Raw genomic sequence first — 288,358 nt, 5'->3', positions numbered from 1 at the left:
CCATGTTGCGCCACGTGACTAGCTTCGTTTCCGCGAATGCCACCAGTCCGGCGCTCCCCGGAGAAAGCCGCACGCTCGCGCGTTATAGACAAGTCTGATTAGCACTGTACATCTGCTGTCGGTGCAACCTACCACTGTGTCCGGGGTGTTTGGCGCCTTTGCACAGAGAAGCTTGAATGTTGGAAAGGTTCGTGAAAGAGGGATTCGAAAAGCGATGTTTTTTCGAATACCTCAATGCTTCGTTTTGTGTAATGCTTATAAGCTAACTAAGGTCAATTTAGGCCATTAAAGTTTTATTATCTCACCGGCAGCTTTCTTTTCCCTCGTTTGAAAACTCAATAAACATTGTTTTTGTTCTGTAGTATTTACCACATGTAAACATGTTATGTATGTTTTATCATTTACTGCATGTTGTCCTCATATGAGGACACGTAGTATCACCCAAACAAAGTCTTTCAATCTTCTTAAATATTTTTTTTTCTTTGACGTTTGATGTTCCTGAACAAATTCTGAAAGAAATTAAAATTTTATACCCTTCAGTTTTTTTTTTGTTTTTGTTTTTTTCATGCATGAGAGGGCTAATTTGCGTACTGAGGACTGTAATGAATGAAGATGAATGAAATGTAAAAACAACCCAGACGTGCATTGGCGTGAGATGTTTATATATATCCTAAATCACTCGAAATTACGAGTGTGTAGTGGCCAAATCGTCCGGATCGTCACTTTTTTATGGCCAACGTACGTGTAGTTTCGGGTTCGAAATCTCCTAGGGGTCTGTCTTTTTATTTATTTATTTATTTTATTTTCAAAATACTGCCAATCCCCATTGAGGGATTATAGCATTTATGGTACAAATAAAAACAACAGACACAATTTTTGAGGCGCGCGAAAATAAGTAATTCTTAGAAATCGTCACTTCCTTTCATATTGAAACAAACGAAACAGAACATAACAGAAAGAACTAACTGATGAACTTGCTGAGAAGGTCTTGTTCAAGAGCTTGAATGAACGCATCCACATTTGTGTAGCTAAAAAACAGCGGATCAAGGCTGTTCCAATCTCTTACAGCTGAAGGAAAGAAAGAGTACCTAAAAGTATTATTATTGAAAGAGTACTCAGTTAATGTATTGCAGTGTTTATGTCTTGTTGTTCTTGCCTGGGAAAAATTCACATACTTGTTCTTGTCCATTTTAAAGGCGTCGTTTAAAAGGAGATATAAAAATTTGAGTCTTCCTAGTTTGGCGCGATCAGCAATGGTCAGTAGGCTGGATCTTTTCAGCAATTCTGTAGGGGAATCAAGGCGACCATACTTGTGGTGAACAAATCTTATCGCTTTCCTCTGAACACTTTCGAGGATGTTGACATTGGTTTGCGTATGTGGGAACCAAGCAATGAGTGCATATTCTAATACCGGGCGAACGAGTGTGGTGTATGCGAACAACTTGGTTTCACGACTAGAGTGTTTTAACGTTCTTTTTAAAAAAAATAATTTGACGAGCGCTTTACTAGATACGTATTTGACATGTGCATTCCAGTTTAAATTAGACGTTAACACGACACCTAGATATTTGTATTCAGTGACTCTGCGCAAAATTTTACCGTCTAAGCTGTAAGGAAATTCCAGAACATTTTTTTTCTTATTGGTCAAGCACATACAAACCGTCTTTTCAGTGTTTAAAACCATCTGCCATTCACTGCACCAGTCTGCTACCTTCTTTAAAGATCTGTTTAATATTGCTTGGTCATCTTGGCATGAGATATCGCGATAAATAATGCAGTCATCTGCAAATAACCTTATGTTTGCGTCAGTGCCATCAACCATGTCATTAATGTACAGAAGAAATAAGAGTGGAGCTAGGACAGAGCCCTGTGGAACTCCCGACTCCACTGCAACTGGTTGTGAAACCTGTCCTTCGTAATAAACAAACTGAAAACGATTTCTTAAATACTCCTCTATCCATTTTATTATCGGTCCCTCCCCCATAATATGTTTAAGTTTTTTTACAAGTTTTACGTGCGAAACACGGTCGAAGGCCTTTGATAAGTCTAAGTAAATTACGTCAATTTGTCTTCTATTGTTTATACCCATCGAAAAGTCATGAAGTGTCTCGATTAGCTGTGAAGTCGTTGACAAACCTCTCCTAAAGCCGTGCTGGTGTGCATTCAGTATATTATGTTTCTCAGTGAATTTTGTCATAAATTTCAAAATTATGTGTTCCATTATCTTGCAGCAAGTACACGTTAGGGATATAGGTCTGTAGTTAGAAGTTAAAGAGCTATCGCCAGACTTATGAATAGGAATAACTTTTGCGACTTTCCACTCTGCGGGAACCAAAGAAAGACTCAAAGACTTGTTAAAAAGTAGCACTAAATACTTGCTTATCCATTCAGCGTATTTTTTTTTTAAAACATGTTAGGAATTTCGTCAGGACCCGTACCCTTTTTTGCGTCTAAGTCGAGTAAAAGTTTTAGAACGCCTGCTTCTGTGATGTGTAGGCCACCAAGATCTTTATCTGCGTAGGTTTTAGAAGGTAGAGTTAAGTTTTCTTTGCCATTATCAGCTGTGAAGACGGACTTAAAAAAACTGCTGAACTCTTCTGCCATTTTTTGTGCCTCCGAGGCACTTATGTTGGAAGTTTTAGATTTTGTGGGAATTATATGGTTCCAGAATTTTTGCGGTGATGCTTTCATAAAATTGTGAGGGGTATTATTGTAGTATTTGTGTTTTGCTTCTTTGATCTTCAGTTTGAGCAGTCTGGATAGTTCCGATATAGTTGGATTGTGGTTGGTGAGTGGACGCTTTTTGGATGACTTTCTTAGTCTTTTTAGCTTACGCTTCAGGTGAATGATTTCACGTGAAATCCATGGGTTTAGCTTCCTTATCATTTTACGTTTACTAGGAATAAACTTAGTGATGCAGTGATTAATAATTGACTTGAGTTTTTGCCATAGTTCGTCAATACTAATATCAGTTCCATCATAGAGTTCTTGAAAATCGTTAAATTCATAAGCAAGATAAGTTTGAATGCTAGCATCGTCGGCTTTGTAGAAATCGAGCACGTATTTGGCGCAGCCATGGGAGATGGCGGAACTACGAACAGGTACCGTGCATACAACAATTTTATGGTCAGATATCCCCTCCACCACTTCTACGCAAGTTTGAGCCCGAGGAAAGTGGTCACTGAGGAACACTACGTCAAGCAAGCTCCGTGACGATCCCTGCACCCTGGTCGGTTCCCTGACGATTTGGGTTAGATTGAACGCAAATAGCATGTCTATAATAACATCAGCAGTGTCCAGGCCAGGGTGCAGCGAGTCCCAGTTTATTTCGGGCATATTAATATCACCCGTCATGATGATTTTATCGCTTTTAATATTTGCTAGCATGTAGTCATAGAGGCTATGAAGATACTGTATGTCAGAGTCTGGGGGACGATAAACAACGCCGACATCAATACAATAATTTTCAAAGGAGACCTTACACCATAAAGATTCCACGTTCTTTACCTCAGGCATAGGCACATAAGAAAGACCGCGTTTTAAGATGATTGCTACACCACCACCCCTTGTTAATCTATCCTTTCTTAGAATAATGTAGTCTGGTGGCAATATTTCGCTGTCAGATATTAACGGGTGTAGCCACGTTTCAGTTACTGTAACGATTTCTGGATTGTATTCCAAGAGCATAGACTCTAGTGCATCTACCTTATTTAGAAGACTTCTTGCGTTTAAATTAAGGACTGTAACATTAGACGGTAAAACACGGTTATCAACTAGGCGTGGTCGGTGACATCGTTTTTTGCTATTAGAACTTTGTCATTTTTATCCTCGTCCCATGCGTACAACTGCCCGTTTACCCTGACCTTATCGAAAGTCAAGAACACTTTGTCGTTTTTATCTCGATTGATTTTAGTGCTTTCCCACAGTTTCTTTCGTATCTGTTGTTTTCTTTTGTTTGTGTTTGTGTGTGTGCACGTTTTTTCGAACAACTTTTTGTTCTAACGCTAAGCGCATAATTGATACACTAATTTACCTTCAAAAGCTTTTATTTTTTTTTTTGTATTTTCTTACGCTTCCAGTAGCGCTTCGGTGAGGGCAGTTTCCAGCGCATTTTTCGTTGCTACCCTATATCTAGCGCCCTAAACCTAAAGCGCTGATAATGTGACAGGAAAGTACTAACATGTGAACTCAATAAGTTGAAGATAAGTACTTCAAAGCTTCATGTCCCGACTACACCGCCCATAGTGTAGAGAAGGTAGGTTCCAGACGCAGCGACCGATCGCAAGTGGCGATATACGGTTAAACAGAAATTGCATGTCTCATGATACGTAGTTTGTATCTTGAAAATTTTCTGTTAAGTTACTTTTCGACTGAAAATTCGAAAACGCTTCATAAACTATTGCGCGTCCTCAGAGTGTCTCTTCAAGTTGAAGCACAAAGATGTGTCACTAAATATGAAGAAAGGATGGGGTTGTTTTACTTCTCAGATGTCTTTAATACTCTTCGTGAAAATTTTTTCTGCACTACTGGCAAAGGACAGTTGAAAAAGTGGCTTCTTCATTATGTTTGTTAAAGCTAGTTATTGTGCTGGTATCGTTTTAGTTTGACATGCGAGGCTGGTTCACCGAAGCTTATGTTCGCGTGTTTGCTTCAAATCGTGTTTATGTTGTGCGTATTTGCTTTTGATTTGACTCAGGAGACTTGCAAGCAGCAGCTTACATTCGCGTCTTGCTTCAATGGTTGTTCTCTCTCCCCCTGTCTCTCTCTCTCTCTCTCTCTCTTTTTGCTTTTGCTGTTTTATTTCGATTCGGCTGACCACAGCTGGTCAGCCGAAGAATTCTTCACGTGTTTGTTTATCTATGTGTTCTTTTTTTCTCCTATGCGTACTTGCTGGGTCCAGCCCTATAAGCCACTGCCGGCTTAGACAAAATTGTTATATGATGTACCGGCCGAAAGCCTTGTGTGAGAAAAAAAAGATTATTATTTTTAATATTATTTTAGCAGTAGTATTAGTAGTTGTAGTAGTAGCGTTTATTATTTATATTTTTGTTTTTATTGATATTGTTTTTTTGTGTTTTATGTATACCGGCCTGTAACGACAACATAATTATGGATGCGCTCCGAAGAAAATTTAACACCATATGTAATTTTTACTCATTATTTTATACGGAATACTGTCTTCTGGCTGCATACTAGGAAAACATAAAGACTGCCATGGTTAAGATGTTATTCAAAGGCGGGCCTAGAGGAAATTTGGAAAGTTATCGCCCAATATTAATCTTGCCTTCGTTATCTAAAATTTTGGAAAAGCAACTGTTCAACGTTATGTCCCCATTCATTGAGAAGCATAACCTTATGTCATCCTGCCAATACGGTTTTGTCAAGGGTCTTGGAACACAACCTCTACTGGAAGAGCTATCGGACATGTTGAACACCAGTTTCGACAATATTCAAATTTCTTGTCCTTTATTTCTAGATGTCTCTAAGGCGTTCGACATGGTTAGTCATAAAATACTGTTTCAAAAACTGAATCTTTCTCGTCGATTCCCTATTGAAAATTCGTCTATAGGGCACACAAGGATTTCTTAAATGTTTTGGACGTACCACAGGAGTACCGCGGGAGTACCGAAGGTTTCTATTTTATCGCTCCTATTATTTAACATTCGTGTTAACGACGTGTATGTAATCTTATATACAGAATTGTACCCTTTATCAGTACGCGGATGACACGTTGCTTTTATCTCGTCATAAGCAATATAGCACCGCGATCTTTATGTTGCAGGATGACGGTATACACTAGCTGGATCTGTTTGCGTCGAACGTTATTAATATCAATTGCTCAAAAACAAAACTTCCCTGCTTTTGAAACCCGTTACTGAGCGTTTGCCTAAATGGGCACTTGATTCTGCATATGGCATGTTGTACAAATTATATGTACATGTGCTCCTGTTGAATACGTTTGTGATCTTAAGTACATAAACATTTTATTCGATTTTGATTTATCCTCAAATATGCAGATCGCAAATATTTTCAGAAAAATTAAAAAATTTACTGTCTATTGTATTCTATTAGGTAGTTTGACCCGATGTCAGTTAGAATATTTATTATGCAAACATTGGTACACAGCAGTTTGTGGTATGAGATTACTTTAATTGCCAACTGTCCCAGGTGATTGCATACCCGTATTTATGGTGCATTGACAGGTATGCCGAGAAGTATAGCATATTACTCAGAGTTTTTCGCACAGGGCAACTTGTTTATATCGCATCAGTTGCCTAAAAGTGATACTCCTTCAAGCCCGCAATTATCATCCATCACTGCTGGGACTGCTCCTTTAAGGACCCCAACTGTGCGTCGTCTTTCAGGAGCAATCAAGGGTTTGAAGGGCACAGTAGAACAACGCGTCAGGGAAAAAGCGTAATATATTTTATGTACCACAGATACGCATGACCTCCACGAAGACTTCCATAACGTGGAGTCAGTGAAACAATTAAAGAAAGATCTCAAGCGTGTTTGCTAACGTCCATCTCAAAAGAAAGAAAAAGAATTTTATCTTGTTCATTTTTTAGGTGATGTTTTGTGTATACCCCTGCGTTATATTTGATATTAGTGTGGTGTCACATACTGAGAGTAATTATATTTAATTAACTTTTCTTACATATGCGTATCCTGAAACAAATTTTGTTAGCACTTGTGATTTTCTATTTGACTCTTCAATAGCAGAATCTTATCTATGTGGTGTTCATCATGCAAGCCCTAGGTGGCTTTGATGAACCCGTGTCTGTACCTTAATTTAAGTTCGTGCAATAAACATTATTATCAGTATCATCATCACCATCATCGTCAACATCATTGGATTAGCTTGGAAATGTACGTGGTAGTTTCCGCTGCGGCCTATCGTAAGGGGAAGCGGAGTATAGAGCTTCAGTCTCTGGCAATGTGAGAAGGGCAAAGAGGAACTTCAGTTATCCCGCCTCCACTGCGAGCTTCCTAGCTTTGGCTAGGGTTCGACGTCTTGTGCCCCTTGAGCACTCACCCGCTTGTGACCAAAGTAAGGCGAAGAGCAGAGAGCAAGTGCTGGAGGTCGGGCGTTTGAAGGACTAGCCGGGCCGTTCTCATTCTTTCTTTGACTAAGAAGTGAGAGCGAGAAAGAAAGTCGCTGTCTCGCCATGAGGCGGCGCCGCAGAGACGAAAACGACAAAAAGAAAAAGACAGTGTCCTGTTTTGAGTACCCGATCACGTCCGAAGAGGGACGGTTGAACGGTCTGTGCTCACCAAGCTTTCCCCGGTCATCATTGTCTTTCTGGAAGCAGTCCGTGTGTGTTTTCCTCGGAGCGTTTCTCTTGAAAGACAGTTCCTATTTTTTTTTCTCTCTCTTTTGTTTATTTTGGTTCTGCTTGCGACACGACCGCGTTGACAAATTTATCTTTGTTTTGTCTTTGTGTTTGTTTGGTATCTTGGCTGTTCGTTTTTTACTCTACCACCGCCGGAACGGAACCGAAAAACTTTCTCCTAGGTTTCACCCTCGAACATATACTGCGTCTTAACCTCCGAACTCTTTTTTTTTTTTTTTTCTTCTCCTTTTCTTTTTTACTTGGGCTATTTATTTTGACTTTATTTTTGTTTAATTCTCACTCATTTCCCCATTTAGCGTTTTCATGGTGACCGATGACGCCGTTACATAAATGAATATGCTTCGTTGCAAATCTAGGCGTTTTCTTTGCGACGTTTTCATCAATACAGTTCTGTGCTCCTTAAGTTCTAAGTGCGTTTGCGTGTCGGAATAATAGCCCTGCCTGGAATGCGCTTTTGGCTGGTACGCTTTTGGCTGGGTTCTACATTTACTCGTTTTTGTTTGTCGCCTAGGACGATCCATGGCCATTGCATCCACTGGCTATGTTGGCCACTGACGCACCCTTACATCGGAATGGATCCAAAAATGATGTCAGATTGAATCCGCGAAAGCATCATTGCTGGCTCTCACCACCGCAATGCTGTTCTCATTAAAGCACTGCATTAGAATTCTAGCACTTAGAAAATTGTATTATTGCATTTTGTGATATATCTCAGGCATCTCGATTCAATACGTTGGCTATTAAACAAAATCATAGAATATAACGCTGGGAGAAGGATGATTAAAGCATTTGGTGAACCGAGACAGACAACACTTGTGTAGCCATGGCATTTTTTGTTTTACTATTTCTACACATCCAAGCGATACCTCCTTTACTGTTGTGAGCCTCGCCGTTGCTAGCCATTTCTCCCAATTTTCTCGCTGCTAAACCAACAAATGCAAAAAGTGAAAGCCGTTTGCAACTCCCTGTAACGCCGAATTAGAGCGCAGCTCTTGAGGAGGAGGAGGATGGAAGGCTACTGAGGGGAGGGTATACCCCTCCTCCGTCCTCCTCAGCTCCTTATCCTCCTCCTCCCCTCATTCTTGAATCTCCTTCGGGGGGGGGGGGGGGGTTACGTGACCTCGGGGGAGAGGGGGACCTTGGGGGGGGGGGGGTCACGTGACCCCGGCGGGGGGGCTCACGCGGTGCATTATGGGACATTTCCCATAATGCACCGCGCGGTTACGCCGATGGCGACGGCGACGCCGCTCAAGCCGGAAACGGGCGCCTGAGAGCTGCGCTCTAAAATTTAATTGTGTGAACGTGAATGCAGCCTATAGAACTTGTTCTGCCTCAACGGGCAACGAATCTCCCAGCTGTAGATGATAAATTTAGCCATTGCAGTACAACCGCTAGCCTGGGGTCTTTAACGTGCATCACGCAGTAGTGATACACGACCGCACGCCGGTACGGTGCTCATCCAGATCGAAACGGGCAGAGGTGGGGATTGAGCCCAGGATCCTGGGTTCTGCAGCGCGAGCTTTCGCTCCACGTGCTCCGAGCTGGTGTGCGCTAGCCCACTCGGCCAGCGATCCCCCAACCGCTAAACCAATTTGGGATCTTTATTTTATACACCTTAAACCACCTGAGAAAAGAGTTGCAATATTGGTACCATCTTCGAGACCAATAAAAGCTTCAAAAATTTGAACAATTCAAATTAAAACGCTTCAAATTCAAATTCTTTCTTTATTTCTCTTCGTTGGGAGAAGGGAGGCAGAGAAAAAAGCAACTCCCCTGTTGCTTGACGAGCCTTTCTTAGTCACCTCAATTCAGTAAAAATAACGTATGTTTTTTTTCTTGTCGTTTTATTTCTCAATACCAGAAGTTTCTTTCTGCGAACGCTGTCTCCGATGATGGAGGAATTTTGACTAGCGGTATCGTCAACACACACGATGTTTTGTTTTTGCTGTTGTTTTTTGCTTTTGTTTCGGTGGGGACACACTGGGGCAATAAAGACCTCCTCATTCATCACCTTTGTATCTGGGTTTTCATGTACTTAAGGTCCTATCAGTCGATCTATATGGGTTCCCTACATGTGTGCACGTCCTCCTGCATCAAAAGCCCCGTGGTTCGGAAGCAAAATTACTTAATTGACAAAACCAAAATATATTGCTAGATTGGTTAGTATTTAATCTAGACCAAATCCGAAGCAACCCGCGCCAGCATCCTCGAGTTCCTTGCTGTTAAGCAAATTGGGGACGCGAGTGTTGCGAATTCTAGGTTTCGTACGCGATGCAATGCGCCGCGTGTATATGGGGCCTTGTGTATTTAACCACGTCCTGATTTGTAGTCTTTCGATTTCCACCTCATGACGTCATAAGAGTGTCATGCTATTGACTGTCGCGATCCTGGCGCTGTCACAACATCGATGGCGGATGCGGCAGTCACCCGCTTCGCCGCAGGCCGTTCACCTGCTTGTCAGTCCACGGAAGCCAACGCAACCTGCAGTTGAAACAAGGCAACGACAACGGTACTTGCACTGTCTTGTACTTTTTGTGGGAGCTTTTTAGGCCTACCGCCAGGATCGTGACGTTCCGACAACGTAACGCGCTGGCTCTTGTGACGTCATTTCGTGTCACTTCGGCATCACTCTCGATGTATGGGTGTTATAGGACGGTAAGCACATCGGCGACCGACGCGTTCCAGGATCCGTAGTCATGCCGATGGATCGGGTGTCCAAGAGAGTGCAAGTTCTGGAAGTAAACAGGGAGGCTCGCTACGAAAACACCAACCTCTTTACTGCGGGGGGGACTGAACAAACAATCCGAAATGTGAGCAGCTCCGATTTCCGCTTTGCGTAACTTTTTCCCGCTTAGTGCGAACACTTGTACGCATTGCGGACGGTCTGCATGCATCGCGTCTCATAGTAAGCCGTGTCTTTATTCTAGCTTGAAAGAAACTTGGGGAATCCTTGTTTCGTAAGAAAATGCATCCATGAATTTACGGCTGCTGTCGTGATCGACTCATAAATTAGATAAGTTTCTTCTTTTTTTGCAGTGGTTGTTAAGAGCTAGTTCGGCTTTATTTGTTCAGTGAAGCACCTCAGCAGTATATTAGCCCGTGCTTGATACCCCTGATCGCGCATTGATTTTTTTATTTATTTATTTATTTATTTATTTATTTATTTATTTACAATACAAATATTCGTTGTGAGATTTCACTGGAATTCCTTGAATATAGAAGTGCGTCCTGCACAATACAAGAAAGGAATCTGTATTTTATGATCAGTTCAATGTAAAAAACGATGTCAATTACAGTTATCTCTACATCACCTTATACCAACCGTTGTTTCGTCACATTTCTTATATGTCAATATTTACTGTAATGTGATGAGTAATATGATACTATAGCTTTATTCACTCATGCAAAAATAGTTTTCGTCACATTTAAAAACATTCCGTATTGTTCTACATTAATTTTTTTAGATCTATGTCATTAGGGAAATCGACAAACTTCGATCAAGGTTACTCATCGTCCTGGTTCAATCTAAAATAAACTCTAAATCATTGATTGGTCCTTTTTCTATCATTTCACAAGTAAGTTACGCAAATTTCTCATTCCCAGCAACATGACAATAATTACTTAGAGGCACGTGCATCTGTCATGAAAGCTTTTGTGGTGAAAACATAGCTGGGGCCATGGACCTGAGTGTTGGTTTAAGATCAAAATACGTTGTACCAAATACAGAGCAGTTAGGATCACAAAACTAATAGGAGGTCACCAATGTGTTTCACTTTGTTGTAACTCCTAAACTTGCGAAACCTGTATGGGTCGAAAGCTTTAATCGTCTAAAATGGGCGTTTCTTGAAAGAAAGGCCTGCAAAGACCGGGCTTTCTTAAATCAATCACATGTCTTCAAAGTTCAGTGTTGTTAGTGTCGTAGATTTTAGGCTTTTAATATATAAAATATTTTAGCAATTTTTGGGGGCTTTTAATTTCAATAGTTGTTAAGTTATGCTCTCCACCTTTTGCTTATTTTTAAGCCTAAAGCCATCGCGTGGATTCTTTTTTTTTTTTTACTATGGGGAGCTTGAGATAGGATGGTTTGAAAACAAAACCCGTGAACAAAAGAAGATTGAAACGGTGCGAGTGACAGAATTACAATGGCGTAATCGTCGGAAATATCCTTTGTTAACCCAGCCCGAATAGCCGTATCACCAGTCTTCAATCATCCAGTGTTTCAAGAGTAATGGGCCTCAAGATTTTTTTATTTTATTTTTTAGTTCTAGTGACAGGCGAAGACATTACCTTAAACAAGGGTGATTTTTTTCTTCTCCTCACACTTTCTACGTGAAAGGCCCGCATCTCAAAAGACCGAACTATCGCGAGCTCCGCTTTGAATTTTGGCCCTTTTATAAATTTATATTTAAAAAAAAACGCTATTTTATACTTAAATAAAAAATATATATTCTTCAAAGCCTCCCGAAAGCAAACATATTTTTTCTCTAGCTCTCCAACAAGTTCTATGAATTCTGTCTGTGGGCTTAATTCGCATGTGCCGGGTGCGCACATGTGCAGTGAATAAGGACCACGTGTACACGCACAAAGGATTTTTCTGTACATCGGTGCGGCTACGTTCTTTCTCGTGCCCGTTTTCTTACGGACGGGCAATGCGGGCGCCGGTGCAATTTAGTTTCTTTCTCCCTCAGAGACACGCACGTGATCATAAAACTGGGGCGTGTGGACGTCTGCATGTGTCAGGACATTCAAACTTCACAGTCTCATCCATGATATCCTTGCTAAATACACCGACCTTACCTGCCAGCTTAGCTATGCCATCGCGGCCGCGGTGCATCGAGGGAGCTTCAATCTTTTTGCACGTGCGACAACTCCACTGGGGCTCTGCGCGTGAAGATTACGGGACGGCACGAGCTCTTTCCTGTACTGCCGTCTGCCAACTAGGGACTAAAGTGATGGCGGCGTCACGCATGCGCCGAACGCTTGGTGAGATCGGTCCACTGTTTAATCGCAGCTGTTTCCGCTCTGTATTCTGTTTCACATTTAGTGTGCAACGCCAGCAAAGCTGCTGGCGCGAGTATGGGGTTTCATCTCGCAGATCACTTGCACGCGTTCTCGCGTAAATGAAACCATAGATGAAGTCACGCGTTCGCGCCACTAGCTTTGACAGCGTGGTATACCATGTAGGAGACGGAGTATTCGCGGCGAGAAGTGTGGGTATCGCCGCCTGGTGGAATGTTTTCACAACTCAGAGTAAGGATATACGTCAACTTCGTGGGTAGCACGTGCACCACCCATATTGAGGAAATCAGCAGCGCGCCTCGCGAGCTTCTCGCCGCAAACAGGGGCATCGAACTAATCCCATATTTGGTTATGCTATCGCGAATTTTAACATCATGCTCAGTCCAACGTCAGCGCATTCTATCATGCTGAATATTTTTAGCTTTCCAATCATTCTACTTTCTTGTAAATCTTACACCCTACGACATTCGAACCCTCCTCAACCTAGAGGTAAACTGGGGGGGGGGGGGGGGGGGGGGTGAGAACGCTATTATTTTTCAGCTTTGTCAAACTTATTGCACAATAGGAAGCATATATTGGCGCTCATCGACTGACAGACAATCAGCAGTGCTGTCAGTCAATGACAGTGGTTCATTTTCTTCCAGCAAAGGTCAATCCCGCACTGCATTCCCGATCACTACAAGAATTTTTTTTTCACATGTTTGTTTTATTCTTGATCTATTTGTGTGGCTTATGACCCTTAATCCAAGAACATAAACAAAAATTAAAACATTCTTTTCGAGGTTTGTTTGAAAAGATCATGATTATCACCTAAGTATGAGGGAGTGTTAATATAGTCTAAATTAGCAATTATAAATTATCGTAGAAAACTTCTACCTCTTAAAATCTTTCATGGCATATATCACAAAATAAAAGCCTGTACAGATAAGGGTAAATATGCAAAAAAATGCCCCTTTTAAATAACCGGTAGGATCGACCGTGTTTTTTAAATTCTGAAAATTTCTTTGAGAAGGGACCTATACTGCGACACTTTGTGAAAACTGCTCATGATTAGAATTTCCTTCCGTCATGCCGTCACCAGCACATTCAATGAAATGTTTTCTCACGCTCTAAATAGATATAAAATTGTTGTGCTCGCGTTTTTTTTTTTGTGTGTGTGCACTTGGATGCCAGGCGATGAAGTAGTTACTTGAATAAATAAAATGGCAAAGAAAACATATATTGTGACCAACCAGCCTACCCAGTGTTGTAGGCGTTACAAAGAAACAATACAAAATGTTTCTCGTTACTTTAAAATAAAAGGAACGCGTTACGGTATGGTTCCCGAAAAAAATTAACGCACGTTACTTTTGCGTTACTTTTTATTTATGAATTAGAACATTTTACTATTTTGCAGGGTGTCGAACCGGAACCGAACCGAACCGAAAACCGGAACCGAACCGGTATTGTTTCCGGAACTGAACCCGAACCCGAACCGTTATATTGTTATTGCGATGAACCCGAACCGGAACTGAACCGGAAAAAAATAACGGTAACCGGCTCATGTCAAAACGGTTCGGCCAGGCGCTGTTGACAATGAATGTGCTATCAATGCCATTTGTTTTTAAGTGCCGTCAACTGACACACACACATCGCTTACATATTTTTCTTCTCCACTCAGTCTTAGGAATATAAACGCTGCATCCATGAATCTTGACAGACGCTGCATCCATGAATCTTGACATAGGAACCAGTATTGCGGTGGTCGCGGCTTGCACGGAAAAAAAAGAATTGGAAGGCTGTGCAAAAAAAAAAAAAAAAAAATCCCGTCACGGGATTTTATTTTCCTATAATCTCGTAAATCCTAAATGCTGCTGTGTGCTCATTTCATAACACGTTTCTAGAACGCGTGAGTTCTTGAAGCTTGCTTCCATCGCTATGAGAAAAGAAAAGGCTGTGGAGTTTGATAATGTTTGAGGGAGAGAAAGAAATTTTATTTACAGTTGAAATGAGCATTCATGAATTATATCTGCCTCTTCGCTGCCCCAACCACCGGTTAGAGTATATCGAGCTATGAAGTGTCAAGATTTACATGCCGTATTTTTTCGTACCGGAAACTCGATAAATGCGGGGGAAAAAAAAAGAGGGATGCAAACCCTAGTCGCTCGCGGAGAAGCGAAGCTGCGCGCACTTTCGAATTTGACAAAGGATCTGCCGAGCTTCTGTTGCTTCCGTCGCCTGCCCAGCGTAGTCATGGGACTCAAGCGGGCGCGTGCGCTCAAACCAACGCTCAGCAGACGCTGGAGTTAGCGCCCGTGACAGACAGCCCTGTCATCAGACAGTCGTTGTTTGCCGCTTGCATTGGCTACAGGCTTTTATAAACGTTGTGCACTACTAGTTTTGACTACCTTTCATTTGTTTTCATCGGTGTCCTGCTGATTTCAGATGTTTTATTTGTAATTTATTTTGATGTTGCAATTTGTCATTTATAATTTCCGAACCGGTTCGCGAACCGGTTCGCGGATCGAATTAATTGAACCGGAACTGAACCGGAACAAAATAAATTTACCTGAACCTGAACCGTAACCGAACCCGTATTTTTTTCGGTTCGACACACTGCTATTTTGTAAAAGCGCCATGCCTTCAGAAACGTTATGTAAAACGCAAAAGCATAACATGAACCTTATCTTCTTTTTTTTTTGTTTCTGCGGTTCTTCCCAAATATTCACGACGAACATCTTGAATGGATATATCACGCTGATTTACAACATGTTCACTCGAAACTTGACAGAAGAACTGGCGTCCCGAATTCGCACAAAACTAAGACCAGCTGAATTCAAATTTATTATATTAATGCGAAAGCAGTAACTATCCGATGGTGCGCATACAACGGCACCTGTAACCGCAAAAAAAAAAAAACGGAAGAAATATATATTTTTTTATTATTGGCTAAACAAAACGGCTCCTCGATAGCCATTGGCGACCGCTTCACGAGAGCGCGCGCTCGACCGCCGCTCTCGTGTCAGGCGTTGCCGGAAGGGGCCGGGAAAAGGGGGGCTGCGGCCTAAGCCCCTCTATCCTGTTAAAAGTGGCGCCATTCATTGTTGTAGAAATGCTCGAGGCACTTTCCGCGCGCCACTTCTGGGAAGAGCATGGCGTCTGAAATCTAGCTCAGTGCTGCGCTGTGCCGCCATGATCTTCCCAAGGGCTGCACGTTGCACGTGCCTCGTGCATCGACGTACCTTGCGTTACTTTTGAAACATGAAGGGGCTTTAGCTGCGGCAGCTTCGCGAAAGCCGCGCTCGGCCGCCGGCCGCAACCTCGGCAGTAGCGAGACGAGGCCGTCTACGCCAGTAAACCGCAGATGAACTAAGGGAGGGGAAGAACGATATTCATGTTTTCGAATTCATATCTCATACACTTTAAAAAAAGCCGCAACTCACCGCAACTTATGGAGGCAGCTGAGCGAATGACAATGCCGAAACATCTGTTGAGACCAAAACACGCACTCTGAGTTGTCACATTAAGCAATGCAAGCGTGACGTTTTGCGTTGCTTAATGTGACAACTCAGAGTGCGTGCTTTGGTCTGAGCATATGTTTCGGTATCGTCCTTCGCTGAGCTGCATCCGTAAGTTGCGGTGATTGGCTCTCCGAGTGTTTCGCGGGAAAGTAGACGCACTGAATTTTGTCAGAGTTTAAGAAGTGCTTAGGTGGCCTCGAATTTTTTTCTAAAGGTAAGTCTCAAAAGGATCGGGGTTAACATTCTTTTCTTTTTCTTTTTTCTAGTGCGACGAACTTGAGTTCTTTGTTACCCCGAACAGATGTTCAGATCGTTGCTGCTAACAAGTTGCTTCTTTATTTTAATCATACTCGTCTGTTATACCTATTGGAGGTATGTAAATAATTCATTCATCCCACATACCTTCAAATTTAGAAGATGTGCCGATTCAGTGCAAGATCGTATAGCTTGGCGCCAAATACACACAAAAAACTTGAGTTTATTTTTTTTATGTCTTGGTATGAGGTAACAATTAACGTAACTGCGTTTCACGTTATTTGAAAGAAGTAACGTAAGTACGCTATCCGCTTACGGTTTTCAAAGTGTACCAAGTAGGTTACTACTCTACCTAAAAAATGTAACGCGTAACATACAAAGTCGTTACTAGTAAAGCCATAATGCCAACACCGTACCCACGTCATCAATTTTTGTCTTCGCTGAGGCCAGAGTAGAACGTGAGCTCCCGCTAGCGCGACGGCCCAGTTAGCATCAACTCCGGGTAGTGTTGTGTCCATGTTAGGCTGGAGGTTACGGCTCCGGAGCTCCGGGGTCGAAGTCGGCTGCATAGGCGACATACGGGAATGTTGGTAAGCGCAACTCCACATAATGCCCTTGACGAAGAAGGATGGCTGTGGTCTTACGACCATCAGTCCTATCGCGGCAATGATCACGCTGTAGGGGGTATCCACCGAACACTATATTTTAGGGCGATGTTCAGAGCGAATGTTCCGAACGAGTTCCCAATCATAGGCTGCTAAGACTTTCAGTCTTGATAATGCGGAATGCACGTGCAACAGAACAGCTGAAGCTTGCCGTCAGCACGCGCTCAGCAGTCGCGCACACAGCTATGACCGCCAGAAAGTACTCCAAAATGAGAACGGAAGAGCATATGTCTTTCCAACGCCCCATCTCAAGTACGCGCACCGCGACTTCCGCCGTGCTTCGGCTGCGAGCGAGCGCGCTCTAGGTCTCCTTGTCGCTCTCATCTTATCAGGGGCTCATGAAAGGAGATGAAGTTAATACAGCCTCAAGTCGGTCCGTCACAATGCATTCGAGACTGACTAAACAGTGTTAGATATATGTGTGGCTGAGAACAGAAGGTATGAGACGCTGCTGTTCATATAAGCTTCTCTATTTCGAGTGGGCCTTGGATGATCAACCGCGTTTCTTTGTCAGAATATAACATACTCGTGTAATGGCTAAAGAACGTCGGTTCGTCGGCCACCAAAAACGTTCAGCGGTGTAATTTGGTATTTTTAGTATTTTAATCGAAACCCCCTAAAGATTCGGACATCTCTGAGCGCTTTTAAATTTCTATAGCTTATTTCCTAAATTTGGTGACTCGTAGTCAGACAAAGGCAGGACAAATACATTCAGACAAACTTGTCTTTTTGTTTCTTGTTTTTTTTTAGCGTTTAGCGCTTCGAGGCAATATTGATTGAGATTTAAGTTTCGATGCAGGGGGGTAATGGACTGATATAATGACTCCGTTTGGGGCTCGAGTGGAACCGAGTATTTTAATGTAGAATCAGAGCGCGCGTTCAGGAGAAAGCATGAAGTGACTTTGGAAAAAAAACACTGCTTGTGCTTGTCCTGATTAATGACATTGAATTTGAGGATTTGTTCTCGCTTCCTCTGGCTCCGGGGAATATTTTAGTGCGGATCGACCAGCAGCCATTCATCTTGTCTCAAGTTTTCGTTGTTTTGCATCTTACTTCTCCAAAAATTAGTTTATGTACGACGACGATAGTAAACGTAATTGTTCTACGAGTTTTCACCGGGGCTAGCTAGGTGGTTACTTTCATGCGAATGTCATTACTTATGAATGTCACGAGCACTATGTGTTTGTTTAATGTCGGCAAACTGTATGGCTTATGCTTAGAGCCCGTCAAAAACGTATTAATCTTAGGGAACTGATTTTTTTACATACAGCAGATGGTAGGAATTGCCATTGCTCGCCATTACTGTACGCTACAGAAACAAAATACCTGGGCTTACATCTCGACGAATATTTGAATTGGAATGTACACATAAATCACTTAATGAGCCAATTGAGGGTAATCGCATCATACCTATATAGGCTGCGAAGTTACGCGGATCCGAGTCTGAAAGGGACTGTCTACCAGATGCTAGGTGAGCAAAAATTGAGATACGGAATAACCATATATGCTTCGTAGCTGTTCCGATTTTAAGAAGCGAAAAATAAATAATATGATAAAAAGGATGGTAAAGAATATTGTCTACGGAACGCAGCTTGAGCATATTGCATTTGGAGAACAGCTCTCCGACCTGAACTTATTGCCTATAGACAATCTTTTGAGGTTTGTTATTTTGACGAAATATTACTTCACACCGGATTTTAAGCCAGAGGCAATAAGACAAAGGCAACTCAGGAAAACTGAAAAATTAATTGTTCCGAGAATATACAGAAATTATGCAAAGAGGCTTATATACCATGTCTTTTCAATGAACTACCGGGAAATCGGCAGAACCTGCCGTCGTTTAAAATTGCAAAAAGAGAGATAATGAAATGGCGTCAATGTGCGCGCACATAAATACCAAGTGTGTGTTGCTGATTCATTTATGATGTTCCGTAACATGAACTCGTTCTGCTTTTATCATGTTCTACTCGAAATGTCTTCATGGTTTTGCTCCGAAATAGTTTGCCCCGTTCAGTGCCAATAATTTTATAACTTCAACGGCGCAGCTGCCCCGTTTTGTGTATTGTATCTTACTCTTGTTGTGGTCTTTTTTTTTTTTCTTTTTTTTTTTTTTTGGGGGGGGGGGGGATTAGTTGTACTCCGGTGCACTGCCCGTACTCACACACAAGCAAGTGCTTTCGTGAGACGGATTTATATGTTTGTAAAATGAAGCGAAAATAAACTATTACTTTTACTATTACTATCCGAACCGCATCCGAACCGCCTCCGGATCGCATCCGAACCGCATCCGAACCGCATCCGAACCGCATCCGAACCGCATCCGCAATATTCTTAAATAATTGTATCCGCATCCGATCCTCATCCGCAAGCTTTGTATGCGCATCGGAACCTCATCCGCAAATTTCGAAAACCTCAATCCGTGCATTCCCTTTACATCGTAAAATCAAGCATGAATTTTAAAAACCAAATAAAAAAATGAAAGTCGTTTACAATTCCCTGTGACGTAGGATTAGAGCGCTGCTCTTGAGGAGGAGCATGGATGCGTACTGAGGGATAGGTGACTCCTTGAGGTCACGTGTCCTCGGGGGGTCACGTGACCTGCACGTGACTTGGGGGGTCACGTGACCTCAGGGGGGAGGGTCACGTGACCCCCCAGGTCACGTGACCGCGCGGTTACGTCGACGGCAACGCCGACGCCGCTCAAGCCGAAAACGGGCCCCTAAGAGCTGCGCTCTAAAAAGCATCTTGATGGCACCCTCTAACCATCTGATTACCTTCGTACAAAAAACTATTCGCGTGAATATGGTGAAAGTCATTTTATTGTATTTATAAAATAAATGATCATTCTTCCAGAGACACTTCGCATCGCTAGAAAGGTGATCGCAGTTATGATATCGTCTTGGGAGCTCCGTGACACTGACACTCTGTCTACGTGATGCGCTGAAAAGGGAGGAAATTTTAATATCTTTTTTTTTTTTAGTTTTGCTTTGTAAAATTACAATAAACGTTTCTCATACATGCATTTGTAAAACCCACTTCAAGGAGACGCATATTTTCTATACTTTAAAAATAACAAAGGGCAAACTGACAAAAATTGTGACATTTTATTTTGGCCAGAAAATAAAAAAAAAAAAAAAAATAGGGAAAAAAAGGCGATCACTCACGTCAGCAAAGTACTATGCGGTATTTTTGAGTAAATCACTGGGAAAATTTCCCAATATTCAATGACGGCAACACCTCCTATCACTTTCAGTTTTAAACGCGACTACCATTGCACGCTCGGAACCATGTACTTAAAAAAAAAGAAAAAAACACTCAGTGCCAAATGTCGAGAAACAGAAAACGCATACACCTATGGATGGATTCAGACTGGTTCGCCTCTCTTAAATTAATACCCGCTGATGAAAAGTCTCTCTTTGTTGATGCGCTTGATGCTGGAATGGCATGCACACACTGCGCTACAAGACTGAGGTGTGGAATCTTGTGCTGGCGCAAGTTCCACCACTCCAGAGGATCGAATTTAGTCTCCTCGATGTACTTGTAGGTGAAGAAGCCACTTGCAAGCTTCTGCTTTCTTGTGGCCTGTACAGTTTTTTTTTTTTTTTTTTTTTCTTAGCGAACGTTTTTCGCTCTTTCCCTGCCAAGTAAGAACACGCTTTCCCGGGACAGCATGTTTGGCGAGATAGCCTGTTCTAAAGCGATCTTTGGTGAGTATCAACTATTTCTTGACGTAAAGAAAAATTTTTCTCCCAGATCGGCACCTTTTATCTAAGCGAGTAGTTTGCTCCCGCAAGGCATTTGATGATGCACTTCATAGTATCACTCACCTATTCACTCTACACTGTGCGGTAGCGCGCGTTTATGCGCCTCGAGAAAAATGTAGATCCGGTCCCGCGGAAATCCGCATCTGATCCCCATCCGCAGCCCCCGGCATCCGCATCCGGTCCGCAATCCGCCAAATCTGATTCAATTTTATCCGCATCTGCCAGTTTCCTGCGGATATCCACGGGTTATTCGAGGGGAATACGCGGATATGCCGAGCTTTGCCTATGCTCTAAACCAGTCCAAAGAACTCGGTCATCCAACATATAGAAATAGAGCGTCGGGTATGGCTCTGGACAGGGTGGATTGACTGACTTTCGGAAAGCGTGTATTGTAGCGAAACCGGCTGTTCACTGTTGACGTCAACTCCGTTTTAAGAGATATTGTATGGCGAGAAAGCCGAACTTCAGTTTCAATTACGTTGATTTATTTTGTACGAAATTATAGCCTTCATAAACGGTTTAAAAAGATTGAGCGCATTAGCAGGCCCCTGCAGAGAGTCGAAAACACATTTTCCTAAAACAGTTCACAACCCTCTTTATGGTACCCTTAAGGTTTACCAAAGGATACATAACTAATCCAATGCATGTTTTACATAAACTGTGTAAAAGGTGCAGGATCTAATTACATTCGGTGTTTATGCAGTTTTATTTCTAAGAGAAATTTGTTTACCAGTGGTGATATATTGGCCCGGCTCTCGGATTTCCTCGCCGATCCCTAATTATAGCAGCAATGATAATAAACAACGGGTATGGCAGTGTGAGTGGTAAATACCTCTCGTGTTTATGAGTTACTGAAAATATTCCTAAATTAATAAAAGTAAAAAGGTAAATACATCATCTTTTGTCGTTATTAAACACAGTCAACAAAAATGTAGGTCGCGAACCAATATGCTTCTGTGACTCAAAAAGTAAAAAAACAAAAAAAAATATTAAATATTTTTTAACAATATCATTTTTTTTTTGAACGAAGCCCTTTTTTTTTACTGCTTATTAATGATTTTTTCCTCCGAAAGAAACGGTACCTAGGCCAACAAAGTTATTTTATCGTTATGCGTTCCACAACCACGCTTGTGAAACATTCCCCTGAATAAGAGCATTAATTGATGAAACATTACAAAATCCCAAGAGTCAGCCAGCCTTACCGTACTACACATCTTATCGTACGTGTATGCTGACGGTTAATTACTTTGCGTGAACGACGTGAACACGTTACACACACATTAATTAAAGGGGCGACGCAACAATTTTTGTTCTTTGCGCAAATACCGTTAAGAACGGATCCCTGAAGTTAATGACCTATAAAACACGCGTTCGTTTTTCACCCCACGTAATAGAAGTGCCTGAAAAAAAAAATGAAAAAAACCAGCAGCGTTCACCCCCTCAACTCGCAGCCAGAGCAAGCGGCCACGTGATCTGGAGCCGATTATATGCCGCCAATGTTGATCATAGCCATGCGCTGGGTTTGGCAAGGCACAGGACACGCTCTGAGTTCCACATATTGTTATGGCTCGGCTATTGTCGTCGTTGCAGCGATTGGACGCGGGCCACTGCCCGAATGTCGGAACATAACCAAAATGTGGTAAAGGCCATACCTCGGCAAACGTCACTCATGAGGGCCCTTACTCACCCTCACTCACCCTCATCTTCGCAGGTGAAGTGATAATGAGTGAGTTTCTGAACCAGGAAAATTCCTGAGTGTGAGGGTGAGTGAGGGCCATGAGGGCTGTGAGGATCGTGAGTGCCTGAGCGGTATGAGTGCGTAAGGGCCGTGAGGGCGGTGAGTGCGTGAGGGGAGTGAGGGCCATGAGTGCGCGAGGGGGGTGAGTGGCGTAAGGGGCGTGAGGGCCATTAGCGCGTCAGGGGCGTGTGAGGTATGAGTGCGTGAGAGCGGTGAGTGCGTGAGGGGCGTGAGGGCGGTGAGCGCGTGAGGGGCGTGAGGGCCATGAGTACGTGAGGGGCGTGTGGGGCGTGAGGGCCATGAGTGCGTGAGGGGCGTGAGGGCCATGAGTGCGTGAGGGCGGTGAGTGCGTGAAGGGCGTGAGGGCCATGAGTACGGTGATGGGCGTGAGAGCAGTAAGGTTTTCAGTGAGGCTGAGTGAAGGGCTGAAGGTGAGTGTGACTGTAAGGATGAGGGTGAGTGAGAAACTGAGGGGTGAGTGCAGCTGTGAGGGTGAAGGTGAGCGAGGGGCTTAGGTGAGTGTGGCTGCGAGGCTGAGGGTGAGTAAGGACGACCTAAAATGCCGACCTCTGGTAAAGACTCATGAAACCTATATATCACAACATACTGCTTATTAACTTCTGGTTTTGGAGATAGCTTTTCTAAATACGATTTAAGATGTAAAGATTTTATAGCACTGCTATGGGATTCTGTAAGAGCTAGCTTCTTTATTTAGTTCTAAGTTATAATTAATAACAGTGCACGTTGCGGGTGTGAGAAATAAAAGTTTCAACTGAGACGGTAGGCGCCCCATGAGGCGCCCCTACTCTCTTTAAAATAACCAAAATATCCGTTCCGCTTTCGAATTTTTTTGTTGTTGTTGTCCTGAATTTTTTATATAGTCTTCTCTTTTGTTAGAAACCTCTTAGTTTTGTTCCCCACCGAGACTGCAAAGAGCATGCGAAACCATGTTTCTCGCTAAGCTTCATTTCTTATTTTCTCTATCCTTTTACAATAGGAGACCGCTAAAAACTAAAACTAAAATTGAGTTGCCATGACCACGGAGATAGTGGGAAAAACAAAATAATCTGCTTCTATGAAGCAGAGAAACAAAGGATTACTTAAATAGAGATATTATTCGCCAGAAACCGCACACTACAACGAAACCCGCAGTTCATAGTTTAGAAAGGTTTGAAGGTTATAAAGTACAGCTTTATTTTATTATTACTTTTTTTTATTAATAACCATACTTTTAATAATTATTAGCTTTTAATATTATCCAGGGCGTACTAACACCGTTTTGTGTTTCCTTATATATATTTTTTAAATTTCTTTCTTTTGCTTTCCAAGTTGTGTTGATATATAAGCCGGTAATACGAACCTTTACGAAACGATAAGGAGCATCTGCAGTTTTCCAATTTTTTGTGGCCATGGCTTTGCCTAGCTTCCTCTTCCGTTTTCTTCTCGTCCTAATAAAAACATATCGACAGAAATATTTAAACTTCCATATAGCTTCTGCTATAGCTTCAAAGCTGACCAAACACAAAAATTCCTAATCGACAAAACGAAAACAAAAGAAACTGGACAATTACTTGCAACGCTGCTTCGAAACAAAACACCCCGAGGGTCGGAGCTAACGAGTCTTAATAAGATCTCCGACACGCTCTTTGTTTACTTTTTTTTTTTTCCTTTCTTATCGCAACTATATAAACAGGGAAGCTTCCTTTCCAGACGGGCTTCATAATAACCCTGTCAAAGTTGTTTTTTTTTTCTTTTTTTGTTTACGCACGCCTGTTTTAGCCACACGCTCCGTTTTAATTATTTTTGTAAGCAGTAATTTCAAGCGTGTACAAACACTCATAAATTACGGTGAAAAGGTCTTTGGGTATACAGGTGCCGCATACGAGTTTGATTAAAGCTTTCTTTTTCTCTATGTTTGTAAACAAATTCTTAAATTTTAACGAGAGTTAAATAGATTTTCCATTTGTTAGTACGGCTGTTGGAAGCTTCAGATTTTATTCTGTAGCTTCCGTGCTGTGGAGACACAAAGAACTTGAAGAAACCTCCTAAAGATTATTTGTATTATTTTTTTTATTCCCTTTGTTTCTAGATTAAGCGAAATTACTCGTTATTCTTCAAAAAATGACGCTAATGATCTTTTGCGCTATAGTTTGTTCGCGCTATTTAAGTTTAATGGTCCGCGATATGATATTGCATCGCGTTGCAACTCCAGTACTCCCATTCCACCCGCGTACAGTACGTTGCAAAACAAAAGTTCTGTTTAAAATATTTCCTTTGGGAATTAAAGCATTATCCCAGAGAGCATATTTAGCAACCGTGTCGAGTTCCAAAAGAGGCAAAAAGTAAGTAACATGACTTGTTAGTTTATCCCTTGAACTTCCGGAATTCGCACGAAACGAGATCACAAAACAGCTATTTGCTCGGTATACGGTAGATATATAAAATTCCTCATCAGACACACACAAGCGGGGCAGCATCAAGAGTATCCCATTTAGGCCCAGCTTTCGTTGCCTGTATAGACCAGTGTCTGCACTTTTCCACGGGCGTGGTCATGTTTGTTTATGTTGACCCCATGACACAGTAGATGGGACTGCGCCTTTCGCAACTCCGTTTTCGACTGCAAAGCTGTTTATGGCTAGGGTTTCGTGGATTTTTCGTGCGCGTGACCGAAAACTCTACGCTCACTCCGCCGCACGCGCCACACGCACAAGCCTTCCCAGTATAAAAGATTCGACGTAAATAACTAAAAGAAAGCCTTTACGAACGCGTGTACAAGATGTCATTTGATTTAGGCTTTTGCTTCAGAACAGTTACTGCTGATGACGCCGGCACGTGCGGCGCGTGGAACACCATTCTGTGCATTCTCCTTGATGCCTGGGTAATTTAGCAGTAGGTCTATTCAGTGTCTCAGTTATCAATAGGCACAATTTTCAAGATGAGTAGACTTTCAGGTTGATAATAAAAGTTTCTCAAAGATTTGCCGCTGCGCGACCCGCGTCGGCCATGTCTATACGCTCGTACCGCCATCTCTTTGTCTTCGTTCCAAGCGCTTACGTGCCTAGTTTCGTTTCCTTCCGCTTTCCCGGAGTGGCGGTCCCTTCGCGCGTGTCTACTTTTCGCCGGCTCCTCGGGGCGGGTCTGTGTCGTCCGCAAAACAGCCTCGCTGGTCACCCACCTTCAGAGAGTGCAATGGCTCATGATTTTTTTAGAAACCTTCGCACATATCGCGGTGCAAAAACGTCAGAAATGCGTAGTCACGAATCTCCCAGAACAACACCGATGCCAAGAGTGCCGTGAAAGGCAAAAATCTCGTTTTATGCGCGGTCCCTCTCTTCATTAGAGCTCGCGTTTGAGATTATTAATATCCATATTTCTTTGCTGGGAGCTAAGATTTAAGACACTGGTCTTTATCTAATGCTATATAATAAAGGGTGTTCTCGAGTGCTATATTCGGCCGTAAAATGAATCGTGTAAATACACCGTATATTAATACAGCGTATATTAAAATTTTTTACAAATGTCTCTTTAGGTGGAGCATTTATTATGCTTAAATTTCAATAGTGTAAGCTCAAGAAAAACAATTTATGCCAAAAACAAATTCTGTGCACGGGGAGAGAAAAAAAAGCCTTTTGATCTTCCCTGTTGCACACAGATGGCGCAACATAAGGCAAAAACGTGACATTTTCTTTGATATGAATACCCGAAAGTAGATATCTAGCCTATGCGAGCGAGTATGGTAGTGACATCTGTGAGTACACACCGTCAACAAGGTGCTTGCCGTTTTTCTACTTGTATATAAAAAAAAGCACAATTTTTTTAGGCTTAATTTTTTTCTCTGAAACGTACATTCAAAAGTTTAAGTATAAAATGAAAGACACCTTTGAGAAGAGTTTCAGTGCTCTGCATTTAATGCTTAATTCATACCAGTACTTTTTAGAGCGCAGCTCTTAGGGGCCCGTTTCCAGCCTGAGCGGCGTCGGCGTCGGCGTCGGCAGAACCGGGGGGGGGGGAGGGGGGGGGTCACGTGACCCCCCCCCCGAGGTAACGTGACACCCCCCCCCTCCCGAGATCACGTTGACCCCCTATGGTTACGTGACCCCTTCCCGAGGTCAGGTGACCCCCCCCCCCTGAGATCACGTGACCCCCCCCGCCCCGAGATCACGTGACCCCCTCGCCGAGATCACGTGACCCCCTCCCCGAGATCACGTGACCCCCCCTCCCCCCCCGAGGTCAGGTGACCACCCCCCCCCCCCCCGAGGTGACGTGACTCCCCCCCCCAAAGGTCACGTGACTACCCGCAGGTGACGTGACCACCCTCAGTACCCTTCCCTACTCCTCCTCAAGAGCTGCACTCCAATTCAGCGTTACAGGGATTTGTAAACGGCTTTCATTTTTTTTATGCCCGAACAGCGCTTGAGTTTTAAACAAGGATTGCGGACGAATCTCGCATCAAATTTCAATGGTACAACGTGTAAACGTGTAAGCATTTTGCTTAGAGTATTTCCGCCTGACCCGTATGTTTTTGCACGCATTACGCCTCTCTGTACTTTCTCTTTATTTGAAATAACCTTACTCGAAAAACGCGGTTTAGAAAAAAAAAGTGTCTGTTTTAGATGGGAGCTCGAACTGTCATGAGACATATCGTTCCTCAATGAGAAACGTTAGACCAACTTAATTTTGCGCAATACGCTGTCGTTTGATTTTGGAGGGGCAGCTACATTTCTCAAGGGGCTTCTTCTCGCGTTCGGTGTCTTATGATCGACCGTAGTTTGATTGCTAGAATAAACACCACATCACATCGGTCGTACGTGCGTATTTTTGCTTGGTAGTACAAATAATTTTTTTTTTGTTTATGAAAAAAAGATTTACTTTGGTGGGACACTGCTTTCTGAAACAGCTTTCCAAATTGCTTGTTTTTTTTTTCTTTAATCGTAGAAATCAGTGTACATATTATAACAGTTTTAATACACTCTAAGCCGAGAACATTCATAATAAAACTTTCCGTCCTGCCAAATATCCACAAGGTGTAAGCGCGTTTTTTTAAGATTAATTTTTTTAATTTGTTTTGCCTACGCACTTGGAATCTTTCAACCGACGTCTCTCAAAACCTGGGTCGCACTGCTTATACACATCATACAAAAAAAGAAAACAGTGTGCATGCAGATTTGAACGCGAGTCGCCGCGAGATCCGTTCTTCAAATGCCGCATGGCAATCCGTTCATGGAGGAGACTTGCCGTGCGGCATTCGAACAAGGAACATTTCGAGGACTCGTCTTTGCCGACTGTCTTTTGTATGATGCATGACCAGTGTGACTTCGACTTTAGGGTCACGCATAACGCTCTTAAAAAGTGCTTGGCAAAATGAACGGCACTTAAATACTTTAATAAGTGTCGTTTCATTTAATACACTATACTTTCCTAAAAAACTGATTCAAGCCGAAAGGGATCGTTGTGCCGATCAACCTTTTCTCATATCCACTCCCTTTCCCTTTTCCACAATCGCCATCAAAACGCCGTACGAGAGGTATTGAACCGTAAGCATCTTAATTGTTTTCGACAAAATTAATCGACGAACCCGCCACGTTCCAAACCACCCCGATTAAACTCCGGAATCCGGGTCAGAGAGGTCCCAGTTTTAAAGCCGCTTCTCGCAACAACGCGCCACTCTTGGGTGATCGATCTAGCAACAGCGGATGCGAAGAGGACAGGCCCTTAGTAAGCTTTGATGACCGTAATTAGGACATAATTTAGTTTTTCCTTGAATATAATACAATTTGAAGTTCAAAAAATACAACAATGTTAGTGTGTGAGATGTGGCAAGCACTACTGATTCATTTACACATAAAAAATTATAACTATAATAATTATAAAATAAAAAACGTAACGCTCAATGCAGTATTTACCTAATAAATACAATGTATACATAATCAGTAGTCGCCCATGCTAAAATGTCTAAGAGTATGCTAAATGTCGCACTTTTATGAAACACTTAGCATACAGTACTTAAAGTATATGTTTGCCTAGAAATATTGTACTGAAGATATACTACAAGTATCTGCACCATAGATGTCACACTGGGTCGAGGAGCGGACCCCATCGCTTTGAAAACGAAATATATTACATGCACATCCAACGTGCATCTCAGATACTGAGCGTATTATAAAATATATTCTTCAAGTGTAGTTTTTGTTTCAGAAAAGTAGAAAATCGTGTCGGCCATACGGCTGGTTCATGATTTATGACGGCCTGCGACCGGAAATACTAAGCACCTGTTTAAATCTCTTGGGATGGCTTACGACAGCTGTACAGACGGCCGCAAGCAACCAAAAGTACGCATGCACGAACCACCTTTAGGATGTATCGCAATGGCTGCTACCGACCGTCTAAGCTAATTGGGTGCTCCAGGCGTAACACGTGACTTCACGCTCTGCGTAGCTGCTCCCAACCGGAAGGTCTTGTGACACGCTCCAAGCTGTAAATTAATTAATGTCAGTATCTTGTAGCGTCTGGTACGGTACCTCGTACAGTTAAAAGCAGTATAGAAGAATATATATATATATATATATATATATGTGTGTCTGTGTGTGTTGGAGAATAGACACGGGGCGACGAAGAAGTGGGAGACGGGGTCACGCGCAGAAAAAACCCGCCATGTTCGCATTCTGAAAAACCGCTACCATCACGTCGATCGGGTCGTACTTTCTTCAGATCCCAAACATTTGGGTGCCGAATCCCGGGATCTAGGAGACGCCCGACAAAAACAGTGACAGCTCCCCAACTGACAGACACGGAACCCGAATAACACCTCGCCCTCAAACAATGGACCAACCGCGGAGGAAACGAGCCGTCATCCGGTCAGCGGTGACCAGATCCACCAATGAGTTGCAAGCTCTACTTGATTCCTGCGATGCACCCGCTGGCGAGCTCACAGAAAACTTGAATGTTCTCGAACTGAAGGAGACAGCCTTGAAGGAAGTTGACCGTGACACTGAAGACGGGGTTGATATTCATCACCTTGAACAAGATGGAAAGCGTCGAGGCTTATCAAGTGTCGATCTGCCGTTTACGGACAAGAGTCACGCTCAAGCTGGATGCCCTGCGCCCGCCTAACATCGCATCGAATGCTCTGGAACGATTACAGTATCAAGACCGAGGCCATCTAAGGTCAAGAATGACAGCAATCAAACTTCCCAGATTAGAGGTCCGAAAGTTCGAAGGAGACCTTCACAACTGGAAGCCTTTCTGGGATCAATTTGAAGGGGCTATACACAACAACCCTGACTTTTCTCCAATTGTTAAATTTAGATATTTGACAAGATATCTATTCGGAAAGGCGGAGGACAGCATACGGGGATTGTCTATTACGGAGAACAACTATAACATCGCTGTGGATCTCTTGAAGAACAGGTTCGGCCAGACCCAGATGATAATTGACGACCACATGACGCGACTCCTGAATTAAAAAAAAAAAAAATGTCACCACGTCGAGCGACGTCATGGCTGTGAGACGGCTATATGATGATATCACGATAAATGTCCGCAGCCTGGAAGCACTTGGCGTAAACGTGGAAGAGTACAGTGTGCTGCTACATGCTGCCGTAATAAAGCGACTTTCTGACGATCTTGTCCTCCGCTACTGCCAGCAAAGAGCCACCGACATCACGAATAGCACCGGTAGTCTGCAAACGTTTTTTTTTGAATTTTCTGAAGTCAGAGATAGAGAGCCGAAAGCGCGTCCTGAAAATAAAGCTAAATCAAGCCAATCTATCCAAGGCCCAAAAGGAGGACTCATCAAACAAGGTGTGCAAAGCATACATCCCTCCATGGGTAGCACCTTTGGTTGCAAGGACGGACGCTCAAGATGCCGAATGCTTTTCTTTTTTTGCGATGCACATGAGCACGCGTTCGACCAATGCAACGTGCGTTCCATCAGTGAGAAAAAAGAAATACTGAAAAGAAACGGCCGATGTTTCAGGTGCTGAAGAAGATATCACCGGGCACGAGACTGTCGTAACTCCAGATTTCTCCGCTGCGCCAACTGCCAAGGGAGACACGTGACTTGCCTCTGCGATCCTGACCTCAAACCCACCAAAGACAGTCCTCGTTCTTCGTCACAGTTAGGCACTTTGGACGAGTCAGTGACGAGTGCGGTGTCTAACAGCGTCGAAACAGTTCTGCAAACCGCCACAATCTGGGCAGAAGGGGAGACTAAGTGCCGCCTATTCCGGTGCTTACTGGATGGAGGGAGCCAGCGGACGTTTGTGACGACCAGGCTTGTCAACGAGCTGTCTTGTAAGGTTCTAGGAAAAGAGGATTTGAGCATTACAGATTTCGGCGATACTGCACTTGGTAATGCGAGGAAACTCAGGAAGGTAGAGGCATGGCTCCAAAGCCAACATGATCGGAGACGGGTACGAATTGGGGCTCTGGAAGTTCTTGCCTTTTGCCATTCTTCTCTGTTCCCTGTAAGTCTTTGCAGGACAGCTCAAACCTGCACGCTACAACTCGCCGATTTTTCGTGCTCAGGATTCAAGAGAGACATTGGCATTGATATACTGATCGGAGCGGATAATTCCTGGAAGGCTGTCACTAGGTATATCAAGCGACTTGACGGCGATTTGACAGCGGTAGAAACGATATTTGTTTGGACACTGCAAGGTCAAGTACGACCATTACCGGAAGTGGGCTGGCACCAGTCAACTGTTAGGCAGGTAATGACTAGACATCAAAGTGACCACCCTTCTCAGCAGCTACGAGAAAAGAATACCCTACCGGTACCTGAGGAGGATTTGCCCGAGCCCAAGTAGTCAACCATCACGAGTGTACCGGTGTCCGAGGAAGCAGCCCGGAAAGACAGTGACGTGGAATCCGGCGACACGGAGGCCTTGGAGTAGGCGCTCTGTACGGTACTGACACCTTGCAATAGCCCCGGCAATAGCAGGGAATCTGGATTCAAATATGATAGGGAAGCAGCTGACGCTCAGCTACTATTGGAGCCTGTCGGTTGCCAGAGCGAACTAAGTGCCACTGACTCTAAGGAGGACAGTGGAATCCCCGACGAGAACGTCAAGAGCAATGATGGGGAGGCGGATGAAAAGACTCCCACTGGTGCTGTTGAAACACAAGGGAACGTTCTGAAATCGGTCAACCTCATAAGCGTTTTCACTGAGGTTCAGGAGGGCAACGGTCTCAGCGTCGTCTGCAAGAAATTTCGTAAACGGGACCGACACGGAGGGACCATGAGTTCACCTTCGAAGACGTTTGCATTACAGAAGGAACAATTGAATGGCTCAGCGAATTGAAAGGCGGGGGAAGATGTTGACGCAGTTGTTGGCGAAGTTCATCGTGGCCTCATAAAAAAGAGTGTGGAAGGATCAAGTAGGCTACTGGGTGGAAAAATTCTATGACAGCCCTCAGACATTTCTTTCGAACGTTCTGCGATAGCAAAGCTTACCGCTACCAGCACTTTATGAGTGACGAGGCGGGGCTCAATGTGAGTGCCCTTTTTGAACAGCCTTTGGTGGGAATGCAAGATATTGCAATGAAAACGTGTTGCAGTGGTAGCTCGAACCACGGGTCGTCATTCGATCACGGGCCCGAAGTTCCACCCAGGATAACCAGGAAGCGGCGGAAATGTTATACTCCCGTTCCCGAGAAGCAAATGCTCACACGGAGCTAGCGGCGAAGGACATCTAAGGTGAAATCTTTCAAATTTGGTCGCTTGGAGCTGCAATCTACGAACACGGTAGGCTCATCTGACTCAAGCGACGTTCAAGTGGGAGATGTGGTACTTCTCAGGAATGTCCATCGCCCGACAACATTCTGGTATCTGGCCGTCGTCAACGATACCTTCCCTGGTCGAGATGGGAAAGTGCGTGCCTCCACCATTCGACTCGGAAGTGGCGTGAAGATAAGAGGACCCATCCAGCTTCTCCGTTTAGAAATTCTGACTACTTGACTTTGTTGGGTGGGAGGATGTTGGAGAATGAACACGCGACGATATATATATATAAGTCTATTTTCAACTTATTTCAAACACAAAAATAGCAGGAGATATGGTTGAACCTGTTGAGGGGTACCGACGTTCACCGAGGGTATAAAAAATACAAATAAAGTCAGCGAGGCTTCATATGTGTGAATATGAAAAGCTTTATAATGAACGAGAACATAACAAAAAATAAACGATCAAAAACACGTAGAAAACTTTAAAAGAAAACCTCAGCGACTTACGCACAGTCACGAGGAAAATGCGCAAATAAATAAATTTTTAGTGATGGCTGAAAGCGACATTTCGGCTGTCATACTTATTACTAATCTATGTTCGGCGGATACCTGACGGCTCGAAAGCTTAAGGAGGGATAAAAATTCGTTTCAGGGATCCGCGTTCACTGGCACCTTCGATGGATGTTTCTTTATTTTTCTCTGATCTTTTTTTTTTTTAGGTCAACGCTTTTTCTGTTTCCGCTCTGTTTATGCAAAAAAGTTCGGTCTCGCTTTTCACCCTCAAGAACGCGAGGCGAAATGATGTGCATCGAAGCCTGTAAGCTGTAAGCAGATTGATTTTTCATCTGGTGCTTGTTGCACGGCTTTATGTAGTAGCGTTCTCGAAAGTAGACGACGCTGAAGGCGAAGCCTTCAGCGTCGTCAACAAGAGTAACGGGAAAAAAAAAATACCACAAAACCACGGGCCTGTAGACACTTTGCACACTCCAGGTTACATCTGCCGTTGCTGACCTTCTCTTGTCTTACTCAGATACCGAGCCACCGAAAAGCGGGCGTTGACGAGCCTCCATAAAGGCCAACGCTGGGGAGAAGGACACTGTAGAATTTAAAATGGCAATAACCTGCCCTCCTGAGGTAACACCGACGTTATGTAAACGTAATAAAAGAAAACAAAAGCTGAAGCTCGGTTTTGACGGCGCCCATGGACAGCTGCTGCAAAGTGTCTATATTGGGAACGGGATGCTGGGAAAAATACGAAAAGAGCGTCGTAAATGTGTTATGTATGTAAGGACGCGGGCACAGGCAGAACGTTTTTGTATATTTGAGGTTTCTCGAGCGTTGTACTTGAATCGGTTCTCAATAATTGTCAGAATGTTTTTTCATCATTATTATGTATCTTTCTTGCTGCTACGCACTATTGGCATGGCGGTAATAAGAGATATAAAAAGGTTTTACCCTTTCGCTCGGGTCGATGTCCCTGCCCCTGCACCCATGGAAAATCAGCTCGGGTCCTAAGCATTTCAAGTTCAATATCGTAAGTTTGAATCTAGATTTGGTTCCCAATGTTTATCGCATTATGATTTTGTAAACCAGTTCCTTTAGCCATCCGCGTCGAACTTGCATGGTTAGAGATGCTATTCGAGGAGCGGCTGTCACTCTGTGAAGCTTCTGCTTTAGGCTTCGTTTATTTGTTGGTTGGGTAAATACACGTAAAGGCAAGCTCTTTTGCATGCGGCTGTCGTGCACGGTCTCTTGGATCAAGCACGTTCCTGGGAACCCAGAAAACACGGTAGTGTGGTAACGGACTGAAGGTTAAAAGACTGCGTCCACATGACAGCGTCGATGAAGATCCAGAAACAAACTTGCTCCACAAAACCCTCGACTTAGGGACGGTGCACGAGGAAGCGAGTGAGAACTCCGTTTTTTGCTCGCGCAGAACCGAGATTATTAAATGGTCACTGGGTGTACGTGCAAGAAGAGGTTGGAAGACTGGTGGCACCAGGGAAAAAAGTACCGAACCTGTGAGGAACAGTTGTTTTGTATTCAGGCAAGATGCCGTATTGACATCATTCCGCATTTGTACTGCGTTTACAACACGAATTCTTGTGTTTTTTTGTTTTTTTTTTCTTGATTCATTTGTTGTGTTACGTAAACAATTCTGTTGTTGGAGTTCAAGCTATCTTCTCCAGATGGGTTGAGTGGTCAACCTCGCGGGAAACCACTAAAAGCTGCGAAGTAGGGAAGATTAACGACATACTGGTATGTTATCACAGGCCGGGGGGGGGGGGGCGGGGGGGGGGGCGAGTAGAGAGCATCGAATGGCTGATCGAACAGTTGCTCACTCCGCGTATAAACCAAAGTGTCGAACGGAAACCGAACTTGAACTGAAGACATGAGCAAAACCGTTATCTTTGACTAAACCGGAGCAAACCCGTAACCGAAATCAAGCATTTAAGTTTAACCCTAACCAAAAGGGAACCGTAATATCATGTGGCGGTTACCGGTTCATTGGAAAAGAGTTCGCCGCAAATAAAATATAAGCGGCACCTTCTTGCGGGCTGCGCGAATTCTTTGAAATATTTGTGACGGTGGCCTCAGCCGCGCAGTTTTTACAAACGGCGGTGACGTCGAAACAGTTCAATAGTAAAGAAACAAACAAATAACGTTTCACGTCTATGTGCAGCACGACTTGGTGCCGGCGAGTCGGCACGGTGGCGTACACTTCTATACTTTTTTTCACCTTACCGTGAACCGAAAGGGACGCTACGAGCAACCGAAGATAATCCATAGCGCAAAGGGTTAAACGTGCTTTTCCGTTTGGGTGATGCGACGGGGGAACGCGAATTCACGTGACAAGCTACGTTGCCTCTATAAATTGGCGTCGGTAGCTAGCGTCCATCGAGGAACATCGTAAGCTGACACGGAGTATACCTGACTATGTTAAGAAGCTAAAGAGTTGTTTTTTGTGTGTGTCTCTATGTCATGTATGTGTGCGTGCTCTTTTCCCTTTGTTTTTGCTAAGTCACATTCCTCAAGGGAGGAAAAAGCAAACATAAACGTCAAAATATATACGAAAGGTGGACGGCGGTAGGCGTGTTTGTTCCACGGTGGCGAAATCTAGAGGCGCCAAGAGGCGAAGCTACGAACGATGCCGACACCGCCGACACTGCGGCGCCGGTCGCCGGTACGCCGATCGCCCGGAGCGGCCCAGAGTCCTCAACGCTCTTTAGAGGAATTTTTTGTATGTTTTCTTAAAAGCAACATGCCGCCCTTTTTTTAATTTTCTTTTTGGTTTTAATTTCCATTAAACCGCCCCTTAACTATTACTCTATTAAACTCAGTCGTTCAAGCAAGGTGTTCAGGCGTACATTGCGGGTAGCTTGCTTGTACGGTGCGTGCTACCGTCACGTTGTCACTCTGCGTGCCGGCTGATTTACTTCACATGTGAGTAAAAAAAATTGGGTTGTGTGTGTGTTTATACAGCCTAGAACTTGGTCTGCCTCACAGGGGCGACGAGTCTCCCAGCTGTAGATGAGAAATTTAGCCAGTGCGGTACAGCCGCTAGCCTGGGGTCTTTAACGTGCATCACGCAGTAGTGATACACGACCGCACGCCGGTACGATGCTCATCCAGATCGAAACGGGCAGGGGTGGGGCTCGAACCCAGGATCCCTGGGTTCTGCAGCGCGAGCTTTCGCTCCACGTGCTCCGAGCTGGTGTGCGCTAGACCACTCGGCCACCGATCCCCCTTTCACATGTGAGTACTGCCCTTTGATACTGTTTCTGAGAGCCTGTATGACCATTTAATTGGTATAGAACCATGTTTGCGATAAAAAGTCTAGATCACGAAACGAAATTAAGCATACATTTGCTTTGCCTTCCTCGTTTCCGCAGCTCGGCTTCTGATGACCTTTTGTTTATGCAAATGGCGTCATGTTAACAAACGAGCTGTGGAATTTTTACGTGAAACGTTTATGGGCTAGGTCTTGAGGTGAAGTGAAGCCTCAAAAAGCGTAACCGCGAATTTTCCCGCTAAATTTACAGGAGGAAAATGACGTCCTACGGCTTCATGCTATGTGATCTATGCACAAAATCATTTTTCCCACTAAATCTAACTTAAAAATTGACGGCACGTTACATGATCACATGACCTACGCAAGTTCAGTTTCCCTGCTAGACTTAGCGGGAAAATCGACGGCACGCTAATTCAAGATCATTTCAGTTTCCCCGCTAAATTTAACTGGGATAATAGGGAGTTTTCGTAGATCGTTTTTGCCGTCCCGCAACGCTCTCCGCAACCCGCTACGATACACGGAACTCTACAGTCAAGGCCATCGACGCGCAGTCGCAGCACCAGCTTCTTCGTTGCGGAGGGCTTAGCGGAGGGGCAAACGCGGTCTACGAAAACTCCCTAATGACGTCACATGACTTTGTCTTATGTGACCTACACACAAATTCAATTTCTCGCTAGATTTAGTGGGAAAATTGACTTCACGTGACCTCAACACAAATTCAGTTTCCCAACTAAATTTCCCAGATAAATTTAGTGGGGAAACCGACGGGGAAATTCAACGTTCTCTGCTACCCGCTACAATACCTGAAGCTCTGCAGTCAAGGACATCGGCGCGCAGGCGCAGTAGCGGCTTCTTCGTTACGGAGGGCTTAGCGGAGGGGTAAACACGGTATACGAAAACTCCTTAATGGGTCAATGAGACAATCGATCAGTGGAGTGATGTGGAGAGACCTGAAAGCACAGTTTTAGAAAACATGCCTGGAGGTTATAACCTCCAGGCATGATCTGATCGAAAAAGTTTCACGTGCCAACACAAGTCAGTGCACAGTGGGCAAGGCGACACAATTCAATTCAGAATGGGCAACTCGTCAGCAAAGAAGACATGTTTTACAAACCACTCTCCTCTTACATGCAGTTTTGGTTTCTCCTGTTGCACCCAAGCTTCTCAGCAGCTGAGAAGCTTGGACGACGCGCACGTCTTCACGCTGGAACGAAAAGCCTTCCAAACCACACACTCAAAAAAGTGCTCGTCATCCAAATAACAGCAACATTGTATCCTAAAGTAGACGAGAACCACGTGTTTAACCAGCAAATGAACAGCGCTGGCGGCACATGCACGTCAACGTTCAGGGTTATAAAAGAGCGACTGCACGGACACTCCGTCAATGGGCAAGGCGACAGCGAAGGAGACATGTTTAACAAATCACTCTTGTCTTACATGCATGTATGTGAGACTTTTAATGATTATTCTTACCGCTCAGACAATCGCTGCCTATTGCTGTTACCTTGTCCAAGGCGTGTGAAACTGAATATTGTTACCATTGTTGATTTTTGTTGGGATCCACTTCTTTTGGTAAGGGGCAGAGACATCAAAGAGAATCCAGGTCTGATCGCATTGGAGGAGATATTTGAATTCTAGAAAGAGATGTCTGCTGGCATATCCAATATAGCTGAAACCCAGAAAAGCTTTGATCAAAGGTTGGGTGTTATTGAAGCATCCACTTCTAAAATAAATTATCTCATTGCAACTGTTAGTGATGCACAACGGAAACTAGCGCGTTTATAAGCGAACTTCTTAAGGCTTGAAGAGAAGATTGATGATCTGGAAAACAGGAGTACACCAAACAATTTAGTAATTCACGGAGTAGTAGAATATGTGAAACAACTTGAAAAGAACCTAATGAAGGAAGTTATTCAAGGCCTTCTGAAAACAAGAATGAGGCTTGAAGATACATGCGTCGAAAAAATTCGTTGTTTTAAAAGAAGGGTTAGTGGTAAGCCAAGACCGATAATTACGCGCCTTGAAAATTATAATAAAAAAAGCCGTGTTTAGAAGCGCGAAATAATTGAAAGGAACGCGGAGACTTATTAATAAAGACTTTCGAAGAATGCACGAGTGATCAGGGGGAAACTACGGGAGAGCGCGAATGAAAACAAGAGGAAGGCAGACAAGGTGTATTTATTGTGCGATAAGATGAAGATTAATGGAGTGACGTACGGATGGGATGTTGGAATGGATCAAAGGGTTGAAATTTCTGCTCCTTGAGCAGGGATATTGACAAGACCCTATGCTGCCAAAAACATTTTGAAAGCTTTTTACTAATTAATCTGAATGCATGAAGCATTGTCAACAAAACGCTGTAACTAGAACATATTTTGTTTGAACATAACCCCAGTGTAGTGGTCATCACCGAAAATTAGCCAGATTTTACTGTGTTTGACGATGTCATAGTCTGGTTATCATCTCTTTGGAAGGGAGAGAGAAAAAGGGTAGAGGAGGGGGAGACTAGTCTTGATAATTAAGCACTTCTTGATTTTCTCGGCAATAGATGGAGCTCCAGATATTGAAAATGTCAAGTTTAAGATCAAGATAGACGATGATGAATGAATAGTAGGTGTTTTGCATCGACCTCCACAAGCGCCTTCTAGATATTTTAAAGAGCTGAATGATTTTTTGTTTTTCAGTTTCAGTTTAGTTTGTTTATCAGTCTTAGAGTAAGCTCCAAGAAAGCAATTATGACGGGGGATTTCAACCTCGGTGTAATAGACTGGACCCCATTAGTAACAGGGGAAAGGGAAATATTAGGCTCTGAAGAACTTTTAGATATGGCCTTTTCACACAATTTCTCCCAATCGTGAATCGCGATCAGTACAATCTCAATCAGTACTTCACTTGATATTTATAAGCCCGAACCTCTCAAGTCACGTAGTATATGGCTGCAAGGTTCATCAAGAGATTTAGAATTACAGCGCGGTGCATCTTGCATTATCGTTGAAGGCACCACTACCAAACATTAGGGCAAGATCCTATAAAAGTTTTCAAAAAGCTCATGATGAATCAAATATTGAACAACTAGACGTGTGGAATTATAATTTTGAGCCCATATCAGAAGTCCATTTAACTATAGTATAAAAGTTATGTTCGTTCTTTTTTTTTTAATGAAACCATATTTGAGTGCACTAGTAGATTTTTCCCGGTGCAAATAAAGAAAAGAAACACAAACACTCTTTGGTTTGCAACCGACATAATTCATCATACCAGATGTTTATCCGGACGTAGACCAACCGCTCATACAAAATGTGATGAGTCATAGCAGAAAGAAATACAGATATCGAGTGAAGAGCTCGAAAATATAAATAAAAGTCTCGAATTTTTTTTCTGTAACGTAAAAATGCAAAACTTCCCAAGATATTCACCGCGCAAATTTTGGCGACAACTAAATTCGATTAAAGAGGCAGTTACCGAAGCGGTAGCAGAAGGAAGAATCATTGAAAAGTAATGCTGAACTTTCAAGCTATTTTAACAACTACAAAATAACTTGTTGTTGGGCTAGTTGGTGTTGACTGTATTGAACCATGGTTAAAAGCGCTAAAAAAAGACGTACACAAGATAGAAGACAAAGACGTACACAAGTTAGAAGACTTCTATCTTGTGTACGTCTTTTTTAGCGCTTTTAACCATGGTTCAATACAATTTAATTACTACTTTTCTAAACGTGTTCATGTTTCGACAAAAAAAACCTGTTAATCCAAGAAATTTTTCGAACCATTTTTTTTTTTTTTAATTTTTATACCGAATGGTGTTTGAAGCATTTGGCTATAATTTTCAAAGGTTTCGAGTTTTTGTTGGGAGCATATCAACTTTCGAGTGGATATGCTACCAACAATTGTAAAATTGCAAAAAATTACCATTCTTTTTTTTATCCGGAGGTTCATGTTTTGTCGCACAGTCTAGACCTATATATTCTTAGTATCTACATGTTATGAGCTAATTGAGCATGAAGTTTTGAAGCCTATACAATTTTTTTCGGAAAGTCACACTCTACTTTACAGCAAACAACGTGAATTTCGATAGAGACTATTTACTACCACTTAATTATCTGAAATAATTCATGATTTCTCTTTAATTCTCGATAAGAGAGGCCAAAATCGATGTAATCCTTGTAGTCTTTTATAAAGAATTTGATAAGGTGAACCACAATAGACTACTTGTAAAGCTCGAACCTTTGCTAAAAAAGCTCACAACTTCTGCTGTCAATTGGGATGTTCTTGTTTTGTAGGAAACAAGTTGTCAGTGTTGGTTGACACGATTCAGTGCTTTGAGAGGTTGATTCAGGTGTGCCTCAGTGCTAAGTGCTCGATCACTTGTTTGTTTGTTTGTTTGTTTGTTTGTTTTTTTTTGTTTTGTTTTTTTTTTGGGGGGGGGGTTTAATAACGGCATTCTTCAAGACATAACGGTAAAAGCAAGACTTCTGCTGATCACTGTATTCTTTACACATATATGAACAATGGCAATAATCATGTTGAACTAAATAGCTGCTTCCAGAAAATAGGCGATTGGTTATAATGCTGGCAGACGTCGTTAAACCAGAAAAAAAAAGTTAGCATGTCAATTACACGCAAGAACGTTTACGTGGTGCATAATTACTATTGAGAGAAAACACATTTGTCTAAAGTGTCCAAATTCAAGTATTTGGGTTTAACAATGACAAGTGATCTTCGGCGGGACACCTCATTTTATAAGAACCGAACTTCACGACTGCACTCATGTTTTTGTGCATATAGATTGACCAAAAAACACTTCAACAGCGTTACGAGGGTCCGTTCAAGATCATAGACTGGAAGTTGAGGTACTTTGTCGTTGACATGGGCGGCCACCACGAAACGGTATCAACAGATCGGCTGAAACCACGTTACACTGACGTACCAAACCCGAAAGTCGGCTCTCCTCGCGTTCGGAAAAATGCAGCTTGCCCGTGCATTGTTATCAAAACATCACATCCGGTAATATGGAAATATATTGTACATATGTTTATTTGTGCTCAGTGACACAATATTACTAGACAAATGTGAATATTAGTCTTTTTTTTTTGGGGGGGGGGGGGCGGGGGGAGATTTGTGTTTGTCCTTTGTCCCTCTTGTTCCTCTTCTCCAGAGATTATTTTCGTCAATATTAATATTATCTTCGAAGCTTTATTTTTGTCCTTTTCTCGTTTGTTTTTTTTTTTCAACGAACTTGTCTTTTTTTTCGTGGGAGAATATCTATAGCGGCTGAAGAAGAAGTGAAGGGACGGCCCCTACAGAAAACGAGAAAGACGCGCGTTCGCTGATCAGAACAGCAATTCAGTTGGTGCAGTCGCCAGAATAATATGTGCTTACATAGCTTGTTTCACTTCAGCAAAAAGTTGGCCGAACCAGCGAGTTGCTTCACCTGCATTTGCTGACCTGGTTTTCCCGACCCACGTAAGAATTCTGGACGACAAAGCGGATTCGTTCTTTTGTGATTTCCGACGAATACATGGGTTGCACCGACGTCAGACGGCATACTTTTGACTACCATGTAAGAGGAGGAGGGGGAAGCTGCTTTTGTAAGAACTTTGAGTGACGGGTTGATCTTCTGGAAGGAGAACAGCGACGTCTGTGCAAATCTGGGAGGCACAGAAGAGGATCTTGATAAGAGGGGAGCTCCCTCTTCTCTGGTGGTCATCGGAGCGCTCTTTGAATGGCGTCACGTGCAAGCCATGTATAGACACGTATAGCAATATCTGGCTCAGTTTTCAGACTGTGCCTTTTTTAACGTGAAACGTTCTTTGGGCAGTTGCTCTGGATTTCGTGAAGCCGTGGCCTGTGAAGTCCCATAATCCAACGCGCGCAGTGTTGCATTATGGGATGTCACAGACCTTCCCACCAATTCCGTTTCTCCGCTACATTTAGCGGCAAAATTGAAGTCCCGTGACCTACACAGCAATCCAGTTTCCCCGCCGAACTTAGCCGGGAAATTAACGTCGCGTGGCCTTATGTCACGTGACATGTATGGCAATTTAGTTTCTCCTATAAATTTAGCGTGAAAATTAACGTCACCTGACCTACACGCTTATTCACTTTCCCCACTACCACACACCACCACCACATCGAACCTCCGGTTGGGGTGGTGGTGTCTCCTTGATGGTAAAACATAATTCTTCGCGCGAAGTACTGTCTAATTTCTCGTGTGTAAAGCAAGATTATGATATGCTGTTTTCATGCATAAATCGAGATGTGGTAGCTGTTGTGTATCGGCCTCCACAAGGGAAACTTCGAACCTTCTTTTTATTCTCTTGAGTCAATTTTGAGTTTTGCAAATCAAAATGAATACAACTTGATTATGGGTGGTGATTTTAATATTAAGATGCTCGCAGACATCCCTGCAAAAAGAAACCTGGAACAGCTTGAACAACGATGTGGGTGTATGAACGTGATCCCCTCACCTACCCGAATTACTCCGACATGTTCCACTTTGTTTGATTTGTTTATAACTAACCTACACACGTCTCATGTGTTGGTAGGAGTATTAAGTACACTCTAAAAAAAAGGGTATCACCTTACACCCTTTTGTCCCATATAATACACCCCAAAACTTCATTTCGACGTACAGCGCCCTATAGTTGAACAGACGGCTCCAAATTTTACGAGGGGCTTGATAACAGTCCGATATAACTTATTAAATTGCTAAAGTACGTATCAACGACCAAAGAAAGAAAACACTGAGCTTTTGCAGTACGGCCAAAAAAACTCCGATAGTCTTTTTTGTAGTAAAGAATACGTGCATCAGCTATCTTAATAAGTTGTACCACACGGCTATCCAGCCCCTCGTAAACTTTGGGGCCGCCTGTTCGATTATAGGGTGCTGTACGTCGAATTGAAGCTTTGGGGTGCATTATATGGGACAAGGGGTGTAATAATACATATTTTTTTCTGAGAGTGTACAGACATAAGCGACCATCATGGTATCTATCTTTGTTTAAGGAAAAACACGTTGAACGGGAAAGGAGCTGAGTCAGTGTATTTTCAAGATATTTCATTGAACAACTTAAACACTTTCAGGCAAAAAGTGCTATCTCTTGAGTGGAGTGACATATTTCAAGAAAAAGACGCAGATCGTGCCTATAATATATTTTTAGCTAAGTTTCAAAAATTGTATAGCGAATGTTTTGCCTATAGGTTTCTCCGGTTGTCAAAAAAAAATCCGGAAACCTTGGATTACCCCAGAATTGCTGGACAAAATTCAAGTAAAATGTAGATTATATGAAAAGCTCTTGAAAACGCGTGATCGTGACTTGCTTAAAACGTTCAAACAATATCACAACAAATTAAAAAAATAGATTAGAAATAGAAAAGCAAACTATTTTGGGGACAATTTTTTTTTTACGTGCGCAAATAAGGTAGATGCAACGTGGAGAACATTGACCACAATACAAAATCGCTCTTGTAAACCAAAATCAATCGCGAAAATTTGTCTGAACAATCAAGAATTGAGTGAAAGCTGCTTAGCTAATGAATATAATAACTTCTTTGTCAACCTCGACAGAGACAGTTTTGACAGTGATGCTTTAAATTATATGACAGGAGCAAATAATAAGTGTCTTTATTTCTAATTCCGGGCTTCTTTTCTAAACAGATGCGAATGCAAGTAGCAAAGGTCACCGTCTTGTATAAAAAAGGGAACAAAAACGATATGGGGAGCTATCGGCCTATATCAATATTGCCTGTTTTTTCGAAGAGACTGGAAAATATTATTTCAACTGGAATGTCTAATTTCTTCGATAAGCATTCTATATTGAATGACGCACAATTCGTTTCAGGAAACATCGGTCAACAGAACTCACCTTTTTAGAGCAGAAAGAATTCATCCTAAATTGTTTTGAAAACAAAACCTTATCACTTGCAGTTTTTGTAGATTTTACAAAAGCCTTCGATTATTTGAATCATGAATTGCTATTAAAAAAGCTGGAAATTTATGGTTTTCGTGGAAATGCTTTAGCGCTCTTAACATCGTATCTAAGTAGTCGAAAGCAATTTGTACAACTTGATGGTCACTCCTCCGATTTAAAACCAATTTTATCAGGTGTACCGCAAGGGAGTATCCTGGGTCAGTTTTTATTTAACACATACTTGAACGATATAGTAAACATCGATAACGTCGCAAAATTTATTTTTGCAAACCATACTACATTGTTGTTTTCCGAAAAATGTCCCTCTGAACTAATTTCCCGAGCAAATGCTACCCTCGTAAAATTGGAACAATGAACTCTGAATAACACGCTAAAAATAATACGAGTAAAACTAAAGCCCCATACTAGATGACAGTAATTTATATGCGAATAAAATAATGTGTTTTGTACGAGAAGTTTAACTCGAGTAGGTAAAATTTGGCGATGAGTGTAAGCTAAACCTATGATTCTCGATAATCTCGATACGACGTAATTTGCATGTTCTTCCCATGTCATGCGCTCCGTGAGGACTACGTGAAGACTGTGGGGGGGGGGGGGGGGGGGAGGCGGAATAGGACATTCCGCCCCCCCCCCCCCCCCAAAAAAAAATATACGCGTTTATGAAGATATTAATTTGTTTGATTCAAAAATAAAATTAGTCAGCGCCTTCAAAACGCTTGGCGTAGTCTTCACGGAGCGCATGACTGGGGAAGAACATGCAAATTACGTCGTATCGAGATTATCGAGTATCATAGGTTTAACTTACATTCATCGACAAATTTTACCTACTAGAGTTAAACTTCTCGTACAAAACACATTATTTTATTCGCATATAAATTACTGTCATCTAGTATGGGGAAACACGACCCTCCAAAATTCGCAGAAAGTCTATTTACCGCAGAAGAAAATGCTAAGAAATATAGATAATGTTCCGTAAAATCATCCTTCTGCACCGCTTTTTCGAAAACATGGCATAATGAACATTCATAACATGTGTGCATTTCGTTTAAGTATAACCTATAAACAGGAAGCAAAAAACAACATGGATGTTCTTAGCTTGTTTATGTAAAAGAACAATCACATATATCCCACACGTAGCATTGACATATGGAGCATTATGCGTGCAAAACGAGTTATGGTGGAGCAAATGATGCAACGCCAACTCAAAGAATTGCTGAATTTCTGTAATAATTGCGAAATACAACTAGAATCTGCATCAAAAAAAGATTTGAAGTTTTTCTTCTGTAACACAAGTATTAAGTTATGAGTATCGAAGTTTTATGGTTGTAAAATGTTTATAACCAACCTCATAAAAACACTTTTTGGTATGATTCATACAGAGCGTTTCTGCGCGATGTGCTGTACTGTCTGCCTTTTTTTTTTTCTACATTGTATAATTTCTGGGGAGGAGGGAGCTCGTCAAGCTGATTTATTCTGCTTTTTTTCACCAACCTCCCACATCGCCCGGATGGAAAATAAAGGCATTATTATTACCTCAGCTTGACGAGGCGAGGATCAAAAACGTAGTTTCTATTCGGTAACAAATATTCCCTCAAAAGCGCACACCATTTACGTACATGTTTGAGCTAGTCATTTTTTGCTACATATGCAAACTACACTAATTTATTCGGGACATTTAAAACACAAGTCACACTGCGTCCGTGTTTTCGAGACAGAATCCCGCCATATGAGTTGTAAAAAACATCCTCTCTCTCTCTCTCTGTGAGAAGCGTAATACTGTTGCTGTATGTGGGCATCAATTAGTAAATGCTGTTGATGTGCGTCAATAAATAAACATAAAGATTACATTTCTGAAGTGCAATCTCCAAAAGGAACATGTAACTGTCTTCTTCTTGGAACCCAGGAGTACTAAAGAAACTCTGAAAAATATGTTTTTTTAAGCAGTCTAATGTGGACGCGCCTGCCAAAAATTAATTTTACGCGAAAAAAAAGTTTTTTTGAACAGTATTGACGGCGCGAGATTTATTTTAAATTCTGCGCGCAAAGTTCATGACGTCACGGAATGGTCATACACTCTTTTCACCTCAACGACAGGCTCATACACTCTCTCCGCATCAACGTGATAGCCAAGCCGATCCACTTCTCCTCCAAGCGCCCGGTGTGCCGAAATAGACAAGTGGAGGCGAGATGACTTCCGACTAAATCGCGTCTCGTGCTGTAAATATTCCTCTAAAAAGATATTTTTTCGCGTAAACATCTTTTGAAACGTGCCTCCTAACCAGAATGTTTAAAAAAAATCTTTTCAGGTTTTTTCAAGGGAAACCGAGCAACGAAAAACCGCGTAGCTGCGCCCAACTCTCAAAACATGATTACGAGGAAAACGCTATCACATGTTTGGCAGCTGTAAACAAAGCAGATCTGTCATCTCAAACGCGCCACTCTGTTTTAAACCTTCACAGTCGCGAAATGTGTAACTGGTTCCAGCTTTCGAGTGTTAAACACATCAATAGCTCAACAAGAAAGTCAGAAAAATGCATGGCCATTCAGATTTAAACAGTGTAACTGGCATTACGACGAGAGTGGTAAAGTCCCACTTTCGGGCACTCCGGTGAGGAACGTGTCTCGACGGTAAGTGCACCCTGCTCTGGGCCTACGTGCACTGTCAATTTGCATCTGTATGAGCTCCCAAATGAAGCTTCAGAATAGTTTTCGGTTGCTAATTACCACGTATTGTCACACCGTTTAGAGTACGCTTTAGGGTATTGTCACAGATTTGTCCGGGCCAACCCTGGTCAGGTGTGGTGGGTTCTGGCTTCTGGCTCTGCTCTCTTCAAATTCGCTTGGTTGAACATTCTGCATAAGCTCTTCTTAATACGGCTTTAAGCTGTTTAATGAACAAACACTTTACTAACGATACTTAAGTTCCATATCTTGTCTGAAACCGCCTCAACAGTGAAGCGTGGAAATGTTAAAATATTGATTAGACTCTATAAAATAGTGCCCTCGACACTCGAGGCGTCCCAGTATACATTCTCCCAATGTAAGACAAATTAAAAATTAAAACGCATCAGAAACGCATCTACAAAGTTGGTCATAAGCAATCACGTTCAGGGAGCCATGGGTTCGTGGACAGTTGCTAGTAAATTGTTCGTCTGGTGCCATAGAATGGTTTTAATTTAACGCAGTTTACTCTTCCGCATAACGGAACAGTAGAAACATTTCAAAGTAGTATTCTAATAATAAAAATGCATGACTCATTCTATTCAACAAGCTCCAAATATTGTGTGAACCTTCCAGTAAAGCAGTCGCAATGGAAATGCTTGATTGTATAACTGCATCTCCAAGACAGCGTGACATTATTTGCTTGCACCAAAAGCAAAACGGTTTGTTGTCCTTTTGGGACAAAAGTATGCCTCTGAAATTATGATTTACCAGGTACCGCAAATATACATTCTGCCAGTGATTGAGTGTAAAAGCCCACTTCTCTCGCAGAAATATTTGCTCAAGATATAATGTGTATGGTCTCTAGAATCCATCCCGCTTAACAAACAGAACGCGCGACTTTCTTGCCCAACATATTCTCCAAGAATAAATCACCATTTGTGTCACTGAAATCATCTGTTATATAATCATGTAGAATAACGGGAAAAAATATTAAGCTTAAATGGAAGTTTCCTTCCCCAAATCATATACAGCTGGAGATTCCTGAAATTGTCCTCAGACTTAGCGGATGATTCCCACAGGAAAAGAAACACATGAAACGTTTTAAACAATCTTAGCGATATAAAAAACATATATATATCATATCTCAACAGTACCTTAAGAAGCTAGGTTGGGCCCGAATATTTAATATGAAAATGTTATAAGATGCGTGAACAGGATCACAAAACAGCGTAAAAAAACAAGAAACAGCACTTTTAGGTTTATTTTTACGCTAGATAACGTTCGAGCTCACTTGAATATTAGTTTGAGACTACAGTCATCGACAACAGACAGGCATAACGTGCCAACGCGTACACCTTGCCTGTTCTCTTTTTTTTTCTCTTTACACTTAGCGAAATGCACCTTTGTCTATTTAAGCAGTCGCTCGTGAAAGCGGTTTCTCATATTGTGCGTTCTTTTGGGTTGAATGGGTGAAATTCGCTTGTACCCGATTAGCTTACTGGCACAATAGCTGGCGCCATCGGCCGGATATTCCTACTACATTTCTCATCTGCGAATAACTAGACTCAAGGATTTGCAGCACTGAGAGTTGATAAAAGCTACGCTCTATCGATGAGATTTACTCGCTTATAACATTCTCAAAATTATTTAAAGCCCAAGGGGAAAGACTGTTGCGTTCAACATTAACCAACATAGCTTGGAGGTGTTCCAGGGCTCGCCGATAGATGGTGCCAATGTACGCGGTTATAAGAGGACGTAACCCGCTCGAAAGGAAAAAAAGGCGACTTTGTAAGCCAGCCTTCAGTCTCGACAATAAACACGTGTCGACGCTTTAACAGGCGACCGCCCGAGACACTGCTGTGTTCCAGCTTGGCTCGTTCGGTTAGTGTCTAGCCTACTTTATAGACAGTTTCCTCGCCCTCGACTCGTTCGATGAAAGGCCCTACGTATGTATACTTGCCGTGCCCATCGCTCACCCAGAGGTGCTTAGCGTCCTGAACGAGGCTCTCCGCTGGCGCGCCGGCATTTAACGGGTTCGCGTGTTCCCGTATCGTGTCCGCTTAGGCCCCTAACGAGGGCCATTAACGGAAGCAAGGAGGTTAATTTCTTCCACACATCTTGGAGACTCTCCAAACGAAGAAGCGGCCACATGCGTGCGTATGTGCGTATGTGCATGTGCGTGTGTTTATGTGTGTGTATCTGTGTGTGTGTTTGTGCGTGTGCCTGTCCGTGTATGCGTGAGCTTGTTTGTGTGTATGGGTATGTGTATGTGTGCGTGTGCGCGCGTCTGCGTGCGTGTGCCATTTGGCGAGGTGCTATCGTAAACATGCCATCCCTCATTACAGGTGTGCCTTTGGGTGGTTTCTATTAGCTTAAAATGTTTGGAGGGCATGCCAGAGCGCCGTGGGAACTTGTACAGCCGTTGCCAAGCGGCGGGCCTTTGATCGACCAGGCGAGCTTTCACGCAAAGCGCGGAGATTGGGAGCAGCTTAAACATTTTTTTCTAGCGCTACATAAAAATATTGCTTGCACTCTCATAGCCGTCTCGTGGGACGTTCGCGGTAATTATTCGAATTGATTACTAGACCTTTCGCTAAATTACCCAAGCTTCAAAGAGAATTCGGGGAACGTAGGTACACGGGCAGCACGCACTCGCTCTTCGTATAGAAAAAGTTCAAAGCACACAACCAAAAAAAAAAAGCGTTTGTGGAACGCGCGTGCGAAGGGCCGTTTGTTGTATATATATATTTATTTCCTTCAACAGTTACAGTTGCAGACCACAGAACGCGTAGCGTGTGTACCGACGTTCCCGGCATTCTCTTTGGTGCTTGGATAATTATGTTGTGTAGGTTGGTAGTATACCAACGAATTAGGTAGTACGTAATACGCGTTTTTGGTCTGCGGAAGCATGCCCTTCGCAGTCGTGGTCAGGGTTGTAAAGTACCTAGGTACCAGTAACTGGAAATCGGTATCTAGGTATTTTTGTTGTACTTGAGGTACAGACCTAGGTACTTTAATTTCTCGGTATCTGTATCTGTGTCTTAAGCAAATTTTCCAGTATCTTGTAACTAAGTAAGTTACTTTTTGACAGGTACTCTTCCATTCCATTCGTCAAAATAGTAGAAACTATAAATCTTGAAATATTAGGACACAACAATGTGCCATGAATTACGTTGAGTCGGGTACGTCATGGGCGGCACTGACTTGATCGAACGGCGTTTTAGCGAACGAACTTGAACGTTGAAACATCATGAGCGAACGCCCATGATGTTTCAACGAACGACACTTTAGCGAATGGCGTTGTTCATTTCAGCGAACGGTGGATTAGCGAGGCCTTTCCGCATGTCCGCATTGCTGACGGAGGACTGGAGGTACTGCCGCCCGGTGGTCGATAGCTAAATCGCGGCTATTGATAAGAGGTTTGTAGATATGAAAGAACAAAAACATGTGATAATGTCTTCCGTGTGCCATCCAAAATTTAAGGTAGCGTGGATAAATAACGAAGCGGACCGGAAGCGGGCCTGAGATTATCTAAAGAACGAACTCAAGCAAACATCAACTTTGGAAACAGCGGCGTCAGGCCAACAAAGTGTTGGGGACGAAGACTGCGAGCACTTTTTTAACTTCGAAACATTGTCCTCATCTGCTTCATGGGAGCAGGAATTTGTACAGTACACCGAACTTTCTCGATGACAAGTATGAAGTGTCTCAAGCACATGCAGCTGCTGAAGAGCGTGTTCTTAAAATTCAGCACTGTGCTCCCAAGCAGTGCGGCGGTGGAGCGCTTTTTAGCGTAGGAAAAATAATAGATACTAAATTGCGATCGAATATGTCAGATAAACACTTCGAGGAGGTCCTGATTCTGAAGTCAAATAAAGCACTCAAGTGAAATAGATAGCGTGTCCTGGAATGCTCATGTCAATGCGGTTTTCCTTATTTCTTGCATTGACACTAATAAAACACATTTATCGAACTCGTGTTTGTGTGTATCCCCTGTATAAAAAGCTTTACTTCCAATGTATTCTGACAAATTTGTGGAAAATAAATAAATATAGTATCTTTGAAGCAACTGTACCTGTACCTAGGTACATTTTTAAGCGGTACATTTTTAAGCGAAAAGGTACCTAGGTACCTTTTCGTATGAGTAACTGTATCTTATGTACATTTTTGAAGTAACTTTTACAACCTTGGTCATGATCGACTTGGAAGGCCTATCGATCCACGTCAGAAAATTCTGTGAATCTGGGTTAGAGCGCCGAAAACATGATTAGGCTTTCCGAGAAACTTTGAAAGATCATGCATATCGGAGGCTACAGGTTAGGCGCTAATGAAACTTGTTCACGTTTTAGAGGTCATTTACCTCTCTCATGAAGTCAGCTGTGAGAGATTAAGCACAACCATTTCCTAGTCTCATAATTCAAATGTCCCAGGCATTTTGTGCTTAGAGTCCGCAAAAGCCGCTAACGTACTTTATCTTCTTGACAACTTGGGACATCCAAAACTTTTTAGATGCTGAGAAACTCCAGCTCTATATCATATACCCTTACGATGATGATGATGATGATGATGATGATAATAATATCATAAATAATTTATTTGAAGGAATAAGGTCATTCGAGGAAAAAAGCTCCAGTGTGCAGCTTGAATAGTCAGCAAACCCCTACAATGGTCAGCTGACTGCAAGCGTGCAGAAAATTTATACAATAAACATACACATGAACGACTGCAATAAACGAATGAATATCGCTTCAGTACAGAGTAAAACGAACTGAAAATAATCGAAATCACTGGACGACGGTTGAGCAAAAAAACGGTAATAAAAACAAAACGAGTGGCAATAAGATGTATGTATATAACACCTAACGAATTCAAACAATTTGAATGATATTGTACGCGAAACCCTTTTTTTGTCTTGAAATGATTCTATTTGGCACTGAGTAAATTTTATTTTGATGTTTAATTTCCTGCCGCAAAATACAAAAAAAAATATTTTCTTTCTAAATATTGTTTTGCAAAACAAAATGCCCACTACTTTAAGACTTCCACTTTGAAAATCCTAAGAAACAAAAAAAAAAAAAAAACACAAAACGGCATGGACATATACGCTTCGTTTGGCGCCATCGTACCGTCCAGTCCTTCAGCACGTACAATTTCTGGAGTCAAATTCCGCGCGAAATAAAATCGTCTTACGTTTTCTCTTGTCAAGGTTGTGAAACTCGACCGAGTCCTTATTGTTTTGTTTTCTTATGCAAACGTTAAGCTTACAATATAACATCTACAGACAAAGTGCACATGAATCTAAACATCAAATTTTGTCAATACTCGCAGCGAATTAAAAATATTGAGAAGTTCAGAAGCCATGCATGAGGTATCCATGAGGTGTCGCCATCTATGAGCGGAAGGTCAATTTTGAATTCTCGGCTTCCGCAACCACGTGCCGCCATCTAGTGTTGTATCTGACCACTTGGAGATGCCCCTCGAAACCAGCAGTTTTGTTGATGCTCACCAGAGGACGTACTAAAGCTACCATACGTCAGTTATTTTAACCGTACCTGGGCACATGGATGTCTGCCGTGTGTGCGCGCAAAATTGATCGAAGTATTCGTGAATCCCTTCAATGTATGTCTTGTCTTTTTTAGAAATAAATCGCGCGCAGGTCAAGTAAAAACTGATGGAACAAGCGCTAACTCACAACTGTCGTTTTAATAATCACACAGAAGACGAAAAAAAGGTACCGCTTCTCTTTCGTCTTTCTTTTCGGTATGAAAAAATTTTCAAAATAAAATTGCCTTGATGGGAAGAGGAAGTTACGTTGAAAGAACTGAGAAATGACAATAAAGGAAGAGGAGGGCGTTACGTTTAAAAAAAAACAAAAAAAAAACAGAATTAGCACAAAGTAAGGAAGAGAAAGTTTTTAACAGTAAACCACACTTTATGTGAACACAGTGTGTTCACAGTGAAGTGAACATGCTGCGTCGCTCAAATCAACACCATCGGAGCATCTCGCAGTGCACGTAAGAGACTGTCACTGCAAACCGATGCTTACAAAGACAAAGGTCCTTCGAAGGTTCCGTGAGAAGAAATCAAGGGAACTATACGAGGCAATGACCATAAAAGAAAAGGAGAACTCGTGTGCAGTGCACCATCAGTGGCATTAACTGATAAAGAACTTTATTACCTTAACTTTCCTACTTGAGGTTGTTTTATTGGTTTGCTGTTAACAACTTCCTCTTCCTTACGTTCTGCTAATTCTGCTTTTTTTTTTTTACGTAACGCCTTCTTCTTCCTTTATTGTTATTTCTCAGTTATTTCGACGTAACTTCCTCTTCCCATCAAGGCAATTTCATTTTGGGATTTTTTTCATGCCGAAAAGAAAGACGAGAGAAAAACGCTACCTCTTTCTCGTCTCGTCACACCAGCTCGAAACGTGGAGCGAAAGCTCGCACTGCAGAACCCAAGATCCTGGGTTCGATCCCCCTGCCCGTTTCGATCAGGATGAGCATCGCACCGGCGTGTGATCGTGTATCACTACTGCGTGGTTTAAATTAAAGAACCCATGTTAGCGCTTGTACCGCACTGGCTGAATTGCTCATCAGTACAGCTGAGACACCAGACGTTCACTGAGGCAGACTGACTTCCGACTGTATAAACATACACACAACAATTTGCTTGCTTTGCAGATTGTAATTGACCTTCGCGCTATTTATTTCTAGAATGCATATCCCACTTCCCTTTAATATTTTTGTATGTCTTGTCATAAATGGGGTGGTTTCATATATTTTGACCGAACTTGTCGGTTGTTCCGAATAGAAATGCGGCATTGCCTAGCTTCCTCTGATAAAGAAAACTGCACTTAAAAAAATAGATCCTAATATTTGTATTAAAATTGTCAAAGTATCGATTCATTTTTATCAGCATTGGCCCTTGCTTACAAACGTTTGACTTTTAATCACACTCCGAGCACGTTTAGCGAAGGCTCGCTCTGCAGTCCAGAAATCCTGGGTTCGATTCCCACCCTTGCGCGTTTCGATTTGGACCAGCATTGTGCGGTGCGTGGTGCTAGCAGTTGACTGTACTTGCTAAATTTGACTGTACCCACAGCTGAAACACGAGACGTCCATTAAGGCTGACTAACTTAGTCAGACTGATAGTATTTTGTTGGGTAGTAGAAACTATTACAGATTACTATTTTTATTTATCTTTTGAAGGAAAGAGCTTCCACATTGAAAAAATTGCTTCCACGCAAAGAAAATGTAGTACTATGTGACTCGATCTATTTCAGTTAATTTTCAGCATACCTGGTTCTGTTCGTTTTGTGTGCAAGGACTTCCTCAATCAGATCGGGTTATTTTCCTCTCACTTAGTAAAGAAGAAATGAAATATTGATGTCCTTGGTTGACTAATCTGCCCTTTATTAAGCACTCATCATGTCTCGATAGCTTTCTTATTTTACTGAGGAATATAGTCGTCGGATGGTGGTCGGTCGTCATAATTTATTATTAAATTTCGTTGAATTTATGTAGCCAATTCTGCCTCTGGATTTAACCATCATGATTAACTCTCACCAGCTCACCTGCACACTCAACCTCTTTCCATTATACACTGAGCCTTTTCGAAGAGGAATTCAGAAAGCACTTTTACTCCCTTGGGACAACCTGAACACACACACACACACAAAAAGTAATTTAATTGTAATATCTGACACTCATTCATTATTTAGTAAAAATCAAAACCAATCTGGCATAAATATTTTTTTCCTTGTTATTTTGTTCTCAAATTGTATCAATTAGAAAACACCCCGTATTTATTCCCTCATTTAGTTTTTTTCTTTTTCTGAACTTATAAATCCGCTTCTCCACAGTTTAATAATTTTTCACAAACCTTTGACTACACTTCAATGTAGATAATGGTTGCAGAAAATAACAAATCTATTACTATTAGCTTTTGATGGCTAATTTTATGTACCCAACTTACGGTGCGTAGCGTGACTTATGTAAGGGGTAGTGAAACAATTGCAATTCGCATTATTTTGTTTATATAATTATTGCAATACTTTCAAGGCCCATAGGGCATTAAAGAGGGGGAAGGCGTAGAAAATCATCATAGAATAGTTCGTCTAACATGCTATCAAATGTGTTTAGTTAACGCCTCTTTAAATAGTTCAATTGGCGGTATGTTTAGCTGGGGGGCTTGAAGTGGGTTCCAACTTCCAGTCAGATTACGTTCTTGGTACGAAGGCGTCGATGTATGCTCACGCTGGACCATGGGGTGTGGAGGCTTTAAAACTGATCCACTCGTACAGAAATGTACGAGGGGCTACCGAATACGTTACTCTTTAGTGAAGTGTAAGAATGATATATTTTTCTAAACAAGGTATAAACGAGATAATTTACGATGTAAGGACAGGAGAAGAAGGGATAAAAGGGTTTTCATCGCTGAAGTTGACGCAGTCACTGAGTAGCTTCCGTTTTGGCTTCCGTATTGAGCCGGAACTGCGATAAGTTTCCGCAATAAACGTACAGAGTGCGATGCGGGTGGCACGAACAAGGATTTGACGGTTTTCTTTATCTCTCACAATTAAAATGCGGTTAGTAATGCAAGTAATGTGACCGAATGTGATCATCCAGAAGAGTAACTTCAACAGTAAAATGGTATGTTTGTTAAAGGCCGACGACCAGACTCGAGATTCTGCAAGGCAGAAGATCGTCCTCACCATGAAGGAGGAGGAAGCAGGCAACGGTGGACAGGGTAGAAAGGGGGAGAGGAGGAAGCGAGGGAAAAGTGGGAAGCGCGAACTGGCCGTCGGTCCTTACCTGAAGACATGTCTGGCTAAGATATAAAAAATCGCCGATCTCGCTAAATGAGTCGCGTTGTGTACGTCCGAGTTGCAGTGCGTGTGTATATGGCAGGGGCAGCCAAACTGCTGCTCCCTAGCCGTCTACGGCTCTTTGCGGTTCCAGGAGACGCGCTCGGCTGCCTGGTAAGCGTCCACGGCCCGCAAAATTTGGAGGAATGATCGAGATGTACGGGGTGTAGCTCTAGTCGGTAATAAAAAAAATACGTATGGATAAGCCAATGAAGGGAGTGCGAATAAACTTTTCACAAAGGTGTCTTTAAGTGGCGAAGCTATCGTACGCAAATGTATAATGTGCGAATTATTGAAGAAAAAAGAACGATATCTGGTGAAATAAAAATTTAGTTATTCCTTTGCACGTGGAGGAAACTGTAACAAACCCTCTGGTTTTCGGTGCCACTTGCAAATGGCACATTAGAAAGTGAAAACCTAAACTTCTTTAGAATGAACACACGAAACTACGACATGCACCCGGAAAAAATTAATTTACAGTTCTTCTTTTAGCGCAAAAATAAACTGTTCATCGCCGAACACTAATTCTCCGCCCAAGAGAGATTCGAATTGGATGCCAAAGTACAGAACTACCTACCGCCATCCCAGTCACAAGTTATAAGTGATTTTTTTTTTTTTTAAAGGGGGAAACATGGGATCCGTTTTTCCCCTTATTTGTAAAGTGTCGCCGTTCGGCTCCATGTACTCGAGAGTTCCGTCGGCCGCCATTTTCCCATCGAAATTTTCAGAAAATTGCCTATAACTTTTTAATAAGATAACGGTTGGGTCAGAAACTTCAGCATTTTTTTCGGACAACTGGGGCTAAATGCGGGCGGAAGATGAACGTTCGACGCTGCGTAATTTAGTTTTTGCATAAAAAAAACCCTAAATTTATTTATTTTATTTTTTTTTTTTGGGGGGGGGGGGAGGGGGCGGGGGAAGGCGATATTATCTGTAACAACAAAACGTAAAATATTTTTCTTTTTGTTGTTCTTTTTTTTTTGTGCATAAAGTAACATAAATTACGACGAAAATAATTTTTCGAGAAGGTACAAGAGGAACAAAGAACAAACACAAATCTCCAAACACAGCTAAGTGAGTGGTGCGCGACCGAAAATACCCGCCTGGTCCGGGTATCGAACCCGGGACTTCTCCATTTCCAGTGGAGGGGTCACTTAGCTGTGTTTGGAGATTTGTGTTTTTCCATTGTCCCTCTTATTGTTCCCCTTCTCCAGGTATTATTTTCGTCATTCTTGTCCAGCTCGCTTACACCTTTGTATTTATCTGCATTATAAACATAAATTATATTGGCTTAAATTTTTATTAAGAAACCAATGTTGGATAAAGTTCGAGTATGTAAATGCACCACTTAAAGGGGCACTCAAGTGCTTTTTGGAGAAGCTTGTTTTTGGAAGCATATTGTTTGTTGGGCTTCAGTCAATAAAAATGACCAATTCTAAATGGCAAGGCGCCCTAGTAAACTCACAGCAATAAAAATACACAGGCACTATATCCTCTTGCGGGGTCCATCCTGTGTCTCCACCACCTCCATAGAATTCGACCAATAGAAATAGCGAACTGCGAAAAGATTGCTAAAGTTATTATTATTGCTCTTTTTAGGCACATGCACATTATATTTTGACAACAACGTCAAATCTTTGGCTGTAGGTGACGTAATACAGCTATTATTGTTTGAAAAAGAGCGAACTACGTTTTCTCCTCGCCTTGTTACGCGGGAGTGATGTGCCCACGCGGCGACGCGGCTCCGTCGTGGAAAGCGCGTGGCTCGCAGCTTATCTCGCCGCGAGAACGATAAGGAAGAGGATCTTCTTCCCGAGGCTCCCACTTCCCGTTCTCAAAGCAAGGTTCACCGAATCGATCGGCTCGTAGCATCCACAGCAGTCGGTTGTTAGGTGACACGGAGTATAGCAGTAAGTGCTCAAAGGCGCCAAGAAGATGGCAGCCAATGAAAACTCTTAATGTTCTCGCTGAAACATGAAAATCGATAATGACATTGAACTGGACAAAAATAAGTTGTCATCTGGTTCTAACGCCTAACATTACATTTGGGCGAAGAACGACTGCTGGGCAATGCATTGTTTAGCGCTTTTATTTTTTTAAAGGGAGGGGTACCGAAACCCGGAGTAGGTGTCGCTGGCAAAGTGACCTCTAATTGCCTTGACCATGCAGGAGGGCAGTGGTCGCCTGTTCTTCTGTCCAAGTCTCCGCCACAGCCAAAGCACACACTGCCTATAGGCAGCGAACCGGAAGCGCCTGAAACGATGTCCACATTTATTGAATGTAAGGAACACCCACCAGCCATACACCTGAGGCAATGACCAGACTAATCAGATGTAATAAGCAATATTCGCTACTCTGAAATCTACACCTCTCTTGTGATTGTTTCCCCGGAAAAACCATCATATATTATGGTTCTCTTTTATGTTTCCTTTCGCTGTGCATGTGATGTATTTGCAAACAAACAAATGATCGGCACAACTAACTATACACCAACTCATGTTTATAAACAAACTGGAGCGCCCCTAGCAGACGCCACCGGCGCCGCGCATGCGCAATGGAGTGTGGGAAAGAAGCTCGCCTTTGCCCATAAACAAACCATTAAAATGCGATGTTGCCGGCGTCTGTGTGACTCCCCTTGTATTTTTTTGCGTTTGAATAGTTGACTACGTTTTCCTTGCAATGTCTGACTACTTGAGCAGCCTCAAGAACCGACGAGAGACAGTAGTCCAACTCTGACTCCATGTCAGTCTATAAAGCCACGTAACATCTATTCTCCCGGCAGCCAGAAGAATAATTTCCCCGAAATTCAACCGGCAGTTGACTCCCATTGGACCATTGACTGTCGCCAAGGGAAGGCGGAGGCGAAGAGGGGGGGTTTAACACTGGCCCGAGGGATACACGCGCGATGAAGTGTCCCTACAGCGTGCAATTCGCGTAACGAGTGTCGATGAAACGTCAGCGTCGACAATACGTGTCCAGGAAAAGTTGTCCATGAAACGTGTTTCCATGAGATGTTGGAAGAACAAGAAAATCAGCATTCTACCGGCAGTTGTATGATTTCAGACAACCAATGGGAGGCGATCGTCGGTAGAATTTCGAAAAATTATTCTCCCAGCTGCCGGGAGAATAGACGCTGTCATAAAGCTACCCGTCCTTATCCTTGGCCCGCGGCTTGGGAGGCATGGGCATGGAACCAAAAACGCACGGCAAACAAGAAAAAAGCAGACACGCAAAGCGAAAAACATTCAAAAGCAGTTGAACGCTAATGATGATTTCTATTCAAAGCTATCACGCCGCTTCAATGCGTACGCAAGAAAAACGGGGGCCGAGGCAGAACAGCAAGTTTCGCGACCGGTAACACAAAGTTGTACTCACTCGTTCGAGGTTGCCCCCATGTTTCTTTCACCATAGTGGCGCATGTTCAACAAGGCCAGCTGTAGCACACCCGGATCGAGGCACAGCCCCTCGAAATCCGGGTGGCTTGTCACGCAGCTCTGCCGGCCCTGCTGCTTGCGAACGGCGGCCGGGTAGTCACGGCAGCAGACACACTCTGCGACGGTTTCCATCGGCACGCAGCAACTGCATTGGCACCTTAAAACAGAAAACCAGCATCAGCTATACATATGAGAGGTATAATAAACAGCTCATCACCTACCAGTTGGTGTTCCCAAGCCGCTGGGTTGCGTCGTCGGTTTCGTCGTCTTCCTCCGGTGTCGACATTGAGCATCGCGAACTGTCGTCCGAGTCCGTCGCGTTCGAGGCATCGGCGTCGCGCGTAGGAGTGGCGTCGTAGGAGATTGAGCTGATATCTGCCGTCCGCCGAAGAATTTCCACCTCCAACGGTGTTAGATTTGGCAGGTCCATCTCCGCACGACGCAAGACTTGAAGTAAACAAAATGAGTCCCAACGAGAATCCATCAAATACGCGCACATTCGGAAGATCACTCCGCCGGTTCGAAGTATCAATCCGCCGGGAAGCCGTCACTCGTGATTGGATGGCACACGCCCTTCCCTGCTGCCTTCCCGTCCGACAGCGCCCCTGACGGCGTGCGCCTAGGCGCAGAACAGCGATCTTTGATTGGATTTTTAATAGGGAAATCGGCCGCCCTTGAATGTAATTTTGGGATTTCTAGGATGCTTAGAGCCCGCAGATTGAGTTATGACAATAAATAGACGATCTCAGAATCCACTTGAGTGCCCCTTTAAAGGCATATTTGCGGAACATTTCATTGCACTCCGTTCATTAACATTTTATAGGGAGTATTCAGTGGATGCCAGATTTGAGGGCGATGTTCCGAGCGCATGCTCAGAACGAGCTCGGCAACCTTGATGGTGCTCAATGCACGCTCCAAAAGGACTGCGGAAGCTCGCCGTCAGCACGCGCTCAGCAGCAGCGCACACGGATATGGCCGCCAGTGAATACTCCCTATAGTATTCTTTAAAGCATGAAATGCCTTTTAACGCCAGGCTAAAATTGTGTCCGTTCGTCCGTCCGTGCATTTCCCGCTAAATTTAGCAGAGAAATTGATATCACGAGACCAGTGCACGAGCTCAATTTCTCAGCTAAATGTAGCGGGAAAATTGATGCACCGGGACCTGACGTCACGGGACATACGAGCTAATTCAGTTTCCCCGATAAATTTGGCGGGAAATTGGCGTCACGTGACGTCACCTGGCGTTACGTGGCCTATATGCCTTGGGGAAATTGACGGCGCGTGTCGTATAGGTCAACTCCGTTTCCCCGCTAAATGTAGCGGGAAAATTCAAGTCTTGCGGTCAAAACGTCAATTCAGTTTCCCCACTAAATGTAACGGGAGATTGACGTACGGTGACCTATAGACCGACACGCGGAGCGGCTCTGTTTACCAACACGACCGGAAGGCCGCGCATGCGCGGTAGCTATGTGGGCAAAAGAGGCTCGGCGCTCCGTGTTTTCGCCATTGCGTTCTATGGCGTGCGCTCGTTGTTGACGTTGTAGGGACGCTTGTATCTTTATTTGTGCGTCGTATTCCCTCACAAGGTATGTCGTATGCCATGCCCGACTAATTGAGCTCGTGGCCGGCCGAGCCTGAACGACAGCGTTATCGAAACAAACTGTGCGTAGACGGCGTTGCCTACGAGGATCCGTACGCCGTAAACAAGGCCTGCTGGACTTCCGACGTAAAGTTGCTGCCACGGAAGTCCACGGCTCACGTCGTCGTATATTTAGTTTTTTTGCCAAGTCAGTTTACGGCCGACACGGTGCCGGCGTACAAGTCTCTCGAGGTCTACGATTACTTCGCGTCGGTTTCCGCACTGCCGGCGGGATCAGCAGACTCTGGGTCTGCGGAAGTGAGTGTATTCATTAATTGATTAAATACACACAGCGTCTTCAAGTCAAGGTATGACACTTTTCCTACCCTGATGACCACAAGGCATGACAAGCAGTAACGGTTTGTCCGTTCTGCAGTCTTGGCGGTAACAGGTTACAAGTAACGGCGTTGTTGGTAACGCCTTACTTTTTTCAATAACGTAGTAACCTACTCGTTAAGTTTTCGACACAGTAACAGGTAACGTAGTTATGTTACTATTTCAAGTAACCTAGTTACGTTAGTCGTTACTACTTCCCAAGTCTTAAAGAAATTACACTTAAATTTTTTCCGTGTTTTAGGCGTCAAGCCATGTTTTTGTTTGCGTTCTTTCTCGTAAGTATTTAGGTGAAACCGTAAAAATAGATAAAGTAATTATGCTCAGTTTCTGCATGAACATAATGTTTCTTGATATATGACCTGAATCGTCAAAACCGTAAAATGTGTTAAATTATAATTTAAAAAAAGTAACGCAGAAGTAACGTGCGTTACTTTTTATCGGTAGCGGTAACGCGTTCCTTTTATTTTTAGGTAACTAGCTCAGTAAAGCGTACCTTTTATTTGCAAGTAACGAGTAACGTATTTCGTTACTTTTTTTCGGTAACGCCTACAACACTGCCGTTCTGTCGCCGATCCCCTTTTCTGCTGGGTAGCACGGGCGTAGCAAGCCTCCGACGAGCGCTTGGCCGGTGCTTTGTGCGCAAACACCATGGGAACAAAATCCGGGTGGTCCTGATCAGACAACGGTTTCCCTGCACATAAACAAGCCTCGGGACGGAGATTGAAACGGAAGCCGCAGTTGCCTTCAAGAAAGTGTTTGCCGCACAAACGGCCGTTCGCGTGAGGCGACCATTCTGTTCAATCCACGGATATTATTCACCTTCTTTCAGAGTCTGCCGGGAACTTGTGGAAACTCACTCCGCTGCTTTTCTTGTACATTTCGGTGCAATTAACGGCAACACAACTTCGCGGCATGCTGAAATGCTATGACGCCCATGCGAAACGTGCGCGCTTTTGCCCACACCCCCCGGCTCCGGCGCGATCGCAGCGCCGCCGCAGCTCCGTGACGTCAAGCCCGCGTGTCGGTCTATATAGCAATTTAGTTACTTGCTAAACTTATCGGGCGAATTCACGCCGTTGCCAAAACATCAATTCAGTTTCCCCTCTAAACTTAGCGGGAGACCTACGTGACATGACCTTTGCACCAATTCAGTTTCCAGACTAAATTTAGCGGGAAAGTGTACATCACGTGTCAAACCAATTTTTTCACCAATTCCCTGTAATGCATTTTATGCCCATTGCAGTCTCATGTAATCCATTCATAAAATGTACCACTTTGGAGGTAAAGGTCCAACGAGCAACATTGTTCGGTCACCATTGTTCGGTCACCATTGCATGCTTCCGAAACGCGTGACTGGCTCCGAGTCCTCGCCGATCGGTGACGTCAGCGCTTGTTATCAGAACGAGCTCAGCAGAGTTGACGCCGAACGCTGACGTCACCCTCGTATCCAATACATGCTCGGAATATGTGAGGAAGCAATGGCGGACAGTCGCTGGCGCGGACTTTTGAAAATGGGCGATTTCTTTACCCCCCCGACAGAACTCGGCAGCACCATGTAAAATAAAAGACAGCTTGAGTTTCCGTAGCCTTGTGCCACCATCTGTGCATTGGACCAGCCGGATCAATGTCAGCAGTGTTAGTGGCAGCATAAGCGTCCACGCGCTTTTCCGCTGCAGTGTTCAGGAAATATCTTAACTCCCTGTATTTGTCAGTTGCTAAGGGTGTCAGTCGAGCCGAGCTTGGATGTGTATGCATCACGAATGGGGACGCGCAATAATGAAACGTTATGAGCGTTCGCTTCCTGAGTGGAATATCCTAAAGCCACCCATTGATACTTTTAAAAAGAGGAAATACAAAAATTCACACGCCCCCTATTTACTGCTGCTCCTCACTTAAAATTATTTTTCTGTGTTTTTTTGCTTGCGCATGTCTGTCTAGCCGCGCCTGCTATATACAGGGGGACGCGTATAGACTTTCGTTGTGGGTGCAATCCTGAGTGATGACTATTCAGGACGAGTTGATGCGCCTAACTTGCATTCACACAACTCGGTCCAGACTATGTTTAGGTATGTGTCTTACGACTCTACTCTTCGGAAATGAAACGTAGGCAGATGTATTCGTGTGCCTTGCAACGAGGAAAACCTGTTCACTCTCAGTGAGAGCTTTGTTCAGCACAATGCTTACGCCCAACTTTTTGTTTTTCTTGTTAGACAAATGCTGAGACACAAGAGCTGTTGTGGGAGCAGACGGAATACATATGTTGTCTCGTTTTACTACCAGACACCTGTCGTCACGCTATGAACCGTGCTCTGCTCTAATAATAGAAGTCATCGATGTTGTGTACGAATTTATTTGCTTGTGCTCGTCCCTTTTCTCAGTTAAATGAGACGCACGATTCTAAGGGCCGTTGATGAAAGTCTGGCGACTTTTTTTTTTCTTTGGCTTGCAAATTCACTTTCGATATTCCGGTATTAATGTACCTGGAAACAAGCACTTGAAGAAAAAAGAAGTGTAGTACATCACATGTACTACACTCAACCAGTACACTCGACCATCACATGCACTACACTGACAGGAGGCGCAAGGGGGGGGGGGGGGGGGGGCGAGGAGTGGTTTGAAGGGTTTGAAGCTTTATAAAATGTTTACGAGCCCCCTACTGCAACAACCCTGCTACGAGGCGCGGGGAGTGGTCAGACACGTCGCAAGTGAGGCCCAGTAAATGCCGGATTAGCGCCGAACACTGTCATTTCTTTGTGTCCCGAAGCTCAAGGAGACTTGCCGTATTTAAAGAAGGAGTTTGTCCCCGCTTCTCCCCAACGTAAGAACTCTCGACCACTAAAAGGAGGTGTACACACTGCAGCCACACTCAAAGGAGTAAACAAGATGCAGCACCCACTTTGAAGCAACGCAAAGGTGACCTCTTTACGTTGCCTTTACTCGCAAAACTCAGCATATACAGGTCTTCCGAGACTCGAAGATTGTTTGAGAAGCTTATTAAGGTCCTCAAGGTTAAAAAAAAAAATTAAAAAAAAATAAAGCGGAATTGAGAGGTATTTCAAGACAATGGTACCTTAAGTACTATTTGAGTAGGATTGAAAAATTCGTGCTTTACTTGAAGTACATTCTCTGGCCATATACTTCTACTTTACTAAACTATTTTTTCTGGTAATTTCTTAAAAAAAAAAATTCTGACTTCAAAGTACCTTCCTCGAATTTAGAAACAAAAACAGCGTATCGTCATGTGAAAACGTGCTATCATCTATCTAGACATCATCTGGTTATTTCTCTGAGTGAAGTAATCGCGACTAAAATACCTATATAAATAAGTGCCTTATAAGTGTATTGTGTAAAATAGTTCATCAGCCAGAGTAAAGCAACTACTCTGTGGCGCCTTGACGTTTTCCAATATTTGCCACTATTTCCACAAAAAAAATTATGCTCCCCCCATTACACCTGGAGCAATGCATAACAGTTAAAATATAGTAAAAAATAGGGTTTGAAAGGGCATCATGAAAGATTGTGTTAAATCTGTTTCTACTTTATTTCAAAAGTATGTTGTATTTATAGTATTTTACTTCACATACATTGCACCCGGTGTACTTACTATACATGAAGTACATAACCTCCGATTGACTTTGTACTTCAAGTACTTGTTAGATGTACTTTACGCAACACTGTAAACAAGAAAACACTGGCTGCAAAATCAAGGTCAGGCAGTGCTAAACCTCAAAGTACAAATGATACATCCGCAGTACATCACTGACCAGAAAACAAAAAGTACTATGCAATTAATCACACACAAGCAGAACCAGCTATTAAAGCATTTATGTGAAAACACAAGCTGCTTTATATTTGGCTGAGCAGAATTTCGCTAACTGATAAAAACATTTATGTACTTTCTTGTTACTATAAAATGTATAAAAGTAACTTCAAAAGTAATTCGCTACTTTGCTACGGTAGTTAGTAATTTACTCAGTTACTTTCCATTTGAGCGATTTTTACTCTGCACAAATTACATTTGAGGCCCATACCCAGTAACTTAAATTAATTGCCTTTGTTTTAGTAACCTGTACATGTCTGATCAGAAGTATCTTTTAGTTAAGTTCGAATCACTTCAAAACCATGCTGCGAGATTTGTAACATAAAAATATAATAGAAAGAACAGCGTAATGGAGACTAAACGTTTACACCGTTGGGAACCAATTCATTTTTAGCACGCAAAAACTTTCAAATGAGCTAGGTTCCTCTTTTTTTTTTTTGTAATTATCTGACGGGCATTCACAAAATGAACTACGTAGAATTGCCTAATTATGTTCCAAATCGTGCAGATCATTCGGTAAATAATAATAATAATGCTTTATTTTTCCTTAGTGCCCACGAATAGCTATAAAGCCTTTTGTGTGGTGCACTGATAGTTCGTGTTTACAGCAACACTATTTAAACTGTGCAAAAACATGTGAAAGGACAGGAATACAAGTTTCCGAGGCAAATACAACTCCTACACAAACTTTGAGTCAGATAAAATACACTTCTGCAAGACTAATTTCAACGTAGCAAAATATAAAAAAAATTATCCGATTCACAATTGCTTAATGTCAGTGGTTCTCAACCGGGGTTCCGCGGACCCTTTGCCGCCCGCGAAGGCGTTGTAGGGGTCCGCGAAGCCCTGCCTAATCAATTAAATGAGGCAATCTTTTTTCTTTTCTTTTTTTCAGATTGAAAGGAAACATTTTAATTTTTGGGTGAGTTTTATCGGGTGTATGGCGATGAGGAAAGTCTGCTTCATACTAGCCCTTGGTTATTTCCACTTTTTGAATCATCATCAAAATATTACACGTTTCCCTTCCCGTCACCATGAACGGGTCCTCCATCATGTCCGCCGATCCAAAAGGGGTCCGCGAAACATCAGTGGTTGAGAACCACTGGCCTACGTTATTAAAAGCAGACTGCCTACGAGATAATGGTGACGATTCTCAAATTCTATTGATGTAAATTGTTAAAAAGCGGCGACTAGCTCTAGTGGGCACGTGAAAGTTCGTACTCACAAGTAAGCTCTCAGTTTTAACAGTACCATGCACTACCTTATGAAGCAAATGAATGTCTCTAATAGCCCTCCCGGCCTAAATAATGATAGCAGTGAATCATAACAAAGAAGCCGTCCCCGACAAATTTATCGGTAGTCAATAATTGGAATGGATTTTTTCTGCACATTTTAAATAACTTCAACTTGAGTTAACAATAGTGTGTTCCAACTATGGTGCCTGGAGCGCCCTCCGACTGGTGTGTTTAGCGCCCTATCCCGCCCATACATCAAAAGTGGTCCCAAAGTGGCAACAAATGACGTCACAGAAGCCGGAGTGTCATGCTGTTGCATGTTGCGATCCTGGCGGTTGGTCGTAGAAACGCTGGCGAAAACCATAGGCGAACGCGAGTGTCGCTGTCGTCACGGCGTTCCAGGCGTCCCAACTTCCGGCTGCTTTAGCTTCCGTGGACTGCCGCATTGGAGAGTGACCTGCAGCAGAACAGGCATCTGCCACATACACCACAGCTATTGGGACGCCGCCAGGTTCGCGACCGGCGACAGCATGACAATTTTATGACGTCATCAGGCGGAAATCGAGGGACCACTTTTTTGGACCCGGTAAACACACCAGTCAAAGACGCGTTCGAGGCACCGTAGTTCCAACTAATTGAACCGAATTCAAGTCCAGAGCGTACCAGGCTGCAGTACAGACGCACTACAGATAAAGGTGAGGCGAAAGAACGTGATAACTGAGTGGTCATGTCCAACTTTCATATCGCTGAACCGACGATTTTAGATACATGCGCAGCAGCACCAAAAAGTGAATCATCACGGCGCTTGTCGTCTTTGTGTATTGGCGATCACCGGCTAAAGTGGTCATATGCAGAAAACGCGCAGCATCGCTGCAAATTTAATGTGGGGTGTGTTCAGATAAGGACGGTCGTATACAGGTGTCGTGACTATTTTTTGTCTTGTTTTTTGTTTTCAAAATAAAGTTTTTACCAGGCGAAAAAACTTAATGTTTTGCTTTCGTTAAAAAAATTGCGTTCTAAAAAAGAAAAACTGCGATTTTTTTTTTTTTCAATTGCGCGTCGACGCAGATTTCAGGGCCACAGGGCTAAAAAAACGAAATTCTACAAAGTAATTTTTTTTTCTTGATAAAGCACGCCAACTGGTTCATTCGAAACAGAATTAGTTAATTTAACTATTTTTCGACTGAAATGAAATGACAAACATGGCCTTGTGCGCAACTCTTTTATACTTATACATTTTTTCGGTCATTCTGAACACATTAAAACGGAACTCCGGTCCATATTTTCGATTTTGGTATTATGACTGTTTTTAGTGCAGTCAGCGTCGCTGAATTCCAAGGTGTAATTTTTTTTCTCGTTATTGTACGTAGTTTTAAAGATATCGACGCCTCAAAGTTTTGTTTAGGGCGCGGCCCACGAAACCGCAGCTAGCCGCTCGAGGCCCCGGCAACACTGGAAATCAGCCGCTATGTGAACGTGACGTCAGGATCGTTCTCGTTCAACGAGTACGCAGGCCGAGCGGCACCTACCTCTGTTGCGCTAGCCGTCTAATGATAGGAGGCAAGCTGATTTTGTTTTTATTCTGCGTACGTGGTAGTTATCCAGCATATGTAGCAAGAGTTAGTGCGTATACGCAAAAGCTAGCGACTGGAAAACCCGTAAACTCGTACGGTGCCGTACTCGGCGGCCGCCGCCGTGCGTGCGCTGTGCCGTACTCGTCGCTTGCATACCCAAAAGCTAGCGACTGGAACACGAGTGAACTCGTTCAGTGCCGTACTCGGCGTCTGTCGCCGTGTGTGCGGGCTTCCGTACTCGTCGCTAGGCCTAAATGGACCTTTTCCACATACCGACGGAACCAGGCGGTGGCTGCACGAACTAAAAATTGAGGAGGTGACCTACCAATCGATAATGTGAGCTACGCTACCAGTTTCTTCGCTCTCTGAGCAGCGGCGCCTGCCCAACGCGACTTTAAAGAGGGGCATCCGTGGCGTCCACCCAAACGCCCAAACATCGTGTTTTCCTTTCCGTCGACGTTCCTTGTTTGTGTAACACAATTATATATACGCTGCAGTTACGTGTTCTACTCGCTGATATACAGCCTCCTTACGAATTTCCTCGATTTTTCGTTCCGTCTTCCGCCGCTTGGCATCGGGCGCTCGCGCGTGCGCAGAACTCTTCTCGGAAAAGGTCCATTGTTATCGAGGCTCCGTGGATGGAGCGGCGTTGCTCTACGCCGCGCTGCCAGTGACGTATAGTGCTGGGGGCCCTCTCGTTTTCGAGCTGCGGGTCAGTCCCAGACACGAAGCTTTGAGGCTCTCCGGCGCGGGCAGCGGCGCCCGAACACACGTGTACTGGGCTGTACACGTCTGTTTTTTCGTTCTTTTTTCCTCGGGCGCGTAAAAGCCGAAGTCCAAAGTCCACTCGTCGAACAGCGTTCACCCACACATTCTCCAATTTCCAGTCCTTTGGAAACTTGTGAAAAAACACCTTCGTGTTGAGCAGCGGGTTGCTCGAGCAGCTCACAGCGCTTCAAGTTGCACTCGGCATCTTTCAAGGAACAGCTGGGCAGTCTTGGGCGCACCAAGTTGCTCGCTAAAACGAGTCTTGGAGTCCTCACAAGGGCAAATAAACAAAAGGCTATACCGAAGCTACACGGGCTACAGATAAAAGCAACAGCTAAACACGCCAATCACAAGCCGAAATAGCGGTGGTAGCGCCTCAAAGAAGCGCACTCCGTGCAACGCCCGGATCGGAGGAAAAAAAGAGAACGATACTGACGTCACGGCCCAATGTTGCTTTAGCGATCGGCAACCCGCTGGCCGCCCGCTAAGGAGCAGCGGCTCGCAGCAGGTCGCAGTTTTATTATCGGCATTAGTTGAGAATGCGGCGTCCCACGGACGTAATATTTTGGCTGGGGTCGTATTTTGTGTCGCTACAACGATACCAGTAATTTATTTCGTTTTGAGTTTTGGCCGGAGTTGCCCTTTAACCATGATGCTTAAACCCTCGGACTGGGGAAAAAAACTTAAAAATACCTCTGCAAAAAAAAATAAAATCTACAGAGCAGTTTGCCTGCACGGTGACCTTTCTCTGTTAAACACATCTTAGAATTACGTCTTTTAGACTGAGACTTTTTCTATGAATTATTTCATGCTTTGTTCACTTTTATCAGAAAAGTTCTTTCTTTTTGCATTGCGTCTGGAAATTTTAAATATATCGGAAAAGCCAAAAGTGTGCAGTTCTTATACGGCAATTAAAAAAACAAACAAAAGAAAACGTCGATTTTTTTCATATTTCTTTCGATGGACTCTTGAAAACAGGTAGTTCCAAGTCTAAACAAAAACATGTCGCATTATATTGTTTGAAATTGCATAACTTAACGTTTTATCCTTTCTTTGTTGCGGTCAATTACCGTTCAAGACTTCCTGCATCAACGACAAGTGGTATTCGAGTACCACATCCACAGTGGTCAAAGTCGGTCTCATTATCTCCCAGACACCATGCAGCATTATAGAGAAACACCCGTGAGTTTACTTTTATTAGTGATGTGGCTGATATTGCCTATTGTCACGGGTGGTGAGTCGTGACCAATAAACAAGAAATAAACAGAAATAAATAAACGTTTAATGTGGCGAACTTGTGTCAAAAATAAAGAAGGAAACAGAAGAAAGCAGAGCGTCGCGGGCGTTGAAGTCGGCGTGTCAGCAGAATCGAGCGCTAGGGCGAGACTGACTCGACAAGGTCGCGGGCGGCCTTTTATCTAGAGTGCGCCGCTATCTCGAAGATTCGGCGAAAGCGGTTCGAGCGTCGCGTGATCGGGCGAGAATGAACACGCACTTTCTAGAAAACAAAAGCAGGGATAAATTATAGAAGTTACGTGCGGTACATGAATAAACGGGAACTTTCTGGAGGACCGTGACCGAGCGTTGCTTTCTCAGCCTTGCGCGCGGCATTACTCCCCCCTTTAAAAGTGCATCGCCCCGATGCAGTGTAAAACAAATCAAAATAAAAAAGAACGATAAACTAAAGAGTCTTTTGGAGCACAAAAGGTCCACAGTCCTATCGAGCGTAGTACGGCTTCAGGCGCACGACGTGGACGACCTCAGGTCGTGGTGGGCGGCGTGACGATGTTTGTGTTCCGTCGGGCATCACCTCGTAGTTCAGCTCGCCGAGGCGACGAAGTACCTTGTATGGTCCAAAGTACCGTTTCAGCAATTTCTCACTGAGGCCGCGGCGACGGATGGGCGTCCATACCCACACCCTATCTCCGGGCTGGAAGTGGACGTCCCTGCGACGAAGGTTGTAGCGGCCGGCGTCGACGCGTTGCTGGTCTTGAATCAGGAGTCGGGCGAGCTGGCGAACTTCTTCGGCGCGTTGAGCAACCGCCTGGGCGTCGTTGCTCTCGTTGTCAGATGGCTCATGGGGCAGCATGGCGTCCAGCATGGTCGTTACCTTCCGACCATGTACCAGCTGGAAAGGGGTGGATCCAGTGGTCTCTTGAACCGCCGTATTGTAGGCGAACGTGACGTAGGGCAGCACCTCGTCCCACGTCTTGTGCTCTACGTCGACGTACATAGAGATCATATCGGCGATTGTCTTGTTGAGTCGCTCCGTCAGCCCTTTGGTCTGCGGGTGGTACGCAGTTGTACGACGATGGCTGGTGTGACTGAGTCGGAAGATATCTTGGGTCAGTTGTGCCATGAACGATGATCCGCGATCTGTAATCAGAACTTCTGGAGCGCCGTGCCGGAGGACGATGGACTCAATGAAAAACCTGGCAACTTCCACAGCAGTCCCCGAAGGAAGAGCTTTCGTTTCGGCGTACCGCGTGAGATAATCTGTGGCGACGATGATCCAGCGGTTCCCCGACGTCGAAGGCGGAAAAGGACCAAGTAGATCCATTCCGATCTGCTGGAAGGGTGCAGTTGGAGGAGAAATAGGCTGCAGGAGTCCGGCCGGCCTCGTCGGAGGTTTCTTGCGTCGCTGGCACTCGTGGCATGATCGTGTGTACAGGTGGACGGTCTTGGGGAGCTTGGGCCAGTAATACTTTTCACGAATACGGGCCAGTGTCCGGCTGTATCCAAGGTGTCCGGACGTCGGGTCGTCGTGACATGCTTGAAAGATCTCCCCTCGAAGGTCGGTCGGGATTACCAGCAGCCACGGCGAGTTGTTGTTCCCGAAGTTCTCTTTGTAGAGTACACCTTGTCGAATGGTGAAGGTCGGCACGGCTCGTGAGAAAACACGGGGTACGGTACCGCCGCGCCCTTCCAGGTGCTCGATTAAGGCTCGCAGCTCCGGATCGTCTCGTTGACGTCGTGCCACGTCATCGGTGTTCACTGCCCCTAGAAAGCACTCGTCATCATCGTCGTCGCTGCTGCCGGAAGGTGTTTCGACAGGGGCCCTGAACAGGCAGTCAGCGTCGCTGTGCTTGTGTCCTGACTTGTAAACCACAGTCATGTTGAACTCTTGTAGCCGGAGGCTCCACCGAGCGAGGCGTCCTGACGGGTCCTTGAGGTTCGCAAGCCAGCAGAGCGAGTGGTGGTCCGTGACTACACGGAACGGGCTTCCGTACAAGTACGGACGAAACTTCGCGATTGCCCAGACGACCGCAAGGCATTCTTTCTCAGTCGTGGAGTAATTTCTCTCTGCCTTGGACAGTGTACGACTTGCGTAGGCGATGACTCGTTCGGTGCCTTCTTGTACTTGAACTAGTACCGCGCCAAGTCCTGCGTTACTTGCGTCAGTGTGAATCTCGGTGTCCGCATCCTGATCGAAATGTCCAAGAACCGGAGGCGTCTGGAGTCGTCGCTTCAGCTCGTCGAATGCCCGCTGTTGTTTCTCGGCCCATTCGAACCTCTCGGCGTCCTTCGTGAGGTTTGTGAGCGGTGCGGAAATCCGTGCGAAATCCCGAACGAAGCGACGATAGTAGGCGCAAAGTCCAAGGAATCTTCGCACGGCCTTTTTGTCTGTCGGCACTGGAAATGACGCGACGGCGCGAGTCTTCTCAGGGTCTGGGCGTACGCCTTCGTTGCTAACCACGTGACCTAGAAACTTCAGTTCGTCATAGGCGAACCGACACTTTGGCGGCTTGAGGGTGAGTCCAGCGGTCCGTATGGCTTGAAGAACAGCTCGGAGTCGTCGCAAGGGCTCGTCGAAGTCGCTGGAAAACACCACGACGTCATCGAGGTAGACCAGACAGCTCTGTCACTTCAGTCCTGCCAGTACGGTGTCCATAATGCCACGCTCGTCAGCGAGCTACCGCGCGCGTGGCCGAGTGGTTACCGTGCTTGACTGTCGTGCAGAAAGTCTGGGTTCGATTCCAGTCAGTGGAATGCTCTTTTATTTGTTCTTTCGTTGCGTTCTTGGGAGTTCGAGAACATTCTCGTCAGATCGAGTTCTGAATGTTCCAGTCGCCGAACAATCTAGGCCGATTGTTCCAGAACCCAACGCGCGTACATAAGGGACTCCGCGTGCTGATCTGCAGTCAGTCTCGCCCCAGCGTTCGACTCTGCTGCCACGCCGACTTCGACGCCCGCGACGCTCTATTATTATCTTTTGTACTCTTTTATTTTTGGCACAAGTTCGCCACATTAAACGTTTATTTATTCCTGTTTATTTGTTATTTTTGGTCACTACCCGTGACATTTTGGTGGAGGTGCGGGGTACCGCATGCCCGTGCAGCGTTCCCCTCCAAGGGACCGCAGTGCAAGTCCGATTCCCGGCTCGGTGAGAAGACCACTCACCGCAGAACCTGAAATTCGGACCAGCCGCCGCACCAAGGGAGAGGATCCTGAGTACGGTTTGCTCCTGGACAAGCCCAAGCCGCAGAAGACGACGATGGCCAACCAGTCGCAAGCCCCCGCCGCTTCTCCCGTCGTCTACATGCCCGTCGCACCGCGGACGGCTGCCCCCTTCCACGGTGAACTCTACGAAGACGTCGAAGACTGGATTGACCAGTATGAACGCGTTGCCCGCCACAATGGCTGGACCGACGAGCAACGCCTGCACAACGTCTACTTCTCGCTTGAGGGAACCGCCAAGCACTGGTACGAGAACCATGAGTCCTCTTTGACGTCGTGGGACATCTTCAAGACCGACCTGAAGGCTACGTTCGTCAACCACCACCGCCGAGAGAGAGCCGAGGACCTACTGCGAACCAGGACCCAGGGCCCCAATGAAAGCGTCACGAGCTTTGTGGAAGACGTGCTCCGCCTGAGCTCCCGCGCCGATCCTCAGGCCACCGAGGGAAAGAAGCTGCGCATTTTGATGCGGGGCGTGAAGGACGACATCTTCGGAGGCCTCGTCCGCAACCCGCCGGCAACCGTCGACGCCTTCGTCAGCGAGGCGACAAACATCGAGCGCGCCCTCCAAGCGCGCGCTTCCCACTACCAGCGGCAGCCAAGCGTCACTGCAACCGCGCTCCTTAGCGGTGAAAACGTGCCTTGTACGGACATCCGCGAAATTATCCGGGAGGTTGTCCGGGAGGAACTGCGAAGGTTGCTGCCAACCACCAGCCGTCCGCCAACCATTTCCATCGCCGAGGCTGTCCGAGAGGAAGTACAACGGGCGCTCCAACCAGAGGTTCCCGTCACCACGGTGGCACCGGAGGAACCGACCTTGAGCTACGCTGCCATAGCCCGACGACCGCCGCAAGCTCCCCGCCAAGCCGCGGCGCCACCCCGAAGAGACGCCCCAATGCCGCAGTATCCCCGACGACAGGAAGATCAGGCGCACGTTCACCCAGACCGACCTGCGCCGAGGAAGACAGACGTCTGGAGGACGGCCGACCGACGCCCGCTGTGTTACCACTGCGGGGAAGCTGACCATGTGTACCGCCGATGCCCATACCGACGACTCGGGCTGCGCGGATTCCACCCAAGCGACCCGCGCCCCAGGTATGGTGAACGCCCTCGGGAGATCGACGAGTACTTGCGACGACCCCAGTCCCCCGAGCCTGCGTCCCGCCGAGAGTTCCGATCGCCTTCACCACGACGTCCAGCTTCGCCGATGCACCGACCCCGACGTGAAAGCCTGTCGCCCCTCGCTCCACGCCGGGGAAACTAGGCGCGGCAACCCCTGGAGGTGGAGTTGCCGAAGACGACCGACGCCAAGATCCTCCACGAACGTCGGAGGGCCCCCACTCGAACGCTACCGGAGACCGAAACGGCGCTCCTGAAACGGTGTCCAACAACCTAAACGTCATCATCGACGGCCACGACGCATCGGCACTCGTGGACACCGGAGCAGACTACTCAGTTTTGAGTGGGAGGCTCTCCCGCCGCCTTCGAAAAGTCACGACGCCGTGGGATGGACCTCAAATACGAACCGCCGGAGGGCACCTCATCACACCAGTCGGGAGGTGCACTGCTCGCGTCGAGATCCACGGTGAAACGTGCCCTGTCAAGTTCGTCGTTCTGCATGACTGTTCGAGGGACGCTATCCTCGGAATGGACTTTCTCTGCGAGTATGGCGCCGTCATCGACCTCGGAACAAACCGGCTGACGCTACGAAAACCTGCTCCACCAGCGGAGGAACCCCAAGCGACGTCACCTACGGTCCGAGTCCTCGCAAACCACGTAAACCTACCACCGCGGTCGAGTGTTTTCGTACCTGTCGGGATCGATGAAGCTTCCTGTGGCGAAGTTCTTCTCGAGGGAAGCCTCCAATTGCTCCTGGGAAGAGGCATAGGCGTCGCAAGGGGAGTAGCTGAACTTCAGGATGGGCGGACTGTGGCCCTCGTGACGAACTTCCGAAACGAAACGCAACACCTAACGAAAGGTGCAGCCGTGGGCCACGTCGAGAAGCTCCGAAACCCTGCCGAAATCACCGCGATTACTGACGAATCCTCGCCGCCCCAGCAAGACAGTACGTCGCCAGCGCAGCTCGACATAGACCCTAAGCTTCCGGACCCTAAACGGCGTCAGCTGCTTAACCTCCTCGCCGAATACCGCGACTGCTTTGCGACGTCGTCGAAGGTGCGTCAGACCGCGGTTGCCAAGCACCGCATCGTTACCGAGGACGACGCGCGCCCTGTGCATCGATCGCCGTACAGAGTCTCCGCTAAGGAAAGGGAGGTGATCCATCAGCAAGTTCAAGAGATGCTGAATGACGACATAATCCAACCTTCAAGGAGTCCATGGGCCTCTCCAGTCGTGCTGGTTAAGAAGAAGGACGGAACTCTTCGGTTCTGCGTGGACTACCGGCAGCTCAACACGGTTACGAAGAAAGACGTCTACCCACTCCCCCGCATCGACGACACCCTAGACCGGCTGCGCCACTCTCGATACTTTTCATCGATGGACCTGAAGAGCGGTTACTGGCAGATCGAAGTCGACGAACGGGACCGAGAGAAAACAGCTTTCGTCACGCCAGATGGGCTGTACGAGTTCAAGGTGATGCCCTTCGGACTGTGCACGGCTCCAGCAACTTTCCAGCGTGTCATGGACACCGTACTGGCAGGGCTGAAGTGGCAGAGTTGTCTCGTCTACCTTGACGACGTCGTAGTATTTTCAGCTGACTTCGACGAGCACTTGAGACGACTCCGAGCTGTTCTTCAAGCCATTCAGACCGCCGGACTCACACTCAAGCCGTCAAAGCGCCGGTTCGCCTATGACGAACTGAAGTTCCTTGGCCACGTGGTTAGTAACGAAGGCGTCCGCCCAGACCCCGAGAAGACTCGCGCCGTCGCGGCATTTCCAGCGCCGACAGATAAGAAGGCCGTGCGAAGATTCCTTGGACTTTGTGCCTATTATCGACGCTTCGTTCGGGATTTCGCAAGGATTTCTGCACCACTTACGAATCTCACGAAGGACGCCGAGAAGTTCGAATGGGCCGAGGAGCAACAGCAGGCATTCGACGAACTGAAACGACGACTCCAGACTCCTCCTGTGCTTGGACATTTCGACCAGGATGCGGAAACAGAAATTCACACGGACGGAAGTAACGCGGGACTGGGCGCAGTACTAGTCCAAGTGCAAGAAGGCATCGAGCGAGTCATCGCCTACGCAAGTCGGACATTGTCCAAGGTGGAGAAAAATTACTCCACGACTGAGAAAGAATGCCTTGCGGTCGTCTGGGTAATAACGAAGTTTCGTCCGTACTTGTACGGGAGCCCGTTCCGTGTAGTCACGGGCCACCACTCGCTCTGCTGGCTTGCGAACCTGAACGACCCGTCAGGACGCCTCGCTCGATGGAGTCTTCGACTACAAGAGTTCAACATGACAGTGGTCTATAAGTCAGGCCGCAAGCACAGCGACGCCGACTGCCTGTCCAGAGCCCCCGTCGAGACCCCTTCCGGCTGCAGCGACGACAATGACGACGAGTGCTTCCTAGGAGCAGTGAACACCGACGATATGGCACGACGTCAACGGGACGATCCTGAGCTGCGCGCATTAATCGAGCACCTGGAAGGGGGCAGGAATACCGTGCCACGTGTCTTCTCACGAGTACTCCCGACCTTCGCCATCCGACAAGGTGTACTCTACAAAGAGAACTTCGGCGACAACGACACACCGTGGTTGCTGGTAATCCCGAGTGACCTTCGAGAGGAGATCTTCCAAGCCTGCCACGAGGACCCGACGTCCGGACACCTTGGTTACAGCCGTACGCTGGCCCGAATTCGTGAAAGGTATTACTGGCCTAAGCTGCCGAAGACCGTTCACTTCTACACACGGTCCTGCCACGAGTGCCAGCGACGCAAGAAACCGCCGACGAAGCCGGCAGGTCTCCTGCATCCGATCGCTCCCCCGACCGTACCGTTCCAGCAGATCGGAATGGATCTACTTGGTCCTTTTCCACCATCGACGCAAGGAAACAGATGGATTATTGTCGCCACAGATTATCTCACACGGTATGCCGAAACGAAAGCCCTTCCTGTAGGGACTGCTGTGGAAGTCGCCAAGTTCTTTATCGAATCCATCGTCCTCCGGCACGGCGCTCCCGAAGTTTTGATCTCTGACCGTGGATCATCGTTCATGGCCCAGCTGACGCAAGAAATCCTTCGTCTCAGCCACACCAGCCATCGGCGCACAACGGCGTACCACCCGCAGACCAACGGGCTGACGGAGAGACTCAACAAGACCATCGCTGACATGATCTCCATGTACGTCGACGTGGAGCACAAGACATGGGACGAGGTGTTGCCGTACATCACATTTGCCTACAACACGGCCGTGCAAGAGACCACCGGGGTGACACCCTTCCAACTGGTTCATGGTCGTAAAGTAACGACAATGCTGGACGCGATGTTACCCCACGAACCGGCTCTTGACGGAAGCGACGACGCCCAGGTGGTTGCCCAACGGGCAGAAGAAGTCCGTCAGCTCGCCAGACACCGTATTCAAGCCCAACAACGTGTCGACACTGGCCGCTACAACCTTCGTCGTCGGGACGTCCACTTCCAGCCCGGAGACAGGGTGTGGGTGTGGACACCGATCCGCCGCCGTGGTCTCAGTGAGAAACTCCTAAAGCGCTACTTCGGACCCTACAAAGTACTTCGTCGACTCGGGGATCTGAACTAGGTGATGCCCGACGGAACACGGACTTCATCACGCCGCGCTCCACGACCGGAAGTCGTCCACGTCGTGCGCCTCAAGCCGTACTACGCGCGATAAGACTGCGAATTGTGTTTTGCGAGCCTCCGTATGTTCTCATTTTTTTTTTGTTTGTTTCGCTCTGTTTTGTTGCCTTTTACGTGGCATCGAGACGATGCCTTTTTAAAGGGGTATTTTTGGCACAAGTTCGCCACATTAAACGTTTATTTCTTCCTGTTTATTTGTTATTTTTGGTCACTACCCGTGACAATAACACGCTGGAAAGTTGCTGGCGCCGTACATAGTCCGAAGGGCATTACCTTGAACTCGTACAGCCCATCCGTCGTGACGAAAGCTGTCTTCTCTCGGTCCCGTTCGTCGACTTCGATCTGCCAGTAGCCGCTCTTCAGGTCCATCGATGAGAAGTATCGAGAGTGGCGCAGCCGGTCTAACGTGTCGTCGATCCGGGGGAGTGGGTAGACGTCTTTCTTCGTCACCGCGTTCAGCTGCCGGTAGTCCACGCAGAACCGAAGCGCTCCGTCCTTCTTCTTAACCAGTACGACTGGAGAGGCCCACGGACTGCTTGATGGTTGGATTATGTCGTCGTTCAGCATCTCTTGAACTTGCTCCTGGATCACCTCCCTTTCTTTAACGGAGACTCTGTACGGTGATCGATGCACAGGGCGCGCGTCGTCCTCGGTAATGATGCGGTGCTTCGCAACGGCTGTTTGGCGTACTTTCGACGACGTCGCAAAGCAGTCACGGTATTCGGCGAGGAGGTTAATCAGCTGCCGTCGTTTCGGGTCCGGAAGCTTAGGGTCGATGTCGAGTTGCGCTGGCGACGTACCGTCTTGCTGAGGTGGCGAGGATTCATCAGTAATGGCGGCGATTTCGGCGGAGTTTCGGAGATCCTCGACGTGGCCAACGGCTGCACCTTTTGTGAGGTGTTGCGTTTCATTCCGGAAGTTCGTCACGAGGACCACAGTGCGGCCGTCCTAAAGTTCAGCTACTCCTCGTGCGACGCCTATTCCTCTTCCCAGGAGCAACTGGAGGTTACCTTCCAGAAGAACTTCGCTACGGGTAGCTGCATCGGTCACGACAGGTACAACACTTGATCGCGGCGGCAGATTCACGTGGTCGGCAGCGACTCGGACGGCGGCTGACGCAGTTTGGAGTTTCTCTGAAGGCGGAACAGGTGTCCGCAGCGTCAATCTGTTTTCTCCAAGGTCGATGACGGCGCCGTATTCACACAAAAAGTCCATGCCGAGAATGACGTCTCTGGAACAGTCTTGTAGAATGACGAATTTCACAGGACACGTCTCGCCGTGAATTTCGACGCGAGCGGTGCACCTTCCGACAGGCGTGATGAGGTGTCCTCCGGTGGTTCGTATCTGCGGTCCATCCCACGGCGTCGTGACTTTTCGAAGGTGGCGAGAGAGCCTCCCACTCAATACTGAGTAGTCTGCCCCGGTGTCAACGAGTGCCGATGCGTTTTGGCCATCGATAACAACGTTTAGGTTGTTGGACACCGTTGCAGGCGCGTCGGTGCAATGCGGGGCGTCGAGAGAGTGGGAGCGCTCCGGCGTTCTTGGAGGCTGTTTGTTTCCGTCGTTTTCGGCAACGTCACCTCCAGGCGTTGCCGCACTCAGTTTTCCCGACGACGCAGGGGAGACAGGCTCTCTCGGCGGGATCGTGGCGCTGGGGAGGCTGAACGTCGTGGCGATGGGGAGCGGGCTTCACGGCGGAGAGACGACACTGGGGAGGGCGAACGTCGGAGGTACTCCTCGATGTCGTGAGAGCGTTCGCCGTACCTCGGGCGTGGGTTGTTCGGGTGGAACCCACGCAGGCCCATTTGCCGGTAGGGACAACGACGGTAGATATGGTCGGCCTCCCCGCAGTGGTAGCACAACGGGCGTCGATCGGCCGTCCTCCACACGTCGGTCTCAGTTCGTGGAGCAGCTTGTTCTGGGCGGACGTACGCCCGATCTTCATGGCGTCGTGAATACTGCGGCGCTAGAGGTTCACGTCGAGGCGGCGCCGTATACGGGTGAGCAGGGGGTGGTGGTCGTCGGGTAGCTGCGGCGTAGCTCAGCTTCGGTGGTTCAGGAGCGGCGCTGGCGAGAACTTCTGGCTGCAGCGCCTGCTGAAGTTCTTCCCGGACAATCTCGGCGACTGAGGGCGTAGCCAGGCTTGTGGCAGCAGGTAGCAACTTCTTCAACTCCTCCTGGACGGCTTCACGGATAAGGTCACGGATGCCGGGGAGGGTGGTACCCAGGTCGGATCCAGATGTCGCTAGAGTAGTTACGCCAGGGTGTCGTTGGTAGTGTCTGGCGCGGGCTAGCAAGGCCCGTTCCATATTTGTCGCCTCCGTGATGAACTCGTCGACTGTTGTTGGGGGATTCCGGATGAGACCGCCGAAAATCTCGCTTTTCACACCCCTCATCAGGTGGTGCAGCGTCTTCTCCTCGGTAGCCTGAGGATCGGCGCGGGCACTTAGGCGGAGAACATCCTCCACGAAGCCGGTAATGCTCTCGTTGGGACCTTGAGTCCTGCTACGAAGTAAGTCTTCGGCTCTCTCTCGGCGGTGCTGGTTGACAAATGTCGCCTTCAGCTGGCTCTTGAAAATGTCCCAGGATGTCAATGAAGACTCGTGATTTTCGTACCAGCTTCTGGCAGTCCCCTCGAGCGAGAAATACACGTTTTGCAGCCGTTGCTCGTTGGTCCAGCTATTGTGGCGGGCGACGCGTTCGAATTGGTCGATCCAATCTTCAACGTCTTCGTGGAGTTCGCCGTGGAACGGAGCCGGTGTCCGAGGAGCGACGGGTAGGTAGACGACGGCAGGAGCGGCGGGGGTCTGCGACTGGTTGGCCATCGTCGGCTGCCTGGCCCTGGGTGGTAGAAGTCCGTATTCCGGGTTTAGCCCTTGGGTGCGGCGACTTGATCGAGTCTCGATCTGGTCTTCGTTATGTCCTCGGGAGCTTGGATTCGGACTTGTACTGCGGGAACTCGGAGGGCTGCGCTGCACGAACATGCGGTACCCCGCACCTCCACCAGAATGTCACGGGTGGTGAGTCGTGACCAATAAACAAGAAATAAACAGAAATAAATAAACGTTTAATGTGGCGAACTTGTGCCAAAAATAAAGAAGGAAACAGAAGAAAGCAGAGCGTCGCGGGCGTCGAAGTCGGCGTGTCAGCAGAATCGAGCGCTAGGGCGAGACTGACTCGACAAGGTCGCGGGCGGTTTCTTATCTAGAGTGCGCCGCTATCTCGAAGATTCGGCGAAAGCGGTTCGAGCGTCGCGTGATCGGGCGAGAATGAACACGCACTTTCTAGAAAACAAAAGCAGGGATAAATGATAGAAGTTACGTGCGGTACATGAATAAACGGGAACTTTCTGGAGGACCGTGACCGAGCGTTGCTTTCTCAGCCTTGCGCGCGGCACTATGACAACTGAACGTTGCGCCGCGTTCGGTCCTGTGGGTGTAGTCCTAGGTTGATTGCACTGCACTGCGCCACTTTCCCATGGTAGTGTCCTAATGGGGTAGCCTGTTGACAGAATGATTCGATTAATGTATCTAAAAAAAACTATACTTCGTTTCTAATTACGGTGGATTATGGCGGACCTTACGAGCTATCTTAGTTAATTTAGCGTATCAAATGACAACGCATTACTGCGCCGCACTTAAAGGTCACCCGTTTCCAAGGGTTCATATAGCAAATTTTAGAAAAAATTGAGGATACATGTTTTTGTAATTGTCGCGCGAAAATTGCAGAATTTCAATTTTTTTTAGGAATTCCAAAAACTTCCGGGCACGGTGCAAAACCCCAAAAAAGAAACTTACAATTGTTTAGCGCTAGCTTTTCTGTTAAAATCGAACAAAACATAAAATACTCCGTACAAAATGTTTCTGTCGAATAACTCAATTTTAAGATAAGCTAAAAAAATGCCACAACATAAAAGGGTCGAACAAAAGGCAGGTTTGCCATTTAATTGTACTGTATACTTAAATAAACTAAATCTAACCGCTTCAAGTAGAGCAATCGGCCTGCTTTATACATAGATATATGTTTTTGTGAAACTTTTGCTTATTTATTTTTGTTTCTGTGGCCCTAAAGAGGCATCTACACGTAATTGTGGAAAATCGTGCTCCAGCTGCTTTAAAAAGCGATTTTTTTTTATAGGAAAACCAAGACGTTTTGTGCACAAATTAAGACTCACTCCGTTGTAGCGACATGTTTTTTGCTACTTTATATGAAAATTTCATTGAAAACAAGAAATGGCATGACACACCGATGACCGTCCTTACCTGAACACACTCGGTGCGTGACTTGTTGTACCGATGACAGCAAACAGACAAAGACGACGAGGCTGTCTTTGAGTGTTCACAACGTAAATTAGAGCCTTTTTTTGTCTTTTCGGTTCAGTTGGGGAGTTGGATGCTGGAGTCAAAACACATACAGTTCATTCGAGAGCATAATTGGTCAGCGGGACTTTATTTTTTCTTGAAATAAATACTGCGAAGGACACTGTGAGAACAAGTACTCTCAGACAAACAGACAAAATGTCGATCAAACGGGTGATTTCGAGAAGCACACCGAAATTTTGTTTGACCAGTGCTCGTGGTATCTCGCACATTTTTTTTTAGCATAAACAAAGTGAAGAAGATGGGGAACAACTCGGCTATAGTACACACACTTGGGGACTAAGAAGCGGGATTGTATATTTTAATATTCAAATGTAAACATTTCATATCCAGTAACGCCATGGCTTGTAACTGCCTGCAGTTTCCACAAAACAAAAGAACATTGTGTATGAAACGAAAACCATTAGCTCGACGGTGGATCGGTCCCTCTAAATGTACAACAGCGATCAGCACATTGGTTTAACGAGACATGGCTAGCTCCATGCACTTTCTTTATTTTTTGTACTTGGTCGCCAGAGTTTTTATGCGCGCAGGTATGTTTGCATTGCCCAAATAACAAACAACGACAACACAGAGACGCGAGTAGAAAAATCACGCACGCTAAACACAAACTTGGGAACCAAGTCCTTGTTGCTTCAAAGAAAACTCGTCCCGTGAGCTCAACATTAAGTACCACACAACACTACGATGCACTGACGACGACAAAAGCCACAACAATTAAGTAAAAAAAAACTGCGTCGGTAACGCAACTATGTACATGCAACGCACCACTGTATTGAAACGGCACAGAAAAAACAACAACACTGGGATTGACATCACATGGGAGTTCAAGTAGTACCAGTCGGAGATATAGGCTGCATACAACATTGCTGCAAACGTTGAAGTTTCAAATCAGTTGTGGTGCAGGGAACGCACCAAACAGAGGACGACCACTCAAGTCTGAAACGGCATTCGCCAACGCCAAGCCTAACATGGCGGCCATCAGTTCGTTCCAAACGCGATTAGGCGAGAGTTGCCGTCTCGTTTCGCGACACTATCCACTCAGAACTCACGCGTGACTTCGCTTCGATGCGCTATGTCCGTATATTTAAGGTTCAACTAAGTGCAGGTAAGGGTGAATAGGATTAACTGGATTTCGTTCTGTATTCGCGCTTATACATCTGAGAGAAATATACTGCGCGTTATATATATATAGATCTAACAAATTAAGGAGATATATGTGCGCTCGTGTACCTTCATGACGTCAACCTCTCACCTGATGCCTTACTACTTCCCACAAAGTATATGATCAGACTACATTTGTCTGCAAAGCGAAACGCATTTTTAGAATAAATGGTCCGTGCGTGAAGGCAATGTCTCCATCCGGCCTTCTACTTTTCTCGTTGACCGTCAAAATTAACAAGGCACGCCAGTTATTTATTTATTTTTTACGCAGGCACTTCCTTGTTTTTTGTTAACTTTTCTCGCAACGACAATTTTTAACCGGACAATATTGACGGCACACTATGACAGTTTGAAATGACGTCTTCTGTGATGTCTTTCCCGGAATGTTCCTGTGTGTGCTGGTGCAGTGGAAAAAGCTGCAACGTGAATACCTAAAGTCGTGTCATGGCACCTACTCAACGTACTCCCGGGTTATTTTCACGTGCCTAAAAATCTTGAATAATTTGGGTAGTAGAAGCAATGGCTGTGCTAGGAACCATCGGATCCTAACGACTGGGCAGAAGTGGCTATATTTCAACTATCTTGGTCCCATACTGTTCAAAGGCAGCTGTTTCATTTCTTTCTTTCTTTTTTTTCTACTTTGAGAAGCGCTAGCTGCACTAGAAAAAAATACGTTCGCGTGCACATTGATTTTAAGGTACAGTAGAAGGCGTGTGACGTGGACGCAATAGTTGAATACGTGTGGAGTGTCAGTGTGATACGCGCAGGTGAACTCCTACCATGAGCCCAAACAGAGAGAGCTAAGACGAGAAGCCAACCAAAAATAAAATCAACACGAACACGACAAAACACAACGAGTGAACTAAATCCTACCTAGCAATATATCCCGACCGACAAATTCATAGAGCAAGGTGTTTAAAGAATCGACGATCACAACCGCACCACAAACATACTTTTAGGCGATTTACACAAGCGAGACTAGATGAGAAACAAAATCCTGTTGGTCTCAAAACATCATTACGGCCTATAATACACATTATTCCGCAGTGTCAGTACCAAGAGTAAATGGCGGGAATCACTAAAAATGGCTCCATGGAATTCTAGAGTGTATTCCGGCGTAAAGCCGCTCCCAGCGTTACCGAGGAGTAACAATCACCGTTTGCCATCCAATACAACAATACAACTTCTTGAAGTCGTATGTTTGTTTTTGTTGTTGTTGTTTTCTTTAAATTATATTGCATTTTTGTTTTTCTTGTTCCTGTGTTGTAGTTGTGAGGTGTTTGTTTTTGCTTGAATATCTCGATGAACGTCGGTGTCTCGGTTTTTTTTAGCGATACTTAGTTCTGAAAAAGAGAATGCCTGAACTATACTTTCTTTACGTGTTTACAATCTTCTCTCTGGCAGGATTGTGGAGAGACTGCCACTAAATGCACTGGTAGGGGTTACCAAAGTCGATATGCGGACCGTCTAGTTTATTATAAATTATACTAGATAAGGGCTAAAACACTGTACATAAGTTAATAAATTACAAGACGCCATGGGAGCGAACGTGGACTCCATTTTCACAACGCCAACAATTGCTAAAAGAAACTCGACAACGCAATGACATAAGCACGTAAGAAAAAAAAAAAAAAAACAACTAAACGAGAAATGTTTCTGAGCTTTTTCCACACTCATCTTGTAGATCAACAAATGACAACATTCACGCCGATTTCCGAATAACAACATGAAACAACGCGCACCAATCTCGGAGAAGACCATCTTGAAAGATGAAGAACCCAGGAGATAAGAAATGTCCGCGCGATGTCCACTGAAGGCTTTCCTTTTTCACAACTCAGGTAGGCACCTCGAAGGACGTTGCTTGATTTTTTTCTTTCCTTGCTTCTTGGCGAGAAACGTAGTCACAAAAAACAAAAATGTCCGCGCAGTCCCTTCTCTTCGAGGCGTCGAACGTAGGAGCGATGAAACGAAACTTGAAAGCGACGTAAAAAGTCAACAACGCCAAGCGACTGGGGCGTCATTGGCACCTTTGGTTGCGGAAGGAGAGAGGCACACGCGTGCGCATTGTAGCGGGGAGTAGGCACCGGATCGCAGTCGGATATGACGTCAGGGGTGTCGACCGCTTCTGCTTCAGCGAATCATGAGGAACATGGCACACGAGAGCACCATCCCGACGACCTGAGGAAACGAAACAAAACAGAGAGCAGGATGTAAAGACCTTGTTTCAAAGTACGGGGTGAATGCCACCAAAACTCAGCCGGATCAGGTAAAACCCCTTTGTAGTTTTGCAGGCAGCAATAACCGAAAAAATCATGACGGAGCAGATTTTGAAAGTGAACGTAAAGCACATCGTAATGCCTGCACCGTGAACTTTCAGTTCACGGTGCAGGCGGGGAGCGCTTTTGATACATGGGCACGAATGGACGCTAAACACACCAGTCGGAGACGCACTCCAGGCACCATAGTATTTCTGCAGTTTTAATGGGTTTATTGAGCGGGGGACGTCCACTTCTTGCATTTCGCCTATGGCGGGCGTAATTTCGAAATATGTCTGCGTGCTTGAGCGATAAATCGGCACCCTGCTTTACAAACACGTCGGCGTCTGCCCACACCAGGTGTGAGCATTGCGCATGCGCAGAAGACATATTCGCGTTACGTCACGTATGGGCAACAGGGAGTACACTTCAGGTGGGACACTACAGGGGGAACACCCTGCAGTTTAAAACTTTGAAATTCATCCAGATCAAACCACGAATCTTTAGCAAGTTTCCGGGAAACAAACAAAGCTCTGATAAATCCAGCAATAAGGTAATATCGAAGAGTTATGACTTACCAACAGACAGGAGATGCCGATGCCTATTCCACCTACAATGACAGCATGTCCCTTGACAAAATCTCGAACTTTCTCGTGACAGCTCTGAAGGGCAAAAATAGACATGTTCCTTAGAAATCGAAGAGCAATAACGAAACAATATAGGAAAAAGCATTCCACCATTTAATACGGTTAGCTCCCATCTCCATCCAAACCCCCCAAATTAGCACGCCGACACGCGTTAATGTGCCTAAATTGACACCGAAATATGAAAGCACAATTACAAAAGCTGGTTTTGTTATTACGACATCGCGTAACTCGTCAACTAAGAAGGTGTTCTTATTGGCAAGATGTAGTTTTGTTTTCTGGAAAAGTGCGGCCTCACATAAATTTTGTGTATTGCATGGGCTTGCGCTATTCTTGGTTTACCTCCATCGGTTCGCTTCACAATTATATCTATATATTCAGCGCGTGTTCAAGTCAATCCTGTGTGAACCTACAGTTTATTCGACTGTACGCAACAGAACAGCCAAAAAAAAAATTTGATTTGCCGTAACTATATGTGGTGGCAATTCAATTTTACGAAACTAAAGATTATAGCACGAGGTCGTTCACTTGGCTAGATCAGATCCATTAAGAAAGCCTAGATTAAACTAATGGTTTGTACAGGTCACTAAGATGCACTATAATTTCGAAAAACAAAGAATAGACATCAGATATATCTTACAGTAATGAAGATTCCCAAATGAGCTATTCTTAACTGAAATACGCCAAAAATTCTCTCAGATAACCATTGACCGTCAAGGGGAAAGCTTTAGCCTAAACGAAACACACAAATATCTACAGGGTGTTTTCGAGCGCTATTCGGGTGCAAAATATGTATAAATAAACCAATCAATTCAATACAATTACATTTTCCACAAAGGTGTCTCGAGATCGTGAACTTATCGCACTCAAATTTCATGGGTGTAGGTTTTGAAAAAGCAAAGAAGGCCTAACAAAAATCCTGCATCACCCCATGCTCAGGGAGAAAAACGGTAGTCCCGTTTGGTTGATGCTACTAGTCACAGGTGGCAAAAAAATAAAGCAAAAACGTGAAAACGTCTGAGATGAACATCCTAAAGCAGATCCAGCACATATCCGAGCACAGGCGATACCATCTGTGAGAAGCCACGTTAACCAAACAGTTTTACCATTTTTCCACCATGTATACAAGACAAAAAGTAACATTTTAAACTTAAATTCTGTTTGTGCAATCCACACATTGAATCTGAGTTTGATAATAGCACCGCTAAAAGACACCTTAACGAAAAGTTTGAATGCGCTTGGTTCATTTGTATGAATTTTGGTATCGCCCAAAAAGCTGCTCAGAAACAATAAGGTGCTCAGAAACAAACAAGGTGCTCAAAAACAAACAACAAACAACAGCTCGCCAGCGCCACTTACACTCGTTTTCACTAATAGTTCCTGAAGCAGGCTTATTTCCCTTTTCCTATGACCCCACCGCTGGTGGTCGGCGAACCACGCTACTTTTTCAAGCATCTTTGAGGCGTTCCTTTCTGTTCCACTAAGAGTGTTTTCTTTTTTTTGCACCACAGTCTCAAGTGTTAAACGACATGATCAGCTACCACCAGCTCGCCTGCGCAATTGCAGTTTTTTCACTAACTTGGAGAGCACGCTTTAGAGCGGTTATTTTTGTTAGTTGTAAACCTGAGAAAGAATGTTTTTTTCTGTTGTTTTTTTTACTTAAACTCCACACACTCCGATTACAACGTCGCGAATTTGTCCGCACCGTTTCCACCGCCGTTGTCAAACCGCTTTCAAACTTTGTGCCACAAAAAAAGGCCAACTCACGTCCATGTAAGTGTCTCTGTCAGAAGGACTCTTCAAGCAGGCGTGCAGCCATTCTTTCTTTATGCAGCACGACTCCGGGACTTGATGATTCTGGTTGAAGTGAGAGTTCTTCAAAGCCCACACTTTGTACGGATCGTTCCTTGGAGGTATCCTCACTCCGCAACATTGGAACTGCGCAAAACAAAAAACACACAGGCACGTTTAACGTTCCGACGCGTGAAAAGCAGATACACCAGGAACGACACTGCTTCTTGCAGGTCGTATCGGTTAAAGAAGCGCTATTCCAACAGCGTACGGAATTGGAACTTCAACCAGTCCGGCGTTTTGCGTTCGTGTTCGAAAGCGTTTGAACAGTACAACGAATACAAAAAGCTGTCTTTTGTCTTCAATGCACTCGACGAACGCGTTAGGATTCGGAAAGGCCGGGTCCGGCCGGCGCTTGGTGTTCGCGTTCGAACCCATGGGGGAAAAAAGGTGATTTATTATACTAACCGCATAACAATTATTCAACAAACCTATAGAGAAACAAATATGAACAGTGCGACATTCACACCCAAGTTTCCGTGCATGAATGCGAGTTAAAAGTAAATAAAGATTACGGGCTGTTAAGTTACAGGCTATAACATTTAGGTGTTTAACACTGTTACTCAATCAGGTTGTTATAGTAAAATTCAAATTGCTCGTTTATTTTGTCCAAGATATCCGAGAGCGTGAAGTGATTTGCTAAGTTGCAACTGTTTATTTATACTGGCTACACGACGAAAACGAGTTTGGAGGCTTTTTTTTTCTTAATCTAGGTTTTGTATATATAGTTTTCCTTATAAAATAATCATCTTTATAGAGCGACTAGTTCGAAACTTACATGCTGTTGCACCGCATCCCAGGCGTCAGTGACGACGGAATCGTTCTTGTACATGGGGATTGACATGACCATCTCTTGGTACATCCGATCGTCAACCTGCAAGTGAAATGAGAATAATTGTTTAGAGCGAAATCCATGTGAATGTTCACATTGGTGTATATACTCTTAGCGTGCAACGAGAATATCATCGACGCATAAACAATCTATAGTCATCCTGGTTAGATGGATGGTATTGGTTACTCTTTTTATTGGGCGGTAGCTTGCGCCATCTAGCCGACCTATAGATAATGTGAGAACGGTGTTGCTTACCTCATTTCTGAAGACATATCCTAATATGCCTCCGACGAGCATGGTGATGAATATCATGAAGAGTATTATGAAGAACTGTAGAAGAGAAAACAATCATTGTATTAATAACTGTTTTTTGTCGCTAATTGCATGAACATAATAAGCACCTTCCACAGAAAATGAATAATTAGCACTGTGCTCACTAAAGATAGATTTCAGAGGACGAAAATTACCGTGAACGTTCCTAGCCTTGTTATAGGAACGTGTTTGTGCATGCACTTTTTATTGTATATTAGGCGTTGATTAAAGAATGTTTATTATGCTCATCGCGTGTAGATATATATATATATATATATATGTCGTTTTATAAGGAATATACAACCGCCATGTGTTTCTTGTTTTTTATACGTAAAGTTTTGATGTTCGTATGCACCCCACACCAGCTGGGGCCTGTTCGAGGCCTGCAGTACGTCTAAATAAATATATAAAATAAATATATTGATATAAAAATGTTACGGATTACATTCATTTGTTATACGCTGTTTACATTATTTCAAGGTAAACGTGGTCCAAACACTTCGATATCTATGCGGAGCTTTTCAGATAAATTATTTCTCTTAAATTAGCATAAAGATGTCTGGGGCTCAACCATATCAGATCGACGGAGCTGTCAAAAACGCTCAGTTAAAAAAAAAAACTGTCTCAAATTAGAAAACAAATAAATGAACAATGAAAACAGTGTGAATGCATCAAGCTATTTATAAAAAAGACGAGGATAAACATAAACTGCGATCGACGGTGCACCGCAATCGGAAGTCCTTTGCAGAAATATTTTTCGTTTTTCAATACATTCCAATAAAATAAAAGAAGTAAAAAAGAAAACTCCGGGACTTTGAATAATTTTTTAAAGCATAATTTGAATCAATAAAACTGTTTCTTCCAAAATTAAAGAAAACTAAAAAAAAAAATGTTGGCCATGAATAATGTAGGGTTTCCCCGATTCCGAGCCCTCGGAGAACACTACAACCTACTGAACGTCAACACCGAAACGAAACGCGCGCTTTTTGCCGTTATTTCTTTCTCGGCATCTTAGTGCGTGCCGAAAAGTATTAGAGGCACGCGACCAAAACGAAACGCATGCCCGAGAACGCTATGCCCGGCAGCCGTTTCCATGTCAACAAAGAAACACGGGCAGCAGCCCCCGCGGCCATTTACAACATAGTGGCAAAGCATCAACAGGCTGGATCAATATGCAGGAGCAATTTGGAGGGGGAGGGGGGGGGGGGGCTTGCTGACTTGGGTCGCTTCCAAGATGCCTTAGAATCGAATATCTTTCTTCGGTCCTTTTCCGAGGTATTATTTCCCACCACTAAGTGTCCTTGCCCCGAAAAGCAGCTGAAGGCCGCCGGCCGGGGTTGCACTATTTCGTCGCGTATTTCCTCTCCGTGAGAGCAAACCGTCGGGGAGTTCGGCAAAGCGTGTCGGCGTTTCCGCTTTTTTAAAGTTCCGCAAGATATATGTACTGGTTGCGACTTTTAAAAGCATACGAAATTTTACTTTGTCGGTCAGTCACAAAGCATTTAAGGGAAATGCACTTGAGTTAAAGGAGACCATGGTTCTATTTTCTCTGAATAAGACTGAGAACACAAGATATACTATAACTTTGACCCCCATTTATACGTCGTAGTTTGCTTTATGGTAAAATGTGTTGGATCAGCGATGTTAACTTGGTTTTGGGTTTAAGAGCGTTCTAACTTGGTTTTGGGTTTAAGAGCGTTAGATACGCGGATGTGCTTTGTTAAGTAAGTTCTCCAAACCCGAATAACGAATATAGCTAATGTGAACGGAAGAGAAGGGTGACGACTGCTTATGTATATATTTTCTAAATGTAATCCCAGAAAAATATGTTAATAGCGCGACTCCAGCTGATCCGTCAGTCCACCAAGAAATGCGGTTCTGATCAGAGCTAATATTCAAACGAAAAAAAAATATTCATGCTGCCAAATGTAGCTGGAAGTGTGATAGTAGGCGAATCTACAGAGGTAGTCAGAACGATACGACCGCCACGTTCTTTAAGCTCTGGGCTGTTCTGCACGCAGAACAGTCTGAGTGAAAGTTATTGGCTTTCTAAGATTGGATAGAAGGCTCGGAGTGTCCCAGTGCTTGTCTCATGGGAGCATTTCTTTAGGCACGCAAAGAGGCGATGCATATAACTTCCCCAGCACATTTGTGTTTTTGTTTTGCTTTTTATTGCTGCAGTCTTAGTCTGGTTTTCATCAGGCTAATCGTATTTCTATTCCTCTTTGTGGCAAGGCTTCCAATATCATTTGTCCTTACAAAAATAACTCTGAACGTGGGTGCATATACTCTATCCTTACGACGACCGCTTAGTAAACGAAAATGCATCTATTCCCTTTACTTTTCGACAAAATGCGTCATTAGCTTAGAAATGGGAACCGCGTTTTTCGCACCGCAAAAACAAAGTATGCATCGCCGAAAGTTAAGAGTCGTTCTCGATGCAGCGCTATAGAGTTCAAATAAGATTCCAGTATCTTAGAGCTAAATGTTATCGAATTCTAAAAATAGGAAGAATTTAAATAAAAGCCTTTTAATGAGAAAATGTCTGCCACGAGACGAAAAGCGTTAGCTGTCAATCACGAACGCCAATTTCTCGTATTCACTTTCCCAAAACCCTATTCGTACTTATTCAATGACCTTAAGGTCTGAGACTTCGGCACTTTAACTAAACCGTTAGATCTACACTCTGGCTGAGTTCGCGATTTCCAAAACGTCTTATTAAATTTCCGCGTTACAAAATTGTGTGGTACAAGTTTCTTGCCTTGCCTATATGCAATATCCGTAAGTCTTCAGTTGCGGTCCCTTCGGTTCCGTTCACGGATGTGCCAATATCATTTCGAATAACATAGCACTGCATCGTCATAGCCTTCAAAATGACAGGGAAAGCTACAACACCTGGTTCTATTAGCATTGTTGAAGCTAGGAATTACACTGCGCTATTGGGCTTAAACCGCTATTCGCCACACCTCTAATTCTATTCACATCTTCACCAGGAACAAGTTCACTATTTTTATGTCTCTGAATGCTACAAGCACCCAAAGGTATGGTCGGGTTAAGGTAGTTACCACCATAGATAGAACGAGAGGAAAGAGGGCTGAGGAAAAAGGCTAAGGGCTTACCGTAAGCAGCATGCACTTGATCTCTTTGAAGGCTCCTAAGCAGCCGAGGAAGGAGATGATGGTGACCACCACGCCGGTGGCTATCAGGATGGACGCAGAGCTGACATACAGGTCCGTGCCTAGGAGCCGCTCCATGAAGGACCGGTCGGCCAGCGTCCAAATCCCGACGGCGAACACCACCACCCCGCCAACCTGGTGGAGAAAACGGTAACAAGTGCGGCCCGGTGAGTCGAAGAACATACAATGCTCTGTAGTCAATGGCACCTTAAAAAAACGCAGGGAGTGACTTGTAATGTTCACGTTTGTAGCTTCGTTGACACCAAGCGGAAAAAGCACGCAGTACGATTGGTGTCTGGAAGGGGGAGTTGCGCTACCTCCTTTGTCTCCTCCGCGGTGAGTTTGCGCGGATGGTATCGCAATTCCACTTCCGGTCGAGATTCGCAATTCAAGTTTTTTTCCGCTGCATGAGGAAGACCCGCAGTAGAGGGCTACTGTGCATGCTAAGCATGAGAAGAAAAACGGCTGAAACATTTGCTCAAGTTATAAAAGACGTAGATGTTCATAAAGGTATCACGTTGAAACCACCGCATGCCTCTTCAGCCTAAATGTATGATAACGTTAAAGAAACCATTATGATCATTTGTTTCCCTCTGTTGTATTGCTGTGTTGTATTACTGCGTCATACTATGTACTCGGGTTATTTGCTTGCAACACATGCCTGCAGTACCGTATGTCTGGGTGTACATCAGAAAACGTTTTGTAAAATTGCCATGTCGTAATGTTGATGGCATTTTATTTACCCGCCTATTGAGCGCAATCAAGGATCATAATAGCCCCCGTGCAAGCATCTCATCGCCACAAAAACATACCCTTTCTATCTGACCTTTCATTATAAAGGATTGGTTCTTCGTCGTCAACGCTGACCGCAACCGACTCAATGACCTTCTACAAATACCAAAGGGCCCACATCCCCGAAAGTTTACCGCACACATATTCTCGCCTTTACTCCCACAGCGTCCGCTCAAATTGGAAGAACTTAAACCGACAACTACACCGCATTAAAATCGCCGTTTCTTCGCGATCTTCGCAGCTCAAAGCCGGGGAATCTCGAAAACAAAAACAAAAAAATGCCAGTGCACGGGTAGTGTCGTGGAGACCCCCGGACGAGACACCCATACACTTTTCCCGGGACTCGAGGGCAGGTCCTTCCATTTTTAATGTCCGTTGCCAGGGATCCCGGGACTGAGCCACGGGTCGGCCACACCCAAGAGCCCCAGATACGGGCTACGGCGTCGTGCTCTTCCCGAGTTGGCTCGACCGGGAAGCCGCTCATTATGTCCGCTCTCTTCATTTTCATCCCCGTCCCGGCCGTAGCGTCGCCGCCGTGTCGCTCGAAAGGGCAAGCTAGCTCCGACATTTTTTGTTCCTCTTCTCCTTGTCGCGTGATCGAAAGACAGGACATCGCTTTTGCTGGACACCGGTAACCAGGATAGTTCCACGCAAAGAGCTATTTCTCTGTGTGCAAAGTCTTCTGTGATCGTCCCTGACTCCACATAGTGTTTCCGGAGATTCACCCGGGAGGCGGTCACAGAAGGTTCTGCAGTGTCTTCTGTGGCCGTCCCTGACTCTAAAAAATCTTTGCGAGGTCATTCTGCAGACGGTCATAGACTCACAGAAGACTCTGAGAGACTTCTGTGACTATCACTTACCCTGCTGAATATTTGCAAAGTTGCTGGGCAGGCGGTCACAAAAGACTGCGCGGAGAGCCACCGAAAACTCTGCACGGTATTCTGTGAACGTAGCTGACTCTGCGGAGTCACCCCACAGCCGGTCATCGAGGACTGTAGACAGTCACAGAAGACTCTGCAGCCTTTTGTGACCGTGATAATTTGGATTGCAAACACTTAAAGATATTGTTCAGACAAGAGCGTATGATTGTCCACTCAAGGGGCACCAGAGCTTGCCATTGCCGCAAGGTCTACACTCTGAAATCTGAACAGTTGCAGATCGTATATTTTGTGCTAAAACGAAGCTCACTTTCTAAGCATGCACTCCCGAGACGTGTCGCCTACCGCCTTTCGATACAGCAATAATGGAAACAACAATCATTCATCTATAGGCCACTTCTAAAATAATAACTGACGCCAGAAGAGCCGGTTCCGGTGAATATTCATGTCACCGTGTGTGCTGAACACGAACAGCCGGTTAGTGCAATTTATCGAACGACACAAGCACGCTCTTGTGTCTTCGAAGAAGGGCACAAAGTTGCCAACTTCAACGTTTGAATACAGAGAGCCACTCCACTCTGCGGGCAATACCACAGAAGAGTACGCTACTATGTCCACAAATCCATGGTCATAAATCCCGCTCACGAAATCCGACCTCAACGTTCCGTCATCCCTATGAAAAGGTCATTCCACTGCAAAAAAAAAAAAAAAACGCGTTAATGTGACGCAACCGTTCGAGTACGCTCTCTCTGTTAAAGCTCGTCCTATGCCCTCCAGACTGGTCTAAATATAAATATCCAAAGCGATCACGGCGAGGCGAAAGCTGCTCGAGTGAAAGCAAGAAGGACCGCTACCAGTCGTGATGTTGCCCCGCGACTGAAGAGAGGAAAGTAGCCGAACGCACAAGAGAAAGAAACGGAACCTGACAGGTCAAGGTACTGCGCCAACGGGAGGCAAGGTCATGACGCAACCGACGTCTTTCCGGTCCGTCCGCTAGGAGGCCGCATCGGGGCGGCTAGAGCGCAGAGAGGCTAGATTTAAGAGGAGATGCAACCCCAACCATGGAAAGTGCTAGCGTAGAGTGGTTGCAAGTGCGCAGGCGTTGCGCAGGCGGAGCATTTTGAAGCTCTCCGAGATCTAGACTCTTTACTGGGCCGTTTACGTGAGCGCAGAACGGGACCAGAGCACGTAGGGGACGAGTCACGTCCGCGGAGTGTTCGTTCCTTGTGCTACAGATGCCTGGACGACGTTGCCTCTGGCTCATCGGTTGCAACAAGCACCTCGCGTCTTGTTTATGCCTCCTGGCAGGTTACTTCGTTATCTTGTTTCATAGCTGACGACGGGGAGGCAGTGGAATGCAAGAACGAAAGCTCAGCATGCTCGATGAGCAGCTCGTGCTTGTTTTACTTTCTGCACGAGCCTTTTATTTTCTGCCTCTATTATTATGTGTTTTTTTTAGTTGTTTCTTCCGACTTTATGCTGTAGTCCTCACTAGTCCTCACAGGCGTTTTAGTGATACGATGTGGTTCATGAATTCTAAGGAGCGATGTGAAAAAGGCCCCCTTCCTGATGATAAACATGCAATTATGAACGACACGTTTTCTGAGTGTTTACTTGTTTACGGTCAGTACTTCAGTAACCAAAACCGTAAATTACTACAGAATTCTCTAGTCACAAAAAAAAAAAGTTAAATGTCTGTACATTGGTTGCTTTTGTAAATATTACCTACCTTAATGACATGTTATTTTCTGGTACAAGAGGAATTAAAAAAGAAAGCCCACATAATAGCACCCTGTATTTCACCGATTCGGAAGGTTCGCCACATGGGACCAGGTTAGGGCGTGTGTCGGTCAAGTCTGAACACATCACCCTCCTTAAGTAACTTCCCTCCAAAGTGTAATAGCTCAAAAATAAAGTAAAACCCCGCTAGCGATAAAAACCTCCGGTCGTCGACTCGACAGCGGCAATAAAAATGACAGTAAACTGGAAGTACCATTAGCGCAGCGGCTCATCGCGTCAAAGAGGTGTCACTGGCCTGAGAAATTCCCGACTGAAATGATCCCAGCAAAAAAAGGAAAATTAAAAACAAAAACAAATAACGTTTCAGGTACTCACCATAATGATGAAGTTGGCCACGAAGAGAGCATACTTGACTACTTTCCCGCACCCCTCCAGCATCCTGGTATCTGTAGGGGAAAAAAGAAAAAGAATGCGGCTGAGTATTTGCACGAAGTCAAAGGGAGCACGGGAAGCTCGTAGTACGGTTAATGTTCTACGAGGGTCGTGAAACACCAATTTATGCCGAAGCTGTATTTTTTTACATATATTTTGGCCAGAAACAATAATATCTATCGAACAGCCGAGTAGCCGTAGGGAAATTTTATAGAGTCTTCCAAACTCTGGGCCAGTCGTGTTGTATAACCTCTATCTGGCATCCTTCCGCATATGCTTAAACAGTGTACAACTTTCTAAAAATATTAAACGTGCAAGTGCCTAGAACAGGATAAAAAATCAGAAGTTGGTAGATTCCTCTCCATACACCAGTTGGAACAGAAATTCGTCGAAGTCGTGGAAACGGAACAAGCAGAGAGATAGATCATGTTTCTTTTTTTTTTCTTTTTTTACCAGGCACAAATTGTTTTTTTGTTTTTTTTAAGATTTGAATTTGGCGCGGAGGGTTCTACATTGGCAAACTGATGTTCCTTTCAGCATCATGATACAACGCCTGAGAATGATTCCATGAATACATTGCAGCACCGAGCTAAATACAGAAGGCAAAAAGTTGTTCTTACAATCTCTCACCACTGAAGACTTTTTAAAATAGTTTAAAAAAGCTCCACCCAAAAATTAAAAAAAAAAAAAATTGTATTGTTGGCAGGGGCTTTAACAGAAAACACCTTTTCGCAATTGGAAAAAAATGCTTTCTCTTGTCATTATCCAAAAGAAAGCGTCATTCCAAAAGTTTCATGATCATAAGATCGGCGGATTTATACATCCATCGCCCACGCACACAAAAAGAAAAATATTAAAAAAAAACCAAAACTCCGTTAGTTTATTGTCGTTCTCCTAACTTCATTCACACACCAAGCGGAAGTAACGTCGTCGTCACGAAGCGACTCGCCGCGACCAGTTCACGCACTTCTTGCACAACCCGAACAACTTTCTCTAGACCCGGAAGATCTAAACGCCAAACACACACACACGCACAAAAACAAAATATTAATAAACCTACTCGTCCCGCCCCTAAACGACCCCTCGAGTATTCCCCGTTTCTTGCTTGCTGCGTTGACTTTGAGCGTCGGGTAACGTTCTTGCAACAGCCGTCACGCTCGGCGAGCCCAGAGGTCGAGGCGAAACTTCCAAGGGGGAATAACTGAATATCTTAATACCTGGCCCGGTCGCGATGCTGCTTCACTTCCCTTACGTCACTCAAGTATGTCGGCATTGCGAACCGTGTGGGCTGAGAGGCGACGACTTTATCGTATTCGAACTAATTAAGGGGGGGGGGGGGGGGGGGGGCTAAATAATGATGTGGGCGGAATTGGCTACCCGGAATCTGACGCGATATTTCAGCATGACATATACCGCCATGGTCGGTATTTTCCGTCGGTGTCTAAGAGATGACCCGCGGGGTGCGCCGAATAATACGTCTGAGCACTAGAGAAAATTCACTTAATGCTCGACACTTTTAGTGTCTAATTGCGGGATATGGCGATTTTCACGGGGGTTGCGCAAGTTCTGAATTGTTGCGCGGCGTAGAAACTGGGGAGCGATTGTTGGGTTCTTGTGTCGAGAGGCAGCGTGGGAGTGGCTAAAATTTCGTAACGAGCATTCTCGCGTCGTCTTCTATGTCTGATCGCACACGCTATGTTCAGGTGCTATTATCTTAACAATAACTGGAGGTATTGTTGGGTAAGCACGCCCCTTACGACTAATCTTTTGCATTACGTCCTCAACCCACGCAGAGTATGGGAAGGAACCCAACCAAACGCAACGGATAATTGAATATAGCAAATATAATTTACTTCTTGAAAGGAAAACAAGCGCTACGCTGTACCTTCCTGTTAATGCGTTATAACAATTCTGAATTACATAACCAGTGCAAAACAATTACCAGAGCACCGAACGAGAAATCAATTGCATCATAGCGTAAATGCTATAAGCCAGAACTATATTTACATTTTTTTTCAAAATATCAATTGGGATGCTTAAAGTTTTGCAAGCTGAACCGAGATTAAAAACCCTCGTGTCAGAAGAAATCACCGAAATGCATTTTTTAAAAGTAAGATCTCCAATGATAGCGAACATTTTGAGTATATTTATGTTTATACAACCAAAAAAAATGATTTAACGATAAAATTTAAATATCACTTGCAGACGACGTAAGACTCACCGAGGTGTTCGACCATAGCATCGAGAAGAGCACCACTACGCGACGGTTTGAAGCTCGCCTCTTTCGACGGACGCGCTGGGCGGACCGTCTTCAGACGGCGACCCTAAAGACTCAACTGAGCCGACTCCGATCGGAGCAAGAGCCGTGTGGAAAGACGCGGTCAAAGCCAAAACAAAATCCACTAAGATCGAAAGAAAGAAAAAAGAAAACCGCCCCGATCCAGGTGAGTACTGCATCGACCCGTGGCCGACGCCCGCACGCCATCGCGCGAGACGCTTTCAGCGAAAGGGCCGTTCGATGACGCGCTAAGCCGACGATCAAGTCGTCACATGGCTCGAAAGATGAAAGACATTATGTCGGGATCAGCTAAATAGTAATTGCAGACGTAACCCTCTAAAAAATCGTTAAATAAATGTGGCACTTGTTTGTGTGTGTCATGCTGGAACGCTAGAAAGCAGTCTCAAACTTTGGAAGCGCATACAAGTGTGTGAGCGCGATGTTTGTCTTTGCAATTAGCAACCTCTGAATGGCTACCTTATCGGCATCAGCAACTCTAAGATCACGCAACGGCAGTATCCTACCGATCGTATCATCCTGTGCCATAACGGTCATTCCACTCCTGTCTAAGAGCGCTACAGTTGACTGCTATCCGTCTTCGTGTCGTCTTGAAGAATGATTATGAAAGATTGACTATAATACGCCAGTGACACGTGATTAAATTTATCGCAAGGAACCTTTCATAAAGATTTGCAGTGAGGTCGTACAGGCTCCAAGTGACAACGAACCTAAAAGAAAACCGGTTTTGAAGTATGCGAACAGTCTCCAAATATAGCCCCAACATCGCCTGCCCGTTGTATGCAAGTTACGCGCGGGCAACCTGTCCAATTTCAGTATGCAAATCGCTGATTTTCCTCCAGACGACCTTCTGTCGGAAGTATGCGAGAGCCGTTGCGCAACGAAGGACTTGTCAAGTAACACGTACGATAGCGTATGGAGACATAACTGATAGCATCTGCAACGCTGCCCGGAGGTCACAAGACGTGTACTGGTACGGTATATGGCCACTTCGGCGAAGGTCTGCGTACGCTAAGCGTCTATGTATCAGGCTACGGGCGGCAGCTTGGATAACACTTGGAAGCGTACCATGGATGCGATCGTTCACCAAGGCGGCCTCGGCGGAGCGATGGCCTTGGTATACCACGAAGGTTACTTACGGCTCACCGAAGACGCAATAGACCCGTCGTGGAACATTAAGGGACAACGGTTAGCAGATCGCAGACAGGAGACCTTTGAGATCGATAACCGTTCGGGCATCAGGTAAGAGCGCGCGCCTTTTTTTGTTCCATTGTTTCCGTTCCGCTTGGTCAGCGTTCGGCGACAAAGGACCTGGAGCATAACCGAGAGCAATGACCCAATCGATATATTCCGAGGGGGAGCCCGGCAGTGATTGGACACAAAGTCACGTTCACCAAGTTCTGCCGGCAAAATTGTATTCTTTTTTCGTTTTTTTTTCTTTTTTTTTTCCCCCTTTTTGCCAAGGAAAGTGGATGCAGCTTTCGATTGGCTTCTTGGCTGCGTGGCGATGAATATTTTAAGATACGCAAGAGAAGGACAGCGGTGAAGGCCTTAAGTCAACACAAAATGAATAACGATCCTCGTCTGACCGCAGATCATTCCCGGTTAATTGTTTTGCTTTTCTCCACGCTAAGCCTACAACATTGTGTGATCATTACTGAAACTTGGAAGCTGTGCTGAATAGAAGGCAACTCCTCCAGAACCTAACGAGGTTTCGAAACCAACGCTGAAGACAACTTTTCGAAATATTTTGAATGATCCGAGAGCAAGTCCTTTTACTCCGGGCGTATACATCGCAATGATACGGTCGCACTCAAGTGGCATCCCACCAAAAAAACAAATTCCACCGCCCGCATTTCACGAAAGCGGCAAGCAAAACTTCTGAAACAACATCACACGCGTCGCAAGCACCCGAAACTATGCCGCCCTTTCGGCTAAGCCTTGAATTTCCCGCAACTTAAAGCAACCGGCAGAACGAGGACATAAAACGTTTACGAGACAAAATAACTCGACCGCATACCCTTATAGAACCAGGACTCGTCCATGCCACGCTGCAATGTCGCCGCCGCTAGTCACGGGTAAGACACCACACCTTTGGGGCACGCAGACAGACTTCCACTCGTCTCGAAGACAACCGGCGCAAATGCGATTCCACAGCACTGGCTGCAAGATCCCCGCGCGCGCGCACTTTCGCAACCAAACTGGTAAGGTTTACCCCCGTCTGACGGATTCACGCTGCAAAGACGGATGTGTAAGAAATTGCGATAAAAAGAAGAAAATGCAACGCTAGAAAACCCCAAGTGCAACGAAGCTGCCACTGAGACGCAACACCATGTAGGGACTGAAGGCGTTGTTAGTCTGAATTTGGCAAAGGGTATGATGGGGACGATTTGCTATACCGCTACCAAGGCCCTACGCCTGTGAGGCTTGGCCGCATCGCCTGTCTGGAAAGCACGCCTGTTCGAACCTCTCCACATCCGGTGGCCTTGAAACTTTTAGAGTCACTCGCGTAATGAATGATGACACGCGGTGGTCGGCGCTGCTGTCTTCCGCGTCTCTAAGATGGTACTTGATATTCAAAATTAATTCATGTGATTAGTTTGACGGCCACGCAACGGAAGCGAGAAGTGGTGTTGAAACATTGAGCCGCAAACTTTTCTGAGGAACCCTTTTTCCATCAATCTTAAAAGGTGTCAGGATGGGGGCCTGGCTGCTCGGAAGATCAGTCACGAATAAACAACTGCATTTAGACTAACAGCGAAAAGGTTAGACTGGCCAGTTATTTCCGATAAGGACTCGCACTATATCAAACTGGCTTCAATTCCCATGCGCCGTATTAGTTGTAGACGAATTAATATATCACTAGCGTTAAAGGCTACATAACACTTTTTTATTATTAATTTGTTTGTTGACCCACCAATCGAGCACAACAGTTTCAACAACGAGACGTCTGTGTCAAAAACGTTTGTCCAACAAGCAACCAGATGACTTTGTCTTCGGTTGGTTCTAACGACCTAAACCAAACCAATGTCTCGTATCAATTATATTCAAGGAAACGCGAAGCCTCAGGTAGGCGCCAGTTGGCGCGGTCATCTCAAACATCTGGCGCCAAGACCTGGCAACGGGAAAAATCGCCCACGACTGGAAAGGAACGAACTCGAGATCCGCGACTCCCCGCGCATAAACCAGTAGCCGATCGCGCAATGGAATCTTTGACGTCGCGATTTCCGCCAACGTGCGCTCAGACCTCGGCGTGGGGGGCAGAACGTCGACGTTCTCCCATGACCTTCTTGCCGGGCGCGAACTTGACGTGCGTAAGCGGTGCGGTCGCCTTTATGCCGACGGACACGAAGAAACCAGGGACATACACGCCGCATAACGCGGCGGTTTCCACCAAGGACCGTCGGGACTGCCGGCGTCCCTTCGCTTGCCGAGGTCGGGCACCGCATGAACCCCATTCATCAACTGGGCCATCGAAAGGTCTACGCGTGGCTACACCGCGCCTTCAGAAGGGGAGGACCTCGTACGATGTACGCGTGGCTTCCGGCGGCCGTTCGAACGAGAGATTGTTTGATGAATGAAAGTGTGTCTCGTACGGCTGCTCAAAGGGAAGGGCGGTGTGTGTGCTTCATAGTTTCTAACTGAGGAGGAGTTTTGTTCTTTCCTTTTCTTTTCTTCAAAGCGTTTGTTCTCTCACGGAAACGATACTGCAAGAAAGAAGAACGTGAACGACAGAAGGAAATGGCAAGTCTCATCCCGATATGTGATGGCGTTGGAGATTCGATGTCACTATGTTTGAACTTCACAAGCTCGCCTTACCTTTATTCAGCCCGATGTATAGTACAAGTATCTTAAGAGGTTTGGAAAATCGGTTCGTTATAGTATATACTCTACAACTGACGTCTGTAAGTGGTTCACAGATACACCGTCATTCGACAGACACAGAATGCAACAACAGAAGAAGTACGATCCTGTTGTCAGAGCGTGGCAAGTTCCGAACATATTTTATCGGTCGGCATTAGACAATAACAGTGCCAAAGAACCAATCAGGGGACGATAAGCGCGAGAAAAAAAAAGAGCGGCTATATAGTAACATTAGTAATGAGCGTTACATAACTTTTGATATAAACAAGTTACGACCACACAAGAACGGTCTGGCCTAAACCAAATAAGCTTCGTTTTCTCCTTTTTTTTTCTTTTTTTTTTAAAGATTGCGGAGGTGGCGGGCCACGCATGGGAGTATAGACGTCCTGTTCTGTTTCGAATGAATACCCACGTTAGGAACCAGTTCTACATTTCGAATTTCGCTGGGAAAGCTAATGAATGGAACATGTGTTATTATTATCGTAGGAGTAAGGAGGGGCCTAGCAAAGGAGAAAGTAATACGGCGTCTATGCTGTCCCACATCGCGCTCCAATAGGCCGGAAAATTCTTTGCCCCCACGTTGCTCTCGAACGATGATTCAGTGAGACGCCTGGCAGAACAAGACGTACCTGCGAGCTCGAATGACGCCAGAAAAGGCTCACGGAGTTGGCCCACACCTACGGGTCTCTGAGCGCGTTCGCTCAACGCCAGGCGTTTGACTGACTCCGTCGGTGTAATTGACGAAAGCCAGCGACCGTAACTGAAACTTTGGGGCCCTTCGCAATAACTAAAAGGTTTAGCATGCGCAACCTGTGACGACCTAGAACTACACACACCTAATCAACTTCAATTGGTCCTTGCTTGGAACGACCCTTACCGTTCTCTTGCGAAGTTACTTCGGACCTCCAAGAGAGATAATTTTCCCGAAGGTGTTCATTTCGCGCGGGGTCAGTTATGTGTCCCATGTCTTCAAGCTAGTAATTTTGTTTTCCCTAGCTACTTGAAGTAAACTTTAGGCTGATCATTTATCCTTCAAGAGGCAGAAGCAAGGAGGTCACATGGCGTAAATATAGGGCGTCCGAGTCTTGTAGCACGAAACCTTGTGATGGCACTCTCCAAGTCTCAGACTGTAATTCTAGTAGATTGTCTCGCGTCTACTAGTGCGAACTTGCTTAATGAACCTGTGTCTTTTCTATAAAATGGTGTAGGTGAAACTTAGGCAGCCAAGCCCTTAAAAAACAATAACACCACCGCCCCCCTTTTCAAAAAAAAAAAAATTTTTTTTTTGCTAAACGATTTTTATGGTGACAGAAGACCACCGAATCAATATTTTTCTACAGCGTCACGTATATTTTTATTAAAGTAAAAATAAAAACGCATCTGCTCGAAACCGAAACTGAAACTGGACTGGGGAGGAATAAGCAATATAGAAGAGAAGAAAGATGCTGGAAGTCACATGGCTGTGCAATTTTTTTTTTGTATTTCTTTTTATCAATCAACGTACTTGCAGCTTTATTAGAAGCCACAAAAACTGGGCATCGTATTTTTTGTCAATTTCTAGTAGTGTGTGCCTTCGATGACCCACGACTTCAATTATCTTTTGTGGTTTTGTCTAAACTATAAGAAAAAAGTGAGGGCGACTTAAACTGGTCAGTTCTCGATCGGCTGTTTACGGGCTGAAAGAAAAACAATTTTGAGCAGCAAATAGTGTTCTGGGTAGTTGGACTCTCATATGTCGTGTACGAATAAAAACCTCGGCGAGCATAAATACCCTGTCATGTCCCTTTAAGATACACAAGGAACACGTCCCTTCAAGAAGACACCTGAACGACCTGCATCAACAGGAGACAGCTGTGAATGTAGTCTTTAAACAGCGCGCACCCTTCAGTTCTCGGTTATATACTCCGTTTCACCTTATGTTGTACCGCGGCGATGGCTAGAAGCACGAGCTCATAGCGTTGGCAGCTGCCCTTAATGCACGAGAGCTTGTGCCGCCGAGATATGCCCTCCAGCAAGGACCTCGCCCCTGTAGCCTTTTCTGTGGTACATCATAAGGTGAAACAGAGTATAGTAGCCTCTTTGAAAGAGACTTATATCTTGAACAGAGGCCGCATCAAACGGTAACACGCGACTCTGAAAAGAAAAGAAAAAAAAGAAAGAAAGAGCTCCTAATACGGTATCTCTAACCTTGAGAGACTAATAAACCAGTCTTCAACGCGCTCTCCCTCAGACGAGCGCGAGCGCGGTAAGATCCTGGGTGAGTGTGCCAGCGAGCCAGCGCCGACGCTGGGAAAGGCCCGTTTCGTCTCGCTTTCGTCACAATGAACGCCTTTTTTTGTTATTTGTGTCTACTTTTATTTATACATCTTTGTGTTTTTGTTGCGTGGCGTGCTCGCATTGCGGCGAGGTGCGGCGCGCCAGGGAAAGACAATGGCGAAAAGGTTTAGGCGACAACAGCTCAGATGACAACGGATCGCGGTGTAATTATACGTGACGCTGACTTGAACCGGAATCCGATGAGAGCGTTCTCAGAGTAGCTGTGTGCGATGATGGCCTTCGAGGTTGGGAATCGGATTATAGGATAACGACGCCTACGAATAGCGTCACATGTGGTCGTGGATTGACCTTTGATGTCGCCCGAGATGAAGAGTGGTGTCGTTTGTCAACCACTTGGAGTGAAGCGGTGCTTAGAAGCGAATGCTAGCTGCTGTCACCTTATTCGTGGCAAATGTGGCGATACGTTGTATTGGAAGGTGGCATTAATCGAATGTAGTCTGTGGAGGTCTGGCGACTTAGTCGTACGTGTCATTGACATCGCTTGCGTATTTGTTACGACTTTCTATTACGTGATGTAAGGTGACGTGATGTAATCCTGATTATTTGGTATCAGACCGTGTTGATTTTGAGCGTCTCGAAGAGCTCGCAAGTTAAAAGCTCCAAAATAGAAATAAGATGAAGAAAAATATAAATAATCGTGGAAGCAGTGTGCAGAGTAAACAACAGGGGTATATGCCATATAAACATCCTGGGAAGAGTTTTAACTAAAATAAAGCAATAAAAAAGTAATAAAAGGTACAAACACCCCAAGTTGTGTTACGTCAGCTAGTTTGATTCCCCCTTACACTGATATTAAACGGTTCTTCACTGTCCCCCATCTTGTAGGTCAAATCATAACTATTAGATTATGACTGAAATATAAGAATATAAGATCTTAAAGAGACACTGAGAGGGTATTTTTGCGCGGCAATATTTTTATTTGTAAATGACATATGAGAGTACAACTACCCTTAACACAATTTATGGCTCGAAATTCGTTTTCTTTACGCCCGAAAACTGCCGGTCGAGAACTGGCCGGTTTGAGCCGCTCTCAATCTCTTTTCCATGGTCAGGTGCCATTTTCTATGGTTTAAGACACTACCACCGAAGATAATCGAAGTCGCGGGTCATGGATCTCACGCAGTCAATATCAAAAATGAAAAAATAGTATGATACCCATTTTAGGGGCTTCTATAAAGCTGCAAATACGTTGATTAAAAAAAAAAGTTTTACAGCCACGTGACTTTTAGTAACTCTCTCCTCCTCTATATTTCTTCTTCCTCGCCAGTCCAGTTTCGGTTTTGGTTTCGAGCAGTTGCGTTTTTTTTATTTTATTAAAAATATATGTGACGCTGTAGCAGAATATTGATTGGGTATTCTTCTGACACCATAATAAATCACCTGGCCAAAAGTTTTAAACAAATATTTGGGGGATTGGTTACCTTTAAACTATTGAGAATTTTGTGATTCTGACTTCATAATGCTAAGCACACAAGAGCATAAAATATGGCCACATACGTCAAATGTTGTCCCTTCTTCAAACGCTGCACTCCCAATGCTGCATCCAAATGCTGCGCCCGATATGATTATGGCGTTCTCTATCTATTTAACAATTGGTTTATTCGGAAAATAACGAATTTATGCGTCTCCAATCCTGAGCTAAGCATATCCCGCAGTTCTGGTCGGGATTATAATTTGTGTTCCTTTAACCAGAAACATATTTCCGACTTCATGGCTTACTAACAGCAGGCCGATGACAGCACAAAGCAGGCAAACGCTTATAAACATAAAAAAATCTGTCAAATCATCCTCTCATTCTCGACTCACGAAACAATAGGACGGCTCGACGGTATCAGGACATCAGGCCGATGCATACTCCAGTTGACGAACCTCAGAATCAGGGGCGCAACGAACCCCACATAGCCGCCCCACTTAAAATAACATAATTTAAAATGTTAGCGTAAGTTATGATACATATACCTTCATCACGAATAAAGTGTATGACATCGTCTACAGTACAGAAAAAAGGTACAGTGACAACACGGAATTAGGCATGAGCTCACCTGGGTTCTAACTGAACGATTTAATGGCATAAATTATGTAACGACTTGGTTTGCCCCGCGTTGCTAACTCTTCGTCATATTCAACGAGAAGTTCTGGTACTTACTACGATTAGTTAAACCGGAGATCGTAGAGCCATAATGCGGCGAGACTGATAGGGATTTTCGCCGGCGCTGGCGTCACGACAGACGTATTCTCAAGACCGAGTAATGACCGGGTTGGATCGAGGTACCAGACATAGGTATGCCTTGCAACAAAGAAATAAACATCCCACCACGCCAGGCTAAGTTCCAGCTCCATGTATAAACTACAGTAAACTCACAGAGCTAGCGAGACCAATCCAGCCATTGAGAAGACGCCACGTCACAACAGCATCCTTGGCTTGAACACGCGTGCACTCATCTGTTATCCTTGTAAAAGAGCGCGTGCGCTACAATCTCTTACCGAGTACGTGAGTGAACGTTTTTTCGTGTGTGTTCGGAGCTCGGCACGGGCGTTCCGATGCAGCTAGCCGATTCAATCAGACGCGGGAAAGGTGTTATTATGAAACAGGACGTCATATGCGCGGGCGCTGGTCGTACCACAATCTGTGGTCCAGCTCGCGTTAACAGTCTAGCGGCTAGACTAGGAAAGGCTGTCCGCAGGTAGCCTGGAGCGCATAAAGTCTTGCACGGCGTGCCGTGAGTGTGATGATGAAGCTTTGCCGTGACTTCGTCGAGACAGGCCCGGCTTATCGGTGTAGTGAAATCGGCGAGCGCTACCACTACACCTCGTGCGTCCATCGCCTAACAGGATTTGGTTCACCGGGACAGAACGCTGGACGAAGCAAACAAAGAAGGCGGGCAAAAACGTGGCTCGAACAATGGTTTTGGAAAGCAACCACGATAAGTTTCAATCGCAACACGCCACGGCACTGGGCGGACGGGCGAAAGGCCTAAACGGTCCATTAGCATACAAATTACGATTCGTCGCGTTCGGTCAGCTTTTTTTTTTTTTTGTTTTCTGAGTGCCTTGCGGTCGGTTCGTGCTTCTGTTGCAGAGCACGCGCAGCGAGCAACCACCATCAGCATCCCAAAGCGTCCCAACTTTTTTATTTTTTATTTTTTTTTATCTCCGCAGATTACTGAGAGTCCTCGCCCCGCCCTAGCAAGCAGCCAGGTGGACCGTACAACGTCTCCGAGGAAGTCCGAAAAGAACGTTCGAAAATAAAAATAAAAACGCGTTTTATATCTTCTGTTTTTTGGACAGAGTCCACGCAAAACATCAAGGACGAGAGATTGCTTCGGGCGGCATTCAGGCCGTCTTATGTAAATCTCGTTCTAGCCCGTTGAAAGAAGAAAAAGTCGGCGTCCGAACGTGACACCTCGGCCTTCGGTAATATCCCGCTTCGAGCGCGCTCGCGGCAGCCTCAGGGCGGCAGCCACAGGAAGGACAAGTCCATTTTGGTGTCCGTTCCTTTTAATATCCTCTTCGAACTTATATGCGGCAGCGCCTCGAGACCGATGTAAATAAAAATAGAAACGCGAGAGAGCTTAAAGAGCCAGCCGTGAGTGAGTGTTGCGGCTGTGGGCGTCCTTGCAAGATCTCGTTTCCGTCGAAGCGCCGCAGTGTGTGGCCGGCGTTCGCGTGCCGTGTTCTGCTCATGCAAGTTCGTTTCGTTCTGTCGACCCTCGCGAAGTTCCTTCACCTAACTGCCAAGCCGGCCGGAACCGCGCAAGCGCTAGAAGCTGCGAGCTTCACTGCCGAGCGCCAATGTCCTTCGGCAAACACCTCGCAGACGGTCGCACGGGGGAAAAGGGGGCATTTTTTCGACGACATGAGAGCGCGCAATCTTCACTGCAGTCAGGCTACGCGATTCGTGTGAACAGCGGCGCGCATGTAAAGCGATCAGAAGAGGCAGCCACAGTGCAGTTTGATCTGCCACCGCTGAGGATGAGCGCTCGACGCTCGCGTGTTTCGGTTACGTCTAACGTGAGCTGCGTGCGGTTGGGCGTGTCGGCTTTTTGACTCGGCATCAAGGCTGCCGCAGGGAACACGCAGTTGCGATTTGTAATTCTGAGATGGAAAATCAACCGCACAGCAAAAGGCACACCCAGGGGCGGGCGCATTCATGTTTGCTCTAGCAGTAGTGATTATAATTATGAAGACCAGGGACTGACTGAGATTACGTTGATCGGACTAAGCCCGACCGGGTTTTCGACAATTAACACCCTCTGAAAGGCTTTCCGGAGTCGTTTATCATCTATCATCCTTTTCTTGAGTATGCATCGGCTTACGATTCTCGGGGTCTTAAATTTTCTTATGCCTAATGGGACAACGACAATATCCGGTGTATTAATATTTATTTTTGAGGGCTCCAGCATTCGTCGCTCTGACCACTTGAACAATTAGGAGACTCGGAGCAGAAGCAAGAGCCAAAAACCTAAACACATGAGCTATAGCCTCTTACAGAAAAGAAAAGAAGATCGCTGAATAAGTCAACAGTTGCTTTAAGAGCATCATTAAACAAATAATGCCAGCGTGAGGCAAATGCAAGCGTTGACAAATAGCGAAAACGTAAAAATAACCGCGTAATGCCAAGCCAGTCGCGGATAAACATGCGGCAATATAGGAGGGAACACATATATGATTTATCGTTGAAGCATTAATGTTTGGCAGAAAGGGGGATGTTACTTTAATCGATGATCATTATAATTATACGCAGCATTGCTCGTTCTTCATTTTGAATAAGGTGGTTACGCAACAATCTCATAACTCAGGTTGTTGCAAATGTAGATATCCGACCGAGGCAGCAAAAAGCCGTCCATCAATTCGGTTGCGCAGTAACGTAGCTTTCGAAATTTGATGGTATTCGATTTTTTTTTTTTTAGCCTTAATTTTTTTTTTTTTTTTATGATACAGTTCCGAGACTTGTGTGGGACGTAACAGGTGAAATATTTCTCACTGCCTATTGAAACACCTTGCCCACAGAGTCGAGGAAGCACGCTGAGCTAGCAACCGCCAAATCTTTATTGCTGCTTACGCAGAGGTTTAAATAAGTGTGTCATCTCAGCCCAACCAATTCTAAAATTATTGCCGTCCTCGTAGGCTCGGACATAAGTTATCTCAATCATTTCACCCCAGAGAGCGCACTCTCCTCTCCAGAGTCGACACTTTAACAATTAATCGCAACAAACAGCATTCCTGGGCTCTGAATCCAGCTCGTCCTTTCAATAATCATTGTCTCCATAACTTAGCAATTTAGCGGTTCTCTTCAGTGTGCTGGAAACATTCCAGGCAGTAGGGCGATTGAGACGTTCGCTCGCCAACAAAAAGACGAAGCGAATTTTTCTCTTTCTTTTTTCGATTAAAAATTAATGCGTTTAGCAACGCGAGCGGATTGTTAAATACGCTATAGGAGACGTACCAGGCTCGTAGAATTCCACGGGAGTTGGAATTGGCACTGCGCAAGCTAAAACACCTGGAGCGCCAGCAGTAAAAAGAGTGCCTAGAATATGTCCGTCGCGTGGCCTCACTGGCGCCACACGGCCAATCGCTAACAGTCTCGCCCACAAATAAAAGAGCCAGGCGGGGAGCTCACAGTATGTCATATCGAAAAGACTGACGCCAGGTTACGTGGGAGACGATCGCTTTAGCAATAATAATGCAAATTAAAATCTATATATGTATATATAGCGTATATGTGAATTAATGTGGGCTGTATCTTAGTTCTGCGAATGTCCCGATCGAATTCAACTCCAAATAAAATTTATGTTTCGAATAAATTGGGGAGTTTCAAGCGGACAACGAACGCAGCAGTATTAAATAATGCTACAGCAAGATCGTTTCTCTAAAGGATGAGGTAATATAATAGTAATATTTTTTTTCACGTATATTTTTAAATGGTGTGAATCTTTATATATTTTTTGCGTAAATAACGTAGGGTTTATGTTGCGCCGCTAAAATCAAAATATCATTATCGATGTGTTTTTTTTCATTAACTTTAAAAAGCAATTACGTCAATCATTTTATTCGAGTCGCTACTGTCCCCATCAGTATAATAATAATAATAATAATTTCCATTGCATGTAAAGTATAAGCACGTACGAAGTTGGCATCAAAAGGAATTTCTTCGGACGTACTATAATTATCAAATCCCATTAGGAAAAATCAATAGTGTTTTTTGGGTTTTTTTTTTTTTTTGTAGGTAAAAATGGCCAAGATGTCAATTATTCTGTAAGAGAAACTCCACGTGGGTATGTCAGATTAAATTTGATGCTATTTTTTCCCAAAACTGTCTCGGCTGTATAAACCACAGAAATAAAAGAAAATTAGCCCTTCTCAAGCATATCATCGAATGTAAAAGTATTTTTAAAAAAACGTTTACGCCCCTCTATTTACAAACAAGCTCCTTGCATTAGAACGGAATGCACCTTAAATCCATAATTTTTTTTTTAAATATAATTTATTTTTACATTTTTTCCACAGCCAGTGACAACTTCATAAATGCAGGGCGTGCAGCATCCTGAATTTTTTATATCATCGCTCAGCAGTCCACAAGAGCCGATAGATTAACACCGAAGAACATTTAACTTAATTCTAGTTTCACCTCTTTCAATCCGCAATGTAAATTCGAAATGCTATTAATTAAAAAAACAATTGATCAAATTATATCGTTGCAACAAAAACTAAGATATATATATATATATATATACACATATATATATATATATATATATATATATATATATATATATATATATATATATATATATATATATATATATATCTTAACTGAGATTTTTAGTTCATGAGACTTGTCGCTCGTGCCCGAATATTGGCAGGGTGAGAAAGAAAAAAGAAAAAAAACCTGTCCATACTCGCACGTTGAACTCTAATTGAACACGAGCGGATGGCTTTGGAAAAAAACAAAACCTTCAGACAATTACGTGCCTTGTCGCGTTTTGGCACGCTCCCGCGGTTTCCTTGAACAGGTTTAATATTCACCCGTTCGCAGCTGTGTCCTAGAACTTTGTTCTTTCTGAGACCGGGAGACGAAATCCGAAGGACAGATTTAGATATAAAAATAAGAATGCGACAGAATTACTGTAAGCATGAGGTTCAATAAAATCCTCCGAAAAAAACAAATTATTTTTTTCCAGGTATACAAAAATTGTATATATTGGGAAAGTTAAGTCCACATATAGCTTTCCTCTACGTTGCTTTTAAGAAATGGAATCTAAATCCTATGGAGCCAAGGTGAATGTGTTTTGCATACAATATTAATCACATGTTTATCCGAAAGATTATTTTGACGACTTGTATACAAAGTCGTTACGTCACCGCCCGCTCTCAAAATAATGAATCCGGTTAAATGCACGCTTGTTACCGGCGTATTCGAGAGCAAGAGCGAAAGGAATAAAAACAAATCCACCTCAGATATCTCATCCGAGCGATGATTGAAAGCCCATAGAAAAAAAAAATGAAATCTGTCCCATAAAACAGCGGATAAGACATTGATGCATATGGTAAGCGCCGGACAATATTAGCAACACTGTCCTCGCACCACCAGCCAACCCATTAGTGGGCAAATTTACCTCACACCATTGAATGACCTCTTTGCATACGGCATAAGTCTCTGGCAGGAAACCAGCTAAGAATCGTCCGATGGTATCTGCCAGGAGCCTATTAGAGACCGGTTTGCAAGAGGCGCTGACTCCGTCCCACGGAACCATCGCCATCTCCCAAACTTCTTCACTCAAGCCCCCGACAAAAATTTCGCGGTCTCGAGTTCGTTTACCTGGAACTCTATATACTGAGTCACCGCTTTCGTCAGTGGTGGTACATAGGGTCGCCATGTGCTCGCAGTTTAACCTGCGAAATTTCTTGTGATATATAACCCAAAAATATGCAAACGTCGGTCTATGGAAATTCCCCGAATAGCCCAAAACAGAACGTCATACGAGGTTTTTTAACACAATTCGTTGGAACACTGCTGATATAATACGTGCATTTACAAAAGAATGCAAAGAGAACGCCAAACATTAGCAGTTTCCAGTACGGCAGATAAAAACGATTGCGTCTCCGCAGCCAACACCATTCAAGAACCACTTATTGTATTTTAACGCCCGTGAACTGGATAGTTTAATTTCCTACTCTCTTGAATTAATCTGTGTCTCTTACCTAGTTCAAAAATACCCTGCTTAAGGCTTAACAAACATGTGCTTTGGAATTGCCTCAATGCCGGGTGCGAAATAGCCAAAAAATAGTCAAATAGCCAACCACCAGATTTTCTCGCCAACTAAAAAAATACGTGGCCCAATTCGGCAATTTAGAGTGGAAGCAGACAACCCTAGTGGTCACTCCCAAATCGCTTATACCCTGTTTCAGATATAGATGCAGATGACAGTGATTCATTAAGGAACAAACTAGGCTCCCTAGAGCATGTAGTTCAACATTCTGTGAAGACACCTAAGAATATTTGAGACTGCATCGTAGATACTAGGGTTCATTGCAGACAGACGTACACTGCCGAACACAGTTAACGCGAACAAACACTCACCGGCTTTCTTATTTTTTTTTCTGTTTTTAGAAAAGCAATAAAAGTGTGTCATCAAAACTACTCGTGTACATTGATGCATCTGGGGCATAAACCTAAGCGGTTAAATGTAATTACCGCCAACACTTTGTCTAATTAAGATGCCAAAAAGTCTATGTCGTCTTCTTGCTAACAAAGTGTTGCAGTGTAAGAATCCATCGCTGCACAATTACGAAAAAAAAAATGTTTAATGTAAAGATACAACCTAGCCTAAGAAGGATCGAGCGCCTTCTCGTCAATATAAATCAGAGCCTTTGCCGAGAACACCCAGAAAATATGAACCGAACGCAGTTAGGTGCACTCCGGAAATAGAGCCTCTTCCCCGTACAATACATTTTAGAATCCGATAATAGCCCCGACTACCGACAGCCGGAACCACCAAGTCGCAACAGCTAGATCCGTCGAGATTACCCAAGATCGTCGCCTCAAGCTCCGGTATACAAAAACCCAGCAATATTTTTTTTTCCTTCTTCCTATTAGCAAAACTTTCGCTCGCCTTATGCAAACTTGCTCCCCTCAAAGGCCAACAAACGCTTGCAGCGCGAGCCGACTTCTGTGAGCGCATACGCCCCTGAAACTACACGACCAACCGATTAGAATCGGCGGAGAGACGTCGACCGTTCTGCCCGACAACGTAAAGGTTCACCGAACACGGTCACCACCAATCTCCCCATCTCACTCCTCGTGCGCACGCACTGTGACGCCGAATTAAAGTAAGCGCTAAAGAAATGCCGGAAGTCGATTGAGACCAATTAGAAGGAATCTTAGTTCAACGCCACCGAAGCTGTTTCTTGGGTGCGTAGGCCGGGAAGGTCCCTATGTGCGTCAACAACTTGTGGGAGGGTCGTGTGCGCTCTTTCCGATCCACATTTCTGATCTCACTAATGAGCCTGCCTGTAATTGCCAAGGTTGGCTGCGCGCTCCGTGTGCCGAAACGTGCGTGTGCATACCTATCATACCTAGAGGAGAGTGTATGTGTGTGTGTTGAGGGACGGGGGGGGGGGGGGGGCGTACCACAAAGGCCATGTTTCCTACAGTGGGTCTTGAGACGAAAAGTAAGGGGGAAATCCCGCTTGGATACATAAGTACTCCGAGGTCAGATGACTAGAAGCGGTTTCTTTTGCGATTTCGGGTGCAACTCGGTGCCGAGCACAGAGCGAGAGGTTTTGCGAGCTCGGATCGCGTTCATTATGATCGGTTATGAGATAATTTGCACGTCTGGAGGATAAGCTCTTTGGCGCCACTGGGCAAGAAATGTGATTTCGTTAGGTGTGGCAAATCGTATGTCCCGTATGGAATTCGAGGTCCTTTGACCTCGCTTTGGAGACGGAACTAGTTTTGAAATATACGGTAGACGCAGGGCAGACTAATGTGGGGTTTGCTCGCGCAGTTGATCGACTTATTAGCTGGCCGTTATGCTTCTCAGAATCATGTGTGACGTACGTTGCTTTCCATATATACTCCGAATGTTCCAAGGGCATTCGATTAATAACAATAGAGCTCGTCGCCGAGCCTAAACACTTAACAGGTACATTTCTAAACCATTGTAAGGACCGACGTTCGGTGCATGGCTTCTACAAAAAGCGCTGCGCTATAATGAAAGTAAAACTTCTTTGCAACCAAAAACAAATTTCATAATCTCATTTGACTCCAGTAAGCTGAAGGGTAAAGAAAAGCAATAACAACGCATACTCATAAAAAAAAGGAAGTCAAATTTTTATCTGGTTTCAATCACAGTACGCTATGAAGGCGAACAAAAGGCACATCATTACTCTTAATTAATCATTATTACTACCTAAATCCCTTTATGGTTTTGATTACACCCCTAGAATCCACGGGTATCTACAAACGTCCGTTCTCACTCGAATCAGCAATCTCGCCCATCACTTTATCATCCCATTTCCATCCCAGCAAGCTATGAAGGTGAACAGGAGCTACAGCGATGCATACTCTTACTAACTAATATAGACCGACTCCTAACGGAAGCCAAATTTGTATAATCCGATTGCGATCAAGTAAGCTAGTAGGGCGAGCAAAGGATACAGCACTGCTCTGAATTCATCACGCTTCCCACCTAAATCCTTTTTTTATATAGTTTTAATCGCACCCCGAGATCACACGCGTATTCGTAAGAGTTCGTTCTGAACTGAATCGGCAATATCTCGCTCAATCGCATCCGTGGCGCTCTTTTCATCGCCAAATAGGATTCTCGTTTTTTTGCGAACCTTGAACGTTTTCGCGGGACGGCGGCATCAATCTTCGTTCAAAAAAGAAAACGACCGATAAAACGCCGCGTCCCCTTCGATTACGCGTTATGTAAGCTCGCCCGCCCGAACAGGCAACGGGGCTAAGAGCCCGCCAAGGTGAATTACACAATACGGAGGTACCGTTGCTGCGTCAAGGCTGACTACCCACCAAAGGGAACCACTCTCCTATTATTACACCTAAATTGCAGGGTGTTGAGATAAAAAAAAAATAAAAATAAAAGCGGAAGCCTGCGTTTCTTACGTTCTTCTTCTTTTCTGTTCCGTGTTTGCCGCCGCAGCAGTGCAAACTATCCATCAAAGGTCGAGCGTTTTGCCTCCAAAGATCCCTCGTCTCAAGTTGGTACTTCTGGCTTCTTGAGATCTTCGACGTTGCGGTAACCTTCCTCCCTATCTTTGGCTTCAGCTCGAATCCAATGTATAGGATAACCATCGCTTCCGAGTCGTCTGCCAAGGGAACGATGATGCGCAACGGCTTCTTTTATTTCTTTTTTTTTTTTTCTGGCGATGTTTTGGAGTCCATCCCGGGCTTCGCGAGTGAAGAGTTTGCGAAGGAGGCAAGCTCCGGGATCAAGTAAAAGTGTGACCTTGTCAACCGATGTCTCGTGGCGTCGCCAAAAAAAACAACAAATGCTTTTGGATGTCGTTGGTGTATATAATTTGCGTGTGGTGACTGCGTCGCCACTTTGATGCAACGAGAAAGGGGTGGGTAGGCGCGCGTTAGAGCCGGGGTGTGGCCTGGCAAAAAAGCAAGGTCCGTCTAAGGTAGTCGAAAATATTGCGCGTTACGTCATCAGTCTCGGATAATGACGCGTATCTATCAAAAGGGCATGCAAATGGACGCCGGTGACATGCACCGTACGCTCGACATTATTGGACGTCCGGGTCGTATATGAGTGAAGTGAGGCAGCGTGAGGGTAGTGCTGTTCGCTGTTTGGTGTAGATGTTTATCAGCAAGCTGCGCGGGTCTCGCTGGTGTAAACCCACCGCCTCACCACAGATTTTTAGTTTGTCCTGCCAGTGTCTCTTACTAAACTTTTCTACGCGTTAAAAAAAAAAGAAGCACCTAGAAGTGTCGTAAATGCAACCGAAGTTTCGCTTCTTCATTGCTAACTCTGAGGAAGCTAAGTCTCTTTGCGAAAGAGCGACTACCACTGTGGGGCTTATGTCTTTTATTTCATTTCATTCAATTATTTTCGACCACCTTTTTGTGTTTGTTCTAACTAGGGTGTTCGAATGTGGCCTTTGCTTAGGGTGATATTATCTTACCATTTTCTGCTCAACCCTTGTTTTGTTTTTTTTCTCTTTTTTTATGATTGCGTGAAAGTGCGCTTCACGGCTCCAGCTTATGATGTTCACTCCGCTACAGCGGCATTTTGTTACCGATTATTTATTTGTATTTCCCCTGTGAGCACGCGCTGACGGCATTGGGTGCTACGAAGAACGTAATTACCCTAAACAGATGGAGATTGAGGTACCCTAGTCCTAACCATACGTTATCGGTCAGGTTGAAAAAAAAAATGAAATAACTACCATATGGTATAGGAGCTACCTAGCCTAGTAATACCTTAATTTGGTGTTTTCCCGATGCAACCTAATCACAGCTACTGCACTCAGTTTTGGGAAATCTGTATATTCAGCGCATGCTCGGGTACTGCAATCTTCCAGTAATTTAACGCGAAAAAAAAAAATCTTGGTTTCCTGTTTAGGCTATAACTAAACAGAACCAAACAATAAGAAATACAAGAAAACTGATTGGACAATTGGGAAACTGCGGGCGTTCCAACACAGTAATCCCCCCTTAGAGCGCCAACAGGTTTCACGCGCGTAGCTGCTGAGCCAAAGAGGGGCTTAAAATTCTTCGCCGGCACAACCCCCGTCGACGCCACTGACGACGACGAGCCGCCAAAGCCCAAGCAAACGTCACGCATTGTTGTCAGACTATTTCTTTTTTTCAAGTCTTTCCTCAGAGGAGCGAGAAAGAGAGGCAACCGTCTCCTCCGCGGGCGAGCGGGCTGACGCCCAGAGAGAACGCGCCGGTTCGAAAAAGCGGGTGAAGGCAGCGGCTCACGTGCCCGTGACCGTTAAAAGCCCCGCTTCCCCGTCCTCGCGTCTCGAAGCGCAACAGGGAGAGAAATAAAAAGAGACAGTCGGTGGGGGGCAGCAGCGGTGTCTCGCCGCTAGCCACCTTGACTGGAGACCGCCAAGGTTGGGAGCCTTCTGGTCGGCCCGGAAGAAGCCCGGCTCGGATAAGAATGAGGAGGAACGAAGCAGCAGTGTCGTCGGTCGTCTTCGCTTCCGAAACCGGCCACCGCCTTCCAACCAGCTTCACCTTTCATAAAAACGGCGTCTTCCGACTTCCCCCATTTTGAAAGGCTCAAAGGAAAAAACAGTTTTACGGAGCGGTGAAGACCCACAGGGGGTGCCTTTTTGGGTTATGCGTATTGTTATCGCTCAAAGCTTTTCGGAACCAAATGTCAAAAAAAGACGGGGAGCTGAGTTGAAGGAATGTTGGAAGATGGAAAGCCCTTTCTGTTTACTTATTCCAATGCCATCTCTAAGCCACGCTTCGTGAACTGGTCTGGCCACCGTGGATGAAACGAAACATGTTTTGTTCGGGTGCCAGCTTGGCAACCATAGGCACGCCTTGGCAAGACTAGGCTACCAGACGATCTACACTCACTAACTGTAAGATGGCGGCGCCCAAAGGCCGTCTTGCAAACGTATGGATGTTTGCGAGCACGGCCTCTTGTGCGCCGCCATCTTCCTTCTGGAGCGTGCAGAACGCCTGGTAGTGTAGCCTCGCTAAGGTTTGCCCATCGTTGCCAGGCTGGCGCCCCAAGAAAGCTCTTTCCACTCACGGTGGCCAGACTAGTTTTTGAAGCGTGGCTGCTTGCAGACATCTATGCACTGGAACCACTGTTCAGTTACAATAATATTGTACAATCTGGGTAGTAATTGCCCTTTTAGCACAAAGAGAGAAAGAAAGACGATAAGGAAATGTTAGAGTGGAATTCAAAGCTTGAACCATTAGACTACACGAAACACAATGACAGCCAATCATAGCGAATTACGAAAGGGTTCCAGTGAATTGCAGAACTCGAAATGCAATTATATAAAAAATGCGACGTGTCTAAAAACAACTTGCTTTTATATATATATATATACTATAAAGATTTATATATTGTGTGCATTTTGTCATTGGCTGGGACTTTTCTATTGTTCGCTGTAATTGGCTGCCTCCGTGTTCTGCAAGAAAGGGAAACCCCAGGTGTCCTTTAAAAGATGTAGATTGTTTCCTGGTCAAAAGAAAATCGCACGGAGTAGAGAGCCCATCACGACCTACCCGAAAGCTGGCTTCCTTTCGTGACGGCGACAAAGTGAGAATCGTGCGACGAGCACTTAAAAACTTAAATGCACGCCAATTCAATCCTTCTCTTATTTCGCCGTGAGAGAAAGCTATGCATATTACGGAAAGTTAAACCAAACTGGCGATATCATTTTATTTTATGTTTTTCCCGTTTTTCCATTGGATCACCTCATGTGTGGATTCCAGTCCAGCTTACGTGCGCGGAGGAATCCCCGCGCTTCTTCTTTTTTTTTTTCTTTTCTAGTATCTCGTATTACTAGCCAACTCTTACAAAACCGTTATCCTCGAAGATAAAAAAAAAAAAAGCCTATCAAAAAGAAGCACGGTTCAACGGCGTCTGCCTTGACCGTCAAGGCCGTCAAAACCTGGACCTCCCGTTCCATTCAACAAAACAGACATCGAAGACGACACGATAGATCAGAAACACCGCAGTACTTCCTTCCTCGCTAAAAACGCGCGGCGCGAAAAAAAATAAAACGAAGATTTATTTTACTCCCGGCTGAGGAGGTAATCGCGTTGCGTGCACTCGACTCCACCTTACTGTACGGACCGCGGCGGATGGTACGGGCCATCCAAGCCAATCCAACGATATCCTCCTGTCACGTGACCTTTGAGAATAGCGCTGCAAGCGGCGCTGGGCTCGAATGTTCTCGTGGACGCAGCGTGATGCGAACCCGTCTCGTTACGAATGCGCAGTGGCGTGTTCCAGTCGGTCGCCGAGTTTCGGTGGCGTCCATAGAGGATACTATACGGGCGTCATGCCACCAACCTAGTGCTGCCGCGCATAGAGCAGCCCGAGATTGGCATCGACGGTCTCTCGATTCGAAACGGAGTCGTTCACGGACGTCTGCTTCGGAGGAAAGTTGGTTGGCTCAAGACGATCGTTGCGAGAGCGTCCAGTTTATCCGGCTCCTCGGTGACTCCCAGCACCTAGTCTGCATTAGCTTTTTTTTTTTTTTCCTTTTTATTTTCTCACTCCATTCCGGCCTTCAGTGCGACTCTTGACATTGTCAGACATCGATTAGAACGTATATAAAAAAATTTTAATTTTCTTTTTTAGCAGTGCTTCGGATTATTGAAATAGGTAAACGGTGACGGATCGTCATCAAGTTCATTCACACAAAAATCCCTTAAACTTTTTTTTTATTTTTTTTTTTTTACGTTGTGGTATCATACGACAGCGAACTGCCCGGGGACTTCGGTGATTGTATGTCAAGTGCCAAACTTGTCCTTGAATCGGTTGCCACGCTTGACACGAAGCGCGATTGCCCCAGTAGCTCGCAGTCGCATCTCGCAACTCTATGGGAATGGGCCTGCGTTCGGAGCACGAGGTCGACAAGCTAACCGGTGCTTACTCCAGCGAGTCGCCTAAGAGTCTGGATCGGTAGAAAAAGGAAAGAGACTTAACCTTAAGTAGCAAAGGAGGAGAAGAAGAACCCCGATGTTCCGACGAGGTCTACCCGTATCCGTCACGCGGGGGTGGCGAGAGTCTCTCCATCGTGAATATCGAAAGATGAATTGTCTGATTTTCCACGGTGATTTATCTTCTTGGAAGTGCAAGCAGGTTGAAATGTTTCCAGTAAATTGATAGCGCTTCTCCTTCGGAAGACAAGCTCCACGCGCTTCGTATTTACTTCGTGTATAACACGAGTGATTCATTACGCGGTGGTAGGTATAAGGAACGGAGAAAAATGAAGTGATCAGCAACGCGGTCTTTATACGCGCACGTTCACACGTTGCGCCGGGCGCCGTGAGTAGGGGATAGGGTTCGCATCCTGTTGGATGTTTAGCATTCTTTCTCGGAGACGCGGTAACGTTGAAGCAGCGGTATAAGGGGAGACCGCCGATCTTGCTGATAAGGCGCTGCTGTATTAACACTTTGTAATTCCTATTGGGTGGCGCTCGGGTGCCGCGCATTCCAAAGCAGTCGACGATAGGAGGTTGCTCTGTGGAAAATAACTAACAAATGGTGGGAAAATTTGTTGAGACCCTGAAAATGGCACTTGGTGGAGTTACGCTCCGAGGATAAATATCCCCCGCTTCGGAAACGAGTTCCGAAGAAAAAAAACAAAAAGAAGTGACAATGAGACAGATTAAGGAACTTAAAAGCTTCTTCGAATTGATCAGACGGTATTTAGGATTATTTTTTACGTTTTCTACATCACAAGGTTAACACCACCCTATAAACATTTTCAGGCTATGATTTGATTTCTTTAAAATAATAAAAAAATATAGTCTGAAAATAAAATTAAAAAAAAAAGAAACTAGAAGAGAATCCGACAAGTCTATACTTTAAAGGCTATCCTATAAATCAATGGTAAAGGAAATTCTTCCTAAATTTCACCGACCTAAAAAACTTCTAAGTCTGGTTCCTAACCGATATCATTCTTCCTGCTATGGAAATGTCCGGGAAAAAGTGAAAGCTAACACAGATAAAAAAAACAAAGGCAAACAAAAAATTACAACATAACTGAGTAACCAAATTCCTCAAGCTTAGAAGAGCAAATGAACACATAATGAAAAAACAAAACAAAAACTTAAGAGAAAAAACAAGGAGTACTTACACCTGAGATACATCTTGGCAGGAGTCGATTTGGTTTCACTAGAAGACCCTGCGGCCTAAGTTTGCGGAGGCACGTCGTGGATCCCGAACAAACTAGCTGCTGCGGTTCCGCAGTTCACTGCCGCCGCCTCCGAAATCGCCGAAGAATGGCACAGAGGAGAGAAGATGACGACGGAAGAGCTTGATCCTGGAAACACGCGGAATACGATGCGGCTTCTCCTTTCCTCCGAGTCGCTGGATGCAGATGATGTGGTCAAGACTTTGCCGAAGACGGCGGGCCGCTGCACTCACTGTCCTGTCCACACGGGTACCAGGCCGAACTCATGGGCAGAAGGAACTGTCCACCTCTGCTCTCGGAGTCGGACTGCTGTGTTCGCAGGGGCGGCTCTGCTTGTTGTTGTAAGGGCGCCTCGGCTGAAAGGGGTCTTCCCAGCCGGAAAGACTGGAGGGCCGGAAGGGAAGGGTGCGAGGGAGAGGGCACCCTTGGTGTAGCCGGATAGCTACCTGGACGTCGTCGACGACGACGTCTTTGTCGGGGAGGGCGCCTCTCGCCCTCTCCTCTCCGCTAACCTCCCCTTCTCCTCCTCTCCGGTGGGCCGTTATCCCGTCCTGATCCGTGAAAGGGGGGGAGGAAGGGGCGAGAGACAAGGCGCGTCGGCTTTTTCAGGGTTAAGGTTAGCGGCGTATGAAAAAGAGCAAAGGGGAGCGGAGAGAGTTGTAGTAGCGGGCTGCTGGCCGGAGGAGAGGGGAGTAATGCGCGCTGAAGGAAGGAGAGAAAGTAGTAGGCGAAAGGGAAATGGCAACCTGTGACGGCGACGACATTGAAACGGGGTGTGTGTGTGATCCGGCGTCTGCTATCCAGCTTTCCGAAAAGGGAACAGAATATGTTCTTCCATATCCGAGAAAAAAAATAAGAAAAAAAGAATATTTATTTGTGGAAAGGTCTGTGGTTGGGCAAGTAGAGCAATAAAACGGTGCTGCAAAGAGTTGCCTAAAAAAAAAAAATGTGCGAGGTCAGGATACCATTAGTCTTGGTCAGTAGATAGTGAATAGTAACGCGTTACTATTAACTTTTTCGTAACTTTACTAGTAACTTTTTTGGAAACTTGTAACCGTAACGCTTTACTTTTTTGTAACCGCAACGGTAACGCTATCCCCGAAAAGTTGCCAAAACGAACGAGATCGTGGTACCGCCAGCGGAAGTTGTAACTTGACAATGTCAAGATGCTGACCATCTTACTGGGCAGTATTGCGATTTGCATGAAATTGTTTCTTGATTTACGTAACCGCAAGTACTTCATTCTGGCGTCGTCGTGTCAAACGGCCATGACGTGTGCGATGTGAACGGGATAAGTGTATGCAAGGAACAAAAGTAAGGCGTTGAGAAAGTAGGAACAATATCTGTCGCTACGTGTTTAAAAAAGTAAATGAGTGTAATTATCTTCGACGATCTGCAGTATGGTCGCCAGTATAAGAAGCAACTATTCTAGGATGATGAATTATTGAGAAGTTTACATTTACCCCTAGTGACCATTTCTTCTCTCTCGTATATGCGAGCCAAATAGCACTCATTATGAGGTGCAGAACTAAATAGCTAGGTTCAACCTTACAACCCCAGAGAGGCTTCAAACACGAGCTGGTTGTTTTTCTAAAATTGCCCCTTTACTAAACTGTCAAATCGAGGAAAACGTAACTAACGCTGGTAATAAAAATGATGCTTATTGGTCACGACTGCTAATACTGCCTTAGCTTTTGAATATCCATAGCTTTATATGTACCCTATATCGATTAGATATATTGACATGGATCTTAGAAATCCCGTTTTCATCCTTATTATTTGTCTAAAAGATGAATAAACAGTCAAAACAAGTTAGTCCAGAAACAGTATTACCGAATACATGTATTACAATATGATCTAAAACTCTTTTCGTGGGCCTCTTTGGAGGAACTTTCATGAGACTCCCGCAAATGTCCGACTTATACATAACGACATGATCCGGAAGCTATACTGATTTCTGAACCCGAGTGCCTATAAAATGTTCGTTCCGATTAACCGATTTTCGCAAGAATGCTCGTGATTAACTAAAGGAGGAGTTCAACCTGACACGTATGGAAAAAAAGAATAGTTACCGGTTTACCACACCAAGGTCGGTATACGCGATCGACGGTTCCTCAAAATAGCCGGGACACGTGCCGTACCGGAAAAGGCGTCGGGGAAGTTCCCCGCTCGGGGTGCCCCATGACACCACCAAGCTACGCGTGACCACGAACAAGCAAAGACGTACTGGTCTACATAGGCACGTGGCGACCAGTGTGTATACAGTCTCCCACAATATAAAAGGAAAACCCGTTCGCAAAGGCAGTTTAGGTGACGGTGCGAAGCACGCTTTGACCGGAGACACTCTATTTTAAGTGAGAGAACGGAATTAAGGTTCGTTTAATTCACCCCATGCAATGGGACACTTTCAAAAGCGAATCCAGCACACACCCTAAACAAATCTTAGACATTATTTTTCCGTCGCCCTTCTCTTTTTTTTTTTTTTTACCATTATGGGGTTTATTACAATTATAGCATCTACGTTGTTCACGAGGGCTGTTCGGGCCAAATTATTTTCGTACAAATTAACCAATGAACGGAGTGCATTATAACGTTTCACAAAGGTGTCTTTATAGTAGTGCATTTATCGTACACAAATTTCATTAATGTTAGTAACAGTGGAAAAAAAAAAAGAAATTGAACCTTAAAGGGACACTGACACCCCCCCAAATAATTTTTGTTTCTTTTGGCCAGGCGATTTATTACGGTTTCAGAAGGCTATCCAATCAACATTTTGCTACAGCGTCACGTATATTATTAATAAAGTAAAAAAACGCAACTGCTCAAAACCGAAACCGAAACTGGACTGGTGAGGAAGAAGAAATATAAAGGAAAAGAGAGGTGGCGGAAGTCACGTGGCCGAGAAACTTTTGTTCCCCCATACAATGTATTTACAGCCTTGGTGAAGCCACAAGAAATGGGTATCATATTTCTTTTCTATTTTTAATAATGTGTGCGTGCCTTCAATGACCCACGACTTTGATTAAATTTGGTGCTTGTGTCTAAACCTTAGAAAACGGCCCGTGATTACGGAAAAGAGAGTGAGCGCGACTCAAACCGGCCAGTTCTTGATCGGCGGTTTTCGGGTGGAAAGAAACCGAATTTCGAGCCGCAAATTCTGTTCTGTGTAGTTGGGTACTCATATATAATGTAGAGCTAAAAACCTTGGCGAGCATAAATACCCTGTCAGTGTCCCTTTAACAACCTTTTTTTTTTTTTTTTTTTTCCTTGGCAGAAGCTCAAATCTACTAAATCTCCTTCCGGGTATTCATCTAAAAAAAAAAAAAAGAGAGACTTTTATCGCTTTATTTTGCGCCGTTTGTGAGTAACAACGTCAACCAGAAGTTGTTTCTTTTTTTTTTTTTTGCCGCTTTTTTCTAAACATGTTTTTTTTTTGTTTTTTTTCTTTCTTTCTTATGACTTACATCAAAACATTGAGGACGATAAATTCACCACCTAAAGATACCTTCGTGGAAAGTTTCAATGCACACCGTTTACTAACTTATTTATACGAATTCTTTCTTTTCTATTTTTTTTTTACGCCTGAATAGCGCTCGAAAACAGCCTGTATCCTTTTCCACAGAGCACACGAGAGACGCTGCATTCTACCGAGAAAGCTCGATTAATGACAAGGCCGATATGTTTGGACCTAAGAAAACCAGTCTGCTGAGCCGTGGCAGCAGGTCATAGTTAAACGTCATGTTTGATGTCATAGCGCAGACTGTGTGTGTGTGTGTGTGTGTGTGCGCGTGTGTGTGTGTGTGTGTGTGTGTGTGTGTGTGTGTGTGTGTGTGAGTGTGTGTGCGTGTGCGTGTGTGTGTGTGTGTGTGTGTGTGTGTGTGTGTGTGTGTGTGTGTGTGTTTTCTCGTTTGGGTCTTCATAAATAGTTAACCATGTCATTCGACGACCTGCCTCCGTGGACTGCGGTGATTGGCTCCATCGCGGGATTTGCGGGAAAGGCGATGCTCCAGAATTCTTAAAGTGTAGCAGCCTGAAAGTGCCTCGTCTATACTTCGTTTCAGCTTCGGTCCGAGCGCGTCCGATGTTATGAGCCGGAGGGCCAATGAAACAGCGAAAGAGGCACAACGTCATGGCGTCGTGCCTCTTTCGCTGCAGTCGATAGGACTATCCGGTATTCACCGTCTCTCTGTGCGTGCTCACCCGCCGGCTAGTCCGATCAAGCGCAGAAAGCACGCAATGACGTTGCGCTTTTTGCCCTGTTTGATTGGCCCTTTGGCTCATAACATCGTTTGCGCTCGGACATAAGTTGAAACGAAGTATAGTGAGTGTTTTATAGTGGTTGGGAGACTGTCGCTATCACTGTAACTATCATCGACTGTACAACAGGAAGCACAGACAGGTGGTCATCCAAGACCGAAAAAAGAAAAGACCAAGTCGTGTCGTTCAAAAAAGAAAAAAACAGTCTTATATATATTTTAATGGCATGCCTTAAAATCGACCCTCATGAACGCCTACTCAACTAGCGATGTTTCTGGCGGGTTGACGCGGCCTTAAACCTGTGAAACGAATGTTGGGAGCGTATCTTGCTAACGAGCAAAATTATCATTGAGACCAGGGCGTAGTAGAGATGACCGTAATAATTGCACCTGTGATAATGTTAATGTCACTAGTTTGTTACACTAGGCGCACGACCCCCTCCGCCCCCCCCCCCCCCTCCCCCCCCCCCTCCAAAAGAAAAAGAAAAAGAAAACTAAAAAATGTGGATGTTGGCCGCGTTATCAAATTGGAGGTGCCGAATCGCAAACATATTGCAAAGCCGCATTCCTTGCCGCGGCATAAAGAAAACGACCTGAACGTATATATATGATCATGTCGTATTACACCTGAGACTGCGGTGGAAGAAATCGGAAGAACTTTCAGTAGAAGGAACAGACACAGAGAACGTCTCAAGTTTGAGACGTTCTCTGTGTCTGTTCCTTCTACTGAAAGTTCTTCCGATTTCTTCCACCGCAGTCTCAGGTGTAATACGACATGATTAGCTACCACCAGCTCGCCTGCACTCTTACCGTCTTTTCACTAATAGTATATATATGGTTACTGAGAGCTCCAGAAAAGCTGAGCGTGAGGAATTGCGAGCTTCTTATTAGCGCTTCGCAGCCAACGACAGGACGGTGCGGCGTTAGCAGATAAGGATACTGACGGACAAATGTTGGGCGTCCACAGAAAGCTGTAAGCGCAAATTTCTGTTCAAAGTAGCCATCTGATCCAGTGTGTCTATTAAATCTCTTAAAAAGTTGCATTAATTTTATTTAGTTTCCATCAGAAATAACGTCAACAACATCGCCATTGATAAAAAAAAAAAAGGAACTGTGTGTGTGTGTGTGTGGGGGGGGGGGGGGGGGAGGTTCACCGTTCGACTGCTTTGAAATCGTGTATTTGGCGTTAACCTCACGGTCAACTTTTTCACGCAGTCATTAGCGAACATTCTAGGGGGTCGTAAACAGCAAGTCTAGAACATCGCCTTACGTCATCGCGTACCTCCAATGTCATGCCGGGACGGGGTGCAAAAAAAAATATCGACAGTTCTAATAGAGTTGCCAACGAGACGCAACAGGTTGGCTAGTGAGCGGATCGCATACTCTTCTATCACTCACGAGGTTCGGCGTAATTGACCATTAGGAAGCCGTTACCAAAGCATCGACCGTGCCAGAGATGCAATCTCGACCTGAACGGTCCTTGCAGAATTAAGTTTGCGCCAGCTCTCATGTTTGCTCTTTCTCGTGTAATTCTTTTTGGCACGTCGATTCTCTCGCGTTCTGCTGTGAGCGTATAACGCGGCGGTGAAGATCGCCACTTTCTTCCCATGAACGTTGTTTTTCTTCTGCGCTTTCGCGCTATCGAGGCTATGCAGTCATTGACGGGTTTAGACAGGCGACTGTTGAAGTGAGTAGCATCTACGGAGTTCGGCCTTGACCTCCCTTTGGCAACACGTGAGCTACGGCTGAATTGTTGCAGCAAGCGCGTGTATAGAACCAGTCGCAAAAACATCCAGTGTCCTCCTACCATATCGCCGAACACCGAATGGTTCTCGCCGCTAGGGTTTTTAACTGATATTCACCTCCATTTGTAGTATGCATAACTTTGAGGACCATTTACACGACTGAAATCTTTAAATAAATAAATCCCTATCCTGAAGCCAAACTCTATATCGTGAACAATTTTGTGTCTTCTGAAAAAGTACCACGAATGATACATATATAAGGATGACAAAAAAAAAAATGCTATAAGAACAAATTCAATTGTTTTCCTTCGTCAGTATTTTTTGAATGAGACAATTATATATATCTTCACTTAGGTGAAGCTATAGACAGGGCCAAAGCAACAATATAATTACAGACAGTTTAAAAAAAAAATCTCAGGGTACGGCTTTTTGTATTTCTGCAATTGTTTTTGTGATAGGTTATGAGGCTTTCTTATCAGATAATCCTGCAACCGCATTGAGTGCAAAGAGATCATAAATTGTCGAGGACTCACCACGCTCTGCATTTGAATTTGTACAGTGTGCTGCAATATGAAAGACCGACTCGGAGCGCTCGGCTACGCGCTCCGAGTGGGTCTTTCTTATTACAGCGCACTGTACGTCGGTGACTATATACATGCACTGTCAGACATGTACGGTACTCCTTCCAAGATAATCAAATTACATCTCATCAGTTGCTTTTTGTACTCATTTGTACTCATTTCCTTACATTTATTAGGAAGTAATCGCAAGCTTAATCCGGTTACTTTTTGAAGTACTAAAATTACTAGTAACCGACGCCATTCTCTCTCCTCATATTCCTAATGGCACCCTTCGCTTGTACAAGTTTCCTACCAATCGAAATTCTCGAACCAAGTCAGTGACGGATGGATTGATTACCGAAATTGGTGGATCAAGAATACAGGTAGTTTATATAGTTCGGTGATCCTAATCCAATAAAGAACAGTATGCGAAGTGTAAGTTCGTCTGCTTCTTGCACAGGGCTTTTGATGATGTCAGAACGCCGAACTCTTATTGGCCGACTGAAAAAAAAAAAAAATGTGGGTAGGCGTCAAGGCATTAAGCATTAAGGTCTACCCACTGTTCTTCCATTCCAAGCCAATCAGAACTCGGCATCGTTCTGACGTCATCACAACTCTTTGGCAAGAAGCAGACGACTTGGTCTCCGCATACGAAAAACCCCATTTTCAAACCGGCAGAAAAGTATATGTCGCTTTCAAAATCTGAAATAACCCGAAAAGTACCGCTTACTTCTTTGAAGTAACGGCTAATTCTTCTTCTCAAGTAATCAATTAGTCTAGGTGAATACTTTTTATTCCAGAGTAATCGCAATTGTAATCGATTACATTTTTCGAGTAACGCTTACACGACTGACTATGCTTATCAGTAAACTAAAAAATATACTTTGCGAAGTGTTTCCTAAAGGTGCAGAATAATGAGCAATAAGTATAGTCTATGTATAGTTACCGTAATACAAATCCCTCCGTGTTGTTCTTTCTATGACATGGGAATCGAAACAATGCAAAAATAGAATATATCGTCGCTTAAGGATCCAGATTTACCTTTGTTGGAAAACGTCGGTGGCGCGAAAAAAGACATCAGTATAGGCTTCCTTCTCCGGAACGCCAGCGCACCCCACAGATGCCGCAACACACGTGTGTCGGCAGAGCTTGGGAAAGTAAAGCGTCCGCGGAGGAAGCGACAATCTGAAAGCGCCGGGACCGGAACCCAATGGAGCCGTCTTGGAAAACGATAAGGCTTTGTGGTACTTTAAAGAAAAACAAAAAACAACAACAACAAAAAGAAGGACGAATAATTTTTAGATTCTTCCAACAGGACGGATTCCGCGTAATCGAAAGTTAGAAACGTTGGTATCATCGCAAATATATATACATAGAAAGAAGTGCGTCAATATATATCTTTGTTACTCTAAGAATTCGAATGTGTCTCCTTTTCCGCGAAGCGCATGGAAGAGCCAATTGCTGTAATCTACGCTGGGAGCTCAATAAATGGCGAGGCAGGAGATATGCAGGATAGTTCCCAAAAAAAGAAAACAGCCTTTTTTGTTTCTTTTTTTGCCCGGATAAATAATTTGTGCATTGCATGAAAGATCAAACTTTGTGAATATGTAAAGCTAGCTGTTCGAATAGAACGCGAAAGTTTGAGAAAATGACGTTGTTACCTGGGTTAAAAGATAATTGAGAAAAACTAAGTTTCCTTATAAGTCGACGTCCCCCTTATCAAAATATCGTCGAAGCAAGAAATTATATTTTGAACGCTTGTGGGATTTATTACCAGTGAAAAACACTTGTTAGAAAAAAAGAGAATATTGTTTTCTGTCGTGCGGCCAAGTTTGTTTCACTGAACTATATGCTATAAAGGCGCCTACAAAGCCTTTCTTTTTTTTTTACTTTATTTTTACAAAATTAGGCTTCGGTGGACGTCGCGGCTCATAACGGAAGTTCGTATTTCTCAATTATCTCTTCATCCAAGTAACCTCATGTTCTTAAACTTTCGCATTCTATCCTAACCATGAGCGTCACATACTCACGGTGTTTGAGCGTTCTGCGATGCATAGTTTATAGATCCAGACCGAAAACCACGGTTCTATTTTCTCGTAACTCCCTGTATTTAAACCTCACAAAAAAAAAACGCGCTGTGACACTGAGCCTGTACTTACATCATACCCGTGCCACACGGACAACTTGAATGCCATTTACAACGAATGACATTTCTGTGATCGGCGAATCAGCTCGCGACCTGGCGTGCGTGGAATGCGCTACGCCCGGAGTGTCGCGCTGATTGGCCGTCCGCTCAAATGTCATTCGTTGTAAATGGCATTAGAGCTGCCCGTGTGGAACGGGTATCAGTGTCAGAGCTCCGACTGTTTTCGGAGGTCTAAATATATTTGCAGTCCTGTCTTGCACCGTGCTCTCGCATAGATTCCAGCGATCGGCACTCCCGAGGCCTTTGCGAGAAAGTGGAGGAACCACATTTTTTAGAGTGTCCTGATAGTGAAATGTGGTAGTAAGACTTACTCACGCTGAGATAGCGTATCACCGAATGCTGTAAACCGAGCGCATCTTGCTTTGAATTACAATATATAACCGACAAGCGAAACGTACGTAGTGGTAGTAATGCACGAATCTCGCTATCGAGTCCCCTGTTTGTTTCGCATGTGCTTGCCTTACTTGCAATAATATTACGTTTCATCATTGCCGAAACTTGAGCTATAAAGACTGAGAGTGTCAGAATGCTTTCAGGTTAAGGTGCACTTTTTTTTTCCTTATGAAGTTTTAGGTGAACAGCCAATGTTTCACTAAGTAAGTAGCTTCTTTGAGCACTGCCGCTTAGCTTTAAGAAGGTTAAGCGCCGTAATTTCATCACAGGTCGACGATTTTCGCCAACTATGTTGCAATTTTGTAGTAATACGCGGTGATAAATATTGGTTGTAATGCTTATAAAAGTGTGTCACTATCAAAAAACATGTCGCATCGTGCCCACGGTTTTCTGCTTCCAAATCTGCTAAGGCCCACGAAATGTCTGGAGTAATTAAGAGGTTGTAGAAATCGCTAAGAGAATATTCCTTGGGTTTCGGCGGAACTAGCGTACAATTATTTGCATCTTTTGCACGATCGGCAGGCAAAAAAATAATAATAATAATAATACTATATATATATATATATATATATATATATATTATATTATAATATTATTTGAGTTTAGATGTTAGCGATATGATCAATACAATTATGAGTAAAATATTATTTTTCAGAGACGACATATGTTTGCGGTAATAAAAACTTAATTGAAATCTTAAACAGTAGCACCCCACTGAAGGTTGTACTATATAAAAGATGTGAGACACTTCTTTACCTAGCAACCAAATTTGAATCGCTCTGAATAAGTTTGAAAATCCTCGTCGTATAGTCGGAATGGAACACCGTGACACAATACCCGTTTTAGACAACATTACGCTCACCTAGAGCAAATATCCGTTTTTGAAACGTGGCTTCGAATTTACAAAAAAACAATTACCATCACGCGCAGAGTATGATTGCAAATGCACGCACACGTTGGTTGGCTCTGCCCAGTTTCTTTCGTGTATGCTTCCGAGAAGTTTATGCAATAGAGTTGGAATTGTCCAGCAGACGACCCCCGGGAAAAATGTGACTAGGTATAGGACTGGCCATCGTCCATTGCTACGGCAGTAAAAGGGCACGTATCTCGCACCATCAGCTTATTTAGAGCAGCTTCGTAAGTACCCGCCAACGAAGAATCCAAATTGACGCTCAGGCACGTAAGCCTTCAAGCTTCAAAGGCGTTAAACTATTCCTAATCCGCGTCCACCACATACCCACAGCCACAAATCTTGTCCAACAAGGACACATTACGTCCCTTCACCAGCTATATACCGACCGACCGTCGCTCTTATACAGATACCAATTAAGGTATGCGAAGTATATAGACAAGATCAACATTACGGTCTCTTAAGCTCCACATGCGAGCGAACATAAATCATCGTAAACTCCATTTCTCAAAGATGTACATGCCACGCGTGTGGGGTTGGAGGGGTGGACCGCTAAGCCTCCCTTGCACCGCTCGGCTGCTTATAGCTGGCTCTCCCCGTCTTCGCTGACAAAATTTACGGGGGTTAAGGCTGACGCAAGACTGACTTCGAAATGGTGTTTGGTATAAATTTAGGTTCTCCTGCGTTTGGTAACCATTACCTGTCGCGTGTAAGCAGAGCTGCGTGCCCGTCGTAACAGAATAATAGCGGTAGAAAACAAAACAAAAGCAAAGAAACAAAGCGACAACATGTTTAATGCGTGCCCGAGGAGCAGCCTTGAACATGGCTGGCGAGGTTTATACGGTTCATCAACCGCGTCGAGCTGGACTAACGTGCCCGGAGCGCAGTCCTTGGCTGGCTGTGTATATACCTCGTGAAATATCGGCTCGATCGCTCAGGTGGTTAGATCGCGTTTAGGGCAGTTAAGGCTATAGATGTTCTTTTTGCGATCTTCCTGGCACATACTGGATGCTGCACCCGCGCATTAATTTTTTTCTGCCGTTTATTTTATGATTTTCCTTCGCTCGACAGTTATTCGCGACGTTGTTGGAAAGTTAAACCTGTTTAGGGGTTTCATTTGCATGTCTGCGATGGGCGACGCGGACGATCCTACAGGGTTCCCGATTACGACTATAGGAAAGGGTGTCTGGCTGCCGAGCAAACGATGTGCCAAGCGACGATAAAGTGATGGTAGCTGTTCCGGAACTGAAGAAGCACACGCGTATAACAAAAGCGTCGCAGGCGATGAAGACTGAAAACGCCAGAGAGGGTGCAAAACGCGAACATGAAGTCTAAAGAGAGCTGGAGTTTTGACTTTGCCTGAAATGGAAGCTTGATACTGAACGTTGCGAACGCGTCTTTACCAGCTCGCCACTATCATATTTTTAAAGAGCGCTATTTCCAGACAGGAAACAAGTATTTTTAGAAGCAAGCGCAGTTCGAATATGAGTCGCCGGTTCCATGCCCCGATTGTCATTACCCGACCAAAAACAAAACTAAAAATTGGCATCATGTTGAATATCTAAAAAATAAGAAACAATGGGTGCATAGCTGTCCTGATAATCTTTAGACATATCTCTGAAGCTAGACTGAGTTTTCTTTCTTTTCTTTGTTTTGTCATTAACCTGCGTTTTAAGTAGTAGTAGTAGTGCTTCCTTGATCATTTGTCCACAAACGAAACCAAAAAGATTGGATCATCTTGAATGTCTCAACGATTGAAGACAAAGGGTAGAAACTCGGTCCGGGAAATCTCTAGATACGTCCCTAAAACTGGATCGCATTGTTTTTCTTTTCGCCAATGATCGGCATTTTGAAGAGCAGTCGCGATCGTTTAAGAGCTATATATTTCATTTACCCTGCAGGTATCAAATATGGTTCTCTCAATCGGTTTCGTGAAGTTACACGATCAAGGCAGTGCGATGTAAAGTAGGAAACCTCGCCTAGTTCATCATCCCAGGCGTTTGCGCGGTGGTCATGGTAAATTAAAGCGTCCAGCTATTAAAAGAAAAAGTAAGATACATATATATGTTCTGTTTTTTTTTTTTTTTTTTTTTTTTAAAGAAGCATGTAAGTAGTATGTATAAGGATTCGTAAGCTCTCATATCAGCCAGTTTATATATTTTTGAATGGGTAAGTGTTCAAGGGAAGCTCTTTTCCCAAGGCCATCCACTCTTTCCACTTGAGCAAGAGCGAACGCTGGAGAAGACAGGCGAGTCCGCTCGCCGAAGTGGTAAGTGTGCCGGGCGTTGGAAGAGAAGCTTGTCATGCTCTGCAACAGGGTATAGAATACAGGCACGAAGCCAGGGGGGGGGGGGGCGGCCCCCCCCCCCCGAAATATTTATTGGGCTGGTGCCTCCTCTCCCCCCTCCCCTACGTACATTTTGTCATGGGCGCCCCCCCCCCCCCCCCTCCCCCGAAACAAAATCCTGTCTGCGTGCCTGATAGAATATATAGTATACATTCGGCAATAAGCCAAATTATAAAAAGCATACTAATATTCTATTTTTATAAAAAAAAAAAAAGTTCACTTCAAATGCATTTATATATAGTGCGCCTTCTTATTTTAGCAAGGTGATCCGCACGTCGACCCAGTCTAGGAACTAAGACGTACACATCGCGACACTGTTAGCGCGAACACGACATCGGCGCATTTTCGTATCTTACTTCTCAATAGTATTAGCGAGCACGAAATTTTATTGCTTAGATTATATAACTAAATGAGCTCTTTCCGTAGAATTATTAACTTGGATGGCATCCCTTAGTGCCAAAGAGAAAAACTGGAAAAACCGGCGATCGCTTGTTCGCGCTAACAGTGTCGCGCTCTGTACGTCCTACATGTATATGTTTTTTATACTATTATTAACCTAAAATGTTATTTAAATGTGTCTTGCGATGTATTTCACACAAAAAAAAAATCCAAAATGGTATATTCTTAGTCTATTGCATTTCCTCTGCTAGGGGTTTACACATGGCGAATGTCGTCCTGCTAGGGACATCAAATGACTCCAACATTTGCCTGGAGTCCCAGACCGGAAGTCGAGCTTTCCAACGGGTTCTGCACTTGAGGAATGCATTCCATGCACGTACGTGAACCGAACACCTTATTTGTTGGTGTCCTCTACCGTTCTCTTTCTTTTACAGTAGAAAGAACCACCACCGTGGTGACTCCCTCGCCAAGAACAAAGAGCATCGTTTACGCGAACGAGAGTCGGAATAACAAAAGGGCTACGCCGCAAGAAAGCGAAAGTGGAAGTTCGTTGAACCGGGACCGGCGAAGACGGGTCGACGACTCGGACGAGCCCGATGAAAGTAGTTCCGACAGAGGCGTTCGACGAACTACTTCCCCTCGCGGAGCCGGGAGCGCGTCACGCGCTAGTATAGCTGCGTCGTGATCGAAACGATGCAGGGGAAGACAACAACAATCAATTATAATGTCGTCTGGGAATATGAAGGGGTCGCTCGCCTCCAGAGCGTTGCACCCTCATAACGCGTCGGCGTCAGATAATAGGTCTTCGGAATATAGGAGGGAGGGGGAGGGGGGGGGGGGGGGGGGGGGGGCACCGTTTATTTTTCTTTGGTAAAAAAATACTCGGTTCTTGGCGAAATGGCAATTATACCTTCGCCTGTGACGTCGCATTTGTTCGTGACGTGACATTTCGTTGCAGATACCCCCCCTCCCCCCCCCCTACCCCCCTCCCCCCTTTCCTGACCCCTATATCCACACCTGACTAGAACACGTGAACATACTTTATATCACAGCACTCGTTGGCGTAGTTCTGTGTACATGCACATAGAAGACTCCTATTCGTTTACATTCATTTACTATAATTTCATACAAAAAAAATTGCGTTTTTCCTTCTTTTCTTTTTTAATTACCGATTGGTGGTGTCTGGTGCTATACTCCGTTTCAGCTTCGGTCCGAGCGCGGCCGATGTTATGAGCCGAAGGGCCAATCCAGCAGCGGAAAAAGCGTAGCGTCACGGCGTGCTCTCTCTGCCTCATTGGACTGGCCGGCGGAGGAGCAAGCACATGGACACGGCGAATATCGGCTGGTCCTATCAACTGCAGAGAGCACGCCATGACGTTGTGCTTCTTCCGCTGTTTGATTGGCCCTTCGGCTCATAACACCGGCCGCGCTCGGACCGAAGCTGAAACGAAGTATAAGAGCAGAGCAAAGACGTGCCACTTAGTTTTGTTCACAACTGAACAGTCCAGTGCATTGACAGACACGTGATATACGTTCTGAGCACCTTGATATGGCTCGGCCGCAACGAAAAAGCGTCACGCTATTTTAAGGGACGCCATGTAAAGCGTCTGATCATCAGTACTTCAGATCTACAATGCGGGACGGCAAAAGCGATGGAAATCGCCTAACTCAAAAAAAAAAAAAAAAAAATATATATATATATATTTATATATATATACCATTTTTTTTTATTAGCTCGTTTCTTTCTCTAAATAAACTTCACGCTCTCGAAAAGGCAGAAATGCCGGCGTATTTGCGGTTTATGGTCAACGACTATAACGATCACGCATTTTGCTTTGTGACTCGGTGTTCAGCGTTCACATGTTGACTGATACTTCAACCTCATTTGCTGCGGAGGAATAATATAGGACACTTGGGACTCATCACGCTCTGGATTTTTTTTAACTGTCAGTGAGACAGCCTCTTGGTCTGGCAGAGTGCACAACCAATGGACGGCGATACTTCTTGCCCTATTCACTGACTGCTAATCATTATGGAAGAACTGATTAGCGCAGAGATTCCCCAGTATGAACTGGAATGACGTTACGGATAACCATCTACAAGAATGCCGTCTGATTCTACATTTGGGAAGCGTCATGCAACTACGGCCAACTGCAGACCGACACAGCTTTTATGTTCTTCTTTGTCCCCGGTTAAATTCGATATTTTTACCTCTTTTTCAGTAATGGACCAACTAGCCCAAACCCAAGTTTTAATGAAAAATATGTTTTTTTTTTTTTTTCTCTATGGTGAATTTTATTGATTCATAGTTTTACTTCACCTGGAGGATAGCAAAACGCTCAAAAATTGTTATCATTGAATTTGTTCACTTTTCGTTTGTTTCATCCCCTAAGGTCACTCATAAGAAAGAAAGCAATCATATTGACGGCTTCAACCTCGTCAACGATGTATTGCTCAAAAATCTCCTGCGAAGCAAAAATAATAGCGGCCTTTTATTCTTTCCAGTAAAATAAACAAAGATGGCTTAGACTCGACCGAACCCATGAGCTCACCTACCAATTAATACTCGCAATTATAACTTCACTATTCTCATATCCCCTTGCGAGATTACCGCGCAAGGTTGGGGGAATACGGGCTGCAGGCATCTATAGCACCAGACTAATTGCGGTTTTCATTAAAAATGCCCTCCACACGACCTTATAGCTTCACTCGCTTTGTTTTCTTATTTTTACGCGAACCTTTGACAATATTTATGGCGTCAAATAACTGGTTGGCAGCAAAAAAGAAGAAAATAAAAACGAAAACCTTGTAGGAGTCTATTTTATTTCGTTTTGCTCGTTTGTTTTGTTTATTTTTATCGCTTTTTCCTCCATAACCCTCAGCATCAACTTGCCCTTGGTCTTGAAACATCCGGAGTCAACCGCGGCAAGCGCAAAACTTTTAATAGGCTATCAAAGCGCGTAAACATGCACAAAATAGAAGGCCGACGGCCGATACACTGACTATGCATAAAAGTTGCCCAAGCCGACGGCTTAAATACACAGACGCGCTCGACGGGCCGGAACCATTAATTCTCCATTTATCCCTGCCGCAGACGGCAATTTTATTCTCGATATTTGCGGACCCCCTTTTTTTTCTCGCAATTTAGCCGACCCAACATACGCCACCCCCCGCCTCGGGCCCACCCGCCTCGCAGGGGCGTTTGCGCCGAGGATTTAAGACTATTTGCAAATGGATAACGCTCTGCTGATGAAGTATCCCTAGAGGGTTTTAAGGGACCCGTTTTTGCACACCCGATACGGTACGGTGAGCACTCCGGTACGAACTGCGCATATCGGAGGTGGCAGCGCATGCGCACCTCGTACCGGAGGGCCGACCGTATGCCATATCGGATGTGCAAAAACGGTTTCCTAAATCTCTCTAATAGGGAGTTTTCGTAGATCGTTTTCGCCGTCCCGCAAGGCCCTCCGCAACCCGCTACGATAGCGGGAACTCCACAGTCAAGGCTATCGGCGCGCAGGCGCAGTAGCAACTTCTTCGTTGCGGAACGCTTAGCGGAGGGGGCAACGCGGTCTACGAAAACTCCCTATTGTGGACTTTGAGCGTGTCATTTTGATACGTCAAATAACGTTACCCGATGACGACACGATGGATGTGCAAGGGCGTCGGCGGTGTTTCGGGCATCGGAGGTATGGGAACGATCTCCTAAAGCTGCCAATACGGGTAGAAACATAAGGAGAGGGGAACATGGGTGCGCGAGAAGTCGTCGCAACGCAGAGCTCGGGTTGAAACGATTAGTTAGGAGACGTAAGGCTAGTTGCCTTTGTCTACACTCGCTGTTCGAACGAATGCCGAACGAATGGCGTTCGGCACTCGAACGCGTTCGGAGAGGGAGTAGACGCGAAGGCAGCTATAGCTTTGCGCCTACCCACTAATCCTTCCAACCAGAGCTCGGTGGTCTGATGTCTCCGCACGCTCTCGCCTTCTCCTCTCCTTCAGATTTTACCGGTATGGGCGAGGTTTGGCTGAGGATTCCGTGCTTTTTCGTGTACTTCGTGGCCCCTTAAATTTGACGGGAAATTTTCTCCCCTAAATTTAGCGAAAAATGTTTTCGCTAAATTTAGCGGAAAGTTTATTTTCTAAATCTAGCGGAAACACACAGTGTCGTGACCTCGCACCGTCACAGTATCACGTGACAGTCACATGATTTCGCAAATTTTCTCATAAGTTTAACGAAATAATTTTCTCGCTACATTTTGTGAAGAAATATTTTCTCTAATTAAACGATGAATATTAAGGAGTTTTCGCAGGCCGCGTTTCCCCCTCCGCTAAACCTCCACAACGAAGAAGCCTCTACTGCGCCTGCGCGCCGATGGCCTTGACTGTAGAGTTCCGGGTATCGTAGTAGGTTGCGGAGGGCGTCGCGGGACGGCGAAAACGATCTACGGAATCTCCCTCTTTATGCGCTAAAATTAGCGGGCATTTAGTGTTTCGTTAGGTAGTGGTGCCAGGTGATGTCACAGTGTCACGTAATGTCATGGCGTCACGTGACGTCACACGAACGCCGTCCCCTAAGTGTAGTAGGACGTAGGTCCTTTTAAATTAAACAACTCTGTGCAGCAGCGTTTCGGCTGTAGGCGCAGTTCATATGCACCTAGGACACAAAAAAGGAACCGGGAAATATTTTTCTCGAAATGTGGGCACCAAACAAACGCCACCTACAGCCTCGGGCCCACTATGAGCATCATTTACACATGGATCTCGATTCGACGACGTACTGTACCGCCTTTCTCGACTTCTTCCCACACCTCAGGAAGAGACACACAAACACGCAGACCTCGGAGAGGCAACTCCGTCAATGAGCCAATGTGGTTTGATAGTTACGCGTGTTCTCTAACCACTCCCACCTGATTTACGCGAGCAAATATCGTTTCATCACGAATCTGTATCTCCTTTACGCACGCATGTAGGCAGAGAAACGGGGGAGGGGGAGGCAGCGTCAATGTCAGTCAGCCTTTCACGTCGCTCCGAAAGATCATCGATTATACCTATCGCCGCGATCAACCGGTCACCCAGACTATGCCCCTCGGGGGAAGTGCGAGGCCTTGGACGATACATAGGCGCCGACCTGATCTTGGAGGGCACACCGATCTTAAAATACACCGGTGCCGACAGGCGAAGAGAGGGGGGGGGGGGGGGGGGGGGGGTTGCCGGATCTACCCAATTGGCGAGAGGACCTTCGCTAACCGCGACTTCCTACCAGGCTACGAGCTTCCGCGATGTCGATGAAGAAAGGTCGCCGCCGCTTTGTTCGAATGCTCGCTATCGGACTGCTCGATACACGCTGCCACGATGACGTCCGGAGTCTCCTTCTGCTCTCGCGGTCGTGCACTGGCGACCGCTATGGCGCGTTCAAGGTGGCCGGCCTTTTTTAGATCGCCTTGGCTCGGTCTGGGGTTGCGGACAATGAACAAGACCCTGCTCGCGCGGAGGGGGAGGGGGGACGCAATGACGTCAAATGCTAATGGCCTCTAGTTTTAACGGTCTGGTTTGCTCTTGAGCCTTTACGCGTTTGCTGACCGCTGTTTCCGTTATTGCGGGCGCGTTTCCCTCCGGGGTTTCTTCCGGGAGGGCGACTTCTATCCGTTATCTGATTTGGGTGTGCCTCCCCCGCACCCGACGCCGGCCGCACACCGAGCGAGGGGTCGCAGCATTTAACCGGTTGCCTCGAAGGCTGGGCGCTTTGCGTCATCCTACTCGCATCATAAAGCTTGCATCTCTTGGAACTCCTAGGATGGCAATCGAGATTTTCTTAAAAAAGAAAAACAAAAAAACATAGCTTCTTTCTGGCACCTCAAAGAAGCTAAACCTCTTAGAGAAGCGTATCCTTCGACGTTCTTTCTACCAGCGTAACGCTCTTCGTTCGTGGTTTCGCACCAAGGAAGCTCTCGTAGCCCGCGTCCCGAAGCACGAATTGCCGCTTTGTCGTAGATATTGGCATGTTTTACGGTTTCTGCTTTTTCTGTGATCTAGACACAAGTATCGCGCTTGCATAGAGGTATACCATTGCCAATTTTCTTGAACAAGAAAACACTATATAACATCGCCTTCCGCGCACTACCGTCTTTGTCTACGGGACTGTGGAACTTTGCATGCGTACTGGCTCTCTTCTGCAGAATATTAGAAACCGCGAGTGTCTCTGCATTTTTGGCCTGTCTGATATGCTCTAGAATGGTTGTATAAAAAATTATCACGATGCCCTAAAAATATTGTTCTAAATACTAGTCCCCAAAGGAAGACGGTTAAATCAATAATTCCAATTAGTCCCTGTCAGTTGTGAATGCGTTCGTTTCTTGTTGTTTCTGTTGTTGTTGTGGCTTTTAACACCCTGCAATATCACGGGACACGGCCGTTCATATAGGCTCCCGTGCAATCGCAAAAAACACTTTGTTCGATTCGTAAAGCCACAGTATTACCTTCGCCGTCGACAGCCTTCTTGTCACCCAGTTACGAACAGACTTATACGGTACGCACTCAATACAAGTAAGCCAATTTTGTAATAATTTGTCTACATTAATTAGAAAGTAATTACAGCATTTTTCTGATTGCATTTGGAAGTATTCAAAGTACTCACAACTCTTACTTTTCCCTCCCGTTTCCGTGTCCTTGGTTCGCACAAGTACCTACCATGGAATCCTCGAACCAAATCTTCGACGAGAGTGTTGCGTGCAAAAATTGGTGAATTAAGCAGATAAGTAGTTGATGATTCGATGGTTCTAATTCAATAGGGGACACTACGAAAGACCCGTGTTCGAACCGGCAGAAAAATCTGGCATTCTGAAGATCTGAAGTAATCGGAGAGGAAACTGCTACTTTTAAGTAACGGCCAATTACTTTTCGTCTCGAGCAATCAAGTAATCTAATTAAATACTTTTTAAGTAGAAGTAATTATGATAGTAATCGCTTATTTTTTTTCTCGAACAAAGTATTCAAGACTGGTTACCAAACTTAACGTGCAATCTTGGCAAAGAAATGAACGAATAGGAGGCAAGAAAGGGAAAACGAACTTGCCGCTGACAAATTCTTTAATGCCCCTAAAACGGGGCTTAATGACGCACGAACGGAGACCACGCATTCAAACTTCTAATTTATAGCCTCTACACACACGCACCTGGCAGAGACTTCTACCGTGCTCTTCGACTTCAAGGTTGCCAACCGATGTCCGTTCCGACCATACACAAAAGGCCCGTATACCATTTGACTCGGAAGCCTAGCGGAAGCCCCGGACGACGCGTAAGCCATGCAAAAGTCTTCCACTGTTCCTAGTTATGCCTCGCGTCCCCGTAATACATGTGATTACCACAAGGCCGAGCGCCCGTTACAAAAGGTAGGGGCGAGTATTACAAGTGTCCTCACGTCCACCGCCGCCAGGAAAACAAAACAGTACGGCACAGGTTGGTGCGGATGAAGAAGAAAGGTCGAGGCTAATAGGCTGCAGAAAAGTGTTTTGTAGTCTCTCCGGTAGAACCATTGTTCGGGGATGATTGTAGCTGCAACGGTTAAAAAAGGTCCCTCTAAAGACCTGCTGGACAACAATGGTCATGAATCAACTATAGTCAAAAGATTGGTTCTTCAGGGAATAAGCTGTTCCTCAATCGATAGAAATATATGTAACCACTTTACTTCCAAGAGATCAAAATAAATCCAAAAATTAGTTCAGTTTGTCCTCGCACAGACATTTTATATATTGCCATATCAAGGATTGTGAAAGTAAGGTCATATCAAGCCATATGTATATATGGCAATATATTGTCTTGTTTGTCTATTCTCGATATGGCCGCATATGGCTTTTCTGTATTTGATACCTTCGGCAGAATGTAGCAATTGCTCTCTAATAAAAAGTCAAGCGACATTATTTCCCTCTGAGGTGTTCCAAAAGTGAAGGTAAGTCAATGCCGTTCCATATACGTCTTTATTTAACCTTGCTAGGTTCAAAATTGACGCATTATTTTAAAACAAGCGCAGTTGCGCTGTTGCACTGCACTAACCTAATTGCTCCATTTACGGCATTACCATAAACCTTCATATATCAACACAAACCTACTTCAAACAATTTCTGTACAATTTCATCACATAAATTAACAAAACGATTCGTCTTTTTTATTTTTTTTAGATCCCTTAAAATCAACTTTAATCTTCAGACTAACCTTTTTCGAAACATAGAAATAAAACTTTTTTTTATTTCTTAAGTCCAACACTGTTTGATTAGGCAAGGGGCACCTTTTTTTCAGTGTCGTATTATCAAGGCGAAAACAATGCTTTGCGTAGCAAAGAGTGTAAAAAAGAAATATAAGATAGCAACAAAAAATAGACAGGTCTTCTTTATATAAAAACATAAATTATCGCACTCTAGGCTCGTCAATAGATCAAGCGACTCAATCTTCTGCTGTGTCTACATTGCCTGTCTATGTTTGTAAGCATCAAGGGGATGTCCCAAATCCATACATTCAAAGTTTGTGTTCCTCACACACCTGATGAAGTGGTTACCAAGGGCGGACGTTTTTCCTTGCCGTTGGAATTGTAGCACGCCCATTGCATCGGAAACTAATCTCCCAGAAGCGAATTAACCCCTTGATGACCACCTCAACCTTTGGACAGCATGCCGCCCAAAATATGGATCGGAACACAAAGCTGGAACGTGTAAGGTGTTACCGTTTACAGAAAGGGCGACGTGAGACTGTCTCGACATGGTTCCGGATGTTTTTTAGCGATTGCGAGGAAACACCCATCCCTGCTCTTGCACATCAACCATCTGTTTCATGTTCAAGCAGACAAACAGAGGTGTTTTTTGTTTTGTTTTTTATTCTTGTGCCGGCGTCTTCGTCGGGTATGCTCGGCATCGAAGCGCTTTAATCTTCTACGACAAAAACACTTGCAAAAGCCAAGATGACGCAGGTGGCCTCGACCTTCATATACCGCCGCCGACGCCGCCAAGTTTGTACAGAGCAAGCGTCTATGGTCCATTCAATCGAACGCGCGTGGAATGGAGTATATTGCCCGGAAAATCCTCGAAACGGATGAAACTTATTACCCACGTGAGGGCGGGTTTTATTTGTTCTAACGCTAAGGTTGCGACACAAAAACGAAAACTACGCCACCCAGGAGGCCCATAATTCATCACTTTTATCCCTTATCCCATTAAACGATTACCAATACCCCATCGAAAACCCTAGGTAATTGTTATCCCCGTCGCTGCAAATGGCCTCCATAAATCTCCGACAAGGCGTGCAGTAAGAATCATTACCTTTAAGCGGTTTGGTGGTCAATACCTCCCAGGTCTTCAGCCCCTCTTCGGTACCATACGCGCATCTAAGAACAGTCTGGCGCAACCTATTCTTTTTTGCGCCCGCGGACGGAGTCTCGGTCCTCAACGAGACGGCTCGAACTCGGTTGCGAATAGACCATAAGGGCGGAGTTGGCGACGATAGCATCAGTTCCTAATGGTCCCCCACACGCGTCGATCAGGTTCAAGGATTCATCGCGTATCGCTTCGCGTGTACACGACCACCGCAATGCGACCTCCAAGAGCAAACAAAATACCTTTTTGTTTTCAAACTTGGGCGATTTATGTGTGCGGTGAGAGCGATCGTGTGGAATGTGAGGCACTGCCGACGGTGAATTGGGCTTGCGAAAATCCCGCCGCCAACACAAAAAGGGGTGTAGACGCTCGCTAATCATCGGGCCGACTGGCAAGTGTCCAGGGGGTCCGGTAGTCGTCGAGGCATGCCGCCAACCTGCCCGCTTCCCCGGAGGCCTTTTGGGACAGACGCGAAAGGAAACGTCCGTCAACGTTCGAGATGCCGCAAGTCATCGAGTGGCGGCGATTAGCGCCAACTTTCGTGAGTTATTATGGAGCCCCGCTATTTATTTTTATAAGTAACGATATGGACGGCACTCTTTTGCCAGGAATGTGGGACCCATTTGTGACGGCAAACGGTCGATGAATTTGCGCACAGAGAATGAACTAACGCGCGATCTCCTTAAATGCTCAGCTCTTTCTGAATCGTCCAGCACTAAAAAAGCTACACCCTAGTCCCTGACAGCTGGGGAAACACAAATCGGGACGTATCTGGTGCCTCTTAAGATCGCTTCGCAGTCTATGAGATGTCGGGATTAGCTGATAAGAAGAATATCAGAACAAATCACAGAGCAAGGAGCTTGAGCATATGTTAAGCCACGCGTCGCGTTTCCTGGGTTGTAGTGACTATCATCACAATAGAAAGATGGGATAGTAAGTTACACGTATTTATCACTAACACACGCCTTGTTCCTGGTCCCTTGTGTTTTTCGCATTGTTAGCATTTGAGAATCACTCATTTCTGTTCAAAGACTGCAATCATGCGTCCTTTCGAAGTCTTGAATAAGGTCGATGGTATTCCCGCTGAAATCAGTCAACTGTATATCTTTGTGGCATATAATCTCTCCTTTTCCTGGAAAAAAAACTATCGATGAATTTACAGGTTTTATATAAATTTCTTCAGTACAAGTTTGTCAAAACATCATTGCTTCAAACTACAAAAAAAAGTACACTTTTGATCTGCTTCAACTTGTTTGTTTTTTTGTTTATAATTTATATCCAGGCCCGCAATAACATAGCCAATCGTTTGCGATTCTGCAGAATCAGTTGGCGAAGAACAATCAGGGATACAATGGCGTGCCATCTAGAAAATGGAACCCAGTTACCAGTGTGGCGAAACGCAAGAGCGCGAGAAAATCTGCTAAACCCTCTGATAGGCACGACAACTCGCGCGAACGTACCAACTAGTGTGGCATTCTCATCCCCACCTGGTCCGTTACACTGTCGCGCGAACGTACCACTTTCTAGCTATGAACACCGCATGCGCGGTTCGGTTGTGTGCTTCGTTATTGTGTAATTAACGAGACACAGAAGACATCATATTTTCCTCGTGCCACCTCCTGAGCAGACCAAAATACAATTCGATTTATGTCCAAAGTTGCGCCCCTCCTGTATTCACTTCACTTGGCCATAGGAGTCTTGAAGCCCCTCACTTCCAGACACTATTTATAGCCCTGCGGCTTGCTTTTTGCGCGCCGGAGACATCCGGGGACATTTCCCAACCCAACTCGGAACTCGAAGGCTGTAAACGTTGGCAGCAGATACCAGCGGACACTTCTAACACCCAGACGACGACGACGCCCTTACGGACGCACGACGCGTTGAACTGCGTCCAAACGACGCCCATGTCCAAAGACACTGGCGAGGACGAAACAAACAACAACAGAAAATCGCATTTGCAGCTCATGCGTGTACCTATGTGTGACTCCATGCGGGCTGCCTCCGCTGGCATTCATTCAATTAGGCGTGGACATAATAATAGATGCCTTTGTTCGAACAGCTATCGGAGCTCCCTCTCATTCAGCCAAGGTCTCGCAGCCTCCCGCCGAAGCATAGGATCAGTCGCCGGGACAACAGTGCTATTTCATGCACCGTCTTCTGGGTGGCAACCGATGCGTCCTTGAAGAGCCTTCTGCCGGGTAGCCCTCTTCGAGTGGTCAAATATATATATATATATATATAAACACGGAAAAGGCTAAAGGAAAAGAAAAGGTTATAGCTGTAACCTTTGGCACGCGAGTCGCTGTACAAGACCGACGCAGAACCTACGAGATAGATAGCAGGCAGACAGACGATAAACGTGACAAGTCCCGGAGGCAGTGTAAACGGAAATTGTGCAGAAACAGGAAACCTGGCCGAGATGAGGAGAAGCGGCAGTTGGAAACAGCGAACCTCAGATTCCGGAGCCTACGAACACGGACTTCCTCCACAAGACAACAAAGATTGTTTGAAGCGGCTGCCAACTCAGCTTCTCTCCGTATCTTTGAATTACATGAGAAATATCAGCAGTCTTCCACCCTTATGCCACGCGAGCGCTGTTGGGACGCCCTATAGTGTCCAACATGCCGGTGCGTGTTCTTACGAGGTTCTGGAGATGAGTCTTGGGACGTGCTCCACCACAACCTCTCCAACCGTACCCGCCGGATTGTGACCTTGGTCTTCACATCGCTAAATTTGAATCTACACAGAAGCTTCGACGAGCCACTCTGCTAGGGACATTCAGTGACGCAGGACCGTCCCTCGTGGAGCCGTTGCGAGTGGTGTGTGCGCAACACGATGGCTATATATGGTTCATTCGTTGCGCGATGACTCTTTCCTCTGGTAATTCCGTAAATCTAAAACTTAGGGGGGAAACTCGCATTACGCGGAGGCCGAGCGCGTGTCACGCAACGAAACATCCACAACAGGAAGAGTCATGATGCACGGATATCCCTAGTCTCAGCCGGTTAGATCTGCAGCGGCCTCTAATAACGTCTGGAAAGCGAGCGGCCCTTTTTCTTCCACGGCAAAGGCCGATTCCGGTTCAAGGTCTGCGAACTGAGAGCGACACGTGCCGCGGCCTCTCTTTCCACCACTGAACTCGAAGAAGAAGAGGAGTCGGGGGTCGCGCGTCTTCCCAAAATAAAACCAGTATCGCCGGAAGCAAGCGCGCCGAAAAGGGACTTCCCCGCTCTGCACTTGGGCAACAACGCCGCAAACAAAATAAAAAAAAATAAAAAACGTGCACCGAAATGCTCACGGCTATCAGATGCGGCCCGTGGGAAGCGGTCATCCGATGGCAAGATCAACGCCTCCTGGGAGACAGTAACTATCCAATCAGTCGGTCCCTCTGGACCTGTGGGTTTTCCAGATCCGGAGCCATTTTAGCCTCGACATGTCGTGAGACAACGTCTCTAGAGAAGGCATCCTTCTCAACTGCTGCTGCGCCCTTAATGTCACGCATGACCAGATGTTAGATTGAATCTTCGAGGGAGAGAGCACAAGGGCCCTTGGAATCCTTGTTTTCGGCTGGGAATTCCCGAGTATAGCGCCACCTCTGGAAGAGAGAGGTGCCCCGATCCCTTGCCCGAAATGCAGGTGGCTATCCCTTAGGTAACGAGTTTGATGCGCCTTCTGGTTTATCAGGCTCCTTTGTTCACTCACCGGCGCATGGATGACAGTACCGAGCGGCCAGACTGAAAGATCGGCTTCGGTGATTACTCGTGCCGACAATAGACACGCTGAGGAAGGCGAAGGACCTCATCTTTGCTGGTCAACAACAAGGGACCCCAGACGCACGTGCTGCCTGAGAAACTTGTTTTTGCAAGACTTTTTTTTTTTCTTCTGTTCTTTTTTTTTTTTACATGACATGAAGTGTACACGTTAATAGCTGCTTGAAAAACGGCTTTAATGTCTGCGCTTTGCTCATAGGCTCAGCGCGCACGCGAAAATCGCCAAACACAACTTTCGTCAACTAGGTAAAAAAATTATAAACAGCCTTGTATTTTGCGCGAACGCGTTACGTGATATTCGGAACGATGTGAAAACCGTAGAATTAATTCAGAATTCCACGGGAAATATGTGCTTTAGAGTTAAATCGATCATAGAGGTGATGATGGCATGCCAATACACATAAAGCTTCGATGTTCGCTCTTTTCAATTCATCATCCCGGTTATGACTTCCATGATGTTGAGACACTCCAGGTACCGGTTCTAAGAAAGGGTTTTCAATCGCTGACAGTGTCATCTAGTCTTTTTTCGCTTAGTTTAATTTATGAGGAACGGAAAAACACCGCTTCGTGTTAGAATGTAGACACGACTGGAATGTGATGACAAGTCGTCTCCGCATAGTACAACCCATGTAACAACAACCCTCCATCGTGGCTCTAAAAGGATTACACTGAACATAAGAGCAAAAATATTCAGAAAGCCTCGGTTGAAAACAGGCGTTACACAGCAAGCGGCCATTCCGGAGGCGATTTTGAATTCTGTCGGAATCGGCTTCAGACGTCGATGCGTCGTAAAAATGTCTTCTCCTTTATAATTATAATAACTCTCTTCTTACGTTCTATCCTGCTGCCTTAAAATTCATTCCTTTTTTGTTAGTTTTTTTGTGCTTTTTACCCACAGTTTACTTGAAACTGTCAACTACCTGTGGTGCCATTTGCTTTATTAGAACGCGGTTACTTATACCCATACCGGTAAGTATGCTCCAAAACGCAGATAGAGTTTTCCGTCCTCACTTGAGAGTGCTTGAGGAATACTAATACTAATTTGCACTGCTCAGGCTTAGGGCAGAAGAGAGTTTTTTTAGTGTTTTTTTTTTTAATTTAAAATATATGGTTTGGCAAACAACATGTTGTAGATTTTCATGAGCCATCTGTCGAACATATCGGACCGCCCAAGCCTCCAAACCTCAGAGCTAGCATGTAAGCAGTATCAAGCGAGTATTTTTTTTTTTTGTGTGTTAAGTTACGAACCGTAACTGTATTCACTGAATTCATACTGGATAGAATACACGGAACTCGTGACACTAAAATCTCCGCGTAATTTCGACTCGCAGGAAGACAAATATTTGAAGCAAAAAAGGGCACATGACGCATATAAATTAGTAAGGACGACCCATGTTTTTTTGTTACCAGTTAGTGAGAAGTTGCAACCGTTATACCAACAAAATCACCCAAAGAACGTGGCAAAGAAAACTTTATACTTGCTAGGACATTACACCTTAAAATATTGTCCCTGGTTTTATATTCAGCCAGAACGCGCACAAATATCTTCGCCAGCTGCACGAACGAAAGAGAAATACAAATTCTTTTACACAGGCGGTGTAAAGTTAAGTAAATGCTATTTCTTTTTCTGCCGTTTATGTTTTTAGGCGAGCTTAGAGTTAACCGCGCTCAGTTAAAACAAAAGCCGAAAAAAAAAAGCTACATTCTTCTCAAAGTTATTAGCGAGCAACGTAGCTAAAAATAGCGATTTTCTGTCACTCAGCCATCGAATAAGGAAGAAAGCGAAAGCTTTCGTCACCCGGCAGTCATCGGTTTACGGCTAGGTCGTCTCACCGATAACACCGCCGTCGTTAATTCCAACTGGGAACATGCAGCTTGGAGGTTTGCCTGTCACTGGTAGTGATGAGTGCCCCTACGAAACCTCGTATACTTGAACGGTGTTTGCGTGGCTTGCACGGTAAGTATACGCATACCACTTGCAGGAGACATAAACAAACCACACAGAGGCCTGGTGTGTCAAAGGGACACTGACAGAGTATTTTTGCTCGCCACGGCTTTTTATTCGTACATGACATTTGAGGACCGAACTACCCAGAAGACAATTTGCGGCTCGAAATTCGTTTTCTTTACGCCCGAAAACCGTCGATCGAGAACTGGCCGGTTTGAATCGCGCTCGCTCTCTTCTTTGTGGTCTCGTGCCGTTTTTTATGGTTCAGACTCAACTACCAAAGATAATCGAATTCGTGGGTCATCGAAGGCACACAGTCAATACTAAAAATGGACAAAATATATGATACCCATTTTTTGTCGCTTCTAAAAATCTGCGAATACGCTAATTAAAAAAAAAAAGAGAGAAAAAACGGTTGCATAGCCAGGTGTTTTTTGGCAACACTCTCCTTTATATCTCTTCTTCCTCCCCAGTCCGGTTTCGGTTTCGGTTTCGATCAGTAGCATTTTTTGACTTTATTAAAATTATACGTGACGCTGTAGCAAAAATATTGAATGGGTAGTCTTCTTACATGCAATAAATCACCTGGCAAAACGTAAACAATTTTTTTTTTGGGGGGGGGGGGGGGGGGGGGTGTTAGTGTCCCTCTAAGTAAGGAAAGTGTTTACATCAACGGCATTCTGTGTATATGGACGCTATTGTCTTTAAAGGTGCCGTGAGACGTCATTCGCTTGGAATGTTTTTCACTGTACACGAGTTTACTGACACCAGTGGGACCCAAGTATACTCGCACGCAACGCCATTGACCAAGAAACTCCTTTGTTGTGGTATAATCTCAACGACAAAAGCCGAGCGTTTTCGTGCACTCTCTTCGCAAAACTTGATGACGTAGCTGGGCGTTCGCAATACCGCAAACTCATGATGCTTGAATGCGACTCATAGATTGGACCCGAGCATTGCGTGAGCACCCGATTCTGGCTCGTGATATCAATAGCTGGTCAAGCATTAGGTTAGAAGCCCGTGTCCAGTCGCGGCAATGACGACAATAGCCGAACCATAACAATGTCTGGAACTCGGCGTGTGTCCTGTGCTTCGCCAACCCCAGCGCGTGGCTATGATCAAGATTGGCGGCCTATAAGCGGCTCCAGATCACGTGGCCTCTTGTTCTGGCTGCGAGTTAGCTGCGAGTTGAGAAAGTAAACGCTACTAGCTTTCTTTCTAGTTCTTTTCTGCGACATAGTGAAAAAAGAACACGTGTTTAACCGGTCATTAACGTCAGGGATTGATTCTAAGCGGTATTGGCGCCTAATACAAAAAAAAATGTTGCAATTCTCACAGAGGCGTCGGACATGCTGGAAGGCCGACAGCGATTTCGCGCCCCCTCCCCAGTATTGTTCCAATTCAATTTCTGAACTGTTGAGAAGGGGAAGCCCCCCCCCCCCCCCCCCTCCTGTTCCGCCACCACTGTATCCACACATCGGTTGCAACGAAACTCCGGCTGCTGTCCAGTTTCTGCGTATTTGCTATCCTTCCAGTTAAAAATCCACCACGGTTAGAAATTCTGCCGCAATTCATTAATTTAATAATGTCTACCCAAGATAAAGACGAATGAATTATGATTACACTTTGTTTCACTAAGTGTGAGCGAGGCTGAAGCTACAAACTTGAGCATGTGGCCCTGAACAAAACCTGAACTGCACGAGCGCGCCTGCTTGGCAGGGACGCTGAAAGCCCGGAGCTCGCTCTTGTGGCCACTGCTTCCCTGAAGAAGTTTCTGAGATCGTCGAAAAATGGCGATAACTCACTCCCTGTTGGCTCTGAATACCCCAAAAATTCCTAAATCATGAGGATATGTGGCCGATTTCCCTATTAAAAAGACAATCAAAAATCGCAACAGACCGTTTTCATCTCCGGCGATGAGAGGAGCATGTTCCAAAACCAGGACCAGTGTCAGTCAACAGAGCGCGAAGTATCTTCGCGTCTCCGAGCGGTGGAACCGCGGAGTGATATCTCGAATGAGCGCGGCTCGTTGCCCCTAAAGTCCGGACCGTCCGGACCGTCCGGACCGTCCGGACAACGATTCAACCCAGCGAGCCCGCGCTCGAGCGCTCGTGAGGTGACTATCAAATACATCACTCACACAAAAAAAAAAAAAAAAAAATAGTTTGTTGATTTTGAGACAATTATTGCAGTATTATGTACCCTCTCCGCGAACCATTTATATTTTTTGACTACTTTTAGTTGGTTCTATCATCGACAAAAGCATGCACAATTTGTAATAACAGCGTTTGCAAACTCAACGAAATGTAGCGTTTTCGCTGGTCACAAGCAGTTCTGAGTGCCGGCACAATGTTCCTCCCGTCGCCGGAGATAATTTCGATTTCTGATTGTTTTTCTTTTTTTTTTTTTACTTGGGAAAGCGTCCGCATATTGTTGTGATTTATGGATTTCTAGGATGCTTAGAGCCCGCAGTCAGTTATCGCCATATTTAGGCGATCTTAGAAACTTCTTCAGGTAACCTTTAAAGTGTAAGGGAGCATAAGCAAGCCTTATGTATGTTCTGTGTGCTTATGCACTGTCTGTTTTTTTTTCTTTGTTTTTTTTTCTTTGGGGGGAAGGGGGGCGGGGGGCTATGCGCGATTTTTGTAGCCTTGGTCCCCGTATACCGGCTTTCTGTTACGCTTGATCGTAACGCTTTTCAAACAAAATCCAGCACTGAAACACATTCTGCGCTAAAAATAGCGTTCCAGAGGCTTCCACGCCAGCTCCCAATCCAAGCGGAGCGACTCAGCGGCACGGGTTGTTGTTGGTTTTGCTTCGCAGAAAGAAACCGCGAGAGCGCGAACGCACCGGGAAAGAATCGGAGGAAAACAACAGACTTTAGAACGTTCGGTTCCGTCCTTTCACCTCGCTTCGAACCGGACATGACGCATCGTCGCTTTCTTTCTAGACGCGTCTCTTTGTGTTTTGGTTTGCTTATTCTTTCAGATGACCACCAACGATGACAGGCATCACGAATAGTCCCGGGGAAGCCGAAAGAGACAGAACCTATCATTTAGACATCACCCTCCCGCGCAAGTCTCTGCACGTGGCCGATGTCACTGTTCGAGGAACGAACACAAAAGGAGAGACGCACTCGCCCGATTGTTGCTACAGAAGCCTACAATTTTGAGCGGCAATGCGCGTGCGCGCTAGCGATCGAATGGACGTGGCTCTCTGAGCTGGTGAAGTTTCACTTTGTATCGAAAGGTTTTCGTTACTTGTCCGTCTCAAACTTCTATTTTTTTTTTTTTGTCCTGTAGACTGGCAATTTGGGACACGATTCCAAAGACAATAGGCCGTAAAACAGCGTAACGATTTGCTTTTAAAACAAAGGCAAATGTTTGGGAGGCCGAAGGCTTTAGAGATAAGAAGGAAATCCCGAACATCCTCTTTATTATTTTTTTTAGGTTTGTCTTTCCTGTCTAAACCATGGCCTAAAACAAAAATTGAGGATATTGCCTAAATAAGAACTATATAGGTTTTCGTATAAAGTGGTTCAACAGAAATGCAACCCTGCTGAAGATATACATCACACCCAAGACAGTGCGATTTCATCTTTGTGCTCTGCTTGTAAACGATATGGTGGAAATTTAAAATTACATGGTTTTGTTTCTACCTCTGTTTCTACGTTCATCATCGGCCCCGCTCACTAGTCTCCCTCGCTGTTTAAGAAACCCGACGAGCCACCGCCTCGCTTCTTCTTCAAACTACGGAAAGAACGGAATTCCAATAAGTAACAAGGTTTCCAGTCGTAACGTACTCGCAATATTTTCCGTCCCCAGGAAAAACGACGGACAGCCTTTTAAGAAACAGCAAACTTTCGCCCGTCTACACCTCTACAAAATAAGGGTATTCCACATTTGACAGGACAAAAGCATCTTTTACCAGCCAGTTTTTTAGCACAAGCCGTCCAACTCTCGCATTTTTAATACTCCCCGACGCACAAGTCGTTAACCCGAGAAAGGTAACGCGCGACCGAATCGGCGCTGAGCCTCGAAAGCGGGTAAAGGCATCAAGCCCCACGCATTTCAAAATTCAAGATAGAGTCACGCGCAGGCCAAATCGAGCCTCCCAAACGAGCCTCGAAAGTATAACACCGCCGGGTTACTAAATTGAGAACGCCACGGTCATTTCCCCGGTGAGATGAAAGAACCGACAAGAAGCAAAACCCTAGAAACCTGTATTGCGTCACAATTAAGCGCTATGAACAAAAGGAGATTATCTAACGCCGCGGCGTCGACCTTCCTTTGGCCGTCCCTGAATCGACTAGAAGCCCCCGCGGGCTTAAAGACGCCCGACTGCCGGCCTTATAATCTATTCCCTCCTAACCGCGCACGGCAAGGGCAGGCGCGGGCAACACTGCACGCATAAAATGCAGCGGCAGCAAAGTCGCTACCTTCGAAATTATGCGACAGTCACGAAACGGCGGCACGCAGACACCACCGAAAATAACCTCGAACAGCGCACCACTTCGGACGCCGCGGGGGGGTACGATGGCGATCAACCAACCAACCAACCAACCGTGAATAAGAAAGAAAGCTACACTAAATACGGCACAAACGGTTTCTACCCACGACCTGCGAGAACGCAGCGCCAGCTTCTAATAAAAGACTCCGCCGCGCCTAATTTTGCGGCAATTACACACTGGTGGCCGTGGAGAGAAAAGAAAAAAGAAAGGGTGGTTGGGGAAGGGGGGCTGTCGAAGAAAGCGGCTTTCGATGCGTGGCGACCACTCACTGGCTCGAGCGAGTTATGTAAATGGCGTTGATTCCGTCGTATACGGTCCGTGAGTTTCTGTGGGGGACCTTCTCGATGTTTCGTGATGATGCAGTCGTCTCCGTGCTTATATGGAGTCGCGTTGGTTAGAGGGACACGGGCGTTGTTTTAGGGACGCGCTTTCGCCTTTTAACCCGTTCTTTCTTGCCGAAGACGGATTGTTAATTGGATACTGCAATGGCGTTTCGGACACAGACTAGTATCGGCAACTTTTTTTTTTCTACATACGCATTAAGTACAAGTGTGTGAGTTTCCTCCCCTGCAGTACATGGGGGCTGTAAATTACGGTGAACAAACGAGGGTCCCAGCGAATGAACAAACTCGAAATACCATTAGAAAAAAAAAATGCAATGCGCGCAGGGGCGATTACAGAGCGTGTTTATTTTCAACCTGCGCATCATTCGCCGGGAGCCTTTTATCGTTACTCATGATTCGCTGGCTACGTGTTCTCGAAGAAAGTAAACTCAGATTACTTTTTTTGTGTGTGTGTACAGTTTGTGATTAGACACACTGAGATATCTCTCATGTGTTTCGTGTACACCAATTTAAAAGAAGAGAAAACGTACTAAACGGAGAACAAAAATTATACGGCGAGCAAGTGCTCCAAAAGGCGTCTTTAGCGCATTGAAACGCGGGGAGGAGCACGCCAATCAAAGGGGCCCGTGCATGGAGAACTCGCGTGGAAGGCGCGACGACGAGGCATTCAAAAACGTGCCGTCATCGGTTAAGGTCGGGAGGGGGGGAACAAAAGCACATGGGGGGTTTTGGGGGCCAAACGAACAGACGAGGTGCGCAAAAAGCAGACAGACTTGCACTACTTCTAACGATACGCAGTTACCGCTCATTCACACTGGAAGCGGATCCGCGTTCGCAAAGCGGTTGCCAACGCGGTTGTATAAAGATCCAGTGCAATTGCACGCGCACTTGATGTCATCGAGTGCGCGTGCAATTGTACTGGATCTTCATTCAACCGCGTTCGCAACCGCTCTGCGAACGCGGATCCGCCTCCTGTGGGAATGAGCGGTTACAGCTGCCCAAGATTTCACGGGTTCGTGTTGTCCCACATTTAAAGGCATAGCGTTTCTATACTCCGCGACAACTTTTCTTGGCAATGCAGTGGAAGGTACAGGCCTGCGTCCCCTCTCCCATAAGGGAACGCGGGCCTGTACCTTCCACTGCATTGCCAAGAAAAGTTGTCGCGGAGTATAGGCAGCCAGACATATACATGTCGGGAAAAGCCGCAACATGACGACAAGAAGAAAGGACTCGTAAATGTAAAACAAATCCAAACTCCACTTCCTTTTTTTTTTTTGTTATTGTTGTTGTAAGAGGGTTTATGCATTTACAAACCTTTCACTCACGTCAGAACCGGAGATAATTTGTGTTTTAGCCTCCAAATGGAGGTCTCGGTTTAGGGCCGAGTTGGCACTTATTGAAAACGCATTTTTATTTCCAGGGATTCTTTGCGTTCTCTACAATTTAGAGCAATGCAAATCTGGATACATACTCACACCGTGTTGTATGTCTACAAATGCGGAATACGTAAATATTTTGATTCACTAAAATTGAACAAATACGATCATACGGACAAGCGATGACGGACACAAGCACTTTTAGACAGATCTAGAGTTCAAGTTTGAGGAGACCTGTCACGGAGACATTGTTCGTCAAGTTTTCCATAAATACTTTCGTTTGAAACGTGTAAATACTACTGGTCATGCTTAATGTTTTGCTACCGAACGAACCCAAATTTCCGTCCAGCATCACCGCTCCGTAAAATATAAAAAATATAAGCAGCCCGAGAACGTGTCTAGAACGCGTATTTCGCTTAGGGTTTTTAGCTTCTTCTCCAGCTTTACCTGACTGACATGAAGACTTCTTTGGGGGTACGGAGTTCGTAAATAGGCCAAACCTGCCCGAACGTTCGCTCGCAACAACAAAAAGAAATAGACGCTGAACAAACGGAAAGTGTTCTGTGAAGTTGCGTTCAAGCGTGAGCATACAACAAAAGACGACTGCTTCCCTCTCTCGAGGAAGTTGTCCTATTCGCGTAGCAGCTGACCACTTCTCGACGTTTTTTCTTGTGTTCAGGCAATGCCGCAAGAGACAGGCCTTCCGTGCTGAGCGAACATTTCGGTTAGGAAGCTAACTCAAGGTTTAGCCCAACCGGAACTCATTGATCTGCACGCAACTGGCGTCCTTCAAGACTCTCGCGTACAGCCACAGCCATGCTATGTCGCAAGCATGGGGTTGCAGATAACGGTGCATGCTACAGCGGGTACACCACACAATCAAAACCTCACGACGTACAGTCTCCATCAACGTGAAAGACCCTTTTTTCGAGGGAGTTTATGCGGCGGCGCTAAGCACATTTTCGCCAAGGGTGCTTGGAGGTTTAGAGAGAGAGCAGAACAAACGTTTCGTTTATTCCCTCAACCCAAGTGAAACGGTCCTAGCGAAAGCGAATCCTTTGAAGCCGCTTTAAACCGCCGTGTCGAATGGTCCTTAGATTGGAGGAGGCTGTACGTATGCTTGCCCGCGTTAACGGTTGTCCCAGCGGAAAGTAAGGGCAATCGTGTATATGTATAGGTTTACAATCAGTCTACGATATCTAGGATGTCAAGATAGAGATGCAGAGGAAAAAATATCGCAGCATCAAAAACAATGCAACTTATATAGTCCAAGCGTTTTGGGAAGAGTTTATTCCTGAAACGGTTGTCTATATTAAATCGGCCTGCTGCCGTTCTTACTTCTCTCTACATGTATGCCTTCATCCATGAAGGACATTCATTAGTGCGTTATTAAATACATGTGATTTACGCTGTCTGATTGGTTCATCAGCTCGTAGCGTCGGCTGCGTCTGGACTTAAAGACCGACGGTCAATTCCCGCTTTCCACTTTTCCCCCGGTTCCTCCTTTCCCCTTCTACCCTGTCAACCGTTGCCTGTTTCCTCCTCTCCCATGGCGAGGAGGATCTTCTGCCTTGCAGAGTCTCGAGGATGGTTGTCAGCCTTTAAGCTGAAACGAAGGATAGCACAGCGCCGATCGCTTCTTTGTCACTTCAATAACAATATTACGTTCGACACAAACACTCCTTTGTGTAAAGTCACGCTTTAAGTTACGCATAAAATCACGCATAACGTCACGCATAAAGTCACGCACGCCATGGAGGTCCACGGAACCATTGGGAAGAGCTTGTCGAAAACCTGGTGTAGTCACTGACAGCTTAAAAAACGCAGGGCGTGACTTCTGATGTTCACACCTCTTGCTTCGTCATTCGTTCCTCGGCGTTCTTATTGCACAATGCCGCAATCTGACTGGCTTTGAAACGATAATAAGATGCACGCAACTGGCCGCGCCCTACGTTTCTTAAATTGTCAGCGACTAAGCAGCCATCGAGAGCAGTCGACATTTCACTAAGTCTCGTAGCACAACGTCGATCGCTTACTTGTCACTTCTTTAAGGATATTCCTTTCGACACGTAAAGGATGCTGTCGTGTAAAGCCAAGCATAAACACATTAAGCGTCTTATTTATGTCCTGCGAATAACCTGCTTTCTGAAACGTACTGTAGGAATGAAAGGCATCTTTCCTTTACATCCTTGCGTAGGGTACGACGCCTCGGTCTGTAAAGCGTGAGTCACCGGTTTATCTCGTTTGTATGCACTACATTTAGGATTCTTAAAAAGGCGAAACTCTTTCTAGGCCGTTGAGACTTAGTTTTGCACTCACGTGCTCATTTGGTCCATTGCCTTTTAAACACCACAAATCCTTTCAAAAGAAACATAACTATGTGCAAAAGGATATTCATCGGTCGAACTGTCCGTATTGCAGTTCAGCTGAAGTAATATAATATGAACTAACTTATTTTGGACTGGACTTGCAAAAAAAAAAAAAACACACACACCATTTATTCTAATCACACGGCACTTTGGAATAAAAACATGTCGAGACATCTCGTTTACATTCACAGGTGTATTTTTAACTTCAGCATCTTGGTTTCTCATTACTTTCTGTCTTGTTCTTTGTGAACAGAATCGTTAGTATTCTTTAGAAGCCTGGATCGTTCTGCTGCGAGTTGTATGATGTGTACAGTTACGCAATTTCATCGGCAGATGTACGCCGAGCAAGTCGTTAGCAAACAACAGCACTTCATCTGACCCGCGAACTTACGTTCCCAAAGATATTTTCATAAGCCATAAGTATGAGCTTTCTTGAAGAGACAATAATAGCGTTTTCTTTTTTTTCGACGATACTGTTTTTCGTCACTGGGACAAAGGGTGTGGGCGTTGGTGTTTTTTTAAAGTGGGACTTTTTGCGCGGGGAAAATGCAGGCGAAATCGTGAAGGCGTGTGGAATGAGAGCAATAATTAATGACTTTGACCCTCTCCTTTGTTTCAGCCTAGGTTCAGACGAAGCCGAAGCTACAAATTAATACACTAATCAAACTGCATCAAAAGCGCAAGTCACTGGGCCTTCTTTGTTTATGATTGATTCAGCGATGATGGAACACGTGCAGAAACGTGACGAACACGATGACGGTGCCCTTTTAACGCGTTCTGATTGGACCCAGCAGCTCGTAGCGTCGGCTGCGTCTGCACTGAGGGTAAAACAAAGTACATAAGAACAAAAAAAAAAATTAAGTGTACTGTGTTCAGGTTTTGGGAAGATGTAACGGGTAACGTAACTACGTTACCAGTTACTCGAAATAAGTAACGTAAGTGCGTTACCCGTTGCTGTTTGGAAAAAAAAATGTAACGAGTACTTCACGACGTTACCGAAACAAGTAAGGGGTATACCTGTAACGCCGTTACTTATAACGCGTTACCGCCGACGCCACTTTAGCGTTCTCATCTTCTAGTGCCGTATTTTCTGCGGACGATAATGAGATGCTCGTTAATCACCACGTCCGGCGATTCTTAAGTTGTCAATCTTATGTTCCCAAATATTTTTTTCATAAGCCATAAGAATGAGTTCACACCAAGAGTCTCGGTCTCTTTTCGTCCGAACAGAAGCGCAGGTGTTCGTTGTCAGATCGTGCCTGACTTTTTATTTTTGCCGCAGCGCACCGCAATGTAACGTAACCACGTAACCCGGGCTGCCAACCGGTTGCGCCACAATGCGCGAGACGCCGCGTCGGAGAGGAAGTCCGGGGCGTTGTATTTACAGCGTCCTTTCCTGCTGTTCGCGTCGAGATTGAGCTGCAACAACGTAGAAACCCGCTCGCTTGCCTTCGAAGCGACCAATACTCCGTTTCGGACTTATTCGATATGGGCCGCCGCGAATGCTATACGTGCCACGCCAGCTAGTCCAATGCACCGTAAACGTATATCACGTGACTTCGGGCTCCGCGCGTCGCTGCCCCACGCTTCGCAAGGTCACGTGACACTGACGTCGCTCCGGACTGGCTCCGGCGGCTCGTAGGGTCCCGCTGTGCTTCATCGTACGAAGAAACGGACTACTCTTTGCGCTGACATGTGGCTGTGCTTGCGTGCGTGCGTGTGTCTGTGTGTATCTGTCAGTTTGGGCACTTCGTGTAGGCAGATAATTATGTCGCACTCCTCGGTTAAATTTGACGTCCGCGAAGGTCTGCCAGAGAAACTAATTTGCGGTGGTTACACCGGCACCGCCTTAACTGCGTCTGGGGTCGCGGCCACGGGATTTTATCAAAAAACTAATTCGGTGTTCATTACGTGAAAGAGAAACGATAAAGACATATCGACTGCTGATCATTTGGATCGGTGCGTCTTCGTTTATTTTTGTGCGATGCGATGAAAAAAGAAGCGTGGCCTAGAACATCGTGCGATGTATGCATGTAGTGCTTATCATTTCGGTGCAAGTATGACCCTCATAAAGTCCTAATGCTGTTTGGGACACAATAAAGCTCGGATTGATCGATCGATTGATTACGAAAAATTGAGCATTTCCGCGTTAATCCCCGGTACAGACAGAGCAATAGCTGCGACACGTCACGGTGAAGTGGATGGACATCGCTGTCGCGTTCACACACCGTGTGCGGCAGTGCATAGAGTTATTATAATGTACGCTAGAGGTTCAACTGGCGCTAGTGTTCTGTTGCAAATTTAAGCAGACAGCAAGCAGTCCAAAATTGACTTCCGGTAATGCATTTCTACGGAAAAAAGCGAGTGCATTTCCTCCCTGCGCTCGATTATAAGAGCAAATATCACGAATAATTCGTACCTACTAGGCACATTGGAACATTTCCCAGACACGCAGATGAAATAATTGGTCAGTTACGGCGTTTTTAGTTTATAATCGTGGCATGAAAAACGGTGCTAAAACCGCTTCGTACATGTATTTATGTGCACTGTCGGACACTGTTAGCGCGAACACGGCGCCGGCGCCTTCCAGCATGGGGGTATACGTGCCAAATGAATGAAGGACATGTGGAAAACCAAGAGAGACGGCAAGAACTACGCAGTAACACTGGATAAGTAACTCCTTGAGCTTGCAGACGATCAAAATAAATTGAAAGTCACGTAATATAGTCTGATTTGCAATAAATAAGTACTGCTTTATTCTTTCTGCTCATGAATATATGCGAAGACGCTTGTTCTGTATTCAAATCATCAACCGCACGCTCCAAATCTTTGCAAATAGGGGGAAGCCAGAGAACAGGTGCGCGATAAAAAATGCCCAACATAGAAAATAGTAAGAAAACACACCTTTCGTAGTCCACGTCCTTTATTCTTTACGTTTCGAACGTTTTTTTTTTAACCACTCGTAAAGATGCACGACGGGGGCATTTTCATATAGTGAGAGGACAGGCATATTAGCAATATATAAGCACCAACGGAATGCTGGCGAACTTTGAACACACTCTACATTCCTTTCGATTGTTATTTTGCTTGGAATCGTCGCTCGTTTCTACATACCTGCCATGAAACAGAGGTTTGGGCCTGAAATATAGCGAAGTTTAACATCGTTCAGTGGTAAAGGAAAAATGATGTAACTAAAGCAATTACACTTTCACAATATTAATAAAGGTACATACTATCCGGTACAACCGAAATAACAAAAGTTATTCATGTTATTTTCCGGCGACGAGACAAAATTCACGCGCGTTTTCCCATAGGTATACACAGGAAGACTGGAAATGTAGACTGCATGCTGTCTGCTTCAATTTGCAACCAGTCCCGTAGACACTAGCGCCAGCTGAGCCTCTAGCGTTTATTATAATAACTCTTTAGGGCAGTGGGGTGCGTGACCATAAACGTTCGGAACAAAAAAGATACCGTCTTGATCCGAACGCTTTTGTTTGTTCCATTTTGTTCCAAACGCTTTTGTTTATTTTATTTTTTGTTTGTTCTGGAGCTGTGAAACCACGTCTGCCGGCATGGCCATTGCATAGCCTCCTTTATACTCACAAATCCTGGCAGTCCGACGACGGATCCATAGAGTGGCGGTCGCAGATTTGGGGTGCGAGGATCTGGTAGCACAGAGCATCAAAGAGCCGTTTCTCGGGGAACCTGGACGTGAGCGCACTGATTTTGCAGCGGCGAGTACCCAAAACACACTTTCGAGTCCTCGAGTCTCGCAGTAGCGTCTCGCGGCAGCGGCGAGACGCTGCGTTTCGGCGTCTCGCCGCAGTGGGGCGCCAGTCACATGACTCTCCTCTCATCCGTTGTCTGCCGCTTCACCTTTTCCATTTCGGCGGCCGCTTCTCGTAGCGATCTGCCAGGCTTTGTCAGTATATGGGAGGCTATAGCTCTTGTCATCGACAGCGCTACGACGGCATTTTGTTAGAGGCTATATTTGTTTTCCAAAAAGCGCGTAAAATAAGCATTAAGCTTTTTTTTTTTCTTTTTTTTTATTTTACAGCGGAGTTGTTTGTGGTTAGGGTTCCGTGGATTTTTCGTGTGTGTGACGAAAAAATCTACGCTCGCACCGCCGCCCGCGCCGCTAGCGCACACCTGCCCTGTATAAAAGATTCGAAGAAAAATAACCAAAATATAGCGTTGACGAACGCGTGTGCAAATGTGCCATTTGTTTTAGGCTTTTGCTTTAGAACAGTTAGTGCTGCAGACGCCGGCACGTGCGGCGCGTGGAACACCATCCCCTTCATTCTCCTTGATGCTCGGGTAACATAGCAATAGGTCTATCTCACTTCTCTCGTCGTAATGGGGAGGCCGTGTATAGTCCGGACTCCCGAAGAGCAACGGCGGGAACGGCACCGAGGATGTCAGCGGCGGTGGCGGGCGGCAAACACCACCTGATGAAGTTCGCGCACAAAACGCCAAGCACATGCGGCAAACCAGACAAGACGACGAACGTCACGGGGCGGGGAACGCATAAAAAAGACGCATGGTACCATGCTGCTAGATTCGACAACTTTAAGGGAGGATCCGTTAAATTCTGTGTCCTGTCTGTGTCGTGTGCTAAACAACTTCGGAGGTCATCCACCTTCCCAGAGTGCAATGGCTCATCACTTTTTTTTTTTTTCCTTTTAGGGGTGTTTTTACGGTTTACGTAAGCTTCGCAATAAGGTCATATTTTTTAAGATCTTTTTTTGGCACATTTCCGATAAATACATGAACTGATGACAACACCGCCAAATCACACGTGGATCAAATTAAGTTACTAGTCGACACCTTGAAAGGGTATCAGGGGCATTTTGATAGCATTTTTAAACGGCGCAAACGTAATTAAACGGTCTAAGCCTCCTAAAAATACCGATATATATAATTATACGTGGCTTTTTCCCTATAAGTACGTGACCAATCATCGCAGCAGTCCCTTTTTGTGATATTCATCTCAGAAAAGGGGCGTAATGTAGGGCTAAAGTGGCTGTATTTCTTTTGAATGAGGAAAATTGTTACACGTTTTGTAATTTTAGGTTTTCTAGGATGCTTATATGGCCCGCACATCGGAAAACCAGGTTCCACCTAACCTTGGTTTGCACTATAAAACAATTAATAAATAAAAAAATCATAACTTATTTTAATGTATTTGTAAGATTTTCTGGGGCGTGGCCAAAATCTCCTCACCGCCAGCAATTTCCGCCGGGCCAGGCGACTCCAGGGCATTTTATTGTCGCTCTCCAACCACGCGTGACACTGCTGCATATTAGGCAGTGTGGAATGGCGTCGTATGACTCACGACGAAAGATTATGTGTGATGATGACAATGCGCTTCCTAGGCTGGCAGTGAGTGTGCACTAACATCAACTCTACTCTTTGACGTCACGAATCTGCGGTGACGCTGGTGTCGGGGACTGCGCATGTTCAGAAGAGACACCTCACACGAACCTGGTTTTCTGCACACGCGCGTTGCTAGCACCCGGTGTGAACAAAAGGCGGGCTTGTTTGTAAACAGTGTGTTTTGGTGTATTCGCCCTTTCTCGCGTGATTTGGAACATGGTGGCGCCCGTGTGCAAAAAAAAGCCCCAACCACTTTAGGTTCTGAGCTAGACGGCGGGTTTCGCAGTGGTTGCGAAATGAAATATGCACGCCATCTTCTGGAAATGACCACTTACATCACTGCCAGACTGAACTCACGCTTATGACAATAAAGCGTGTCGGGGCTACACAATAGATGGCGCCACCGAGATTGCTGCCAAACAATAAAAGGCGAATACTTCTTAGCTGATCCCGTTTTGTTTTCATTTTAGTAGGCTCTTATTGGCTGCCTCGTCAACCAATGATGAAAGGTGACCGAAACGCAGAACACACAGTGTTTGTTGAACTCTGAGTGACAGCTGTTCGATAGTGCCTTGCACACCCAGAAACAGCTTCTGGTACGCAGCTTTCCAGGAGATATCAATCGACCAGGCGAAACAAACAATGTCAAATCACTCGGCTGCGGACGCGAGCGCGGCGTCGATAATACATGGCGGAAAGGAGACACTGCAAATACCCACAACTGCCCACAACCTGACACGGAAAACAGCGCGGAGAAGGCGATTGTTTTCGGTGCAACGCCATAAAGACAAAACAACGATAGCCGAACCTAAATCGATGGGGAGGGCGTGAGGTATTCTGTACAACGATAATGCGGTTGGAGTGGGAAAAAGAGCGTTCAGTCGTTATGCCGCTATGACCGAGTGAGCATCACAACGTAATTCGTACACGTTTAAACCGTTGCATGTTTTGAGCCTTTACTAACAGAAATAGGGGTTGTAGGGGAGCACAACCCTTTTCCCATATGTAACAGCCCAAAGCTGCATTTCGACGTACAGTCCCCTGACGTCAAGCTACAGATACAAACTTTTACGAACGGCTTGATAGCTGTTAGATATAATTTTTAAGGTACTAAATAGCTAAGGTGCGTATCGAAGACTACAAAAAAAAAACAAAAAAACACTGAGGTTTTGCAGAAGGGCCAGAAAAACCTTGATTGTCCTACTGTAGCCTTTAATACGTATATTAGCTACTTTAATATGTTGTATCGCTCGACGATCAAGTCGCTCGTGAAAGTTGGTATCGTGTTACATATGGGGCGAGAGGTGTACTCCCCTACTTTCCCTATTTCTGAGAGTGTTTAATATAAAGCAAAGTGGCTGTGCGGGCCAGATGGTTCATCGTATAGACCTTTCCACTAAAAAAAAAAAAAGAACGCGTGGCCGGTGCCATTTTGAGTGATTGTGCGTACGGCGCGTGCTTTTTTCGCTTTCTGATGCGACGAACACGCACGTGCTGGGCTGTGAAGATTTCACGCTGGACTGTGATTTTGTAAACATTGGAAACGACTATACTTGGCAAGGCGCCCAAACAAGCGCAGGAATGAAGAGGGCCCGAAAGAGGACAAGTCGCATATTGACCGGTTCCGTTTAGTCTTCCGTGTTTTGTTTCGGCGCGTTTTCTCCACAAACCTGATGAAATCAGCTTCTGCTAGGATAGTGACAAAGTGTCCGCAGTTTTTTCTTCATAAGTAAACCAATACTCGTGCGCTCACCTTCCTGAGTGACATTCTTAAACAGATGTCAGTAATCAAAGTACCGAGTACGTTGCGAAGCAGCGCTTACGCAAGCAGTTCAGAGAGCGCTACCATGGCAGCCGGTGTGTTGAGGACTACGATGCTTAGACTTTTCACTCGTTGCTTTAGCTTAGCTATACCCCGGTCAGATAAGCTAATTTAGTGCACTACAACGGAGTGCACTTGGCATTTAGTGTCATTTGTGTAGTGTGCCACACGGTTTCTTCCCGAAGAACACACTCGGCTTCAAGTGAGTTTTCTTATTCTTTATCTTGGCTTGTGATGATTGATCATAATCATCCAACAGGCGTAAATATTGTCGATTGACGTACGTTGTCTTATAGCGTGTCTTTAATGAAAAGACTAAATACTGCTGAGACAGTTATGCTTTTACTTTAACTTTTCAGGTATCTAATATACTTATATCGTTATTGTCATAATTTCCGAGTGACACTAATATGTCCCGTGTGGCACCGAAACACTTGAAGTGACATTCGGTGAGCTAAAGTGCGCAATTCTGGGTTTGCTCGAAGGACCTGTTGTAGCGGATTCACCGTTTTGCAACTCTTTCCCTTATAGGCCGGTTCACATATCTAAGGCAGCGCTGAGTAAAGGAAAGTCAGTGCTGCGCAAGCTCTACTGTCGGAGCTCACTGTACGCTGAGTTCGCACCACATTGTGTGTGTATACGCTGAAAAACATCGGTGGCGTATAATAGAGCATTGGTACACAACGCTGAAACAGCGCTGACAGCGCAAAGCCGACTCTGCGTCTATCGCGCAGAGTGAGCGCTGCGACGTATATGCATTATTTCGCAAAGCCTTCGTATAACAAAAAAAAAGCCCGAAATATGGAATTACAACTCATATATTATAATCGAAATGGGCAGATTACCATGGTCAGCAAGCTCCACCGGCATGTAAAAAAAACGCCGTTACGCGACAGCGGTACAGGTACCGGAACGGCTCAAAATATTGGAGAGCTTTAGGGAACCGTTTAGGGAAACGATGGGCACTCCGGTATCGAAGTGCGCATACGCGAGTATTCTGTGGAAGCGCATGCGCAGCTCGTACCGGAGGGATCATCGCACTGTATCGGATGCATACAGAAACGGTTCCGTAAAACTCGCTAGTTTTAGCAGATCGTTCCGTTACTCCCGATAACGATACACGATAACGGTATACGATGCATGCTCAAAGACGGCGGCGGAGCATCACGTACCGTTATCGTAGTCATCGCAACCATCTATACTAAAACTCTCTAATAAAAAATAAAAAAAAAAAAACCAAACCATCCCCGTACGGAATTGAGAGACATCAGAGCCGCAAATGAGCCGTAAAAGGCAAATCCCGAAACAGAGTATGCAAGTCAAACAACGTGTCTCTGCTCCTGGCAACGGGCCGCAAATCGAACTGACAGGCGCGTCGGCGGAACGCGGTGAGTTATGGCGTCGCACACACGCGGCGCGTGTGGCCTTCGCAAACAGTTACGTTAGTGTAAAGTCCACAAGGCGTTCGGCCGCTCCAAGCGGAACCGAGAGTTCATCACGAAGCGGCCATCTCGATTGCTACGCCAGCGTGGACCATACTCGTACCTATGCACACTCCCTCGAACGAAAACACCGCGGCCTCCTGCGAGCCGCCATCTTTGTGCACCTTTCCAGCGCGCTTGGCGCCGGGTCGCAAAATGCTAACTCCTGGGATGTGGGCGCACACGCGCCGCATCTAATAGACCGCTGAAGAACGCTTCTGAGCATATACTCAAAATACGTTCCTCAGCTCGGTAGAGAGAGATAGGACAGCTCGCAGAAGGCGGTTATTAGAATGGTCCATTCATCGGGGCTTGGGCCAAAAACAGGACGATGCCCAACCGTCGCACCCCTAGCGGCCAAGCGCCGCACCCCGCGTTTCTAGACGCTCACGCGCACCAGCCTTTGCAGTGCTTTCTTGCACCCAGCCTGAGCTAGCCCGCTTCTCAAGACGCTCACGCGCTCCAGCCTTTGCAGTGCTTTCTTTCAATCAGACTCAGCTGAGACGCCGTTCTAGCTAGCGGGCTCAGGATACATCAGCAAAATTACGCAAAAGGAATTGCGAAAAGAAAAAAGAAAGATAGGAAATCCCTTTGAGACGACAAAAACTGAACGACCGGAAAGAAAGAAAGGAAAAAAAGTTACCGTATTGGCAAACGGAAGTGTAAGTATGAAACGTTGCATAAAAAAAAGACTGCCTATATGAAGAAAATTCCCCCTTGATCGTACCGTGAGTCACACCTGCGCTCGAGGAGTTAAAGGAAACTCTATTTTACGGTCGGTATATATCGTTCCCATCAGCTGTGTGAATTCCGGGTTTCGAAACTAACGTCCCGGTCAGCTACCCGTTTGAATCCGGTCAACCTGACCTTTTCGCTTGTTGTTGTTGTTGATTTTTCCCCAGCGCTCCAAGTTCGAAACGCAGAAGCAAGCGGATCTGGTCGCGGTGTCAGCGCTGTATTATACCCGGTGCCAATGAGGAAACGCTACCGTCTTTTTTCGACCCGCGCAAATAATCTATACCCATCGCAGAATGCTGAAACTCCGTGAGAATGTTGCGCTAGCAGTGGTGATAAAATGCGAAGGTTTGAGAACATGCCATTACCTGTAAAAAAAATATAAAAAAAGAACGACGATTTTTTTTTTCTTTTGTGATTGGACGTTTACGTAACCCTAATATTGTCGAAGCCAAAAATGACATTGGTGATTTCTTAGCACATATTTCGGTGAAAAAATGTCATCCGCAAAAAAGAAAACGCAGCTTCCTGTCGTCCGTCCCTTTCTGTCCCCTCGCTCTATAGGGTTACCACGTTGGTATTTATCCAGATCGCCTGCCTGCTTGGGTTAACTTAAAAAAAAAAAAAATTACCTTTTTTGGTTGCAAGTATATTTCCCCGATATAAATGTAACGTGTGCCCACAATGTCATTTCTTGCTTTAACGATAGCAGTCTTGAGTGGACGCTGCGGCTCGTGGTAAAGGTATACTTTTGCTCTAATAATTTTATTCAGGAAACGTCGCGTACTCAAACTTTCGTATTCTATCACCACCGGTAACACCATGCCATAAAAAAACGGCTCTTTTTTTTTTTTTTTTTTTTTGTAAAGAGCACTTTGCACTGCAAGCCCAATGTCACACCCGGAGGGAAGCAGCCACGGCGATCTGCTGACGTCAAAGCAAAAACCTCGTCCTCCGATTAAAAAAAAAAGAAGAAAGAATGCAGGCCGCAGGCGTTAAAGGTCAAGCGGACATTGGAACCGTTTACCGATTTCCGACACCCATATAACCGTGTCCGATCGCTTCCGCGCACACTGCTGCCCGTCCGATAAGCCACATAACTAAAACGATAAGCAGTCAGCGGTACGAAACCGTTTGCGTCAGTTCCCGCAGGGGTACGAATTGTTCCGAGGTAAAGTCTTACGTTACGCTCGTAAATAAAACATATAAACAAACGAACATAAAAGTAACGAGCCGATGAAGTCAAATAAACGCCCGCGGCCCGACCTTGGAGGTAAGCGAGTCTCCGGCCGTTATCGCGAGAAAGCCGCGTTTCCGCATGTATGTATGTACGATACAGGCAGGCACGCTTGGCTCCAAACTCATTAAACAGAAACCTGGTTGTGATTAATCTGTAGAGGCGCAAAGATACGTACAAGCTCCCCCCCGCAATCCAAATAAGAAGAAAACAAAATAAAAACGTCAAATTTAGACGCCTCCGAGTTTTTGTGACTTCCTGGACCGTCCTTGGTCGGTTCAAAGCGGCGGACGCGTGTCCGTCTTGGCGTCTTAAACCGCCTGCTAGCGTCGTGCTGCTGTGAGACGCTGCAAAAAGCGCTGGCGAAATCGCTGACTCATGCTCTGCGACAATCCAGCATTAATGACGGTTCTTTTTTCTTTATTATTGCCGAAGGGGGGGGGGGGGGGGGGGGGGGGGCAGGCGCAGGCGCAGGGCTCGTTTTCTAGGTGGTTTTGCGCAGTGTGCGTCGGAAAGAATCACACCCTTGAAAAAAGAAGTTTGTAGGTTTACTTTTTTTGCTGAACTCGATACAAACGAATCATGAAATAGAGTAGAAGTAATCCAATAAATGACGATTAGGCCAAAAATAATAATAGGTGCGATGTGCTTGGAGAATAACGAGGTAGATGGGCTTAGACGAAGAGGGGCTTAGAGCGATAAACTGGTATCCCGTTGACCAGGCGGAAGTGACCCCAAACTGACTACCACCTTGTTGTACAATTTTGACCACTAGACAGTTGTCCATACCGAATCCTGAGGATCTTACGCAAAACTGAGCCGAGATTTGTACCGCGATCGCTGTAAAAAAACTTAAGGAACTATTTGTCAATACTGTTAGCTCAAGAGATCAGTGTCTAGCTCCGATAAAAACCCAAAATACAGCACCGTGGCTGACGGCATCTAGCGGTACCATTGCGAAGCTGACACGATTTTTTGTCGTGAAAGCACATTTTGGACTGAAAACGAACGAAACATAACTTATCTCGTCGGTACTGTGATTAAAGATCAATAATCAATTATCTGCACGCGGTACTTCGTTAAAATCTAGACGTAACACTATAAGGTCACGCGTCTAGTGGTCACAAATGTCCAACATGGCGACGGCCGGGTGGGGGGCACTTCCAGCTGCTAGCTTATCGCTCTAAGCCCCTCCACCTCCATGTTCGAAACAATCAGCAGATGACATTTCACTTTATCGAATTCCCCGGTACAAAATGACTTCTTTTGTCAAATTTAAGCGTAATAGTTGCTTTGTCATTTGTTGGGATCCTTCAAGAATGTTTGGAGTCGTTAGCTGTCACCGTGCCCTGCAAAACCGTTCACTCATAGACCTTTTTTTTTTTCTCTTTTTTCTTTTTTTGACTGTTGAGTTATCATAGCGTGATCGTGGCTCGCCACGCTTTGCATTTCTGTAGCTCTCTCAATGACTATAGAATTATACCAGAGTAATAATGAAATAAAAATAAAGACACACATGTAGCGAAAGAAAAAAAAAATCGCACAGGCCCGGTGCTGCCAAGAATGTGAGTTCCGTCGTAAATGGACCGCCGCGTCGTATAGTTTTGCTTTTGCGTTTACTTTGTTTTATGTTGAGTTTATTCGGCACTTAACGTTCTTTCACGCCTGACCTTCGATGTATAGCTTTTACAGGTCCAGTGTGCGAGGTTCGCGGGAAACCCGCGGCAGGCAACACCACCCAGTAGCGATTCGCCAATAGTAAACGCGTCAATAAACGGTCTTCGAAAAAAAGAAAAAAGAGAAGGCGTTAATCTGACGATTGCTTTGCAGGAAGAAAAAGGCAACCAAAAAAAAATATAAAGAAGAAGGTATGTAAGTCGACACCGTAGTTCGTAGTCGACTTCCCACGCAGTGGAATGCTGTAATCTCAAATATTTTAAGCGGAGTCCCCTATCCCGAAACGAGCAGAAAACAAAATTAAATTATGTTTCTGTGCACAGCCGATGCATATTCACGCAGATAAGGCAGCTGAAGTACGAATAAGATTTGAATTGAGTCCCGGATCTGGCGGCGGCGGTACTGTTGGCAGGCTACATGCCCAGAGGCTTCACACCACCCGGACCTGGACAAGGTTAACCCACTCAACAGAAATGGCTTTCTATATATATATTATTTTTTTTGTCTTGGCGTTTTTATAAGCGAGTTTTTAATGTTCCCCAAAAATAAACCCGGGAAGGAAATATCGAAAGGAAGCGGGAACTTTGTACCGCGCTAGATCGCGCAGCCTCTAGAAGGTCGTCCCTCATTCTCTGCTGGCATTATTTTCTTCTTTATATTATTTTTCTCGTCGGAGCTATAAAATAAAATAAAATAAAAATACAAAAATAAGCGGCGGAAGCAGATGGCAACCCCCGGGCAATATTACAGCCTATATAGTGTCTTATTTTTGTTTTCTTTATTCTCAGTCCATATGTTTGGCAGTTTCCCCTCGAAGGAAATTCTTGGCACTTGAAACTGAACTGGAAGGGACCCCTGCCCTTCGCGATTCACACACACACACACACACGCACACACACACACACACACACACACACACACACACACACACACACTCACACACACACACACACACACACACACACACACACACAGACACGCACACGCACACGCACGCACACACACACACAGATATATATATATATATAGAAGACGAAAAGAACCCTTGGTGAAAACAACAACAATAATATATATATATATATATATATATATATATATATATATATATATATATATATATATATATATATATATATATATATATATATATATATATATATATATATATTGTTGTTGTTGTTGTTACACTTTATTAAGATAAGGATGGCGCGACTGCCTGGAGGGACGATTTACAGGGGAATATATATATATATATAGAGAGAGAGAGAAAGAGAGAGTTTTCGGATATCTATATTTCACTTTAGAATACTTCGTTCCGTCTGTTCACTCCTCACACTCGATTATCTTGCTAACTATTGCGCGTTCTATTTTTTACTCCCCGTCGGGGCAATTCTTTCGAGGGAAATTATCCCACGAAACGACATAGTATCAAGCTCGGAATCATTCTACAGGAAATTCTTAGGCGGTCAGTGTAGTGATACCGGGTCGGCTTCTTGACCAGGTGAGTTGCGATTGTTCGCAACCTATGGAAGCAACGCGTTTTCTGGTCCCTAAGTCGTCGCCCCTTCGTGTTAGCCACTCTTATTCGTACATTTTGGCACCCTCAAAGTGCTTTGACAAGCACGCGTATGCGTCTTGTGATCGCCAACATATCCGCAAGTTTTAAACCGCGTTCGGACCGCCAGAATGAAGCAGGCCATTGGTGGGTGCTCAGCCATTCCTCTTTTGTTGTAAACGTCGGCATCAGGCAAAATCAACGTCTATACTTGTATTAAAAAAAACAGCATGCATATTAGTTACATTGTTATATAAGACGCAAGGACATCAATTTGGGAGAACTGCCGCGACTTATATAGGGTGCGGCCGTAAGGACCAACACATTTGTCACGCCTCCACAATTCGAATTCTAAACGAACATACCTGAAACTGGGCACGCGAACGTACTTTCGCAAGAGGTGTTATGGCTATTTTCTTTTCAGAGATCAAGTAAGAGGTTGTAAAGTAAAAAAATAGAGCAAAAATGGCGGCCATGCGTTTCCTATGCCCCATCCCGGATGTTCGTGGTCTGTAGACTGGTTTGTGAGCTTGCTACCAGGCGATTATTGTTAATATATTTCATTAAAAGTATTAATTATCGCGATTTTCTTGCTCATTGCCAGCCTATACTATTATTTCTTACGTCTTAGCTTTTTTTTTTTTTTTGTTTACGAAATTGTTTGGGAGCGAGCTCATAAACCACTGTGCAGAAGACAAATAGGCTGGTAGTTTGGAAAAACTATTTTTTCCAAACTACGTTCGTATGCCCAATTTCAGGTGTGTGCCTTTCCAATTCGCAATTGGCAAGGCGTGCCAAATGTGCTGGTTCTTACGGCCACACCCTGTACACAGGAAAATAGGGTACTTACTTTTAAATTTTCAGCGAGTTCGACTGCGCAGATTTAAAAATAAATTATAAAAAACTATAAAAATTACCAGCTCTTACAAAGACACAAGAAGACGATGGTAGGGTAACATGATTACAAGTAGGCATTATTATTATACGATACGTTCGTTTTATTCGAGTAAAAGCCGGAGCAACACTCAACGTATTTAATGTTGGTGTTGTTGTTGTTGTTTTAATTTTAAATCCGTTTTTAAAGAAGGATCTCTCTACTTTTGTTCCAAAATACTATTTCTTTTGGTAACACGCCAAAATTATAAAGAAAAAAGAAACGAGAGCTTACTTTAACCTGTCTTCCTAAAACATTAGGGCTTACCTTGATTTACACGTACGTCAAAGGGAGAGTATACAATCAAATGAATCGCCTTTCACTTCCGCTGGGAGCTCTGATCAAAGCGACACCGTCCCTGCGGAGTCAATCTGTCGGGTCGGTTTCCCGACAAAGACAACACAAAAAAGCGCAGACACGGCCGGTTACGAGTCTATAAATACACCGACGGACGACCGTGAGTAACTCCTTGAAACTATAAGAAGACGGGTTACGTCCTAACAGGCGTCGCCCCGCCGCCCTATCGCGCCGTGCATCAACTTGTTCGGAATTAGCAGGCAACGCGGCAAGGCTTCGCTTGCCCCGTCTCATTCGTTGTGGTAGCCCACTTCAAAGTTGATTGATTGCAACATTGATTGAAGGGCTGATTTAAAATCGATATATTTAGTGTCGACGAGTAATTCTAGAAGATTTTTTTTTTCTTAGTGGGAAGAGCTATAGCTAACGACAGAATCAGAACGGCAGGGAGGTCGCTTAGTTCTCCCTCCTCCAGCGAGAGTTTCCCACCTTTGATAAGGCTTCGCTGTCTTGCGAGCTTCGAGCGGGTACGGTTAGTCATATTGCTCATTGGTTTGGGGTACGACAACTAAAAATAAGCTTGAAAGACTACTAGTGCTCCAGAAAAAAGCGATCCAATCTATCGAGTGTTTAAGTTATAACGATCACACATCTGCTTATTAAAAAACAAAACAAAAAACGCTTGCTTATTATACAACAGTTAATGATGTTCAACCTTACGAAAGTCATCTCATTATCTCAAAACTGACACGGAGTTATTTCACACCCAGAAACTCACTACAGCTTAAGACGGGTGGATTATGCTAGAGGTTAAACACGTACGAGCTATGGTGAACAAACATGCATCCTCAAATTCTGAAAATAGCTGAAGGAGTAAATTTAATAGATACGTTTAGAAAAAGAATAAAGGATTATATTTTGAAGCATGAATATTATATTGTATAAAAATGTGTAAACCTTGTTTTTTCTTGTTTTTTTTAATTTTTTTCATTTGTTTTGCCGCACGGAAAACCTGTATGGGGCTCGGAACCTTGGTCAGGTGTGATTCAGTACCTTTTGTTCCTGCCACCCCACTTCAAAATGGCTAATAAGTGAAATGAAATGAATGAAATGAAGCACGACGGAAGGCAACCAGCGCGTGCTGGAAACCGGGCGTTCGAAAGAGACACGCTGCCGTTCTCATCCTTTCAGCAATTATGAGAGAGAAGAAAGCTTCTCTCAACTTCAGCCTATTCAGGCTGGCAACTCTGTATGGGAAAAATGAATTAAAAACTTGACGGACGCTTAAGCTTCGCCTTTAAGTGTGGAACGCGATTCGCGACTCCAACTGTTTATAGCTGGCGTCACTCGTTTTACAAAAAGGTATTTATAGTGAGGATAGAAGATGCGTGATGGTATTCCAGCTGCCGAACCTGTCTTGTCCGCTGGCTTCGGTGACTGACACAAATTATTCCCGCTTATACGAGAAAGCTAGGGTCTTGAGCGCGCAAGTCACCTCTTTATCCTAAAAAAAAAAAAAAAGACGGTTGCAATTATTACGTTTTAATTCAGAACGAAACGGAAAACTAACATATTTTGGACATCATTTCTCAATATAGGTGTTAATCGCGGTATCTCTCCTAACTCAAGATGTGTCTCACATCGTAATTATTGAGCTAAATAAATTGTTCGCTGAAACTGTATTCTGTAACATACGTGCCCGATCCTTTTAAAGGAAGGGTCTTTCGTCCACCGAGTAAGACCGAGAAAGACCAGACCGGTTTTTAAGCCTTTTGCGACGTCTTAGGACCGGATGCGCTGCTTTGGAGCTGGTCCTAAGACGTCGCAAGAGGCTCAAAAACCGGTCTTGTCTCTCTCCGTCCCACTCGGTTGCAAGTGTGTGAATGACGCTTTAAGGCCCGTTCACACACTTGCGACTTCTTAGAACCAAGTGCCTTGAAACCTCTTAAAATGTTTTTAGAACAGGAGAACACACTGGCACGCTGGCGCCATCTATGCGATTACCCGGGAACTGCATTTCACTAGAGCGAAGGTTTTTGCGGGATTTCCGAGGTCAAATATTCGTAATACCTACGAGAAGCGGTCCTTTATGACGTTGACGGAAGTTTGTCGGGCCAAGGAAGGAAGGATGATGCGCGAGAGAAATAGAAAATATGGGGGACCGCCAAGTTTACACTGCTACCCAATAGATGGCGCACGTGTGTCCTCTCGTCTACTCTCGCCGAAAGAGATATTCAGAGGCTCCAAGGCATTCGGTCTTAATAAGTGGCAAGTGTGTGAACGGGCCTCTTGAGGTAACAGATTATTGTATTTGTTGAAAAGAATCAGCGTTGGTATTTGTGAGTTCGTGTTGCTTTTTCTCGCTCAGATAACTGTCCTGTGAAATAATGAGCTGCGTGCCCTTTAATGGGTTTTTGGACATTTAGATGATTAATTGATTTAGCATTATTTCCAACACAAAAAGAACAGAATCAATTCAAATACTGCAGAATATTGCCACGGGTGATGAGTCTAGAAAATATTCACAAAACGTATAAATTAAGAAACGCGCTGTTCTCACTACAAAAACTCAAAAGCGGCATCCGAGTCAGACTCAGACAAAGCGTGACGCATATGACTTTATATTGCATCTAGTGTTTATGTTTATCTTGATAACGATGTCAGGATTTTTAATCTGCTAAAAACAAAACCATATATTAGTTCCTTTCTCTAAAGACAATTATTGTTAAATTGCACATTTCTGTGATTGTGACGCTTATTCGAGCGCATATATTACCGCAATTTGCTTTAATAATAATAAAATTAACATAATTTAGTAAGTAGTTTTTCAAGCTCTAATATATATATATATTTTTTATTATGATCTAATTTAAAATACGCGAACATCTCTGACAATCCAAAGTTGGCGAATTATCATCACCGGTGCAAAATGTAGCATTTCTAATTAACAAGCTGTAAAATAAGAATAGTCTAAAATCAATGAAAACATTTATAGTCTGAGAAATTCATGTCAAACGACATTAGTTGTGGGGAAAGCATATATGGTGCGATGAAAGTCGCGACTTTTGACACTCGGCAAAACTTCCAAATTCACCGCCAATCCTTCCTGAACAAGCGCCCCCCAAAATGAAAATAAAAATAAGAAAACAGATCTTTTTTTAATACGAAAGCTTTTGAAAACATCTATTTCCTTTCATTTGTACGAGCGGTCGTTTTGTTAATATCACCTTTTTCAGTTCGATGTAACGCTTATACCCGCTCACACGCCTGCTCAATGCAGCACGTTTCGTTGACGTTAGAAAATTGGTCGAACAGTGATGAGTGTTGGTATTGCGTGTATACGAGAGAACGCAAGCACTAGTAGGGAGTTTTCGTAGATCGTTTTCGCCGTCCCGCAAGGCCCTCCGCAACCCGCTACGATAGCGGGAACTCCACAGTCAAGGCTATCGGCGCGCAGGCGCAGTAGCAACTTCTTCGTAGCGGAACGCTTAGCGGAGGGGGCAACGCGGTCTACGAAAACTCCCTATTAGTGTGCGTTAGCGTTGCGTCTTCCACTCTCCGCGTGCGCAGAAACCAAAATTGCGGGTCTTGGGTCGGCGCATGCCGACGATGCGCACCGTGGATCACGACGCAAACGCACAGCTCTTGCGTTTGCTTCTATACGCAATACTAAAACTCTCTAGTTAGGTACAATCTTATACCGGCCGCAGCATTGCATTGGGACAGTGAAGAGTGTCGTTTGCATCCGGAAATCGTTGTTCGCGAGCCATGATCGCGAACAGTTCCGCCGTGCCCGCTGAGCAGGCGAACTGGGGGACCCATATACAAAACGCTTCCCGTTTCCGCCGCGAGAGGGCAGACAAGGAGCTGGAGACGCGAATAGCGTTATCGGGCCCCGTTCGCATCGCCTTCTCCTTCGCTTCTCGTTCTCTTCCTGTCACTGCGCAGGAAGTGCTGTGTACATGGCCTATACTCTGTTTCACCTTATGATGTACCGCGGAAAAGGCTACTAGCGCGAGCTCCTTGCTCTTGGACACATCTTGGCGGCACAAGCCCTCATGCATTAAGGGCAGCTGCCAACGCTGTGAGCTCTCGCTTCTAGCCTTCGCTGCGGTACAACATGAGGTGAAACGGAGTATACACCTTTGCAAGTGCGGTCTCAGGGCGCCGCCATCTTGCCCAGTGGGGTTTTCTTAAGCACGGCCATAATCCGATTATGACGCCTTAGCAAGGCTTCATAATCGGATTAGTACACGTCCAAGCGCACCCCAGCGAGCAAGATGGCAGCGCCCAGACGCCGGACTTGCAAACGTGTATAGTCAGTAGCCTGTCTGGCCAACACCACCTAGAAAGGTGGCAGCCGCATCGTCTCCTCTCCCTCCATGAAGCGTCATCAGAGTCGGATCGCGCCAACTCGGCTATTGGGCCCGAGCCCGACCTTCGACGCGCTGATTGGACACGAGCCCCAGCCGAACACTGACGCAGCACTCGCGCCCAATCGAACGCCTCGATCGATCTCACGGTGATGACGTTGCGGAGGGGGATCGGTACACCAGTTCGGAGCACGTGGAGCGAAAGCTCGTGCTGTAGAACCCAGGGAACCTGGGTTCAATCCCCACCCCTGCCCGCTTCGATCTGGATGAGCATCCTATCGGCGTGTGGTCGGGTATCTCTACTGCGTGGTGCACGTTAAAGACCCCAAGCTGGCGGTTGTACTGCAGCACTGGCTAAATTGCTTATGTACAACGAGTGACTCGTCGCAACTTTGAAATGGCTGACCAACTACACGCTGTCTAAATATCCATACAACCGGAATTGCCTTCTCTCTAAGTGGTGTTGGTCTGGCTCGCAACCGAAGTGTCGTGGGTTCAAATATTCCCTAAGATTCTTTGTATTTTTCTTTAAGGCAAATGAATTACTTTATAAAGGGAAATCACTTGAGACAGGCGGCGACTTTTAATTCGCATTGTATGTCATATTTTAATCACTTTCATTCCACGCGTGACGTCACGTTTCGCGTGAGCGTCGTGGTTTGTTTGAAATTCTCTCGCGAGGCCATGTGGCTGTGACGTCATGACCCTATCAACCAATCGGGACTTTCCCCTCACACCGCCACCGACGCCGGCTTTCCTGCGACAGGAGCTCCTTAAAGCTACGCGTTAAAGTTCCATTAAAAGCGTTTTTTTAAATAAATCAATCGGTTTTATGTAAATAAAAACGATTGATTTGCACTGACTCGCTCTGTTCCGCCTACCCTGCGAGGCGGCCATGTTGGAAACTATTCGTGACGTCACCTGGCAGTGACCCTTGCTTTCTCGCGAAATCACTAAGCGCTCAAAAAAAGCTGAAGATTGGCGAATTCCGAACGTCCTAAATAGTATTGCTCCACAGATGATACCATATTGCGGGATACGCCGATAAGAATGCCAAAGCACGAATCCCGATGCAAGAAGCGTGATCCCGAGCAATGCCGAGCAATCCCGAGCTAGGCCGAACAATCCCGAACAATTCCGTGCAATTCAGAAACTAGAAGCGTGGTAAGCATCGCCCTGTCAGTGGGTAGAGTCCACTTTATTTCCCGCTGCAAACCGACCCTCGAGATGCAGGAATGTGTGCAATGCTCAGAGAAGTCTTATGAGGTGTGAGATAAATATAAAAAAAGCCCCCCCCCCCCCCCCCGCCCAATACGGAGACTTAATATTAAATACAAATTATTGACCTACTCAATTTTTGTGGCATGAGCATTTTTAGATATAAAGTAGAGATATAGGGATAGGTTTGAAGAGAAAAATTTAAAGAAACATTAAAAAAGCGGGTAGCATGTTTTTGTTTACCTTACAGGAAAAGGGAGAGCTAATAACCTACTGAGCTTCAAAATGTTTTGGTCTGGCGCATATTTCTCTCGGGTTAAATTTAAAAGCTGATTTAAAATCCTTGCCTGTGTGAAATGTCTCCACAACCTACATTTATTTTATCTCTCCATCTCCCTCCCTCCTAACAATAAATCCCGGAGCTTGAGCTTTTTTTTTTTCTTCCTGATTTGATAGCAAAGTGGGCAATCGCAACTAAAAACGCCGCATCTAATGTAATATGGGTGCTATCCTGGCTACGACTTGCGCGGTGAGCTATAACCGTGTGTTATAACCAAGTTCTGTGAGTCTTCCGTCACTAAGCTGATTATGCTATTCGAGCCGCCCACGTGTATGACTCCGCAGCAAACATTGACAACTGCTTGGTTGTAGGCCATATCAGCCAATTCTATAAAAAAAACAAGAAAACAATTCAGTCCATATTTAAACGACAGTTCAAATATACTTGCAACCACAAATAAAACCAAAAAGGCAAAACGATAAAAAATGCAATAGGCACCGGTCTGTTTATATATATATCAGTTATATACCCACGCCTTTGGCCTCCCGCCACCATGCCCGTTATATATATGTATATATATGTACAGGGTGTTTTTTTTAAGCTTAAAGGCCGACGTACACTTCGCGCTTTCCCCTTTCGCCCGCTTCCTCCTTTCCTATATCCTCTCCACTTTTTGCCTTGCCCCAACCTGGCTCCCCCTCGCGGCTTAGAGAGGGGAGCGCTAAGAGGATTATCTTCCCTGTAGAAAACCGTGGCTGTACGTCGGCCTTTAACAGGATTTTTAAAAAGAAACCATGAAAGCTAGGTTAATGCGGTCTGTGCAGGTGAGTTATACGGCCAAGGGGACATAGTATAGGGGGCTAATCCTAACGATCAGTCGTCTAATTAGTCAAAATTTGTTAATTAACTTTTTAATTAGTGAAAATAGAGATATAGTTCCAATTATAAACTTGTTCAGCGTCACCGAAAACCACTAAATCAGTAATTTTCAGAAAGACTTTGATTGCGTGAGAAGCGTAGTTGTGCACTAAAGTTACCGCTCGTGGAGCAGGTACAAGGCTGGGGCTAGATAAGAGACGGAAAAATTGCGCGGGCGCCTTATCGCAACCGCTAGCTTTGTACGTGCTCCACGAGTGCTAACTTTAGTGCACTACTACGCTTCTCACGCGCTCAAAGTCTTTCTGAAAATGACTGATTTAGTGGTTTTCGATGACGCCGAGCAAGTTTTCAATTGGAACTGTATGTCTATTCTCATTAATTAAAAAGTTCATTTACAAATTTTAACTAATTAGCCGACTGATCGTTACGATTAGCCTCCTATAATATGTCCCCCTGGCCGTATGACTCACCTGCGCAGATCGCATTAATCTAGCTTTCATGGTTATTGAACAAAAATTCTGTTAAGCTTAAAAAAAACACCCTCATGACTATTATTCTGTGCAGCTTAAATCACAGGGAATAGGGCGTTTTAGTAGATCATTCCGAGAACTCCTCTAATGATACCCGGTAACGATACGATGGCTCCGCGAAGGCATCGGCAGAAAGTAGGGTATCGTTATCGGAGTTATCCGAACGATCCCTTAAAACTCTCTAATGCCATCTCAAACTTATCGGTGGCCCCGACGAAAGCCAAACAAGCCACAACCCATCATAACTCTACACTTTTTGTTCCAAGAGCTAGTTCCCCCCCCCCCCCCCCCCCGCCCCCCTCCAAACGAAAAAGCAACAGCAACAACAACAAAGAAAAAAAAAAACCAGTAACAGCTTTAAAAAGGCCAATCACCATTCTCGAGTAATCAAACTGAGTAGAACGGCGGGGGACCTTCCTGACCGCCTTAGAATCCCGCCTTCTCCCCCACCTTGGGCAACCCCATCGAGAACCAGCCAGCACACCACGTGACTTCTATTCTGTCAACCCTGAACTGACACTGCAGTAGAAGCTACACGCTCGAGGGGCCAATGAACCGCCTCTCTTCGATCACCTGACCCCGCTATCTGCACTCTAGCGCGATACTATGAGCTCGAGCGTAGTCACGTGGCCAAACATACACGGACGACTGCTCTAGCGAGCACTCGAATCCCACCGCGCACTGCCAAAACAGGGGCTAGCGGCGTATGTGCAAGACCCTCCACCTATGCACCCCTGAGCTGACAGTGCGGTGGGAGCTATACGGGCTCGATGGATCACTAATACTTCTATCTCTTCTCCACGTGACCATGCTCTCAGCCGTACCCACTCGCAGAGGGGAGAGTCAGGTGACAAAAGGAAAGCGGTTGATGGGTTTGGCAAGCCCGTATCCTGTCAGCTTACAGGTGAACGGAGTAGACCCCCCCAACAAACGTGTTGGATCGTCAACCCCTTTCACCCCGACCAACCTCGGCAGGGCACAGTCATGACTCTAGGATAAACAAACGCCGGCGGTACACACCGCTGCTCGTTAATATGAGACCCCCTTCCCCTCCCTTTTCCAGAATCCGCGTCCGATCTCAAGGACTGATAATGGGTTGTTACCCGGTGCTGCTATTTATATACTCGAAAACTACGCGCTGGAACGTGAGGTGGCTGAAACAGGTTTTTATTCCCATGCCGCGAGCCGCTCCTCCTCGCTTCGCTAAAACACAACCCTTTTCTTATTTTTCTTTTTTTAGTTTTCGGCGATTAACGAAACGATCTCACTTTTTCTTAATAAAATTAAGAAAATTCAAAAGGTGCACCAGCCTGACTTCGTTACCGTAAATACGCTCGTCCACGCCCTAAGCTGACACTGCAGAGGAAGACACGTGCCCGTTGGACCAGTTATGAGTCTATATTTCGCCACGTGATCACGTTCTCGCCCGTACCCGCGCGCAGAAAACGAGGTCAGGTGACGAAGGAAGGAAGGCTGTTGATTGGTCAGACGACTGCGTAGCTCCCAACGCGCTGTCGGCTCATGGATGAACGAAGCATATGCTCCGTCTCACCTTAAAAGTGGTCTGAGGCGGAGGCTACAAGCCCGAGCGGTCTGCTTTGGAGCGCGTCTCGGTTGCACGGCCATTGAAGAAGCCCAGGCAACGCGCGCACACCTGTAGCTTTCAGCCGCAGTCCGCGTTAGAGTGTGAGACGAAGTACAACGGGCGCTACCAGAAAAACAAAAGCAATGGGTGGGGATGGTGCTTCAGGTTCTGCGAAAGAGGAGGAGGGGGGAGGGGGTGGTCTTTTCTGGGCGTTATGGATAATCTTTCAATGTCGTAGCTGCATAAGATTCCGCTTATAAGGCAAGGCCTGACGGGGACGAATGGCAATGCACCCCAGTCGCTGTTACGGACCTCCAGCCGCGCGGGTCGTAACTTTGACGAATTCCACGAACAGTGAAAACCGAAGCGGCCCTTTAGGGTCGGTGGGGGCCAGAGGAGCTGGGAAGGGTGAACCGACCCCGAAAACGGGTTGCACTCAAATTAAGAAGCGTGGTCATCCGAAACGATGATAGATCACGCCGACCACTGCCTCGAGCAAGCTGGGCCCTTTTGTATCTTTACGGCTTAGGTCGTAAGCTAGCAGGCACGCAAGGTTGCGTTAGCTACGAACGCCGTCGCGGTATCGTTCAACCCCGCAAATTATATGACCAGCCAAGGAATCCCGATTCGTAGAAAGCACGACCAAAAGATGGCGACGCCAGACTCTATTTACAGCAACAGGGCTGCCCTTTTTGTTTCTTTGTTTCGTCTGTTTGCTTATTTGTTGTCCGTTTATTTTTTCCGGCGTGAGTTCATCGTTTAGCGTTCAGAATGTGTTTCCCCTCCCTGCTCAGGTCGTTGAGATCTGACGCAAAGCGGCCTTCGAAGGTCGTCGAAAGAGGAGAACAAAAACAGAACTTGGCTAGTGATATTTCGTGTTTTTGGTGGAGGAGCCCAGATGCTCGATTATGGGCCGGGCCGGCAGCAATGGGTTATCAGGGACGGTGCCAGCGGGCTAAAAGGGCACAAGGGTTCCATTAATACGGATGGACGGTGACATTTAAAGGCTCCCTGACATCCCCAGATAATTTTGATAAACGGTGTCCGAAGTCGTACGACGTCTTTTGTTGTGTCTGTTACAGTCAGTCAGCTACCGCTTGGCGGTTGTTGGCATCGAAGGGATTTTCGCAGTGGGGGGTCTCTTGTTTATGCGAGTGTGTATACGATAATCTCTGTGCCGAACAGATGGAAGACCTGCGCCTATCAACCTTCTTAAAAAACGTGCAGGACGAGTTTGCCCAAATATAAAAAAAAAAAGAGATCATCTGGTCAAGCGAGCTTTCTTTGCTTGTCATTTAAGAAGATCATAAAGGGAGCGTCGACCGAGGGCTTCGTTGCTTTGTACATTTCCGGCGGAGCGTTTTTAGACTTGAATCGAACACCGAAAATCCACAACTGCACCTGAATGTCTGTATGCATGCATCTAGACGAGCGGTGATTTTATAGATTTTATGGATAACTTTCAGACTGCGGTCCACCAGAGTGTGTAAAATAACCTACGCTTCAAGGTAACGACACCCCAGTAATTTGGGTGCTTAAAACCATGGTTGCCAGTTTTGTTTAAGTTTTTATCTAAAACCGCCGGAATCATTTTTTTTCCTCCGAAAATGTTAAAACACTCAGGGAAAAGATGAATCCGATATTGCCTCAGCCATCTGACGTTAAATCTGAAATTCAGAAATTCGCATTTCTAGAACGTAACTAGCTTTGACTGCGCCACCAAAATGGTGCTGCCATTTTGGGGGTGTCATTTTGGTGCCTCGGCGCCATTTTGGTGCCTCCAGACATTTTGGTGCCTTGGTATTGGGGACATCATGCCCCAAAGTGACGGCCCTCATAAGGTAACCTGGGACTGGACTGTTGATGCTCTAAAGGCTGATTTACACAGCTCCATTTTCTTACCTTACGTATAAGTAGGGTTTCGTGTTTTCAGATAAATCCGACAAAATCCCCCCCCCTCCCCCACCCCAAAGAAAAAAAACAAAAAACACTTGGGGGTAAAATTTTCGTCAATTCGGAATTATCCGAAAAACTCTCTATTTCGATATCACAATGTCGAGGAAAAAAATATTCTACAAATAAGTTTGGTCAGAACAAGGGGTCAGTGGTCTTGAGGTGAGGCCTCTCCAGTTTTTTTTTAAACCTCGCGATATTCACTAAAGAGGATTCACCGTTGATCTTGTCAAGTTTTGTTCAAGACGACTGTTCATTCTTATTTTGGGTCACGGCAAAAGTCACTGTTCTAGCTGTCAGTTTGAACTTCTAAGTGGAAGATGCTTTTGGTTTTTGATAAAAGTAAAATATATGATCATATAGTAGAGAGGAGTGAAGCTAAAGGTTCTATGCCACCACTCCTGGGACTGCACCGCTCCACCCCACGCAGCCGCAGGGTGGAGCGATGGAATGGGATGGGGCGAAAACGAGCTTTCCAGAGACAGTGACAAGAATTTCAGTGATTTTAAATCATTGAGATAAATAAAAAAAAAACACTCAGTGTTTGCAAGTTTTTCTTGGGGACAGATAGTGAAGAGTTTTAGTAGACTGTATTTTCGGGCCACGATATTTGTAGCAGCTGGACCTCGCGCTGCTACTTTGATGCATGCTCGGAAGCGCGCGCCCGTAGTGGTAGCGAACCTTTGAAAACGATCTAGTAAAACCCCCTAATATTAGCAAGGACGAGGGCAGGAATGCGAAATTCAGCTGAAAGAATATATCCGATACAGGGTTGTTCCTCCAAATTTCAGGCAGATTTGTGTCCGATAATATTTTTTTTTATAATGAAAATGAGAAGTAAATTGGGCCCACAGCAATATTATACTTCTAATCTCCGATAATCAGGATCAATCATAAATAAGCTATGATTAACTCCAATTTTTTATAAAGAAATGAAATTAAAAATATCTTCTCTGAATTTCACGATCCGAACACCTGGAATCATACGCATAAGTCACCGAAACATTCAGGCTGTCTCCAAATACTTTAAGGGGGGGGGGGGGGGGGGGGATACATCCTACTCCGCTCATTTACCTTAGAAGGCGCGCCTACTGCACCAATTGTTCCCCTGGCGGATTGGACGTCTCGCCGCGCCGAAAAAAAAAATATTTTTGCTCTAAAAACATGTATAGCACAAGCTACGACACATATTGAGCAAACACTTGCATCGACCGAATGGCCTGCGGCGCGCCCTTCACCACCGGCGATGAGTGCCTGATGACCGCGACTTCCATGGCAATAGGTGGCGCCTCTCACCACTCTCAATTAAAGCCCCTCGATATGTTTTCGTTTGTCTTTGCAAGTAGCGCCAAATGCGCGAGCGCACGTGGCCCAGGTCTCGAGCGGCCCTTGGAAGCAAATGGCGGCGCAGCACTGAAATGAGCGGCCCTTGGAAGCGAATGGCGGCGGAGCACCCGCTCGTGGCACGTGTCTTGCGCATTTCCACAACAATGGTTGGCGGTACTTGTGAAAACACCTGTATCAAGGGGCTTTACTCTCAATTCAATGTGGAAAAACACCAACGTTGCTGGTCATCAGGCCATTCAAACTACGCCAGACCTGTCCGCGCCGAGGCCATTATATCGGGAAGTAGGAAGCCTTCCACCTAGTAGAGTATATTTGTTATCTCCTTGAACCGGCAGGAACGCTTAATATTAAGTAGACATGTCCACGTGACTTGTGGTGTAAGCAGACGCAAGTTTTCGTGACGCAATGTGAGAAAAGGGGGATGTAGGAACCAACCTTATAGATCTTTCTTTAAGAACCCTTTCCAGAGCATTGCGGCTGGGTTAGCAAATGCTCAGAGGACATGCTCTGCTGGAGACATCGCTGGGGTTCGAAAATCCCAAAATGCGAACCCATATTCACGACTATATTAAAAGGAGCGGGCACATATCCGGGAAAACACCCAGCCGGACGGAACAGGTCGTTTCGCGATTCCTGTTCGTCGGCGGTCGGCGCGACGGAACAGTTGTCGGCGGTCGGCGCGACGGAACAGTTCTCCCATCGAGTCTTTGTTACTGTCGTGCCAGCGTGTTCCCCAGGCCGTTCTGAACGCAACCTATACGCTACTGCGTGAACCAGAAATCCTGCGTTTCTCGACGTTTGTCGGCACCGCAGTCCTTCAATCTCTTCCCCAAAGAAAGTCGGGCCTCTGGAAGCACTCGCCAACACATCACCGCACGTTCGAAACATGGTGAAGAAAACTCGGGGCAAACAATTTTGAGTCCAGCGCTCGCCCGATGAAACCCGACTATTGTGCGGTGAGCTGGCACATGGCACGGCACGACCTTTTCGAGACTGCGATATATTTGCTCGATAGTGCGGCGAGCACTGTGGGTCGCCGGACTCGCGGATATCTGTCATCAGATGAATTGTCACCCGGTGTAGACCCGGTGACCCGGTGCTCGGGTTTGAAGCCCCTCGATGCGTTTGTGTTTGCAAGTGACGTCATAGGCACCATGCACGAGACACACGCTTCGTGCGTTCCTTGGAAGAAAATGGCTGCGATGCACCGAAATGAGCGGTCCCCTGGAAGCGAATGGCGGCAGAGCAGTCGCTCGTGACATGTGTCTTGCGCGTTCCCATAACAGTGGTTGGCGGTATACTTGTAAGAAACGCCAAGCGTGAATTTTATCCAGGGGATTTACTCGGGTGAAAGCCGTCAAGTAGGATAACTGATCTCCACTATAAGGGGCTGATGGCGCATAGAGCAGACAGGTATAAAGCCACCGGAAGTAAGCGGCTTGTCCCGGAAGTGAGCGCTTGACAGGCTTTTTTACTCTTCCAATGCTAGATCGAACGGCGTCCAGGGCACTGCATATTTTCTTATCGTTCCAAGAGAGCCTGCTTGTTGCGGAGTTACACGAGAAGTCTCCTGGGAAGCCATCTGATGTCAAAATTTTGAGATTCTAGTTGATCAAGTGTGCGTATGTCCCACGTTCAAATGCCTTATTCTCAAAATTTAAATCAGAACGGGAGTATTCAAACCCAATCAAAGGCACAAAAAAGCATGAACCAAAATATCGACTGAATGCTCTAGCTAGGAAGCCCGGCACGCACCCGACTTCCGGGACAAACATCGACCTTCCGGTGGCTTCACTTGCGCCAGGCTCAGAGAGCAGCAGTGTGCCATACAGCCCCTAAAGTGGAAATCAGTGACAAGGATTCATATGGTGCGATTTTCTTGCGATTTCCGCTAATGCGACGTCGCTCGTGCGGCAAAAAAAAAACGAACGTTTTGGAAGTTTTGGTGTTCATCGCCGCACGCACCTGCGAAATCGCGAGCAAACGTCGCGCTAAGTGAATCGGGCTTCACGGCTGCGACCTGAGCAGAGCAGGGTAAAGCCATTTGGACCGGACCAAAATAGATTTTAAGTCAGAAAGATTCCTAAAGATTAGGAATACCAAACGTGAAAATCGCGTTTCTTGCACTCTACCTTTCTTTGTTAGTTCTTTTTGGCTACTTTCCCCCCCTTCGGTTCGAATAATTGAAATTCAATCCTCGCACGGTTCCTTTAATATTTTTGTTTATCATCCGGTTCTATATTATTGCTTTCTTTAAATTAATTGATAAGCGTACTTGGCATTGGGACAAGTACTGGCGACGTGCGCGATCGAAAGCTTTCCACGATTGGCCTTCCACAATTAACCGAATGCTGACTATGACGTCAGCAAAGTATTTCTCATCGACGTAAATAAGGTCAATGTAACAACTTCAGTCCTCGCGGCTTTGGCAGTGTTGCTTTGAGAGCGCAATGACTTCAAGGTTCCATCATGCTCATTACAAACACCATCGAACTTGCTGTTCGCAAGGTAATGACGTCACGAGAGGGAACCATAGAAGGGCGCCACCAAAACATCTTGCCTAGAGCCGTTGGCACATTGATACTTTAGACCCATGTTGTTGTAAAAAAAACTATCTCCAAACTCCGGTCTAAAAACATGCTTTTCGTGCAAGGCTCGTCAAATTATGAGGCGCTGGAGAAATGCAGCCTTCTGCGTTAAGTCCTTATTTCGAACTCTTTTTGTTCGCCTTCCGCCCATTGAAAAGCATGCGGGAAGGGCCTTAGAACGCACCTGGTATCGCTACGCCGCAGCGTTCTTCCGCATCAAAAAGTTCGTCTGCTTTCCTCGCCGTCACCATGGCAACGAACGCCGAATGAATAGAAGCACGCACGGTACCGCCGCGTGAAGCCAGCAACAGCTGACGCCATTTTACGAACGCCGTCTGCTAGCCACATCCGAACGCGGTGTGTCAGATCAACCGCCTCCGCCGGTGCGCCGCTAGCAAAGACGACGAAGCTGAGGCACGCCGACGGCGAATGGGCGAGCAACAGCACCGCGGGACGACTGCAACGGCGGCATTTATTGGGATCAAAGGCGCGAAATAAGCAAGAACAATTTTTATTTGAATCATAACACCCGATATCCAAGTTGGGGACCACATACCTTTGCTGGGTCTCTCCTGTGAACTTTTTACAGAGACAGGGGGTGCCGCATTCAAAACACAGCTCCGTTTGCAAAATATGGGGGCCCTGAAAAGGACCGTTGAGACCGCTACCAGAACCTATAACTGACGTAACGAGCACTTGACGAGCGGTTGGCGCATAAGTCGTCTTTATGCATTTTTTTTATTTTTTTATACGTGGTGCAAAGTAATCCCGCCCCATATTTTTATGGCGTCAGGAACGAAGCAGCGTAGAAAGAGTACCCTTCAAACGACAATAATAATAATAATTAAAAACTGCCGGATCTCCGCTGGAGACTCCGAGGCACAGTGGAGTAGTCGTCACGATAAAAAATCTAAAGAAACAAAATAAATAGCCTAACGGTCGTCGGCTGCGTCATAAGGCCTCGCCAAGTGCGGAGTATAACGGTCTTGGCATACGGTATGTATTGTGCATTCGTTATTTTCTTTTCTTTTCTACCACGTCAAATTCTGACGCCAAGACTCTCTACCTCCTCCGTTCCAACGCGTTGTTTGCTATTATTTTAACAAATCAGCTTCAAATAAGGGTCGTGGCACCCAGTAGAGTAAGAAAAAGAATAAAAAAGGAACATTCCGAGCAGCCAGAGCAGCACGGCTGCTCTGGCCGCTCTGGACAGAGCAGCTCCTCTCATCAAAGAAGACGCCGTCCGAAACTCCAACGACTCCCTTCTTATTTTTTTTATTTTTATTTTTATTCACTTTGTTACTTCATTTTGTTGTTGGGTTCGACTGCTCCCTTCTCTGTGACGATGCCGTCCGTGGACATACGTTTGGCGTTTCTTTTTTTTCTTTTTTTTTTTTATGTCACGCGATGGTGTGGTCCGACAGATCAACCAATGAGTTTGTTAGAATTGTGTCACGAGGTATAAAATGGCGGATGAAATAAATATAATAAATGCAAAGAAGCGCGCAGTTCCCCTTCGGCGCTTTATTCTTCAAGAGGCGAGCATCGCAGTGCCATGGCGTTCAACTTGTGCCGTCTTCTTGGCGCCATGAAAGACCCTCTTGAAGCAATTAACTTGCAATTAATTTGCTTCAGCGCGTTGGCCTGCTCCTGGCTCCTGGGTTTTCGTGCGTGTCCAAAGTGCGAAGCTGCGATGACAAGCTGCAAGTCCGCGCTAGATCTGCGGATGGCTACACGGGGGGGGTTGCGGGGTTGCGGCAGGTTGCGGTGTGTGGATGACTCGTGAGGTGCCCAAGAGGAAGCCGGTCAAAGTTCAGTGCCGGGGCGAGGTCTCGGTACGGAGCGGTTCCTTTTTCGAAGGATCGCACGCACCTCACGTTTCTCCAACTCATGAAAATCATCCTCCGGATGCCAGAACCTACCGTGCGCCGTCATTCAGCGGGAGGCTGATATCGCAAGTAAGACAATAACTGATTGGGCGAGCCTTTGTCGGGACGTTGTGGTAAATGCCGTCTGTAAGCATTCAGACATGATTGGTGGCGAAGGCGTGACTGTAGAACTAGACGAGAGTATGATCGGTCGGCACAAGTACCATCGCAGGTATTTAAGGCCTGGCCAGTGGGTTTTCGGTGGTGTGGCGCGTTGCAGCGGGTGCTGCTTTTTTGTTCCCGTGGAGACCCGTGACGCTAAAACCCTGCAAGGGCTAATAGCCAAGTGGGTCCGCCCTGGAACAAGAATAATCACAGATTGTTGGGCTGGCTATCGCAAGCTTGCAGATGACGCTCGCTTCACGCACCTCACCGCTAACCACAAGCTGCACTTTGTCGACCCGAACACTGGTGCGCACACCAATACGGTGGAGGGCACCTGGGCCCACGTCAAAAACTCTCTTCCACGTGGACGGCGCGAGAGCCACCATTTCACTGGTCACCTTGCAAAGTTCATGTTTTGGAGGAGAGAGAAGGCGCGGAAACACTGATAGATTCCAGTCGTTCGTCGCCGCGGCCGCCAAAATCTAGAGCCCCGACGCAGACAGGGCGAGGATTCTGACGGCCCCGGTGACTTCGAGGGATCCGCTGCGCTGAGCCCGTCACCCGCCTGCATGCATAAAGACGACTTATGCGCCAACCGCTCGTCAAGTGCTCGTTACGTCAGTTATAGGTTTTGTTTGCGGTCTCAACGGTCCTCTTCAGGGCCCCCATATTTTGCAAACGGAGCTGTGTTTTGAATGCGGCACCCCCTGTCTCTGTAAAAAGTTCACAGGAAAGACCCAGCAAAGGTATGTGGTCCCCAACTTGGATATCGGGTGTTATGATTCAAATAAAAATTGTTCTTGCTTATTTCGCGCCTTTGATCCCAATAAATGCCGCCGTTGCAGTCGTCCCGCGGTGCTGTTGCTCGCCCATTCGCCGTCGGAGTGCCTCAGCTTCGTTGTCTTTGCTAGCGGCGCACCGGCGAAGGCGGCCTTTGATCCGAATAAATGCCGCCGCTGCAGCCGTCCCGCGGTGCTGTTGCTTGCTCGATCGCCGTCGGCGTGTCTCAGCTTCGTCGTCTTTGCTAGCGGCGCACCGGCGGAGGCGGTTGATCTGACACACCGCGTTCGGCTTTGGCTAGCAGACGGCATTCGTAAAAATGGCGTCAGCTGTTGCTAGCTTCACGCGGCCGTACCGTGCGTGCTTCTATTCATTCGGCGTTCGTTGCCATGGTGACGGCGAGGAAAGCAGACGAACTTTTTGATGCGGAAGAACGCTGCGGCGTAGCGATACCAGGCGCGTTCTAAGGCCCTTGCCGCATGCTTTTCAATGGGCGGAAGGCGAACAAAAAGAGTTCGAAATAAGGACTTAACGCAAAAGGCTGCATTTCTCCAGCGCCTCATAATTTGACGAGCCTTGCACGAAAAGCAGGTTTTTTTGGCCATCCCGCGTCCTGTTTTTTTTATCCGGAACATGGGTCTAAAGTATCAAACTGCCGAGCCGTTTATACTGAGGGAGCTTGACCAACGGGTGGAGCTTGTGGTCACCTACAACCAGCGGATTTCGCGATAACACAAAATGGCGTTACTTCTTTCTCTTCTTTATGCCTGCGAAATCGCATAGAGTTCGGTATGGAGAGATAAAAACGATGTTTTAACGCATACCAGAAGTGACGACATTCAAGATGGCTGCGCCCTTATGGAAAGAGTGTGTACTCCGTTCACCGTTCACGTTCGCGGAAAACAGATTCCAGCGAGCTCGTGCTGAAGGTCTCCGTCAGCACGAGCTCGCTGGCTTCTGCAGTGCTTTAGTTGCGCGTGCCTACGCGTTCACTGTTGTGTTAGCAAGGGCTTCTAGTCTCATGCTTAAAGGTGAACGGAGTACAGTCCAAACGAAAGCACCATTTCAAAAACTTTCGAAATAAGGAATCTCTAGTGTAGTTATTCCTAATTCAATATAATCATAAGGTGCTCACCACACCAGAATTCTCGGAGGAGTGACAATTACCTCGCAAGTTTCGTTAAAAGAATGGTAATTAATCAAATAAAATGATAATGTAGCAGTTCATATTAAAAAAAATGGCGACGCAGACAATTTATTCACGCAGTAACACGCCTGATCATCCTTCGTGAACAGAAAATTACCCACTAAAAATGCGCCAATTTTTCACTTTTATCAAATTATGAATTTTACTTCCGAAAATATTGTAAAATATATTTCAACTTTTCTTAAAACCAACTTGAAATAACTATACTTTGATTTTCAATACGCGCCCCGAGCACACCATACCAAAAGTACTCTAAAAGTATGCGCCGAAAAAGTGAGGGAGTGGAGAAGGCGAGAGGGAACGACAGAATACCGGGCTCTGATTGGAAGGATTAGTGGGTAGGCCTAAAGCCTTTGTCACCACTGCACTCGCCGGACGCGTCCGAATGCGAAAGTCAAACGCCAGATGCATACGTTCTGCGTACTAACGTGTTCGACCTGTGCAATGGAGACAAAGCTTTAGGCCTACCCACTAATCGGTCCAATCAGAGTTCAGACTTTTAGCGTCCTCGCGCGCTCTCGTTTCCTTCTCTCTCTCACCTTCTCGGCGCATAGCGAAAGTAGGTGTCAAGCACTGAAAGTAATGTGAAGCATTTTCAGAAGTATGCACTTTAAGCGTGCATTCCCCTTTGCATAGAAATGCCCAATTAGTATGCTTCCGGCGTGATGCTTTTAACCAGGGGCTGCTATTTGCGATGCTAGTGAAGCAGCGACCATCGAACGGCCGCAGTGTGAAACTATTCGCCGAGAGACGGATGTAAATTCACAGAGCTCCAAGGCGCGTCGGGAGCGATCGTCGCTGCTGCGACGTTTAAGCGATAAATCGAACGTACGCGAACGAGACGCCCATTCGTAGACAACTGCAAGCACGGCGCCACCGACTGGCCCCGAGCAGTTCAAGCCCCTGCCGCTGTCATTCTCTCAGTGGCCATAGTCGAGGAAAACTAGAGACACTCGCACATAGTATTTCATCGAACGGCTAAACTGCGTATCTAGAAGGGGGTCAAGGTCACAGAATCGCCCCCGCTGAACTTACAGAAGGAATGTGATAAATAAACTTAATTTATGCTTAATTAATAAGTCATTGACATTGGTTGGTGCTTTTGAATGGGGTAGGCTAAAGCACAATCACAGGAGCTTCGTTTTGTTACACTGCACTGCAGCGGTTCACGAATGTCGACATTCTTGTCGCAGATCAAAGCCCGTTCGACGATCCGTTCAAAATGTCCCGCCGTCGTTAACGCCCCGAGCGCCGCTTGACCGCCAACGGGAAGGGGCCGTACTAAAGCCGCGCACTCCCTTGACGCGGTTGCGCCTCGCCTCCACAGATGGCGTGAAGTGACGAGAAGGCGCGAACTTTCGTTTCATCGAAAGCGGCCGATGAGTTTGGTGCAGGAAACAAATCTACATTGAAGTTAGCCGTCCTCTGTAGACAGTCTTGCCACAGTAGGCCTTTGTACCGGGCCTAACATGGCTAAATGCACAGGCCCAACATCACACCAGCAATGAAAAAACATGTAGATAAAAAGAAGCTTTTTATCACCGTGTGCGCGGAAATGAAAGCGAAAGCTCTGTGATCCTTGTAGGCGTTCACGCTCTCCTTCGGCACAGCGAGCCTTGTACTCCTTTTCTACGGACGGTGTCCTAACTTTCCGTGACCCCTCCGTGTACTCACGCTGAGATCCAAAGGAGCACTGAATTGATGCCTCCCATGGCTCCTCCTTTCAAAGCATCTCGAGGCAGGCGCCGGTTCCGCAGTACCCGGTGAAGAATGATGATTATTTGAGACCCTTCTCTTCGTATCGGTGGTCCCGCTAAGCTAAACCCTAAGCTGTGTATTTTTTTTTTTGTTTTTTTTTTCTTATCCGTCTTACTACATGGGCAGCTGCCAATTTTCTAGCTCTCTCTTGCGTTTGGCAGGAACCTCTAGTCCACCCTTCGGCCAAGAGATGGCGGGCGCGCCCGCGCACCCGCTCTCTCTCTCGGTTGAGGGGTGAACTAGAGGTTTCTGCCTGGCGCAACGCCGACGTCACGCGTGCAACTGGGAAATCTTTGTAACAGCTATCGCTGTAAACCCTATAGGGTTTGAAACCGCGCTAAGCAAATATGTCTGGAAGGAACAAACCTGCCAATCGCTTTATCCAGTTGACCATGATGACGGTCTAGCTGAGTGAAGATCGTCCAAAAACCTTGTCGTCGGTCCGAAACAAGCTACAAAACTATCCAATCACGTGGTCTCCTGAAGTCTCCTGTCTCTCCGCCAGATAACAAGATCTGAAACGAAAAATGCCGTAGAAAAATAAAGCCTCGCAACTCCTTTCTGCGTCTTGCTTTTTTCTTTTTTTTCTGTCGCTAGAGGTTTGTGCTAAGGCAGGCACCCAAACGGGCAAGAGGCCACGAAGTGAAGAGTTGGATGCTCCAGAGAAGGGGAGACGAGAAGACCACCACAAGATGCTCGTGGACGTGGGAGATTGTAGGAAGGATTTGGTTAAGAGAATAGCCGAGTTAGGTCCGCTCCAGACGTTCCTTGGAGGTCACGAAACATCGAAGGATATACGGTGCGGGCCTTTCGCAAATCTTCAAAGACCCCCGGAAGTAACGACGAGGTAAAGAACATGCTGAACATTCACCATGTTGCATTCATCAATGTCATGATCCACGTCCACACATTAGGACCTAGACTCTAGTAAATTCCCGAACAGACCCAACACCACCTAGAATGTAGACCCTTTTACTGTTTGCAAACATGAACCGGTGCTTGCATCCCGAGCGACTAACAATCGCTCCGTCTTTGCAAGCCTGGCGAGCTTGCTTATGTGACCTGTGCTAGAAAGCATAAATGCTACACGGACACCAAAGTTGGAGATTTAACGATGGCCTTTATTGGCTGTACGATTTAACGACTTGCAGGAGACACCTTGGTTTACGAAAATATTTGGAAAATATGAACAGATCTCGCGCTTCATGGTTCTTTTGGCGTTCGCCTGGAGAATTGGTGGTTAAATGTTTCATCGACGTTTCAAGCAGAGGTGTTAAGGGAGGCTTTGTTGATATCTTTTCATGAGCCGGAAGTTCGCTGGGACGTCAAAGACTGGTGCGCCGCCTGGTGGCATTTGCAAAGGAAAGGGTCTATAGACGCTTTGCAGCAGCTCTGCATGGACGCCGCCATAACTGACCTTCAGTTTTTGTTTCCTCTTATTTCGTTTATTTCACTTCATCATTACCATAGCAGGCCAGGTTATTGACATATTAAACTCAACTGTGTCCTTTTCTAAAGCATCGGCCTTTGTAGAGGATCGTCAAGTACTGTTTCAGTTGCTCGGCATCTCGGTAAGACAAGAGAAGGTCAGCAATGGCGGCTGTAATTTGGCGCGTGTGTAAAGCGTCTATATGGAGTGCAAGTTCATCTGCTCCTTGCGCACCCCGTGCGTCTGTTTACCCTCCAGATGAGGGCTGTATAACACGAGAGCGCACGACACTAGAAAGCTCGCGGGAGAGCGCGCGACAGGAGAACGCCGCGTCATGAGAGCGCGTGTCATTCGAGAGTGCGTCACAAGGCGCATGTGCTTGTCTGGGGATGAATCGATACTGGCGTTTTCAACGACATGTTTTCACGGAGCTGAAATTTCGACATCAAATGGAGTCGCATCTCGAGCCCATGGCGTCATTTAATTGGCTGAGTACGCAAATTAAGCTGGGCGAACTGGCACGAGCGTGTTGAAGGCTGCGGCCCGCAGTCACACCATTTAAGATCATTTATTTCGTTCAAGTTATCTTTCCTAATGCAATGCATTAAAGCGCAGTTGTCATCGCAGTCGCTTATAGAGTGCTCCTTTTAAAACGTGTCACTACTTTCGCTCTTGAGACAATTCTACTTGTCATCCCCTCCCCCCCCCCCCCCCCCCCCCCCCCAAAAAAAAAAAAATAAAAAAATAAAGTTTTACATATTAATATGGGTAAAAGAAAAAGTCGGTTTGGCGGTGAACTCTTTTTGGGGGGGATAAAACATTTCAGTTTTTAATGAGAGTAAGGCTATAGGAGCCTACCGTGTGTGCAGCTGCTGCATCAGAATCACGTTTAACTCTGGCAAACTAAAAAAAAAAAAACCCTTAAATTTGGAACGCGCTAGAAATCAATCCGTTCGCTCCTATGATTTATGACAAAATTAAAGCTGCAATCTAATACTGTGCAATGCCGACTGCCGCGCAACGAATAATCCAAAGTATAACACCACAGTACCTATATTGCTTCCCCCCTCCCCCCCCCTTAAAAAAAAGAAAGGGGGGGGGGGGGGACTCTTTACCGGTTCCATTTTCAGTGTTCTTGCCACCGTGGTTCTTGCGTATGACGCGTGATTTGCTCCCTTTCCGAAGTGACGAACATCCCCGTGCTGGGCTGAGGAGGTCGCACGCTGGGCTGACGACTTGTGCATTTTTAATGATGTACAGAAGTGGATTCGATACCTGAACATGCTGCCACGAGGAAAGGCACCTTAGTGACTGCAGCTGTTTCTTCAGCGCTCTTGTGACGCGCGCTGTAACGGTAGGCTCTCTGGTGTCACGGCGCTCTCCTGTCGTGCGCTCTCGTGTCGTGGAGCTCTACTGTCGCGCGCTATGCCGTCGGCGCTCTCGTGGCACCCTTTCCCAAGTGAGTCCACGTGATTTTGTAACTCCACCTCATCATCGCGCGTTCCCTATGTTGTCTATGCGTAGAGCAAATCGACTGCTTCCTGCGCAGGGGTTCAGGTGACGTCAGAAGGACGCCGAGTTCTGGTTGGCTTTGATCGGAAGAATAATGAGTAGACCTTAAAGGAGCTGTGCAACGATATTCAATTGGAATGTTTTTCTCTCTACACGAGCTTACTGGCACACCTGGGACTCAAGGATACTCACACGCAACGCCATTGGCCAAGAAACGCCTTTGTTGCGGTGTAATTTCAAGGACAAAAGCGATCATTTTCATACAATCTCTCCTTTGCAAAATTTGATGACGTAACTCGGGGATCGCAGTACACCCAAGTGACGATATTTAAATGCGGTTCATAGATTGGACCCGAGCATTGCGTGGGCACTCGACTTGGGCTCGTGACAATTGCTAGCTCGAGAAGCATTCGGGTTGTGACCCGTGTCCAATCGCTGCAACGACGACCACAGCCGAGCCATAACAATGTCTGGAACTCAGCGCGTGTCCTGCGCTTTGCCAACCCCAGCGCGTGGCTATGATCAACACTGGCGGCATATAATCGGCTCGAGATCACGTGGACGCTTGTTGTGGCTGCGAGTTGAGGGGGTGAACGCTGCTCGTTTTTCTTAAATTTTTTTCTGGGACTTCTATTGCGTGGGGTGAAAAACGAACGCGTGTTTCATAGGTCATTAACGTCAGGGATCCGTTTTAAGCGGTATTAGTGCACAGTACAAAAGTTGTTGCACAGCTCCTTTAATGATAGATGCCTTGTAATCTACCGACATTTGTTTTCAATCAGCCAATAAGAGCTCGGCTTTCTGGCATCATCGCGACTCCTGTGCAAGAAGCAGACGAACTTGCTCTGCGCACTGGTTGGCGTTTCTCGCGCGCTCAGTGACTATGCGGGCAGAAAGTGAGGGAGAGGAGGAGGCGAAAGCGCGCGGTGACGTCATAACTCCGAGCTCCGGTTGGAAGGATTTGTGGGTAGACGGAAAGCCAGCTGCCTTTCCTTTCTTACCAGGAACGTGATCTGGCTATAGGAGGTATTCACTGGGAGTCATATTTGTGGGCGATGTTTAGAGCGCATGCTCAGAACGAGCTCCCATTAATAGCCTGCTAAGACCGGCAACCTCGACGGTGCTAAATGCACGCTCCAAAAGGACTGCGGAAGCTCGCCGTCAGCACGCGCTCAGCAGCGGCGCACACGGATATGGCCGCCAGTGAATACTCCCTATAGGGAAAGTTTCTGCATGCAAAACGTCACGTTCACCGTCCCTGCGTAGGTTGCATTGTTCAACAATAGATATGGTCTTGTGTCGACCTTTACCGGATCTGCACCGTAGGTACATTCACAATCATGCTTAACTGGAGCAGATGCTAGGCCTAATCTTCGCATATCTTGGTATTATTCTATGCGCTAGTAGACTCTAAAAGAAAACGCCCGTGCGTCTACTTTCTCGCAAAACACTCGGAGAGCCAATCACCGCAACTTACGGAGGCAGCTCAGCGAATGACGATGTCGAAACGTATGTTTAGACCGAAAAACGCAGACTGAGTTTGGACATTAAGCAACGCGAAACGTCACGCTTGCATTGCTTAATGTAACAACTCAGACTGCGCTTTTTGATCTAAACATATGTGTTTCGCCATTGTCATTCGCTGCGCTGCCTCCGTAAGTTGCGGTGATTGGCTCTCCGGGTGTCGTGCGGGAAAGGAGACGCACGGGATTTTTTTAGAGTGTACATGTTTGTTGTGCCGGTGTCGAGGTTTTGCTGCTTGTGTTCCATTGTATCTATGCTATAACTTCAGTTTACATAAATATGCCCAGTGCAAATACGCTTTACTGCATTAAGATTTGCTCCCGTATTCCAGCAAAGTGTGACTGTGAGTGTGCACTAAATGACCCACAGTGCACCGTGATAAAGTAAACAGAGTTGCAATTTTTTGTTTAAATCAAAGCGTTTTACCAGTTAATTTCTTCAGGTTCTTTTGTTTCTAATATTATTCATCTTAATTAAAATAATATGAGCACTCCAGAAAGACAACTCTTTTTAACTCCAAACGTAAGTGTATGTTACACATTACCGAGTTCAAATTTTTTAGAAATACCCGCTTTGTTTTTAGGCGGGAAAAATAGGCGATGACAACTCGATCAACAGTTTGGCGTATATAGGAATGCCTTCCGTGGAATCTCACATCTAAGTACTTCAATGTTTGTAAAAGTGCATACACCAATCATGGTTGCAGAGCCCGCCTGAAAATAAGGTTAACCCCTTTGTTTCATAAGCATTTTGTCTCGTTATTTTTTCCACACCACGGTCTTAGGTATTACATTGGGATTAATTGACCTCTACTAATATTTTTAACCTCTTCGCTTGAGCTGGCCGAGCGAGAAGTGCCGAAAGTTCACAAAGCTACGGGAAAGCTGCCCCCAGAACGGACGGAGCAATGCGTCGTCTGCTCGCGTTTCTGGTGAGCGTAGAATATCGATTCCACTATTTCTCCAGGGTTGACAAATTTGTCAACTCTGTGTGACACAGTTGTGACACACAGATTTGTGACACAAATTTGAACGAGACCAAGTTTGGGGAATGTACTTTGAAGTCAGGAGTCGCACTTCCTTCGGAATGTACCAGAAAAAAAATTTAAGTAAAGTCCAAGCACATGCCCGGAGAATGTAGTTCAAGTAAAGCACGAGTAATAAGGTACTTTAAGTAGAATATACTTAAAATACTTCCCAACACTGCATACTGACGTGTTTCTGATTGATTCCCAAACACCACTTTTTATTCACGCTTTCGCGTGACTTCTCAATTTTTGTGTACTGAAGCGGAGCTCATAGTAAAATGTACAGATAACAACCGAGTTTACCTCCGAAATGTTACTGAGAAGTTAATTACGAAAGCCAGTAAAACTCAAACGATGATCTCCCGGTGTCCGTTTTGATTAAACGTTTAAACTCACTTATTACTTTGGTTTCATTTACGCGGCGTTTCATTAATTCCCTCAATTGAACGCTTGAATTTGATTCTAGAGCATTTATTTACCATAGGAGGTGCAATAAATACCCTGGAACAATCGTGCAGCTGACGCAAGGTCAGCCAACGAATGTTAGCCTTCGAGGCAGACACCCCTGAAACAATTATCAAAGACATACATGTATTTTGGCGTCTCCACTACAACAGTTAGTTCCCACACAATCAGCGGACTAAAGCAACCCGTTTTCGTTTTTTTTTTTTAGACCAGGATATGAGCAAGCATAAAATCATTTAGTCTTCGTTTTGCAGAAGCCAAAAGGAAATGCACAACTTGGAACACTAATAACACCGTGTATTTATTATTCCGACCATCTACCTCCACGTATTTTCTTTTTCTCGCGAGAGGAAGGTTTATCTCGCTCAACTGTTACGCCAATTAGACCTTCCGCCTTTGTTAATGACACCCAACTGAGACCGCAGATAAACGAACCGAATTTATTATTTTGCGACCGCGGGCTAAGCTTGACTGCCGAAATTAATTGAACTCGCGCACTTAGTCTCTAACTATACGAACCTGCCAGAAATAATGGCGCGCACCGCATACCAGGAAACCGGTTGTTTTTGCACGTGCACAGCACAGGAAGCCTATAAACGACGAGTTATATACTCTGTATTCAATTTAAGGGCCAAAGTCATTCCACGAAACCTGCGCATCTTTTTAGGAACAATCGAAGTTAGGTGCGGTCTTAAACGGGTGAAGAATCGTGCTCACTATATGCGAGTGCCATTAGGCAGCAGTCATATTGTTAATTCACCGTGTGCAAAAGACAGTCTGCAGAGAGAGCTTTAGGGAACCGTTATTGCACATCCGATGCGGTATACAATGGGCCCTCCGGTACGGACTGCGCATGCGCTACTGCAGAAGACTCGCGCATGCGCAGTTCGTACCGGAGCGCCCATCGTATAGCGTATCGGATGTGTAAACACGGTTCACTAACACTCCCTAGTGTTCTGGGTCGTGTTTCTTTCCTTTCTATGACGGTTCTGTTCGTTGGTCATACAAAGGCCATCTGCAGTCATGTTCTAAGCACACATATATGTGTGAAGCAAACATGCTTCGAGGATGCTTGAGGCGCGCCCGCACAGGGTTCTGTCATCAAGTCTGCTGTCAACACTCCGTGTCTCTTGTATCATTGTACGTGCAGTGTAACTGCGGATGAGAGAGGTACATCGGTGTTTCCTTGACAGACTCCAATTTTTGCCGGAAAATTTGCTAAAACACTTAAACAAACATCGCCGAAATTGTAGCCCAAATACCAAGCTATTGAATTTACTATTTTGATCCCCATCGTGTTTTTTTCTCTTTCTTTCTTTCTTTTTTTATCAACAACGATAAAGTGACGCCATCGGAAGGCAGGAGTTTACTCTTTGGACTGTGGACTTTCGTTCCCGACTGATTAGAAGCAGCTTCACGGTGTCAAACGAATGCCTTGGAAGCTTGCTCCGGCACCCGCGAAGCAGCACGAAACGAATGCTCGGCATAAGTCCATTTTTTTAGACTGCCCGCGGTCGACCTGCAAGCCTGTCTTGCCCCGACGTCAGGGCACTGAAAAGAGCGACAATATTTGAATGTATAGTTTTGGCATCATTTTCCCTTAGTTAAGCTAGCTCAAAAAATCGCCGGAGTACTCCTTGGACAGTCGCCCATATTCAGTAAAAATAAAATACAATTAAATAATAATAGCAATAATAAAGCCGTCAATGGCTATAAGGGGTATTCACTAGACGCCATATTTGAGTGCGCTGCTCAAAGCGCATGCTCACAACGAGCTCACATTAATAGTCTGCTACAAGCTTGATGGTGTGAAATGCGCGTTGAAAACAAACTGTGGAAGCTCTCCGTCAGAAAACGCGCTCAGAAGTAGCGCACACAGCTATGGCCGTCAATGAATACTCTCAATACACTTTTTTTTTTCAAAAATGCGCAGTCATCTTGAATGTCGTCACATCTGGTATGCGTTAAAACATCGTTTTGATCTCTCCACGCCGCTGGATGGTGTTTACGAAAAATGCGTGATTGTCACACAATCTCGTTTTTCCTCACCTATATTTTCTCGGATGTTCCACGTTCAAATGTAAGAGTATTTTTTTGTTCCGCATACCAGATACAGAATCCACGTGACTGAGAACGAAAGTAATCGAAACACGTCTATAGTAGCTTTTGCTGTCTACATACATGAACTCCCTCCTTCGTCGCACCCGACTTCCAGTCGCACCCGACTTCCAGTCGCACCGGACTTCCGGTCGCATTCGACTTCCGGTCGCATTCGACTTCCGGTCGCACCGTCTTTGGAAGCCTGTTGAGCTTGCCGATGTGACCACTGCTAGAAAGCATAAATGCTAGACGGACAGCAAAGTTGGAGATTTAATGAGGGCCCTCGGCTGGACAATTTAACGTCTTGAAGGAGGCAAGTTGGTTTACGAGAGTATTCGAAAATTTTCAGCAGATCTCGCGCTTCTTCGTTCTTTTGGCGTTCACCTGGAGAATCGGTCGTTAAACGTTTCGTCGACATTTCAAGCAGCGGTCCTATGTGGGCTTTGTTCATTCTTAAGTTCTCTGGAGCGTGAAAGACTGGAGCACCGCCTGGTGGTGTTTACTATGAAAAGGGTCTATAGTCGAGAACAAAAAGGCTCAGGCCCACGCTGCCCCTTCACGTAGCAAATATCGTGTTGCCTTTTCTTTTTAAAAGTTGTTTTATGAGTTTTTACCTTTTTTATCTCGATTGACTATATACTTCTCATACATGTCCTCACAACCTGCGTGACGCCCAAATAAGTCCCCAAGTCCTGCTGCAGCTCCCAAATTGCACGTCTATATGACAGACACTATATATGGTCGCAGAATGTTCCAAGCTTCTTGCTTCGTGATAGGTTGGCGGCGTGTTCATCGGCTAATGCCGCAATTTGACTGGTTGAGAAGCGATAACGATATACTTGAGACTCGCTACGTCCCGCGTTTCTTAAGATGTCGGTAACTATATGGACACTTTCGGGAAGGACGTACGTGTTTCTAAAGTTGCGTACAGCAGATTTGACAAGACTCGGAATCTTGTGTCATTTATTGCCTTCTTAAAGACCAGGTCAGAGGTGGCAACGATCGTCGTTCGTTTCTTGAAGATTAGTATAGGGCCCTCCGAGACGATGACGCGGTGTATGCGGCCGGAAAATGATTGCCAAGAGTCGTTTTTGTTTTGGAAAGTGCGGCTAGTAGCCGATGTCGCGTTCATCCTTTCAAGCGATCGCGTACATTGATTTCTTAACGTGTCGCTTTAGGAATTACTAGAAAAATGCCCGTAAGGGTTTTTTGTTTTTTTTCATAGCCTAAAAGTTCGAGTTTAGCTGAGTGAAGAGTAAAATATAAGGAACTTCGTTTTTAATTGTGACTCGTCCACCCAGCCTTTTATTTTCCTTTTCTTTTCTTTTTTACCGAATATTAGGTGTCATTGTGGGCAATCAAATAGTTTATTCCGACAAAAAGACGGTAGAAAAAAAAAGTAAATAACCAAAGCAAACCTTCCAAATTAAAAAAAAAAATATCGCCGCAGTCGCCTACACACAGCATTTGCTGGTTTTACACGAAATTATTTTTTTTTTTAGATATATAATAAAGCGAGCATCATTATTACGGGGCCCGTATACAGAACGGCGAACGCGCCATCGTCCCGCGATATATTTGTTAGCAACTGCCCGTGCAAAGTAGTCGATAGGTGGAGAGTTCCGTCCAAGTAACTTCGCATACGGAAGTCAAGTTGAAGATACTCCCGGAAGTTCCAAAGGGACGGCCGACCTTCTGCTCGGAGATGCATTTTTTCAGCGAGTATTATTATCCTTTAAATGACATCCAGCACTCTCGGGCTTCCAGCAGCAGGTTCCCTTGTAGCACCAGCTTGCATAAAACATTCGCCCATGGGGAAAGCAGCCACTCATCCTTCAAGTTCAACAGATTCGGCGTCGATATCTCTCACGCTTTCGGTCAGTTCACTCCAACTGCGGTCAGGCGACGCTCTACGACGCCACTTAACGCGTCAGAGCAGAACCCGGCAACGCCTGAGATACGAACGCAGCCCCCAACATCGCGAGTTGTAGTTCCCAACCACGCAGACCTGTTCCTGGTTGTGTGTGTGTGTGTGTGTATACTACCGGTCAAACCCCGGGGAAGCTGTATCTCTCTCTACAAGCTTCGTATTTCGTACACCTGGTTAAACCCGAACAGATATACGACGGACATACACGTACAACGAGTCATAAACTAACTCCGCACCCAAAGTTCACCCGAGCGTATGTACAAACACGGCGCTGCCCTTCAACCGTATACAATCAGAAAAATAAAAAGGATATCGGATAGATTATTTCATAAAGAAAATCATTCGCGAAATTTACATACTCCCCACACTGCGTTATCGCAAAAAAAAACAAAAAAAAACAGCGCAGGACTGATATGCCTTCAGCGGAAGGACGTAGTGGGCTCTCTTAACGCTGGCTGCGACAGAACCCCACCCGCCCCTTTTTTCCCCTCCCATTCAACGCCTCCGATGAAACTCGGGAGCAGCGAGCGCATTTATATGGGCTGCACGTTCCTTGGAACCGCGGCCTTCTTATCGGGCATCATATCTCTTCGTCTATACGCGGACGCACAAGCCACTCTGCTCGTCGGCCAACACCTACGGACCGAGATAGCGGATATCCCGGTATCGGCGCTTTGCGCCACCGTTTCCTCCCACCGCACTCTATACTTCTCACGTCGCTTTCGGAGTTGAGGATCTCAGGAGAGAATGGGCCCCGGTTTTCCCGACGCCGAACTGACACTTGTATTTATCGACGCTTTTATTTTTATATTAAAATAGTTTGCTATTCGAACTTCATTGTTCGCGTTTCGTTATTGGAGTTTCGTTATTTGGAGTTTCGTTTTTGGACTTTCGTTATTCGCGTTTCGTTACTCAAGTTTTATTAGTTGGGTTTTTTCGTTAATCAAGTTCTGTTATCCACGTTTTTTTGTTATTTAATATCCGTTATTCGCGTTTCGCTATTGGAAATTCGTTATTCAAATTTCGTTATTAAAATATCGTTTTCTTTTTTTTCGAATTTCGCTATACATGTTTCGCTATTCACGTTTCGTTATACTAGCGTTCTGCATGGGCGGGGCTCGAGGCCCGCGAGGCTTAGCATTCTTCGCAATTCGGCGAGCGAGTTTACTTCTGTTCCCCTTTACAGACGAAACAAGACACGCGTTTGCATACAACGCTTGCGCATGACGTCAGTTCCGCCCGCCAAACTGGAGACAAAAAAACGTCCCATTTGCACAGTGGAAACTACTTTCGCGCACACACGAGCATCTCGTGATTGTAGAACAAATACAGCGGAAGCTTCGTTGTTCCACACCAAAAACACCCAATTTCTCTGACCAAGTGTATACTTATCGTGAAGACTCTATGCTTTCAGGGCGAAGAACACGAAATGACGTGACCGTGTAAGGCGTTATGAATTCCGTCCGTTGCAAACAAAACACTAATACAACACAAACGTTCAGATATCAGTTGTGTTAGCAGCTTCGTATCGGTAAGCATGTACAGGTCGTCGCAGACTAGAAGGCAGAAGGTGTATGTGCAGAGAAAGAGATCACCCGACCTCAAGCCGCAAGCAGGCGACAGAGAATGTTGCCAAAGCCCGAAAAGAAAGGAGTCCCAAAGGCACAGCATCCACAGAACGCGACATGGGGTAATACAGTGAAAACACACTCTCACACCACGACCATCCTAATTGCAATGGTTTACCATCGTAACACTTCATCTCAATTCTCCCACAAAAAAAATGTAAAAAAAACATACCAGCCCAATTCTATTCCTACTATCGATTCGATTGGCGGCGAACATGCCATTCATAATTTTCGAAATACCTGAGACTGCGCTGACGAGAGAAGAATACTTCCTGTCGTTTCTCTCTCGTCACCGCAGTCTCGGCTAATTCTGCAGTTATGAACTTACACCAGGGGTGCTATGTTGCGCATTTTGGACTCCCAGGAGACTTGGAAGAGGGAAGTGACGTCAACGACTAGAGCAAACGCAGATTGGATGTTGACAGAAGAAAACGAAATCAACACCCAATCTGCGTTTGCTGTGTCGTTGACGTCACTTCCCTCTCCCTAGTCTCCTGGGAGTCCAAAAAGCGCAAGATAGCACCCCTGCTCACTTGCGTCCTTGCGTTTTGTTCGTAAATGCCAATCAACTAATTTCCTCTAACAGCTCTAGAAAAATGACTGTAACGTATTTGCGGAAACGCATTTTTTGCGTGCTATAGTCACAGACATCTTAAGAACCTCAGGGCGTCGAGGGTGTAGAGAATCTTAATATTATTCCGCACATAATAGGATTGCGGTATAACACAATAAGAACGCAATGAACCAATCGGGGAGCACGAAGCGCGAAGGTAATATGCCATGCCCTTGCGATTCTCAAATCGTCAGTGACTATAACAAGACAGATTAATATTTCTGGAAGCTCATCTATTCTACTGAAAACATAGGAAATTGTAACCAGCGTTGCTAACATCTGAATTAAATTTAGCAGGTTCATGTTTACCTGTCTCTAAATGTTTGTTAATTATGGTATTTTTGTTTTCACCGCTGCATATCTTCGATGCTTTCATACTTAGAACTCAGTCACCTGTTCTCAACATGGCATGATAGACAACTACACGACTGTTTCTTTAAATAAAACAGGAAGCAAAATATAAACGTGAAGGGCATACGTACCTAACATCTCTCGAGATACGTGCAAACTAACTTTTAAAAGCAGAATGCCGACTTTAAACACTTTTTTTTTCTTTCCTGGAAACAACATTATTAAATCTATAATTAATGTGGTCGGGTCTTTATCTTTCAATTTCTTTCATGGGTGACAGAACCAAAACAAAAACGTCTGAGCGCTAAATAAATCTAAAAGCAATCTCTCGGGTAATTAACTTAGCCCGGACGTAATTGCTGGACGCAAATTGAATCGCGTTAGGCAAAAAGAAAAAAAAAAAAAAACGAAAGGAGAAAGTAAGATTTAAAAGAATGTGCTCATTTTAGCCTGTCTATTGTGCCAGGCAATAAGGAAAACGCACAGTACATTCCTAAACGTTTCAAGCATTGTCTTTTTAACAAGCGATAAAAACGGCTGCTTATTAAGTTTAGACACGGACAGGGCGGACGGAACCACAGAAAGGAAGCAGGTAGGCGGTTGCAGTGAACGTTTTCATCTCCCCACACCATTACACTTTCCTGTATCTTAGAACTCTCGTGTTTACTCAAAGTATTTAAACTGACAAATATACGACCCTTGCACGTTTAGAAACAAATCGATTTTTTTGCAGCCGTACTATGACTTTGTTATGCAGAAAGAGACAAGGTAGTAAACAAAATATTTTCCAAGAAAAAAAAAATAAGTACACGACTCCGCTCAATTAAGCTTTGTAATAATTTTTTTTTTTGGTATGATTTTAAGCACTTATGACCGGTGGTGTACAGACACGCTTACAAAAAGAAATATAACAAAGTAACGCTCCTTATTTTACTTTAATTCGAATAAAAAGATCAATAAAGAACTGCCGAAAAAACCAGGGCGCCCTACTTAACTTACTCACGGAAAGTGAAGTTCAAGCCTTTGTAACCAAGCAAGTCGAAAAGGCCAGTCTTAACATCCCGCGCTACCTTCAATAACGTTCGCTCAAAGAGTTGCTCATATTCCGCCGGGCAAAAAAACATGCCTGCTGACCTCTAAGTATGTCCCCGCTGGAACCGAACTCAATAAATCCATTATGAAGCATTCTTACGATTCGATTCTAACCTAGTCCATTCATGGTTTTCCCCATCTTGAGAAAAAAGTAAGTATGATACGAAAGATCGAAACGAAAAAGGTTTAATGACCATGGAGGAATTCACGAGAGCCGAGTACGGCTCGCATGCTATTCCCTTAAGTGATTCCATGAATGCGTTCTGACCTTCGCTTCCGAGAGGAGAGCATTGACTTTGGTTGTAAGGACCTGCCGTTTCGCTTGCGTGCATAAAAGTGAAATGAGAGGATATCCATTTTTCTTTTTCTCTTTTTTTTTTACTTCGTGCATGTATATGTATGTGTGTGCTTTACTCGTACCCGCGGTAAAGTTTCGTTTTACGAAGAGATCGATTTTATGAGTCACGTTTATCGCTTCGAATGGCCACGTAGTTGCAAACGAATTAGAGATAACGGTGTTTTAAATGCGGGCCTTCTGCGTTGAGCGATTCCCGTCGGATTCTGACTACTTGAAACGCATCAGGGGGATAGTATATCTTAGAGCCAACGAATAACCTACGATTCGAAGTAACGACGCCTTAGCCATCTCGGTGCCCAGAAACGTAGTTGACAGTTACCTGAAACTTTATCTGGAATCGGAGAAGACGTCTTTCTGTCCTTCGAAATTGTTAACAGAGGAAGAGAGATGTCGCCTGAGCCTCTTCTGACCGTGCCTATAGAACGCACGTAGCTAGGAAGTCGCATTTTCAAATCGTAACTATCAATACGCCCACCAAACGCGCCCCGCAACCCGACTTGGTCGTCTGCGTCGCCGCCCGCCCTTCACCCTGGCAAGTTTATTGTCCCTACCTTTTACAGAAAGGGAGCTACGCTTTCTAATTTTACAAAGAAAAACCGACCTGCGAAACACACCTTTGACGAAAAGTTTAGATTACTACGTGCAGGCGTCAATGTTTACGGTTCATTTTTCGATCGTGCCTGGTGACTTGGGACACCATTTATACACACACACACACATATATATATATATAGGCGACTTTCCGCGTGCGTTCTAGGTACGGTCCGAAGAGGCTCAAGCGGTGACAGAGCGATGGCGGATAGGCGCGAACTTCTGAATAGCACCAAAATGGCGGCGCCCAAAGGATAATCGAGGAATAAAGTGTCGATACTCTAAACGTATATAGCGCAGTGGCTCCGATATATCCCATCTCCAGGAAATCACTCAAACAAAAGCACAATTTCAAATTCAGCTTCGGAGTTTTTTTTTTAATTTTTATCGCCATAACTACACAAAAGAAAGGCGCCCTTTCTTCCTTCGCTACGTTTTCCAACATAATTCTACAAAAAACGTTGCATTAAAAAAAATAGTGTTTCAATTTACGGCAAATTCTTCCTTCAAGTTTAACGTGACTCGGCATTCGCTATCTCCTACCATAGTAAATATAATAATTAAAACACTACATTTCTTAAATTAATGTTAACATCCAGGGCTCACAATTTCTCTGATTGGGCTAAATTTCCAAACAGAGTTTCAGAAATAAACGGACTAGACCATTTCTCTTGGCTACAGCTTAGTTTTGTTTGTCGCGCCTTCCTCTCCCTCTCTCTCTCCTTCACACACACACACATACGTACACACCACATTTTAGTTATCTATTCGTCTGTAGGATGCGCGTTTTGCTTTCAGGAAAAAAAAACTATTGCGCGTTAAGTGCAAGACCCAATACACAAGGCCCTCTGATTTGCTGCTCAGGAACTTCATAAGCTACCTGGATAAAAAAAAAAGATATCAAATTCAAATGAACTCCGTTGTGCGCGCTGTTCACACCACCGGTATGCTACGGAACACGCCCTTAAGGCCAGTTCACACGTTTTTGCTTGGGCGTGATCGACTGCGTCGAAACCTCGCGTGACCGCTCACGACAAGAAAACACACAAGCAAGGTGGCGCCACTTATCAGCTAGCGCCGAAAACTCTTCCAATCTGCGTACATCCACAGCTGGCGAAGCGTTAAGAACCTGATAAATGCTCCGCTTCCAGAGCTTGTTGCCACTGCTCGTCGTCTTTCGCCTGGCTTTGACTGCGCGTTCGGCAAAGTGTTATCAAAGTCAGAAAGCTCTCGACTAGGTTTTCCAGTGTTCGGGACGTCAAATATAAGCACTAATCGTGAAAAATGTACGGTTATAATAACGCTGTCACAATTTGTTCAGGCCCAATCTAAAAAAATATAAAGTAAGAAAAAAAAATATATATATGCAGATTGGTTGCGCTCTGGGTCGACCCGATTGGCTATCACTAGACTGTTCTCTCGTGGTAATCAGTCGCGAAAGTTTGCAACGCACTCGATCGCACTCAAACCGAAGTGTCTGAAGCAGCCTTCACTGGCTGCTGCGGATCTGGTCGTAATAGATGCAATTTTAACTCTTTTTTTTTAATTTTGAACATTGTGGTCAGCGCACGCACCTTTGGACCTGGAGGCCCTCGGTCCACGACTGCTCCGCGACTGCAGCAACGGATCCCGATGAGCGTCCCAGGCACAGAACCAGCTCTTAAGTTACCTGCAATGAAAGAGGAAGCAGATGGGCATCATTGGAAGCTCAAGTGAACTCAGTTGCATTTTACTGTGTATTGTGCCACATGTACGGCCAATCAGTGACCGGTTTATAACCAACCTAACCTAATCTAACCTAAAGTAAACGAACTTGACCTAACCTAATTTAGTGTAGCATAACATAACGTTACCAACCTATCCTTGCCTAATCTAACGCAACCGAATTAACCGACTTAACGTGACATTAGCGTAGCTTAACCTAACTGAGCCTAGCGTAACGTGACATAACCTATCCTCAGCTGATCTAGAATAAACTAAGTAAACGACTTAACGTAACGTGGCGTAGCGTAACTTAACCTTACCTAACCCAGCGTAGCGTAACGTCACGAAACCTAACATATCCTTACATAATCTTAAGTATCCTGATTAAACGACCTAACGTAACGTAACGTAGCATGACCTAACCTAACCTATCTCAACCTTCCCTAACCTAACCTGACGTAATCTAACGTAGCCTAATTACACGACTTAACGTAACGTAACCTAACCTAACCTAACGTAACCTAACGTAACCTAACCTAACAACATTCGTTAAGCTCTGCCAAGTTCTCGAAACTGATCCGGCTCTCGACTCCCGTCGTTTCAGAAATGAAGTAATGATTGGGTTTGAGCAAGGCATAGCTGGATGCCTTAAGTTGTTCAACATGCCATATTTACATATACAATGCAACGTACTAGAAGATGTGTTGCTATTTGTGAACAAAATTAAACATCGATCGAATCGACTCAGAATTTTTTTCGAGCCACACGGCGTCAAGAATATATGCCCGGTGTGAACTTCACCTGACGTTGAAAGAGTGCAATGCTTAATTATTCAGAATCTGTGTATCATCAAAATTTCTGCATTTTGGATGACAATAATTATACACCATTGTTAAAAATCAAAAGCGAAAATACCAAGAAAAGAAGAGGGGACAGGATTTTTAACAATGTATAGCCAACTATCCCAACAGTTAATTTTAATTACACACCAGTACACCAACTACATGTTTCACCCCATGATATAATTACTACTGGATAAACAATACTCTTCGCACAGAAATGTCGATACACCCCAATCATACTCGTTTCAGAAAAAGGTTTCTAATACTTTCGTCCCGAACGTAACCAAGCTTCCTCAAGTTGTAAATATCAAACACGTATTACCTTCGCTTCACAATAAACAACAACAAAAAATCTATCCCTTTTCTCTTCCGCGTTCGGTTTTAAATAGAGCATTAAGTTTTAACCTATCAAACAACGTTATAAAAAAAATACTATCGCGTCTTAAAAACAAGATAACATTAAAATAAAATAAAAAAAAATAAAAAAAGAAACGCTGACTGCCATATCGGTACTGACATCGGCAATGCACCTTGGCACCGACTTAAGCGCGACAGCACCACGTCGAATTCGCACAACGTTTCAAATAGAGCTCGGTAAACGAGTTGCACAGGGTCCGTATTTCACGCCAGTCCGATTTGACTCGCTCCCGTCAACGACCGCTTACCCGAAGGCTTTGGTAGATGTTTATTTAGAGCCCGAGATCGGTGACAGTTCAATACGAAGGCTTATTTGCACTGTTTCCTAACGCCGCACCCACACACTGCTCCTACGTCATACAAGAAGACACGGCGGTCCCCGCAGACGTGACAACAAAGTTATCTGCCTACACGCCTCGCCGCACGTTCGAAAGCACGGTTACTTCATACATCTGTGCTTCGAGCGTGTTTAAAAACGGTTAATAAGGAGTTTTAGGGAACAGTTTTTGCACGTCCGATACGGATACAGTAGGCGCTCGGGTACGGAGTACGGAGCAGATGGGATCAATCAAACAGCGTCGAAAGCGCAAGTGACTCGGCTTTTTTGTTTGTTTGTGATCGGTTCAGCGATGATAGACACGCGTAGAGAAACATAAACGGGCACCAAGATTTTGCGCATTCGACGCTGTCTGGTTGGTCCCATGGACTTGAAAATGAAACGGAGCGTAGCGGAAACAAAATTACGCGTGCAACCGACCAGACCGTGTCTTTCTAATACTCCATTTTACATCGAATCCAAGCGCAGCCCACGCTGTACGATCTGACGAAGCTCGTCGCTTTTGTGAGCTCGTTATCAACGGCGGAATCAACCATGTAAAAAAAAAAAAAAAAAGATGACGCCGTATGTATTGTGCGTGATTGGTTCATCTGTCGGTAGCAAACGGACGAAGGCGACGATTGTCGTGACGAAGCACTTTTCGCGCTGTTTGATTGGGTTCCATAAAATCGGATGCGGAGTGCAACTTCGTCTGCTTTTTTTGCAGGGGGCTGTGGTGACTTCAGAGTGCCGAGCTCTCATTGGCTTTGATTAAAGGATAGTGGGTAGACCAAAAGGCTGCTTGCTTTGAAGTCTACTGTACCCACTGCCCTTCAATCAGAGCCAATCAAAGCTCGGCGTTCTGACGTCACCACAGCCCCCTGCAAAAGAAGCAGACGAACTGGCGTTCCCCACAGACCTTTGCATCGCGTATCACCCGGGCGAAAAATGCTGAGTCACTGAGCCGTGGACCCATGCGCAGCGTCTGATATGCCGCAGAGCAGAGCAACGGCGCATGCTCAGAATGCGTTCCTCAACTTAGCAGACAAAGATGGCAGCACGCAGAAGGTCCGACCGCGGAAGGCCGCGGTCGGACTTGGTGCAAAAATTGAGCACAGACCCGTGTCTTATGGTCGCCAGTAGATGACTCCAATTATGTCTATGTATAGGTAAAATGAAGAACAGTGGCGGCTACTAGTTGAAATTCATTATTGGTACGATGACCATATAACGGTGCATAAGGTACGTGTGCAGTCCTTCCTCCCCTCTCGCCCCTTTCCTGTTTTTTTTTTTTTCCTTCTTAGTGCAGACTGAACGTTAGGAACGTTAGGAGACATCTTGAACGTTATAGGCGATTCGTTTCTTTACGTCGGTTTCACTGACGTCAAATCAGCTGATGTTGTGAAGGGCCTTGCAGCAGTTTAGGTCCTTCCAAATCGCCACTGATGTGATGTCAGTGCAAGCAACGTATTGGAAGAAAATCGCACTTAACCTTTAAGATCTCTCTCTCTCTTCACGATCTTAATGTTCAGACCGTAATGAAAAAAAGGAAAAATAGGTGGAAGGGCTGGAGGGGGCGTGGATCCGCGACCAAAAAGAACCGTTCCCCTCCCGAATGCAGCCCCGGCACTCACGGAATGGAAGAGCCCGGACCCCAGGTCGTCTTCCCCGTGGCAGCCACGGGTGGGGACTGGCATGAAGCCGACTGGGTGCGGTCGCGTTATGCGCCGCTCTGCCCTTTACAATCGCCCATTGAGTCGCCGGGGCCCGGCCGAACCCCGACCTCCCCCGTCCTTCGTTCCCCGAACGCCGGAAAACATCGACGCCTTTATCGTGTACGTGCGCACCTACCCGAGCATTTGGAGTCCACTTTTAAAAAGAAAAAAAGGAGGCAGATATGTCGGGCAGTTCGGTTCGACTATGCCGTGCGCGGTTCGTTTTACATTGCATTCCTGTTTTTTTGTTTTGTTTTTTCTCTAAGCTTGTTTTTTTTTTTTTTTTTTAAAGGCATGTCCGTTTGCTCAGCGTGTCCATTTGACCAAGAGGGGTGTTTCTGTTTGTTTGGGGGCACGGCCACGCTTGTGCACTCCGTGGGAAAACAACATTATTATTATTATTTATTTATTTTGCGAGCGACTGTGAGCGTTTTTGCGGCACTGTAGCACGGGAACGTCGGAAGAAAAGATTCGGCGCAAATAAAATAAACGAGCTTTTATATATATATATATATATATAGATACAGCATACAAACTGGAGACGAGGGTTGGAATACGTTTTTCAAAATTGAGTTGCGAGGGTAGTGCCTGCAGTTGAGTGCAGGGTAGTACGACACCTATCGGCCAATATGTTTACAAATAAGTCCGCGTGCGCAGGAACCAGATCCGCGCGAGTCGAGGCATCTGCGCATGCGCAGTGCCATGACTTCGGTGTTGAGTTGATGTATATATTCTCTGATAGCTTAAGGAAGCCAGGGTAGGGTTTATTGTATTTTCGCTTCTTCCTTCGTGATTGGTTCCTCGCCCATCTTATCGGCTATTGCAGCAATCTCATTGGCTGCGAGGGGATGATGCGATGCTCGGACCTGGCCATACTCTCCGTTTCTTAAACTGCCAGTGACTAAGGTCGTTTGTCTTTTTCAACCAATTTTATTATTTAGGATATGTTACGTACCGACTTACTTCCGATTGAAACAGAGTGTTAAACACATCACTATGTTCACAACACCAAGTATCCACCGATATTTTTTGTGTATATATTATGCACTCCAAAATTTCTGCATGTTCTCAGAATGCCTCCCTTTACAGCAAGTCATGCTTCCTTCTGGGGTTTTTTTAAAATTATTTTACTTTACTACTTTGCGGTATTTTTGTTTTTTCACGACCCAAGTTTACGCGAGTGACATACTTCTGTATTGCGTTATATAGTGGAGAGCCATGCAAAACGATGCCTCCGCTTTACTCACAGTAAGGCATGGGAACAAAAAAAAAATGATCACGAGTACCGCGCAACCACTTCCGGATTGGGCATAAGAAAAACGATGTATTCTTTTTGCGACCGCCAGCCGAATTCGTATCATTCATAACTGAAACGAAATGGCTTTCAATCAAGCTCCAACCCGAAGAAAGAACAGCAACGCCCTTTTCAAAGTTAAAAATGGTCGCCACCTGCGGCGACATTACCTCTTCCGGGGTTAAAGAAGAAGAAAAAAAAAATGGGGAGCAGAAAAGAAGCAAATATGGCGGCCGCTGTGAGTCACACACACCGATAGAGGCAGCCTCGTCACCTGCTCATGACGTCACAAATGACGTCAGGAATGACGTCGCGTGCAGAATCACGTGACGCGATAAGAAGGCGGGGGCAGCTCGTTCCTTTTTATAGATCGCATGCCCGATCGGCAGGGCCCCGGGAAGGGCCGACACCTTCAACTCTGACCTATAAAAAGTGGCGACCTCTTTTCCGGGAATGTATTTTCGGTGCTTCGCAAACTGAAATATCGCGTCTTGACGTTGGCCACGCGCGTCACGACCAAATCAAAGGACGAGGTTGATTGAGAGCGGCGTGGTCCGTCCGTCGGCCTGTCGTATATAGGTCTGAACTTCCTGGTGGGAGATTCCGTTGAGAGTCACCGGATGATGAAGGGGGAATTCGAGTTTGAAAAAACGACCTCGCAGTCTCCTGCTTTGACAGTTAGACTATGTTCGGGTAGCTAAAAGAAATGTCTAAAGTGCAGGCGAGCCGGTGCACATGAACCGTAATGGTGAACCCTGAAACTACAACATCAACAAAAGCTTTATATAAAAATAACAGGGGGGCAGAAGGCCACATGAAGGTACCAGGAGTTAAAACAATAGTTGAATCTTTTCTCTCTCTCTCTCTAATGAGTGCGTTTCTGTCGCGGAGTCGTAAAGGGGAAAATACGTTTATGTCTATGATGGTGACGACCCTGGAAAAAGTGTTTATAAGACGGACAAAATAAACCTGTAGGTAAATTCCAAACGTTTTTGACCCACTTTTCTTTCTATACCTTATAGTTTTTCTCTCTCTTTTTTTTTTTTTGCCACGTTAGTTTTAGTGTTTGCCATAATGTTTCTTACTCCGGTGTTAAGAGATGCTGAGAAGGTTGCGTATTAGAGAGTGGGCAACAGTGCGAGACATTTTCGGAAATAGAGCAAGCATGTACAGGTGGTGATTCGCGTAATGATGACTGTAACCGAAAGCTGCCGTAACCACGCAACTTAATTGCTAAATTGCATCATGTGGGGCAGTATGACAAACACACAGGTACAAACAGTGTTTTTGGCGTCCAGAGAAAGATAAAAAAAAGTTTGAAACCACGGCGTACAGATATACGAGACATGCGCAACAAGAAAGGACAAAAACTATAAAAACCAAGTAATGTGAATTTTCATTTTTTTTTTCCTCTCTAAAACTGGAGGCAACGAAACGAAAACGGATTCCTGCTCTGGGCTTTATGAACATTGACAATTAATCGGGCTATTCATTTGGATAACTTAATGTTATTACTTCATGTGTAATATGTCGCCGTGTGCCAATTGTAAGGCTGCAGAGGCCTTGTCAAGTCAAACTTTTGACTTTTTGCCCCTGCAGCCTACATCAGTTTCTGATGTGAAATAAAGGATTGATTGATTGATTGATTGATTGATTGGTTGGTTGATTGATTGATTGATTGATTGATTGATTGATTGATTGATTGATTGATTGATAAAACTGGAAAATCATTTCATGGTCCTTTAAAGCCTCTACGCACCGTTGCATTTGATAGCGTTTGACTGCGTTGCGTCGAGAACCGAAAGCGAGTCACCTGGACATCTGTGCTTCGTATGAAGCGTGGAATCCTATTCAAGGAATAGCTTGGCACGCGGCATACGAACTAGGGATCTCCGTGTTTCTCGCAGCCGCAACGCAGTCAAACGCCCTCAAACGCAACTGCGCGGGGGGGCCTTTCGCACTACGGTCCTCACGCGCCAAGTTGTAGAGGCCGTTCAGGCTGTTCGCTTCACCGCATGCACGCGTGACGTGCAGCAAAACACAGGGAGGCAGTTTGCGCGACCGCGCGAGCTGGTCACGCAAGGTGGCGTCGCCTGTAGCCAAAGATGAAACAATACTTGAGAAATATTGTACAAAAGATACCTAATACTCTTTTTAACGTATCCCCCCCGCTTCTCTGACGGCGGACCTAGCACGTCGGGCATAGATCGCGTGTCTTAAAGGACGTATAGCTGTGTTCCTTAGACTATTTTAAACTCGTACCACTTACGTGGAACTACTAGCCGGAACAAAAGTAAATAATACGAATACTTAAGAAAATACACTATGTTGTTTATTGTGTTGTTGTTTACAAAAATAAAAATGTCGGGTATTTTTTTTTTCTTTAATAATGCTGCAATAGGAATTACAGAATTGCTAAATTACACGTTGCGGTAGAGAACGAGCCGATTCAGTACTGATAAAGCGAAATACAGAAATCGTAATTCAACTGGTTCCTCTAAAAAATAAAACAAAAAAAAATTGCGATTTATAAAAAAAAAAAAATTACACCGACAACACATTCTTTTTATAGGACGTTACAAGTCCCTACACACTCGTTTTCTAGTCTCATTTTTTTTTCCGGGTTTCGAGACGATTCCAATGTCAAAATAACGCCCAGCAATAGGGGCGCTCTAAAAATACCTTTACGCTTATATTACCGTGACCTATATGACGCAAGTCATGGTCACAGAAGGGAATTTTAATCTTGAAAGAAATCTAAACCGCGATAGCACTGGGACTATTTATATAAATGAAAAGGTATGGCATGGGTGTAATGAAGGCAAATAACTCAAACTTAGTGCCAAAATCTTGTACGAGAGCGTGGCGAAAGACAAAACTACGCCAAGGCTCGACTTCGCCTTTTCTTCCGTTAAGTATGATTGCGGCTGTACCGACGTGCAAACAAGGTTTAACATCAACACCGCGAGTTTGCGTCACGGAGCAATCTTCAACGGCCGCAACGCGATAGAGACGTACTCGAAGCACCCCTTCATTAAACCCCGTGAAAAGATGAAAGCAAGCTGCCACGTTGCCACGCAACCTTCACCTCTATTTTGCCAACCGATACCAGTGCACACACAAACACACACACACATTGCTATCGTCCGCTTAAACTTACGATGGACCGCAGCAAATGCCAGGAGCCACCGAACCCAATCCGATCCCTTGTAAATATCACGTGACCTTCGGAAGGGGCGCAGTGACGCGGAGGGGCGCAAGTCACGTAATACGTTCATACCGCTGGATTGGCCGGAATGGTTCTTAGCGTCCATGGTGGTCTATCTTAAGGTGAAACGGAGTACAAACATCAATGCGTGCAGGCGCAGACAGGCACTCGCACGTACAATAAGGATAAGAAACGCGCGCACGGTGAGCTTGTCTCGAACAAACGGGACGAGATTGACCCTCAAGGTTCAGAGCGTTCCGCCGCCTCCGACCCCCTGGTCAAGAGACCAGCGGCGGACACAAAGGGGTCGAAAGAATCGCTCGCTCTGGGGCACTCGCAGCAACGCCCCCTTCGGAAGAGCTTCATTGTTTCGCATCGCGGGCAATTAGGCTTTATTTGAAGAAGGAGGTCAAAGCGATCTCCGACGGCGCTGCACGAAGGTGTTCGGAACAACCTCGCTCTACCGCGTGGTCTTCCGATTCTTTCTCGTTTCATTTGTCTAAATAAGTTTGTTTCGGCGAGTCCGGTAAGTTGAGTGACATGGTTTTGATCAGCTATGGCCGCCGAAACTATAAGAGCGTCACGCCGCCTCAGCAGTGGCGTGATATTACAGAGATGAGTTGATGGATACAGTTTTTTTCACCTTATTAAAAACGTAGTGAAAGGCTAGAAGACGGACAAGCGCAAACAAACATATACCCGAAGCTCGAGGCAACGATGCATTATCTCGTTTGTTTGTTCGTTTTTTAGCCCAATATAGCAGACGCACACGACGTGGAACGTTTGGTCGTTTTTGGTCGACTTGGTCAGACGCGTAGAGACGGTCGCGTTCTTGCTTAACGTGAAACGGAATGTAACCACAGGATTCGCTTGGTACCTAGAATGCGTCTCCGACTGAAGCGTTTACTACGTCCCCGTTTGTGGTTCCTCGATTTCGACCTGATGGCCCGACATGAAAGTCTGACGGTCTTGCCCGCCACTATCCTGTCCGTGGCGCAACATAGGAGGTGCACACGGTAGCGGCCAATCTTGCTGTAGGTCGCTCTCCATACTTGGCAGTCCACAGAATTCAGCTTTGGCAGCCGGTACTCGGAACGCGTAAAGTCCTTTCATGTTTCAAAAGTAGCGCAAGGTGTGTCGATGAATGAGGCAATTCCAACGTGCAGTCCTTGGGAAGACCATAGCGGCAGAGCGCGGCACTGAGCTAGATTTCGGGCTCCATTTTCTTCCCAGAAGTGGCGCGCGGCACGTGTCTCGAGCAATTCCCCAACAATGAGTGGAGCCACTTTTCCCTGACTAGAGGGGCTTTAGGAACGCGGCGACGACAGCGACACCCACGTTCGTCGACAGTTTTCGCCGTAACTTTTGCGACCAACCGCTCGCATGGCGACATATAACAATGTGACGGGCCGGTTCCTTCGAAGTCACTTGCTGTTACTTCAGGATCCCTTTTGATGCGTGGGAGATGTGGGACGCTAAGCACACCGATCGAAGACGCGTTCGACCACCGTATAGATGGAGTGCAAACCCCACACACAGGAGGCGGTGAGGGGGGGAGGGGGGTGAAATCTCTCGGCTGACCCGTTAGTTCGGAGCAACCAGCTGGCACGGAACACACGCATTCGTTTCGTCCAGGGTGTCCTTTCAACCGTCCTATATCTCCGTCGGTTGCCCCACTCTTCATTCGCAGGCAATAGGTTGTCGCCCGTCCATTACGTACACCGAACAGTCACGTAACGATCGGCCGCACTGGCGATACCCTGCTCGGCGCCAGCGAGCTTTGCACGAGCTCGCATCGGGCATACACGCGAGCGCACGCGAAGCACTCGATCAACCTCAGCCCCGGCCGTGCGGTCACGGTTTCCCTTGTCGTTCATCCGACCCAATCGTCACACCGCGAGCTGCCCAATAACATGAGCACGCGACGGGTCTGGTGCGCCTACGCCCAAAAAATTAGGCGTTCGTCAACATTGAACGAGAGAATCGCGTTCGTAAGTGGCGCATGCTTCAAAGGGCACTCCTAGAGGAACTACACGCCGTTTCACGCCAAGTTTGATCCCAGAAGACGCGATGATACGATGGCTAATCAAGCAGCGCTAAAAGAACACGGTCCCGATGCTCGTCGCCTTTATACATTTTCTGTAACCGGCTAAACCAATCACACACAATAATTGCACCCTGATCCTATTTTTTTTCTTTTTGCGTGATTGGTTTAGCAGGTTATAGTGAATGCACAAAGGCGACCAGCGCCGTGACGATGCACTTTTGGGTGCTGATTGATTGCCTCCGTCTGATCGAGGTGTCAGCCGTGGTCTGACCTTGCGCGGAAGGGAATGTAACTAGGGTGCCTGCGGGAGCGCGTCTCCGTCCATCGTGTTTAGCCTCCCATTCCGTCCCGTGCATCCGAAAAGTGGTCCTCTCGAAGTGGCAACAAATGGCGTCACCAACGCCGGAGTGTCGCTTGTCGCGGATGTCGCGATCCTGGCGGTTGGCCGTAGAAATTCCGGCAAGAAAGCACGAGCAAACGCGAGTGTCGCTGCCATCGCGGCGTGCCAACCCCTAGTTGCCCAAGGTTCTGCATTCTATACGCGTTCGACGAGTGTAGAAAAGGAGAGGGTAGCTAACTTTAGGTCTGCCCCCTAATCATTTGAACCATAGCTCGGAGTTCTGACACCTTCGCGAGCTCTCATCTCGTCTCAACCTCTCCCTTAGCTTTTCAGCGCATAGTCTGAACACCCCTAAGTTGACAATTCGATGGGAGCTGCGTGCTTTCCTGACCAAGCAAACGCCTCCCTAGCATCACCTGACCCCGCTCTTAGCGAATCGGTATGGTTTGCAGCGCGATCACGTGGCGTTAGATTCATCGCTGACTGGTACAACGCCCATACAGCTTACACCGCACTCTCAGCTTAGAGGTGAACGGAGTGTAATAGGCGAACACCAATCCGCTCCGCTCCAACGTGGTTTCCATTCAGTGAGTCGCACTCGCATTACCATCGCGCTTATGGGAGGGCGTTGGCGGCTTCGTTTGACACGAGAAAAAGGCTCTCTGTTCGGGCTGACCGCTGCCAATTAATCTCCATTCTTCACAGGCAGGCTGTTAGGTTGTCAGGGGCCTTGACGTTACCGCGACTCCCGCTACTGCGACCTAAGTCGCCGCGCATTGTCCCATGATGCAACCGATGTCGGGATGCGAGGCGACTGTTTTGCTTACCATTGTTCTCCGCACGAAGCTGTTTTCTTTTTTTTTTCGCTGTTCCTCTTTGTCCCGCTGCTGATATGCATCGCGCACCTAAAGTATCCGTCTTGTCGCCTCTACACTGGCTCAGTTTAAATACCGAGTCACAGTATTCCCATCACGTAAAGGCAGGCAACTTTAGCTTGTGACTCCCGTCTGTGCCGCGCCAACGCCCTCTCATTCACTGAGAGGCAACGTATTCAGAAACTGCTCCCGAGGCATGTCGATATATTGTCCGAAGGTTACCTTCTAACGCGCATTTGGTAAAAGCCAACAAAGTAACGTGGAAAAAAAAAACATTCTGTGGCTCGCAGCAAAAAAAAAGAAAATAAGTAAATAAATAAAAAAGCGACCCTAACTGGTTTGATTGTGCAGGTTCCAGAAAATGAATCGCGATCGTAGCAGCAGAAGGAATCAAATGACACCATATGTTCTCCCAAGATGTGCTTCGTCATGCATTCGTCATTCGTGAAAGACATAGAGGTGTATCAGGAGACTCAAGGCGCAGAAACAACAGCTTGCGGCGGCGACCATTCTCATCCTAACTTGATCAGCTCGAGTGAAACTTGTCGTACAATTCTCTACACATCAGAAATGGCGCCCATCATGATGCTCTGCTCCACCCCTTGATCCGTACGGTTAGTCTCCGTAAATAATGGAACACCGCAAACTCAAACTCGTTCATTTAATGCACCTTCCCTCTGTTTCACATTTCCGTCAACAGGGCACACCAGTTTTTGCTGGGCACCTGGATAAACGCCAAAGACTCACTGCTCTCCTTCGCGTCTCTGCCGCTGGGTGGCGTTACCTCCTCTTTGGAGTTCCGCAAGAGAACTTATATTTAAGACTGGATGTAGCTCTAACAACGAAGTGCATTTGCAATTTAATGGCGGACACCTCTCGAGCAGATAGGTTGCTGATGCGCATGCTCGCGTTGCAGTACGGCGAGCAGGATAGCGGGCGGAAAGGCTGAGCAAAGCTTGGAGACCCTAGCAGACGACCGATGCTTTCAGTTGCTCCTCGCAGACGCAGCCGACACTACAAGCTCGGGGGATCGATCAGACGACGTCAAAAATGCGCCGTCATAGCGTTCGTCGTCGTGTTTCTGTATACCGTGACCTATCATCGATGAACCAATCATAAACAAAAAAGGCCCAGTGACTCGCGATTTTGATGCTGCCTGATTGATCCAATTAGCTTGTAACGTGGGCTGCATCTGTACTTAAGCCGAAAGAAAGTCTAGAAGCAGCGGTCATGGAAGCTGAGTCACATCTCGTTGGGCTTGTCTACCCTTTTCTTTGTAACTTGACATCGAGTCTGTTCTCCCCGTTATCTATGCGGCTTGGTGTCATATTTAACTCTGTCCATTATGACAGGACTGCTCTACAATTTAGCGCCGACACGAATTCATGGCTCTCCATGGGTGCGGTCCAGAGCGAGATAAGCCACCACGCCGAACACTGTCAAGCCTCCATCGGCAGCCCATAAGCTCCTCTATTGTTTGCTGACTCGCCGAGAAACACTCGCAGGCCAGGGTCTCGCGGGCTGGCGAAGCAAACCACGTTTGCCTTGTTACGCAATCCCTCTGCTACTTTGAACCTTCGTAGTTTTCTCAGACTTCTCGAACAGCTGTAATTTTTTATATATATCTATATATATTTTTTAGCTTCAAGTGTTCTTTCCGATACCTACGATTGTTGTGCAGTCGGCTGCGCGCCCCGCTCAGGCCACACGCGAATAGTTTTCTCGTCAAACATCCCGCCCACCGCGTGGGTGAGCAGGCCAACCCCTCAATTAAGTCTGCCGCCCTCGTCTCACTCGACGAACAAACAACACATTATTGACGGACATGTCAGACCCACTTTGGTACTCGTCTTTATCCCGTCCAAGCGTGAAGCTAGCCGTATACTCGGCATGAACCTTTTCGTGTGCTACGTTGTCAAGGATAGCGTAGATTCAGCAGCGCCGTCAGATACACTTGTGCGAGCGCACGGGCATTACGTAATACGAAGTTAAGTTTGGGCAGCGGCACAGAGGCCTTGATGACGTGACGCTACCCTCACTCACGAGTTGCGGATGAACGCCCCTCTCACCTGGAATTTCTAAAATAAAAAAAAAAAGTAACAACTCTTGGGTGATGAAGCGGCCTTAACACATCGCTCGAGGTCAAATTGCACAAACACTCCGTCTATTATTTACAGACTTCGAACGGTAAATGGACCCAATTGCCAACACTGCGGGCTACCAGAAGACTGGACAGACGCTTTTTTTTTTTTTTTTTTTGCTCGGAATATTGAAACAAGCGGAAGGGCCTCTACCACCTCTATGCACTTAGTGGTCTGCCCTAGTCGATCATCGAAAATCTTCTCCCTCTACGAAAAACTGCGGAAAGAGCCTTTAATGCTATTTTGCAGTTCCGATGGAAGACTGGCCTGGTGCACCTTCTGGGAAGAGACATCTCTGATTAAAAAAACAGCCGAATCAACGAATCAATTATATCCGCTTGAAGTCCGCGCCCTGCAACTTTCTATCATCGCAATAATTCTGACCCAAGGCTATATTTAAAATTTTTTAAGTATTGCTCGGTAATTGATTGATTAACCTACCGATTAATTGATTAATGCTGTAACCGCGATCAATTGGTTGATCTGGTTAATCGGTAAAATTCCAACGAGCCAAAAGAAAGTAAAAATTCAAGGGTTTCACTCCGTAGACGTGGACGAGTACTCCTGTATGAAGAGCAAATTTTACGTGAAAGTTTAGCCCGAAGTAAACTGCAGGGTCGAGATTTGCAACTTGAGACAATTGCAGGTTACACCTGGTCCCGACCCCTTCAACGCCGTTCAAGTGTTCGTTTAGCGCAGCAGACACTAATGTGGACAATCAAGGGAGATCGCTCTCCGGCAGAACATCAACGAACCACTTTGCCTTATTCAGACTTCGGAAGTAATCCGTTGCTCCTAACAAATTACTCCCCAAGTCTGCACGAGGCAAAGTGGTTCGTCGTAATCCGTTACTTTTTTGAGTAATTTTGTAATTGCCACGTTACTTTTTTGCGGCAATAATTTGTAATGTAATTTGGTTATAAACAATGGCAAGGGATTACTTTAATTGCTCCATACTTTTTTTTTTTTTTTAGAGATATGAGCATACTACAGAAAGTGGAGCAATATGAGCAGGCAATTCAGCAGCATAAAGGTAGCAATTTCAACAAAATAGACACCATCGTGAAGACAAAAAATAACCAAATAGAAAACATACTTCTTTTGTGTTACCGGTCAATAGGGACTATTCACTGGACGCCATATTTGAGGGTAATGTTTAGAGCGCATGCTCTGAACGAGCTCACGTTAATAGGCTGCTAAGACCGGCAATCTTGGTGGTGCGGAATGCACGTGGCGAAAGAACTGTGGAAGTTCACCGTCAGCACGCGCTCCACAGCCGAGTACACAGCTATGGCCGCCAGTAAATACTCCTTATAGAATTACTAGAAAAACGTTCAAGACATATATGGAGCATTCACTGGGCGCCATATTTGTGGGTGATGTCTTGAGCGCATGCTCTGAGCGAGCCCACATTAATAGGCTGCTAAGACCGGCAATCTTGAGGGTGCGGAATGCACGTTACAAAATAACTGTGGAAGCTCACCATCAGCACGCGCTCAGCATTCGCGCACACAGCTATGGCCGCCAGTGAATATTTCCTATACAAATATCCCAAGAAAAAGGTATCAAGAAGACAACGCCCAGTAGGCGTTGTCTTCTTGATCTTATAGTGGAGGTAGACCCTGCTACTGAGCATGCGCACCGCTAACTTTGTCTGCAGAATTCCATTGATCTTTTCCGATCGCCGTAAGCTAACGGGATGGCGGGTGTGATTGCAGCTTTCATTGCAACCACACTTACAGGTGAACGGAGTGCACCTACACTCTTTGGCTGTGTTCCAAATCTTACTCAAATGGATCCGAGTTACTCCGGCGGGTCGTGTCACGTGACAACCCCGATTGAAAAACGCTGGACGAGGGTAGGTTTTGGAACGCCAAGGTACAAAACCTTTGCCCTGGAGTCAGATCGAGTAAATTTTGGAACACGGCCTTTCTCTCAAATACAATATTTGATTTATACAAGGACTACCATAATGCGGGCGTATGAGAAATGGTAACTAGTAGTGCAGAACATTTTTGATAACATCAAAGTAATTGCTATTGTTTTACTTGATAAGTGTACGGGAAATGTAATGTCAAAGTAAATTGTAACGTAGCGAGTAAAGTAATCCGCTACTTTTCAGCGAAACTAATTTATAGCGGTACTACCATTGCATTTGAGGCTCGGTAATTTGTAATTGTAATCCATTATACTTTTTTCAAATAACGGGCGCAAATCTGGCCTCGTGCTGCTTAAGTAATAATATGTGAGTGGTAGTGTCTTTGAACTGTTCTCATTTACATATCGAGGTTGATTCGAAATCAAAATTGTATATTGCAGCGTTTGTCACATATTAAATAGAGGCAAAATATTTTCTTTTGCTTTTCTTAATATTCTTTATAGAAATGAACGAGACCGGTTAATCGATTAATTAATCCATGAAATGGTGGCGATTAATCAAGTTAAAAGTTTTCTTCGACGCCCAGCCCTACTCTTAACAATTCCCGGTTTCCCCAACCTCTACCCGGGTAGCGATTTGCCCCGTACTGGAGGCCGATGCCTTCGGGCTCACGAAAAGATATTGTCCCGTGCACCTATACACGTTTGCGAGAGGCTGCTGCTCGGTGCCATTTTAAACGATGCTGAGGCCGAGTAACCCGTCCGCCATTTTGGGGGTGTAGGGGCACGTCATTGGAGTGCACGAATGTGGACCAACTAGGAAAAGCAGAAGCCATTACGAGTTCTGTGACGTGTGGGCATATGAAAGAGAGACACGTTGACGCCTACAAGGGCGCACGAGGGCTGGGCCCAGCAGTGGATAGCTGGGCTTGCTCGGATAAAGGCTTTTTTTTTCTTTTTTTTACTTATTCTTAACCTACATTTCGTCCGGACGACATTATTGTAAAAGGGGTGGAGTGCATGTCAGATTTTTTAAAAAAAGACGACACAAATGCAGATGTGTCAGTGTGCAGCCTGCTTTCTGCTTCTTCGGGGTGAGCAGTGTGCGCTGATCCCCAAAGACGTCAGTGCGAAGTGCACCTTGGTAACGGACTATTTTTTTCCCTTCGGGAGAACACTGGCTAGCGGCAATGGGGATGTGGAAGAAGCTTCGGGCGCATTCTGATATGCGCTTGGAGACTTTAGATATTTTTCTGATTTTAGAATTTGTTACTGGCTTGGGTGTTTTATTTGATTGTTTGCGCTCTTTCTCGATCGAAGCCAACACCTGTATGGTTTATAACTAGCTTTTACGAATCTCACAACGAGGCTCAGTGGTGTTTACATTAGCAAGAGACGCTTGGCAACGTTGTACGACAAGCACCCAATGTCCTGGTCGGAAAGTAGGTCCTCCATCACCTCGGCGCGCGGTACGGGGTTAAACCGGGACCCCCTTGCAAAGGTCTGCTTGTACGCATGGCCGTCATCGATGCGTCTGTTGTGCATTAGCGCGTGCTGGTATACCAGCTGGTAAGGGACAAGATAGGGCGGGCAAGCCGGCACAAACCATCTAAAGCACAAAGGTAGCAAGAAAGAAAAGTTTGTCTTCTGGCGACAGTTTTTGGTGGGACTGCCCGCGGCTGCCGAAAAACTGGAAACTCTCCATCGTCGAGGCATGTTGGCGCTTGTTGGCTATTTTCATCCCTAACCAGCACGAGTCTCGAAAGATGGCACTGTTGTGAATTGCGGGACAAAACTTCTTGCATGTTGCTCAAGGGGCGGACTATAGCGAAACAACCAAAAAACCACAACAGAAAACGTTGGCGAACACGCGATACTGCGGAACATTCCTAGGGTCGCCAAAACGACGCCCATGATTTGTCGACAAGGGGCGGACTAGTGAAGAACCAACAAGTATCAAAAGAACATCTTGATGAACTGCTACTAAGTGCTCTTGAACATTCGTCGGGACTCCGGAACGCTACACCCATATTTTGTTAGCACACAGAATGCGCTTTTAGCCGCAATACTGGGACCTAACCACTGAACGTTCCGAAAAAAACGTCCCACATCGCAGACCCTCTTAAAAACGATGAACGAGCTTGCGCTGAGCGCCCTTGAAACTCACGCGGCGCGCGCTCATTTTTCGGGCGACCCCAACAAATCTTTAGCTAAAAAGCTCTTAAGGTTCCCTGCCAGGGATGTTGTAGATATATCAAAAAACGCCACAGCTCAAGGTGAACCCCAGCTGCGGGTCCAAATAGACGTTCATCGTCGACCACTGAATGCGTGCCCACACAATGGAATAAATCACCGCAGACCCGCATGCGGTAAAAAAACGCATTAAGGAGCCAGCTAGGGCGCATTAGTCTTCGAATCACACGCAGCAGGTGCTGTTGCACCTTTATATGAACGGTAGGAGAAATCGATTGGATCGAGGTCCATTTGTTTGGGATTCTACCCTCTGGCACTTAGCGCACGCGCTCCTATATATGCTTTTGATACATCTCTATTCCGATTCCGAACTCTTAACGCGCGCTTTGCCGTCTCATTTCTCAACGTGAGCGTGTATTTGAATCGGCGGGAAAATATGGGTGCGTCTGTAGGGGTTGCCGATGGTGTTCTTTGGTGGTTATGCAGTGCGTGGCGAGCACGAGGGAATAGAAGAGGCGCCGGAGGTTGGACGGGAAATGGTTCTGGAATGATGATAATTTGAGAGAGGAGATCCAGCAGACCTAATCACCGGTGCCGAAAGTAGAAGTCGGTCTGGCGGCTGACAAAATGCTCAATCGACACGTTGAATCAGTAACTCAGTTTCGAAGGTTAGTGTAGGAGCGAAAGTCGTTACGGCGAGTTGACGAAATTATTCACCGGCACATGAGTGGTGAATAGTGAAAATGTGTCTGTTGTGAATACCGTGTCTTTTGTATGGTGCGTGAGCAGTGTGGCTGGGGCTTTATAGTCGCGGCCCCTTGATTTCGGTTCCTGTTCAGCTGGGAACGGCGCGTCGAGTAGCTTTATTTATCTTATATTTTTATTCTTTGTCAAGGAAAACTGTAGTTTTATTGTTGTTGTTTTTAGAGCGGCCGCAGTGAGCATCCATGGTATTGAGCCTGCTAGAGCCACAGTGCCTCAATGTTACCTGTTGGCCGCGCCCAGCCTGAGTAGCGACGTCTTTTGGGAGGGCAAGTGCCGTCTTTTCGGCCGCGGTCACCATGCTGACTCCCGCGATGAGTTGAGCTCGTATACAGAAGACCAGCGTATCAGCTTGTGCCCGTGAAACTACCGAGTTACGAAATGCTCGTTGACGTCCGAATCCAAGTAGAGGCTTCTTTGGCTCGGCAATACAATGAAATATCGGAAATGCCGTCATCAGTATACGATGTTTTTGCGTCATCATTAGACTCGGGGCCGAAGACAAGCGCCTAGTTGATGTAACACGCGACGTCACGTGTTCTTAAAGTTACTCCGGGTCATTTCGCAAATGGTACTGTTTAATAACTGCCTAAAGGGCTCATAAGCGGCTGTATTGGAGTGGGAGCAAGGTGACGGTTGGGATAGCAGGCGACAGAGTTGTACTCACTCCGGGAGGACCGCCAGCTCAGAAACATCGAGGCACTCCAAGTGATGCTAACCAGCGACCACAAAAATGTAAAAAAAAAAAAAAAAAACACTATTTAGGTGGCACACGTTGCCGCCCGACTCAAAAGGTTCAGTCTTGTCCATCCATCCATCCATCCATCAGGCAGCGGCGAACGAGCGGACGGCTGCACCTTCGCCGCCAGCTACCGGATGGATGGATGGATGGATGGAGCAACGGGGAAGCACTGCCCGTGTCCGCTGAGTCGCGCCTCCACCGACTATTTTTGAAAAATCGGTTGGACGACACTGTTCCTATGCTCATCCAGGTAAGTGGCACGGCGTAGCGAAACTGCAGTAATCAAGTTGACGTGATTTTATTCCCTCGTCACTAGAGAGTTTTAGAATGTGGAGCCAGAACGCGTTAGGTCCCCAAAGAGCTTGAGACGTCGCACTGAGCATGCCTGGTGCTTCTCTCTCTCTCTCTATTGTCGTCTGAGGTGTAGCGGACGCAACGCTTCTGTAACGTCCCATTAATGTGAGCATAAAATAAAGATGCTAATCATGTCTAATTCAATCAATCAATCAATCAATCAATTTTATTTACATCATCATCAAATAGTGATGTGGGCTGCAGAGGCAAAAAGTCAAAACAGTTTTGACTTGACAAGGCCTCTGCAGCCTTACAATTGGCATACGGTAACAAACAACAGCAACCGGGGAAAACAAGCAGACAGCGACATGGGGAAAAAATAAATAAAACACTTATATACTCTATTTGCTGTTTGAGGAAGGATTTGACCTCTTACACAAAGAACGAAAAGAAACGACAGCATCTAGGGACTGGGTGTATACAGGAAACAAAAATATATAAACCGGATGCATTTACAGCTCACAAAGACAATTTATTTTTTATTTGTGAAAACAAAGTTCTCGAATTTCATTGAGATGTAGGTTTTCAATGTTTGACAAATTTTGTTTTTCAACTTTATTTAAGACAAGTGGAAGATTATAGCTTAACATTTGAAACCCGTAGTTCGTGCGATTAAATGGAATTTTCCAGCGCTCCCTTTCCCTAACGTCATAAGGTTTAGAAATGGGAGTTAAATTTGAAATACAAGTAAAAAATGGTTCATTACATCGGAGGGTGGATCTATATCGTGTGAGGAGAGTAAATTCATATGAATCAAGAATAGATGTTAGATGCAGCTCTTTAAACAGAGGACGAGTGTGTGTGTCAAAAGACACGTTTTGTATAATGCGGACAGCCTTTTTTTGAAGAATATGTAATTTATTTAGGTTGGACTGGCTTGTAGTGCTCCACACCAAGCTACAGTAATTTAAAATAGGTTCAAAAAGAGCTTTATATATGAGCAATTTTAAACGACAAGGCAGTATATTTTTAAACTGGTACAATTTTCCCAGCACTTTTGAAAGTTTTTTAGCTATATTGATAATATGATCATTCCAAGACAGGTGGTTGTTAAAATAAACTCCAAGCGTTTTCACATTTTGAACGAGTTCAATTTGAGAGAGGCCAAGAACAATATTAAAATTGGAACTAACATTTCTATTCTTAGGTCTGAAAAGGACCGCCTTGCTTTTGCTCATATTAATTACTAACGAGTTTACTACACTCCATTCATATAGCTTCTGTAGTGTGGTGTTAGTTTCATACACCAGTTCCTGTATTTCAGTTCCTGAAAAAAATAAGCTAGTATCATCAGCGTAAATGATGAAAGAGGGGGTTCTACTGATGTTAACAATATCATTTATATACAAGTTAAATAAAAGATTAAATAAAAAAAAAAAACTGGAGAAACGACATCAAGGTTTTAGCGCTCGTTTCTTAAGAATAATCCCGCCTGGCCTATGTTTACGAAAGTAATTTACTGCATTTTTGTTGTTGTTGTTGTTGTTTTCTTTTTTCTCTTAGAAATAATGGTTGTGGTAGATATTGACTTATTACCCTTGAGAAATTCTATGCACGTTTTATTCACTTGGGCTCACGGTTATGTCGGCTGTTATCGCGGATGGCGCGATAAATATACATGTAAAGGCCAGCTCCAAAGTTTAAAACCTTCGATAAAGCTGTCTCAAAGGGACCGGTCAGAACATGGTACCGTAAGCCTGATACACTACCAACGCGCACGCACCGCCGAACGACTAAGCCTTGCTGACCAGCTTAAGAAAACAAAAACACAAAAACATGGCTTCGTCGGCGCAATTGCGAACCAGGCAGTTTTGTAAGTCAAAGCGTGTTATTGAAAGCCATACTCGCAGAAAATGTTGTGCAGCGTTACCGACGAGAGGAGGAGTCCGCGTGCGCCGCTTTAATCAGCGTTCCAGCACGCGCCCACGTACCTTTGACTGCATAGCCATAGAAGGCGTTCCCCGAGCACAAACACTACATTTGTACGGTATATATTTGTTTTCGGTATTGAGAGTAGTTTTATAAATATCGCGGCTCAAAGTTTGGTTTTGGGCATCAACGGCAAAACCGAAACTATCTGATAGAGGAATGGCAACAATGATCCTTGGTCGTACGGCCGCGACGTGACGTCACCGTGGTGCTGCGGTACGCGGTACAACCAATCAACCGCAGCTCCACCGCGACGTGACGTCACAAGGGTGCTGCGCCAGTGTTGCTCGACTAAAAGCTAACCCGCTTGCTGCCCGCTAAAGAGCCGCTGGTCGCATCTTTAAAATCGGTTTTAGTGAAGTACGCGGCTTCACCTTGACGTCGTATTTCGGCTGTGATCTTATTTCGTGTCTCTACAAAAATGCCAGTTGTTTATATTGGTTTCGTCTTCGACCAGCGTTGCCCTTTAAGAGAGAACAGTATAGCTAGCAGCCGTGCTGGGCTGACTAAATTTCTCAGCTACGCTTCGACCACCGTTGCCTTTTTAAAGGCAGACCGCACTTACTGTGTGAATAAACAAATGGCTGTTGTTGCTTTTTCTTTAAGTGTGTGTGCGTTGGAAAGGGGGGGTACTAGGTGCACGCAAGCGCGTGGCTTTTTTTAGGCGTCTTCTCTGTGTTGCCATGCATGTGAACGTATCTGAACGAGACGCAAAACAAAGTCACGTGCTGCTCGCATATCAATGCAGGGCTGCACTCCTATCGCAACTAAGCCAGTCTTGACAACGTCGCATGAAAAAGGTTGACGCAGAGCTTTCACTGCCGTGGTGGTTTCTACTAAAACAATGGACAAACATTTTTAACAGATTTGAAGACAAACGGCGTTCAGTTTTATCTAAACCTACTTGATCCAGTGAAAATCATGCAGTAGCGGTAGAACGCTCCGTACTTCCAGGACACGCTTCAAGATGGGCTACACTCGCTATTCCACTTAAAGGGGCGATGCAACGATTTTTATATTTTGCGCAAATACCGCTTTGAACGGATCCCTGACGTTAATGACCTGTGAAATACCCGTTGGTTTTTCACCACACGCAATCGCAGTCGCAAAAAAAAAAAAATAAAGAAAAACGAGCAGAGTTCACGCCCTCAACTCGCAGCCAGAACAAGCGGCCACGTGATCTGGAGCCGATTATATGCCGCCAATATTGATCATAGCCATGCTGTGGGGTCGGCAAGGCACAGGACACGCGCTAAGTTCCAGACATTGTTATGGTTCGGCTGTTGTCGTCATTGCAGCGATTGGACACAGGACACTACCCGAATGCTTCTCGAGCTATCGATCGAGTGCATTCGGCATCTCATGTTTGTAAACAGCAAAAGGGTCTATGCCAAATGATTAACAAAAAAAAAGGCAATGCACTGTACCAATGCATTGTATGTTCTATGCGTGATTTGCACTTCCCGCATCAATCGCAATTTTTTTTTTTTTCTTGTGAGGACGACGGTACGTTGGAATTGCAAAAATCCGACTTATGAGTCATATATACAGTTTTGCTATAAAACGTAAGACGCGCAGACTTCTGTAACTTTCGTTATCACTCCGAATAATTGCACTCTTTGGATCACGGAGCAAAAAGTGTGAATATAATAAGCGACGTTTATCTTAAGCCGCCAGTCTCTCCACAGCGAGGTGACGCCCCGTCGCCCGTGCAGACAAAGCGCGACGGAAGACAGTGAACGCGTGCTGGAAGTGGGGGTTCCGCTAAATTCTTATAGCCTGTCACCAACTAATACAAATTCGAATTCTTTGTTTAAAGTTTTGGGAAAAGAAAGGTACAGAAAAAAAAAAAAAAGCTTCTCGTTTGTTGTTCGACGGGTTTTAACCCCACGATGGCAGAACGGAGAAACACATCATACAAAAACACAAACGTATGACACATTTATGAAGCAAACGCTGGAAAGGGTATTTATTACAATGTACGAAAAATTAAATAAACACATGCAACCTATCCATCACTGGTCTATAAAGTGTGTGAGATAGCATTAAATAAATTTTGAAAACAAGTTTTTTGTTGAGAACTCGCTGTATATTTTTATGTCATGTTCACCAAAACGATTTCGAATTCGGTGGAGGGCAGATATTAACATCTGATTGTCACAGTTAGTTCTAGAGTGCGGAACGTCTCGGCACCGCGAGTTCCATAAACCGATTCCTTATAGGCTCCAGGTGGGAAATCGTTTGATAGACGTTTTCAGTGTGTTTAAAATATATTTATGGGAAGAGCAAGTTTTAAAATATGATGATTTGGTATTTGTACAATAATGAACCTATTAAACAGTGGTTGTGAATGACTATCATGTGTTGCGTGACATGTAATACGAAATGCTTTCTTTCTGAAGACTATCTATTTGTTTGAGATTTGTAGCCGTTTCATTTCCCCAGATTAAAAAGAAATAGTTTGAGTGTGCGTAGAAAAGAAATTTGTGTAGGCGGAACATGGAATATACACGATATCCAATATTCAATATTCGAATATCGAATATCGGATATGATATTCGATATTTATACACGTATAACACCCACAGCCGACAGACAGGTTGGATGTATGCGTATACCGTCTGCATTTCTGGATCTAAATAAAACAGCCTTTGATATCACTAACATTGATTTACAAAGAACTTGTTAATGTCCAAGCCTTAAGTTCATTTAAAAATTAATTTGCCCTGCAGATAACTTGATCAGCGTTACTAAGAAATATACACCGGTATGACGTGCCTATAATATGCAACTTACGTTATAATCAATATTTACAATGTCGTTTATATATGTTTAAAAGAAGTGACCCAGGATACTCCCTCGCGCTACAAAACCTGTGAGTCGCCTGAGATCTGATAGTTTAATATTAATTTCTACACACTAATAACGTTTTTTTCTAAGATTGTTTTTTTATTATATTTAGTGCTAAACCGCGAACACCCACAATATATAAAATTTGAATGAACGTGTCATTCGAAAGCCTTGGAAAAAATATATAAATACACCAAGTGTTAATAATTTTTTTTTATATCATACAGTATTTAAAATTAACTATTTTTACTTTAGTAATGCAAGTTCCGTGAACGACCTTTTCTAAATCCATACTGACAGGCCGCAAAATAGAATATTTTTCAAATGAACTGTATCATCCTATGTTTACAGTAATTTCTCTAGATGTTTAGAAAGTGCTGGTAAAAAGGAAATATGTCTATAACTTCCAAAGTTGTTCTTATTCCCAGATCTATACATAACTGAACGTTTTACCAGTTGCATTTTGTTAGGAAAAATTCCCATCTTGAATGCTAGGTTATAAATATTCTTCAGACATGGAACAATAGACTCCAATACATGTTCATTGGTTTTGCCTAAACTTGATAAAAATTACTGTTATTGCTATTTTTCAATTAAAAAAAAAACATTATTTTCGTGGGTTGTAAAAAGAAATAGGCTGTCATTTACGCTCAGCATGTACCTGGAAGTTTCCTCACAATCTATACCTTCTACGAGTTCGGCAAAATATTCATTAAATATTTATTAAATTATTCATTACTCACTTAAACTCTTGAATGAGATAATGGTTAGTTTTAAAATTTCGCCATCTTGTTTGATCCATTTTAGTAGAAGCTTCCGGTAATGCGTAGTTTACTTTTTGCAATAAAAAAAAAAGTTGTAATTATTATTATTTGTTTTTCTCATGGGACACTTTGTACTTGGGTTTTTACGCGTTAAAAACTATGACGTTCCAGAATCGTAAGAATTGCACACATTTACGTTGTGGGAAGTTAGGCGCGGGAGCTCCGCGGGTAGATCGCCAGCACACTGCACCGTAACCGCTACAGAACCGGCGGCCACGCGAGGGAAGTTCAGTGGCCTTTCGCAAAGCGATCACCGTCTCGCACAGATATGGGTTAGACGGGAACTTATGGATACGCGAGACAGCCTGTTGAAGCCTTTTTCTGTGCGCTGTAAATCTCGAAATAAAATATCAGAACTCACGCTGGCGCGTCGACGAGTGGTGTGTCGAACGTTCGCGCGGCTTGATTAGAAAACGCTCAATTATTTTATCAAGATCATTAGTCAGATCCTTTCCTCGTGGGTTCCAAGGCGGTGTACCGCGAGATGTTATCCACGGAAGCCTCCCTAGGCGATAAATTATAATACATCGTCGGTGAGAGCTCACGCCTGACAGAAACGAGACAACAAAAAAGAAGGCAAAACGGGCTTTTCTGAAAGGGGCCCAACTCGCGAAGCTTTCCGCGGCACATTACGGGCTTGCCGCTCCAAATGGTTTCCGTCTGGGGGTAAATTATCATAGAGAGAGCAAAAAAGAAGAAGAGAGACGACCACGACGAACCGCTGTGCACGGGATAGACCCCTTCGGCCGCCGTCGGGGAACATTACAAACGAAATATAAAGCCCGGTTTCTGATAATTATGATGATCGATAGGGCCCGATGGTTTACGGTCGTCCGCAGCGGCCGCGCTCAACGCGGAAGGAGCGCGCGCGCCTGATGGGTGGGGCAGGCGAGTGCCGTTCTCGTGCGCGCTTGCCGTACGAAACCCGCGCTGAGCGCAGCGTCGAACAGGGCACACGAGGCGGAGCGAGAGCTCGCGTTCGCGGACTTGGACGACGTGGGTTCAAATCACATTGGACACAGGGATCCCCGTTTCAATCGCACGTGGAGCGACTACTCTCCTACGAAGCATTTGGAAAAGCCAGTCGCTGCAACCTATGGAGGGAACTCGTCGAATGACGGAGGTGTCAATATGGGCGTAGTCCGTTTCACTTTAAGCCCGGGCGCAGTTAGCGGTATACGAACCGACATAGCCAATCGAGCTGCCCCAAAAGTGCATCGTCATGGCGCTCGTTTTCTTTATGGGTTCACTATGAATGGCTATAAGACAAGCACGTAAAGAAGCAAAGCACGGAATCGCATGGGGCATTCACTCTATAGACCAGTGTCTGCTCTGTTCCATGGGCGCCGCCATGTTCGTTTATGCTGACGTCATGACACAGAAGGGGGGCTGCGTTTTTTGAAAGGCTCAGTTTCTTTTAGAAACCTTTGCCCATATCGTATACTTCGTTTCAGCCTAGGCCCGAGCGCGGCCGATGTTATGAGCCGAAGGGCCAATCAAACAGCGAAAAAGGCACAACGTCATGGTGTGCTCTCTGCAGTTGATAGGAATAGCCGGTATTCGCCGTCTCTCTTTGCGTGCTCCTCTGCCGGCTAGTCCTATCAAGCGCAGGGAGCACGTCATGACGTTGCGCTTTTTGCGCTGTTTGATTGGCCGTTCGGCTCATAACATCGTCCGCGCTCGGACATAAGGTGAAACGAAGTATAGTGCAAGAAGGTAAGAAACGCACAGTCACGAAGCTCCAAGAACCGCACCGACGCCAAGAGTGTTGTAAAAAGCAAAAATATTGTTTTATGCGCAGCCCCCCCTCTTTGCAAGAGCCTGCGTTTGAGATTATTATTTCCCATTTTTATCGCTGGGGGCTAGGATATCGGACACTGGTCTATACAATAAAGGAAAACTGAAGCTCTTATTTATAGAAGATTTAAAGGTAAACAAAGTATACACACCGACAGAGTGTTTCCAAAGAAGCCCGCTTTGCCCACACCAGGTGTGGACACTGCGCATGCGCAAAAACCGAATTCGGGAGAGTGAAGTGTTTGCACGCGAGCAGTACCGACAGCAGCGCCACCTCAGTGTCGTGACGTCAGTGAGTGGAGTTGGTCTATAGAGTCTATACATGCGTACAAATACCGGATCGAATTGAATGACGCAGTGTCATCCCTATAGCGTTAACACTGCAAACGAAAACCGGATGTCGTGGCTTTCTACTTCCACCGCGAAGGTCATAAATGGTACCCAGTGCTATTCGATTCGAACCGGCGTTCGCACTCCCCTATTGTGTAGACCCGTAAGAACGGTCTGCGCTCGGGCACCTGAGCGCGGTAGAACGTCGTGCTCAGTGTGCAGCCCTGCCCGTCCCAAAAGGGATGAGGATTATAGCGGCCTGCGGCCGTGTGGTCAATACTGCGTGATGCGCGTTAAAGACACCAGGCTAGCGGCGGTATCACACTGGCTAAAGTTCTCGTTTTTCATTGGAGACACCAGGCGCCCATTGGAGCTGGGTAACTTTCAAGTGTTTAAACAAATTAACGGCACAGTTACTCTTATATTCACGGATTGTAATGTCGCTATCTTTCGTTAAATATATTCTTTGAGAAAATGACGGTAGAGCAATATTAAATCAAACAAAACAAGATAGTGTTGATTTACCGACAGGTGAAATGCATCTTGTTGGAACAATCACAAGACGTTCAATAGACCTCTTGCAAAATCAAAAAAGGAAAAAAAGAAAAAGAAGAGAAAAAGTCGTTCATAATGTTCGCAATAACGATACCAAAATGCCCGTATTTGCGTAGCACGTCCCCCAAACATGTGTTTATATAGAGGGTCATCCATATTAAAGCAGTTCATATTAACGAGACTGTACCTTCCTTAGAAGCTGGGCCAACTTCCTTCTAACGTAACCAACTGACATCAAGACGAAACGGCTCTCCGATAGCTTTCTGCGAGGCCGTACTTCGGAACAAAAGAGAAACCGGCCTAATCACAGCGATCCGTCATATAATATACTTACCAGGATGTTATGCTTACCAGGCTTTGCGCGCATTGAAGCATTATCTCGCGTTAACACACCTACCAATTGGACTTTAAGCGGCGCCCGCCGTAATTGATACATCTGCCTATTGGAACATTGCCGGGGTTTTTTGGTACAAGTGTGGCTGCTTAGTAAAATACAAAACGAAATCGCTCGGTATGGGAAATTTATAAAATACAAAACAAAATTGTTTGGTATGTGAAATTCATAAAAGAAACGGCTGAGTTGTGCGTTGTGGGTTTGTTCAGAAAGCCGGAGGTTGGTCAGGCCTAAAGGACGTCTGGTGTCTGCTCTGTAGATGAGAAATTTAGACAATGCAGTACGACTGTTAGCCTTGGGGGTCTTTAACGCGCATTACGCTGTAGCGATGCACGACGGCACGCCAGTACGACACTCATCCAAATAAAAACGGGCGGGGGTGTGGGAACTGAACCCAGGGTCTTTCGGTACTGCAAGGCGATATTTCGCTTCACATGCTCCACCCAGCGTTGCGCTAGACGGCTGGGTTGCTCGTTCCATACCGCGGCAGTAATGCCACGGATAGTGGTGAGCTTTAGCTGATCGCGCTGATCGTGAGCGTGTAGAGCCACTAAATGAGCTATGCTTAAATTATCGTCACTCCTTCCCCCGATCTGCTAGTGGGCGCCGCCATCTTGGTGCTGAGTGCAGAGCAGACGCAACTGTCAATCGTCACAATTCAACATATGTAACTTCCTCAGCTTTAGATGCGGTGTTAGAAACCTCAGGTGATATTGTTTTGCTCTGCCCCGAGCTATTTTAACAATTCCGGATGACGATTCCGGAGGACAGAAGAGCGTTTGCTGCGATTTTAGATAGAGCTTCAGATAACTGGCAAACGTGATTTTAACCTCCAAGACGGTGTCGTTACTCTGAAGCATAGCTTATTTAGTGGCTCTAGTACCTTGGCGTTGAACGACCGAAGTACGTCATGAAGGAGATTCCACACAAGGCTGGGTTCCCACGGTAGCTCACTTTCTGTTCGCGTGTTTTGCGACGGTCATAATGCCCTATGGATGCCCTAGTGCCGCTAAATAAGCTACGCTTCAGAGTAACGACTTTTACACACCTTGTGGCTTAAAATTATGGTTGCCAGTCATCTGAAGCTTTCACTGAAATCTCATAAAACGTTTTTAAGTCCTGCACGAATGTTTAAACAGTTCGAGACAGAGCGAAGCAATATGCATGAGCTTCCAAACAGCGAATCAAATGCTGAGGAAGTCGCACGTTCGACTCATGACGATCGGCCGTTGCTTCTGCCCTGCACAAGCACCGAGATGGCGGTGCCCACAACGATATCGGGGAACAAGGTGCCAATGCTCTAAGCGTAGCTCATTTAGTGGCTCTACGATGCCCTATGGAGTCCTTATGAAAACATGTGTACGCTATCATCGTTGCATAGAGCACCACGCAACTACACAGAGCGTTCCAGATCATACCGAACACTAATGCGCCTACTTCTTCGATCAGAGTTTACGCGCAGGCGCAGTGGAAACGGGGCAGCCGCCATACTTAACCAAAGAAACCGACCTGACTGCGTACGGTAAGATGTGGGCATGCGCAGCTTTCGAGAGCAGTTCTGCCGTAAGAATGAAACAAAAACACGTCCACCGACGCACCGAGGCAGGCACCGGAAGTCGCAGCCAGTCGTCGAAAGAGCACAACGAGATTCAAACGACATACAGACGCTGACATGATTGAGTAAACATTTCGACCAGCATTCTCTCCCTCCCCCCTTCCCCTGGGTTAGTTCGTCGGGTTGCACAGAGGACACCCACTGAAACACGAGAGTCACACTTCGCTAACGAAAAACCAAAACGCGACAACTAAATGGGAATGAGAGAACCGTGTCGTGGAGGTTGTTTTTTTTTCTTCTTCTTCTTGAGTTGTTGATGTTATCATTGTGGGTGCGCGCATTATTCATGACCGCTCAATTAGCATGATTCTCCCTCCTCTTTCTGTTGAAGCTATCAATCGCGATACTGGACAGCCAACGTCATCACCAAGCACGTAAGAGGGTCGCTCAGCAAAATACGCGTGGCAAACAGACGACGTAAAAGGTTCTTGAACTCCACTATAGTCGGCGAAGAGCAAAGAATCCAGTAGAAGCTGCGTCTTCAGCACACTCTCGTTCCCTTCTGCCAGGCTTTGGCTACGCGTTCAAAAAAGTGTTATAGAAGTCAGAGAACTTGCGTTGGAAGCGGATCACCAACCGAATTCTTAACCTGTCAATGACGGTAATAACGTCACAATGTCGTTTTCTCTTTCTTTTTTTTTTTTTGCGGAGTATTGTATATCTGTACAATGCACAAGAGCGGCAACGAATGCCCATCCCTGGTGTTTTTCCAATTTCCTGAACTTGTTCCCGTTAGAAGTTTAAGTGGTACAAATCGAACGCGTTACCCTAATGGCTCCATGGAGCGCCCTACTAGTCCTCTGCAGTCTTTTGCGCCGTGTTGTTCGCGTGCGTGGCAACAAGTAACAAAAGGACGTTCCTCGTTTGTTCCTATTTTTTTTTTATTTTGTAACAACAGAAGTTGTAACAAGGTACTTGTTAGAAGTTCCGTTAGAGCGCCCAACCTCCCTGGATTCAATCGCGTCCCAAACACCGGAGGCGTCTTTCAGGTCCTGTTGTGCAAGGTCCTCGCAATAAAGGACAATATACTGATCCTTTCGCCTCGCGCAGTAAATAGTTCCCGTTGCAAGTTATATCGGCTAATAAGAATCGTGTTACTTTATATGTTTTATGGGTGCCTCAAAATTTAGTATTGTCTCCTGTGTTGTTTTCCACACCTTTCTTCTTGAGGAGCGCAGGACTGAAAACCACTCCCTATCATGTAACAAATCCTTGTTGCTGCCTTCATAAGATCAAAGCAAGCCCGTTACTGCTATGGTTGCGAAATGTCTCAACCTCTGATGGAGATTTCCGCGTATTATTGTATCCGTTTCCGATAAGTAACCAAAGCCCGTTCCGCACTCCTTATATTATGCAACGAGTTTTATTGGACAAAAATTCCCCTTATGAGTCCAAGAGTATCACACAATTTATTGACGTCTTATGGGCTGTGTTATACACATTCTTCGCAGCATTGAAAGGCCGTTTCCTTGATGCTTGTCCTGCAACATGTTCCCGTTACAAGTTTTATTGGTATAAAATGAAAGCGTTACTGTTCTGGTTCCAAATATCTCGGACTCGGTAGTCTTTCCCTCGTGGTTATAGACATTCCTCGCAATAAAAAAAAAAAGCCTATTCTCCGTTCCTTATTCTCTAAGGAGTTCCTGTTACAAGCTTTATTGATGGAGGAACAGGCGTCACAAGTATGGTTCTAACCTTTTCTCTAACTATAGAAGTTGCATGGCGACGTATTGCGCATCTTGGTTGCAATAGTAACGTAAGCCTATTCTTCGTTTTCTAATTCGTTATGAGTTTCCGTTACGGGCTCATATGTATCAAAGGAACATGGTATACCGCTTTTTCTCTAAATTGTGTCTTGAGATGTCGCTTTGTGTTCTGGAATATGTTGAGCACTTTCCTAGCAAGTACTAGAAAGCGAAATCCGTTTCTTCTTCTTCTATTCTGTAACGAGTTCTTGTTACTAAGTTCAATGGTAAACAAGAGTCACTATGTTAATTGAAAACTGCAAAGAGTTTCATTATTCTCGGACTGGTAGTGATTGATGCGCAGAAATTTTAGCTTTGATAAAAAGTACGAAATAAAACTGTTCATTATTTGTTCTCCTCTTTGGAGTGAGATTTCGCTGAAAGTCCTAATATTTCAGAAGAAACCTGATACCGTCAACTAAAAAAAAGTGTGATGCATCTCTAGACTTTTAACGCTGGAAGCATCCCGCGTGCAGTATTGTGCATTACAGGAACGGGTGACCGTCCTTTGTTCTTTTTTTATTATCTGAATGAATGTTCGTTAAAAGCGTCATTGACTGGAGAAAAAAAAACATTACTGTTACAACTACAAAAGAGTAACTTCCGTGGCGAAGACATCCGGAAACTGCCTTGCACCAAGAAAACGAATCTGTTTTGTCACTGGCGGAACTTTGGCCGGCAGTGCTTTGATCTGCAGTGAGCTGCATGGAGCAGACGGCCTTGAGCCCCGACCGGCTGGGCCTAATGTGGAACATGGCCTTCTGGTGTAGTGTAGTGTCACGGTATTTGGCAACGGCAGAGATGTGGTCACTTGAAGATGTCCGTCAGGACGACGTAGATTTGTCTATTTGTTTATCTATTACAAGCGAACATTTGCATTTTAAATACTTTATTTAGAAAAAAAGAACCCACCGTTCGACTCTTCTTAGTCTCTACTATTGTCTCCTGCAAACCCCTTTGCACGCGTTTTTCTTAAAAGCAGGAAGTAACACCCGTCTCCACTTCCCTCACTCATTTCGAACGAGGTGGAGTTATAAAATTGATACGTTACAAAGAATATGTTATGGTCTGCCTGGAGCTGAGCCGGTTGGTATGACATGATTTTGAAGGTTTCCAGCTGAACGTAGAAGTAAAAACCACTCCATGGTTTTTACTTCTACGTTCAGCTGGAAACCTTCAGAATCATGTTATGGTCACAGGTTTTAGAACATGCTCTACGCTACATTGGCGTTACGTTCGCAGTGTCGATGTTACGTTGCAGCGTTCACGCATTTCTAACTAAACTTGCATTAAAGCTATCTCTAAAACAAAATAATAAAAGAAAACGGAAACGTTATACCTCGTACATTTGGAAGCCTGCGACACTCACAGCACTTTGAGGTTTACTTTACTTACGCCATAGCCTCCTCTATACTGGCAAAGCCTGGCAGATCGCCGCGAGAAGCGGCCGCCGAAATTGAAAAGGTAGAGCGGCAGACAACAGATGAGAGGAGAGCCACGTGGCGGGCGCCCCGCTGCGGCGAGACGCCGAAACACACTTCTCCCAAGCGATGGAATGTCCGCTCGTGCTCCTTGCGTTCCTCGCGCTACCGCTTCTTTTCTCGTCGGGTTTGAAAACTAATGTTTCGGGTCCTCGCCGCTGCAAAAAGATGTTCGCTGGCGTCCAGGTTATCCGAGAAATGCTCTGTGCTACCAGATCCCCACGCTCCAAATCTGCGAGAGGGCACTCTCCGTCGTCGAACTTCCAGGCTTTTGAAATATAGGGGAGGCTATGCTTACGCCGTCATCTGGGCCGGCTTGCTAAAACAGCGTCCCAGCTGAGACTGGGTGAAAAGAACCATTGCAAAGGCTGGTGCGCGCGAGCGTCTTGAGACGCTGTTTCAGCCCCGCTCAGCTTGTGGGTTATTGTTGCCAGTGTTCTTTCACCTAGTCCTAGCTAAAACGCTGTTTCTAGCAAACCAACGCTGATCGAAAAAAGGAAAAACGAAATGTTGCGTAATTTCTGTTTTAATTATTAGATGTAAACGTTAAGACAAGATAACATTTTTTATGTGTCATTTCTATCTCAGGTGACTAGTTATCGTTCTTTGTTCCTCCATAAAGGAACGCATTCTATTGAACGCCGTTGTAGGAAAATACTGTTTCTACGAGCAGTTGTCGAGCCACAAAGAAGCACGCCAAGTTGCGTGTTTGCGGCGACCGCTTTTCTTTGTCGGTGACATTACAACGATAGATCAAGAGTCACCGCGTGCGCACGAGTCTCACGGCATGCTTCATAGTATCGGTCGTACTGGGCAAAACGTGTGTATGACGCGGTCTCGAAGTGCCTACGACCTCGTTATCGGGGGCGCGGTCCTCAATAAAAACGTGCTGCATTTTGTAACTTCTCCATGCGGCGGATAAATTCAGAGCGCATTTCGTGACAAATATGCATGCATTATGCAGTAGGACGCCTCTAGTTGATACGCACAGAGGATGTGTGTGTGTGTATCAGTTCTCGCTGTCAGAGTCTATAGAAACCAATGAAATCTCAAAGCTTTCCATCACGATGAAAACATGCATGAAGTCATGACCGGCACACGAGCGGAAGACTGTTTTTTTGTGTTATTTTGTCACCTGGGGTTATTTATAATATGTACGTGGACATTAGAATATCGGCGTTCGGACGGGGTTCAGAATTGAAGTCTAAACTTGATATGGAATTTAGTTTGTTTCCAAGAGGTGGAAATCTGGAGACAAGCAATGTTATTGTTGTTGTTGTTGTTTTTGTTGTTGGTGGTGGTGGTTGTTGTTGTTGTTGTTGTTTTCTCAGAACTTACTTGATATTGTCACCTTTACATTGCCGTCTGGCAGATATTATAATTGTGATATATTTTATGATTGTCATGTCATGTCTTGACTTTATCAAAAAGATTTAGCCTCTTTTTTTTGTAGCCAGACATAAAATGATTACAGTATTGTTGATTTGTTTATGTTAACCTAAGTGGATACATAACGTATATACATGTTCATCAGAGTATGGCAGGTATAATTATTCAATGCAAAACACATTGATCAATCTTGAATTAAATTGTAGACAGAAGTTCTAGGAAGAATAGGTGGAAACCGACCAGAAATAATATTAGGCGATCACCTTGTCGAGAGAGACGCTTAATGGTTGGTGCTTTAAGAAGTTGGTCATAATTACAAGAGTGTCGTCTGCTCCGTCAATAGCCCATTTTTGGCTTTACGAATATCGGCACATAAAAGCATTGTATAAAGTCAACCGTTTTTCGAATCGAATATTTGAGATTTATTCTTGCCACCTTCCTATCGAAAAACCCAGTATAACCGGGGTCACACTGCTTACGCACCATACGAAGGACAGTCTGCATAGAGATTCGAACGCGACTCACCCCGAGATCCGTGCTTCGAATGCCACATGACGATGAGTTCGAGGAGAAAACTTGGCACGTGGCATTCAAACCACAGATACTGCGCTGACTCGTGTTCGCAGACTGTATTCTTTTTATTATGTATGAGCCAGTGTTCATGGTAATAAAACCTGAGACTCAGGAACACTGAAGGGGACGAACGTTGTACGGAACGGCGTTCTCAGGAGCGGCGTTTCGGGAACGCGTTCCTTCTAGAAGGAACGTGGGAACGCCGCCGTTTCACTTTGCATCGGTGGAACTGGAACGGAAACTCGTTACATTTTTACTGAAACGTCAAAAGGAACGGCGTTCCTTTTTTTTTTTCGTCCAGTGGGGTAATTTGTACTTTTTTGCTAAGAGGGAAATTCTGAAAGTATAAAAACAATATATTTACGAAGAGCAAGATCTCGTTAACTTTTTGGTTACCTATCATGGGGCTTATTGTGTGTGGTCCTCGCTTGGTAACAGTTGGGTGCGGGAGAGCTAGTGGACATTAATTCATTTTTTCAATGCCCGAGACTGCGGTACAAAAAGCAAAATGTTTAGTCGAAGGAAAAGGCACTCGAAGAGAGATGTTTCACACTCAGCTACTTTCTTTTCTTCCACAAATCCTCGTACACCCAGAAATCTAAGGCCGACTTCAGCCATCACTGAACTTCCACAAAGAGACCTACACTTACAAAAAAAGAACAGGTCATGAACTATGACCTGTTCATGAACATTGGTCACTTAAAATATACAGAAAAATTAACCTTTATTCCTTCTCCCCTTGTCCACCAATTTCAAACAGAACAACGAACCCAACCTGTACGAAGAAGGACTTGTAGTTTTTAAGACCTTCCAAGAGCCATACCTTCTTCTTCATTTGCTCGTCTTGCGTACAGCAACATAAAGAAGCAACTGTTGCTAAGTTCTAACTAGGGACTTTGTTAGATTGAAATGTGTGAGGTTGCTGTAAAGCGTTCGTGCAATGTGGGGTAGCACACATTTGGCTCGTCTGAATTGCCTACCACAAACATGAATATGGTTAAAAGCTGAGCTTTTTAAAAGTGAACATATCAAGAAATGAACTCCTGCCTCCGCTTGCTTTCTTCTCCTGGTGCCCTTCCATCACGTCATTCACATTCGTAAGTTGCCATTGAATGGAATAGATAAAAATATTTGCTCGATTTAATGAAATATGCTAATCAGCAAAAGACAAATGTAACGTATTCGTAACGATACGTTCCTTCTTTTTAAACTGTAACGGGATCGAGTTCCTTTTTCACATATGAAACTTGTAACGTGAACGCGTTCCGAAAATAAGAACGAACGAGGAACGAGCTTTCGTTCCTCTTTTTTTTTTTTTTTGGGGGGGGGGGGGGGGGGGATGTGTACGACACTGGTATGGGCAGCGTAACCCCGGCTTTAACTTTCTACAATCTTCAATATGGAACTGGAAATTTAACTGAAATTACTTCTGTAAATCTGAAACCCAGAATGCAGACAAGGTAATAGTTTCTGAACTTCTGATTTCTAGTTCCATAATCCAGATAGCGAAAAGTTATACATGGCTTTTCGGTATAGGGAGGGTATCTATTTTGATATTTTTGTGCCATTTCTTAGGTAGTAAAGATAAATAATTAAATCTGTTAAATCACGGAACGTGATTTGATGTAATCATCCGCGTTCCGTAACCGCTAGCCTTGTACCTGCTTTAGTGCACTACTACGCTTCTCACGCCCTCAAAGTCTTTCTGAAAGTTACTGAGTTAGTGGTTTTCGATGGCGCTCAGGAAGTTTCTAATTGGAACCATATGTCTCTTTTCACTAATTAAAAAGTTAATTAACGAATTTTACTTAATTAGCCGAGTTATCGCAAAAATATTAACCGCCCACATAATGTCCCCCTAGTCGTATAACTCAGCTCCACAAGCGGCATAAGTGTAATTTCCAAGGCTATCTATGGCTTTTTTTAAAGAAATCTGTTAAGCTTAAAAAAAACATTGTATATATATATATATATATATATATATATATATATATATATATATATATATATATATATATATATACAACACGGGCACTTCACACCATCGTATGTGGTCTCCGAGAAGGATATAAACGAATATGTGCAGATGAATGAACCGTACTTAATCCAATGAATCAAAGAATTGAAGTTTTCAGGAACCCGCCGAAAGCCAAAAACTGGCTCCGCCAATTTTTGGCTTTCGGCGGGTTCCTGAAAACTTCAATTCTTTGATTCATTGGATTAAGTACGGTTCATTCATCTGCACATATTCGTTTATATATATATATATATATATATATATATATATATATATATATATATATATATATATATATATATATATATATATATATATATATATATATATATATATATATATATATCCTGGCTCCGCCGTTTATTTTGGCTTTTGACGGGTTTGTAAAACTTTTTCTTTGATTCAATGGATTAAGTACGGTTCATTCATCTGCGTATATTCGCTTATATATAAACATATATATATAGTGCGTAGATTTGATCTCGCAAGCAATGCAAAACCTTCAGAAAGTTTTTCGCGATAGGAACTTTTCAAACGCAACCCGATAAAGGGAGCGCCAGAGTGAGAGAGTGTTTGCTTGGTCGTAAGCGTATAGAGGCGTTTGCAACGCCGTCCATCATATTCAAACGCAAGCGGATGTACCTTATATACTCTCACGTCTCCAACATATTGCGCTGCGTGATCCATGGTTCAGCTTTATCCTTCCGAATCAGGTAAATATTTGTGCGGCTTGAGTTTAACACCGCATTGACACGACGGCATACCCATAGGCTTACTTACGATTACCGCGACTCCGGAATGTTTCGCGAAAACACATATAACTTAAGCGTTATCCGATTCCGAATGCCGAGTCTCTCCTCCTCTCGGTGTGTGTCCTTCGGTCGAAAAGGTGTTTCTTCTTGAGTCGTATAATTAACCGCCTCCCTTGCAAACTCTCTACCGCTAACCCTATTGGGGTATAAGCAGCCATCTGGGCGCCGATAATCAAAGAACCCCGCGATAATTTGAATTCCGAGGAAGAGTTAGTGGGTTTGCGGTCGTCCAATGCGATTCGGCTGGCTTTTAACGCCCCACCCAGCATAAATAAAAGGCAGATCCTTATTTTGCTTTTTCCCCACCGCAGCGGCGCGCATTTGCGATACTTCGTCTTACCTTACGATGGAACACTGAAGGACGCTACGAGCATTCTAAGCCAATCCAGTGGCGGCATGAGCGTCACGTGACATTTCGAAAAGACGCAGGGACGCGCGGGGTGCTTTTGTCACGTGATATGTTCGCAGCGCTGGATTGGTTACGCTGGCTCGTAACACCCGATCTGGTCGGTCTTAAGCAAGTGTGACTACCGGGAATGGCCTGCACTTCAGTAACACAAAAGCCCGTGCATTTTAACATTGGTCCCAGAGTTGGTGAAAGGCGGCCTTGGGCCATACGTCTTTCCGCCGCTCTGGTGAGACTTGGGCTGCTAAGCGTTACAAACGGGCCGAAGCCTAGAAAACGAGACAGTTGAAATAAAAAGTAGACAAAAAGGCAGTTTTTTGTCTTTATTTTTTCGTAGATGCGTATCTTGCGGGTGCGGCTAGCGTCGGCGATTTAAAATGATTTTTTTTTTTTTTTGCCACCAACAACGACATTTTGACAGGACGCTCAGCCCTTTTTTTTATGTTCTTATTTACGTTATTCATACATCTTCGAAGCTTGCCAAGGAACTACGCGGAGCGCTCGATATACCGGCAACGCAGGTCACTTCTCCCCTGCCCGCATCAGTCACGCCAACACGGCGCTGAATATCAGAGAACCGCGAAACCCGGCTCACAAAAAAAAAATAAAAGTTAAAAAAAAAAAAAAACTTTGCCGTTTGCTTGCTGCAAGGCTGGATCCGCTTAAGATGAGAAACGGCGTTGAAAACAAATAACGGCGCTGTAACTCTTCCATTGGCCATGCTGGTGCGCCCTATATGCCCGCAACGAAATGTATCTCGGAGCTGTCTCGCTCACAGGCGGCAGCCGACTGGGCTGGCGCGCTGACCAAGCCTGCAGCCGCCGCCGCGATTCCATTTTTCATTGGGTTCAAAGTCGGCCCGGGAGGGCGTGAAATTTTATCTTTGACTTTGTTTTGGGGCCTGTCAACACGCGACCCGTGGAAACTGCGTGCGCCCATTTAATCCGGTCAGACATATATATTTTCGCCTCTTTAGGCCTTGCGAGTTTGTTTGTTGGCCAGTATGCGAGCGAGACAATGAACTCGTAATTTTACGTTTCGGCTGGCCTGTCCACCGCTCATGATGGGATTCCTTGTCCGCGTTCAATGTGACACTTGCTTGCAAAAAAGGCGAGGGATCAATTGAATTTAATCTACACTTGACAAAGTTCATAATTTGATCCTTAAATATGGTACTGCTAACTTCGAAAGTTCAATTCAAGGAATGAATAAAATGCATCAAGGGGTGCACGAATATTGCGTCGAACGAAGTAGAGCTGCATCGCATTGCACAATAATGCCGAGACATATAGTAGTGTTTTGTTGTCGTTCTTTTTTTTTTTTTTTTCAGCTTTGGAACAGAAAATAGCCCTGGGTTATTCAATTCGAAGCAATATTCGCACACCTCTAAATGCGTCATAAATCATTTACATGAACTGCATTTATGAAATAAAAAATTGCTATCCGTAGATTATTTTCCGACAAGAGAACAATGCCATTTTACATTCTTTTCAAACCGCTGACCCAATAGTTATTTCACCTGAAATATATGTAGGTTTCTTCGAAAAGTCGAGCGGTTTCCGACGATTTTGTTATTACCCAGTTTCTGTGCTTTTTTGTTTTTATCATAAAACGTCTTCCCACTTGAGGGTTTTGGACGTAAAGATATGAATAATTGTTTATGATTGGGGGGGGGGGGGGGGCAAAATATTTTGCTTGAACTGAACGACTGTAGTAGTTACGAATTCACAAAACGTTCTCGGACACCGTGGTATTTTCCTGCGCAATGGTTCGCACTCGAATAGGAAATCTGAAAACCTACGAACTATTTTATTACGTGCGCATTACACCGCGAACAGTGGTGAACGACTCCCATGGCCTTCCTTTCACGGTCGTTTAAAAGCGTCGCCGTGTAGAGCGTACCATCACGCACCAGCGCCCCTTTCCTGGCGCGCTAAAAGCGGTCGCATTTCTCAAAGGAAGTGGCCTTGTTTCGAAGATAAACTGTAATTAAAGTCAAGCCGTCGAATTTGGCTTTGACCCTTGACACAATGACATTAGTTTCAGGTCTGCTCGACCGAGTGACTTCCCGGCACAAACCTTGATTCACGCGTTTCAAATGAAACGTTAAAAAGAAGAGAAAAAAAAAAAAACACGCTTGAAGCGCGCAAGTTGCAAAGGAGGATTAAGACTTCACTTCCGTATATATTCAAACACATAGATTCACGCCTTTGGAGCGCTACCGTCCCTGAAAGAACTCGTCAATCACAACATTTTTTTTTTCTTCCATTTAATCCCAAATCAAGGTCTAACCGCTCTACACGCTACACAAGCGAGCGCAATTTTTAACTTATAACTTTTATTTTCTATCTTTCTCTCTGCTGACTCACCGCCACCGCGTGAACGTACGGCCGATTAAAAAAAAGATCGACGCGAGCGTGCGTTTTCCTGAAAACTAGGCGGAAAAAAGGTTCGCGTTAGCCGGATCGTGATTATTACACTCCTGCGTTAACCCGTAAGCTGACAGTGCGGTGGGAGCTACGAGCTCGCCGGGCAAATCAGCCGCCTTCCTGTCGTCGCCTGACACCGCTCTCCGCGCATGCGTGTGGGCGGGAGCGTGGTCACGTGGCCTAGATGCTTGGGTGTTCCAACGAGCGCGCAGCTTCCAGTGCACTGTCAGCTTGGGGCTGAACGGAGTACAACCGGGCTCGACAGCACGATGCCGAACCGAGTTACCGCCGGCTTTGTGCGCAACTCAATCGACGTCTTTTGAAGGCCCGATACTTTCGCGGTAAAACGCATTCCTGTCAGGGACGTTTCACGCCGAGACTGATAATAAACCGGACGCGCAGAGCCGCCCTGGGTTCCCGACTATTGTTATGACTAAAATAATTGTTTGTTTGTATTCTTGATTATTTGTTTCTTTATGTATTTCTTCCTTTATTTATCTGTTTATTTATTTGGACACAACGTCTCCAGGAGAAAGGACAGGAAGCAGATGTATTCTTCCTGACGAGACTCAGTATCGAGCAACACACTGTTTACAAACGTGCCCGCGTGCGCAGGAACCAGATTCGCCCGGGGCGAAGCATCTACGCATGCTCAGTAACGACCGCAGCGCCACCACAGCGTCGTGACGTCAGAGGGTTGGGTGGGCCTATAGCAGGGGTGGCCAAGCTGCGGCTCTTCGCGTGTTAAAGTGCAGCTCGTGGCTCCCTCCCCTACTCCGCCCCCCCCCCCCCTCCCCCAAACACACACACACATAACTCCACAACTTTCCCGCCTCCCTCCTGGTCGCACGAGCGCTTCCCGAAAAACAGAAATGGCACGCGTTTTAAATCGAAAGACAGGTACCCTACCGAAAAATCCGGTAAAACTTTTCACTATCCGGATTATGGGACGTGAAATTTGTTTCTGGAAACCCTAAATCCAGATTGCAGACAAAAGAATAATTTCTGATATTTTAAATTCCAGATAGAGAATCCAGATAATTTCCGGTTCCATAATCCGGATAGCGAAAAGTTATACCGGATTTTTCGGTAGGGTAGCGGTTTGGTAGTCTGGTGCTACTGCTACCTTACGTACAGTTGGACTACTTTTGACTCAGATAGATTGAAAGTAGTTTAAGTTTTGTTTATTACGCTAAAAAAAAAGTTTAACCCGGAAATTTAGCGCCGCGGCTACACGTCCCAGTACTGTAACCGCTTTTATCTCGAGTGATTTTTTTTATTATTATGGCTTTTAGTTACCTTCCCTGGCCGTAACTTTATACCTGCCGGTTTTAAAGTATAAAGGGACGGTTAATTCGACTCCAGTTGAAAGCCTCTGCATGCGAGCAGTTTCTGCGGGCGAAACTAAACTTTTTACTTGAAGCGACACGGATTTCTCTGCCATTAGGCAGGGACTCTGGGTACTTCCATGTCCCCATGTAGCTCGTCACGTGACATAAACATCTCTCTTGGCTGCAACTGCGGCGGCGAGATGAGCACACCACCCCCGGGGGCCCCAAACACGCGGCCCGCAACTTCCTGGGATGCCCCGCAAATGACCTGTACTATAAAAGTCTAATGTTGTTGATTCCTTCCTTTCCTCTAGGTGTTGTTCCATTTTCAGTTTTCTTCCCACCTGTTTCTCGTGTCAATCACCTGCAATCACCTGTAGGACGATCCCCCTACCGGGCTACAATCACGAGCCCCTTGTACAGGGACACAGCTCGGACAAAAGAACATTTGCGTAGCTAGAGAAACTGTCAAAGTCGTCTCACCTTCGCTGGTGCATGTCGTAACTTGAATCTATGACTAGTCTACCAGAAAGAAACGCTCAAATGCGAGCCGTAATTTTTATAATACTCCTATAAAATTGCCAAGATAACAAACCTTGTTGCATTTGTTTTTATGACCTTGAGTTTGGTTAATTTCCGGGCAAGTTGAACAACAGGGCAGCGACGGTATGTCCTCTTGTTCAAATGAAAAATTTCAGGACGTTGAGGGAGCAGCGCCATTGTAATTTTTCCTCCTACATTAGACATCTATGCAAATATTCACGTAAAACTACTCAAAACTAAATATGTCACTGGCAAAATGATGAGTTTACAAGCATCACAAAGTACAAAGCGGGTATTTAAGATTTCTGGTAAACAAAGCTGTTCCCCAATGTGAACCTCCAGAGCTATTTTTCTTTCCCCTGAAGTGCAACCGCCCTCCTTCCCCCCGCCTTCACTTTGGCGCTTGGCCTTTCGGAAGTCAGAAATTCGACCCCCAAGCTCCAATGAGTTTGAGACCCTAGGTTGATACAGTGAAAAAATTGAAAAACCATGCACTCAACGAAACATTTTGATAGACCGATCTCCCCAGCCAGTTGGACTACGCCACCGCTGCCGAAATGCATCGAGGAAACTTTAGTCTTTCTGCAGGTGCGAAAACCCCACTGAAGCTCTGCGCTTGCAGAGTACGAGACGGTACGAGGCCCTCGCGTGCACGACCGTCATGCCTCCTGTAAACCAACATTGCTGCAAACTAAAGTTATGACGACGTCACGCATGCGCCGAACGCTTAGTGAGATCGGTCCATTGAAAGAGACGTATGGACTTCTTACCATTGTTTGCTGGCAACCTCCTGCCAGAACGAACCACATGCGGCTTATGCACCCTCGTGTCAAAGGCGTGGCACGGAGTGTTGGCTACACTTCTCACCCTTGTTGATGTCCTGACCTCGCCCTTCCATCAGGCTCCTCGAAAACAAACTGCCAACGCGTTTGCCGTGCGGCTTTTCAAAGCAAGAAAAGAAAGAAAAGAAATACCGTGAGCGGTCAAGGTTCTTAAGCCTACTGAGCCCCGTCAGAGATGTAAAACTCTGACATGAGACGTGGTCGAGTACAAGATGATTCGGTCGATGCATAACGTTACATTCCCGCAACCTCTATTTTGCATTTCTTCGCACGTTTATTAGATAGGAATCAGTCACGGTAAAAACTAGTCGCGCTGAACTCCCGCGTTTATTCTAACCTGCTATATATATTTTTGCTTTGTCAACACTAAACAATTTCTGGAGTATTCAAAATGTCCGTCTTATATAGTGATTATCCAAAAACAAAAATACCAAGTTGAGGTTGATGGGTATTATTATTCCAAAAAGAAGTATTTGAAATACGTATTTAAAGTACCTTTGGCTTTTTTTGTGTGTTTTGCATTTAAATGCACGTTAAAAAAGGCATTATGCGGGAAAGTACATAAAAGCTCCAGATATTGTAGAATTGATCTGTAGCAATCTTGAGGCACGCCACCTGAAGCCGTACAAAAACGAGTCGGGTTCGTGAACCCATCACACTCAGGATGGAAGCGAAACAGCCACATCATGCATAGTCCTCAACCGCACAACAACCAAAACGGTCTACCTAATATACAGACACGCAGACAAACGCCAGCCGAGGCAGTATAAGGCGGAACGGCGAAAGAATGAAACACTTCTAGGCGGACGTCTGAGAACGTTCTGATGGCTTTCGTTTGACTGGAAACAAATTTGAAAAGGGGCAGTAGAGGTCGCGCGTACCAGTTAGTTTTCCAGCAGCGGGTCAACCCCTCATACTGCTGGTTTAGACCAACACACGTACATTTTTTTTATGTTTACCTTTTTAATTACCATACGCACGTATGCACCGCACGCTTGAACAAACACATACATGCACGCACGCACACACTTCGCATCCACCGACATCCAGCGTAGCAAAAAAAATGCACGCACGCACACACTTCGGTACGGACGCACACAAACGGACACACATACAGGTACACATACGTATTCGCTCATATACATACCCTCACGCTCGCAAGCGCACACAAGCACACGCAATCCCACATAAACAAACATGCGGACACGCACTCACGCATACTGACGCACGCACATAAACACACACACGCATACGCACACACGGACATACACACACACACACATTCACTCACGCGTACACTCGCACGCACGTACACACACAGGCGCGCGCACGTATACAGTCAATAGGAATCGCTTCTTTTTTTTTCTTTTTCGGCGACACGATGCTCACGCTAACAATTACGCGAGAAGCAGCGAAAAGAGATCGCTCCGAGACTCCCAAGTTGCGCGGGAAACGCCCCTCTTTTAATAGAAACGGCAAAAGAAAGGCGTGCAATTACGTGCGTACTTGCGGGGGTATTAATTTGTTCCGGGGACAACTCGTTGCTTTGAACTACGGAGCTACTAAATTAGCTCTACGCTTGTACTTCGTTTTAGCTTAAGCACAGATGCAGACGCAGCTATAGTCGGTGACGACTCAAGAAAGTAGGGAGAGAGAAAGAGAGGTGGGAGAGGATAAAATGAACGCAGCGCTGGCGGGGAAAGGCGGAAACCTTTTTACCGGCCTCGCCAGCGTTGAGTTTGCTTCCTTCTCTCCCACCTTTATTTCCCTCGCCTTACCTTCTTGAGCTGCAACATAGTATACGAGGTAATGAGACCGATCAAGCAGCATCAAAAAGCACTAGTCAGTAAATGGTTAAGAGTCGAAGCTCCTCCCACCTCTTCATGCTTTAGCAGAGCGAATGCCGGAGAGGAGGTCGCCCCCTGTCAAACGTTTGCTCTGCTCAAGCGTAAAGAGGTGGGAGGAGCTTCCACTTCACTGACAACCACCAGGCCTTCCTGATGGCTGGTTCAGCGATGATAGAACGCATGCAGAAACATGACGAACACCATGATGCTTTACTGAAATGAGAGTTACTGCGCAGGGGAGCTGATAAGCAATCATAGTGAGAAAAAAAAAAAAAACACCTGGAGACAAGGAACAAAAAGGGAGGACAAACACAATTAGAGTCGGTGTTAACAGCTGCGTCTGAAGTTCTGAAATTAAAGCAAACCTGGAGCGGAGTCTGTATTTGAGGAAAAACACTTACATCCTCTTCATTTGACCTCAAAAATCACGAGTATCATTTTTTTTTCCACTTAGTGCACGGAGGCTGCAGATAATAATTTTCAAAGCTACCGCTGAATCCCCTTCTTCGCGGAGCGTGACGTCATATCCAAAGTTTCAGGAATTCCCGCGAAAGCGCATCTTCAGCGCCTGTCAGAGCTATGCACGCACACACTCGCTATTTTCAGGAAGGTCGTAGAAAGACATCACGGCTGGTGTGAGTGCGGGGGAATAGGGAGTATTCACTGGCGGCCATAGCTGTGTGCGCAACTGCTGAGCGCGTGCTAAGGGCGAGCTTCCACAGTTAATTCGCAACCTGCATTGCACACCATCGAGGTTGGCGGTCTTAGCAGCCTATTAATGTGAGCTCGTTCTGAGCACGATAGGATGACTTTATCAAGAAATCGTGATGTATCCCATTCCTTTAATAAATACGTTTTCTCACTCACTCATGCGCTCTAAACAACACCCACAAATATGGCGTCCAGTGAATACTCTCCATATATCTGGCAAGATTGTAGTGTTGTAGGCGTTACCGAAAAAAAAGTAACGAATTACGTTACTCCTTACTTGCAAATTAAAGGAACACGTTACCGACCTACGTTACCTCAAAATAAAGGGAACGCGCTACCGTTATCATTGAAAAGTAACTCAAGTTACACTCACGTCACTCTTTACTTATGACTTAACACGTTTTATTTTTTATGTTACAGCTATCCATGAGCGCCATATTCTAAGAAACATTATTTCTATCTATAAACTGAACATAATTATCTTATCTTTTTTTAAGGTTCCACTTAAAAACTCACGAGCAAAAATCGCAAAAAGAACGCAAACTTTTATATGATTTAAAGCCTAGAAACGCACAACAAAAAAGTTAAGTGTAATCTTTTTTTTTAAGTTTTGGGAACAATATGTAACGAGTAACGTAACTACGTTACACGTTACTTGAAAACTAAGGAACGTAAGTACGTTACCCGCTACTCTTTTGAAGATGTGACCAGTACGCTACTACGTTACCGGAAGAAGTAACGCGTTAGCAAAACGCCGTTTCGTGTAACTTGTTACCGCCAACACTGCAAGCTTGCAGCTGCACGCGCTGCCCACACGAGCGACACGCGCTTGGCTTATGATCGAGCGCAGGGAGAAAATGTACTCACTTTTTCCCATAGAAATGCATTACCGGAAGTCAATTTTGGACTGTTTGCTGTCTCCTTCAATTTGCAGCAGCACACTAGCGCCAGTTGAACCTCTAGCGTACATTATATTAACTCTATGGTTTTAACATCTGTGGAGGGCAGAGTACTTACGTTCTTCCTTTCCCGGGTCAGGGGTCTCCATTTAGGAGGTGTATAGGCCTGTTTCTCTCGGTCACGGGCGCTACATAGCGTCCATGAGACGCGACCACAAAAGAGGCGCCTCCTCTGGCGTCCATGAGACGCGATCATTCACGAGGCGTCTACGCTTGCGGATCCAAGGGCGGATCCGCACAGGCGGAAAGTGGATTTCGGAGCCGGGTGGGAAAATCTACTCGTCGCTGGCGGAAAAATCTAAATATGGGTACCAGACTGACCCAGGGTTTCCGCAAGCGACGAGTCCATTTCGCCACCCGGCTCCAAAACCCACTTTCCGCCAGCGCGGATCCGCCCGTGAATTCGAAATTGTAAACGCGCCCTTCATTGCTGACGGAACGCGGCGTCCTTAGCGTCCCATCATGCACAATCCACGGGCGAAAGCTATGCGGAGCGCAAGTTCGTCTGCTTCGTTTGCAGGGGTTGCGGTGACGTCACAAAAACGCAGAGCCCTGATTGGCTCTGACTGAAGGATAGTGCGTAGACCTCAAGGCAGCTTGCTTTGAGGTCAACACACTATCCCTCAGTCAGAGCCAATCACAGCTCGGCGACTTTCTCACGTCACCACAACCTTTGCAAAATAAGCAGACGAACTTGCCCTCCGAATCGACACACTGCCGACTTTGCACTATATCCATCATTCAGGTTCACACACGCATCTCAGAGCTGAAGTAAAGCAAAGTCAGCGATCGCCGCACTGCTGCCAGCACTTCACACATCGCCGAGTCAGCGCTGCTTTGTGTGTTCAAGAAAAGGTCAGGTGACCTGCCTCGGAGCCATGTATCAGTCCTGCATCAGTATTCCGAGACAGGAAATATCCCACCTCTTCGTGCTGGGACACACAACGCAGCGCTGACTCAGCGCTGAGTGAGTGCTGACAGTAGTGAGGACACAGTGCTGACTGCGTTACTTCAGCGCTGGGATGCATTTGTGAACCGGCCTTTTTTTACGAGCGCCGCAAGCGGCAGATTTGAAGGTGGATTCTATTAAGGAATCCAGCAAGACAGACGACACGCAGGTCCTTTCGCGATTTCTGCTTGTGTCGTGGTGTTTCTGGTTGACACGATGGCCATCAAAGTAAAGCGAAAAACGTTGGGTTGGTTTCCGTTCACAACAACGAAAACAGCAGTAAAGACAGGGCAGCAGAAACAAAAAAAGAAGAAACTACTCACATTGGCCTATCGAATTCGGTGCGCCCTGCGTTGCTATTGTAAAGAGCGAACAGCTGTCCCGGTGACGTTGTAGTTACCGTCGTATCCGCGTCTCGCTCAAAACACAGACCACGCAAGCACGTGAATCAGACAGTGAACGTTTCTCAACGTTCATCAATGCGGTAGGAGCAGGCATGTAACCAGGGGGGGTGGCCAATGGGGCCCGCCCCCCCCCCCCCCACATGTTCCATTTTGCTGCGGCCTCCTCTCCCCTCTCCCCCTCATACAGCATCTTGTCATGAACGGCCCCCCCCCCCCCCCCCCCCCCCCGAAACAAAATCCCGGCTACGTGCCTGGGTAGGAGGGTAGGTAGCCCTTCTATCGGTTTTCCGAAGAAAGCTTGCCTCTTCGGAAAATAAAAAAAGATAGCCTCGGGGAACATCATTTTAATGCCAATGATTGCCCGCTCAAATTGGAGCGTTGTGCACTGAGCTGGCACATGGCACGGCACGACCTGTTTTCGTCGGCCATATTTGTCGAGAGCGGCGACCCCTATAGGTTGCTAGAGTCCCGAATACGAAGAGTCCCGAAGAAGAGAACGAGAGCACCAAAGCAGTGAGCTGTATCGTTTCAATTATTTTTCAACCTCAAATATTCTTACACTAAATTCAATCTAGTGATCGAATTCAGTAAAGTGTAGTGATTCAAACGATACCTCACTATCATGTAATTTCAATAGAAAACATTAGAAAATCAACATAGAGTTATGTGCGTATCGAACGACCATCTTTTTGAATCGGCGGGCTTCAATAGCAAGACCGTTCTAGACTTCATAAACAACTAAGTAGATGTATTTCTTCCTTTTCATGCTTAAGGTTGGAACCAGGAGGGCTTACCGATCTTAGAAATATCAAACAGTCATTGAAACTAACTCGAAAAAACTTAAATTTCAAGAAAATAACGACACTCAATATATCTAGAAGAAGCACCAACTAAACCGTTCTTCTTGAATTTCTTCGAAAATAGAACACAGTCAAACGAAATTTCTTCTTCTTCTAAAGTTCACGTATGGTTAACACCGGCAAGATCGAGTCTTTTACGCAGAAATATTGACTATTCCGAAAAAAGAGCAGAAATATGAATCCTAAAACAGGCGGAAGCAACGACGACCCGGAGACATCCCAAATCACACTTGACCACACCAACAACAAAGAAATATGCGACATCCACCTAAGCTTCATAATATTAATCGAAGACGATAAAGCTAGGATTAACAAAGAAACTGGTTCACAACTGTTACAACTGCTTGCGAGACTAATGAGCATTAGCTCGCGTCAAGAAACCGAAAACGCAGCTCTTCGAGCAGTGCTCGTAGAACGAGAGAAAAACACCACGTACGCGGACGTGCTGCGAGGGAACAGGAACGACCCCAACGGGTTGGGAGGGAGACCATCTGTGGATGCGTTACAAACGACACCACAACCTCCCGGCCCGGGGAGATCACCCGCGCAGATGGATCATGCAATGCTAATCTATCTGAGAACTCCAGCACTGAACGCGTCGAACAACATCAAAGTAATCTTGAAAAAATACTTTGAGCCGCACAGCCTGGGACTGGGTGAAGTTTCAGTGCGAGACATCAGAGAAGGAGTGGCTGTACTATCATCATCAGCTGAAGGACTGCAGAATCTTCAGGACGCGATCGAAATTCACCCAAGCACCAAAGATGTGTTCGTGCTTAAAAAACCGACAAAACGTCGACCACAATTCCGTGTCTCGGGCGTCGACCCTGACATTCTATCTGCGGAATTCTTCACAAAACTTCAAAATCAAAACCCAGAGATCGAAATTGAACCTTCGGACTTCAGTCACCGGATTTCATTCAAAGAAAAATCGGGGAACAACACTCACATCTTTGAAGTGAGTGCCAAGGTCTACAAGAAACTAAAAGAAACAAACAAACTGCGCCTAGGCTGGACTTCCTGCTCCGTAACAGAGAACTTCTATGTCCCCAGGTGCGACAAATGCTGCACCTACGGACATACAAAAGCAAAATGTGCATCACAGATGATCTTCTGCTCCATCTGTGCGGGCAACCACCCAGCACAGGAGTGCAGAATAACAAACTATGAGGAGGGTAAATGCCGCGCATGTATCAACCGAAGGGTCAATGCCAACCACCCTTTTGGAGCGAGCGAATGCGGTACACACGCCTTCCACGTTTCACAACTCCGGTCTCGGACAGATTACCCAAAATAAGCAAACACAAAACTAATATAAACAAACAACATTACAATCGGAAAAAAAAGGAGTTAAGAAGGAACAACCCGAGTAAAGCCTATAAAGAGAAAACGCATCATACAAACAAAACAAAACATAAGTTGACCGATGATTAATAGGTTAGAGATCTTACAAATCAACTTACGGAGATCAAGGGCTGCAACTGTTAATCTGGTTAATATATACACTGAAAATAACGCTGAATTTATTTTAATTCAAGAACCATATGTTTTCAATAACCACATTACAGGTATTCCAAACTCAGAACCATTTTTTCACTGCCCCTTAGATCCCAAATGCGCCATTATAGTTAGAGACCGATCTTGTTCAATCTTTCCAAAAATACTTGAAAACGATCTAATAGTCTTGCAATGTACATACTCAAACAAAACAGTAACAATAATAAATGTCTACATATCTCCTACAGCTTCATTTAATACATTCCTAACACGTCTTGAGTCAATCATAACAATAGACAAAAACGACATAATCATAGCCGGAGATTTTAATGCAAGACACACCAATTGGGGAGACAAAATAGATGATGACCGAGGGGAACAATTAAATAATTTTGTACTAACACAGGATCTTATCATATTAAACGACCAACACTCTATTCCTACATTCTCTACCGTAAACGGAGAAAGTTGGATAGACCTTTCAATCATAACCCCTTCTCTAGCTCATAACGTTACACATTGGGAAGTATTAGAAACTGATAGTTTAAGTGATCATAACTTTATTGCCTTTGGATTCTTCAATCAAAAGCAAACCATGCAAAAAAGATTAACATTAAAAAGCTACTCAAAAATAGAATTACTTATAAAACAAGATGATTGGTTTAAGACCTGGGTACCTAAACACTACTCACCAGAATGGATAGATCACATATTAGATATACTATACAAAAAATTCTTAATTTGGATAAAAAAGTGTGAACGAAACGTTCGATCCGGAAATCGCACGGTCCCTTGGTAATCAGTTGATCTACAGATCATGAGATCTAAATCTAATGCACTAAGAAGAAGGTACCAAAGATCATATAACACAGATATTAGATCACTGCAAAAACGAATTTATTACGACTACAGAGCTACATACAAGGAAGCCATCCTTCATGCTAAAATTTCAGCTTGGCAGGAATCATGTTCCGCTACCACAAAAAAGTCTCTCTTCGGAATCCCATATAAACTTGCATTTAATAAGAGGAGGTCACCCCTAATTCTTCCACCGATATTGAGAGCAGATAATACTTTAACTTCTTCATTTAATGAATCAGTTCAATATATTTTAGATACGGTGTTCCCAACGGACGACATTACAAAAGACTCACCATATATAACTAGCTTACGACAATACTTATGCACTCCCTCATTCTCTCCACCAGATGTTGAACTAACATTTCAAGAAATATCAAACATAATAACTAAACTACGACTTAAAACCGCCCCCGGATTAGACAAAATCAATGTTACTTTTCTTAAATATTTTTGGCATAACCATCCCGAATTTTTCCTGGCTCTATTCAACTCCTGTCTAACATCTGGATATTTTCCAAAGGAGTGGAAGAAAGGGAAAATACTACTGCTCAATAAAAAAGATAACGACAAAGCAAAACCCAACGCCTATTGCCCAATTTGCCTAAATTCCATACTCGGAAAAGTTTTAGAACGTGCACTCTATAGCAGATTATATTTCTTCCTTAACTCAAAAAAACTATTACACCCACGACAATTCGGGTTCACACATCTTAAATCATCTACACAAGCTTTGTTCACACTTACTACACATCTACAAAAACTAAAAAATAAATCAACAGCGGTAGCTATGGTATCCCTAGACTTTACAGGAGCATTTAACACACTGTGTTATCCGGTAGTTTTGGCCTATTTAAAACACCATTCTTGCCCAAGTAATCTATACAATCTGCTATATTCATTCTTCCACGATAGAACCGTCATATATATCACTCCAGAAAAACAAGAAATAAACAAATCAATTAATATGGGATGCCCCCAGGGCTCTCCACTAAGCCCCTTACTATGGAATATGTTACTATCAGGATTACTAGAAAGAACCTTTCCGAATCACATATATCTACAAGCGTTTGCAGATGACATCGTAGTTGTCATAGAAGGGAACTCAAGAAGAGAATTAGAAGAAAGAACTATCGAAATACTGCAAGAAATAGGACAGTGGACATCCGAACGTAAGCTATATTTGAACTACTCGAAATGTAAATGTCTAATAATAACTAGAGGAGAACTATATAAAAAAAGACCCCCAATAATAAAATTTCACGATCATAAGTTAGAAATAGTGAAACAACTTAAAATTTTAGGAGTCATTTATGACTCACATTTAACCTTCTTACCACACCTTCAATATATAAAACAGAAAGTTCAAATCCATACAGCCAACATCTCAAAAATATACTCAACAAATTGGGGTATCACATCAAGCCAACTACGGGAAATATACTTACGAAGCATAGAAAGATATATAGTGTATGGATCACCCGCGTGGTGGAGACCATCAGGAAATTCACATATGTTAAGACAACTGCAATCCATACAAAGGTTACCATTACTTAAAATAGCAAGAGCGTTCCGCACAGTTTCTAACATAAGCCTGCCTATACTATGTAATATCATCCCAATCAACATTACTCTTGACGTAGAATCATTTATGTTTAATGTCTTCCAACTTAAGATACCCGCCCAATTCGATAGCTTTAGTATCTCCCCCACAGAGGTATCGTATTTTATAGATCTTTGGAAAACTCATCCAACAAAGAGATTCAATATATCATTCCAAAGAATCAAGTCTATTACTGTATCTCAAATAACCAACGTCATATCACTCTATACAGATGGTTCAGTGTACTTAGATCAGGTGGGAGCAGCATTCGTTATTCTGAAAAACAATGGAAGAATTATAAAAATAGGAAAATATCGCTTACCAAAACACAGTACAATATTCGATGCAGAGGCTATTGCCATATTAAAAGCCCTTGATTATATTCTTGCAACAAGAGATGGACTACATTGTAACATATACACCGACAGCCTATCAGTCCTACAAGCATTGGCAAATCCAAACAATGCAATTCCTTTAAAGGAGCGATGCAACAATTTTTGTACTTTGCGCAAATACCGCTTAGAACAGATCCCTGACGTTAATGACCTATGAAACACGCGTTCGTTTTTCACTTCACGCAACAGAAGTCCCAGAAAAAAATTAAAGAAAAACGAGCAGCGTTCACCCCCTCAACTCGCAGCCAGAACAAGCGGCCACGCGATCTGGAGCCGATTATATGCCGCCAATGTTGATCATAGCCACGCGCTGGGTTTGGCAAGGCACAGGACACGCGCTGAGTTCCAGACATTGTTATGGCTCGGCTACTGTCGTCGTTGCAGCGATTGGACGCGGGCCACTACCCGAATGCTTCTCGAGCTAGTAATTATCACGAGCCCAAATCGAGTGCCCACGCAGGGCTCGGGTCCAATCTATGAACCGCATTCAAATATCGTCACTTGGGTGTTCTGCGATCCCCGAGTTACGTCATCAAATTTTGCAAAGGAGAGATTAAACGAAAATAATTGCTTTTGTCCTTGAAATTTCACCGCAACAGAGGAGTTTCTTGGCCAGTGGCGTTGCGTGCGAGTATCCTTGAGTCCCACTAGTGCCAGTAAGCTCGTGTATAGTGAAAAACATTCCAACTGAATATCGTTGCACAGCTCCTTTAATTAACGAAATAAAACATATAATCCAATCTGTCAACAGATTTAATGCAACGGCTTTTTTTCACGTCAAAAGCCATACTAATATTTTAGGGAACGATCTAGCCGACCAATTTGCAAACTCGGCACGTTATCATGGCCAATACATACACCTACCAAAATCAAAACAAAATATAAAACATACAATAATGGAATTAGCACGTAGGAGATGGGATCACTCTTGGCAAAACGATGGCAAAAACACAGAATTATTTAAATGGATACCATCAACCAATCATATACCCATTAGCTTCCCTCCTTCTAGTAACATCACACAAATTATTACTGCACACGGCAGATTTCCTTTTTATTTCTATAGATTTAATATACACAACCACACTGCTTGTCCCTGTGGACAAACTTGTACTAGTATGGATCATTACTTTACTGCATGCCATCTAACAAAACCATTTATTCAAAAACTTTCAATATCGCACATAAACTTGAATATTCGTCAAAAGCTACTGAACTCTAAAACTCATATAAATACTCTGGAGGCGTTAGTTAAACATATTTCAGACAACATTCCATAGTATATAAATAAATAAATATATATATATATATATATATATATATGTGTATATGTATACATATGTGAATGTATAAGTATGTGTGTTTATATGTGCGCGTGGGTGTATGTATATGTAGGTATGTATGTGTGTATGTATATGTATATATATGTATATATGATTATATGTATTTGTAACAAACTTGAGAATGGAAGATATCAATCTCAAGGAAAAACAAAAACTACTGTAAAAAACATTTCTTACAGACTAACTTTTAACCCAAACAAGAACGGAATCCAAGAAAAAGACAACCAAAAGTCATCTTTAAACCCTGAACTGCTAATATGCACACTGTCGATGGCCTTGGAAGACCCAAAAGTGGTGGATAGGGGGGTTTGGACCAGTTCCATTCTCCGGGCTTCCTTAGCTTCTTAGAAAAAAAAAAACAAAAAAAAACAAACGCCATCTCCATGAGAAGACTCCATCTTTGGTTAGGAGAGCCGTGGACTAGTTCCTGGTTCGGAGCTTCTCCTTAGCTTTCCATCCTGAACCAACACCACAATCAATGGCAATTGGAAGGCCCACAACATGATCAGGGGGAGTGAGCCAGTTTCCTTCCCTGGGATTCCACTAACCACCCGCGACAAACAGCCATCCACAGAGAAGACCCCAAACAACAGGTTACGAGGACCTAAGACCAGTTACAGGTTCTGGGCTTCCCAGCAAGAGTAACGAGAGTATCTACAATAAAACTGGAACGAAAAGTCATCTACTCTCAGAGCAACAGTGTTCAGGAACGGACAACCAAGACAGACAGTGAAAAAGAAAAGAGGTTGATCTCTTATTGCACCCCTCAAGACCGACCGCCAACAACAAACAACGTACAAAAAGAAAAGTAATACTGACGAAAACGACTAAATATTTAGTGTCTGTTTCAAGACATAACCTCATTCCTTCCAATCTCAAAAAAAAAAAAAGATTAATAGCAACACATGATAAGAATACAGGATGCAAACATGAAGTTTTATAAGTGTGATCCTTCTCCTTCGGGGGAAAATGTAAATATGTAAATAGGTAAATACTAGGGTATGTATAGCTATAATAATAATCTCTTGCTGTAAAATATAATCATTAAAAAAAATCAAAAACAACGAAAAATTACAATGCTCCCTCCTCCCCCCCCCCCCTCAAAAAATAATTAAGGCGACAGACAAATAAGAAATAAAATGAAAACATACATGAGAACGCCAAGATAAGTAGAAATACATAACTAATTTTAAAATAAAATCATTAAAAGAGAATAAAATTTTAACATTGTTTCCAATCCATTTTCTTATATATTCCAGTACGAAAATTTTAAAGAAGACAACTTCCTCGTCGTCAAGAACACAGAAGACAAGAGGCAGGACCAAGCGGAACAACAATTAATAACTTAATACCAAAGGAAAAAAAAAACGAAACACAAATACTCATAATTGCTCGCAAGATTCTCCAAGTTCGTTCCAATGCCAATGTTCAGCTGTCTCCCTGTTTTTCTTTTTAATTGGCTTTAAGGACTAAAGAAACGTTTGGTCAATTACGGCCCTCATTTTTTATATTATATTGGATCAAACCTGTTATACCGTCAGGTGGTGCAGGTCGAGAGGAACAGTTTATTTCCTTTTTTTTTTATCTCTCACTTAGAAATTGAGCAATTGAGATTTTAAAGAAAAAAAATTCAAGGGCTCTCAAGCACTTTTAGGAGCCTGTAAATATATTTTCAAACGCCCCTTTCAATACTTACATAGTAAATTTATAATATAACAACGTTTTAAAATGCACTGCAAAAGCTCTTTATTGCACGATACACAGGAAAATGCGCATTTGCGAAAGAGGGACTAGTAAAGGGTTTAGAAGAGCTACAACAGCTTCTGCTTGATTTTCTGGTTGACCTTTAAAAGTTCTTGCACCCTCGTTTTCGCCGTTTTTCTTAGGCTCTTCGACAGGGACCGCTACCATTGTGGCAAGGCGCTTAACGGGCATCCGCTAAATGTGTCTAAATGTTCCATATAAAAACCCTTTCTCGTTGAAAATTTTAAATTAATACGGACATGCACGTAAAAATAACGAATATATTTTGTTACTATAAAAAAAATTCATTAAGGCAGAAAAAAAAACTATCATCGGGATATATAAGGGGGCTCAAGCACCGCTAGAAATTCCATGGCTTTCAAGGTCCGGAAAATGCAGTTTTCAAATTCAAGGATTTTCAACGTTTTCAAGGACCCGTGCAAATCCCCTGAATAGTTTGAACCGGAGAAAAATAAAACGAAGAATCGAAACCAACGTCCGCCTGGGAAAAAAAGAGCCCTAGTAGACGGACACTTCCCACGTCTCTCTCGACCTCAACTGGTTTCCACAAACGACCGCTCAAAAGCTCGCGCGAGTTTGCGGAATGGTTTCCAAAGAAAGCGGTGACGTTTCCCGCACCCAGCACCACCTTCGCCGCGAGGTAGTGCGAAAAAAAACAACAACAATATAATCCAAAAGCCCTGCCGGCCAACCGCGGGAAGAACGTTTTAGAAATCAGCGCAACGCATGGAAATGAAGTACGACGTCCGACTCGAATCTAATGTATACAGATCGGCGTCAAGGCTGCCGGGGGAGTGCTAACACAATTTCCACGCGCACCCTCCTCAAACCGCGGCTCGCCGCCGAGAAAGGATGATTGTTTGTTGACCGAGAGCTGCCCCGTTCTACCTGGCGCCCGCGCGCGCGCGCGCCCGGGAGAACGCGTGATGACTTACCGTTTCTCACCACGTATCAGCGGTTCTCATGAATGCTAATCAGAACCCAGAATGCCGCTGGGACACCGCGTTTACAGCATATATATGTCTAGATAAATATGTTTATTTTTTTTAAAGCCTAGTTTGGGACGTGGAAAAGACACCAAGCGCGCTCGCGGCCGCGCGCGGAGCCGATCGCGTGGCTCGTTCGAACAACGAGAAAGCGAGTCGGACCGATATCACCTAGAAGACAAGGCCGGCCCCTTACGTCATCATTAATGGACCCACAGCCGGCCCTAAGTGGCAAACATGCCGAAGCTTGACGAGAGCAACCGCAAAGTGGCGTGAATTTGAGCGTCTTTTTTGGCCTCGCCCCGTGCTATGCGGAACGCCAGTTCGTCTACTTATTTTGCAGGGGTTGTGGTGACGTCACAACGCCGAGCTCTAAATGGCCCTGTTTGAAGGATACCGGGTAGGCGACCACAAAGCAAGCTGGCTCGAGGTCTACCCACTATCCTTCCAATCGGAACCAATCAGAGCTCGACGTTCTGACGTCACCACAACTCCTTCAAAAAGAAGCAGACGAACTTGCGCTACGTATCACGTCGCTCAGCTTCTTGGACGCTGACGCAGGCGACGCTGACGCAGGGGACGCTGACGCAGGCGACGCTGACGCAGGCAACGCTGACGCGGGCGACGCTGACGCAGGCAACGCTAACGCGGGCGACGCTGACGCGGGCAACGCTGACGCAGGCGACGCTGACGCAGGCGACGCTGACGCAGGCAACGCTGACGCGGGCGACGCTGACACAGGCGACGCTGACACAGGCGACGCTGACGCAGGCGACGCTGATGCGGGCGACGCTGATGCGGGCGACGCTGACGCGGGCGACGCTGCGGGGATCCTCTGGTGATGACGTTTGTGGGGGGATAAAGCGCGAGCCTTGTCTTCTAGGTGGCGTGGGTCGCGGGCCGTTAGTCTTGATCGAAACCCACTGTAACGCGATTCGATCTAATGCGCAAAGGGAGCCCGCGCGAGCTCCCGCAGTGGCTGCTGCTACAAAGCGAGGACGTGTTCCGCGTGTGGTCAAGCGGGGAGCTCTTTGTCATTTCCCACGGTGTCACGGATATGCGGGCTGGTCGTGGCTTAAACGAAGGGGAAAAATAAAAGGTGGAGATCGAGCTCGGGGCGTTCGAGAGCGGACAAGCAAATTAAGGTACGGTGTTACGGTGTGGCGGGCGGGCGTAAAGAAGAAAAACGCGAGCGCGCGAATTTGCCGCCGCCCGACAGCGCCGTGACGCCAAAAATTTGGTATGCGCGGCGCGGAGTTGCATGGGTCTATGAGGAATGGACTTTGGGAATTTGGACCGCCAGACGCTGACCCTAATTGGACGGCGGAACTTCGTGAGGTTCGATTCGAACTAAACCGATGCCGCGGCCATGCGCTGAGCACGCGTCTCTGGTTGGTCGAATCAAACGGACGAATCACCGGAGCGTAGAATTAACCAAAAATGGAGCGGTACGAGTTCTTCAACCTGTTCGACGTAAGGAACCAAGAGGTTCCTTACGTCATTCTTTCAATTTGTTATAACGATGTAAGTTGTTCCCGAGCGGTAGGGGACAATATCTTAAATGTGACATTGAGTGAATTTCTTTTTTGTTTCAACCTAATGTTTCCAATCTCCTAAAAACGTCTTGCAGAAAAAAAAAAAGGAAGTTCCCGCAGCTGTGTCAGTTTACACATTTTTTGCCAGATTATATTTTTTTTTCACGATATCACGATATCACGAGACCTGTACATGAACACAGTTTCTCAGCTAAATTTAGAGGAAAAATTGACGACACGTGACCTAACGTCACGGGGCATACAGACCAGTCCAGTTTCCGCGCTAAATTTAGCGGAAACATTGACGTCACATCTTCTATACAACGATTCAGTTTGCCCGCTAAAATTGGGCGGGAAAGTGGCGTCACCTGAAGTCACGTGACACTTTAGAGAAATATATGGAACCTAATCTACACGTCGACTCGGTTTACCCCGCTGAATTTAGCGGGAAAAAAATTCACGTCTTCTGGGCAAAACTTCAGTCCTGTTTCCCCGCTAAATATAGCGCGGGAAATCGACGTCACGTGTTTCTACACAACCACTCCGCGCATTATGCATTTCATGCATTATGCCGAGAGCAAGTCGTCCGTCTGCTTCACGCACAGGGGTGGCGGTGACGTCAGACCGACGCCGATCTCTGATTGGCTATGATCGAAAGGATAGAGGGTAGACCTCAATGCTAGACGCCTTGAGGTCTACTCACTATTTTTCGAATCAGCCAGTAAGTAAGGACATGGAGTTCTAACATCCTCTCAACCCCTGTGAAAAAAGCAGACGACTTGCTCCACGCATAGGACTTTGAACGTAAAGGTCGCTGCCAATTTTTTTCTGTGACGACTATGACGGGACCGTCCTTCGAGCAAAAACACGCCTCAGACGGCGTGCGCATGACGACTTTTAAATGAGTTATTATAGTAGTTTGACCGCGGTTAACAGCATCTAGATGGATGGCTGGATGTTAACGGCTATACCCTTTGTAACGGGCGGTAGCTTGCGCCACCTGCCGTCCGTGTCGTCTCTCAATGTTGTCAGCTTTTGAATTTGTTCAGACACTAGTAGAAAATATATATAATTTTAAGATTTTCTTCGCCTTCCGCGGCCAACGCTCCCCCCGGACAACATATCGTTCCTTCGAGACGGTATGGGGTTCCACGCGTCACACACATCGAGCAAAAACGCGCAAAGAGCAACCAACCACTCGGTCTCTCGCGGCGAACGGTGCTCACTCTAGTTTTATCCGAGCTGCACATGACAAATGCAGAAATTCCGCGCAAGGGACAGGCAACACTGATAACGCGGCAAGAGCCCGCCTTCCAAAACGCTCTCTACCGTTTTGTTTCAGTCAGCTTCGATGCCGGCATACCAGAAAACCACAACATCGACAAAACGTGCGGTGATGTATGTATGAGACAAACAGACGCGCTCGCGATCATGCTCCGAGTGTTTTGGTATAAGTTGCACGAACGTCGACGGAGTGAACGCTTACCTAAGCCGCCTCTCGCGGTCCGCGCGGCGGGCGAGGCGGCGTTCTGTAGAACGCGCCCTCGCGTATAACTCTCGGAGTGCTTCGCCATTCATTCGGCTTTAATCGCGTGCCATGATCGCGCGCTGTACGGGTGGAGAATACACTCCCCCCGACGTTGAAACCGATCATTACGACCATCTAGCGTTCGGAGTTGAGTGAGGGTTTCATTGTGAATGCCGTTCTGTTCCTGAAGACCGCCCGACCCACCGGAATGTGTATACCCGCTTGTCTTAAAGCTCTCGCTCGGCTTGGCTATCATACGACGTATCCGCACTCCTAGCCTTCCAAGCTGTTCTCTGGTGTAAGATCTGCGGCGCCTATATCACTCTTGTTTGTTTGTTTTTTTTGTTTTTTTTGGGGGGGTTTTTCTAAATGTTTTTGAAGTCTCTCCTCAAATATTGCTGAATGTGTTGACACACCACAGCTCGAAGCACGTGGGGCGAAAGCTCGCGCAGTCTATAGAACCCCAGCCTCCTGGCTTTAATACGCACATGTACCCGTTTTGATTGAGATAAGCATCGTACCGCCATGCTCTCATTGTAATTACCGTGTTCCGCGTATCGCACTACCGGAGCATTTGAAACATGCTTTTTGAGCGCGTGCCCCCCCGGGGTCACGGTATATCACTCCGAACGGGCACTTAAAAGCATGCTTCGAAGGCTCAGGTATGCGGCACGCGGAACAAAGTAACGGTTTGCAAAACGTCCCTATTACTGCGTAATGCACGAAAAAATATTTAAAAAGAAAAAGAAACAGGCAAGCAGTAGTGCTGTACTTGATAAATCGACCGCGGACACACCACATACGCTTATTGTGACTGTTTAACTGAATACAATCACTTTTGTGCTTATACTATTTCCGTTTTCGCTCGTTATTTCATCGACTTGCTCGAAATCATTTATCGTCCCTCACACATCACAACCAAAGCAGGGTGTGGCAAGGTCCGAGAATCTTATTTATTACTCAGCGGCCAATGACAGAGCGGCATTCGGCGATAAGAATGCCGAAGGACAAATCACCGAAGAGGGGACGCTTGAACAACATAAATCACGCCCCCTGCATTTTTTAAGCTCCTTGTGACTGACTATATATGTATGTGTGTCTGAGTAAAGGGTTTTATTGTGAACGTCGTCCCGTTGTTGGAGACTGCCCGATCCGCGGGTGTATAACCGCTTGTCTCGACGCTCGTAGACCCTTTTACAGTTTTACAAACACGAACCGCTGCTTGCGTCCCCCGAGCGACTCCCGCCGCTCCGTCTTTGTGGGCCTGTCGCCCCTCCGTCTCCGTCAATCGAGAGTTTTAGAATAGGAGTCCCCCGAGAAGAGGCTTGGTGCGTCGTACATGCAGAGATCTTGCGCGCACGTGCAGGGACCAGACCTTGTGTGGGAACTGCGCCCACACACCCTGTGGGGGGCTTGTCTGTAAGCAGCGCGTCGGCCTGTACACCTTTACCACAAGGGCGCCGCCATCTTGAATGTCGTCCCTTTCAGTGTGGGCGAAAGGATTGTTTTTGCCATCGCCACGCTAATAGAAGACATGAGAGAGTTTTAGTAGATCGTGTCTTCGGGTCATGCTATTCGTAGCGGGAATTCGCGCTGCCGCTTCGGTGCTTGATCTGAAGCGCGCGCCTATGAAAACGATCTATTAAAACTCCCTCTTAGGGACTTTTAGCAAACCGCTTTCGTGTTCCGCGTACCGCGCGACCGGAGCCTCTAAAGCATGTTTTTAGGAGTGCGCCCGGGTGATACCGTGAGCGTGGGGCGCGCGCTTAAAATAATGCTTCAAAGGCTCCGGTTGTGCGGTGCGCGGAATACTGTAGCGGTTTGCTAAGAGTACGCATGAGGGATGTAAACGCAACCGTCACCCATTCCCGTTTTGCCTCACATCTAGTCCTTTACTATGTGTAGGTTGAAATGTTGCATTCTTTTCTCGTCGCCCATACAGGATATGTCTACCAGGCGGCAAAAAGCTAGAGTAAACAAGAAATGCTTACAATCGGCTCCAGATCACCGTGCCGCTAAACCTAACTGCAAATTAAAAAAAAAAACAAAAAAAACTCTGTACTTTTATTTTTTTGTTGTTGTTTTTTGATTGTTCTTTTGCGAGTTTTATTCAACGAGGAGAACTCACGCGTGTGCTATAAACGTCAAGGATTTCTTCTAAGTGGTATTTACGCAAGGTTAAAGGTTCAAGATAGTGGCGTTGTCGAGTGTTTGCGGAGAGCGAGCCGTCTGCTTCTTGCCCAGGGGTTATCGTGACGTCAGAACAATGCCGAGCTCCGATTGGCTTTGATTGAAAGGATAATGGCAGTGCTGCAAACACGGAAAGTCAGAATGTCTCTAGCGAACCCCAGCAATTTCCCTATTTCTGCCAAAATTTCCCTCGCTTGACCAATAATTACGTAATATTAAATATTCTTTGTTGTTGCTGTTTATCTTGCATTACTTCCATTCTTGCGATGAGAGACATATTATGGAGCCTTTACGCGTAAGTTTTTCGAAAATGAGTTTATGGGGCCAAAACCGCGACCAAAGCAAATCTGGCGACTGGAAGTGTTACCGGGAGATTCAAAGTGACAAGAAACTTCGTTTTCACCTTAAATGTTATGCAAGCAATTAGAGCATGTTACTGCTTAATAACTTCAATTGCGATTTTTATATTAGTCAGTCCAAAACGAAAGGTGTAACACAAGCGAGAATTCTCGAACTCGGACACAGGGAACACGACACACAGTAACTATCATTTCGTGCACAGCACTTCACGAAATATTATTAAGCCTGGTTCAGACAGTTGCGTTTGGCTGCGTTTGACTGCGTTGCGGCAGCGAGAGACCAGGACATCCCTGCTGGCTGTATCGCGTGCCAAGATGATTCCTTGAATTGAATTCTACGCTTCATACGAAGCACAGATGTGCCGGTGACTCGCTTTCGGTTTTCGACGGAACGCAGTCAAACGCACTCAAACGCAAGTGTCTGAACCGGCCTTCTGGTTCAGACACTTGCGTTTGAGTGCGTTTGACTGCGTTCCGTCGAGAACCGAAAACGAGTCACCGGCACATCTGTGCTTCGTATGAAGCGTAGAATTCAATTCAAGGAATCATCTTGGCACGCGATACAGCCAGCAGGGATGTCCTGGTTTCTCGCTGCCGCAACGCAGTCAAACGCAGTCAAACGCAACTGTCTGAACCAGGCTTAAGTCTGATCTCCAGACATCGCAGTATTTCTTCTTCGTACTAAGCTTTTTTTTTTTTCGAGAATGTGCAGCAGCGCTCTCAAGCCTGGTTCAGACAGTTGCGTTTCACTGCTTTTGACTGCGTTGCGGCTGGGAGAAACCAGAACATCGCTGCTGCTTATATCGCGTGCCAAGACGATTCCTTGAATTGGATTCCACGCTTCATACGAAGCACAGACGTGCCGGTGACTCGCTTTCGGTTCTCGACGCAACGCAGTCAAAGGCACTCAAATGCAAGTGTCTCAACCGGCCTTCAGAAGCTTCCACTAGGTTGATCTCTTCCTCCATAGCTTTCACGGAAGCGATGAAAACGGGTGAAAATTGATTTTGCCGAAAAAAGTTGTTCGAGTGCTCCGCGTTTCCACATAGTCGCACAACAAACCGCCAGACGGCTGGAGGGAGTAGCCTAAATGTAGGCGAAGCCGCTAAAAGTTGATGTTATCTCAAAATAAAATCATAATTGATTTAAAATAATTTCAGATGTATACGATGCTTAAACTTTCCCTCAAACTAGCAAGATTTCCCTTATTATCACACAGACCTGAACATTACCTTAATCTGGGAAATTTCTCTTGGGTTGGCAACCCTGGATAGTAGGTAGGCCTCAATGCCAGAGGCCTCAAGGTCTACCCCCTATTTTGTTTTTAATCAGCCAATAAGTGCTCGGCGTTATGACATCATCGCCACCCCTGTGCAAGAGGCAGACGAACTTGCGATCCGCATTGGTTCTGCTAGGGCTAGGGAGCCTCGACGCCTTTCTGCTCAGTGTGACGGCATTCATTGTGGTATTCGATGACGACAGCACGCGTTCTCTGGAAAACTACAAAGAAATCGCCGATAACAAAATGCCGCCACAGAACTGTCAGTGGCAAGAGCTAGTACCGGGAGACGCGCTCTCACGAGCCCCGGAACAAAAAAGAAGCAATTCCGTTTGGAACCAAGTGGTCAGATGTCATCACCCTGAGCAAAGTGCACATAGAGGCACCATAGGTATAGCGCCTTGTAGTGCTTAGATGCATATCGCGTAGTTTTCAAATGGCACAAACAAAAGATAAGGGCGAAAACCAGGACAATGAAAATTACACGCTCTACTTTGTCAGCCTTTGCAGTGCTTTTCACACTTCCTTCTTCGTTCATATCATATCCTTGCAAGTGAGCCAGAAATCTCGTTCAGGATAATTAAAAACCATGGCACTACCCCTCCATGTTTATTTTCATCTTCTACACTTCTTCGCTGACGTGATAATAACAGCCGTTTGCCCATTTATTACTCACAGCCTCGCAAGAAAACAAAATCGAAAAAAAAAAGCGGACATATCAAGAAACCACGCCCCCAGAACTGCGCAAAACCAACACGGACTTAACATATTCAAGCTCACAGAGAGATCAAGATAGCGACTGCCTCAAAACTCTTCGTCTGCCTGGGAAACAAACATGCCAGCGCGCAGCTCGCGGCCGCTTAACTCCTTTCGCAGGACGGTTTTATCAATCAGCCCAATCAATCATCCTAGAAGGAAAATTGCCGCTAATCCTATGAACCAAATGCTCCCCAAACGCGCGGAGGAACTGCAAGCGGAGGGGGGGTGGGGGGGGGGGGGGGGGGGCGGTTCCAACCCTTTACTAAATTATCCTCCTTTGGAGAAGCAGTGATCAAATGCCCAGACCACACACCCTCCATCAGCAAGATTTCAAAGCAGGCACTCCAGTCACGAAGGCCCACTTCAACAGCCCGTGCTTGTTGTTTTCATCCGAGATTTCTCGCCTATAACCTGTGTAGATATACGCAAACACACGACCAATTTTGCGCGCGGCCGTGAGTTAGAATGAAAAAAAAAAACGCAAACATGTTTACGCCAAGGAGTGAAAGAACAAACACGGATTGCAATGCAGACAAGAAGGCCACCAGCTCGGATTGGTTAGAGACACCCAAGCAATTGCCGTTATTACAGCTCGCATTACAAACTAATGTGTTTTTTCTTGTTTATTTTTTTTTAATTTTTATAGCGGTCTGCCTTCCTCGTTCTAAAAGAGGCAAAATGATCCATCATGGTTGCAAGAGACTGCCATAACCCTGTTTTCGGTGAGGGCGGCGGGCGGAGAACTTGCTCGCTGTAAACGCGTGGCCTTACCGGTGCTGCTGAGACTGGGGCCCTGGATATTCGAAGGGATCTCCAGCCGATACGACGTAAACTACGACGCTTGAGCATGACATCATCGTTGTTTGGATCCCGACCCCCAGACATGTGCACGTCATTCAAAAATAGTAACTAAATACCGTCATTCTTCACTCGCTCCCAAAGTTACCAAATACTTTACTCGTTACCGATTCTCAAAAGGAACAGGTTACTTCACCTCAATATGACGAGATACTTTTCTCGTTACTTTGACGACAAAATAAACAACTGATTTCATTTTGTGGGTTATTGTTTCCTTTTCAGTGGCTTTTGCACTTAAGCGGTAGCTGCCACTCGAAGTTTTTAACAGTTACGTTTCTGCACTTCATTGAGAACGCATCTCCGGAGACGCGCAAAAGTCGTTGAACTGACTCGCTCGAAGGAAAGACAGTGCTGTGCCATAGCCTCCTGTATACTGACAAAGTCTGGCAGATCGTCGCGAGAAGTGGCCGCCGAAATGGAAAAGGTGAAGCGGCAGACAACGGATGAGAGGAGAGCCACGTGACTGGCGCCCCGCTGTTGCGAGACGCCGAAACACACTTCTCCCGAGCGAACAAGTGTGTTTCGGGTCCTCGCCGCTGGAAAAGCTGTGCGCTGACGTCCAGGTTCCCTGAGACATCGCTCTTTGATCCTCTGTACTATACAGATCCTCGCGCTCCAAATCTGCGACCGGGCTCTCTATGGCTCCGTCGTCGAACTGCCAGGTTTGCGAGTATAGAGGAGGCTTTGGCTGTGCTTCCGGAAGAGCTGGTGAATCTGGGATTCCCCTCTCATTGGTTCTGTCCACTTTTAAAGCTTGAATTTGACACTGGGTCTTCTGTCTTCTTGTATTGGCGACCTCCGGGTTTTCATTCCGTCTGTGCACGATTCTACAAGGTTAAACCAAAGAACCTTATTGTGCTCTTCGAGTGAAGGACATTCCCAGCTGTAGAGTTCGAGTGACCTGTTCAGCGATACGCTGCTATATTGTCTTACTGTTTAGTTGTCTTTCGGGTTGCCCATTTGCCTTTGTCGCAATAGACGCATACTCAGGTTAGGATTAAAACGAGGCTGTTTAAACGGTGTTGTAGAAGCTACTCCTTAAACGTAACAAAATACAGGTACCCGTTATCGAAAAAAGTAACTAGGTAGAAGTAACTCGTTACTATAGTAACGCGTTACGTACGTGTCTCCGTCAAACACGCTTGAGCTCAATGAAACTCACGTGTCTTTGGCGTCGCCACGTGCTACAGTCGCGCTAGTGACTTTAGCACGTGACTCTAGTGACGTTATTTGTTGCTACTTAGGAGACCACTTTTCGATGCCTGTGCGTGATAGGACACTACTCATATGTTAGTCAAAAACGCGTTCAGGCACCGAAGTTTGTGTAGGGGGGGAGCTGGTCCTCTAAATGATATTATACTACAAAGCTCCTGCAAGGCCGTACGCTCGCCGTCGGGGACAGAATCAAGCGATAGTGCGTCAGCGACCACCGATGATGTGCAACGCGTCGACGTTGTGCCTGACATCAGCGGTATATAGCGAACGCAACAGCAATTCGCACGCCCTCCCGCAAGAATTCGCAACGTTGTCGAAGCGGCGTGTTTCTGGTATGCGCCGCTGTGTTGTGCTGGAACGACCGCTGCTGCTTCATCACGCGTGAGACGGTGCGTCTTCCAGCAATAATTATCGTCTCGCTTTTTTTTTTTCTTGTCCGACGAACGCCGACGTCGCGTGGCCGATCACTCCCCGAGACGTCCGTGACCGAACGGCAGGGGCGGCATATCATTTTTAGGCCGATCGATGTTTCGGGGAAAAGGAGACAGCAAAACAAAGCTCCGCCCAGAACATAGCAGGGGATTTGTTTTGCTGTCGTACCAGCGTACGTTAGGTACAACCTTGAATGGTTCTCTACGAATTGTTACGAAGCAATTAAGATTCGTAAAGGACCCATGACCTCGAAAAGGGAGTATTCTTGTGAAATCTTTAGTCGCCTGCACGCTTGATGTCTGAGAGCCTCCATCACTTTAATAATCGGATCGTAGCACTCACTGCAGTCAGACTTAATGTGAAACAGAGTATATATTGCTTTCCTGCAAGACAGATGTTCGGAATCAGCCTGTTCCGTTGCTTCAGGACACTGTACTTCAGGATCAGTTCCTTCTGGGCGCCGGGGCACGATCACAATGTGTCGTTAAAATCGCAGCGTCTGTGCGCACGAGAGCTGGCCCTCTCAATGCTTTCTTTCTCGTGCAAGAGTTTCTTTTTGCACAAGCCGGACAGTTGCTTGTTTTCACCTGCAGCAGTGAAGTGGTTAAATAAGCCCACTCAGGTCAGAAACCTAGGTGGTAAATTTTCGTTGTGTTTAACAGTGTTCTAAACAAGTAAGATACGAAAAGGTACCAAAGTATATGGTGTACGCACAACCTTTGTCGCGCAGTGTGCACTATATGTATAAAAATGTTCATATAATACTACGCAAATAAACAGTCTCCACCGTGAGTACCGCGAAGCCTCCGTCGCACTCTTCCGATCCAACAACGAAGGGACCTCGTGAATCATCAGTCCGCACAACACCGCGTGTCAAGGAATGTCATCAATACGCCACTAAATCATCGAGAGGACATTTACTAACCTTCCCAGGAAGGTGCCACAACATCAGAGAACATCTCCTTATTGGAAGTAGAAAAATTGTTGCATTGCGCCTCTAAGCTGAAACAAAGTATAGGCGCCAAGTCATTCATTATTGAACTCATTCCTCATATCTTCATAATTTTGCGTCTTTTTTCCACGCAAAAAGTACCACTTTAGAAGAAAGAAAACAACACCCAAGCCCTTCGTTCCAGTGCCAAAAAACGCTGCCGCCAAAGAAAAAAAAAATTAAAGAAACGCTGTTACCGCCATATTTAAAAATTAAAGCAACGCAAATGTAACGTGCTTTACTTTTTATCGGGAACGGTAATGGTGACGCGTTCCTTTTATTTTGAAGTAACGTAAGTTAACAACGCGATTTATTTTTGCAAGTAACAAGTAACGTATTTCGTAACTCTTTATTCGGTAATACCTACAACACCGCATAATTTTCACGAGTGCTGCGTCAGCGTTGGCGAGAAGGTGTTGTCCTCCGTGGCTCGAATCTGGACACTCGGCGAGAGAAGTCGAGGAGGAATTCGACCGCCGTGATTGGCCGGTATACCGCGCTTCAGCTCGACGTTCGCCAATCACGACCACCGAATTCCTCGCCAATGTTTTTCGCCAATCGTCCAGATTAGAACCTCTGGTTAAAACGTTATTCTTCCACATCCTTCTTTTTTCTTTTTTTTTTAGTGTGTTTGATTTTTTTGACGTCGTCGGAATTCGCCTCTCCATACTCGCGATGTCCTGTCATTTTCGGATCAGATCTCCCCGACGTGGTTCTTCTGGGAGATCGCAAACAGCTAGGGCGTCTTATTCTCGCTTTCCTCCGACAAAGATGGACGACCGACGCGAGTCGCATTCTTCGGAGTTGGCGAGCATCCACCTCGTCTGTATCCTGCTCGCCGTTCACTCACCCGTCGCCTCCCGTCTCGCGCAGTTTGGGTTCGAACACGTCGACGTTCTCTCCAAATTGGGGGGTCCTTCCTTTTTTCTTTTTTGCGTACGCGCGAATAATTTGCTGTGGTGGAGTCGCGTGCCTCCCATTTAACCGAAAGGAGCGTGCTGCACCGTGGTAGCCACGGAAGCGTGACTTCAGTATTCAAGACTTCTCTTTTTTTGTTGTTGTTGTTGTTGTTTTGGTTGTTTTATTTCCTGTTCATTTTCTCTGGATAATAAAGCTTGACCACGCTGGTTACAGCAGACCTCGAGCCGACAACTCTTTTCACACTTCGCATTTTAACTTTCAATTTAAACTAAACTCGTGATTCCTCACACCTCATTCACTTTTGTTCGAAATAGCCGCCCCGAATACCGTATCTCTTAGACCTGATTCGTCGCGAGGATCGAGGAGACATCGAACTAATTTGATTGTTGATAACGCCATCCCGGGCGTGCAGAGAGCGCGACGCGGTTAGCGCGAACCCGCGTTCTCTGGTTCCTCTTCTCTTTTATCTCGCAGCTGTATAAACTTAAAGTCATTGAAAACTTAAGCAATGCAGGCGGCCGGGCGTTACTGCTTATCTTCAGGCTGCCTTCTTCGTGACTGGTTCTTCGGCGTCCTTATTGGATATACTGCTGCACTCTCGTTGGCTGAGGAGCCATAAAAAGATGATCGCGGGGCTTGCCACGCGACCGACGCTTCTTAAGTCGAAAGAGACTATCAAAAGCAGCCACGAATATCTATAGTGTATAGTGCGATGTGCTTACGTAACCCGTCAGACGAGGTAACAAACTTTTCCGCACGACAAGGAAACGTATAGCAAAATAAATGTTAAAACGCTTTAGAGAGGCGTTCCCGCTCACTGCGTCCCATACCGTAGCAGAAAATCCCTCCTTAATAACCATCGCAAAAAAAAATATGAAACCGAATTTTCGAGAACGATTAGACCTGGTTGGAATACGTTCGGTCTCCGTAAGCAGGTGGTGTTGTCGTAATCTTCTGTAAAGCCTTTAAGTAGCTGTCGCACGGCTAGTATACACCGTATACAAAATACGGTCTGCAGATATTGTCGAAGCATATGCGCATGCGCGAAGCAACCCCGCTTCGAAAATGCTTGAGCCATGTCCGCAGGAAATTCTGTCGTCGAGTCTTTAGCGAACGCAGCGTCTTTTGTGTCATGTACGAATAGTGCGACTGAAGCCTATTCTTACAGCACAAATGTTTTTTTTTTCTTTCTTTTTTTTTTTTTACATGCATGGTTTAGCAGTCGCCGGGACCTGGTATAAAACCCCAAAATCTCAACAAAAGCAACACACTATTTCAGACAAACCATTTCGCTGGATTTTTTTTTTTTGTCCCTTAACTAGCCGCGCGCCAGAACTAACTAGCCTGCAGTAAGTGTGCACGGTAGTCGCCCTAGCAGCCGTCACAGCCGAGCGGCTTCTAATGCCTCAGAAAGCAAAATCCCGAAAGAAAGCAGGTCCCCGTATACTTTCCGGCTTTCAACGGAACTTCGTTTTTCTGTCTTGCTGTGTTTGTTGTTTTCTGTTTGTGTTGTTTTTTTTCCCTCGTAAGGTAAAGCGAAGGACCCACGAAGTCGAGTACAAAAGGAACCTAAACAAAAATATTTATAAAACGCAATAAACATCACCAACAAATACTAGAAGACCTTCACGATATCGCGAGGCTTTTATTCGACAAGACCCCGTACCCGTATATACTCAGAGACACAAAAGCGGCCTACGACAAACTCGCGCGTACAGAGAGACGCTGAAAGCGCACACAAGGGTCAATGTATCTGTATACCTTGCTGCCGCAGGTTTCACAAAAGCCTCGCAACAAAACACCTGTAACTACAAACATGCTCCGATTTTTTTTATCGATTTTGAGGTTAGGGCGGGTTCGGCGAATTTTCTAGCCTGTGGCGAAAATTCGACAGAGTTCGAATTCTGACGAGTGTTGCCCGACTTCTATACAAAGATTCATTAAGTTTATAGTAGTCACTGGCAGCTTTCGAAAGGCAGGGTGTGGCTTATCACGTTAGCCCTCCCTGCTTCGTGATTGGTTGTTCAGTGTCCTTACCTGCGAATGCCGCCACCCGATTGGCCGCGGAGTGATATCGAGGTCCTCGGAACTCTCCACGCCCCCGCGTTTCTTAAGCCTTCAATGACCATAGACTGTTTGCAGGTACGGCCTCTGGGCGCCGCCATCTTGCTCCTGGTGTGGGTAAGATCGTCTGACAATCGAGCATGGCTGAAGAGGCGCGCTCACAGTTTCCAGACTGGCACCCAAACAAAAGCCTTTTCCATCCACGGTGGCCAGACTAGCTCTCGGAGCGGGGCTGCTTGCGTGCGTCTATATAAGCAAGAAAAAGCTTCGCCAAAAGTGAATCGTCGCGGTGCTTGTTGTAACTCTTTGTGGGTTGGCTATCACCGGCTAGACCGATAATCACGGACAGAACAAAAATCGCACGATCGACGCGCATTCACTGTGCATGTTTGCTTTGGTCGGTTGTCAGAAGCTCAGACGCGGTGAGTGCCATGACCGTGTGTTTTTGGTGCGACTTTTAATTGCCTAGATCGGACCGCGTACTGTCGGCTGCGATCGAACTTCAAGTGAAACGGAGTATCGTTTGTTATACATTTATGCGATGCAAAAAAGAAAAAACAAAACGCTAAATGCTTTTTTTTTTAACAACCTGGTTAGTTTGTTAGTGGGAAACAATGCACGCGATCAATTTCGCAGCACTCCTCTGCTAGGTGCAAAAAGCTCGTTGGTACACTTCCGCGCGTGCGCACAACGGTCGAACCTCAGTCGAACATTAGTCAAACTTTAATCGAACTCTGGTCGAAGTTTAGTCAAACTTTAATCGAACTTTAGTCAAACTTTAATTCAACTTTAGTCAAACTTTAGTCAAACTTTATATCAACTTTATTGACACCTTAGTCAAACTTAAGTCAGACTTGTCGAACTTTAATCGCACTTTAGTCCAACTTTAGTTGAACTTCTCGAACGTTAATCACACCCTAGTCAAACTTTAATAGAACTTTAGTCGATGTTTAGTCAAACGTTAGTCAAACATTAGTTCAACGTTTGTCGGACTTTAATCGGCCTTTAGTCAAAAATTAATCCAATTTTCTTCAAACTTTAACCAAATTTTAGTCAAACTTTAATGGAACGTTCGTCAAACTTTAATCGAACTTCAGTAAAACTTTACTCGAACCTTTGTCGAACTTCAATCGACCTTTAGTCAAGCTATAATCGAACTTTAGTCGACCTTTAGTCAAACTTTTGTCGAACTTCAGTCAAAATTTAGTCGAACCTAAGTCAAAATTTAATCGAACTTTAGTCAAACTTTAGTCAAACTTTAGTCAAAATTTTGCGTTAAAAATGAAAGTTGAGCCCTGTGGAACTCGATCCTCAAAAGGTTCGTTACATCCCGTAACGCACCGAAATGAGACGGCAGACGCCAAACCCCGATTCGTCGCCGGTGGCCCCACGAGATCCTTGTCGCTGCGGCCACCGCGCGCGCGCGACTTAATGACCCGCGATTACAGGACAGAAAACAAAATAAAACGCACAAGAAAAACGTCGTGTAAAGAGTGGCTTGTGTAAGAGATTGTGCCTAAAGCTAGTTAAGTTCTACGGAAGAGAAAAAACTCGGACATTTAGGTTTACAGAAAAAAGAGCTGCCTCGGCAAAACATTGTTTGGTACAAGGCTCAAGTTAACAGGCCGTGAAGTGGTAAATTCTGCCTCTGCATTATGGGTGCCGGAAAAAGGGAGCGAAGAGGGAACTATAGGGCCCTTAAAAGGCAATAATACGTATACAGGGCTACCGCCGTAAAATACGCGAGGTTCTTTTTTTTTTATGGAAGTTGGATTCCGTGTCATTCTTATTCAAGGGGTGAGTTGTTTAACGGCTAGTTTTCTAGTGGGGTGTTCTGGTTTGGGGCGAGGATGGTGTCTGTATGACCTTTCGAGCGTTCTCGGGCATTGGGGGAAAGGCGTAGATCACAAAAGCTCAGTTTGTATCGAAACAAAACATTCACTCGTATGTTAGAAGGCAATCCGTTGGGCAACGAGCTACAAAAAAAAAAAAAAAAAGAAATGAAAATAATACACTTCGCAAGCGGGGCACGTACGTTTTCCTCTTCATTTTTGAGCGCCACCGACTGGCAATACGAAAACATGTTCGTATTTTGGTTTGGTTTGTTTTGTTTTGGTATTTTTGTTTAAATTACACATTTAGGGTAAGGTGAGGTAAAATGCGACAGTTCTTGTTTAGCGCCAACCATTTCCTAAACAAGCATTTGGAGTACGTTTAAGCTTCACTGAGAGGTGACGCGGGCTGTACACTTTGCGTGTGCAAAACGTTAACGCTCTGAACAAGAATACTCAGGAGCAAAAAAAATTTCGGAGTTCGGGTTGACGAGTCTACCCCTCAGCCAGAAACGTGCAAAATGTAGCGCGAGGTTTCGCTTCAAGACGTGCACCCCGTTTGGCACGGACTATTTTATCAAAGTAAGTTTAAATTTTATTCGCATGCTTCATTAGCTCCATCCGTACCAAAGGTGAGCGAGGTTTTTTTGTTTTTTTTTAACGAAATGATTATTTACGTAACGGGACACCCGTGGGCAAAACGCGACAATCGGGCATTCGATGACGCGCATCTCAATAACGCACGAGTCTCCTGCTTGCTCGTGAGTCACATTCTCTTTATTCCTATGTCTAGGATGATCGAAACCTATATATTAAAAACAACAAAGGCTTCATAGAGCAAAAGTGACACGAACAAAGCTCTTGAAAGTGTCAAGCAACATCGTCACTTTCTTCGCACTGCTGCCGAACTTTGAGGCGTACCAAAGGATGCGCTTCAAAGGCGAGTCAAACGACTCAGGAAACGTAAAAAACAGCGGCTCTGCAAAACACCAAAACAGAACGGCTAGGCTACAGACGGCGCGTTTTTTCCGACGTTTCAAGTTTCAAGAAGTTTTCTTCTGTACCTAAAGTAGGATAGAAAAAGAGAACAAGCAGGCCGGAGAGCCGCACTGTTCTAACGTCACCCCCCCCCCCCCTCCCCCCCCCCCCCCTTGGTCGCGAAAGCAACCAAGGAGGGGCGTTTCACTGCCCCCCCCCCCATACACACACACAGACACACAAAATGACGTAAATTCGATATGAGGAAGGTTATTAGTTTTCCACCGAAGAAACGCGCAGTGTCCAAGCGTCCTGGATATCGTGCGATGCACACCATAAGATGTTCGCAATACCTGGTATGCAGGGCTTTGGAGCTAAACAGCCCCGCATTTAGTATGGATCGAGGGCATGGAATGCGTAGAGTGGCCTCATGAAGAGTGCATTGGAGCTCTCGTAGTGCGTTTCAAGTGTTTTATTATAAAAACTGTTTTTATAAAGTATCTCTAATTCTACACCACTACGTTGTCTCATTTTGCCCCGCCCATTCGGCAAAAAGAGACATGTGGTACTTTTAGATGTTTGTTTTGTTTAATGTTGCGCTTGCTTCAGTTAAGTTACATTTACTGAGCATAGAGTCGACACATCTAAGAATATTTCCCTGCTGTGCTTTTTCAATATTAAAGCAAACATAAAAATTACCATTCAAATGAATATATATTTCTTGTTTTGCCCCACCCTACCCTACATTACATGATCACCTGCAAAGTAATTATGCCATTACATTATTGTAATTACATTACATAATTACATGCAATGCCTGCATTACATGTACACATTACATATTCAGAATTAGACAACGTTATAAGCATTCTGATAAAGCGCATCTTACACACGTGTCCACCGCACTTTATAGCCACTAAATATAGGTTCGCTTGGAATATAGGCACTCCAGTTCCCGATATTTTTGCCGGCGCCGCCAATTTTAGTGCGTCCAATCGGCTTACTCGCGTAAACAGAAACTTTCCGGCGTTACATACTCGCCCGCGGCCCTATTTTGAACTCTGCTACAATGGAACTACCAGCGTAACTCTATCAATTCTCTACTTATCTGACCTATGTATTTTTGGTGCACCAAAAATACATAGGTCAGATAAGTAGAGAATTGTGTGCATTGTGCATTATCCATGGATAATGCACACTGTCGCAAAAGACGATGCGAAAGGCACGACACCTACACGTTGACATACTCAAGCAGACGGTGCGTGTCATCAGTCATACAGCTGAGTATTGACGTCTTGTCTCTGATCCCGCAATAAGAGGTTACACCTAGCGACGCGGCCAAGGTGAACGTCCTAGTTCTGCGACAAGAAGAAGTAACCGAGGCGACAGAAGAAATCGACCTATCGAGTGTCGACATACATGCGGGGAGACTCTTCAGAGTGTCGCAACGCCAATGTCGCCACCAACGCGTTCGATGCAACAACGACTTACCTGGAAGCAGAGCTCACTTGGACATTCATCGATTTCGATCTCGACGATGAAGGACAAAAAAATGTCTGGTCCTTTGCCGTGTCCTGGAAATAAACTACGGGGACAGCCGAGACGCAGCACACTGCCTAACGCAGTTATGCTGCCGCATTTACATTTAGCAGACTTACCTAACCTAACCTAACCTAACCTTACCTAACCTAATCATAGCCTAACCAAATTTAACCTAACCTGCCTTACACAAATCTAGTCTTAACTTAACCTAACCTCCTTAGACTAACCTAACCTAACCAAACCAAGCCTAACCTAATCTTAACACAATCTAACCTCACCTAGCCTAAATCTAACCTAATCTAATCTACCTTACACTAACCTAATCTTAACCAAACCTAAACCTAATCAACTGAACCTAACCTACCATAATCTTCCGTGCACTGACCTAACCTGAAGCTAACATAAACCTATAGAACCTATCTAACCTAACCTAACCTCCTCACACTAACCTAATCTTAACCTGACCTGAACCTAACCACTAAATTTACAGGACGGTGTTGATAGGACACTTTGATGTCAAGGGACGCCAAAAAATCACGTGAAGCGGCGGCGTCACGTGGCACCTCGAAGTCACGTGATACTAAATTCCTGTTCAAATTAGTTGAGAAATTACTCAACTGAATTTAGCGGGATGATTGTGGCGTCGTGTGAGATGACGTCACGTCGCACTGTGATCATCCGCTAAATTTAGCGGTTCGCTCGTGTATTTCGCGTATTCCTGGCCCGATAAACGTTAAGGGAAAATTTTATCCGCTAAGTTTAGTGGGAAAATTTCGACGTCGTGTGAGATTATGTCACGTGATACAGTGACGTCAAAAAGTCACGACACTGCGATTCTCCCGCCAAATTTAGCGGATCCCGTGTGTGTTTCGTGTACGTGCTACCCCGCTAAAAATACAGGAAAAACTTATCGGCTGAATGTAGCGGGAAAACTGCGACGTCATGCGGCACAACCTCATGGGACACCGTAACGTCAAAATGTTGCGACACTGTAATTCCACCGTCAAATCAGGCGGACAAATAGGGAGTTTTAGCGAGTCGTTTTTCAAGCACACGGTTCCGAAATCACGAACGGTACAGCTGGTCCGTTCCGTGAAACCTTACCTCAAATTTGACATACTTTAGCGAATCGTGAAAGTGGCACGACCGTGTAAACGATGATGATGATTGGACTTAATGGTGGCACCATCTTCTAGTAAACATGTGAAACATTCTGCAACGTGTAAATCCGTGGCGACGGTGGCGGACACCGTGGTGGCGGCTCGTGTTTCCGGCGTACGACTGATGTAAACAAGACGGTCGATGTAACATTTGCCGGTCGGAATTTCAAGAACTGCGAAGCTAGATCGAGTAAAAAGTGTCTAAACGACCGTAAAGGTATGCGGTGTGTCTCTGTCATCTTGAACTTGAACGATCGTTCACGTTGTGTGCAGGGCCGGCCTTAGAGCAGCAAGCGCCCTGAGCAAACTGCGGCCGTGGCGCCCCCCCCCCCCCCCCCCCCGCCTTCCCCCTATTGTTGCACCCAACAGCACGTTGGAAGTAAACATGCCAGAGTGACCCAGCGCGAAGGGTCGCGATTTTTCCGTTGTCAATCGAGAAACATATCCTAAAAACAAACGACGTTCGCGAGTATTGAGACTTTTGTCGGCTCCGTGATCAAATAGTTCAACATACATTTATTTCTCAGATTAAACAAATTTCAGCTGTGGATCTCCCATAGCAAGCTAACATCTGATAAAAAGAGAAAACAAAAGCACAAGTTAACCATGTCAAATACCCTAGAAAGCAACCTTCCGAGCCTTCAACATCGCATATTGGTCTACGACTTGCGACATATCCAGGCTAGACTCTATCCTGTTTTCAATGGACAAAATTGCCAGTGACGATAACCAGTCTTCTTCCATGGTTTATATTAAGTATGTCTTAATAAGCTTTAATTTTGAGAAACTCCTCTCAGCGGTGGCCACTGAATTAAAATTATCTGTTGGGCTAGTTGGTTAGACATGTTAAATTTGTAATTAAGGTAGCCACTGACACTGGCAATGGGAGGAGGATCCTCAATGACACCCACGTATAAGGTAAGTTGTCACGCAGATCGTTGTGCAGAATGAACTAGAGGATATCCTGGGGATCACTGCATCCAGTGGGCAGCAGGCTGCATGGGTAGATCAGCTCTTCGCAGTGATCTGTACCGTCGATGTCTGCACTTTCTAGTTGTCTCAGTGCATGGTCAAGGCCCTGGCACAGTTTAAGAAGTCCTGTTTTGTCGGGAAGTCGGGTGAGGTCCTAAAGCGACCTCCAGAGGCTCACGTGCTGCTCCATCTGCGTGAAGCGTTCTTCAATCGATATATTTATGGTGCCAATCATCTCGTAGAAGAACTCTCGCTTAAATTTTGTCTTGACATCATCAACCTCGTATTGGCACTCATAACTGAATTGGCGCTTTTTACGCCTTAGTCGAGGGGCCGGTTTCATCACTTTCTCAACACCCATGCTTTCGGCAAGACCGTTCGTAGTTGCCAGTGCAGTTTCGTACCCGACTTCGTGATTATTGTCGATGTAATCACTGCATGCTTTCAGGAGCTGGGTGGTTGCTGTGTAAGGTCCGTGAGCTGCCCTGCAAGAGTTCGGACTTCATGTCGGACGCCAGGGTCTGCCAGCGGTGATTCGGCCACTCCTGTGCAACATTATAAATTTCGCGATTTTTAGCGGTTTTCGGGGTTCTTGCGGCGTGTTTCTGAATTTTGAGTTGGCAACTCTAATCGGCATTGCGAGATCGGAGTCGTCACTGGTCGCTCACACACAAAAAAGAAAGAGCTGCGCATCCAAAGTTCTTTGCGCATGTTATTTTCAGTCGGATTGAAGCCTCTGGGCACAGAGACTCGCCGGATGCCGAGGAGGCATTGGTTCGTTTAGTCTACTTCTAGAGACTCCAGAGCGAGCGTTGCCCAAAGCGCAGCTCGAATGCCGGGAGAAATCGGGTTCAATTTAGCCCGGTCAGACCTCCTCAGTGAAGGCATGCTTCAGCTAAGAATAGCTTGGCAAAGGGGCGAAGCTTACATTTTCTGCGGGTCAATCAGAGCCTCTGAGCGAAGCACGTGATAACTAAGAG

The 288,358-nt window shown here is 45.3% G+C and overlaps 3 protein-coding genes across 5 annotated transcripts; 2 read left to right on the top strand and 1 right to left on the bottom strand.

The window, feature by feature from the left end:
* Positions 1-81,734: 81,734 nt before the first annotated feature.
* On the bottom strand, positions 81,735-209,664 carry LOC8031751 (CD151 antigen). Of its 3 annotated transcripts, XM_029973627.4 has the most exons (10): positions 209,472-209,664; positions 121,372-121,689; positions 121,082-121,267; positions 95,713-95,783; positions 91,871-92,062; positions 88,695-88,769; positions 88,386-88,481; positions 87,524-87,694; positions 85,691-85,774; positions 81,735-85,035 (listed from the first exon to the last, which is right to left on the bottom strand). In XM_029973627.4, exons 3-10 carry the CDS (start codon positions 121,092-121,094, stop codon positions 84,988-84,990), a joined length of 750 nt encoding a protein of 249 aa, XP_029829487.1. In that variant the 5' UTR covers positions 121,095-121,267; positions 121,372-121,689; positions 209,472-209,664; the 3' UTR covers positions 81,735-84,987. The 3 variants fall into 3 exon arrangements, with proteins under 3 accessions (XP_029829487.1, XP_040361038.1, XP_029829486.1); XM_040505104.2 differs by lacking the exons at positions 121,082-121,267; positions 121,372-121,689; XM_029973626.4 differs by lacking the exons at positions 121,082-121,267; positions 121,372-121,689; positions 209,472-209,664 and adding an exon at positions 100,086-100,218.
* A 50,079-nt stretch (positions 209,665-259,743) lies between these two features.
* Positions 259,744-260,461, top strand: LOC121833319. The gene is made up of 3 exons (XM_042286509.1): positions 259,744-259,809; positions 260,221-260,340; positions 260,450-260,461. Exons 1-3 carry the CDS (start codon positions 259,744-259,746, stop codon positions 260,459-260,461), a joined length of 198 nt encoding a protein of 65 aa, XP_042142443.1.
* Positions 260,462-261,639: 1,178 nt separating this feature from the next.
* On the top strand, positions 261,640-287,703 carry LOC121833318. Its single transcript, XM_042286508.1, has 2 exons — positions 261,640-262,740; positions 287,461-287,703. The coding sequence occupies exons 1-2, from the start codon at positions 261,640-261,642 to the stop codon at positions 287,701-287,703; spliced, it is 1,344 nt and encodes a 447-aa protein (XP_042142442.1).
* The last annotated feature ends 655 nt before the right edge of the window (positions 287,704-288,358 follow it).

Source organism: Ixodes scapularis, unplaced genomic scaffold (genome assembly GCF_016920785.2).
Source record: "Ixodes scapularis isolate PalLabHiFi unplaced genomic scaffold, ASM1692078v2 PGA_scaffold7__128_contigs__length_106722199, whole genome shotgun sequence".
Taxonomy (NCBI): domain Eukaryota; kingdom Metazoa; phylum Arthropoda; class Arachnida; order Ixodida; family Ixodidae; genus Ixodes; species Ixodes scapularis.
This window is presented reverse-complemented; position numbering and strand designations above follow the sequence as displayed.

What these genes read in the sequence shown, in the direction of transcription:
- LOC8031751 (XM_029973626.4), bottom strand. Translation starts at nt 100,110, where the DNA reads ATGGACGAGTCCTGGTTCTATAAGG. An exon ending in TGGCCAACTTCATCATTATG is followed by an intron (nt 92,063 to 95,712) that starts GTGAGTACCTGA and finishes TTTCTCCACCAG; the next exon opens with GTTGGCGGGGTGGTGGTGTT. An exon ending in TCAAGTGCATGCTGCTTACG is followed by an intron (nt 88,770 to 91,870) that starts GTAAGCCCTTAG and finishes TCTCTTCTACAG; the next exon opens with TTCTTCATAATACTCTTCAT.
- LOC121833319 (XM_042286509.1), top strand. Translation starts at nt 259,744, where the DNA reads ATGATTAATAGGTTAGAGATCTTACAAATCAACTTACGGAGATCAAGG. An exon ending in GGGCTGCAACTGTTAATCTG is followed by an intron (nt 259,810 to 260,220) that starts GTTAATATATAC and finishes GTACTAACACAG; the next exon opens with GATCTTATCATATTAAACGA.
- LOC121833318 (XM_042286508.1), top strand. Translation starts at nt 261,640, where the DNA reads ATGGGATGCCCCCAGGGCTCTCCACTAAGCCCCTTACTATGGAATATG. An exon ending in CATTGGCAAATCCAAACAAT is followed by an intron (nt 262,741 to 287,460) that starts GCAATTCCTTTA and finishes TGCACTTTCTAG; the next exon opens with TTGTCTCAGTGCATGGTCAA.